This window comes from Mus caroli, unplaced genomic scaffold, assembly GCF_978045245.1.
Source record: "Mus caroli unplaced genomic scaffold, Mus_caroli_1 scaffold_11, whole genome shotgun sequence".
Classification (NCBI taxonomy): Eukaryota; Metazoa; Chordata; class Mammalia; order Rodentia; family Muridae; genus Mus; species Mus caroli.
Window position 1 is genome coordinate 55291155 of NW_028227266.1, and position 286490 is coordinate 55577644.

At 43.8% G+C, this 286490-nt stretch overlaps 6 protein-coding genes, 3 long non-coding RNA genes and 2 pseudogenes across 19 annotated transcripts; 5 read left to right on the forward strand and 6 right to left on the reverse strand.

The window, feature by feature from the left end:
- The first annotated feature begins 643 nt into the window (after positions 1–643).
- Positions 644–35523, forward strand: Snupn (snurportin 1). Its single transcript, XM_021172367.2, has 9 exons — positions 644–682; positions 7606–7768; positions 13674–13821; positions 22944–23048; positions 23280–23376; positions 27385–27482; positions 30134–30211; positions 33140–33220; positions 34966–35523. Exons 2-9 carry the CDS (start codon positions 7611–7613, stop codon positions 35275–35277), a joined length of 1077 nt encoding a protein of 358 aa, XP_021028026.1. The 5' UTR covers positions 644–682; positions 7606–7610; the 3' UTR covers positions 35278–35523.
- Positions 35524–46019: 10496 nt separating this feature from the next.
- Ptpn9 (protein tyrosine phosphatase non-receptor type 9) lies at positions 46020–116552 on the forward strand. Of its 2 annotated transcripts, XM_021171943.3 has the most exons (13): positions 46022–46769; positions 74573–74716; positions 76895–76984; positions 77657–77781; positions 82189–82294; positions 87504–87614; positions 91313–91641; positions 98475–98568; positions 101905–101971; positions 110126–110204; positions 111126–111276; positions 113723–113930; positions 114797–116552. In XM_021171943.3, the coding sequence occupies exons 1-13, from the start codon at positions 46707–46709 to the stop codon at positions 115009–115011; spliced, it is 1782 nt and encodes a 593-aa protein (XP_021027602.1). In that variant the 5' UTR covers positions 46022–46706; the 3' UTR covers positions 115012–116552. The 2 variants fall into 2 exon arrangements, with proteins under 2 accessions (XP_085700780.1, XP_021027602.1); XM_085844654.1 differs by lacking the exon at positions 87504–87614 and having other exon boundaries at positions 46020–46769.
- On the reverse strand, positions 110312–126681 carry LOC110301479 (uncharacterized). Its single transcript, XR_015048959.1, has 2 exons — positions 126205–126681; positions 110312–110551 (listed from the first exon to the last, which is right to left on the reverse strand). It is a non-coding gene; the product is annotated as an uncharacterized LOC110301479 (long non-coding RNA).
- Positions 126646–184399, forward strand: Sin3a (SIN3 transcription regulator family member A). 7 transcript variants are annotated; one of them, XM_029481676.2, is made up of 22 exons: positions 126646–126662; positions 135564–135671; positions 141269–141489; positions 144534–144710; positions 149660–149766; positions 150476–150758; positions 153263–153514; positions 154369–154521; positions 154649–154807; positions 157622–157711; positions 160317–160435; positions 161044–161254; positions 162049–162165; positions 164062–164300; positions 165413–165596; positions 166553–167126; positions 169709–169878; positions 173628–173801; positions 174291–174392; positions 175327–175421; positions 181136–181343; positions 183166–184398. In XM_029481676.2, the coding sequence occupies exons 3-22, from the start codon at positions 141301–141303 to the stop codon at positions 183394–183396; spliced, it is 3834 nt and encodes a 1277-aa protein (XP_029337536.1). In that variant the 5' UTR covers positions 126646–126662; positions 135564–135671; positions 141269–141300; the 3' UTR covers positions 183397–184398. The 7 variants fall into 7 exon arrangements, with proteins under 7 accessions (XP_029337536.1, XP_029337540.1, XP_029337535.1 ...); XM_029481675.2 differs by lacking the exon at positions 126646–126662 and adding an exon at positions 126763–126815; XM_021171723.3 differs by lacking the exon at positions 126646–126662 and adding an exon at positions 130745–131011.
- On the reverse strand, positions 162119–187007 carry LOC110301310 (uncharacterized). The gene is made up of 3 exons (XR_003837584.2): positions 186782–187007; positions 171805–171866; positions 162119–162194 (listed from the first exon to the last, which is right to left on the reverse strand). It is a non-coding gene; the product is annotated as an uncharacterized LOC110301310 (long non-coding RNA).
- On the forward strand, positions 186945–198397 carry Man2c1 (mannosidase alpha class 2C member 1). 3 transcript variants are annotated; one of them, XM_021171726.2, is made up of 26 exons: positions 186945–187123; positions 187406–187528; positions 187987–188110; positions 189732–189802; positions 191269–191446; positions 191625–191814; positions 192890–192996; positions 193153–193263; positions 193477–193569; positions 193670–193786; positions 193953–194048; positions 194128–194273; positions 194597–194720; positions 195048–195169; positions 195271–195356; positions 195448–195603; positions 195813–195910; positions 196066–196160; positions 196397–196501; positions 196580–196736; positions 196833–196976; positions 197304–197413; positions 197509–197588; positions 197767–197915; positions 197996–198105; positions 198185–198397. In XM_021171726.2, the coding sequence occupies exons 1-26, from the start codon at positions 186945–186947 to the stop codon at positions 198309–198311; spliced, it is 3198 nt and encodes a 1065-aa protein (XP_021027385.1). In that variant the 3' UTR covers positions 198312–198397. The 3 variants fall into 3 exon arrangements, with proteins under 3 accessions (XP_021027385.1, XP_021027388.1, XP_021027386.1); XM_021171729.3 differs by having other exon boundaries at positions 186996–187123; positions 195800–195914; positions 196050–196160; XM_021171727.3 differs by lacking the exon at positions 186945–187123 and having other exon boundaries at positions 187427–187505.
- A 1187-nt stretch (positions 198398–199584) lies between these two features.
- Positions 199585–204944, reverse strand: Neil1 (nei like DNA glycosylase 1). The gene is given in 10 exon segments (XM_029481754.2): positions 199585–199614; positions 199616–199828; positions 199992–200053; positions 200215–200242; positions 200449–200576; positions 200900–200999; positions 201224–201287; positions 201374–201493; positions 202894–203350; positions 204670–204944. Coding segments are annotated over 9 exon segments (1179 nt in total). The 5' UTR covers positions 203328–203350; positions 204670–204944.
- A 7660-nt stretch (positions 204945–212604) lies between these two features.
- On the reverse strand, positions 212605–215929 carry Commd4 (COMM domain containing 4). Of its 2 annotated transcripts, XM_021172252.3 has the most exons (8): positions 215858–215929; positions 214651–214722; positions 214356–214421; positions 214070–214109; positions 213726–213845; positions 213456–213536; positions 212983–213159; positions 212605–212851 (listed from the first exon to the last, which is right to left on the reverse strand). In XM_021172252.3, exons 1-8 carry the CDS (start codon positions 215858–215860, stop codon positions 212811–212813), a joined length of 600 nt encoding a protein of 199 aa, XP_021027911.1. In that variant the 5' UTR covers positions 215861–215929; the 3' UTR covers positions 212605–212810. The 2 variants fall into 2 exon arrangements, with proteins under 2 accessions (XP_021027911.1, XP_085700781.1); XM_085844655.1 differs by lacking the exon at positions 212605–212851 and having other exon boundaries at positions 212921–213159.
- A 13131-nt stretch (positions 215930–229060) lies between these two features.
- LOC110302580 (small ribosomal subunit protein eS25 pseudogene) lies at positions 229061–229444 on the reverse strand (annotated as a pseudogene).
- A 4321-nt stretch (positions 229445–233765) lies between these two features.
- LOC110300997 (uncharacterized) lies at positions 233766–243972 on the forward strand. The gene is made up of 6 exons (XR_002378654.2): positions 233766–233867; positions 236797–236855; positions 237882–237906; positions 239234–239334; positions 242201–242239; positions 243904–243972. It is a non-coding gene; the product is annotated as an uncharacterized LOC110300997 (long non-coding RNA).
- A 16592-nt stretch (positions 243973–260564) lies between these two features.
- On the reverse strand, positions 260565–262587 carry LOC110302345 (prostaglandin E synthase 3 pseudogene; annotated as a pseudogene).
- Between the last annotated feature and the right edge of the window lie 23903 nt (positions 262588–286490).

Sequence of the window (286490 nt, forward strand, 5' to 3'; positions counted from 1 at the left end):
CTCGAGCACTTGGTCCACTCATGTAACCACTTTCACACCGGACTAAGTGCTGCACTCAAATGCTGAACGCTACCTATCAGGAATCGAGCCAGGTCCCTTTCCGCATCGTGTTAGAAAGGGCTAGCGGCGTGGCGCACGCCTTTAATCCCAGCACTCGGGAGGCAGAGGCAGGCGGATTTTTGAGTTCGAGGCCAGCCTGGTCTACAAAGTGAGTTCCAGGACAGCCAGGGCTATAGAAAGAAAGGAAGGAAGGGAAGGAACGTTTATTAGCTCGAAACCTGAAAGCGATTCAGAAAATCGCACAAACAAGACAAAAGGGCTGTCAGTGCAACTCTCGAGTTTGCACACCCGGAGAGGTGGCGGCCACGAAGTCACGGTTTTGTCGGTGAAAGGATCCGGGACAAGTTTGCGATCAGTACTGAAGGCTCCGTATCGCGGACAATCTCGCTAGAATCCCAAAAAAACTCTAAAGCAAACCTGGAAGCCCCTCCCTGGCGAGAAGAGTCGCTCAGCTCAGGGCGGAAGTAATGGCCTGCCCGACTCAACTCCCAAGATGCACCACGGTAGGCGGAGCCGGAAGTTCGCGTGCAAGCTTGAGCGGGGCGTGCCTAGCTCCGCTAAGGCACCTAATTGGTCAGTCGGCACAGGCACTGGCGGCGTGCGCGAGTGGTACGGAGGTGCGGTAAGTCTGGCCCTATCTACTTTGGCGTTCTCTCTCAGCCACAAGCTCAAACTTCTTCTGATGACCCAGGACTGGCTTCGCAGCCGTTACCTGGGGAGGCGGCCAGTCTTGGGGGACTTGGACTTGGCCATATTTTTGTCGTTGTATTCCAGGCTGTCTGGCTCAAACTCATGAGGAACATTAATGTGTGGCAGGGAGAATTCTGTAACCGAAAGACAGACGACTCCATTGCTAGAGAGACAGTGGCGGGGAGGGCGGCAGAGTTCACGGACGTGCGGTGGGAGCATCTATTGGGCTGGAGAAGAGGCTTGAGTGAGCCTGACACTTAGGAGTTAGTTCGCTTCTTTCCTCGGCCTCCTGTCTTGCTGCCATTGCAGGTGTATGCCACGTAGGGTCCTGTTAGGGATCATTTCTATGGCATACTATTCAGGATACCTTGATGGGGAAGCTCAGTAATTATCTACTGAATACTCCCGGTTATTTTACAGACACTCTGATGCACACCTTAAATCCACACTGATAATAGTCACTTTTAACAAATATTCTTATAAAGTATTAGCCGGGTGTGGTGGTTGCACACCTTTAATCTCAGCGCTCAGAAGGCAGTCAGATCTCTATGAGTTCGAGGCCAGCCTGGACTACAAGGAGAGTTCCAGGACAGCCAGGGATGTTACACAGAAAACCTGTCCGGAAAACAAAACAAAACAGAAAAAAAAAAAAAAGTATTTTTAATGTCTTAGGATATATGAATGCAGCTTTCTTCTTTTTCTTCTGGGTTTCAGACCCAAGGCTTGGTGCAAATATGGTGCGCACTTGGCAAGTACTTTACCAAGTGAGGTATAGCACCATCCTTTGTTCTTTTATTTGTTTATTTTCCTGTATGCATATGTGTATGTGTGTTTTGCCTACATGTCTGCGCACCACATGGGTGTAGTGCTGGGAAGAAAGTCAGAAGAGAGTTCCAGTTAGTTCCTTGGAATTGGTTTACAGGTGGTCATGGATCACCACGTGGAACCCAGGTCCTCTGGAAGAATAATCAGTACTCTTAGCCTAATGGCTGAACCATCTCTCCAGTACCCTTCCACCCTGTCCCGTCCTGACCTACCCAGCCTTGCAAGATGGAAACAGTTGATAACAGTGTAAAGATACTTCCCGCTGCAGAACTGTATATTTGAATGGTTAAGATGTTTACTAACCTCACTCCATCCCCAAATCAATCATAACCAAGCACTGTCACTGGGCTACAAAGCCAGCTGCTTAGCTACATTGACGGGCTGGATTGCAGAACTGGGAATTGGACCTCGGGACATCACACGTGCAATGGAAACACTCCTCTATTGAGTTATAATTCCAGCTACCCCCTTTAAAAAACGATTTAGTTTATTATGTGCCTCACTACATGTATGTGTACCATGTGCTTGTCTGGTGCTCACAGAGGCCAGAAGAGAGTACCAGATTTGTTGTGAGCCACTGTGTTGGTGCTGGGGATAGAACCTAATTTCTCAGGAGGAGGGGCAAGTGCTCCTAGCCCCTGAGCCATTTCTCCAGCCTGTTTTTTTTTGTTTGTTTGTTTTGGTTTGTTTTGAGACAGGGTCTCAATAGACCCACACATATCTAGAACTCCCTAAGAATCCGAGACTGACTTTGAATTGCTGGTCCTCCTTTCCTGCCATCCTCCATGATCCCCCCAGTGCTGGGGTTTTAGGTATTGGTGAGCCTGGTTCCAACCTGTTTTCTTTTCTTTCTGAGGTAATTAAGGTCTTGCCAGGCTAGCAGGTTGGTTGTGAGCTTACTCTGTGGCCCATCCAGGCCTTGTCACCCTCATTCCTCACCCTGTGCAGTGAGGTTATGATATTATAGGTGTGAATCACCACATTTTTGTTGTTTGAGAACACGGTCTCTCTGATGTATTCCTGACTGACTTGGAGCTCATTATCTAAACCAGCCTGGCCTTCAGTTTGCAGTGATCCTTCCGGGTGCTGTGGTTATGTGAATGTGCTTCTGTACCTGGCGACCACCGTTTTAGTCATTGTGTTCTCCCTGTTGTACCTTTCTCCCAGCCTTCTTTTTGCTCTCCTGTCACATATGTTCTCCCCCAACCCCTGTTTTTTTTTTTTAACATCTTTTTTCCCCCACATTTTTTTATTAGATATTTTCTTCATTTACTTTTTTTTTTTTTTTTTTTTTGGTTTTTCAAGACAGGGTTTCTCTGTGTAGCCCTGGCTGTCCTGGAACTCACTTTGTAGACCAGGCTGGCCTCGAACTCAGAAATCCGCCTGCCTCTGCTTCCCGGGTGCTGGGATTAAAGGCATGCGCCACCACACCCGGCCTTAGTTAGCTTTTTATTTCTATAATAAAACACTATAACCAAAATCAACTTAAAGAGAAAAGGGTTTACAATTCCAGCTAACAGTCTGTCACTGAGGGAGTGAGGGCAGTAACTTGGAGGCAGAAACTGATGCAGAGGCTATAGAGGAATTTTCCTCATTGGCCTGCTTTTCATGGCTTACTCAGCCTGCTTTCTTTCTTTCTTTTTTTTTTTTTTTTTAAGATTTATTTATTTATTATATGTAAGTACACTGTAGCTGTCTTCAGATACTCCAGAAGAGGGCATCAGATTTTTGTTACGGATGGTTGTGAGCCACCATGTGGTTGCTGGGATTTGAACTCAGGACCTTTGGAAGAGCAGTCGGGTGCTCTTACCCGCTGAGCCATCTCACCAGCCCTCAGCCTGCTTTCTTATAGCACGAAGGATCACCTGCCCAAGGGCACTGCCCATAGTGGACTGGGTCTTCCCACATCATTCATCAATCAAGAAAAGTACCACAACCAAACATTAGACAGAGCTTGAGAAGTCTTGTGGAAGAGTTGGGGAGGAGGATTGAAGAACCAGGAGGGGATGGGGACTCCATAAGAAGACCAGTAGAGTCAATTAACCCGGACCCTTGGCTGGACCTAGCCCCCCCCCCCCATACATAGCAGATGTGCAGCTTGTTTTTTATGTGGGTCCTCTGACTGTTGCCTGCCTATGGATCCTTTCCCCTAACTGGGCTCCCTTGTCTGGCTTTGGTAGGATAGGATGTGCCTAGTCCTGCAGTGACTTGAAGTGCCAGGGTAGGTTGGTACCTAGGGGGACTTTCCATTCTCAGGGGAGAAGGGGAGGGAGGACTGGGAGGGTGGGAGGGTGTTGTAATCAGGATGTAAAATGAATAAATACATTAATTAATTGGGGAAAATGTACCACAAGCTTGCTTACAGGCCAGCCTGGTGGGGACACTTTCCTTTTATTTGTTTTTTTTTGAAATGTTGCCCCAGCTGTCCTGGAACTCTATGTAAACTGGATTTGCCTCTGTCTCCTAAGTGCTGGAATTAAGGCCACATGTGTCACCATGCCTGGCCTTGGTTCTTTCTTTCTAAAAAATATTTTTAAACAATTTTTTAGATTTATTTGTTTATTTTATGTATATGAGTACACCATTGCTCTCTTCAGACCCCATTACAGATGGTTATGAACCCTCATGTGGTTGCTGGGAATTGAACCCAGGACCTCTGGAAGAGCAGTCAGTGCTCTTAACCACTGAGCCATCTCTCCAGCCCTTCTTTCCTTTTTAAATTATTTATTTATTCATTTATATCTGTATGTGTATATGTTTGTCTAAGTGTATGTTTCTGCAGCAAGTGAGTGTAGGAGACCTTGGAATTCAGAAGGAGCCATTGAGCCCTGGAACTGGGAGTTACAGGCTGTGGTGAGCTGTCAGTTAAATCCAGGTCTCCTACAAGAGCAGAAAGTGCTCTTAACTGCTGAGCTGACTCTCCAGCTCATGGGACTTTTTTTTTTTTTTTTTTTTTTTTTTTTGGTTTTTCAAGACACGGTTTCTCTGTATAGCCCTGGCTGTCCTGGAACTCACTTTGTAGACCATGCTGGCCTCGAACTCAGAAATCCGCCTGCCTCTGCCTCCCGAGTGCTGGGATTAAAGGCGTGCGCCACCACGCCTGGTGGGACATTTTTTTTTTTAATTGATGTTCTTTGTTCCAAGATGACTCTGGTTTTTGTCATAGTTGTCATAAAATTAGCCAGCACAAATGGTATTGCTGAGTCATTTATATAGCTTTATTTAAAAATTTTTTTAGAAATATCTATACTGATTTCCATAATAGCTAAGCAGTCCTATACTGCCACCATCATAATTATAAATTCATATTTCCGCAATCCTCTCCAGTATTTGTTATTTGTTTTGTTTGTGATAGCTATTCTGATTGTGCTGAGATGAAATATCAAAGTGTTGGGTTTTTTTAAAATATATTTATTTGTTTTATGTACATGAGTACACTATATCTGTCTTCAGACACACCAGAAGAGGGCACCAGATCTCATTACAGATGATTGTGAGCCACTGTGTGGTTGCTGGGAATTGAACTCAGGACCTCTGGAAGAGCAGTCAGTGCTCTTAACTGTAACCGCTTAGCCATCTCTCCAGTCCCATCAAAGTGTTTTTTAATTAAAATTTTATTTTTTTATTTGTATGAGCACTTGCCTGCATGTATGTGTTGCCTTATATCCATGGAGATCAGAAGAGGCCAGACCCGGAGTTACAAAAGATTAAGAATGACCATGTGGGTGCTGTGAACTGACCCTGAGACCTCTGCAAGGGCAAGTGCTCTGACTCCCTGAGCCTTATCTCCAGCCCCTCAAAGTGGTTTTAATTTATATTTTCCTGATGACTTAGGATGTTGACCATCATTAGAATTTACACGTACTTACTTGTGGGTTGGTGTGCAGCTATAGCTGTATGTGGAGGCCAGTGGACAACTCTTGGGGACTGATTCTTCTCTCACCATGTGGATCCTAGGGATCAGACTTCGTTCCTCAGACTTGGCAGCAAATGCCTTTACCCTCTGGACCATCACACTGGCCCCTGCTGAATATGTGAAAAAGTATTAATTGGCTATTTGTGTTTCTTCTTTTGAGTACTATCCATTTCATTAGGTCATGAATTCATTGGGAGAGATTTGTCCATTTTGGGTAGATGGTGTCTTAATTAGGGTTTTACTGCTGTGAACAGACACCATGGCCAAGGCAACTCTTTTTTTTTTTTTTTTTTTTTTTGGTTTTTCGAGACAGGGTTTCTCTGTGTAGCCCTGGCTGTCCTGGCACTCACTTTGTAGACCAGGGTGGCCTCGAACTCAGAAATCCGCCTGCCTCTGCCTCCCGAGTGCTGGGATTAAAGGCATGCGCCACCACGCCCGGCTCAAGGCAACTCTTATAAGGACAACATTAAATTGGGGCTGGTTTACAGGTTCAGAGGTTCAGTCCATTATCATCAAGTAAGAAACATGGCAACATCCAGGCAGGCATGGTACAGGAGCTGAGAGTTCTACAAATTCATCTACAGGCTGCTAGCAGAATATGATTTCTAGGCAGCTAGATAGAGATTTTTGTTGTTGGTGGTGGTTTTTTTGTTTGTTTGTTTTTTGTTTTTGTTTTTTGTTTTTTCGAGACAGGGTTTCTCTGTGTATCCCTGGCTGCCCGGGAACTCACTCTGTAGACCAGGCTGGCCTCAAACTCAGAAATCTGCCTGCCTCTGCCTCCCGAGTGCTGGGATTAAGGGTGTGTGCCACCACGCTTTGCCACTCTAGGCTATTTTTATTTTAGGTATGTGTGAAAGTTTTTTGCTCTGTTGCCTAAGCTGGCATTACCCTTCTGAGTGAGGTAGAGGGTTTTAAAGCCCACACCCACAGTGACACACCTACTCCAACAAGGTCTCTCCAACTCCTCTACTCGAGCCACTCCCTGGGGCGAGCACATACAAACTGCCCAGGTGGTTAATTTTTTTAGTTCTTTATATATGCACTAAGGTTTCTCTTCTGTTCTATAGGTTGACTTTTCACTCTGCTGAGTTTCATATGGTTTTTAATTTCATGTAGTTCCACTTGCTGACTCTTCATTATTTCCTGTGCTCCTGTTCAGAAAGTTGTTGCTTATAAATAGAACTTGAAGTATATTCCCTATGTTTTCCTCTAGGAGTTTCAACATTTCAATTTTTTTTTTAAAGATTTATTTATTTATTATATGTAAGTACACTGTAGCTGTCTTCAGACACTCCAGAAGAGGGCGCCAGATCTCGTTACGGATGGTTGTTAGACACCATGTGGTTGCTGGGATTTGAACTCTGGACCTTTGGAAGAACAGTCGGGTGCTCTTACCCACTGAGCCATCTCACCAGCCCCAACATTTCAATTTTTAAAATTAAGGTCTTGTGTTTATATAGAATTTTGAAATTTTTTCTAGTTCTGTAAATAGTTTTATTGGAATTTGAGGCGAATTTTCATGGGAATAACATCAAATTTATAAATTACACAGATCCACCTGCTTCTGTCTTTCAAGTGTTGGGATTAGAGGGGTTAGGCACCATACCTGGCTCCTAGCTCATTTCTTTTCTTTTCTTTTTTTCCTTTTTAAAAAAAGATTATATCTTTAATCCCAGCACTGGGGGCAGAGGCAGGCTCTGTGAGGTTGAAGGCAGCCAGGGTTACATGGTGAGTCTCTGTCTCAAAATGAAATCACAAGATGTTTTCATCAGAGTTATGCTTGTTATCAAGTGATGGCTCTTTAGGGGGAAAATTAAGGTGTTCAGTCACATCACTGGATGTCAGGGGTGTCTGAAGTAGAAAAAGAGTCAACCAAAGAATGGCTTTATTCTCTCAGCTGTTTACCTTTATTGAAGAACTGGTAGAAAATAACATTATCATTACTAATGTATAACTCCTTCCCGCCACAAAAACAACTAATTTTTGGTTAAGTGAGTTTTTTTTTTTTTTTTTGGTGTTTTGTTTTGTTTCTTGTTTTTTAATTACATCATAACTGCCTGTCATCCTGGGATGAAGTGAATTAATAAGCCATTTTCTTTATGTTTACTTTATAGGGAAGATGGAAGAACTGAGCCAGGCCCTGGCTAGTAGCTTCTCTGTGTCTCAAGAACTGAACAGCACAGCTGCCCCCCACCCACGCCTGTGTCAGTACAAGTCCAAGTACAGTTCCTTGGAGCAGAGTGAGCGGCGGCGCCAGCTACTGGAGCTGCAGAAATCGTAAGGGTGCTCTTGGCTGGCCATATGCTGGGGGCTGGGAATCAGTCGCAGGCAGCTAGACTTGTCTCCTTAGAACCCCCTTCACAGAAGAAGGTCATTTCCTGTCCACAAGGTCGGGTGGGTAAATTCTGTCACAGGTAATTAATTATCTTTTGTCCCTACATTTTAGGAAAATAAGGAGAGAAAAACTGAGCTTTTGAAGCACAACTCAGTCATATGGTTAACATTTTCTGTTTCTGGCAACAGTACTCAACTTTGCAGTTTAGAGGCTTAGGAAGGCCAAGCCTAGACTTCCCCTCCCCCATCCCCTGGGTTGCTCATGTGTGGAGGCTCACTCATTGTGATGATGGTCTTGGTATGCGCTTCCCATCTGCCTTCAGCTCAGATGTTTCTGTAGTACCCTTGGGAATTCAAGTTCATTCCATAGATAATCAGCAGAAATGGTTCCCATATACTTAACTCTAAATGCCAAAATGAACAAATAGGAATAAATCAAGATAGGCATGTTTTAGGTTGCCCTCTCTGAAGGCCTGTCCTTTGTTCTCAATGTATCTTATCCTTTTTGGGGGTCAGAAATGAAGGAACTGGGAATGAGGAGAAGCTAGCCACAGCTGTACCACTTGCATCTAGGCTGGACTTTGTGAGGTGCTATGTCAGTAGATGAGTTTAACAGATAGTTCCTCTGAGTTCTGACTTGTTTGCTGATCATAATCCCATCTCATCCCAGTTCACTCTTTTCTCCTTCCTTTCTTCTGTCCACTCACCTCTCCTTTCCTTTTCTTTTTCCTTTTTTTTTTTTTTGTTTTTGTTTTTGTTTTTTCGAGACAGGGTTTCTTTGTGTAGCCCTGGCTGTCCTGGAACTTACTCTGTAGACCAGGCTGGCCTTGAACTTAGAAATCCACCTGCCTCTGCCTCCCAAGTGCTGGAATTAAAGTCATGTGCCACCACTGACCAGTTTATTCCTTGTTTTCAATTGTAATTTATTATTTTCAAATAGGTAACACATTCATATGGCTCAAAATACATGGAAAAGTATATGGGAAAAACTCCTTCCTGGTCTAGTTCCTCCTTTGAATTACTAGTTCCTCATGTACCCTTGCAAAGCTGTCTTGTACAGATAGAAGTGTCTATTTATATACAACTTTTATTTTATCAATTAAACAATTCAGGCCAATGACTTATCTGAATAGGTAAAGATACCAGCTGCCCAGCCTGTTGGTCTGAGTCCCATCCCAAGGACCCACGTGGTTGAAGGAGAAAACTGATTCCTTACAAGTTATCCTCTGACTTCCTTATGTGCCCATGGCACATGTATGTGCCTACACACATACACACAAAGTCTTGCACACAAAATAAATAGATAAAATGTAGTCATTTAATACATTCAGTTAGCAGTATACTGCACCTACTATATCTGCAAGTTTGATTAATAGTCTCTTGTTCTTCTCTTATTTATTTGAAATAAGTCTCAGGGCTTGAGAGAAGACTCAGTATATAAAGTTCTTATATAAGGACCTCAATTTACATTCCCAGGTTCCAAGTAAAACATGATTATGTTTAATCCCAGCACTTGGGAGGCAGAGGCAGGTGGATTTCTCAGTTCGAGGCCAGCCTGGTCTACAAAGTGAGTTCCAGGACAGCCAGGGCTACACAAAGAAACCTTGTCTTGGAAAACAAAAAACAAAAACAAACATGATTATGGCAGTGAGCATCTACAGATTGAGTACTGTGTAGAGCAGAGATTGGTGCTCCCTGAATCTTCCTGGCCAACCAGTCTAGCTGATACAGCAACCTCTAACCTCAACAAGACACTGTTTCAAAAAAAGGAAGGAGAGACACTCCGGACAGCAGCCTTCAGCCTACACATTTACTCATTCACACACAACCCCCCACGCATCTGCACACATACACATTCATCTAGACACACTTGTGTGTATACACACAAAGACAGATGGGATCTTATGTAAACCTAGGCTAGAATTAAAATTATCTACCTTGCATGCTGGGATTACAAGTATGCTCTATGATGTCTAGTTTTTGCAGTGTTGGAGATCAAACACAGTGCCTCATGTATTTTAGGCAAGCCGTCTACTAACTGAACTATGTCCCTAGACACATCATTTCTTTTAATGGTGCCAGGTATTCCATTAAATAAGTGGTTCATAATGTAGCCACCCAGTCCCCTGGTGCTGGCACCTGGGAAGTTATTTTCCTATATGGTTACAAAGATGGATTGAAGGTAACTACAGTCCTTCTGTATACATACAAATATTCCTTTTTTTTTTTTCTTCCCCAAGACAGGATTTCTCTGTGTAGCCCTGGCTGTCCTGCTGGCCTTGAACTCAGAAATCTACCTGCCTCCCAAGTGCTGGGATTAAAGATGCACCACCACTGCCCGGTAGTTTTTTTCATTCTTAAATAAAGGCCATTGTTCTTTTTCATATGTCCTTACTAACAAGCAGCTTTGTGGGAATGTATGTGAACATGTGCATTAAGGGAAAAAAGCCGGGGCTGGAGAGATGGCTCAGCAATTAAGAGCACACTCTTGCAGAGGTCCTGAGTTCAATTCCCAGCAACCATATGGTGGCTCACAACCATCTGTAATGGGATTTAAAGCACTCTTCTGGTGTGTTTCTGAAAACAGCTACAGTGTACTCATATAAATAGAATAAATAAATTTTTTTTTTGGGGGGGGTTTTGGTTTTGGTTTTTTTTGGGGGGTTTTTTGGTTTTTGGTTTTTGGTTTTTTGAGACAAGGTTTCTCTGTGTAGCCCTGGCTGTCCTGGAACTCACTCTGTAAACCAGGCTGGCCTCGAAGTCAGAAATCCACCTGCCTCTGCCTCTGCCTCTGCCTCTGCCTCTGCCTCTGCCTCTGCCTCTGCCTCTGCCTCTGCCTCTGCCTCTGCCTCTGCCTCTGCCTCTGCCTCTGCCTCTGCCTCTGCCTCTGCCTCCCAAGTGCTGGGATTAAAGGCGTGCGCCACCACTGTCGGGCTATAAATAAATCCTAAGAAAGAAAGGAAGAGGAGAGAGGAGGGAGAGAGGAGAGAAGAGAAGAGAAGAGAAGAGAAGAGAAGAGAAGAGAAGAGAAGAGAAGAGCAGAGGCTTAGCCGAGCATGGTAGTACATACCTTTGATACTAGTACTCAAGAGACAAAGGCAGGCAAATCCTGTGAGTTCAGGGTCAAATTGGTCCATGCAGTGAGTGCCAGGTCAGTTTATATTGAGACTTGTTCTAATTAAAAAAACAAATAATAAAGAAAAAGAAAGAAAACCAACTGAGTTACCACCATGGGTAAAGATGCTTACTGCAAACCGGAATGCCTGATTTCAATCTCTGGTACCCATGTGAAGGAAGGAGAGAACCAACTTCTTCAAGTTGCCCTCTGACTTCCATACACGTGCTATGCTGTATCTGTGCACGCACGTGTGCACGTGCGCACACACACACACACACACATACATACACACATGCATATATATACATGTGCTCACACACACACAAAAGGAAGCCATGTTGGTTTTAGTGTCTGTTGTGGTTTTTTTTTTTTTTAGATTTTAAAATTTATTTTATGTATCTGAGTGGTCTATCTGCATGTATACCTGCATACCAGAAGAGGGTATCAGATCCCAAGATAGATGGTTGTGAGCCACCATGTAGTTGCTGGGAATTAAACTCAGGACCTCTGAAATAGCTGCCAGTGTTATAAACCACTGAGCCATCTCTCTAGCCCCTAATGTCTGATTTTTTTGCCTTAGCTTTGTGGAAATTGTAAAATACATTATATTCCAAATTAATCTGTAACAATTAGTTTTGAAATTTTTCTTTTTCTTCAGTTTCCCCAATTTGCTAGAATATGCTGTTTTGTTTTATTTTTAAATTTATTTTATGTATTTGAATACTCTGTCGCTGTCTTTAGACACACCAGAAGAGGGCATCAGATCCCATTACAGATGGTTGTGAGCCCCGTGTAGTTTCTGGGAATTGAACTCAAGACCTATGGAAGAGCAGTCAGTGCTCTTAACCACTGAGCTATCTCTCTGGCCTGAATATGCTGTTTTTAATATATAGAACTGGGCATGTTGATGTACATCTACAACCCAGCTGGAAAGGAAAGGTAGAGGTGAAGTTAAATGTCAGGACTGGAGAGATTATTTACAGTGCTTGCTGTTTTTACAGAGGACCCAAGTCCAGTTTCTAGCACCAATGTCAGATGGGTCACAGTCACCTGTAACTCTCACATCTAGAACAGTGGTTCTCAACCTTCCTAATGTTATGACTCTTTAATACATAAAATTATTTTTGTTGCTACTTCATAACTGTAATTTTGCTAATATTATTGATCATAGAGTAAATATCTGTGTTTTCTGATGGTCTTTGGTGACTCTTGTGGAAGGGTCATTCAACCTCTCAAAGGGATCATGGCCACACATAGGTTGAGAACCACTGATCTATTGGATCTGTTGCCCTCTTCTGGCCTCCATAGGCAATTGCACACACATGCACATACACACACACACAGAGAAAGTGTCATCCTGGGCTAATAGGGAATCTGTAACTTAGGATAGCCTGTCTGAGCAAAACAAAAGCTTGGGTATTGTGATGCATGCCTGTCAGCCTAGCAGTCAGTAGTCAGAGGTGGGAGGACCTCTGTGAGTTCCATGCCAGCCTGGTCTACATTATAAGTTCCGGGATAGCCAGAAATACATAGTGAGACCTTGTCTCAAAAAAAAAAAAAAAAAAAAAGAAAGAAAGAAAGAAAGAAAAGAAAAGAAAACAAAAAGCAGTAGCTGGAGAGCAGAGGAGTTCAGACCTGCCTTGGCTACAGGTCGCTCTGGGCAAGTGAGTGAAACCGGACCTAATAAATAACTAAATAAAAGCTGAGAGAGGATGGGGGATACACAGCTTCTTCTTGGTACAGAGCCAGCCTCAAAGGCCTTAGCACAAGGCTCTAAGTTTAAATTCCACTGCTGGGGTTCCACTGTGGGGTGAAGTGGAAGTAGAAGGAAAAAGAGAAAAGAAAAGGAGAGTTAAAGTTGGTGACCTTTTTCTTTCTTTTTTTCCTTAAAGACAGGGCTCTCACCATGTAACTCTCCTAGAACCCACTCTGTAGACCAGGTTGGCCTCGAACTCTCAGAGGTACACCTACCTGCCTCTTCCTTCCCAGGGCTGGGATCAAGGATGAGTGCACTATACCAGGGTAGATGTCAAGTCTTAAGCCAAGAGACCTCTTTTGAAGGTCAAACAAGGAAAGGCTGAGTTCTGAGGGGTTCGTTTACTTGTTTTGTCAGCATGCTGTCTGGTGTGGAAAGTCCCAGAAGATGTTCTTCTTTTGGACTTCTCCCTGCATTTAGTGTCTCCTCCTTCCTGTCTCTGGAGCCTTTGATGGGTGTGCCAGGCAGGAAACGTTACTTCTCATCTGGAGTGCAGTGGGCTAATGTGGGTTCAGCACATCCAGCTAGCGACTCATGGAAATTCCTTTAAGAATAAATATTTTACTTTGAACATTCTTTTTTTTTTTTTTTTTTTTTTTTTTTTAGGTTTTTCGTGACAGGGTTTCTCTGTGTAGCCCTGGCTGTCCTGGCACTCACTTTGTAGACCATTGTGGCCTCGAACTCAGAAATCCGCCTGCCTCTGCCTCCCGAGTGCTGGGATTAAAGGCGTGCGCCACCACGCCCGGCTTACTTTGAACATTCTTAAGAAACTGAGGAAGGCTGCGTGTGTTCAGAGGGAGTTTCCTGATTAGGAATGATGAGGAGACAGTTACTAGTTCACCTTGGCAAAGGAAATTCCGTGTTTTCTTACCCACACCAGTATCTAAATTTGTCATCATTGAATTGAGTGAGTCACACTGTAGGATATCTTTTTATGGTATGTATAGACCTGATCCTATCTTTTTCTCTTCCAGCAAGCGGTTGGATTATGTGAACCATGCCAGAAGACTGGCTGAAGATGACTGGACAGGTATGGAGAGTGGGGAAGAGGAAAACAAGAAAGATGAAGAGGAAATGGACATAGACCCTGGCAAGAAGTTACCAAAACGCTATGCTAATCAAGTGAGTGGTCCAGAGCGTGCACCTTCCTTCCACATGCAGTCAAACCACCAAAATACATGCTGCTATAAGAAGAGGGCTGGCAAGCCTAGTGAGTAAGGACTCTGGGGTATTTGAAGGGAGAATGGTGGTGACTTGGAAGCACTGATGAAGCTGGACCTAGCGGTGTATTATGCTTTTAATCTCAGCATTTGGGAGGCAGAGGCAAGTGGATTTCTATGAGTTTGAGGCCAGCCTAATCTACATAATGAATTCTAGGACAGCCAGGACTTTGTCTAAAACAGAACAAACCAAACCAAACAAAACAAAACCAAAGAAAACCCACTGCTCAAGTCTGTGGCTAGGGGTTTGGAGTTATTAGCCCAGCGAGCCCATGCTGTTACCAGAGGCTGTCAGCTTGCTACAGAAAGCTCCTGAGCTCCTCCTACACTAGTAACACATCCCAGTTCTCATCATCATCCTTCATTCTTTTGGGCAGGGAACACATACAGTCCAGGGCTTCGCATGTGCTAGGCAAATGTTCTGTCACTATTGAACTAGAGTCCCAGACTCTTTGTCTTTTGTCATTTTTTTGAGATAGGGGCTTTCAGTGTAGTCCTGGCTGGCCTTGAACTTATAGCAGTCCCTTCTTTTGTTGTAATTACAGGCACCCACCATCATATCTGGCCTTCCATGTATTTTTTGTAAGACAGGGTCTTGGCTATCCTGGAATTAGAACTCACATGTCGACAAGTTAGTTTTGAACTCAGAGATCAACCTGCCTCTGCCTCCCATGCTGGGATTAAAATGTGTGTAACTAGTCATTTCGTAGTTGGCTTGGGTGAGGCCTATCCACTACCCTAGTGTCCTCATCCCTTGGTTAGTAGTCTTTCCTACCTAGAGTATTAGGAGGCCAGTCTTGACACTGCATACTGAGGCATTAGCAGGCAGGAAGTACATCTTAATGACTTAATTACCTTAAATAAAGAGATCCTGTGCAGAACAACCAGTTGACTAATGGTGAACTGTGAAACAGCCAATCACTATGCCACACTCAAATAAATGCTCTATTGTGGCTGATGGTGCTCCAGGGGAAACAGGAAAGAGACTGTCCCCAAAGAAGAAAAGGTCTGGGTCTGCGTTTAATTAAGCAGCAGTCTTTCCCGATGTAACGTACTACTTTTTTTTTTTTTTAAAGATTTATTTATTTATTATACATAAGCACACTGTAGCTGTCTTCAGACACTCCAGAAGAGGGCGCCAGATCTCGTTACGGATGGTTGTGAGCCACCATGTGGTTGCTGGGATTTGAACTCTGGACCTTCGGAAGACCAGTCGGGTGCTCTTACCCACTGAGCCATCTCACCAGCCCCACGTACTACTTTGTAGTATCTTGTTGCTTTCAGAATTTAGAAATACCTGTTTACCTGTTTTCCTCTTCCAAATATAGTACAGATGATGCCTTCTATGACAAACTACACTTCAGTTTTGTGTACTTGTGACAAGGTTTGGCTATACAGCTCAGGTTGGCTTTGAACTCATGATTCTTGTGCATTATACAATTCAGTTCAGGAACATAGAAGGACTTGCTACCAGGCTTCACTGTGATATAGACATGGATCATAAATAGCCCCTATACTCTTAGAATAAGCATGAATATAACTTTTGCTATAAGAAAATAAATTTCGGGGCTGGTGAGATGGCTCAGTAGGTAAGAGCACCCGACTGCTCTTCCGAAGGTGTGGAGTTCAAATCCCAGCAACCACATGGTGGCTCACAACCATCTGTAATGAGATCTGACTCCCTCTTCTGGAGTGTCTGAAGACAGCTACAGTGTACTTACATATAATAAATAAATAAATCTAAAAAAAAAGAAAATAAATTTCAGGGCTAGAGTGATGACTCAGGGGTTGAGAGCGCTGACTGCTCTTCCAGAGGACCTGGGTTCAATTCCTAGCCCTACATAGGAGCTCACAACTGTCCTTTACTCCAAGATCTGTCACCCTCACACAGTCATGAAGGCAGAATACTAATGCACATAAAAAAATATTAAAAAGAAAGAACAAAAAAGAAAAGAAAACAATTCCTGAGCCAGGTGTGGTTGCTCCTACCTGTAAATCCCAGCATTTAGTTGAGAGGCAAGGCTTTGACCATGGATTGCCAAGGGTCCAAGGCCAGCCAAAGCTACATAATAAATTCCAGATCAGCCTGATCTACAGTATGAAATTCAATTTCAAGAGAGAGAAGACTGTGTAACTATCACCATTATTCAATTCTAGGACATGATCTTTCTGTTTGCAGTATTTTTATTGGCCACATTAATTTGTTTACAATCTCATATATGTATATAATGCTCACTCAGCCTGTACCTTGTCTTCTATCCCTTTCACCCTACAACTCCCCTTCTTCCTTCAATTCCCTTTCCCAAATCCATGTCCTTTTGTTTTGTGGCCTGCTGCATTTAACCAGGGCCATCCGTGTTGTCTGGATTTAAACCTATGCATTGGAGCCTGATGCTCATTTGTGGATGTGCATCTGAAAACATTGATTCCCCCCTCCCAGAATTATCTGTAGCCTCTAGTTCAGCAGGGAGGTGTAGGCCTTCTTGACAAGGCCAGTCTTTGTAGGCCCAGTGTAAGAAACTGTAGTTGCTATGAGTTCATGATTGCAATGGTTGAATCATGACTAGAAGATGGAGGAGAAGAAAGCATTTTATAGCTCTTCTCCATACATTCCATTTCCTCTTCCAAGATGTTCCCTAAGCCTTAGATGGGGAGGTATAAATGTCTTATTTAGGACTGAGTGTTTGACTGTCACTTATTCTCAGTACCGTCATTCTCTCTGAAGAGAGTCAAGGGGCCATGATTGGACCTTGAAGTTGGAAAGCCTCAAAAGGGTAGTTCATCATATCAGAGGCAACAGGACAGGGCCTTGAAGGGGAAAAGAGGCTTTTCTTTAAAGCTGGGGAAGGAGGCAGGTATATAGTGCCTTTGTTTTCTCCCAGGATGGGAAGCAGAGGGAGGCAAATCTCTGGGAATTCAAAGCCAGTCTAGTTTTCACATCGAGTTGTAGACCAGCCAGGGTTACATAGTGAAATATTGCCTCAAACAAAACAAAACAAAACTCCAAAGACATAAACCTGGAAAGGAGATTTATTAAACAAGATAGCTTTAAGTAAAAGAGTGAGAGATTAGCAACCATGGACAGCATGATGTAGGCCTTGAAGGGGAGAGAGTGCCTGTAGAGAAATCCCCAGAACTGGAATATTTGGGCATTATAAGTTTTCAGAGGCTGGTGGGGAATTCCACCCTGTGTGATTTAGTTTGGTTTACTGTAGATGACTCTATGCATGGAGCCATGTACTGGGCAGGGCTAAATTTGTCTTCCATAGCTGAGTGAGACCATTGATATCTTTTCTCTTCCAGTAGTCTGTATAGCGGCTTCTGGTACTATGAAAGCTAGCCAGAAGGGAGGAAGCTTCTATCTTAGCTCCAAGTTGATTCTTCTATTATCTTATAACTAAGACTGTATTATCTTTAGCAGTAATGTCTTTTTTAAGATTCATTTTATTTATATTTATTTATTTGAGTTTGTGTGTATTTGTGTGCACATGCATGCTTGCCTGCATGCATATGTATATACATATCAGGGGTGACCACAGCTGCCAAAAGAGGATATCTGATCATCTGAAGCTAGAGCTATGGGTTGTTATGAGTCATTGGGACATGGGTGTTGGAAACTGGATTCTCTTCTTCTGGTAGAGCAACAAGCACTCTTAACCACTGAGCCGTCTCTCTAGCACCAGCAATCAGTTCCTATTGTCTTGTTCTGGTGGCTCACTTTTTATTTGAGACAGTAGCCCAGGCTGGCCTTTAAGTTGGTATATAGCCAAGGATGATCTTGAATTCCAGATCCTTTAAATTTTTACTTCCAAGTGTAGAGTTCTAAGTGCGCTTTACTGCAGTTAGCTAATTCTAGAATAGTTTTATCACCAACACACACATACTTACAAATACTCCATAGTCATTTGTTCCCAACTAGCTCATAACTCAGTTATCCCGCTTATACGAATCTACGTTCTGCTACATGGCTGATTACCTCTCCTCAGTTTCATATGTCTGGCTTCTTCCACAGCTTTGTAGTTAGTCTCTCTGAGCCTGATTCTTCCCACAGCCCCTCTCTCTGTCTGGAAGTCCCCCCTACTGTTTCCTTCCCAGCTATTGGCCATCAGCTCTTTATTAAAAACAGTCAGGGAATTCCTTAGGTGGGGGAAGGACAGAGACACCTTCACACAGTATACAAAAATGTTATTCCAATAGTCATTTTATATATATACAATATATTATATATAATAAATATTATTTATAAATATATAATAAAGTGTATATATTATATACATATATTATATATTAAAACACATACATTTATATATTATATGTACATATATGTATATATAATATATAATTTATATACAATATATATATATAATAATATAATTTATATTATATATAAATATATATAATAAAACATTTATATATACTCTTTAGAAAAATGTCTGTTCTATCCCTTTTTTTTGGTTTTTTGAGACAGGGTTTCTCTGTGTAGCCTTGGCTGTCCTGGAACTCACTCTGTAGACCAGGCTGGCCTCGAACTCAGAAATCTGCCTGCCTCTGCCTCCCGAGTGCTGGGATTAAAGGTGTGCACCACCACGCCCGGCTCTGTTCTATCCTTTACCAGTCATTCTCCACTATTTTCCATTTTCCTTTTACAAAATCTGTCTACATCTATCAACGAGCCTATTCTGGATAACTGTGGCCTTTTGTGATTGTCTTCTTTCAGTGAGCATAAGATTTTCATAGTTCATTTATGTTACAGTATTTATCATTCTGTGTGTTTATTGTCAATATTCCATTAACAGGACATATTTACTCATCCTTCAATTAATGGCTTTTTGTGTTTCTTCTACTTTTTGATGATTATGAATGATGCTACCATGGTTTTATGTGTGTGTGTGTGTGTGTGTGTATGATGTGTGTGTGTGTGTAGGGTGGATTTTAATATACTAACCATTTATATATACTCTTTAGAAAAATGTCTGTTCTATCCTTTACCATTTATTTTCTTTAAGTTCAAGAATATTTCATTTATTATTAGTAGTATGTGTGCACAAGTGTGCACATGTGGCAAGACAACTTGCAGTGGCTTTTTCCTCACTGGTTTGCACAGCAAGCACTTTAGCCCTGATTTCCTACCCTTCTGTCCTCCCTTCTCCTGCCCTTTCACCTTTAGCAGTGCTGGGAATTGAACCCAACTCTATAGACTTTGACAGGCAAGCGTTCCCCACTGGGCTGTATCCCAGCCCCACTTGATTTGGGGGGGGATTTGGACCCTGTCAGTGGTGATTCAGCAAGCTAGGGATGTAGTTCCCTGCTGCCCCAGCTGCCTGAGGAGTCCTTTTTAGAACTCCACTCTAGTAAAACCAGATTGTTGACTTTGTCTCAGAAAGGAATTTCAGGATAAGCCAGTATGAAGCAATGTTATATTTTATTTTATTTTTTAACATTTTATTTATTTATTTGAATGTGTCCATGTGTATGTTGACTAGTTTTTATATCAATTTGACAGAAGCTAGCTCATCTGGGAGGAAGGGCCCTTAGTTGAGAAAATGCCTCCATAGGCTTGGCTTGTAGGCACGGCTGTAGAGCACCTTTTTGATGGATGACTGATATGGGCAATGCAACTCCTGGGCAGGTGGTCCAGGGTGCTATAAGGAATCAGGCTGGGCAAGCTATGAAAAGCAAGTGAGGAAGCAGCATCCTCCATTACCTCTGCATCAGTGTCTGCCTCCAGGTTCCTACCCTACTTTGAGTTCCTGCCCTGACTTACTCAGTGGAATTATCAGTGAAATAAGCCCTTCCTTCTAAGTTGCTTTTGGTCCTGGTGCTTTATCACAGCACTAGCAATAGGAATGTGTGAGGATGCATCTGTCGTGGCATGTGTGTGAAGGTCAAAGAAAAACCTATGGGAGTCTGTTCTTCTCTTCCACCGTGTGATTCCCAGATACTGAATTTGGGTTATCAGCCTGGTGGCAATTGTCTTTACCCACTCAGTTATCTTGCTAACCAGAATGTTTGTTTGTTTAATGAAGTTTCCCAATTAAAAAAATTATTTAATTTTTATTGTATGTACATTGGTGTGAGATTGTCAGATCCCCTGGAACTGGAGTTACAGACAGTTCTGAGCTGCCACATGGGTGCTGGGAATTGAACCTGGGTCCTCTGGAAGAGCAGCCTGTGCTCTTAACCACTGAGCCATCTCTCCAGCCCCAAGATTTCTAATTTGTAAACTATTTTATTATTTATTTTATTTTGTGTGCACAAGTATTTTGCTTACATGTATACCACGTGTATGTCCGGTGCTTGTGGAGGTCAAAAGAGGGCGTCAGATTCCCTAAAAAGGCGATTATGGTTGGTTATGAGCTATTATGTGGGTATGGAAACTGAACTTGGGTCCTCTGCAAGAAACAACGGGTACTTTGAATTGTTGAGCCATCTCTGCAGTCTTCATGAAAGGAATGTTTAACATAGACCTCCTTGTGGGAGTTAACAGAAAGAGAGGAGCTGATGGAGTTACCCTTCATTTCCTTTATGACAGCCATACATAGGATTCTGGTGAGTTTTGATGTTATTGTCTTTAAGGAGTTGCTAGGAGGAGCTCAGCAGGTAAGAGCATTAGCTGCTTTTCCAGGGACCTAATCTAATTCCTAGCACCCATATGATCATTCACAGCAATTTGTAACTCCAGTCTGAGGGAACTGACATTCTCTTCCAGCTCCTTGAGCACCAGGCATGCGTAAGATGCACAGACCTACATGCAAGCAAATACCCATATATATAAAATAGAGTTTAAAAATTGCTAGGAGATTTAAATGAGATCACAGGGTAATTCCTGAGGCTTATGGAGCAGGATTACATTTTGTAATCAGAACTATAGATCACGGGGGTACAGGGAGTTAGGATATTGTAACTGTAAATAAAACTGAATAATCTTGTTGTTTATGAGCGTCCCAGAATATATTCAGAAGAGTAAGGTCATATCTAAGGTATATGCCTAAGCATATATTAAGCCTAATGTATTGTTAACATTCTTATGTGAACATATCTTTTTTTAAACATTTATTTACATTTCAAATGTTATCTCCTTTCCCAGTTTCCCCTCTGCAAACCCCCTATCCCAACCCCCCCTTACCCTGCTTCTTTGAGGGTGCTCCCCCACCCGCCTACCCTCTCCTGCCTCACCGTCCTAGCATTCCTCTACACTGGGGCATCAAGTCTTCACAGGACCAAGGGCTTCCCCCTCTCATTGATGCCCGATAAGGCCCCTTCAGCTCCTTCAGTCCTTCCCCTAACTCCTCCATTGGGGTCCCTGTAGTCAGTCCGATGGTTGGCTTCGAGCATCTGCATCTGTATTGGTCAGGATTGGCAGAGCCTCTCAGGAGACAGCTGTATCAGGCTCCCATCAGCAAACACTTCTTGGCATCCTCAATAGTGTTTGGGTTTGGTGTCTTGATGTGGGATGGATCCCAGGTGGGGCAGTCTCTGGATGGCCTTTCCTTCAGTCTCTGCTCTACTCTTTGTATGTTGTACTGGCTAGTTTTGTGTCAATTTGACACATCTCAGTATTATTTGCTCTGCTCTTCTTATTGCTCTGCTCTTCTGGAACTCACTATGTAGACCAGGTTGGCCTGGAATTCCCAGAGATCCTCCTGCCTCTGCCTCTTTTCCTTTTTTTGGTTTTTCGAGACAGGGTTTCTCTGTGTAGCCCTGGTTGTCTTGGAATTCACTCTGTAGACTAGGCTGGCCTTGAACTCAGAAATCCACCTGCCTCTGCCTCCCAAGTGCTGGGATTAAAGGCACGCACCACCACTGCCCGGCCTGCTGCTGCCTCTCTTAAGTGCTGGCATTATAATGTGGGCTACCAAAGGGAGGGAAATTTTTTTTAGCATTGTCTTGGGGCTGAAGAAACGTCTCAGTGGTGAAGAGCACTTCTTTCAGATAATCGGGAGTCCAGTTTCCAGCATCCGTGTTGTGGCTCAGAACCATCTATAACTTTAGTACCAGAGAACCCAATGTCCCTGTTTTTGATCACCTCTAAGGGCACCAGTGGTATGATTCATACATAAAGACAAAACTCACATGTAAAATGAAATAAGTAAACCTAAAAGAACCTTTAAAATGTTTAATGTGGATAAATAGCCCTTATAGCAAACATTGACAATCCTGCAAGAATTCTTTTCTTTTTTTTTAAATGTGACTATATCTATGCCTGCATGAGTTTCTGAGCACCTCATGCATGTAATATGCTGAAATTCTCCGTTCTTCCCCTGACAGGGTTTCTCTGTGTAACTCTGACTGTCCTAAAACTCACTCCATAGACCAGGCTGGTCTCGAACTCAGAGATCCACCCACCTCTGCCTTCCCAGTGCTAGGATCAAAGGTGTGAGCCACCACTGCCAGTTCAGGCCTGCATTCTTAACATTCTGGAGGTGTAGCCAAGAGGATCCTAAGTTCAGAGTCATTTTCACCTATGGAGTGAGTTTAAGGCCAGCCTTAACAATTTGAGATAACATCTGACTAAGTTGCCCAGGCAAGCTGTGTGAATTTGCCGTCTTCCCACCTGAGCTTCCCAAGTAGCTGAGATTATACACCTATACCACCATGCCTACCTCCTAGTATCTTTTATTGTAATGCATGGCATGTCAGTTTGGGAAATGATAGTCAAGTCTGAGCATGACTCAAGATGAGTATTCATTCCTGAGGCGTAAGACCAGAATGTCATAGTTCTGCTGGTAGTCAGCAGGTAAATAAGGAAAGGGAAAAGTCCCTTACTGTAGGCCTGGAGGTAAGGAAATAAGTAGGATGCAGATGGTGATAATAAGGGCAGATGCCAAGCCACCAGTGAATGCCTTCCATCTGTCAGTTATACTGCAGACCAGCTTGCTTTTTGAGCGCACTTGGGGTGGAAGTACCACTGTCTTCAGCTTTTATCTGTACTTGCATTATGTATATAGGATATGAATGTTTTTCTTTGTAATGTTTGAATGGCACACTCCTGCTGATCTTTTAACACCATTTTTGTCTTCCCAGTTGATGCTTTCTGAGTGGTTAATTGACGTCCCTTCAGATTTGGGGCAAGAATGGATTGTGGTTGTGTGTCCTGTTGGGAAAAGAGCCCTTATTGTGGCCTCCAGGGTGAGTAACTGCTTCCTGCCTCTTATGCCTGCAAGCCTAGTATGTGATGAAAGGGATTGTCTTCCTCCTTTTCATCTGCTACAGCAGCTGGACTGGAGTTGGCCTCCCAGTACTTTCCTTCCAGAAAAGTCTGTTGCCAGCCATCTTTGGGCTCATGACAACCCTATAGAATGAAGAAGAGTCAAGGGTACCTGTGAATGCCTAATGAGAGTGGTAGCTTTCTCCCTACAGGGTTCAACAAGTGCCTACACTAAGAGTGGCTACTGTGTCAATAGGTTTTCTTCCCTTCTGCCCGGAGGCAACAGGAGAAACTCAACAACAGCCAAAGGTACCTGTATGTGATATCTATTTCATATGTGTTCTGGGTTTCCTCCTGACTATCTCTGACGCGGAGGCTTCAGGGGCCGGCCAGCCAAGTCAGTAGGTGAAAGTGCTTTCTGAGAAGTCCTCAGGACCTGAGTTTGACCCCTAAAACCTCCAGTGAAAGTTAAAGAGTTAATTCCTGAGAGTTGTCCTTTGGTCTCCACACAGGACATATGTGCCATAACACATGCCCATGCACACGTAACATACATGATGTAAGACTTTAAATTACTCTATCACTAAACTACATCCATTGTCTCAGTTTTGCTTGTTTGTTTGGGTTTTTTTCTTGAGATAATGTGAACCATGTGTCTTAGTTAGGGTTACTGTTGTTCTGATGAAACACTGTGTCCAAGAGCAAGTTCAAGAGGAAAGGGCTTATTTGCCTTGCACTTCTGCATTGTAGTTCATCATTTAAGGAAGTGAGGACAGGAACTCAATCAGGGCAAGAACCTGGAGGAAGGAGCTGATGCAGAGGCTATGGAGGGTGCTGCTTACTGGCTTGCTCAGCTTGCTTTTTTTTATAGAACCCAGGACCACCAGCCCAGGGGTGACATTACCCAGAGTGGGCCAGCCCTCCCCCATCAGTCACTAAGTAAGAAAATGCTCTACTGGCTTGCCTACAGATCTTATGGAGGCATATTCCCTCTTTTCCGATGACTTTAGCTTATGTCAAGTTGACATAAAACTTGTAACCCAGGTGGCCCAAACCTCCTGATCTTCCTGCCTTAGCCTTCCTGTGCTAGGATTATGAACTGAGATTAAAATCATTATACCTAGTTATTTACTAAGTTTTTATCATTTAAGAAAAGTGTCTTGTATTGCCCAGGCTATCTTCAAGCTTGTCATGTAGTCAAGAATTGAAATCTTTATCTTACTTGATCTGCTTCTCAAGTAGTAGAATTATAGGCATGTGCCATTATCCTTGGTTTATTTGCATTTTTTAAAAAACTAATACAAGATGGTGTTTTGCTTGACTGGGTATTTTTCTTTGTCTATTTATGTGTTTTTTTAATTTTTTAAAATATATTTTATTATTTTGTGAGTATGGATATTTTTTTGTCTGCGTGTATACCTGCACCATTTGCATGCAGTGCCCGTGGAGGCCAGGAGAATTTGCCGACCCCCAGCACTACAGTTATAAACTACTGTGTGGCCATGTGCATGCTGGGAATTGAGCCAGGGTTTTCTGAAGGAGCAGCCGCTGCTCTGAACTGCTGAGCCACTGCTTCGGCACCATGGTTTCATTTACGAGACAACCTCTTGTTTCACAGCCTGGCTTTCAAGTTGCTCGGTAGCTAAGGATGATCTTAAACTTCTGATCCTTTGGTCTCTAGCTCCAATGAGATCATAGGTGCCGGTCACTATCCCTTGCTGTATGGGCTGAGTGCTGAACCCGTAAGGCTTGTGCTTACCAGACAAGTGCTTTAACAGTGGGACTGCATCCCTAAATCGATGTTTCCTGTTGTGTGTTTTTAACAGCTAGTCTGTCTGAGGATAGAACAAAGTTCAAAACCCTCCAAATATTCTCCATGGGAAAAAGCAGAAACAAAGCAGGCATTTCAGTCGATGGCAGGGAGAGTGGGATCTTTCTGGCGCCTCAGTGCGGGGCCATGAGAACTGAGTGAAGTCAAGGAAGTTGGGGTGGACCTCTGACACGTTTGGGTGGATTCCCTAATTAGTGGGTGTACCCTTTGTCTTTGGCCCTGCTCAGCACCTTGAAGACAATGGTCTGGAAGGGCTGGTACTGCACTGGTCTAGGGCCTCAACCCTTTGGCCCTGGTGATCTCAAGGATGTCTGTCTAGAACAGGAGGCTATGTGCCCTTCTGCTGCTTTGCATCCCAGGGTGCTGATTGTCACAAACTTCTTTCCACGTTGACCCTTCTCTGGCGTGCTAGCTAGGCGGGGCCTCTTTAGCTTTCATGGGTGCTCCCTGATCAAGTTGTCTGTTGCTTCTGGCCTTAGATGCAGGTAAGGTAGCTCCCCCCTCCCCTTTGTTTTGTAGAATCAGGCAGAGTTTGCATATGTAAAATTCTATACAATCTGAGCCATCGTTGATTTTGATAGTCTCAGGGCCGGCTCCTATTGGTGCTCTTGTTTACCCTGTTACTCTCCAAGGAGGAGGCCACATCCACATTCCAGTCTTGCCCCTGGTCAGTGCTGGAAAGCCATAGGGAAAGGCCGCGTGCTTTAGGAGACAGGGAGTCACTCTCCTGAGGTGTCACTATCAGATCAATGCCAGAACTTTGCTGTGTGCAAGAGCACAGCAGACTTTGGCTAGTCATTTTAATGATCCACTTTGGAGGCAATCTCTCTTCAAAGTCAAGTCTCCTCGGTTACATGATACACCCAGCCCTGAGTCCCACTGGGCTGTACATCTCTGAATCATGCCTTACACAATGACAAGCAGTCTTTTCCATAAAGGTCCCAGAGATAATGTCAAGTGTAATGGCATACTGAGCTGTTTCTGGGGATTCCCAGGCTGATTTCCTTCCTCTATTGCTTTCCTTAGCTACCTTGGCCTCAATAGACAGACCAGAGTTATAAGGATTAAGTCATGTATTCTTGGTTGGTTTGAGTGGAACTGATAAGGCTGAACCCCAAACCCTATTCTATTCGCTACCTGCTCAGGCTCGTTGAAGACTTTTTTCCTGTGTTCTTTAAGTAGTAAGGCTAACTTTTTTGTTGTTCTTGTTGGAGTCAGAGGTTCATGTAGGGGTCAGGTTGGTCATGTAGCTCAGGATGACTTTGCATTCCTTACCTTCTTGCCTTAGTTTACCAAGGTAGGTAGCACTGTAGCCTGCCTCCTTTACACTGGGTTTCTCTTTCTACAACTGCTCAAAGTGTCTGTTGTATAACTTAGCTCTCGACTATGTCTGTGATCATCTTATCTCTGTTTCCTTAAAGAGAGGGACAGCTTATACTTGATGTCTCTACTCTGCACAGCACTTACAATAAGAAAGTAACAAGCACGTGGAGGCCAGTCACTCAGAAGGGTAATGCCAGCTTGGGCAACAGAGCAAAAAATTTTCACACATACCTAAAATAAAAATAGCCTAGAGTGGCCGGGCGTGGTGGCGCACGCCTTTAATCCCAGTGCTCGGGAGGAAGAAGCAGGCGGATTTCTGAGTTTGAGGCCAGCCTGGTCTACAACGTGAGTTCCAGGACAGCCAGGGCTATACAGAGAAACCCTGTCTCAAAAAACCAAAAACCAAAAAAAAAAAAAAAAAAAAAAAAGTCTAGTGTGGTAGCAGGTGCTTGTAATCCCAGCATGCTGAAAGTCAGGCACAGTAGGATTGCCTTAAATTCGAGGCTTGATTGCCTTAGTCTGGGCTACAAAGTGAGGCCTTGTCTCAAGTCAAAAGCAACAAACCAGTAGGTTTGATGGCACCTATCTATAATCTTAGCACTTGGGAGAGAGAAGCAAGATCAGGAGTTGTAAGCCATCTTCATCTTCAAGTACATAGTGAGTTCCAGACCAGATTGTCTTAAAAAAAGCAAAACTAAAATCAGAGCTGCTTTAAAAATAAATAAAAGGGGCTGGTAAGATGGCTCAGCAGTTAAGAGCACTGACTGCTCTTCCTAAGGTACTGAGTTCAAATCCCAGCAACCACATGGTGGCTCGCTACCATCTGTAATGGGATCTGACGCCCTCTTCGGGTGTGTCTGAAGACAGCTGCAGTGTACACATATACATGAAATAAATAAATAAATCTTAAAAAAAAAACAAGTAAATAAAAGAAAGTTCCAACTTGTTTAGAATCCATTTGTCTACAGTGCTGTCTTGACCTCTGATGCTCTCTTACCTATGGCATCCTTCACGATGCCAGGTAGCTACAAAGGTACTCGTCTTCCCTCATATTAGTACTGACAGTTGCCATGCGCCCCGAGGATTGTTCACCTTGAGCCTATTAGGGTAGAACTCTGGCTGGAAGCTGAGTTCTATGTTGACTTTCTTCCTTGTATCTGTAGACTACACCATTCTGGATTGCATTTACAGTGAGGTGAATCAGACATACTATGTTTTGGATGTGATGTGCTGGCGGGGACATCCTTTTTATGACTGTCAGGTAAGGATTAATAATGTCATCATGTCTTTCCTGTCTTCTTTCCTCCTGGGAAGGTGGTTCAGCATGTGGGTTTGGTACGTGACCAACTTCTTGGTATGTACAGGATGTGGTAATCAAGAACATTATCTAATGCTCCCTGTACCTTTGAGGGTGTTTAAATTAGCTTCATTTTAAAAACAAATGTGAGGAACTAGGGAAATATAAGAGTTATTTTATTTTATATTGGTTTTTTGAGACAGGGTTTCTCTGTGTTCTGTGTAGCCCTGGCTGTCCTGGAACTCAGTTTATAGATCAGACTGACCTTGAACTCAAAGATCTGCCTGCCTCTACCTCCCAGATGATGGAATTAAAGGCATATGCCACTATTGCCCAGCTAATATGACCGTTCTTAAGGAAGAAGAAAGAGCAGAGGTACAGGCTGGGGTGTTAGCTGCTGTGGCTCCCCTCACCCCCTTCTTTCCAGAGATGGGAGGATTGTTGCAGGGATGATTAAAGGGTAAATGTGTGCCATGTTATGCAGACAGCACCATTAAAAAACCTCATATACCCTTCTTCACCCACCACATCCTGATCCTGAAAATGCCAGGTCATTCTTGGTATGAAACAAAGTCTCCAATCTCAAAGCTTGCTCTAGGAAGAGAGAACAGGCATAGACCACTATTCCTAGCTCAGATTGTCTAGTTTCCTCCCCTCCCCTTCCCTCCCCTTCGCTCTCCTCCCTTCCCTTCCCCTCCTCTCCTCTCCTTTTTTGAGACAAGCTCTCACTATGTAGTCTAGGCTGACCTGAAACTCAGAGATGCACCTGCCTGTCTCCTTAGGGCTGGGATCAAACGTATGCAGCACCACACCTGGACAGACTGCTAGACTGCTTCCTTTTATAGCTATTACCCTATGGTAGATTTCAGGAAATGCCAGCTAGTGATGATTCTGTCTGTCTGTCTGTCTGTTGCTTTTGAGACAAGGAGTCACTCTGTATTTCAGGCTAGCCTCAAACCTACCACCCTCCTCATGTCTCAGTCTCCCTAGAGGTTGGGATTACAGAATTTTGTCATTTTTTCCTGGTATGTTTCCTTTAGTTTTGTTAAAGGATGAGTCATCACATCTATTCACAACTTACAGATTGGGTAATTAAAATTGCATGTACAGCTATACTCGAAGGAAAAGAGCAGTTCAGCGGTAGCTTATGCCATGGCAGCCCCTTTGTTTCAGGCTGATGTCCTGAATCTCAAGCCCAGCCTGAGCTACATGGCAAGGCCTTCCTTGTCTCAGCAAAAGAAAGCAAGGGGCTGAGGATGCAGATCAGTGGGGAGAGTGCTTGCCTACTGCACACAAAGCTTGGGGCTCAGTCCTAGGCACTCATAAACTGATCCATCCTAATAGGCTCTACGGAGCATCAGAAGTTCAAGGTCATCCTCTGATATATAGCAAGTCTGAGGCCAGCCTGAGCTACATAAAACCCTCTCTCAACAGAAACAAGGAAGAAAAGGAAAAGAAAACACTTTTATTGTTTCAAATTTCCAGAAGCAAAGTAAAAGAACAAGGAGTGTCTCATAGCTATAGAAGGGTACACATCAATAATTTAGAGAATCAGTTCTTAGGAAAAGATTCAGCTGTGTAGTGTTTTTTAATAGCCATATTAAATGCAGCAAGGGAGTTGGTATAATGTGCTTTGGAGTGGAGGAGTTCTAGGTCTCACGGTATTTACTTTGTTCACTCAGGCAAGTGACTTCACTTTTCTGATTCTAAGCATCCTTAGCATGTAAAATAACAATAATGATAATATAGTTCCTATAGGGTGGTTGAAGTTATTTATTCATCTATTTGTTTGTTTACTTATTGTTGTTGGTTTTTTTCGAGACAGTGTTTTTCAGTATAGCCCTGACTGTCCTAGAACTCATTCTATAGACCAGGCTGGCCTGAAACTGATGGATATTTACCTGTCTCTGCCTCCTGAGTGCTGGGACTAAAGTCCTGCGGCACCACCATCTACCTATTTGTTTGTCTGTTTGTTTAAAAACAATGGCAGCACATGACTTTAATCCCAACAACATGGGAGGCAGAGATAGGCAGAGCACTGAGTTCAAGACCAGCCCCAAATGCTTCCAGAACAGCCAGGGTTATACAGAGAAACCCCGTGGTGGAGGCTAATTTCACTACTTAATCAAGGATAACCGGGCTCTGCCTCCTAAATGCTGGGGCTTAGGTTTCAGCCACTATGCCTGGCAGCTTTGCTAAATTTTAAAAGAAAAAGATCTTTATAACATATACTTGTATGAAAATGTTTTTATGTTATAATATAATGCTGTGTATGATATAAACAATGAAAATATATTTTGGAAATTTATTTATTCTTACCGTGTGTGTGATGTGTTTGAATTGAGGCCAAAGGATATCTTTTAGGTGAGGGTTCTTGTCTTCCACGTGTGGAATCTAAAAATCTAATTTAGGTTATTAGGTTTGTATGGTAAGCATTTTTAGCCATTGATCCATCTTACCATCTGAAACATGCATGCATCTTTAAAATCTTGAAAGACTTGATAAACTATAGTTATAAATGGAAATAGCAACAGCAGGGCTTAGGTCTTTATAACTCAATGGTATTAGAATGAGAATAAAAGTTTGAAATGAATATTTTATCTTTTCTGTGATAGACTGATTTCCGATTCTACTGGATGCATTCAAAGTTACCAGAAGAAGAAGGGCTTGCAGAGAAAACCAAGATTAACCCTGTAAGGCTGTTGGTACAGTTACAGAGTTCTTTTGTGTTGTGATAGATTGTTTTTGAGATGAGGTTTCATATGTCCCATACTGATTTGAACCTGGCTATGTGGCTATGGCCCTAGATTCCTGATCTTCCTGCCTCAGCTTGCCAAGTGTTGGGATTTCAGGCATGAGCCACAATTCCCTCCCTCCCTCCCTCCCTCCCTCCCTCCCTCCCTTCCTCCCTTCCTTCCTTCCTTCTCCCTCCCTCCCTCTCTCCCTCTTTCTTCCTTTCTTTCTTTCTTTCTTTCTTTCTTTCTTTCTTTCTTTCTTTCTTCCTTCCTTCCTTCCTTCCTTCCTTCCTTCCTTCCTTCCTTCTCCCTCTCCCTCCCTCTCTCCCTCTTCCTTCCTTCCTTCCTTCCTTCCTTTCTTTCTTTCTTTCTTTCTTTCTTTCTTTCTTTCTTTCTTTCTTCTTCCTTCCTTCCTTCCTTCCTTCCTTCCTTCCTTTCTTTCTTTCTTTCTTTCTTTCTTTCTTTCTTTCTTTCTTTCTTTCTTAAGATTTATTTATTTATTTATTTTATGTATGTGTGTACAGTGTAGCTATCTTCAGACACACCAGAAGAGGGCATCAGGTCCCATTACAGATGGTTGTAAGCCACCATGTGGTTGGTGGGAATTGAACTCAGGACCTCTGGAAGAGCAATCAGTGTTCTTTTTTGGGGGGGGGGTGGTTGAGACAGGGTTTTTCTGTGTAGCCCTGGCTGTCCTGGAACTCGCTTTTGTAGACCAGGCTGGCCTCAAACTCAGAAATTCACCTGCCTCTGCTTCCCGAGTGCTGGGATTAAAGGCGGGCGCCACCACGCCCAGTGCAATCAGTGTTCTTAACCACACCAGCCCCCTTCTCTTCTCTTCTCTTCTCTTCTCTTCTCTTCTCTTCTCTTCTCTTCTCTTCTCTTCTCTTCTCTTCTCTTCTCTTCTCTTCTCTTCTCTTCTCTTCTCTTCTCTTTCTTCCTTCCTTCCTTCCTTCCTTCCTTCCTTCCTTTTTTTCTGAAACAGGGTTTCTGTATATATTCCTAGCTGTCTTGGAACTCACTCTGTAGACCAGGCCAGTCTCAAACTCACAGAGATCTGCCTGACTCTGACTCCTGAGTGCTGGGGCTTAAGGTGTGAACCACCATGGCCTAGCCTCAAGTTATTTTATAATTGTATGTGTAAAGGTGATTTGCCTGCCTTTATGTCTTTACCACTTGAATGCATGGTGCCCACAGAGACCAGAAAAAGGCGTCAGAACTCTCAAATTGGTTGGGAACCACCATGTGGAATCCAAGCCAGGTCCTCTGGAAGAGTAGCCAGTGCTCTTAGCCACTGAGCCATCTTCTAGCCCCAGAGCCACTACTCTTGATTGATGAGTTTATCTTTTGAGGCAACAACATATTTTAATGGTATAATGGTAAGACAATGAGTTTAATAGTTATCCATGTTTGAATTTTGTTTGTGGGTGTAATAATTGCTAGTGTAAGGACTAGAGGTGTGACTCAGTGTATAGAACTTGTTTAGTATATGTAAAGTCCTAAATTCAGCTGGGCGGTGGTGGCACGCGCCTTTAATCCCAGCACTTGGGAGGCAGAGGAAGTCCTAAGTTCAGTCCCTAGCACCATTAAAAATAGTAATGTAATTATTAGGATAATGGCCTCTCTTGCTATTTTTTATTTGCAAATGGCACTAATAAGCTAGGAGAGGTAATATATACTTATAACATAGCACACAGGAGGCTGAGGAAGCAGGAGATCAAGATTGGCATTAGCCTGGACAACATAGTAATAGCGTGAGATCCCATCTCTAAAAGTAAAGGATAATACCAAGAGTTACTGTAAGAAACATAAATATGCATGCAGCTCCTCATAGCTCTAGCCTTATGGTAAGACACTTAGTAAATTATGCCTGCTATAAAATGCTCTGTGTGTGTGTGTGTGTGTGTGTGTGTGTGTGTGCGTGCATGTAGCAGCAGCAGCAGTAATTGAGCCCAGAGTGTCATGCTTACTTAGCACTGAGCTGTATCTATGTCGTGTGACAAAAATTTTCTTGGGGAGACACTATACCCATCTAATTGCCCCAGATAGGGAGCCCATGGCAAATCAAAGTAAGATATCACCAACATCCAACATGGTGAAGCAGTGGTTCTGTTGAAGTTACTTAGAAGAATATAGGTGAGGGGTTACACAGCAGAAATGACTGGAAGACAACTGCATCATCAAAGCCCACCCTAGCATGGAAAACAACTCACAAGAGCTGGGAAATCTGAGCACCCACAAGTAGCTCAACAGGCTGGAGAATGTCCTTTCCAAGTGACCCTGGTCCAAACAGGTTCCAGGCATCTGGGGTGGTTTCTGTTTCTTCCAGGCAGCTAACTGGTCTCGAAGCTGCCTTTGCAGCTCTGTTCTCAGTGGGATGTTCAGCTTTAGTGTTTCCTTTGCAGGGCGGGGCTTCAGTGAATCTAGTCAACCTCAGGGACTTCCTGAAGCTATTTTGAGTTGTCTCTCTTCCTGCATAAGGAATTTCCCTGCAGGGTGAATGGAATGTTTGAATCTTGAGGAAACTGTTACATAACAACCTATTGGAGACAGGGTCTCACTGTGTGGTGCAGGCTGGTCTGAGGCTCGATAGTAAATCAGTCTAGCCTAGATCTCTGCGAGTGGGAACTGGGACTTGGGGAAACATATCTGTCTGGACTTTTCCGAGGCCTGGAAGGGGGGTCCAAGAGTTTTTTCCTATTCCCAACCTCTTTTTTTAAAGATAAGGTTGATAGCTTAGGTTGACCTTGAAACGTGAAACTTAGTTATTCCCCTGCCTCAGTTTCCTGAGTGCTGGGAAGGAAAACTTACTTGATTAAGCTTTTCAATCATTAGAGCCAGTCTCATTTGAAACATACTAACTCTTTGTTCTAATTTATATTTCAGTTTAAGTTTGTGGGGCTAAAGAATTTCCCGTGTACCCCTGAGAGCCTGTGTAAGGTGCTGTCTATGGACTTTCCTTTTGAGGTAATGAAACCATTATCTGTTGCTCTGAATGACTCTAGTATGCAAGGAGACTTGTGCACATGCAGTCTTAAAAGAACCTCTGATTTTTCTGCATCTTAGCATGAAAACAGGGCTAAAGATTAATTTTACAGAAATGATGTAGCTGCTGCACTCCAGAGCCTCAACTTTGTTTCTACGAAATGAGTCAGAACACCAGAATTGCATAGCTCCCCAGCATCCCCTGAAAAACAGGCCCAGAGAAGAGCAAAGACTTCCTTTATCCTAGATCATCATTGTGTGACTTGTTTGCCATAAGCACAAGAATCAGGCTCCTTGTTTGGCTGCCATGGCTGGGTGTAACAACGCCAGGCACATAGGCACATGTAGCTGTCTGAACCTCTGGTTCTCTTTCGGTGGAAGCACAGATGGTCCTGGGGATAACAGTGTCCACTAGTCTGTGGCACAGTGGTAGGGCCGACTCATTGCTCATGCTTGTCATGTATGAAAATCTCCTGTTCCCAGGAACTCCCGGGTCTGAGATAGTCTATCATCCTCAGAACCTCTCTCTCAACAAGCAAAGGTTTCTTTGCCCATCATCCCTTTTAAAATTCTGCCTAGTCACAGTCAAGTTTTTACTTGAAGTTTATTTAATTTTGTAAAGGATAACAGCTTCCTGGATAAGGAAATAGCAAAGACTAAAGTTACTTCATTTCTGGGAGTCAATTAAGAAGGTGGTAAGAACACTGTCTTTATTTATAACCCTTACATCCCAGTGGCAAGAAATGCTTTTTAGGGGTGAGTCACTGAATCACAAGAGAAAGTATGGGGCTGTAGGAGGTTTTCCCGTTTAGAAAAACCGAGTTTCCCAGAATACGGCTCCAAACAATCTGGGTGTGGGGTGGGGGTGGGGTGGGGGGAGTGGTTTGTTAGGCAGCAGCAGTAGCTTGGGAAGCAGGGCCTCTGAAAAGGACTGTCCTGTGCTCAGTCTATGCCCTGGAGCGGATGCCTGTATCTCTTGGTTTCATCCCATATGAGGGACTCAGCTTTGTCACTGAGACTTTAGGTAGAAAGTGTCCAGAATGTGGGGGCAGAGGGCATGGACTCAGGCTGAATTCCTGCTTCATGCTTTTGTCTTTATGGTGTGCTTAGAACTTTGTATGGTGAGAAACACCATCTCTGGAGTCCCCTCTGCATGGGTCAGAAAGGAAATGAACGAGTAGGAAAGCATCCTGTCACAGAGCGCCGGGGGCGAGGGTGTTACTAGATCTCTGCAACCCTTTCTTCTGTTGGACGAGGCATCACTCTACAGCATCACTCTACAGCTCAGGCTGCTTGATTTTGAGATCTTCTCTGCTCCAACCTGCAGAGTCCTGGGGTTACTGATGGACACTACCATTTCTAGCCCTGGCGCTTTCTTTGTTTGAAGAAACTGCATGTGAGATTCAAGAAGTCTTTTTTTCCACTGGCAGTGGCTCAGAATAAAAAAGGAAAAACCAGCTGGGCATGGTTGCACCTCCTTTAATCTCAGCACTCAGAAGGCAGAGGCTGGTGGATCTCTGATTTTAAGGCCAGTTTGGTCTACGTGGCAGGACAGACAAGCTACATAATAAAGAGACCTTGCTTCCCACCAGATAGATAGATAGATAGATAGATAGATAGATAGATAGATAGATAGATAGATAGATGTCCACAAGAGCCGATTCTGTACAACTGTCTTAGAACTATGTGGCCCAAAGTCATTATGATTCTTGATTTCTCTCCTACAGGTAGATGGGCTGCTCTTCTACCATAAACAGACCCACTATAGCCCTGGGAGTACTCCTCTGGTGGGCTGGCTGCGCCCCTACATGGTGTCAGATATTCTGGGTGTAGCTGTTCCAGCTGGTCCACTGACCACCAAGCCAGAATATGCTGGGCACCAGCTCCAACAGATTATTGAGCACAAGAGGAGCCAGGAAGACACAAAGGAGAAACTGACACACAAGGCTTCTGAGAATGGCCACTATGAGCTGGAGCACCTGTCTACTCCCAAGTTAAGAAATCCTCCCCACAGCTCTGAGAGCCTCATGGACAACTAAACTGGACAACCCAGGAAAGCCTGGGGCAGAGGACAGTGATGATGGCCATTAGTGACCTTATTTCAGAGCATTCTTTCCAAACCCACGCTGCCAAAACCAGGTTGCCCCTGCCTGGCATGTTGGCTCAGACTGTTGTGGGTAGGTCTCTGTTGGATGGAGTTGGAATCCAGGTATATATGAATATCTCTTGCTGTGTTAGGTATATCATAGGTCCACGGTGTAAATATATGTGATTCTTTAGAAAAAGGTTGCTTGTGGTTATTGGGGTTTAGACATTTCTTCCACCTTCCCCAAGTCCCTAGGCTGCCTATAGCATGACTGTTGAGATCCTGGCCCATTTCACCCCCTTTAGCACTCATTCTGCTGGGTTTCCAGTTGCTGCTATTGGTAAGGCCATTTTCTGAAAGGTCTTACCAGGAACTGCAGTTCTTGGTATTTGAATATGTTCCTTCTTCTGAGAAAACAAGTGTGATTTTTCTACTGTTTAGACCTTTCCAGAGATAAAATGCTAATGGGGTTCATTTACTTTACGAAATGTTAGACCCACTATCAGGAGATAAACTTTGTGCTAGGCCTCTGAGATATAGGTTATAGAGGCAGACAAGTCCTTGAGGGGTGTACCATCCAGCAAGAAAATAAACCCCAAGAGCATGCTTTAGTGCAGAAAAGTGCCCAGAGTTTAGGGACAAAGGAAAAGCAGATTTTACAGAGAAGGATAAAGCTGGGCTGAGGCTCTGGGGAGGGGCCTAGTGTACTGTGCAAACCAGAAAGAAAGCGGGTCCTGATAGCAGCATTCCCGGAGAGCAGGGTGGGACGAATCAAGTAGGCTCAACATGGCTCTGGTATAAAAATAGGAGTGGAGAGTTAGGGGGAGGATGTTGGAAGGCAGAGGGAGATTTTGTCTTAGTGAAAGGAAATTAAGGAGAAGCCCTGGGGTGAGATCTATGAACCAAAGCTCTTCATCAGCTATGAAAACGGGAGATAGTGTTTAAAATTAACCAGTTAGTTTTCACTCTGTTCAGAAAGGATATTTCAGAACCTGAGGTGGCCTTGTCTGCAACCCACTCTGATTTCCACATTCCTAGTGTTGGGTTCAGTGTGGAACCAGTGTGGAAGCTGAGAAAACTCACTTCAGATTGGGAAGCTTAAAAATGAAAGCTTTGCCAGGTGTGGTGTCGCACGCCTTTGATCCCAGCACTCAGGAGGCAGAGGCAGAGGCAGGCAGATTTCTGAATTCCAGGACAGCCAGGGCTATACAGAGAAACCCTGTCTCAGAAAACAAACAAACAAACAAAAACAAAACAAAACAAAAATGAAAGCTTTATTTTCTGAGTACTCTGGGAGGCACCAGGTTCAGGATCTGAATCCCATCCCCTGAATGGGAACACAAAGCCTGGGGGCAGCTGCAGTGTTATCCAATTGTATTTGAGCATTATGGGCTAAACAAGGGAATACTTGCAGGAGACTGGGTGGCATCCAGGGCACCTGGCTTCAAGACCCTTAATTCATTCTCCCAAACATTAGGTCCAGAGCTCAGAGTGATAAGAAAACAAAGGAGTGGGTCAGCTGCACATAAGTAGGGCATAACAGGCAACTGATTATATATTTTTACAATTTTTGCACCTTGGTTTAGGTAACAGCAATTTCTATATTCTTTACTGGTTAACAGACAATTAAGAAAACACTTGGGGCCGGGCGTGGTGGTGCACGCCTTTGATCCCAGCATTCGGGAGGCAGAGGCAGGTGGATTTCAAGTGAGTTCCAGGACATCCAGGGCTACACAGAGAAACCCTGTCTTGAAAAACCAAAAGAAAAAGAAAAAAGAAAAAGAAAAAACACTTGGAGGGCTGGAGAGATGGCTGAACAGTTAAAGAGCACTGACTGCTCTTTCAGAGGTCCTGAGTTCAATTCCCAGCAACCACATGGTGGCTCACAACCATGTATAATGGAATCTGATGCCCTCTTCTGGTGTGCAGATGTATATGCAGATAGAACACTCATAAAATAAATAAATCAATAAATCTATCTTTAATCTTTTTAAAAAGAAAAAGGAAAGCCGGGCAGGGATGGCACACACCTTTAATCCTAGCACTCAGGAGGCAGAAGCAGGCGAATTTCTGAGTTCGAGGCCAGCCTGTCTATAGAGTGAGTTCCAGGACAGTCAGGACTACACAGAGAAACCCTGTCTCAGAAGAGAAGAGAAGAGAGGAGAGGAGAAGAGAAGAGAAGAGAAGAGAAGAGAAGAGAAGAGAAGAGAAGAGAAGAGAAGAGAAGAGAAGAGAAGAGAAGAGAAGAGAGAACATTTGGAGAAGTGAGATGGAACATGAACCTGTCCTTGAGATGGCTGCATCCGGACCCTTGTCTCCTTACAAGCTGTCCCTGAGATGGCTGGGCTCAGAAAACTCTTTAAAACAGAAGCTGTTCAGCTATAGGAAAGTCCCCAGCTCCCCTAGGGTCTGGGACCTTGAATTTGGTTTCTCCCTATGATTAAATGGAGTCTGAAAATGCAATGGCAGTACTTGGAATAAGTTTCTTTGACTTGTGACCAACTCTAGGACTGCTCTTATTGGACAAACTGACATCATCATTCCCTTCAACAGAATTAGTGTCCTGTGAAAAGACTTTTAAAGGGATCCAGGGCAGGTCTTATGACATGCAATGGTCCTTGCAGTTAATTAGCTCTGAAGAGAAATCTGGCCAGAAGTAGTGGTTAAGCAGAGCCTGGTTCCACAGAGCAGCTCATGCACTGGAACTCCCTCAAGCATCTGCTCTCTTGGGCATAAGCTGCTTTGATCAGACAGGGAGGACCCTCCTTTTACTCTCTCCCAGTGATAGAGCCTACTAGCATTTGCCTACAGAAGGTCTTTATAGAATTAAGATCAGATTTGCAATATGAATATAGTAATGTTCCTATGTCAAGGAATACGTAGAAACATTAGACATTTAGTTTCTTCATGCTGGCCTTAAACTTGCTTTTCAGCCCAAGCAAAGCCTTGAATTTTTAATCCACTCTCAGCCTCCCAAGGAGCTGGGATTGCATGTCTTGGCCACCAAGCCCTGACTTGTTTAATAGTCTTTAGAATTCTTCAGTCTTCCTTTAGCAGCCAGCTTTACCAATCTGGGGACTGTGCATGTCAGTGTCATGCAAGACCTGGTTTAGTAATAAGTCCCTAGTTTAGAAATAAACTTGGCAAAGCCTGGTTTCAAAATAAACCCAGGTTTTGGGTATGGTGTCTTATGTTTATAATCCTAGTACTTAGGAAGCTGAGACAGGAGGATTGCCATGATTTTGAGGCTAACCTGGACTATAATGTAAGATACTGTTTCAAAAAAAAAAAAAGTAAAACCCAAAATAAACCTGTAAGGATGACTTCCTTAAATCACCCACTCTGGAGACAGATTCGTGTATAATTCAAATCATGTATCAACTAAATTCAACAATAAGTAAAATTTGATATTGTTGAAATAAATATTTCCTAGTATCTTTAACTGAGGCACTGGTTTTATTGGCCATACATGATAGTATGCCTCCCAGTCATATTTCTTTGGGAATTATGGAACCACTTGCCACTTACTTATGGTTTTGTAAGTGGTTGAATTTGCCATAGACTTTAAGAACAAGTACTACAAATTTAGTCTTATGAGTTTGATTAAAAGGAGAGCCTTGTGATATTGATGTGAGTGGCCTGCACTGTGACCTGATGCCATGGTAAAGTCCAAGTCTGTGCTGCTGCCGAGGATCGAGGATCCTGTCCATGGTCCTGCTGCAGCCAAGGTCTATGCTGATGACTGGCCCATGTTAACATCTGAAGGCCATACAGTCTGTGCTGCCACCTGAGGCCACATTAATGTCCTTGGCCTGTGCTGCTGCCAAGGGCTGTGATAGTATCCATGGTCTGTGCAGTGGCAGAGGATGGGCTGATGTCTATGATCTGTACCGCCACAGGAGACCAAGCTGAGGTCAATGGCACCTGTTGACACTTGAGACCATGTGGATGGCCATGGTCCATGCTCCTGATGACTGTAAAGGGTCAGGAAGCTACTTCTGCCATGTGTTGATGACTATAGACTCAGAGTCGAGAAAGAAGGAAATGGTGGAAGGCTTCTGTGACAACCCCTACCCCGACCCCAAAAGTTACAGCCTAGCCAGAAAGTTATCAAGAGAACTTTTAAAAATTGTGATAAGGATGCTGAAGTGTAGCTCTCTATTCCTCGAGGGGGTTGCAGGTGAGGAAGGACTCAGTTTTCTTTAAGGAGTGGGCCACTGGGAGATGGACCATGTTCCAGTGAGTATATGGGCAACACAAATAGGACTTTTTGTGTATGTGTGTGGGTGGGGGTCCCAACGGTGGGGAACAGAGTTGGGAGGACCAGGAAGCAAGAGTGCTCGGGGTACATGGTGTGAAATTCCTAAGCCAATAAAGAGATGAGAGAGCGGGCAATCGAGTGAGCCTATGGTGGAATGCATACCTGTCATCCTAACATTTGGAAAGAAGAGACAGGAAAATAAGGAACTCACAGTCAGCCTGGACTTAATGCTTGCCTCTGCTGGGATTGAAGGCATATACTACTATGCTAGGCTCAACTTTGAATTTTTTTGTTACTCCTATGTCCACTTCTGAACTCTGATACAAGGTTTCATGCAGTACTGGCAATCAAGCTCTAACTCTGGGCCACTGCATGCTACACAAGCACTCTGCCAACTGTGGGACATGCATGGCTTCCCCTCCCTACCCTTCTTTTTTGGTGGGAGGATGAAAGTCAAACTTGGGTTCATCCTGAGTAGTCTACAGATGTGCGCCCACATGTTTGGCATTGGTGTCCTTTGTGTCTGTGTGTGCAAGTGTGCATGGAGGTCAGAGGTCAATGGTGGGTCTCTTCCTTAATCAGTCTCCACCTTATATTTTAAATGAATGTGTATGTATTGGTAATATAGGTCTTCTATATATGTATATATATATATGTGTGTTGCCTTATATGGGTTTACATACACACAGAAACAAATACCTTTTATAAAATGAAATTTATGATTTTACCCTTCTTATAGGTTTTTTTTTTTTTTGGTTTTTCGAGACAGGGTTTCTCTGTATAGCCTTGGCTGTCCTGGAACTCACTTTGTAGACCAGGCTGGCCTCGAACTCAGAAATCCACCTGCCTCTGCCTCCCGAGTGCTGGGATTAAAGGCGTGCGCCACCACGCCCGGCTCCTTCTTATAGTATTATGGTGAGATTAGATAAATAAAAATTATTTAATTTTTTAAATATATTTTTTTAAGCCCTGGCTGGCCTAAAACTCACTATGTAGACCAGAGTAGCCAGCCTTGAATTCACAAAGATCTGCCTGCCTCCTGAATGCTGGGATCAAAAACCTATACTATCACGACCAGTGATAGTAAAATTAAATATAATTAAATAAATTAATTAAAAATAATTTAGGACAGTGTCTTTGGGAAATATGGTAAGAATACAATGTCAGTTTATTCCAGTGAATGTACAGTATGATTCCTGATGGTCATTATGTTGCTCCCAGTCTTTTCCTCTTCAATCCACTCTGTAATCTGAGATCTGTCTGAGCAGGATATCCATACCATGCTTGACTTTGTTAGCTCAAGGCTGTAGTTGGGTCAGGTTTGGTGATATACACCTTTAATCCCAGCACTCGGGAGGCAGAGGCAGGCGGATTTCTGAGTTCGAGGCCAGCCTGGTCTACGAAGTGAGTGCCAGGACAGCCAGGGCTACACAGAGAAACCCTGTCTCGAAAAAACCAAAACCAAACCAAACCAAAACAAAACCCTAAAATCAGCCAAACAAAAACAGATGGTAGTTAACTGCATGTGGTCAAAGACACATAAACACATATAATCCCAGTACAGGAAACAGGACAGATCAGGAGTTCAAGGTCATCCTCAGCTAAATATAGAGTTCTGAACTACAGGAGACCCATCTCACAAGGACAACAACAACAAAACCAAAAACAGGCTGAGCAGAAAAAGAACAGGTTCAAGACAAACCTAGTAGAACATGGCAACCTATGCCTGCAATCCTAGCACTTAGGTAGCCAAGGCAGGAGAGCTGCCCTGAATTCCATCCAGCCTGGGCTGAAGAGTGAGGCCCCACAAAAGAAAACAAACCCAAGCTACATGGGCATTTGGATTCTGGCTCTTCTACGATTTTTCTCTGAGAGCAGAGTTAGCCAACGAGGAGCTTTGCACTTAGTTTTTTGTGTCTCATTCATTTCCAAACGTTGTGTTGAGCTTCTGATCAGCAACAATTCTAGCAAACTTCCTTTATTCATCTGCAGGTCCTCGTACATTTGCACCTTTGAAATCTCCCCAAGCTTCCTGTACTCAGTTAAACTGCATCCTTTATTATCTCTCCTCACCACACTGGTGGGCTGGGTTAAAAAGTCTGGGCTCATGTTTCATCTCAATGGGAATGTCGTGGGTGACTGCATCTCGGGCTGCAGGTGCCCCCAGATCACTGGGCAGAAGTGCCAAAGGAGTAGAAGTAGGTGGAAACTGTCTGTCTGTCTGTTTGCCTGTGTCCAGTGGTTTGTAGCATATAGCTACTGCCATTTCTTTCTTCTTTGGTTTATTCAATGTTATTGAAAAAATTTACTAGTGGGACTAGTTGATCATTCATCCACTGACAACTTGCATCCTTTTTTCGCTGCTACGTTAAATATCAGGCAGACTGTGCACTCTCTGGCACTAAAGACTTGTCTGAATTTGATTTATATCACAGTGGACAGATGGGTAGAAGACCCTTAGAATGCTGGATGCGAGGGAGTGTGTCTGTCATCCAGCATTTGGGCAACCAGGATTTAAAGATAGTTTTGCATCTGTGGCTAAAAAGTAAGTTTGCGGCCAGTCTGGACTATATGAGACCCTATCTCAAAAAAAAAAAAAAAAATCAAAACCAATGCAAACTGGACATGTTGGTGGATACTTCTAATCCCAGCACTGAGAGAGAAGCAGAAAGATGACAGCAGGTTTGTTGGTGCCACCCTAGTCTTCCTAGGGAACTCCAGGTTAGCCAGGGCTACCAAGGGGAACTGTCAAAAATGAAAACAAATAACAAAGACCTTTCAACTGGGTGCGGCTGTTTGCACCTTTAATCCTAGAACTCAGGAGGCAGAGGCAGGTGGATCTCTGAGTTCTTGGCCAGCTTCATCTATAGAGTTCCATGACAACCAGGACTACCCAGAGAAGCCCTGTCTCAAACCAAAAACAGAGAGAGAGAGAGAGAGAGAGAGAGAGAGAGAGAGAGAGAGAGAGAGAGAGAGAGAGAGAGAGAGAGAGAGAACTTTACTTAAAGCAGGAAACCATTGTGATCTAATGATATTGATACAAATTTTACCATTACTGCTAATATTTTGATTATAAGTGACTTGGTTGTTTAAAGAGGAATCTGTAGTATAATGATTTTTTTTTTTTTAAAGCACCACCTTAATAGGGACTGCCCTTAAATCCCATAGTGGCTTGCCAATAAAACATGTCATCTTCAATTACACCTGCAGAACATTTGGCTGAAGGGCCCCAAGAACAAATCACTGGATTCTAAACTCTGTGTTTAATCTGTTCTCAGCACTAGGGTCTGCTTGTTGCTGTCACTCTCACAGTGTGCCAAAGTTCCAGCCACACACTCTGGCAGAAGGGAGGATTATCTCTTCATCTTACACTGGAAGAAGCCTCCATCAATTCGTGGGCTTGGTGGCCTCTGTGTGTCCTGTAATTTCTGATACTGTTTTATTCTGCTGTCTCCTCCCAACTCCTCAAGTTAGTTCTAGAGAATTTACATTTGTTTAAATAACTGTTTGTTTTATTTAGTTATATTTTGGAGACAATGTTTCACCATGTAACCCTGGCTGCCCTGGGTTGTACAGACCAGGTTGGATTTAGAGATCCACCTTCCTCACTTTGCCTTCTGACTTCTGGGATCAAAGGTATGTACTACCAATGTCCATCCTAAATGACTATTTAAATACACTAGTAAAACTATACTGAGCCAAGACAGTGGTTGCCCTTCAAAGCAGAAGTGACTGGAAGGGAACAAAATAGGACTTTGTTAATGTCTTAGGTGTATATTGCTGTGAAGAGACAACATGACCAAGGCCACTCTTAGAAAGGTGGAGACAGAGCTGAGATTCTACATCTTGATCCGAAGGCATCAGAAGGAGCCCCCTACACCAGGCATAGCGTGAGCAACCGTGAGACTCCAAAGCCCCGCCCCTTCCCCCCCCACAGTGAAACACTTCCTCCAACAAGGCCACACCTACTCTGGCAATGCCATATCTAATATTATCGCTCCCTATGGGCTACACATGAGTCTATGGGGGGCCATATGTATTTAAGCCATCACAGTTAAGATGGGAAATTTTTATTTTTTAAAAGATTTTACTTATTTAGTTTGTTTGCTTTTTGAGCCAGGGTTTTTCTGTGTAGCCCTGCCTGTTCAGGAGCTTGTTCTGTAGACCAGGCTATTCTGCCTCCCAAGTGCTGGGATCAAAGGTGTGGGCTACTATATCCAGCTTCAGAGTTATCTTTATTTATGTTTATGTCTGCACATGTGTACATGGGTGGCCAAAGAGGCCAGAAGAGGGTGTTGGGATATCCCAGAGCTGGAGTTTTCCATGGTTGACAACTGCCTGAAGTGGGTGCAGCTCCGAGTTCTATGTCTTGATTTGTTGATTTCATGACTATTCAGTTTATTAAAAAAAAAAAAACAAAACCGCATGTGGATGTATGCTTATATTTTCATCTTTTCTGTATATAAATTACACATTAATTTAAAAAACTAAGCAGAACGTATTAAAGTCTTTTCAACTCTGCTTCCTAGACTCCTGGTTTTCCTCTGAGGAGAGAACCAGTTACCCTTCTTGTCTATTCTTCCAAAGCTCTTCTAGGTAGAAACGAGCTTATAAATGGATACTTTGGCAGCATGCTGTACCTGCAGTGAGGATTTTGGTTTCTTTAAAAATCCAGTTATGTCAGATGATGTTTTTGTTTCAATCCAGGTGTGGGAGGGATATGGGGCTGCTTCAGATTGTTCATAGCTGATAACTAGGATTTGTCTTATGCTTTTGGCAGCTGCAGACAGTTATGCTTGGAATTATGGGGACTTGAGAATGTATAAATCTGAGAGCCCTGAGAGGGCTGTGCCGGCGGCTGCTGCTGGTGCCTTTTGCTGCTATTGCTAGATTGCTGGTTGGGATGCTCTTGTCAATGGAGACTGGCACTGGCCCCTAGGAACTGGGTGCTCCTAATCACCAGGAAGTAGTCTAAAGAGTTCTATACCCCTTCCTCCCCTCTAACCTTCTTCCTCTCCTACCTAGTGTTGGGGGGGTTGGAAGGGCCTAGCATGGAGAAGGGTGGTAGATCTAAGAACCCAATAAAGGGGACTGAAAAGTACGGCTACATATGCATATTATTTGAGTCTTGCATTTTTAAAAAAGTTTATCTTTAACATGTATGGGTGGTTTTTTTTCCCCCCTGGATGTATGTTTATACATCACATGCTCCTTAAAAGTCCAGTTCTGTACTGCCACGTGGGTATAACCCAGATCCTCTCCAAGGTCAGCCAGTATTCTTAACCACTGACCCATCACGCGAGTCCCTGAGTGTCTTCATTATTTTACTTCCTGATACATCTTCCATTATCTTATACTGTCTTATTTTAACTCCAGTGCATAGCGCAGTGTCTGGTGTGCAGATAGACTTGTTATAGACTGTCTTCCAGTTTCAATACTGAAACCAACTCCTGAGTAGGTTCCTGAGTTCAGCCTAGAGTTCATTTTACTGGTGGCAAAAGACAAACTAACATAGCTGAGGGGCAAGGAGGGATGGACATGCCTTTAATTCCATCACTCAAGAGGCAGATCTCTGTGAGTTCAAGGCCAGCTTGGTTTACATAGCCAATTTTGGGACAGCCAGGGGTACATAGAGATCCTTTCTCAAAACTCTACCTTTCCCGGCCCCCTGACCCTCCACACACACAAAGAAAAAAACTTAGCAGAGGTAACCCTGAAGCTGTTATTGCACTGGTGCCAAAATGGAGTTAAGAATATATATATAGTTTATTTTTTTAAGTGAGGCTTTTAAAAAGTTCTCCAAGATGGGCATCAAAACCTACAGCATTTTCTTTTCCAAAGACCCATCCCCTGGTTCTTTCTGGACTTCAGTCCTGGGGGGCTAGTTGTGGCACTCCGGTTTCTTGAAATCCTTCTAGAATACTTATCTTTGGTCTAACATGATTAAAAAAAAAATCACAGTAGGTCCAGCCTGCCTTCGCAATGCTCCTATCCAGAGAGATCCAAACTCTGCTGTCTACCCTAGAGTAAAATCATGCATTTGCAAAAGCTGTGGGCTTCCTGAATGAATTCTGAAACAGGATGTCTCTGTCTGTCTCTTGCTCTCTTTCTCACTCTCTCTTTGTACCCGATTACAATTAGCTACAATGATGCTGGACTACAGGATACATTCATTGAGCAAAGAAATGCGGCCCTTGCTTATCTGTCAGATCCGAGGCATCGGATCATCTTGGACCTCACAGGCAACCTTTCAGACCCTACCACGAATAGGTGGAAGCCGCCCGTGAATGTCCTCGCGCAGTTTTGGATTCTTTTAACTCCCAGTCGTGTCTTCCTCCCGCTCCCGTAGGGGAGTCGCCTCTCGTCCCCGCAGCCCCTCCCCCGCTGCGCCGCGCGGCTCCGCTCAGCCTCCTCTCCTCCCAGCTCCTCTCTGTCTCCCCCTCTCGGACAGCGTCCCCGTCCGGCCCGGCCCTCCCCGGCGCCTGTTTGTGAATGAGATGCTCAGTTTCTCAATGGAGCCGCGGGGGGCTCGGGCGGACGCGGCGCAGGCCGCAGCGCTGGCCCTGAGCCGGGAGGGGGACGCCTTTTCCTCGCTCGCTCGCGCCCGCCCTCCCTGTCGCAGCGGCGGCTTTTGAGGAACTGGGCCGCGAGGCCACGGAGCAGTTCGCAGGGCCCGCATCCCCGTGGACGCCCGGGCTGGGCGGTCTCGAGGCGCCGGCGAGCTCTGCCCCGGGAGTTAAGCGGCTCGGAAGGCCGACGGCCTCCAACTCCCGCCAGGCGCCTTCGCGGTGGCTGTAAAAGTTGTGGATTCCTAAAAAAGAAAGAAAGCCAAGCAGACCTCGAACTGCTGTTAGTTCCTCGCCCGCACTTTCTCCTCCTCAGGACAGGAGGGGTGGCGTGAGGAAAGGAGTGAAGCAAATAGGAGGCATTTCCTCTCCGCGGGGAGCGACAGCGGGCTCTCCGCGGCCAGCAGGAGCGGCGTTGGCAGCCGCCGCGGGCGCCCGGCGCTCGCACCATGCGCGAGCCGACCGAGAGCTGCTGAGGCGCCGGGCCGCAGAAGCTGAGCGCGAGTGCAGCGGGCTCCGGCGCTCGCCCACCAGACCTGCCCCGGCGGCGGCGGGATGGAGCCGGCGACCGCGCCCCGGCCGGACATGGCGCCGGAGCTGACCCCCGAGGAGGAGCAGGTAAGCGCCGCTGCTGCGGTGGGTGTGTCCGAGCCTCCGAGGCCTAGGCCGGCCTCTGTTCGCCTGGCTGCGCTCCTCGCCCCGGGCCCTCAGAGGCTCCTGCTCGCATTTCAGGCCTGCGGGCTGGCCTCCCCGGGCCGGAGACCGCGCCCCAGGCCATCGCCCAGCCCAGCCCGGGAGCCGTGGGACCCCTGGCTCTGAGATTCTTATGCTTCGAGACTTCCGGGGAGGGGGGCCCTCCGTGCCGCTCCATTTCAATGAATATTAAAGTTCCTCGAACTGGGGCTGGCTCCCCACTGGATGACTGCAGGACACCTTGTCCCAGGCCCTTCTACTCTCTGGAAGCTTTTGCATTTTTTTTTTTTTTTTCTCGAGGGTCAGTTGTTTTCAAGGGCAAGGAAAGCCATTTGGGGGGAGGATTCCTAGGTGGTTGTCTCCGTTCCCAAGAAGGGGGGAGGTAGCGCTGGTAAAGAGGTGCCCCAGATTCTCAAAGGAGCCCTTCAGGCTTTCAGACTGCTGTGACGGGCCTACTTGGACAGATCCTGAAAGATCTGTTCCTTTTCTAGCTCCCCAAGTCCCTGGCCTTGACCTCCCTATTCTGCTTTCCCAGGCTAGGCTCTTCCCCTCGTCCCCATTTCCCTGCCCCCATCTCATCTGACAGTCTCCATCTTTCTGAAGCCCACATTGGAGTTCCATTGTCCCTTTTTAAAGCTTGAGATCTTAAATTCCCAGAAAGTAGTAGCTTGCGTTATCATTTGAGGGGTTTCAGTAAGAGAGAAGCCTAGCGCTCTTGTAACTTTACCAACCCCCCCAGCGCCCCACCCCCCCATTCCAGCTGTGGAAACACGGACTAGATGAGATTCAGAACCCCACGGGTTGGGCTCTTGCTCATCTCTCCTTGGCACTGCTCATATCCAAACAGAAGCTGTGCTCAAATATGGCCATAATCTGCTTGTACCTTACAAAATAAATGAAAAAGGAAAAGGTGAGACATGCAGGTAATGAGTTTCACACTCTCACGCCCTAGTTCACAGGCCCACATTTGCTAACACAATCTGGAGTGGCGAGATGTCTATTTTGACAAACTAACATTGGTTTAATGGTTTTTTTTTTAAAGACCTTTTTATGGTTTATTTATTTTTATTTTATTTGCATTGGTGTTTTGCTTGCATATATGTCTGTGTGGGGGTGGGTGTCAACTCACTTGGAGATGGATTATGGATACCTGTGACTGCCATGTGAGTGTTGGGAATTGAACCTAGGTCCTCTGGAAGAGTAGCCAGTGCTCTCTCCAGCCCCAAGACCTGATTTTTAAAAAGCCCTTGACTTTTCTTTGGTTTCTGTGGAAATGATGTTTTTTGTTTTGTTTTGTTTTCTTTTCTTTTTTTTTTTCTTTTTAAAAATTTCCCCCAGACCTATACTCTTATTGACTTTAAATAAACTCAGCATGAGTAAAAAAAATTTTTTTAAATTTTATTTATTTTATGTATATGAGTATACTGTAGCTGTCTTCAGACACACCAGAAGAGGGCAGACATTCAGAAGAGGGTAGACACCAGAAGAGGGCATTGGATTCCATTACAGATGGTTGTGAGCCACCGTGTGGTTGCTGGGAATTGAACTCAGGATCTTTGGAAGAGCAGTCAGTGCTCTTAACCTCTGAGTCATCTCTCCAGTAAAAAAAAAAAAAAAAATTTTAAGAATACCTTTTAAAAAACAAATTTGCAAATAGTGGTAACAGCTTGGTAACTGCAACAGTGTTTTCAAAATGCTAGTGAGACAGTGCAAGCAGGTGGCCAAGGGCCAAGGATCTGCTCTGCCAGGACTGGGAAATGCCTCCCTACTAATGTGTTACCTTGATTTTTTTTTTTTTTTTTTTTTTTTTTTTTGAGACAGAGTTTCTCTGTGTCACTAGCCTTGTCTGTCCTGAAGCTCTCCACCTGCAGACCATGCTGGCCTAGAACTCACAGAGATCCACCTGCCTCTGCCTCCTGAGTGCTAGGACTAAAGGTGTGGGTCACTACTGCACCACAGGTTGATTTATTTTTATTTATTTATTATACACTGGGTGACTTTTTTCTTTTTAACACATTCATTATTTTTCTTTCATTCCTTAAATGTTCTTAAGATGTGTATGTTTCTGTTGCACACTATATATACCACTTTATATTAAGATGTGTAGGGCTGGTGAGATGGCTCAGTGGGTAAGAGCACCCGACTGCTCTTCTGAAGGTCCAGAGTTCAAATCCCAGCAACCATATGGTGGCTCACAACCATCCACAGCGAGATCTGGCGCCCTCTTCTGGAGTGTCTGAAGACAGCTACAGTATACTTACATATAATAAATAAATCTTTAAAAAAAAAAATGTGTAATGGTGCGCATGCCTTTAATCCCAGCACTCGGGAGGCAGAGGCAGGCGAATTTCTGAGTTCCAGGCCAGCCTGGTCTACAAAGTGAGTTCCAGGGCAGCCAGGGCTATACAGAGAAACCCTGTCTCGAAAAACCAAAAAAAAAATTAAATTTAAAAAAAAAAAAAGAATACTCTGATGTGGCCAGCTGTGGTGGTACACACCTTTGATTCCCGCATCAGGAGGCAGAGGGATCTCTCTGAGTCTGAGGCCAGCCTGTCCTACAAAGCAGGTTCCAGGATAGTTAGGGGAGAACAGAGAAACCCTATCTTGAAAAAAGGAAAGAAAAAAGAAAGAAAGAAAGAAAGAAAGATGAAAAGGAACATGTAATCCACAGAATTAGTATTGTAACTGGAGGTTTCTTTCTCTACCCTATAAAAGAACAAATAGAAATTAAATAACTATGACCTAGGAAAAAAACCTCAGCCAAACAAAAACACACATTCAAACCATGTCTGATTTCCAATGCCAGACTTTCTAGTTACTCCAAAATATTGAAATACAAATATAATAGTTTCTTATTTTAGTTCAATAAAACATTTTTTAAATTTTTCTAATTAATTAATTAATTAATTTAAAGTCGAGGTTTCCCTATGTAGCCTTGCCTGGTGTGGAACTCGATTTGTAGAGCAGGCTGGCCTTAATTTCACAGAGATCCACCTGTCTGTTCCTTCCATGTTCTGGGATTAAAGTCATGTAACACCATGCCTGGCTACCAGAGTATCCCTGAGTGTTGGCATTATAGGCTTGCTCCACTATACTGGGCATAAAAGGTCTTCCTCCTCTTCCTCTTCCTCCTCTTCTTTCCTTTTTTTTCTTTTTGTTTTTTGTTTTTGTTTTTGTTTTGTTTCGTTTTGTTTGAGACAGGGTTTCTCTGTGTAGTCCTGGCTGTCCTGGAACTTGCTCTGTACATTAGACTGGCCTTGAACTCAGAGATCCCCAGCTTCTGCCTCCAGAGTGTTGTGATTAAAGGTGTGAGCCACCACATTGGCTATAAAAGGTATGCTAAGGTCAGTCTTGGTGGCACTGGGGAGGCAGAGTTGGAAGATCTCTGAGTGACTCTCAGGGGAGCCAGGGCTAAATAGTGAAACAATGTTCCAAAAAAGAAAAAGAATTTGAAAAAGAAGAAAATTGTTAGGTTAGTTGGGTCTTATTTTGCATGTCTACTTGTTTATGAGCCTTTTATGTTTGAGGAAGGCACTGTACTGTTGAGCTATTCTTATTCTCTGTCATGGAACCCTATTCGGTAATCAATTAGGAGATTATACTGACTAGCATATAAAGGGTGGAGTTAGTCTTTTTGGAATGTTTCCACTGCTTTATAGCTACTTGTGGACTACTCTCTCCTGAAGATTAAATGTCTTTCTGTAGTTATGCCAATCAAAAATTTGGACACTTTTTTTGGGGGGAGGGGGCTTTTTCGAGACAAGGTTTCTCTGTATTGCCCTGGCTGTCCTGGAACTCACTCTGTAGACCAGGCTGGCCTCGAACTCAGAAATCCGCCTGCCTCTGCCTCCCAAGTGCTGGGATTAAAGGCGTGTGCCACCACGCTTGGCTAATTTTGGACATTTTGTTGCTCTTATTCCTTGTATAAAATGTATCATTTGTATAAAATGTATTATCAGGCTTTCTTAAGTATCTCTTTAATTTGTGAGCTTTAGGCTGTCACCCTGACTATGATCACAATCACTCTTGTCTAGATTAGTGTTTTATCCCAATAAGAGTTTACTTTAAATTTTTTTTAATATTTGTGTATGTGCCACAAATATTACATGTGCCATGGCAGGAACGTAGAGTCAGAGGAGGACAGCTTTCAGGAATTGGTTTTCTCCTTCCACCAGGTGTGATCCAAGGATTGTACTGAGATGGTCAAGCTTGGCAGCAAGCATGTTTACCTGCTGATTGGAGGCTCTGGCCTCCTGTCTGATCCTATAGCATAGTTTAGAAGCTAAACTCAGATTCCAAATCTGGTTGCATTTTCCCTTCAGCTTGTCTGCCTTCCAAATCAGCACTGCCAGGAATATTTTTTTGTTTTTGTTTTGCTTTGTTTTGTTTTTATTTTTTTGTGATTCTGGTGAATGAATCCATGGTCGTGTGTGGGAAAAGCATGCACTGTAGTCTTTCTTTTAAGAGTTTTTCATTTTTCTTCAGATTTTGTAGCTACTTCTCACACTTCTTTTTTTTTTTTTTTTAAGATTTGTTTATTATTATATCTAAGTACACTGTAGCTGTCTTCAGATGCACCAGAAGAGAGCGTCAGGTCTCATTAAGGATGGTTGTGAGTCACCATATGGTTGTTGGGATTTGAACTCAGGACCTTCGGAAGAGCAGTCAGTGCTTTTAACCGCTGAGCCATCTCTCCAGCCCCACACTTCTTTTTTGTTTCTGTTTGTGTGTATGTGTGTACATACACTCTCAGATGTTAGAAGGAGTCAGAGACCATGGAACTGGAGTTCTGGGTAGTTATGAACTGTCCAGTATAGATGCTAGGAACTAAACTCAGGTTCTCTTCAAGAGCAGAAAGCATTGTTAAATGCTGAGCCATCTCTTTGGCCCTTCACACTGTTTCTACCTCAGGCACACGCTTTCTATATTTTGCTGTTTCCTCCTGCTACAGAGTAAGTACAGGTACATTTCCCCTTCTGGAAACACCTCTCGTTTTGACCTCAGTCCTTATCTTTTACCTTTCGGTTTGTACTTCCTTGTGGAAGAAGTCTTAGATCTCAATTAGGTTAATTCCTTTCCTGGCTCTTTCCTACCTTTCTGTCCTTTCTGTTGTTTATAGTGAATTTGCACTTCTCTGATTTCATGACTATGAACTTCACAGAGTTGAAACATTTTGCTCATCTTCCTATGAAAATTGTCTAGTAAGATTAGAATTTAATGATCAGGAAGAAACTGCTCCCAATGCCACACCTTCTCCATCACAACTCCTAATTCTTCCCAAAAGGTTCAACTGAGATCAGTGTTCAGCTATTTGCCCCTTTGTGGGCCATAATCATTCAAACCAGGACACCATCCCTGTTCTTTGAGACAAGGTCTCTTGCCAGCTTTGGAGCTCATCAGTTAGACTTGACTAGTTGACATATGAGGCCCATGGGTTTTCTTGTCTTAGATCTCCCTTGCTCAGGGCTTATAATTGTGTGCTACTAGGTGTGACAATTTTACATGGGTTCTGAGGATAGAACTCACTTTCCTGTGCTTGTAAGGCAGGCACTTTACCAGTTGAGCCATCCTTCTAGGCTCCCTAAGTTTCGTGTGGTGTAGTCTTGCTCTCTGTGGATGACCTTGACCTTCTGATATTCCCCCTCACATCCACATCCTCACTACCAAGACTGTAGTGGTGAGTCACCATGTCTGATTTTTATATGATGCTGGGATCAACCCATGGTCTTATGCATGCTAGGTAAACACTAACTGAGCTACATCCCCTGACCATTAATTGTATTTATTTATATTATCCTTTAAAGATTCAAGTTTACATTTTTATTAAATTAATTCATTTTATTTTGTTTGTGAATATTTTTTCTATCTGTCTATATGAGTACCTTTTACATGTTTGGTGTCTGTAGAGGTCAGAAGAGGGCATCAGATCCCTTGGAACTGGAGGTATGGACAGTTGTTAGACACTATCCGGGTGTCTAGAAATCCAACTTAGGTCTTAAGGAAGAGTAGCTAGTCCTCTTAACCTCTGAACCATCTCTCCTACTCCATTACTTTTGTGTGTGTGTGTGTGTGTGTGTGTGTGTGTGTGTAGAGAACTGGGGAGATGGAGTTACAGGGGGTTGTGAGCAGTCCAAAGTTGGTCCTGGGATCTGAACCTCTGCAAGAGAAATATCTGCTCTTAATCACCAAGCCATTTCTCCAACCCTGTCATCTTTAATTTTTCAAAATTTGTTAAACTTTTTGAAAATAATCATTACAGTTGAGTGTGGTACACAGGCCTGTAATTTCAGCACTTGAGAGAAAGAGGCAGATGGATCAGAAAGTCATCTTTACCTTTAACTATACATCAAATCTGAGGACAAGCTGACGCTGTCTCAAAAAGCTAAAAATGAAAGCCATGAATATTTTGTAGTTCTAGTATCCTTTGTAGGCATGTGTTGACGATATAAATTCTCATTTGCAATTATAGTATTTCTTGGCCTTCATTTTATTTTGTTATTTTATTTATTTTACATCTTACTTTGTGTGTGTTTTATATTGTGTATGTGTATGTAGTGTGTGCGCCTTACTCTGCCTCATTGCATTGGAGAGAGGACCACTTGGCAGCAAACTGCACAGGTCAGACTAATGACCTCTGAACTTCTGAGGCTTCTTCTGTCTCTGGCTTCAGGGATGCATTTGCTACTGTGTCTGGCTTTATGTGAGTCTGGGAATCCAAACTTAGGTTGTCAGGCTTGATGGTGAGTGCCTCCAATTTCCTTAACACTCTGTTATTCTATGCTTGCTGCCTTAAAGGTGGAATTCAGGGTCTTGTGTGGGCTAGGCCAACACTCTAACCGAACTACTTCTCTGCCTCTAGTCCTTGTGTTCATTTTTTTAAATTCTTCAATAACTAGAGCTTACAGTGAGGTTATAAGTAAAAACATCTTTAAAAAGTTTATGTTAACACAGCAGCAAAATATTAAGAGTAATTGTTTCTGAGCTTTTGCTTTGAGTCAGAATCTGTTGAATTTTTCTCTGCTTGATGTTAGCTGAAAGGCAGAAATGCCATGTGTGTTAGGCATTTCTCACACACTTAATACGAGTGGAAACTGGAATTAAATCTTGCCATTTTGCAAACAAAATTCAGAGTGAAAGAGGAAAATTGCCCAAGATCACTTACCAAGCAAATGATGAAGTGTAATTTCTATTCATGTCTATGTTATTTTGTCTCCATTGTCAGTGTTTATTCTATTTAACGTCATTATTTCTTATGAAGCAAGTGGCTAATTTACCCATATATATATATATATACACACTCCAGTGGCCATATATATATAACAGCTAGTTTGGGGAATTTATGTGTTGGTACACTTGTTTAGTTTTGATAGCTTTCATGAGTGTGTGTGTGTGTGTGTGTGTGTGTGAGCACACACACACACACACACACACACACACACACACACACACACACACACACAGGAGCACTAGGATCCATTCCTGAATCTGGACTTAGACTGGTGTCCAGTAATCCCCAGTGATCCTTTTGTCTCTATGCTCTCCATTTTCCACAGAGCCAAGCATTTTAACAGCCATCTGTATAGCCAGGACCAGATTTTTATGTGTTAAGATCCGAACTCAGATTCTCAGGCTTGAGTAACAAGTATTACCTGCCTCCTCTGTGGCTGCTGCACTCGAGAGAGCTTCCTCCACTTCGCTGGATGAGGTATTGGGTGGGCTGCCCAGGACAGTGCTAGAGAACTAATCCTGGTGGTGTGGGTACAGTAGAGCTGGCAGGCAGACCAGCTCAGCTACCACTCGCTCTGATACAGGGTTTTGTGTTGGCCTATCCCAACATTATCACCATCTATGATCTACTGGTATACGTGAAGAGGTCAGTTTTACAGACCCAAAGCTGCAGGTTCTCCATGACACAGGATAACAACAGGATATCTGAGAGGATTCTCAATTAGGATCCAGTATTAATAGTGTAGCAGAAGCCAGAGGCCTCCAACTTGACCAATGACTCACTGCAATGAACATTTGCAAGCAAAGACGTGTGGACAAAAGGGTGTACTATGGGGCACACTACAACTTTCACAACCAGATTTTTATTTATTTGTTTTTAAAATTTTATTTTGCTGGGGGAGGTTGCAAGGGCAGAAGGAAGGTGGACAGACAGATGAATGGGATTGGGATGCAGTTCACAAAGAATTGATATCTGGGCTGGTGAGATGGCTCAGTGGGTAAGAGCACCCGACTGCTCTTCCGAAGGTCCAGAGTTCAAATCCCAGCAACCACATGGTGGCTCACAACCATCCACAACGAGATCTGGCGCCCTCTTCTGGAGTGTCTGAAGACAGCTACAGTGTACTTATATATAATAAATAAATAAATCTTTAAAAAAAAAGAATTGATAAAAAAGCTTAAAAAAGGGGCTGGAGAGATGGCTCAGTGGTTAAGAGCACTGACTGCTCTTCCAAAGGTCCTTAGTTCAATTCCTACCAAACACATGGTGGCTCACAACCATCTGTAATGAGATCTGACGCCCTCTTCTGGTGTGTCTGAAGACAGCTACAGTGTACTTACATATAATAAAAATAAAAAAAAAAAAAAAAAAAAAGCTTAAAAAAAAACAAGTGTTATTTACTTATGGAGCCTCTTCAGCTCTGTTGATAATGCTTTTTAAAATATGGTTTTATGGGGCTGGAGAGATTGCTCAGTGGTTAAGAGCACTGACTGCTTTTCTGAAGGTCCTAAGTTTAAATCCTAGCAACCACATGGTGGCTCACAACGATCTGTAATGAGATCTGACGCCCTCTTCTGGTGTGTCTGAAGACAACTACAGTGTACTTACATATAATAAATAAATAAATTTTTAAAAAGAAATTTAAAAATATATATGGTTTTATCTCTGGGTGTGGGGTGCATGCCTTAATCCTAGTACTTGGGAAGCAGAAGCAGGAAGATCTTTGTGAGTTTAAGGCTAGTTCCAGGACAGCTAGGAATATGTAGAGAGAAACCCTGGCCAAACAACCCCAAAACTTGTTTTATTGCTGGCTGTGATGGTGCACACCTTTACTCCCAGTGTCTGCAGGTTAGAACCAGCCATATAGATCTGTGTGATGAGGCCATGGGTCTGCATCAGTGAGCTCTAGGACAGCTAAGGGTGTATAGTGAGCTTTGTCTACCACTCCCCCCTCAAAAAAATGTAAAGAAAAAATACAGTTTCATAAGGATATGGGGCTGCTTCAGTTTGTCCACAGCTGTAAACTATGATTTGTCTCATGTTCTAGGAGGGGTATGGTTTTTGCCAGCTGTAGATAGTTTAATCCTGGGGGCTCTGGAGAGGGTATAAGTGGGAGAGCTCTGAGAGGCCTGTGGTGGCAATTGCTGGATTGCTGGTTTGCTGGATTGCTGGATTGCTGGTTGGAGATATCCTGATTGTGGAGATTGGATTTGCCCCAAGGAACCCAAAGCCCTTACTCAGCAGGAAGTAGTCTAAAGAGGTCTATGCCCCCATTTCCCCTCAAACTTTCTCTTTCCTATCAAGTGTTGGGGGATTGGAATGGACTAGGGTGAAATAAAGGTTGGAAGGGTGGTAGCTGTAAGAACTCAATAAAAAGCTAAAAAAAAAAAAAAAAAAAAAAGTATGCCTACAGAAAGTCATGGTGGCTCACATTGTAATCTCAACCTAGAAAGTTGAAGTTGGAGGATTGCCATGAGTTTCAGGCCAACCTGGACTAAAGAGTGAGTTCCTGTTTCACAGAGAGGGGACAGGGGTTGGGGAGATAGCTTATTTAGTAAATTGCTTACCTTGTAAATGTGAAGACCTGATTTGATTCCCAGAATTCACAAAGAAGTTCTGGGTGTTGGTGGTGAACACTTGTAACCAAGGAGCTGGGGAGGTGGAGACAGGAGGATCCTGGGCTCCCTGGCCAGACATCCTGGACCCACAAGACACAGATACACACACACTGAAAAAGGAATAAACCATAAATAGTGACTCAACTAGAACTGGATAATGATACTTAAATTAAGTAACTATAGCCTTGTAGAGTCTTACATGGTTATATGGTTATTCCAGTAGCAATTGATGGTGTAGGACAATATAGTAATTCTCCTTTTTTGTTTGTTTGTTTTTCGAGACAGGGTTTCTCTGTGTAGCCCTGGCTGTCCTGGAACTCACTTTGTAGACCAGGTTGGCCTCGAACTCAGAAATCTGCCTGCCTCTGCCTCCCGAGTGCTGGGACTAAAGACGTGCACCACCACGCCCGGCATGATAATTCTCTTAAGTACTTATAATTCTATTCATTGCCAACTAACAATGGTTTCAATAATTTGTATTCTTTCACATAAAAAGAAATTAATCTCCAGTATGCTGATAACAAGCTTATAAAATCTTAGCATTTGGGAGACTGAGACAGAAAGTGGAGAGTTTGAGGCCAGACTGATCCTGTCCTGTGATGCATGCACACACATGCATACAAACACAGTAAATAAAAATGTAATACAAATAAAAAATAAATCAACGAGCTGGGCGATGGTGGTGCACACCTTAATTCCAGCACTCAGAGAGGCAGAGGTGGGTGTGTGGTCATGGAGCTTGGTGAGTTAGTGTCCAGCCTGGTCTACAGAGCGAGTTCTAGGAGAGTCAGGGCTACACAGAGAAACCTTGCCCCCCGAAAAAAACCAAAAACAAGAAATAGAAAAGAAAAAGGAAACATGATTCTTTTGATACAGAAATATTAATTCATACAGAGTGACTACTTCTAAGGGTTATTATTATTATCTTTTTGTGGCATTATCTTACAGTGTAGGTCAGTCTGTACTAGAACTTGCTATGTGGTCCAGGATATCCTGAAACTCACAACATAGTGGCCTTGAACACCTGAACTCTTACTGCCTTAGCCTCTGGAGAGTTGGGGTTAGAAATGTGAGCTGTCGTATCTAGTGGATGGCTAATTTATTCATTTCATTATTCTTTTTAATTTCATTTGACTTTTTTACTTACTTTACAGCCTGCTCAATGCTCCCCTCCTAGTCACTGCCCCCCACAATCCCTCCCCTACTTCCTATCCCCTTCTCCTCTGAGTAGGTGGGGGCCTCCCTGGGTACCCTTCCACCCTGGCACTTCAAGTCTGTGCGAGGCTAGGCGCATCCTTTCTCACGGAGGCCAGACAAGGCAGCAGAGCTAGGGGAAAGGGCTCCAAGGCAGGCAACAGAGAGAGAGACAGCCCCTACTCCAATTGTTAGGGGACCCACATTAAGACCAAGCTGCACATCCACCTAGGTTTAGCCTGTGTATTTTCTTTGCTTGGTGGTTCAGGCTCTGAAAGCCTCAAGGGTCTCAGGTTAGTTGACTCTGTTGGTCTTCCTATGGAGTTCCTGTCCCCTTCTGGGTCTGGAATCCTCCCTCCTATTATATTAGTGCTAAGGATTGAACCTAAGACCCAACGAATGCTAAACATATAATCTAATATTGATCTACACTACTCAGTACTAGGTTTTTTTTTTTTTAATTTTTAACAAACTACAAATTTTTTAAAAATCGAGCCAGTGTTCTCACTATAGACCAGGTTAGCCTAGAACTTGCTAAATAGGTCAGGCTGGCCTTAAACTCCTCTTCTTCTATCTGTGCTTCCTGAGTGCTGATATCAAAAGTTTGTGCTACCATTCCTTGCTTGTTTTTTTAAGACATGATTTCATTATCTGGCCCAGATTGGCCTTGGAAAATCACTGCCATGAGTTATCTATTAATGTTTATTTGCAAAGCTTGTCAAGAAAATCCTTATTTTAGCTCTCATAGCATTGTAAGTACTAAAAAGGACTCACTGGAGCACTCAGTGTGACTGTAAACAGTCACTCGAGCTAGCCACTACTACATTCCTTTGGATATTGAACTTTTGGGGATTTAGTTACTGAAAACAGTCCTAAGGAGGAACAACTGTTTCAGTTCACCCTGGGGTCTATATACTTAGTGGGGTTTTTTATATTATTAATATTTAGTTTAATTTTTTGAGACAGGGAGAACTTGTGACCTTGGCTAGCCTGGAACTTGCTTTGTAGACCAGTAGAAAGATCACTCCTGGTTGATAATATATATGTGTATGTGTGTGTGTGTGTGTGTGTGTCTGTCTGTCTGTCTGTCTGTCTATTTTACTTATATGCATATATGTGTGTTCGAGGGTAGGTTTGTGCATATGAGTGGAGTGTCTGAAATATCCAGAAGAGGGTGTTACAGGCAGTTGTGAACTGGAACTCTGGAAGACCAGCACCTACTTTTAACTGTTGAGACATCTCTCTAGCCTTTTAGTGTTCTGGTGTGTGTGTGTTGCAGTGGATCAAACTTGGATTTGTGTATTCTGGGCAGTTTCTCTACTGTGCTGGCTTTTATGAATGTGAGAAAATGAGTACTTTGAATCTTTATAGTATTGTTTTTGTTTGTTTGTTTCTTTGGTTTTTTTTTCTGAGATAGGGTTTCTCCGTGTAGCCCTGACTGTCCTGGAACTCGCCTTGTAGACCAGGCTGGCCTCGAACTCAGAAATCCGCCTGCCTCTGCCTCCCGAGTGCTGGGATTATAGGCGCCACCACGCCCGGCTTCTTTATAGTATTGTTGTGGGAACTATTTAAGAAAAAAAAGAACTGGCACTTCCCACGCTAGCAACGCTCAGCCTTGGTGGCCTGGCCGGCCACGCTCTGGTGAGCAACGGCCAACCTGTTTTACCTTGTGGAGACTCTTTGGCCTGGAGCTCCTGAAACAGCTCCACCGAGTTCTCTAGGTTCCCACTGGCGGGTCATTGCCATGCCAGCCCCGTGCTTCAAATCCCCCACAACCTTTGTGGTGCACATCTGGCAAACCCACACTTTGCTGCCGTACCTTTCCCTCTTGAACCCAGACGAGCGGCTGTGTGAAGGGAAACACAACACAAGCTTAGAAACAACGGTAACTCAATCTCTGGGCGCAACAACTAAAATCTAATCTTGTAAGCCTTATTAAAATCCAATTCCTCTGGTGGCGAATCCTTGTGGATCCTCCATGATACTGGAAAACTCTAGCAGCTACATCTTACCCCTCTGCTGTCCTTGTTCCCTCAACATAGTATAGCTTTCAAAAATCAATTCTAATTTTATACTTTGGGTTTTTTTCATAATAGACTCTTTTAAATATCTGTTGTTGTTGTTGTTGTTGTTGTTATTTTGACCCAGGGTTTCACTGTGTAGCCCTAGCAGCTGTCCTGGAACTTGTTTTGTAGACCAAGTTGGCCTCGAACTCACAGAGATCCACTTGTCTCTGCCTCCCTAGAGCTGGGATTAAAGGCATGTATCAGCACCGCCTGGCTAAAGTTAAATATTTAACTGCTGTAATGAGGACTTCAAAGATTTTTGGCCCTTTTCCCAAGGGCAGGGGTTTGTCCTTTCTTGTAGCTAAGAACTTTCCTTTCCCACAGTCTTCCATGTCCTGTGTTAAATGTCATCTGTCCCCCTGGAAGGAACCAGACGTCAAGGACCAAATGATTCATGATGTTAAATTGAGGCTTTCCCGAGGCATCGCCTATGTAGAACGCAGAAAAGAAATGGAAGGAAAGGTGAAGAATTCTCAGCCTATTACTGCAGTTACTAAGTATGTAATCAGCAGTTAGGTGAGATGTTATTTGGGTTTAAGTATATTTGGAAATAAGAGTGAAGTATGAATTTTACTATTAAAATTTTGGAGCCTGAGTTTTGGAATTAAGAGTTTTGTAATTATTAAGCACCCACAGGTTTTTTCCTAGAATGTGACGTATTATTTACAGACCCTAGAGCTTCAGTTCCAGGTGTGAGCTTCCACACCTGACAGGATTAGTATATTGGAATACACTTTTCTAACTATGGCTTTATCTTCTTGGAAAAGACATAGGCCTGCCTCATTGTATATCAGAGAGACTGTCTCATTACAGTCTCAGTACTCTGGAACTGAGCCCTAACTCTGGTCTTTTATCAGTTATTTTACATTTCCTATTTTCATCCTGCTTTAAAACTTTAGATGATAGCATATTTTATTTTTCTCGATTAATTTCTAGAACATTTTCTCTCTGCATACCTTCATATAACAGCTCATCAGAAAGACTGGGAGGAACTTCAGAGTGGCAGGGCCTTTGTTTTGTATGAGAAAGGGCTGGGTTTGAGGATAACCTGGGCTACATAGTGAGACTCTTAAAAACAAAATAAAACCAACTCTCAGTTATTTCCTAACTACTGGAGTAACTAGTAGCTAGTTTTTGTTCCTGCTTCTTTGGAACTTGGGAAGAAGCTCCTGTCACACTTTACTAGGCTTGCACTTCTCTGGGCTGGGGACCTGGAATCAGCTGCGTCTGCTTCCTGCTTTAGAAAGAATTCTTATAAGCCAACTCAGTGGGTTGGAGATGCGGCTGGAGTGCTGGAGTGAATCCTGTCATATGCCATCTATCCCCAGCACCAAGTTAGAAACTAAAGGTTAGTGTTGGGTTTATTCTATTTAAGGCCAGAGAGATGGCTCAGTGGTTAAGAGCACCCCCTGCTCTTCTTGAGGTCCTGAGTTCAATTCCTAGCAACCACATGGTGGCTCACAACCATCTGTAATGGGTTCTGATATCCAATCCTGAAGACAGTGACAGTGTACTCACATATATAAAATAAATAAAATCTTAAAAAAAAAAGAAAAAGAAAAAGACTTGCCTCCAATTCTTTTTTTCTGTTTTTGTTTTTTCTTCTTTTTCTTGTCTCTAGGGATTAGGTTTTGCACTGTAGCTCAAGGATCCTGACACTCCTCTTGCCTCACCTTGCCGCAGGAGTGTTGGGATGACTGGGGAAAGCTGCTACACCCATATGTTCTAGAGTTCTGGACTCCCATACTTCAGCCCCTAAGCTCTGCTGAGCATTAGACACTTTCCCCTCCCCCTAATTGAGATAGCATCTTTTTTGTTGTTTTATTTTGTTTGTTTGTTTGTTTGTTTGTTCGTTCATTTGAAACAGTGTTTCTCTATGTAGTCCTGTCTGCTCTGGAACTTGCTTTGCATACCAGGCTAGCCTGGAGTTTATCTTGTAGACCAAGCTGGCCTTGAACTAAGAGATCTGCCTGCCTCTGCTCCTCAAGTGCTGGGAGTACAGGTGTTTGCATCACCAGCCCCAGCATGGAGATTGGGGACAGGAATAGGATGCAGAAGCCGAGAAGTTCCACGACCTAGGGGGCACATTATTTGTTTATTCTGGGATGTGATATTTTGGTCTGGACTATGAGAGACTGTGACCCAAATAGTAGATGAGAGATTATTTTTTTAATTTATTTTATGTGTATGAATGTTTTTGGATGCATGTATGTATGTGTGTCACTTGCATGCCTGGTTCTCATAGAGTTCAGAAGAAGACCCAGATTCCCTGAAACGGGAGCTAATGGATGGAGCCACCATGTGGGTGCTGGGAACTTAACCCTGGTCCTCTGTAAGAACAGCAAGTGATCTTAACTCCAGCCCTAGAGATGTCTTGTCTTAGTTTCTGTTTCTGTTTAGGCCAGGTGTAAGTCTTTACTTAACAGGTTTAGCATTTATTCAAGTGAGTTCCCTAAGGGTTGGCTCTGGCCCTAGCACGATCCATTACTCCCGTTTTACTTACTACGATCTTTAAAACTTGGCCTTCTGGTGGTGCATGTTTGTAATTAGAGCACTCAAAGTCAACACGGGAGGATCAGAGGAATTCAAGGCCATCCTAAGGTATAGCTCATGTTCAAAACTAGTCTGGCAAAATGAGACCCTGCCTCGGCTTTAAAAAAAAAAATACCCCAGGCTGGGGAGGAGGCTCAGCAGTTAAAAGCATACTGCTCTTCCAGAGGACCTAGGTTCAGTTTCTAGAACCCACACGGAGGCTTCCAAACATGTGTAGCTTCCAGTTCAAGGTGATCCAACGCCTTCTTCTGGTCTCTAAAACCACTTCATGCACATGATGCATATGCATATATGCAGGCAAATCCCTTGTAATATAAAATAAAATAAATGATTAAAAGTTATTTCTGTTCACATTCATTAACTTGAAACAGAAATAGACTGGTTATCACTTCACTCAATGGAAAAACTACTTCCTAGCAACACTCAGACATTTGAGAAAAGTTGACTGTGAGTTTGTGCTAACATTGTATAGGCTGAGGCAAAAGGAGTCCCTTGAATTTGAGGCAAACCTACCTCTATAGCATCATGTACTAATTTTGGAATCTGAGTCAAGAAAATCTATATTCTCGGAAGGGTATGGTCACTCATACATATTTGTAATTACAGCACTAGGGATGCTGAAGCAGGAGCTGCTTGGATTCCTTAGGAAGCCCTAGGTCATTCTAAGGAACATAGTGAAACCCCATCTTTTTTTGTTTGTTTGTTTGTTTGTTTTTCGAGACAGGGTTTCTCTGTATAGCCCTGGCTGTCCTGGAACTCACTCTGTAGACCAGGCTGGCCTTGAACTCAGAAATCCGCCTGCCTCTGCTTCCCAAGTGCTGGGATTAAAGGTGTGCGCCACCACGCCCGGTTGAAGCCCTGTCTTAAAAAACCCAAAGAACAGGGTGAGCACACCCCTTTCTTCATTTATATTTTGTTTGTTTTTATTATTTTACACTGTGTCGTCTCTGTGTCTGTGTGAGGTTGTAGGAATGTGCACATAAGTGCAGGTCCCTGCAGAGACCAGAGGATTTGGACTTCTCTGGAGCTGGAGTTTCAGAGGGTTGCGAGCCACCTGATGTGGGTACTGAGAATCAAACTCAGCTCCTCTGGAAGAGCAGTATAGGCTTTCAACCCCTGAGCCATCTCTCCAGCCCGATTTCTTGTTTTAAGACTATATTTTTATCTTATGTCTGTGTTTGCTGGAATGTATGTCTGTGTACTGTCTACCCATGGAGGCCACAGAGGACATCAGATCCCTTGGGACTGGGGGTATAGATGGTTGTGAGCCACTATGAAAGTGCTGGGGATGGAACCCAGGTCCTCTGGAAGAGCAGCCAGTGCTCTTAACGACTGTGCCATCTCTCCAGCCCTATTTAAAAAAATATTTTAAATTATGTGTGTATGTTTGTATGTGGGTACGTTCACGTAAGTGCAGATGTACAAGAGGTCAAAGGTCAGGTTCCCCTGGAGCTTGAGTTAACAGGCAGTAGAGAGTTGCCTGACATGGAATGCCTGGGAATAAATTTGGGTTCTCTGCAAGAGCCTTTTAACTCCTGAGCCTTCTCTCTGTGCACTCTCTCCCCTTTACCTTTTCATTGTCTTTTTCCTTTTGAGAGAGGGTTCAAGTAGTCTAGGCTGTCCTCAAACTAGAATTTATTGTATAACAGAAAATGGCCCCATACTCTGGTTTATTTTCTTAAACTTTTAAAGTATTGCACTTCTTTATGGTGGTGGTGGTGGTGGTAGAGTGTGTTTGTGTGTGTGTGTGTGTGTGTGTGTGTTCATTCCTGTTCTCTCCTTCCACCACATGGTTAGGGTTGGGTGCTTCCAGGTTCTTGACCTCTGACCTAAATACTTGAACATACTGGTAAGGAAACTATTCAGAGCAAAATACTAGGAAAGCTAAGAGTGCAGTGCAAGAGTGAAGCAGAGCCCATGAGTGAAAGTAGTTGTCTTAGTCACTGTTTGCTTTATTGCTGTAAGAGACCAAGGCAACATTTTTGTTTTGTTTTTGTTTTGTTTTTCAGGACAGGGTTTCTCTGTGTAGCCCTGGCTGTCCTGGAACTCACTCTGTAGACCAAGCTGGCCTCGAACTCAGAAATCCACCTGGCTCTGCCTCCCAAGTACTGGGACTAAAGGTGTGTGTCACCACTGCTCGGCTTCAAGGCAACTCTTATAAAAGAAAGTATTTAATTGGCAGCTTGCTTCATGTCAGGGACATTAGTCCCTCAGGTGACCCAGATTGGCCTTAAATTTTCTAAGTGGCTTAGATAAACTTGAACCCCTTACCCTCCTTTATTGACTCCAAATTTCAGGATTATAGGCTTATGACACCCACTTTGCCTGACTTAATTTAAAATTAGCTATGTGTGTAGCGGGGAAAGGGGCAGTTATAAGTACATGTAGGGGAAGAGGTTATATGTTGGGTGGCTTTTATTGTTTTCCACATTAATTGTTTTTAAAGATTTATTTATTTAATATATATGAGTACACTGTCACCATCTTCAGGCAGACCAGAAGAGGGCATCAGATCCCACATTACAGATGGTTGTGAGCCACCATGTGGTTGCTGGGAATTGAACTCAGGACCTGTGGAAGAGCAGTCGGTGCCGCTGAGCCATCTCTCCAGCCCCCACATTAATAATTAATTTTTGAGTCAAAGTTTTTTTCTGTACCTGGTTGAGCTAAATTTGCTAGGTAAGCCCCCAGATCTTCTAGTCTCTCTACCTTCCAGTGCTGGGATTATAAATGCATGCTACTATGCTTAGCTTTTTTTGTTTGTTTGTTTAGGGGAGAAGGTCTTGTTTTTCAAGACAGGGTTTCTTTGTGTAGCCCTAGATGTCCCAGAACTTCAGGCCTCAAGCTCACAGGGATCTGCCTGTCTCTGCCTCCCAAGTGCTAGGCTTAAAGGCATGCACTACCACCTCCTGGCTTGTGCTTGGCTTTTTATCTGTGTGCTTGGACACAAACCTGGGGCCTCATGTTTGTGTAGCAAGCTCCTATCCATTGAGCTATCTCTTCAACCCCTGAAATTCTTTTTAAATATTATGTTTAGTTGAGTGTGGTAGCCCAGGTACTTAAGAGCTGAGCTAGAAGATCTTGGAAAGTTATCAGTCAGCTAAAGTTGTATAGTAAGTCTGTGCCTTTAAATTAACAAAAAACAAACAAATAAATGCATGCCAAAGGTGGCAAGAAGACTCAGTGTGTTACAGCACTTGCTTTGTAAGCTTGGCGACCTGAGTTTGATCCCAAGACTTGTACGTGAACCTGGAAAGAAAGAGCCAGCTTCACTAGGTTTTATTCTGATTTCCACGGTGTGTTGTGACATGCTCCTCCGAGTCATGTAGCATAATAAAATAATAAAAGAAAAATCTTTAGAAATTCCTAATTAATGCCATAAGAGAGTACATAGAATATTGGCTATAAAAGAGCAATATGTTTTTTTTTTAGCTTTATTTATTTTTTTTTTTTTAAAGATTTATTTATTTATTATATGTAAGTACACTGTAACTGTCTTCAGACACTCCAGAAGAGGGCGCCAGATCTCGCTGTGGATGGTTGTGAGCCACCATGTGGTTGCTGGGATTTGAACTCTGGACCTTCGGAAGAGTAGTCGGGTGCTCTTACCCACTGAGCCATCTCACCAGCCCCTTAGCTTTACTTTTTAAGTGTATCTTATAGCTTAAACTTAGAAACAGTTACTGGAACAAGCTAGATGTGGTTGCATGTACGTCCCCACTACACTAGGGGTCGCTTGAATCAGGGATTTGGAAGCCGAGAGTAATAAAGGTGCAGGAGGGAAAGAAGAAAGTGCTCTCCCGTTCCCACCTCTCCCGCGGCAACTCTTCTTCTGACATAGCAAGTGTTACCATTTTTGTTGTTGTTGTTATATCCTTCCGGAGTAACTGTGTACCAATATAGACCCTAATATAGTCTTCCTTATGAGATGTATACTGTATACCTTGTAGTTCTCAAAGCTGCTTTGTGGGGTGGAAAGGCTATTATAAAGTTTGAAAACATTTGGATTCATGCTTACCCACTGATTAGTTAAATGACCTTGGACACTTTGCCTACGTTCTGTGAGTCTTTTTTTCTTCCTCTCATTTCCTCATGTCCTTTTTTCATTGTTCTATTAAGGGTTAAACCTGGGCCCTGGTACAAGCTAGGCAAGAAGTGTTGTCACTGAGCCTTCATAGTTAATAATACTCAGTTTACCATTGTGTTGAGTATGCTGAACACACAGTTTCATGTTTGTTGTATCTTAAATGCTTCACAAATGGTTACTAAAACCAGCCCTTCTATGTCTTCTTCCTGAGTGCTGGGATCACAGTCATGCATCTATGTGTTTGTTGTAGGTGAGGAATCACACATTCAGAGACCTCAGAGGAGGACTTGGCAAACCAAGAAATCTTGTCTCTTCTCCTGGTCTGGGCTTTTAAAGTCTCTGGAGAGATTTCCTCTCTACTTTAGGGTTGGTCACTTAAAGACAGGATGGGTGATTAATCTCCAACTGGTGTGACTGGTCCTGAGCAGTCCTTGACTTGTTGAGCCAGTCTACCAGCAGGGGACCTACTGCTGGAGACAAAAGCTACCAGGTCTTTGTTTCAAGTCAGGAGGATAAGGAAGATGGTGGCAGTCTTGGAAACTGACTACATTCATCTAACTACAGCCCCTCTATCCGTGTTTACCTACCAGGGAGTCTGTCTCCCATAAGGAGGACAGAACACATTTTAGTATGTGTTAGAGGTAGGGAAGTTGTGTGGAGGTGGATATTTGGAATTCATTTTAGGACTATATGCATGCCACAGGCACTCTACCATTCATCTACACCCCCAGCCAAATTTAGTATTTCTAAGTGAATAGATATTTTCTATTCGTCAGGTGATAGAGACATTGGGACTTTAACACTTGGATGTTGGAGTGTTGATAAGCCTTACTCCCTTCCACTGGAAGGAAGTCATTAATACTAAAGAGCTTTTCGTGTTTAATAGCCTAATTAACTCTGGCCTTTCCTTGTTGCATGAAGCTTAGGGAAGCTTTGTTCAGCCTTCATGTCCCATTGTTCAGTTCTCAGTGTGATATAAATCTTTTTGTTTGTTTGTTTTTTGAGACAGGGTTTCTCTATGTAGCTCTAGATGTCCTGGAACTCACTCTGTAGACCACCAGGCTGGCCTCGAACTCAGAAGTCCACCTGCTTCTGCCTCCCAAGTGTTGGGATTAAAGGCATGCCCGGTGTGATGTAAATCTTTTAATTGTACTTAGCTTTTTTCCCCCTTAGGTTCTTGTACAGTGTGGAGTACCTGTGAGTTCCAGGATAGCCTGGGCTATGGTGTCATTTCCTTTTTTTTTCTTTTTTTTTTCCAAGACAGGGTTTCTCTGTATAGTCCTGGCTGTCCTGGAACTCACTTTGTAGACCAGGCTGGCCTCAAATTCAGAAATCTGCCTGTCTCTGCCTCCCGAGTTCTGGGACTAAAGGCGTGTGGCACCACTGCCATGCTATGGTGTCATTTCTTTAAAAATCTAAAAAAAGTGGGCTGTAGATATGGCTCAGTGGTTAAGAGCTCTGGCTGATACTCTAGAAAACATGGATTCTAAAGTTCTCTATTCTAGAGAACCGCCATACCCAGCCTGCAACAGATGTAATAGAAAAATGTAGGTTTAGTTTAGAAATTAGTGAACTTGCAGCAGTGTTGCAAGTTTGTGTGTTTGTTTAGATCCTGTTTCTTCAGTTACCTGGGAGATTGATGTGAACTAAGAGGGATTAATAGACACCAAAAGGGCAATAATTTACAGTGAAGGAAAGATGGGGAAACAGGCAGGAAATGCATGTAAGTGATAGTACTGATTTTTGGTAGGTTAGATCTTTTCCCAAAGGAAGGGCAGTGCTGTTTGAACTGTGACCCCTTGCAACTACTTAGAAGCCAAGATTTATTCCAACATTGACCTTCAGCTGAAATAGTTTCTAAGCTGTGACTCATCTTTTGGCCCATTCCTTTTTTCACCAGGAAATACATTAAATATTAATTTGAAGAATTTCAGTTATCCATCATGAAGAATATGTTGCTTGTCAGAGTCACTAGGACATATTTTTCTGGTAGTCAATAGGGCAACCAGTGATTATTTGTGTGTATGTATGGATATGTGATATGTATATGTATGTATGTATGTATGTACATGTGTGTGTGTATACAACTGACTAGTTGTGCAAAATCCATGTGTAAGAAAATATATAAATCTGTCTAGAAAGACTGTGAATATGAGACCACCTATTTGACTTCTTTCAGGGGTTAATCTATTTCATCAGAGGGATGGAGATGCAGGAGGCTGAGGCTGAACAGAACAGGTGGTGTGTCTGTGTTTGTATCTGTAAATATCACATCACTGTTTACAGTACATTGGTCTCTCTTCATGCAGGGCCTTGTACAACCAAATCAGGAGGAATTGTTCCTGTACTTAAAGCCAAGAACAACATCCTGACCAGCAGGGGGACAGAGGTCAGCTTAAGGGAACTGCAGGACATTAAGAATTTTGGAGGAACTGAGTTTGGTAAAAGAAGACAAAATGTAGAAAAGAACACTTGATCTCAGCCAAAAGGCTGAGAGGCTATTAGAGAAGGGTCAACACTTCATGTTCTCATGTATTTTTGGAATTTAAAAAATCCACAGTCATATAAGCAGAGATTAGGTTGGTGGCCACCAGAAGTAGAGAATGAGAAGAATCGAGAGATGGTGTTGAAATGTAGGAAGTTACAGTTAGGTCTCCTGCATAGGGTTGTAATTATAGTTAATAACAAGGTGGTGTATATTTCAAAATTGCAAAGAACACATTTCAAGTCTTTACATCAGAAAAAAATAATTATTTCAGTTAATAGGTAATTTGCTTGATTTAATCATTCTACACTGTATGAGTATGTATGTATGTGTGTATATGTGTAGGAATAAAAACATCATACTAGGGCTGGAGAGATGGTTCAGTGGTTAAGAGCACTGACTGGTCTTCCAAAGGTCCTGAGTTCAATTCCTAGCAACCACATGGTGGCTCACAACCATCTGTAATAGAATCTGATACCCTCTTCTGGTGTGTCTGAAGACAGCTAAAGTGTACTCATATAAATAAATCTTAAAAAAAAACAACAAAAAACCCCCACAAAAAAAATACTATTCCCCATAAATATATCATTCATTTTTCAGTACATATGAAAACAATACAAATTAAAAACATAAAAGATTGTCTATGCAGTGACTTAAAAAAAATTGCACCCTGGGTATACTGGCTCATGCCTTTAATCCCACCACTCGAGCTGAGGGAGCTAGATCTATATGAATTCAGTGCCAGCCTGGTCTACAAAGAATTCCAAGCCAGCCAGGCTGTCCTAGTGAGACTATGTCTCAAAAAAATAAGAAAAGAAAAAGGGCAAGATGTACTTTGAAGGAAGTGTATGAAAGCTGTTGAAACTACCTCTCTGGCTGGCCTGTTATTTGCTATGTGGACCAGGCTTGCCTGGAACTTGTGAAGATATATTTTTCTCTGCCTCTTGAACACTAGCATTACAGATGTGAAACATTGTATCTGACTTTCTTTTGTAGCAGTTGCCTGGAAGATCAAATATTTCATTATAGAGTGGCATTTCTCAACCTATAGTTTATAACCCCTTTGGGCTGCATATCAGATATCGTGCATCATATATTTACATTATAATTCATAACAGTAGCAAAATTACAGTTATTGAAGTAACACTGAAATAATTTTATGGTGGGGGCGTCACCACAACATGAGGAACTGTATTAAAAGAAGGAACTGGGCTGGTGAGATGGCTTAGTGGGTAAGAGCACCCGACTGCTCTTCCGAAGGTCCAGAGTTCAAATCCCAGCAACCACATGGTGGCTCACAACCATCCGCAACGAGATCTGGCGCTCTCTTCTGGAATGTCTGAAGACAGCTACAGTGTACTTACATATAATAAATAAATAAATCTTTAAAAAAAAAAAAAAGAAGGAACTGCATTAGGAAGGATGAGAACTGCTGTTCTAAAGGGAGGTTTCTTAAGGCTCAAGAAGTTTTAAGATCTAAGTTGAAACATTCCTTCCAGGAATGAGAAGAGATTCATGAGACTAGGGAAGTAAACAACTCACAAGTCTCAAAAAGTTCCTGAAACTAACAAGATACACAGAAATGTTTTCCCTTTTTCTACCTTATAGAAGTAGGAACAGGCAGTTGCTAGAGGTAAGACAGGAGGCAGAGCTGCCAGGATGAAGCTTTCTAACCTGTTGTGCTGCATGAAAGTTGTACATAGAGCTGTAGGGATGCAGCTTTTCAGTGTTATAATCCAGGTTGAGGGTAGTACAGCTGCCTTTAATTTGTCTCTGCTCCTGTGACTAATCCCAATAAACTAATTTGCTTACCAAATTGAACTTTGTGTAGTCACTTTCATCTGTAGTTGGTTACTTTTCTGGAATAAATAGACATTTGGTTGTCATCTCCATAGTAAGACTCACCTAACAGGCTTCTACAGCATGATTTATCACAATGAAGGGTCATCTTACCAGTTGAGTATGTATTGATCATATCTCCTGGTCATTCAGATTTCCTCTTTCTACCTGTACAATGTTCCATGAATGTTCATACAGCTAAGCAGTGAGAAAGGTATGTTCTTTTTACTCTAGTGTTTTATTTGCAAACAATATTAGAAGTACATTGCAAGACTAGATTTAGGGGCTAGAGAGATGACTTAGTGGTAAGAGCACTGACTGCTCTTCCAGAGGTCCTGAGTTCAATTCCCAGCAACCACATGGTGGCTCACAACCATCTGTAATGGAATCTGAGGCCCTCTTCTGGTGTGTCTGAAGACAGCTACAGTGTATTCATATACATAAAATAAATAAATTTAAAAAAAAAAAGACTAGATTCAAAAGGTGATGTGTTAAAGTGGATGTGGCTGCAAATGCATTTAATCCCAGCATTTGGAATGCAGAGATAGGAAGATCTCTGAGTTCCATACCAGCCTGGTCTACATAGTGAGTTTCCAGCTGCCAGAGCTACACAGTGAGACCCTTTCACTGTGGTGGCTCACAACCATCTATAATGGAATCTGAGGCCCTCTTCTGGTGTGTCTGAAGACAGCTACAGTGTATTCATATACATAAAATAAATAAATTAAAAAAAAAAAAGACTAGATTCAAAAGGTGATGTGTTAAAGTGGATGTGGCTGCAAATGCATTTAATCCCAGCATTTGGAATGCAGAGATAGGAAGATCTCTGAGTTCCATACCAGCCTGGTCTACATAGTGAGTTTCCAGCTGCCAGAGCTACACAGTGAGACCCTTTCAAGAAAAGAGTCAAAGGTGATGTATTCACCAAAAAGCATACCCCATTTGAGAAGTTCTTGGGGACCTTCCTGACTGACTGGGGCTTTGTTTAGGCATCCATGCCTGCTTTTATTTTTTTCTTTCTTTCCTCATTCCGATGCTGGCCACTCTACAGATAGAACACAAATGTTCTTGGGGAGCATTCTAAATTTGTTCTGTTGTCTTCTCTGAGACTCAGTTCTGTGGTCTGGCTTCAGCTGGTTGTGGGACAGTGAGATCTTTGAAAGCTTTTCGTCATGGTCGGTTTCTTGACTCTTTTCGGCTCTGTGCTTGGTTAGTTTTTCTGCTTCTCTTTCTGAAGTGGTATAAGTTACATTTCCTCAGTTGCAAGGCTCAAAAACTCAACTGCACTCCAGGCCTTGGACTTTCCCCTGGTTTATAAATATCTTTTGTGCTTTCCTAGAAAATTGAGTATGAATCAGGTGCTGTGTTGTAAGGTAAGCTGACCCTCCTGGGATTCTAGTTTGATAGTTGTTTAAACAGTATGTAGCAATTTGAATTGGATTTGCAAGGGAGAATTGTTGCCAAGTCTCTGAAGTAGGTCATAGCCCTTAGCCTTTCCCCCTTGTTTTCTTTTTGTTTGTTTGACAGTGTCTCCTATGACTCAGTCTTTTAGAGCCTAGAAGAGCTTCAAACTCCTGACCCTCCTGCTTCCCCTCCCCAAATGCTGGGGTAACAGATATATCCCACTGCACCCAAGTCTCCGTTTCTTCCCCTCCTTTCCTCTTTCTTTTCTTCAACTTTGAAATGGGATTTCTCTATGTAGTTCTTAGCCTGGCTGTGTAGACCAGGGTGTCTTAGAACTTGGGGCCAATTAATTCTTTTGCCATTCTTTGCTTTGTGAATGATGAAATTACAGGCATGTATAACACTTACTTTTCTTTCTCCCCCCGCCCCCCTTGAGGCCTGGGTCTCTATTACATTATCCTGTCTATCACACTTGATATGTAGAACAGAATGACCCCAAACTCCTAGAGATCTACCTGCCTCTATGCTTGGACTGTGGTGTGTACAATGCATAGTCCCCTATTTTTCAACTGAAAAATTAGTGAAGAGAGATTTCCCCAGTCCATAGTCACATAGTAGGTTGGGCCTTACACCTCTGAAGCAGCTTCAGGTTTTTGTTTTTGTTTGTTTTGGTTTGGTTTTGGTTTTTCGAGACAGGGTTTCACGGTGTAGCCCTGGCTGTCCTGGAGCTCACTCTGTAGACCAGGCTGGCCCCGATCTCAGAAATCCGCCTGCCTCTGCCTCCCAAGTGCTGGGATTAAAGGTGTGTGCCACCACTGCCCAGTGCAGCTTCAGTTATATATTTTTCCTTGGCATAGGTTAAGAAAAAAATATGCCTTTCTATGAGTAAATCCATCTTTTTGTTGTTTTATTTTTTGAGACAGACACTCATTATGTAACCACTGCTGTCGTGGGACTCACTATATAAACCATATAAACCATGCAGACTTCAAATTCACAAGAGATCCTCCTGCCTCTCTTTGCCTCCTGAGTGCTACCAAACCCACCTGAGTAGATACTTCATAACAGAGTTGACTGACTGATACTATGGGTATAGTTAAAATTCAGAAATGTCATCATTTTCTGGATTAATAATCAAGAAAAGTTTCAAAATAGTTAGAACAGAATAGCAATGCAGAGATCTTTTAGGTACTCAGAATATACATGCATAATATCTCAATTTAAATAATTCTAAAATGAAAAAAAATAGAAGTCGGGTCCTGGCAGAGTTCTCTAATCCCACCTCCTAGGAGGGGTTTCTCATTACTCCTTCATGCATGCCAGTGCTGTGTCCTCTCTCTGAACTGGCTGTACTTTTTATCCTAAGCAGTAAAGACTAAAATTATATAAATTTAACCTTTATGATAGTTTATATATGCACTATGAGGAAGTGGCACTATTAGGAGATGCAGCCTTGTTGGAGTAGGTTGTCACTGTAGGCGTGGCCTTTAAGACTCTTGTCCTAGCTGCCTGTAAGCCAGTCTTCTTCTAGCAGTTTTCAGATGAAGATGCAGAACTCTCAGCTCTACCTGTACTATTCCTGCCTGGATGCTGCCATGCTTCCACCTTGATGATCATGGACTAAATCTCTGAACCTGTAAACTAGCCCCAAATAAATGTTCTCCTTGTAAGAGTTGCCTTGGTCATGGTGTCTATTCACAGCAGTAAAACCTAAGACAATGTTTTTTTTTTTTTTTTTTTTTTTTTTTTTTTTTTGGTTTTTCGAGACAGGGTTTCTCTGTGTAGCTCTGGCTGTCCTGGAACTCACTTTGTAGACCAGGCTGGCCTCGAACTCAGAAATCCACCTGCCTCTGCCTCCCGAGTGCTGGGATTAAAGGCGTGCGCCACCACGCCCAGCTAAGACAATGTTTTTAAATTAAAATTTAAAATTACTTTTTAAATTTATTTGTCTGTGTGCATACATGCACATCTATGGCACGTGGGGTTCAGAGGACAGTTTGTAGGGTCCTCCATATGGGACCTGGCAATTGAGCTAGAGGCAAGTGCCTTTTCCTGTTGAGTCGTCTTTCTAGCTCCCCTTCTTCCTCCCACTTTTTTTTAGATGGAATTTCATATAGACCAGACTGGCCTAAAACTTGATATGTAAATGAGTCTCATTTGGGGAAAAAATTTATTTTTGCCTGCTTGCTCCTGTTATGTTTCTAAAATATATTCTCTTTTTACTAACTGTCCTCATTTTTTTTTATTTAAACAGGCTACCAAGCAGTTTCTTGAAGAGATCAACAAGTGGACAGTACAGTATAATGTTTCTCCACTCTCCTGGAACGTGGCTGTCAAGTTCCTCATGGCCAGAAAGTTTGATGTGCTCCGTGCTGTAGAGTTGTTCCACTGCTACAGAGTGAGTGGCTCAGGGCCAGCTAAGTATTTCTATTTTTTTCCTGCTTTATGTTGTACATGGTGATTTTTTACTTTTCACTTATTTTGTTAAAAGTGGGTCAGTGTCCACCAATCCTATGAGAGCTGAGGTCGGGCTGGCTGGGCTGAGGTTGGGCTCCTGGAGACACTTGCTTAATGTGCACAAAGCTTGCTTGCAGACCAGCGTGCTACCTGTGAGAACTGAGGTGAACAAAGTTCCTTAATGCCATCCCATGGCCACTCCTTCCTGGGGTTTTCCTCCTTGCTCTCTTCCCTGCCTCCTGGATAACCTGTTTGGTATATTTTATAGCTGTACTTTAAGGCCTCATGAAGTTGTAGAAAGCTGCCATTCTGATGAACTTTGAGCTAAAGAGCTAGTCAAGAAAATATTGGTGCTAGTGTCAGCTAGGTCCCATTCTTGTTAGTGTCTTTTTGGTATTTGTTTTGTTTTGTTTTGTTGAGACAAGGTTTCTTTGTGTAGCTAGCCTCTGCCTTGTGAGTGCTGGGATTAAAGGTGTGAACCACCATTGCCCAGCTACAATTTTTTTAAAATTAAAAAAAAATTTTTTTAAGAATATTTATTTTATGTATGTGAGTACACTGTTGCTGTCTTCAGACACACCAGAAGAGGACGTCAGATCCCATTACAGATGGTCGTGAGCCACCATGTGGTTGCTGGGAATTGAACTCAGGACCCCTGGAAGAGCGGTCATTGCTCTTAACCACAGAGCCACCTCTCCAGACCTTATTTTGTTTTTTTTTGAGACAGGGTTCTCCATGTAGCCTTGACTGACTGTCTCAGAACTTGCTCTGTAGACCACACTGCCTCTGCCTCACAAGTGCTAAAATTAAAGGCATGATCCACCAATCTGGCTAAGATTTTTTTTTTAAGGGAGTTTAAGAATGATTCTGTGTTATGTCTGCTTTCTGGGATTGTAGCATCTTTGATAGAAATGCTGTATGTTATGTTACTTTGTGGTTAGAATTTTCTTCTGAAGAGATACCATCTATACTTAAAAAGAAAAAGAAATCCTGGTAAAACAAACAAGCACTGGGATTAGCTCACACTTATCGTATGGCTCATCCAGTACTCATTTATTTATTCCATGGATATTAATGGCATACATACTATATTAACCATGCCACAGTTGTTACTTAGAAGAGAGGGTAAACAATAAAAAAAAAAAAAGAATACTAGCCTTAAATCTGAAGGATGAGTAGGGATCAAGCACTGGTGAAGTATGACTAAAGAAGATAATATGTGGGCTGGAGAGATGGCTCAGCTATTAAAGGCTAGGTTTACAACCAAAAGATAGAAGAAAACAATAGTTCAGATCCTTAATGGTAGAAAGTATTTAGCTAAGCCAGAATGTTGAGTGGGAGTCAAGCCATGGCAAGAGATGGAGAGCACAGATAAATGAGGCCAGATCATTAAGGCCTGAGAAATCCATTAATGATATAAGCAATGTGATAAGTTTTTCCATATTTGCATTCCAGAAAGATTTTGACAGTATATTTTTGGATAGTGTATCTCACTGATTACCTAAGAGCCAGAAAGCTCAGTTTAAAGACTGTTGTACTTACAAGGAGAGAGAATGGCAGTATTATTAAACATGTAATGTCAGGGGAGATGGAGAAAAATAGACAAATTTAGAGTTCAAATGAGTAGGAGCTGCTTAAGCTGGTGTGTGAGGAAAATGAGTGAGGCATCTGAGTTGGGACTTGTATGTCAAGATCAGTGCTGGTAACATTAATTAATTTAGGAGACATTGAAGTGGGGTGGGTTCATGTAGAAAGAAGGTCATGGGTTTAGTTTGTCCATGTCTTTGGGATACCCAAATAGACAGTTCCTTTAAGCAACTGGCACCTGAGTGCTGGTACAGAAAAGAAATCTGCACTGGGAATCATTATTTCTAAATAGCCAAACTCGAGTTGACTCTTGGAGGCATCAGAACAGATGGTTGGTCCTGAGAAGGTGGCTGTAGACAGGAATTATGGTAACGGCTAGCTGCCCTGGAATGCTAAGGCATGCTAAAAAAGAATTCACAGTTCAGTTAGTTGATTTCTAATGTCCCATCCCTGAGATTTGATGGCTACATAAAATTGTTCTGGATATGTCATATTTTCATATTAATTCATCTTTTCATTGTTTCCTTTTTAGGAAACAAGAAGAAAGGAAGGCATTGTGAAGCTGAAACCTCATGAGGAGCCTCTACGTTCTGAGATCCTCAGTGGGAAGTTTACTATCTTGGTGAGTCTGTAGAACCCATCTTGTGCTTTGTTACATCCTTTTGTGGCTGTTGCCTTATTAGGATTTTTGTGCCTAGGTTACTTATCAACACATTTTGCTAAAATTGTTCTAATAATAATTGAGTTATTACTAATTAAAAGTATTAATTATTAATAATAGTTGAATTATTGAGTTATGGAGCAGAAGACAAAGTTTTTTCTTCATTGATCCATTAAAAAAGTTGTTGGTCAGCATGTTGGGAAAGGTTAATAATGTATCAAAACACGTCCTTACTTAATGGTAACTCTCCACTAATTCCTGATCTCTTGGCCTCTCGGACAAATATGTGATAATATGTTTAAGGTAGCATAGAAGTCATTATCTTGATCTGTTTCTCTCCATCCTGCCTGGGAAATTAGTTATAAAGCCAGTGGAGAATCATCCTTTGATTCCTCTGCAGCTGAAGAAAATGTGACATTTTTTAAAGCCACAAGAATATGGTTCAAGGGAATGCTGAGAGAACCAGGCCTGGGGTTATAATAACACTGCTCCCTTTATGGAAGAATAGACACAAACCAAGGAAGTTTTGTTAGTAGCTCTTTTCTTCATGTGTCATTATGCAGGATAATAAGTCTAAAAAATTCCTGTGATTGTCTTTTCACTTCTCAATATTCCCGGATTTATCTGTTTTAGAATGTTCGAGACCCAACTGGAGCCTCCATTGCCCTTTTCACTGCCAGGTTACATCATCCCCACAAGTCTGTCCAGCACGTGGTACTCCAAGCTTTGTTTTACCTGCTAGACAGAGCTGTGGACAGGTAAGCAGTAAGACTATTTTGTGGGTGTCTACCTCATTTAGGAAAGTGACAGTCTGTGAATTGATTAAACTCAGAAGTGCTGTCACCATTGTCCCTAGGACACAGCCTGGACAGTCTAAGTAGAAAGCAACTCCTATGTTTAAGAGTGTGTTTCTGGTGTCATTAGGATGCTGTGCTCCTTTGTGTCACCTTGCTTATTTTAGGATTAACAAAAGCTGAGAGAGATAATTCATAACAATTGCTAATACACTGAGGATGGTTTATTTGATGGAGGAAAGGAACTCTGTTGAGTGGGTGTGGGTGTGGATGGGTGTGTGGGTGTGTAGGGCTTCCACATGCTAAGGCATATGCTCTATCATTAGCTTATGTCCTAATTATTTCTTTTTTCCCTTTAACTTTGAGATACAGTCTGACTTAGTTACCCATACGAACTTAGTGTTCTCCTGCCTCAGCATTTCAGACAGTAGAGATTCCAGGCCCATGTCACTAGGCTTAGGTCATCTGTTTGTTAGTTTTGTTCATGTTAAAATTCTCTGGGGACTGGGTGGTGATGAATCATGCCTTTAATCCCACCACTTGGGAGGCAGAGTGAATCTCTGAGTGAGCCAGGGCTACATAGAAAAACCCTGTCTTGAAAACAACAACAGCAGCAGCAACAACAAAAAAACCTAGCCAGCCAGCCGTGGTGGTGCACGCCTTTAATCCCAGCTCTTGGGAGGCAGAGGCAGGCAGATTTCTGAGTTCGAGGCCAGTCTGGTCTACAAAGTGATAGCCAGGGCTACAGAGAAACCCTGTCTCGGAAAAAATAAAAAAAAAACTCAAAAAACAAACCTAGCCATAGCAAACAAACAAAAACCCTTTGGGAGTTGGAGAAATGGCTCAGAAATTAAGAGCACTGGATGCTCTTTGAGAGGACCCAGGTTCAATTCCCAGCACCCACATGTAACTCCAGTCTTAGGAGATTCAGGCCCTCTTCTAGATTCCATGGGCATCAGGCAAGTCTGCTGTGCACATATATACATGTAGGCAAAACACTTATACACATAAAATAAAATAAAATAAACACAATAAGTAAAAAAAAAAACCCTATGGGCTAACCTGGGAGTATACTGGGCTAGGTACTTGCCTAGCATGTGTAAAACCCCAGGTTCTTTCTCTAGTATGGAAAACAAAAATAAAACAAGCCATGCCCAGTAGTACCTGCAGTCCTAGCACTCAGGAGTCAGAGGCAGGAGTATCACCACAAATTTGAGGTTTGCCTGGCTACATAATAACTTTCAGGCTAGCCAAGGCCACATAGAGAGGATCTATCTTGATAAAAACTAAAGCAAACTAAACAAACCAGTCCGGGAGCTGCAGTTATATGGTTCAGTGGTGGAAAACTTGTCTATTGCCCTGTTTAATACCCAATGCTAGAAGATAGATATCTAGATTGATAGATAGATAGATAGATAGATAGATAGATAGATAGATAGATAGATAGATGATGGATGATAGATGATGGATGGATGGATGGATGGATGGATGGATGGATGGATGGATGCATAGATGGATGATAGATTATGGGTGGAAGGATGGATGGATGGATGGGTAGATGGGTAGATAGGTAGATGATGGATGGATGGATGGATGGATGGGTAGATAGATAGTGGCTAGATAGGTAGCCCAGTAGGCTGGTACACTCTTTTAATGCCAGCACTCTGGAGGCAGAGGCAGGTGGGTCTGTGTGAGTTTGATGCTAGCTTAGTCTACATAGTGAGATCCAGGCTATCTGAAGCTATATGGTGATTTCCTGCCTCAAAAGGGAGGTGGTGTGTTGGAGTACCAGGGAGATGGCTCAACAGTTAAAGAGTACTGGCTACTCTTTGAGAGACTAGATTTTTATTCCCAGTACCCACATGGTGGCTCACAACCATTGGCAGCTCCACTTCCAGGGTATCCAATACCCTCTCTAACCTCTGGTTACCAGTCATGTGGTGCATATACATACATGCAGGCTAAATTCTCACTTGTATAAGAAAAAATTAAAAATAACAGTTGGCGTGTTGTAACCTTGGTACTTAGGAGGTGGGGAAGATGCTACGATTTTAAAGCCTGCTTAAGCTGTGAGGAGAGACTCTGTCTCAAAAAAAGAACACAAAAACAAACAAAACCACAACAAAAAACCTGATCACAACTTATCGTGGTCAGACAAAATAGTACCTTAGACAATTAAGGTGGTAGAATCATGAATTTGAGGCTCGCTTGAGCTGCATAGAGAATTTCAGAATGGACTTGGCTTTTGTTGTTGGTTTGGTTTGGTTTGGTTTGGTTTTTTCAAGACAGGGTTCCTGTGTATAGACTTGGCTATCTTGGAACTTGCTCTGAAGACCATGCTGGCCTTGAACTTAACAGATCTCCCTGCATCTGCCTCTCCAGTATGGGATTAAAGGCATAAACCATCACTTCCTGGCTTGTTTTGTTTGTTCAGAAATAGGGTGTCATATAGCTTTACGTGGCCTCAATTATGGATTTATAAATTGAGAGTAGCCAAGAGACTGTCTAAAGTGAGACTCTGATTGGTTAACTTTTGTAGCTTCTGCTGTTGATGCTTAGTGGGAGATACATGGGAATCTTACACATGCTGGAATTTTACAAATGACAAGTTGCTGAGGAGTAGGGACCAGTCATTTCAGTAGTATTGTACTCCCTAAGTAGCAGTTTGGAATTTCTCAGCCCTTCAGTCTTCAGGGCTACTTTCAAGACTGTGGATACTTTTGAAATGCTCGCTTAGTTTAGGAGAGTGAAGGAAAGCTACCTTTCTCAGAAAGTCCAGTAGCGAGGGAATGCTAAGGTGGATGTTCACTTATCTGTTACCTGCCTTCTTCCAAGTGATCCATGACCTACTTGCTGCTTTGATTACACTTTATGTACTTCCTTCCTTTGAAGCAAATGTGAAGCAAAGACTGTGTTTTAAGCTCTTTGGTGTCTCCTGCTGCATGTAGCTCAAGAATCAAACTCAGCAGGAAGCAGTTGACTCATTGTGATACCTCATGCTATATACCCAGAGAGCAGCATCTATTTTATATCATTCCATGTGTGCTCACATTCCATGTGAGCAACTTCATATAGGATCATGAAACCTGGGTCTTTATGCCCTGTAGTTTGTTTTCATTATACTTCTTTCCCTGTGTCACTGACTTGTTTTAGGCCCCAATCTTTTAGAAAAATCCTGTAATTCTTCAAATTGGCCCTAAGTTTAGCTTGTTGAGAAAATGGAAATTCTCTAGACCTAGATAATCTACTTGGTAATTGTGCCTCTCTTTTTCTTTTTCTCTTTCTTTCTTTCTTTCTTTCTTTCTTTCTTTCTTTCTTTCTTTCTTTCTTTCTTTCTTTCTTTTTTTTGTGTGTGTTTTGCTTTGTTTTGTTTTGATTTCCTTTATAGACAGGGTTTCTCTGTTATTGCCCTGGCTGTCCTGGAACTCATTCTGTACAACTCAGAAATCCGCCTGCCTCTTCCTCACGAGTGCTGGGATTAAAGGCTTGTGCCACCACTGCCTGGCAGTTGTGCCTCTTTGACAGTATCTTTAATCTTGAGGAACAATAATCTCTGTATAGTTATAAAAAAAAAGGAGTTAAAAATAATATTAATGCATTAGGGGCCAGTAGAAATAAATTCTGCCAGAAAAACCTCTGTGCATTTTAGAATTAAAGTTTTTTTTCTCTTTTTAGAAAGTTAATTCACTGACCTTGACGTATATTAGATACACAAACTTTAATTTATATACTTGAACTGGATTTTGAAGTATTTTCATACACACATAATTGACAAGAATTTGTTATTTTTCATGCTAACTCCTTTTCAGTGCTTCCCTCTTAGATTTTGTAGAAGTGTGGTGGTATGGGGGCTCTCAGGAGGGGATGCAAAGATGAGGATGCGGCATAAGAACCTTGATGTGGCTCATACTTATAATTGTAGCACTAACAGGTGTGGAGTGTGTCAGGAGGATTACCCTGAGTTTGAAGCCAGCCTGAGTGTAATGCAGAGTGAGCACATAGGATGCATGAAACCCTCTGGAAAACAACTAAGACAAATACGTGTAAAACCTTCCTGTCTAGAAATAGTGCAATCAAAGACTTCATGCCTGACAGGTGAGATGGCTCAGTAGCTCAAAGCAGAAGCTATACTAACCTGAGAGCCTGAGCTTGATCCCTGGATTTCATGGTGGAAGGAAGGGACAGAGCTAACTTCTGAGAATTATTTTCTGATTCCCACACTTGCTACGGCCCAGATACGCGAGCACACACACTATACCAACACTGTACGGGTGATAGTATTAATTTAATAACCTCTGGGTGTGTAAGGATCTGGCTTGGCTTTGAATGAAACATTTGTATTAAATGCTTTGTTTAATGATTGGTTTGCAGCTTTGAAACGCAAAGGAATGGACTGGTGTTCATCTACGACATGTGCGGGTCTAATTATGCCAACTTTGAGCTAGACCTTGGCAAGAAAGTCCTAAACCTGCTGAAGGTAAGGTTGTGAAGGGAGAATCCTTTTAAGGATTCTTTTTTCTTTTTCTTTTTTGGGAAAATATTATTTAGAAAAATGTAGACTTCAGATATTATGTTCAATTTTAAAGGTCACCTATATACAATAACTAATATCTGCTTCCTTATAACAAAAAGTTATCTTAAAAGTCAAGTTGAAAGATTTGAGATGGCTTAGTGAAGCTGGGCAATGGTGGCGCACGCCTTTAATTCCAGCACTTGAGAGGCAGAGGTAGGCGGATTTCCGAATTCGAGGCCAGCCTGGTCCACAGAGTGAGTTTCAGGACAGCCAGGGCTACATAGAGAAACCCTGTCTCAAAAAACCAAAAAACCAGCCAACCAAACAACAACAACAAAAAGATATGATCTTAGTGACTCATGCCAGTAATGCAAGCACTTGGGAGGCCAGGGCAAGAGAAGTGCCATGGGTTTGAGTTAGGTAGATCTACACAGTAAATTCTACTTCCTCCTTGGCTACCAAGTAAGATTCAGACCAGCCTGAGCTATGTAAGGAGTGAGGTCCTTTTACAAAGCAACGACTATAAAACTAAAAAGGAAATAATGAAAATGAAAAGCCACAGGCAAATTCTTAGACATAAGATGTCCCTTTTGGGGGCTGGAGAGATGGCTCAGTGGTTAAGAGCACTGACTGCTCTTCCAAAGGTCTTGAGTTCAAATCCCAGCAACCACATGGTGGCTCACAACCATCCGTCATAACAAATCTGACTCCTGGAGTGTCTGAATATGGCTACAGTGTTCTTACATATAATAAATAAATAAATTAAATAAATAAATCTAAAAAAAAAATTGTCCCTTCTCATAAGGGTGAAGACTTTAAAAAAAAAGTCCCTTTTCCTGAGTTTTGTGATTATTAAAGGCCTATCTATGACAACTATGAAAAATGCCATCTAGCCAGTGACTTTCTAGACATGTGGCTGAATTATAGATGAAATTTAGTTTTCATTTCACTTTAGTGCATGTAAATTCATTTGGTCTATTTATATTCATGTAGAATTATGCACATATATAGATGTGTAAAAGTTCCATACATCTAACATCATAATTCCTTATATCTCTATATCTTAGGCCTAGTGACTTGTTTTGTAAATTAATGTGTACATGTATGTGCATGCATGTGCTTGTATTCTTGTATGTATGGAGGCCAGCAGACAGCCTCAGATGTCATTCTCAGGCAACACCATCCACTTCTTTGAAACAAAGTCTGCCATTGGTCTGTAGTTCACCAGTTAGGGTAGACTGGATGGCTAACCTGCCCCAGGGATCCTTTTGTTTCTGCCCCACCCCTGGAATTACAAATATATGCCACCACATTTAGCAATTTTATATTAGTTCTAGGTATTAAATTCAAGTCCTTGTGCTTATAAGGCAAGCTTATTACCAACTTAGCCATCTTCCCCAGCCATAAAGTTATTTTTTTTTTGTATTTTAAAAGATAATCAGGGAGCCGGGCGTGGTGGCGCACGCCTTTAATCCCAGCACTTGGGAGGCAGAGGCAGGCGGATTTCTGAGTTCGAGGCCAGCCTGGGCTACAGAGTGAGTTCCAGGACAGCCACGACTACACAGAGAAACCCTGTCTCGAAAAAAAAAAAAGATAATCAGGTAGGCTAAGAATGTAGTTCAGCTGGTTCAATGCTTTGTAGCATTCAGAGGGCCCCGCATTTGATTCCAAGTGCCTAACATCAGGAGGTGGAGGCAGGAGGATTAGAAACTCAAGGCCTCCTTGGCTTACATAGCAAGTTCTATGGCAGCATAGGGTACTTTGCTGTTGCTATGACAAAACAAGACGGTGCATGAGAGAAAGCATTTCATTGAGTTCATGGTTTCCAAGGGTCAGAGTCCATGACAGTGGACTAAAAGCATGGTGGTAGTAACAGCTGAGAGCTCACATCTTCATCCACAAGCCGGAAGGAAAAACATCTGAATGGTACCAGGCTTTTGCAGTCTCCATGCTTGCCCGCAGTGACACCCCTTCTCTAACAATGCCACACTTTCCTTCCCAAACAGTTCCACTAAGTTGGGGCTAAATATTCAAATATATGAGCTTGTGGATCCATTTTATTCAAACTAGAATGGGCTGAGACCATATCTCAAACAACAAAACTCCTCCCAAACTCCGAAAAATGTGCTTAAAAAAATGTATTTAATGTATTTGAGTGCTCTGTCTGCATGAACATCTGTATGCCAGAAGAGGGCATCAGAACTCATTATAGATAGTTGCAAGCCACCATGTAGTTCCTGGGAATCGAACTCAGGACCTTTGAAAGGGCATCTGGCACTCTTAACTGTTGGGCCATCTCTCCAGCCCCCAAACCATGCTTGCTTGCTTGCTTGCTTGCCTGCTCGTTGCTTTATTTATTTATTTATTTATTTGGTTTTTCGAGAAAAGGTTTCTTTGTGTAGTCCTGGCTGTCCTGGAACTCACTTCTGAGCTGGCATCAAACTCAGATATCCACTTGCCTCTGCCTCCCAAGTGCTGGGATTAAAGGCATGCGCCATCACTGCCTGGCTCAAAACATGCTTTTTAATGTATAACTATTTACTATGACTAGGGAAGACTGAATGGAATAAAATAGATTGTGCAAGCCCGTTATGGTGGCACATGTCTCTAATTGTGTTCAAGGCCACCTTGGACTACATAATCAGATCCTTTGTCTCTGAAAACAGAAATACAAATATACTGTATGAATGAATGTAAATGTTCAGGAACTTGGAGTGTAGCTCAGTGGGAGAGTGTACATTTGGAATTTGTGAGGTGTGTTGTGATGGGATTGTAATACTTGAGAAGGTAAGGTTGGACTGCCAATATTTTAAGAACAGACCAGTCCAGGATGACTATAGGCAAGACCCTGCCTTTAACTAAGGTAAAACAACAAAACAAATGCATTTGGGCAGGTGTCCTAGCATGGGGTGAGAAGTGAAGAGTGAGAGTGGGGTTGGGGGTAGGCAGCAGAGCCAGGTGGATCTCTGTGAGTTCAAGGCCAGCCTAGTCTATATAGCCCATTCCAGGCCAATCGGGACAAGATAGTGAGACCCTTTCTTTAAAAAAAAAAAAGTTGCTGGGCGATGGTGGCGCACGCCTTTAATCCCAGCACTTGGGGGGCAGAGGCAGGCGGATTTCTGAGTTCGAGGCCAGCCTGGTCTATAGAGTGAGTTCCAGGACAGCCAGGGCTACACAGAGAAACCCTGTCTCGAAAAAGAAAAAAAAAAGTCATTTGTATTGCTAGGATAGCTTTTTAGAAATTGAATTGCTTAAAGGGTATATGTACATTTCAAAGAATATGTAATGGGGGGTAGAGAAAAGTCTTAGTGATCATGAGCACTGGCTGCTCTTTCAGAGAACCCATATGGCTGCTTATAGCTATCTGTAACTCCAGTTCCACGGTATATAATACCCTCATACCAATTAACATAAAATAGAATAGAATAAAATAAAATAAGAATATATAAGGGAAGATGCCTTCCTATAGACACTATCAATGAGCAGGTGTTCCAAGGCTATATGAGATAACTTCTTATCTCTGTTTGGTCTTATTATGAGACAGGATCCCTAAATAGTGTAGGCTTGCCCAGTGCTTGCTGTATAGACCAGGCTTGATGCCTGCTGTCCTCTACCTTACTGAGATAAAGCGATTTCTCCAAATTGATCAAGCAGTTAAAAGGGGCTTTGGGTATTTATCCTGAAATAAAGTTTTTCATCTTTGAAGGAAGGGAAAAAAGTAGTTTTTAAGTCTGAATGAAGAAGCCTTTGGAGAACTTTGCTGTGGATATTGTATATTCTGTGTAGGGAGTGTTTGTAAACTCCTCAAATTTAGCGGAGCCGAGACTGAGTGAGAAGAACAAAGGCTAGAAAACTGAGATTAGTTTATTCAAATGAAAAAAAATGAAAGCTACAGTGTGGCTTAGTCAGTTTCTGGGGACTACTTATTTATATATTTTTGGATATGCATTCATGAGTGTGCATGTGCACATGTATGTATGTGTAAGGCCAGGGATCAAGTGCATCCTTAGGATCTGTCGACCTTGTTTATTGAGATAGGGTCTTTTCAAGGACTCAGGGCGCCCTGACTGGGCTAGGCTGCTGGCCACTGAGCCTTAGGATCCATCTCTTTGTCTCACTTGTGCTGCTGACTTCATGTGCCTACTGGAGATTGAGCTCAGGTCCTCTGTACTTGTGTGGGATGCACTTTACCGATTGAGTCATCCCTCCAGCCCCCTGATTCCTTATTACATGGTAAGCCTCCCTGAGAAAGGCTGGGATGTTAAAAAGTGGGATGAAGCCAAGTACTGTGGCTTAACAGTGATATGCTGCACTATATGTCTTACATACTTTTGTCTTTATGTATATAAATATAAATATATATAAATCTCTTATTTTCTCTCTAAGAGTAGTTTATTTACTTTTCTAAGACCTCATTTGTACTTGTACACACTAGATCATGTGTGGGTGTATGTATGTATGTATGCATGCATACATGCATTTGTGCATTTTATTGTGTTGGTTATCAAATTTAGGTTTTGTACATGCTAAACACATAGTTACACCTCTGGCCTAGATTGAATATATTGGTTTAATAAATGAACAAATGGAAAAAAGGTTAAAGGTGGACAGTGTTATATGTATATACACACATACATTTTGAGCTAGATGAAGATTATAAAGTAGAATGTTTATCCTCAACTTATTAAAAATCTAAGTTTTAGTAAGCTGAATTTTTGTAGGCTGCAAATATGTGTGCTTTTGTATGATATGTGCAGTATAAACAGAAACATCAGGGCCACAAGATGACTCAGTGAGTATATTTGCCATGAGAGCCTAGTGATCCATGTTCAATATTCAGAATCCACCCATAGAAAGGCAAAAGCCGGAAACTGATCCTTGTATGCACACTGTGGCACAGATGTCACCACTCACCAATAATAAAAAAATAAAAGAATAATTTTTGATCCATAAAGAATATGATTAATATGAACTTAGCATCATTACTTGTAAAGGTAGATCAGCTTCTAATTTCTTTATTTCTCTTAATCACTTTCAACCTCCCTATTTTTGAATTAAGCTGTCAGGCTTCTCTGTTGCCTATGCATGGGGGAGAGTGGCGAGAACTCATACTTTGGGCCTGAACAGTTTCAGGTATGGCTGGGCTTTAACTCCTCATACATTGACTCCACAGGGAGCATTTCCAGCTCGACTGAAGAAAGTGCTGATTGTAGGAGCACCCATATGGTTCCGAGTGCCCTATTCAATCATCAGCCTGCTCTTGAAGGATAAAGTCCGGGAAAGGGTAAGGCAAGCTCGTCTTTTCTTATTGGAGCTAGATAATACATTCCGGTCTCTGCTGGCAAGCTTTTGCCAGTTAGTTTTCTGCCTTCAAAGAATCCTCCGGGCTGATCTCAAGTGGTGTCTCCTCCTTTACTGTACCCAGTCCCTCTCTACTCACCAGTCTGTGATACGATGCCTTCACTGTCCACAAACCTGTGGGTAGGAAAAGGCCACAATTTATCTGACACTCTCTTTACTACACCTTGAGTACAATAGTACTGAACCATGTGCCTCATAAGTATTTTAAGGATTGTATGAGTTCCAAAGTTTAACTTAGTGCTATATAAGACACTATTAATATTTAATAGTATTTAAAGGTTGGGGCTGTAACTCAGTGTCAAAGTGCTTACTCAGCATGCCCAAGGGACTAGGTATAGTCCCCAACACCCTGCCCCAAAACCAAAACCAAAATCAGCACTTAATGTAATTATAGTAGCTCAACTGGTATTAGATTTTTTTCTGGGCTGAGTAAGTAGCTCAGTAGTAAAGTACTTGCCCAGCTTCTGAAAGGCCCCTGGAGATGGATGAATTCCAGCATAATTTAAAAAAGAAAAAAGGAAGAGAGAGAGAGAGAGAGAGAGAGAGAGAGAGAGCTCCTCACAAGAAAGTCAAACTGGTTTATTTACTGGGAAGTACAGTTAAGTCCCTGCAAGAGACCTCAGGGTGGTGAGGAAAGTCTCTTTAGTTTTATTCTTGGAGACAGGGATTCACTCTACAGCTGAGGCTGTCCTGCAGCTAGCTCACTGTCACTGTGTTGTAGCCCACTAGACAGCATGTTCATGGCAGTCTTTAGCCTTAGCCTTTCAAGGCTGGGTGGCACTGGAGGGAACCACCATGCATATCCGTGGGCATTGTTTTTTCTTAAACCGGTTTCTTATTGCTTCTAATTTAAAGATGATCCCATTCACTCTATTTCTCTAAGTAATCTCTTGAGTTTTTCACATCTGAAAGATTATTGTCTCAGTCAGTGATTGTAGCTTTTGAAAGGAGTGACATACAAACAGTGGTGTGTAGCATGACGGTATGTGAGTCCTTACTGTCTCCCCACTTGAGAGGCCCTGGCGGGAGAAGTTGGAAACTCAAGGTCATTCTTGGCTACACAGTGAATTTGAAGCCAGTCTGGACACATGAGATCTTGTCTCAAAAAATAATAAGATAAAATGATAGAGATAATAAAGATTAGTTTTACATTGTCATTTTATTTGTTTGTTTGTTAATAGCCCTGGCTGACTTCTAACTCAAAAGAAATCTGCCTACCTCTCTCTGCCTCCCTAGTACTGAGATCAAAGTCAATTGTCAATTTTTTTTTAGTTTTGTTCTCTCTCTCCCCCCCCCCCCCCCCCCCCGTTTCTCTGTGTAGCCCTGGCTGTCCTGGAACTCACTCTATAGACCAGGCTGGCCTTGAATTCAGAAATTCGCCTGCCTCTGCCTCCCAAGTGCTGGGATTAAAGGCGTGCGTCACCACGCCCAGCTGTCAATTTTTTTTTATTAGATGTTTTCTTCATTTACATTTCAAATGCTAGCCCCTTTCCTAATTTCCCACCCAAAAATCCCCAAAACCCTCCCCACCCCACCCCCCTTTAAAAATATTTTATTTGTATTTATTTGGGTTTTGTTTGTTTTCTTGAGACAGTTTTTCTGTGTAGAACCTAGAACTCACCCTAGAACTTGCTCTGTAGGCCAGGCTGGCCTCAAACTCAGAGAACCTCCTGCCTCTGCCTCCCTAGTACTGAAATCAAAGTCCTGAACCACCACCCCTGGCTGCATTGTCAGTTTTATGGTAATGAAATTATAAAGTAAAATTACTAGTGCAATGTGTGCTAGTGTAGCTTTGTAACTGAGGCCAGAGCGGATAAAATAAAGACATTTGATGTTAAAGAGGCTGCTGCTTGGCAATGACTCAGACAGAGCAGGACAGCTGCTTCTAAGGTAGCTTTTCCTTTATATGGTGGTTTCGTTGTGCTTTGTTCTGACCTCAGAAGGATTGCTGGTATTTATTTGCAAAGATTCCTGCCTTGTGAGGATTGTTTAAGCATGGTCTTGAGTTTGAATTGTAGGAATTATATATGCACGTATAAACTCAAACTGTGTTTAACACTTCATAAAGTCCAGACCCTATGCCCTGGGAACTAATTACACACTGAATGACAGTCCTTACTTACCCTTGAGAACTTCATTGTTTTGTTAGAGAATCCAGAGTTCTAGAGCAGAGGACTTAGGCTATTTGGGAGCAGAGAGGAAGTATGGCCTTGGACATTCTAGAAGAAGCTTCATAAGAGAGGTGTGGTATAAGCTACAACCTTCTGTTTTTAAGAGTTGTGTTTTCAGCCGGGCAGTGGGGGTGCACACCTTTAATCCCAGCACTTGGGAGGCAGAGGCAGGCGGATTTCTGAGTTCGAGGCCAGCCTGGTCTACAGAGTGAGTTCCAGGACAGCCAGGGCTACACAGAGAAACCCTGTCTCCAAAAACCAAAACCAACCAACCAAACAAACAAAAAGAGTTCTGTTTTCAATTTTTACATGTGTTTCTGTGTACTATGTACGTGCCTTGTGTTGTAAGAAGCCAGAAAAGGGCATTGGATCCTTTAGAACTAGAGTTACAACATGTGGATGCTGGGATTTGAACTGGGTCTGAACTACTTAACATCTCTGCAGCACCTGTGAGCTGGTTCTTTAAGAGCTAGAAGAGGAAAGGGAGCAGCTTTTTAAGAGGTTGAAGTTGCAGTGCAAGAGAGGTGCCTCAGTGGTCAAGGTCATGCACTCACATTGGGTCCTCAGCACCCAAGTTGGTTAGCTTCTAAGCATAGCTCCAGTTCTTCTGGCCTCTCATCATCTGAATGTGCTATACATTCTCTCTCTCTCTCTCTCTCTCTCTCTCTCTCTCTCTCTCTGGCCTCTCATCATCTGAATGTGCTATACATATTCTCTCTCTCTCTCTCTCTCTCTCTCTCTCTCTCTCTCTCACACACACACACACACACACACACACACACACACACACACACAATTTAAAAATAAACAAAAAGAGGCACCAGCAAGGGGGAATAATCTTTTAGGAATAGCATTCCTGTCCCATAAAGATTTTAAGGAGAAGTAACTAGGCCATTTTGGCCTAGCATGTCTAAATTTAAGTATGTAACAGAATCAAATTTGATTACTTATTTAATGTTTTTCCTAGATTATCATTTCTAGGTGGCTTTGTCTTTCTTTCATAGAGTTCTGTCTTTAAGGACATCCATACAAAGCTGTGAGTAAAATCTAACCTAAGAGAATAGAATAGATAGAGTTAGTATGAGGTTGACTAAAGTAGTCACTACCTATGCATTCTTAGCTTCCAACAAGAAGAGATAGTGCTGGAAAGACTAGTGAACAGTGTGGAGCCTTTGCTCACTATCCCTTTGTTTCAGAAGAGAAATAACTTGGACCCCAATTCCAAGAGCTCATTTGACCAACATTCTGGGCATTCTAAGCTATCTGAGAAATTCATAGGATTTTAAACTGAAGCTGATAAAATTGAGTGAGTGTGCTTCTTTTCAAACAGTGTTTTAAGCAAATCTTATCTGATTTTCAAACCTAGTAGAAGCACATTTGTTTTTATCTTGTTTGTATCCTTGCTCACCCACAGCCCAAGTACTCAATGTTGTTCTTTCTTTCCTTGCAGATTCAGATATTAAAGACATCTGAAGTTACCCAGCACCTGCCTAGGGAGTGCCTTCCAGAAAATCTGGGTGGGTACGTCAAAATTGACCTCGCTACTTGGAATTTCCAGTTCCTGCCCCAAGTGAACGGCCACCCAGATCCCTTCGATGAGATCATCCTGTTTTCCCTACCTCCTGCCTTAGACTGGGACTCAGTACATGTTCCAGGTCCTCATGCCATGACCATCCAAGAGTTGGTAGACTATGTTAACACCAGGCAAAAGCGGGGCATCTATGAGGAGTATGAAGACATTCGTCGTGAGAACCCTGTTGGCACTTTCCACTGTTCCATGTAAGTAGGAGAGGTTTGGGTCACCATCAGTTACCCAGGATTTTCTGGCAAATGATGACTGCAGCTGCTTCAATACCTCAGTTCCTTTATAGAAGGTTTCCCTGGTGTCAGGAAGCTTCTCCGGAAGGCTGAGCATGGCAATGCATGCCTTTAATCCTAGGACTTGGAAGGCAGATGAAAGTGAATCTCTGTGAGTCTACATAGTGAGCTTCGGGCCAGTCGGGGCAACATTTAAAAACAATACATAAACAAAAAGGCTTCCTGGGAAGATGGTTAAGTGGGTAAGAGCACTTGCTCTGCAACATCGGATCTCAGTCCAAATCTCCAGCACCCATATATGAAAGACTGCACTTGGACATAACTCCACCATTGTGGGGCAGGCAGAGATGGGTCGGTCCTGAGAGCTCACTGGTCCAGGTAATAAGGTGATGAACAACAAATGAGGCACTTGATGTGCTGCTGTGCTTCTGCATGCACATACATAGGTGTGTGTATTACCACACTCAGGTGTGCACAGTATGTACTACTAACACACCCCAAAATCTTCAGTCACTTTAATAGAGTTATCTCCTGTTTTTTATCTGAGTTATCTCCTCCTTTGGACTTGGGCTTATTACTGGCTTTTTTTTTTTTTTGGTTTTTCGAGATAGGGTTTCTCTGTGTAGCCCTGGATGTCCTGGAACTCACTCTGTAGACCAGGCTGGCCTCGAACTCAGAAATCCGCCTGCCTCTGCCTCCCCAGTGCTGGGGTTAAAGGCGTGCACCACCACGCCTGGCCTTATTACTGATATCTTATGCTTTGAAATTTTTGGTCGTCTTTGGTTATGAATAGGGAAACTTTGTAATGATATATACCTATATTTCCTCCTTCCTTCCTTCCTTCCTTCTTCTTTTTTTTTTTTTTTTTCCCCTTTGGCTTTTGTTTTTTGAAACGGTATGGCTGGCCTAGGCTGGCCTGGAACTCACTTTGTAGACCAGGCTGGCCTGGACCTTACAGTGATCCTCCAAAGTGCTGGATAAGCATGTACCAATATGGTAATCTTAGGTATTTTATTGAGATGCAAATGCTGTTTGTAAAAGACCCAAAGTGTAATAAAGTGCTAGCTTGTGTCAGGAAGTGCACTGTGAATTTGAAAGGGTTCCATAGCAGGGACAGAGAAGAGTTGTCTCTTAGGGATTTAACCCTTTAGAACCTTGCCTCTACCCAAGTCCTAGCATAGGATCATCCGGTTTGTTCATTACTGATGCATAGTGACTTAATGCCCATGGTTGCAGCATAGAGTATTTCTGTCCCTTTTGTTATGGGGTGTGTTTGTGTATATTTGTATCTGTACATCTGTAGAGGCCAAAATTTGATGTTGACTGTTCTCTCCAATTGTTCTCCACCCTGTTTGTCTGTTTGCCTGCTTGTCTGCCTGCCTGCTTATCTGTCTTTTTAAAATAATCAAGTTTTACTTTGTTTTATTTGAGATAATATCCTACTATGTAGGCTTGGCTAACCTGTAATTCACCAAAACAGGGTGCCCTCACAGAGATTCCTCTATCTCTGCATCTCTAGTGCTGTTCTAGTGCTGTTCTTAAAGGTGTACACTACCACACGTATCTATAACTTAAGTGTGTTTAATTTTTTAAAATATATTTTATTATATTTTATGTATGAGTGTTGCCTGAATGTATGTCTGTGCACCACATGCATGCAGTGCTCAGAGTGGCAGTAGAGGGCATTGGATCCCCTGAGACCAGAGTTACAGAAGAGTGTGAGCCACCAGGTGGGTTCTGTTTGACTTTGGGTTCTCTGAAAAAGCAACTAGTGTTCTGAGCTATCTCTCCAGCCCTCTTACAACATTGACATTGGCTGTTTTTCTCCTATTAGTGAACTTTATAAACTAAGCATGCTCGCAGTGGGCTATTAGTTTAAATTCTAAGTTAGCTAGAGGTCCCTTCTGTTTGTTTTTTTTTCTTCACTCTATACCTTAGTTTTTCTGAAATACGTGGTTGGAATATGTGTAATACGTGGCTATTGAATGTTTGTCTTCCTTTAAATGTTTTAGGAATCCATGGTTCTCTGAGTACCTTTTTCATCTCAGAATTCTTGTTCAGGTTAGTCATGGTCTGAAGAAAATGCCAAAGAAGGACAATAATGAGTTAGTAAACTGAGGCAAGGCCATTGAGAAAGAAGCCAGTAAGTAGAGCGAGAATATAAGACTAGTGGCTTGGCTGAGCAGGTGGAGGTGCTGCCGCCACACCTCATGACCTGAGTCATGAGTGGGGTTCCTGGGGCCCACATGGGAGGAGAAAACTGACTCATGGAAGTTGTTCAGACTTCTACACAATGCACTGTGGCGTGTGTGCATCTTCTCTTTATCCCACAACCCTACTGTAATATCAGTAATAAATAAAAATAAGTGTAAAAGAAGGAAAAAGAAGCTAGGGCTGTAGTCTCATGGTCGAGCGCTATCTGGAATTGACAAGGTCCTAGGTTTGAAGAGAAACGAAAGGGAAAGCAGGGCATATATTAAGAGGGGAGAGCTGGGCAGTTGTGGCACATGCCTTTAATCCCAGTACTAGGGTGGCAGAAGTAGGAGGATCTCTGAGAGTTAGAGACCAGCCTGACCTACAAAGCTAGTTCCAAGGATAGCCAGAGCTGTTACATAGAGAATCCCTGTCTTGAAAAACAAAACAAAAAAGAGAAAGAAATACTATTTTCTCTAACTTCTTTTTCTTTTTATGTGCTGAAGATCTCTAGATTTATATATTAAATCTGCTTCCAAGGCAGAACAGTTGTTCCCTAACTATCCTTGAACAGACTTTGTATCTGGCTAGCCTAAAATGATGATCTTCCTGTCTCAGTCTCTTAAGTGCCGAACCACTCTTCAAAACTACCATGCACAACTTTCCCCATAGCCACTGTCACCCTCCCTACACCTTTTCTTCCTACTCCATAGGGTCTCATCTAGCTCAATTTAGGTGCCCCCTAAAACTTGCTGTGTAGCCAAGGATGACTTTGAACTTCTGATATTTCTGTCTCTCCCTCTTGTATGATGGAATTACAGGTATACACCACTATCTTCAGTTTCCTCAGTAGGAATTAAGGAAATAACTTGGGAGCAAGAAAGAATCCACTTTTGGGAGCTTTAAGAGTTTGATCTAGGTACTCCTGTAGTTGCTTGTTGCCTCACGCAATCATCGTGAAAGAGCGAGGTTGTCTGCTTGTACCATTTCAATCTGCTGCTATTTTAGAATTGAGCCTGGTGAGAGGACTTCATGGTTGTGCCTTTGTATTGAACTGTGGAGCTCTTGCTTGATGATCTAGAACCATAAGCCTTACTAGCTCCTGATCTTCCCTTCTTCAACCAGGTTCTAGTAAGACTGCCTACAGAGAGCAAACTGTATCTCTCTTGGAATTCTGGATTGTGAAGTAAATATCAGAGTTCAAATTGTTCAACGTTCCCCTCAAATTTTTTTATTTTTTATTTTTAAAGACAGTGTAGTTAAGTGAAGTGTGGTGTGGTTCACTGCTTTAATCCTAGTACTCAGGAGGCAGAGGCAAGCAGATCTCTGTGAGTTTGAGGCTATCTTGGTCTACAAAGTGAATTCTAGGACAGCCAGGGCTGCTACACATAGAAACTGTCTTGAAACACACCTCCACCCACTCCCACCCCACCCTCCCCCAAAAAAAGAAAAAGAAAAAACAAACAAACAAAAACCCAACCCAACCAACCAATAAACAAACAATCCACAGTGTAGTTGTCTGACTGAAGAAAACTTCCATAGGCTAAGTATTCGAAGGCTTAGTGCCCAGTTTGTGGAACCACTGGGAAGGATTAGGAGGCATGGTCTTATCTGGGGAGGTGTCACTCGGGATTAGCTTTGAAGTTCAAAAGACTGTGACATTCTAGTGTGTCTCTTTGCCTTGCACTTTGAGCTGTGAGCACTCAGCCAGTTTACCACTGTACCTTTGTTCCACCATCATTGACTATTCCCCTGAAAACATAAGCCCAATTAATTAAATTCTTTCTTTTATGAGTTGTCTTGGTCATGGTATTTTATCACTGCAATAAAAAAAAAAAATCTGCCTGTCTCTGCCTCCCGAGTGCTGGGGTTAAAGGTGCTTGCTATCATGCCCAGCTTTTGATAGAACTTTGGAAAAGGGAAAATAATGTGTTAGTAAATGAGAAGAGGCAATTCTCTCCTTTTATTTGTGTTTGTGTGTGCTATATCTCTGTGAGAAATATATGTCTGTGTTAGATCTCTGAGAAATGTGTGTGTGTGTGTATGTGTGTGTATGTGTGTGTGTGTTTGGTTACATATTATATAATACAATATTATATATTATTATCTTAGTTAGGCTTTTACTGCTGTGAACAAACACCATAACCAAGGCAACTCTTATAAGGACGATATTTAATTGGGGCTGGCTTATAGGTTCAGAGGTTCAGTCCATTATCATCAAGGCAGGAACATGGCAGCATCCAGGCAGGCATGGTGCAGGAGGAGATGAGAGTTCTGCATCTTCATCTGAAGGCTGCTAGTAATATACTGACTTCCAGGCAGCTAGGAGGAGAGTCTTATAACCCACACCCACAATGACACACCCACTCCAACAAGGCCACACCTTCAAAATTGTGCCATTCCCTGGGCTGAGCATATACAAGCCACCACAATTATAAATATTGCATTTTTTGAGATTTTATTTTTGTGTGTGTATGGTTATTTTTGTGTATGTTTGACTACCGTGTGTGTGTGTAGTGCCCTTGGACGCCAAAAGAGGACTATGGAGCCTCAAGGACTAGAGTTATAGCTTGTTGTCAGCAGTCAAATGGGAGTCAGAAATCCAGCCTGGGTCCTCTTGAAAAGCAGTCTCTGTGTGTTCTTAATTACGGAACCATCTCTTCATCCCTAACTGTCCTACTGTCCTTTAATTATAGTATACCTAGCTTTAACCCCCCTCCATCTCTCTCTCTCCCATTCTCTCTCTCTCTCTTTCTGTCTCTCTCTCGACAGGTTTTGTTTGTTTGAGACAGGGTTTCTCTGTGTGTGTAGCCCTGACTGTCCTGGAACTTGTCTGTAGACCAGGCTGGCCTTGAACTCATAGAGATCTGTTTGTCTCTGCCTCCTGAGTACTGGGATTAAAAGTATGTGCCACCATTGCCTGGCTACATTTTTTTTTAAGTTAAAAAGAAAAACACAAAGTCAAAATTCACACATGAAAAATGATTTTTACAAATATTTATAAGTGATACTTTATAAATACTAAAACCTTTGCTTCACAAGAAGCTTTGTTGAAAAGATGCTGGGCACTGGTGGCGCACGCCTTTAATCCCAACACATGGGCAGCTGAGGCAGGTAGATCTCTGAGCTTGAGACCAGCCTGATCTACATAGTGAATTCCAGGACAGCCAGGGCTACATAGAGAAACCCTGTCTTGAAAAAACAGAAATGAAAAAAAAGATGAAAAGGCAATTTTTTTTATTTATGAGTATATGTGTGTCTCTGTGTGTATAAGTTATGTGTGCAGATTTCACAGAGGTATTAGATCCTCCTAGAGTTGGCATTACAGGCAGTTCTAAGTGTTCTTAACTACCAAGCTATCTTTCTAGCCTCAAAGAAGAGTTTTTAAGATGTAGAAAAGAGGGAGCTCAGTGGCTAAGAGCACTGCCCGCTCTTCCAGAGGTCCTGAGTTCAATTCCCAGGAACTACATTGTTGTCTCACAACCATCTGTAATGGGATCTGATGCCCTCTTCTGGTGTGTCTGAAGACAGCGACAGTGTACTCACACATATAAAATAAGTAAATCTTAAAAAAAAAAAAAAAAGATGTAGAAATGAGCAAGATATAGTAGCTCAAGAGTGTGAGGCTGACCTGAGCTGTGGTGTGAGAGCCTGGCCCAGAACAACAAACCATTCACCAATGAAGGGCTTTGTGCATAAACACTTTGCTGCTAAGCCAAGGACCTGAGTTTGATCCTTGGAACTCATTTAGTAGAGAGAACTAACTTCTGTGATTCCTGACTTCTACATGTACCTCCTACACCAAGTAGATAAATGACAATTTAAATTAAAAAGATGAAATAAAAAATGTATGTAGAAAAGTCCAAAGTATAAAAATCTCCAGTAATCCTGTAATTAGAGGGATACTTGTTTCTGTTTCGTGGTGTTTGTTTTTTCTTTATTATGTAAAAGAATTCATTATGAAGCTGAAATGGCTCCCAGCCCTCACCCTTAGTTCTCTCTGATACACAATAGGTCTTAGATACACAGATATACAAATAAGCAGATACATATATAGGTCCTAGAATGAAGACAGTGTATTTCCAGCCAGTTTGCTTATACCATTATGTATACATATTCTATAGTATAGAATACCTTTGAGACAGGGTCTCAAACTCTCTATGTAATAAGTTTGATGTTGAACCTCTGGTCTTCCTGGCTCTACAACCTGAGGGCTGGCCTTACAGGTGTTTACTACGACACCCAGCTTATGCAGCAACTGAAGAGCCAATCCAGTGTTTTGTGCATGTTAAGCAAGTGCTATTCCAACTGAGCTGCACCCCAGCTCTCCAACAATATAAGATATTATTATTTGTAGATGGTCTTGGTTAAGTTTTTAGTTTTTAATCAATAATATATCTAAACAAAAATTTTTCAGAGTCAAACAGTTTAAAGCAAAAGCAGCGAGGGTTGAGGCTCTGCAAGCACTCTTCCACTGGTTCAGCCCCCTTCATTTGTCTTTAGAGAAGGGATCTTGTATAGTCCTGGCTGTCCTGAAGCTCTGCATGTAGCTAAGATCCTCACACTTCCCCTTGGTTTAACTTGCCTCTTATTTTCTTCAGGTCTCCAGGAAACCTAGAAAAAAACAGATATGGAGATGTACCCTGCCTAGACCAAACCCGAGTGAAGCTGACAAAACGGAGTGGCCACACTCAGGTAGATAAATGCCATGAAATGGACCCAACACCAGAGAGATGACATTTGAGTTCTGATTTTGATGTGTATTCTATGGCTTGAGACAGTCCTTAAATACTCATGTTGCCATATTAAAGAGAATCAATCAATTTTGTTGTGAATCCTGACAGTCTGGTATATTATGAGGGTTTTTGTTGTTGTTGTTTGTGTTTTCTTTTTTTTTAATTTTAACTCAGTGTCTCACTATATAGTCTTGCATGGCCTGGAACTTGCAGTATAGACCACTCTGACCCTTTTTTTTTTTTTTTGGTTTTTTGAGACAGGGTTTCTCTGTATAGCCCTGGCTGTCCTGGAACTCATTCTGTAGACCAGGCTGGCCTCGAACTCAGAAATCCGCCTGCCTCTGTCTCCCAAGTGCTGGGATTAAAGGCGTGCGCCACAACGCCCGGCCCACGTTGACTTTTAGCTCAAAAAGATAAGTCCGTCTCTGCCTCCCAAGTGCTTCCATTAAAGGTGTATGACAGCCTGGTCTACACAGTGAGGCCCAGGACAGCCAAGGCTATGTAGAGAGACCCTGTCTCAAAAAAAAAAAAAAAAAAAAAAAGTGGGGCGTATGTCTGGCTGTTATTTATAGTTTGTGTATGTGTGCATGTGTACATGTGCCACAGTGCTTATGAGAGGTTAGAAGACAACGTTTGGAAGTTGTTTGTTTGCTTGTTTGTTTTCCCATCACATGGTTCCTGGGGCTGAGTCCCTCCTCAGGTTGTGTAGCAAGTGATGTTACCTTTATGTGAGAGGGCTACATAACCTTCTCAAAGAAAATGAAGAGCAGAGTAAGTCAAGCAAGCCCTGAGCTGGTTAGATGGCTCAGCACCTCAAGGCATTTGCTGCCCAGCTTCACAACCTCAGATCAATGCCCAGAATCACATGGTACAAAAGAAAAATCATGACTTCCCTCGAGTTGTTGTCTAACCTTCATATAAGTGGTGTGGCACGCAGATCTGTGCATGTGTGCTTAAGTACTCACCCCCCAACACATACATCAAAAATAATAAAGAAATGGGGCGGGGGGGGGGGGGAGAATCCTAATCAAGCAAAGAACCCTTCCCTCTCTACAACTTACTATTGGTTATAGTTCCTTTTTCAAAGTAAAGAAAATTAAGAGCATCTATTTAACATGACTTGTATTATAAAATTTTGATATATTAGCCCTTAGTTTGCTTAAGGATAATTTTGAGAAAAATCATGGATTCTGCTTTCACAGTTTCTTGACCCTTCTATTTCAGGCATTCATAGTCCTGCCCAGCTAAGCTGTTACGCTCAGTACTGCTGAAATTGTCTGAGTACATTCTCTTCAAGAGGGAAGGATAGTGATTGAGTCAAAAATACCTGGTGGTTGTGTGTGTGTGCGCGTGCGTGTGCACTTTGTCACCAGTGTATATAGCAGTGTTCAGCAGGGTTTTTGTTGTTGTTGTTTTTGGTTTTTGGAGACAGGGTTTCTCTGTGTAGCCTTAGCTGTCGTGGAACTCACTCTATAGACCAGGCTGGCCTCGAACTCAAAAATTCACCTGCCTCTGCCTGGGATTAAAGTGCTGGGATTAAAGGCGTGAACCACCAAGCCCAGCATTCAGCAGGTTTTAAGAAATATGTTTGAGTGAATCCCAGTGTAACAGATTTTTCTAGTCATCCTATAATAATCTGACGATTAGCATCTGGTTTATTTGCAGGTAATGGGAATATATTTGTGCATGAGTATATTCACAGATAGTTGTAAATGAGTAGAGTCAATTATAACAGGAGATGATTCTAATCATTCTGTAGTTAATCTTAAGATCATTACCTGACTTTTAATTCCATTGCTACAAACAATGCCAGAGACTGTTTTCACAGTAAATGGACATTTAGGTCCCTGCCCTTGAATTTTCTTTTTTGAAGTTGGATATTGTTATACAACCAGTCTGGCCTCCTGTCTTACTTTCCAGAATTTTTTGTTCAGAGGCATTTACCACAATACGAGCTTTGTTTATTATTTGTTTACTGACAGGGTCTCATGTAGGCCAAACTGGCCTCAAACATACTATGCACTCCAGGATGACCTTGATCTCTGATCCTCCTGCCTTTCTCTACAAGTGCTAGGATCGCATGAGTACAGCACCATACCCAGTTTTTTGTTTGTTTGTTTTGAGATGCTGAGGTTTGAGCCCAGGGCTCCATGCTTGCTAGGCAAACTCTTGAATAACTGAGTCATAGATGCAGCCTAGATTTACATTTTTGAAAATTATGTCTCATTTTTAGTTTTAGTGATGTGTTTGTTCTTATTTTCTGTTGCTATGATAAACACTGACTTAAAAGCAGTTTGAGGAGGAGAGAGTTTATATTGCTTACATGTACATGTTACAGTCCATCATCAAGGGAAGCCAAGGTGGGAATGCAGATTCAGAACTGAAGCAGACCATGCAGGAATGCTGCTTACTGACATATTGCTTACATGTACATGTTATAGTCCATCATCAAGGGAAGCCAAGGTGGGAATGCAGATTCAGAACTGAAGCAGACCATGCAGGAATGCTGCTTACTGACCTGTTCCACTATGGCTTGCCCAGTTTTTTTTTTTTTTTCTTTTCTTTTTTCTTTCTTTCTTCTTCTTCTTCTTCTTTTTTTTTTTTTTTTTTTTTCGAGACAGGGTTTCTCTGTGTAGTCCTGGCTGTACTGGAACTCATTCTGTAGACCAGCCTGGCCTCTAACTCAGAAATCCTCCTGCCTCTGCCTCCCAAGTGCTAGGATTAAAGGTGTGAGCCACCACTGCCTGGCTCGCCCAGTTTTCTTTTGTCTGAGAGTTTATCTTAACGTTTTTCTTTGGGTCTTTATTTTATTTTGAGGTGTTTTGTTTCCCTTTATAAGTTTTCATTTTTAAGAAGAGGATCTCAATATGCAGCTCCATTGGTTTAGAATTTAGTATTGTAGACAAGGTTGGCCTTGAACTTGAAGTGATCCTCCAGCCTTTGCCCCTTGAGTGCTAGGATTACAGGATTTAAATGCATGGTATGATAAAAAAGGCCATTGTGAAATCTATCCATCCATCCAGTTGTCCTAGTACATTTGCCAAAGTGAAGCAAGTGGCCCACAGAAGCACTCTTCTACCCGGCTATACCCCTGCCTCCTCTTTATTCCCTTTCATTACCAATAAAAATATCTCATGATCCATCCCCATGCTAAACTGGGCCTGTAACTTTTCATTTTCTGTTTGATAGGAAGAGAATATCCATACCTTGAATTGAATTTACCCATCACATACACATTTTGTGAGTCAAATGGCATATGCATGTTCTTGTAACAATGTCTTCCCTTTATTATTAGACAGATTACATCAATGCCAGTTTCATGGATGGTTACAAGCAGAAGAATGCTTATATTGGTACACAAGGTAAGCTATTTTAGCCTTACCTGTTGATTTTGTGGCTCCTGTGTGTGGTTCCTCATTTCAGGTGATTTCTTAATTATAATTAATTATATGTGTATGAGTGTTTGGTCTGCATGTAAGTCTGTATACCATAGAACCTGGTGTATGTAGAAACCAGAAGAGGGTGTCAGATCTTCTGGAGTTATGGATGGTTGTAAGCTGCCATGTGGGTACCGGGAATCAAACCTGTGTCCTTGGTAAAGGCAGCAAGTGCTCTTTACCACTGAGCTATCTCTCCAGTCCCTATCTTCAGGTTTTGTGTAAGTGCTAAAATCCAAAATATCTAGTCCTCAGATTGAGCAGTAAGCATTCTTAACTGTTGAGGCAACTTTCCAGCATCTAGATAACGTGTGTGTGTGTGTGTGTTTCACTGTGTAGCCCTGACTGTCCTGGAATTTGCTTTGTAGACCAGCCTGTCCTTGAACTCAGAGATCCACATCTGCCTCTGCCTCCCCAGTGCTAGTATTAATGGTGTAACTATATCAATTCAGATGTCATAATTTTTAAAGGAAAAAAAAATTTTTTCCAGACAGGGTTTCTCTGTATAGCCTGGCTGTCCTGAAACTCACTTTGTAGACCAGGCTAGCCTTGAACTCAGAAATCCGCCTGTCTCTGCCTCCCAAGTGCTGGGATTAAAGGCGTGTGCCACCACCACCCGGCTTAAAGGAAATTTGTTCTGACCACTGGTTTATAAAATCCTGGTTTTTATAAAGTTTGGTAGTTGAAGAGGACAGATAAGTTTCAAGTTTCAATTCCAGAAGTGCATAGAAACTCACTACAAAGAGAAAAAAAATAGCAATGTAAACCTATAAAGTTACTGATTGCCATCAAGGTTTTTGGACTGTGATTTAGTCTAGTAATCCAAGAGTATAAAGAATCAGAACTCAATAGTCTGTGGTCATACAAACATATCATGCATGCATGCACATGATCAAAATCTGACTCAGGCTGGGAATGTAATTTAGTGATACAGCACATGCCTAAAAGTTTGCGTTAGATCTCTACCATCTCAAGAAAACAGTAATAACAATCAAAAGAAATCTGAATCTAGTTATGAGTAACAAATCAGTCAAATCCAGATTGTTTAGACAGGATGAGAAAACTAGCTCAGGTTAGGCATATGGGTACATACATGCTTGTAATCCCATGACCCAGAGGAGTCCAAGTTCAAAGCTTGCCTATTCTGAGTAGTTAATTGGAGGTAAGCCTGGGGTTACACAGCAAAACCCTATCTTGAAAAGAAAAAGTAGGGGCTGGTGAGATGGCTCAATGGGTAAGAGCACCCGACTGCTCTTCCGAAGGTCCAGAGTTCAAACCCCAGCAACCACATGGTGGCTCACAACCATCCGCAACGAGATCTGGCGCCCTCTTCTGGAGTGTCTGAAGACAGCTACAGTGTAGTTACATATAATAAATAAATAAATCTTTAAAAAAAAAAAAAAGAAAAGAAAAAGTAAGTAGCTTAAACTCTTTAATGTTATTGTCATGACAAAAGAAAAAAGGAAGAGAACTGTTATAGATAACTAAAGAAGGAACTAAAGGTAAGTGGACCTTATGAAGTATTCTTTATAGGGAGAAAGTGGTATTAAGGACAAATCCTGGGACAGTTGTAGACATTCTATCTGTAAGGTTATATTTGTGTTCCATAGAGTGCTACTGCAATAATATATAGTGATATATTCAAGGAATGAATAGTATGCATGTGCACATATATATGTAGACACACATGGCAGGGGTCTCATCTACTTTAGGCTCTTTGATACTGGCTGTGTAGCAAAGGATCTCTATGAACCCCTGGTCCTTCTGCCTTTCCCTTCCAATTGCTGGGATTACATGTAGGAGCTACCATACACTACTCTAGTGGTCTGATGTTTACATAGATATACATGTATAGTATTAATGTTTAATGTCATCTGTAAGAGTATGTATTATATTTCAAGAGCATAATTTCTGATTATTAAATACAAAATTAGGTTTTTTTCTTTTTGGTTTTTTGAGACAGGGTTTCTCTGTGTTGCCCTGGCTGTCCTGGAATTCACTCTGTTGACCAGGCTGGCCTCGAACTCAGAAATCTGCCTGCCTCTGCCTCCCAAGTGCTGGGATTAAAGGCATGCGCCACCACTGCCGGGCATAAAGTAGGTTTTTAAATTTTATTTGTGTGTGTGTGTTTAGTTTAGTTAAGAAAACTGAAACCAGCCAGGCGTGGTGGCACACACCTTTAATCGAAGCACTTGGGAGGCAGAGGCAGGTGGATTTCTGAGTTCGAGGCCAGCAAGAAAACTGAAACCCAATTGTTTAGGTGACCTTGAACACATAGCTAGTAACAAAACTATAATTTGAATCCATTTCTGGTACAGAAGTTCTCTCAAGTCAACTCAGTGGATTGGATCTTCTGTGTCAAAGTAAGCAGTCACTTTACATCTATAGATGTCCAGTTATATGTATGTGGTATGGTATATGCTCACACAAACATATGCACACACATGTACACATGCATACACACACACAGACATACATATGTGTGTGTGTTTATTTGTGTGTGGGCAGATCTAGAGGAGAGTGTCAGGTGTCCTGTTCTGTCACTCTTCACTTTGTTCTTTTGAGACAGGGTCTCTCACTGAGCCTGGAGCTAGGCTGGTGGTAAGCAAGCCCTAGAGAGCCATCCTTTCCCTCCGAGTGCTAGAGTTATAAGCATGCCTACCTTTCTATGTGTGTTCCTAGGATTTCATTGAGGTTTTCATTGTTGTGTAGCACAAATTTTTACCCAATGAGCCATTTCTCCCAGCTTCTTTCCTTGTTTTTATTTTCAGACAGCCCTTGTTGGTTTGGAGCTTGGGTACTAGGGATCACACGCAGGTCCTCACGAAGTAAGCACATTGCCAACCATGAAGCCCCACAGCCTTTGGTGTATTTGCTGTTGTTTGTTTTGAGATAGTGCCTCAGATCATACTCAGCTTCACCAACATCTTTTATTTTGGTCTTGTGTTTTGAAAAGACGTTTCATGTAACTCAGGCTGGCCCAGAACTCTCTTTACAGTTGAGGATGAATTTGAATTCCTGATGTTGTTGCCGCCTTCTCCTCCCAAGTACTGGGATTATAGGCATGACCAGCTTGCACTCACATCATATGATATTAGGATATCTTCTTTGTGGAAGCAGATACTGATGAAGATATTTAAGGTTTTAGAATGAATCTAAATATCTAAGAACATTATATGCATTAAATTATATTCAAAATTCACACATCCAACAAATGTAGTTGTAAGAGCTACACTTTAAAACAATTTTATTTTATGCAAATGGGTGTTTTGCTTATATGTATGTCGATGTGACATGTGCATGTCTGGTGCCAGTAGAGGCTAGATGAGTGTTCAATCTCCTGAAGCTGTGGTTACAGGTAGTTGTGAGCCATCATATGGTTGTTGGGAATCAACCCCGGCTTGATGGAAGAGCAGCCAGTACTCATAACTGCTGAGGTATCTCTGCAGTCACAAGAGCTGTAGTTTTTGCCATGGACAGCTACATAACAAATACGCTGGAAAACGTTTACACTGTTTCTGGATCTTGGAGTTAGTGAATGATTTTTATCTTTATTTTCCTTTTATTTTTTGAGACAGGGTTTCTCTGTGTAATCCTGGCTGTGCTGGAACTTTTTTTGTAGGTCAGGATGGTGTCTTACCCAGAGATCTAGCTGCCTCTGCCTCCCAAGTGCTGGGATTAAAGGGGTATGCCACCATTTTATCTTCATTTTCTAAATAAATCACAACAGTTAAGCATTACCCATATATGAACATTGAGAAGGCAATACAAGCACTTGTCTGCATCTTTAAGCTCCGTCCTCATCCAGACTCCACTCTGTGCTTCTCACACTTTATTACTAGATCCTAGATCTGCTGCTCAAACCCAGGGCCTTGCACAGCAAACGCGTGTTTGACCACTGACCCACCCCATTTTACTTTTCATATTCAAACCATTAGCAATGGCTAAGTATGGATAATACTTGCTGACGACAGAAACTGTAGGATCATACATTCAAGACCAGCCTCTGCTACACATTGAGACCCTGTTTCAAAAGACACTCCCCCCCCCCAATTCCTCAAAACTATTGTTAGATTTGGGACAGCTAAGCAGTCAGAATATCTGAATATCTGATAAACCAGATACAAAAGGGGTAGAGAGAGGGATTTAACTTCCTAAATGGCACAAGAGAAAGATTTAGAAGAAACATGTTTCCCAAATTAGGATCTCCCCTCACAGTTTGGAATTTGGGAATTGAACCCAGAGCTTTGGGCATGCTAAGCATGAGCTCTACCACTAAGCTACACTGCCTCTTCCCTGTCCTGAGATAAGATCATTTACATTTTCTCCTTGTTATTACTTTATGTATATAGGTATTTTGCCTGCATTGAGGTCTCTGTACCACATATATGCATTGCCTACAGAAGTCAGAAGAGGGCATCAGATCCTCTGGATTAGAGTGGTTGTGGGCTCTTATGTGGTTACCAGGAACGGAACCTGGGTCCTCTGAAAGAACAGCTACTGCTCTTAACCACTCAGCCATTTCTCTCGCTCTGAAATAAGATCCTTTATTCTGTCTTTCTATGTCTGTCTGTCTGTCTGTCTGTCTGTCTGTCTTTGATGTGATGTGAAGGAACCTAGCTTTGCAGACTAGGATGTCACTCCTCCTACTTCTTGTCTTTATTTTTGTTTTTAAAATTTATTTTACCTTCTGATTTGTATGTATAATTGTTTTCACTGCATGCATGTATGCAGTGACCATGGGTGCTAGAAGACAGTGTCAGACCCCATGGAACAGGATGGTGGTGAGCTGTCATGGGGGTGCTAGTGTCAGGGAGGCAGAGATAGGAGGATCCCTCCAGCTCAGGTCTATCCAGTGTAGCTACTAGGCAGATACCAGGTTCCAGTGAGAGACCCCATCTCAAAACAAAACAAAAATACCATTAAATGCAAACCAAGGCAGGTGGCATTGACCACGGCTTCCGCATGTGTGGTAGAGAGGCTGTTCCTACACATGCACACACGAATGTTAGTGGTTACTAAAGACTTTAACAAAAATAGTGGGACCGTCTCAATTAACCCTTGATATTACCCTGCTTCTCTGAACATAGAGAGGGGAAAACAACGAATTATCCCGAGGAGTTATCACAAAGACATTTGTTGGAGAGTGCTCATCGTGCAAGTTCAAGTTATAATGGACAGTTTTGCAAATGGCATTTATCCTTCACATCTATTTACTGAAATGGGGATTTTCTTTACCATCCAATGTAATATGCTATAATTTAAATGGTTTAAATATTTAGGACCAGCCTTGCCATCCAGAGCTTAGGGGAGAGAAAGTCCATTGAGTGTCCTGGTCAAAGAGAGCCTAGAGGAAGACTGGGCACTTAAAAATAGATAGAAGGCCTGGAGAGATGCCTCAGCATTTACTGCTCTTCCAGAGGACCAGAGTTCAGTTTCCAGTGATTACTGGGGAGCTTGTAATGCTTGTAACCCGAGGCCCAGGGAGTCTGACCTCTGCAGGTGCCCACACACATCTGCCACACACTCCTACACAAAAATAAAATAAGTCTTAGCCGGGCGTAGTGGTGCACGCCTTTAATCCCAGCACCTGGGAGGCAGAGGCAGGTGGATTTCTGAGTTCGAGGTCAGCCTGGTCTACAAAGTGAGTTCCAGGAGCACCACGTGGTGGCTCACAACCATCTGTAATGAGATCTGGTGCCCTCTTCCAGTGTGTCTGAAGAGAACTACAGTGTACTAACATATAATAAATAAATACATCTTTTTTAAAAAAAGTTGGAATCACTTGGGAGGTGGGGAATGACATATGCCTTTAATCCCAGCACAACCTAGGCTACAGAGTGAATTCTAGGAAAGCCAGGGCTACACAGAGAAACCCTGTCTCAGAAAAAAAAAAAAAAAAGTCTTAAACAATGGAGAGGTATTACAGGTGAGGGAGACAATATAATGAATGGAACAGAGTCAGAGAGATACATTGTGTCTGTACTGTATTTTTTTAGTATTAAACTGTAAAGGGGAAGAAATATTCAGAAAAATACATTAGAATGGTGTTAGTAACTTAGGTTAAAAATGATAAATTTCTCATCGTACTGGAACATTGTATTAAAAACAGGGGAGAGGGCAGATGTAGGAAAGATACTTAATTTTAAGGGCAAAACATTTTGCTTGATAACTTTGGGAGAAGATGGAAATGGATGATGGGTGTGTTAAAGTTGACTTCACCCCCCCCTTTTTTTTTTTTTTTTTTTTTTTTTTTTTTGCTTTTCAAGATAGGGTTTCTCTGTGTAGCCCTGGCTGTACTGGAACTTAGAGATCCATCTGGCTTTGCCTCCCAAGTGTCACCATCTGTCACCATCAGTGGCTTTTTTCCCCCTTCCCCTCTTTAGTGTGAGTGTGCTGTTGTTATTCCAGGAATTTCTCCCTTCCCCTCCAGACGGAGTTTCTCTGTGTAGCCCTGGCTTTCCTAGAATTCACTCTGTAGCCTAGGTTGTGCTGGGATTAAAGGCATATGTCATTCCCCACCTCCCAAGTGATTCCAACTTTTTTTTAAAAGATGTATTTATTTATTATATGTATGTGAGTACACTGTAGTCCTCTTCAGACACACTGGAAGAGGGCACCAGATCTCATTACAGATGGTTGTGAGCCACCACGTGGTTGCTGGGAATTTAACTCAGGACCTCTAGAAGAGCTCTTAGTGCTCTTAACTGCTGAGCCATCTCTCTAGCCCCTCATTTACTCTTGTAAAATGCTGGAGTCAGGGCTGGAAAGATGGCTCCACCATGTAAAGTGGAGGAGAAAACAATCCTAGAACACAAGTCCTTAGCAATCAGGTCCTTTCATGGCCGCACGTGCCCTATGGCAGGCCTGCCACCACATCACACCCCAGCACTTACTAAAAAAACAACAGTGACAATAATAATTTTAACCAAGAATACTAGAACTCCTATTATTAGAGATAAGAAAGTTGAGAAAGAAAGCTTGGCATGATGGCACATGCCTAGATTTGGATCACAAGTTTGATGCCTCTCTGAGTTACACAGTAAGATCCCATCTCACAACGGGAAAAGGGGGCGAGGGAGAGAAAGTACATAAATAAGTGAAAGAATTCTGAAGACTAGGTCTCTGTCCAGACTACGGGATTTGAGACAGTGGGGGCCAGAAGTAACCTGGTTTAGTAGTTACTGTATTATGAGGCTGAGGGCTACTGAGGTAGAAACAGACAGGTGGGTATAGACTTGACACTTGCTACCGTAGATGATGTTGCTGAGGCTCTGTGGTTCAGGCGCTACATATGTTCCTACATATGGCATCACCTGAACATTTAATTTCTTTTATTTTTGGTACAGTGTAATTTATCTTTAAATCTTTATTTATTTATTAGTTTGTTTGTCTTGAGACAGGGTTTCTTTGTGTAGCCCTGGCTGTCTTGGAACTCACTCTGTAGACCAGGCTGGCCTCGAACTCAGAAATCTGCCTGCCTCTGCCTACAAGTGCTGGGATTAAAGGCCTGCGCCACCACTGCCCAGCTTTTATTTATTTTATATATGTGAGTACACTGTAGCTGTCTTCAGACACACCAGAAAAGGGCATCAGATCCCATTACAGATGGTTGTAAACCACCATGTGGTTGCTGAGACTTGAACTCAGGACTTCTAGAAGAGCAGTCATTGCTTTTAACTGCTGAGCCATCTCCCCAGCCTTTTATTTTATGTAATAGGTGTTTTGCCTACATGTTTGTCTATGCACTACATGCATGCAGTGATCATAGAGTCCAGAAGAGGGCATTAGGTCCTCTAGAATCATAGTTATAAAATACTCATACAGAGATGATATGGTTGGTTTGAGGACCTCGCTGAATAAGGAGAGCTAAGACAAGGCTCATATGAATACTTGTAATCTTAGTACTTGGGCGGTGGAGACGAGGAGTTCAAGGACAGGCTAGACTATAGTGAGTCTGAGTCTGTATGAGTGAGATCCTGTTTCAGTCTGTGCTTCAGAGATACTATTTGGAAGACAAGTAGAGAACGACAGACATGCTTCTAAAGGCCCGCTCTTCCTCCTGTCCTTTTATTCCAGGTCCTTTGGAAAACACCTATCGTGACTTCTGGCTTATGGTTTGGGAGCAAAAAGTTTTGGTGATTGTCATGACCACCCGGTGAGTTAGTCTTCTTTTAACCATAGATTCCATGACCCTAAGCTTGAATGATTAAGAAAGCTATGCCACATCTATAGTTAACATGGTAGGACACGGTGGAGACACTGTTAGCCTTGCAGAAAGATATTTAATCCGTAACTGTAGGGACCCAGGGCTAGTGCGCTAAGGCCTATCCTGGGGTTCTGGCCTTATTCACTAAAGGACGTGCTGGGAAATGCCAGCAGCACACCTTGAAGCTGCCTCTTGTCTACAGAGGAAAGGTGGCTTCCTGGCCACTGCATTACCAGTTCCCTTTGCTCTCCATTTCCTTCTTCTTTTGATGGTTCTCTGTTCATTAATATCTCTACCTGTAAGGGAACAGAAAGAAGATGGTTGAAACATAAGGCAGGAAGTTCTGAATAAAGGATTGTTTTTGAAATTTGGCAATTCTGCCAAATGTAAGGAATTTCATAGTTTATTAGTTTCATCATTAATTATAACCTTTTTCAGATAGGGAAGAAAAGTGATGCTCGCTCAGTTCCGTCCTCAGGGTGTTGTCAACAGCCACCTGTAGTTGGAAGAATTGTCTTCCCCACTCCTGTGTCAGCCAAGGGCCCTTCTTGGGAAAGAAACTGAGCAGTGGCCAAGGTCTAGGCCTCAGTGTGGTTTTGCTACTATATGTAGGAAATACAACCAAGTATCAGGAAGGAGACAGATGATACAGTGAATGTACAATGCATGTCTGCTAAATGTATACATGTAAGAATGTTAGCTGTTTTAACACCTGTTTAGAATGAAGAGAGGTCATTTTTCTGCCAAGTTAAGCCTTCTCTCTTCAACTAGCTGTAAGCTGCTTCCCACCACAACTGCTGAGCTCCTAGACAGCAATGTGATCTGCACTGCTTCTGAAGTATAGCACTAACTTGCTCTGTATGTCTTCAGCTTTGAGGAAGGCGGCAGGAGAAAATGTGGCCAGTACTGGCCTTTAGAAAAAGACTCTCGGATCCGATTTGGCTTCCTCACGGTGACCAATCTAGGAGTGGAAAACATGAACCATTATAAGAAAACAACTCTAGAAATTCACAACACAGAGGTAAATGCAGGTTTCTATTTTCTCTTTTGAAATTAGAGAAGCTCCTTTAAGAGATTCTCATTGAGGGTAGTGATGCACACCTTTTAATCTCAGCACTCAGCAAGAAGAGGTGGATATCTGTGAGGTCAAGGTCGGCCTGGTATGTGTATGGAGTTCCAGCCCATGCAGGGCCACATAGTGAGTTCCTTGTCTCAATAAAACAAACACACAAAAAAAGAAAATGTCTAGAGGGAATAGGCAGGACTTTAGGGAGGTAATAAACAGATGCTCAACTGAGAAGCCAGTTATGTAGTACCCACCTTTAATCCCAGCACTTCAGACAGAGGCAAGTTGATATCTATAAGTTCAAAGACAGCTTGGTCTACATAATAAACTCCAAATAGAGATACCTCCCTTTCAAAAAACCCCTTTCAAAAAACAAACAAACAAACCCCTCAACTCAGAACTAATGAAGTTGTCACCTCAATATAAGAGTGGCATTAAGAGGCTGGAGAAATGGCTTAGTGGTTAAGAGCACTGACTGCTCTTCAGTAGATCCTGAGTTCAAATCCCAGCAGCCACATGGTGGCTCCTCACAACCATGTATAATGGGATCTGATGGCCTCTTCTGGGTGTGTCTGAAGACAGCTACAGTGTACTCACATACATAAAATAAATAAATAACTCTTTTTTATTTTAAAAGAGTGGCATTAAAGAGAAATAAAAAATTTCAACATTGGGAATCTGGATGCTAAGCCATGCTTCTTATCCTTCTGCAGAGGAGGCTGAGGCAGGATTACAAGGTGGAAAATAGCTTGGACTACACAGTATGGATCTTGTCTCAGAAAAACTACATTGAGGGACTGGAGAGATGATGGTTCAGCTGTTAGAGTACTTGGTACTCAATCATGAGGATGAGAGTTCAGACTGCATCCAGCTGGGGGGTCCCATTCATGCCTGTCATCAGATCTAATGGAGGTAGAGGCAAGAGACTTACTAGGTGTCTTAGTCAGGGTTTCTATTCCTGCACAAACATCATGACCAAGAAGCAAGTTGGGGAGGAAAGGGTTTACTCAGCTTACACTTCCATACTGCTGTTCATCACCAAAGGAAGTCAGGACTGAAATTCAGACAGGTCAGGGAGCAGGAGCTGATGCAGAGGCCATGGAGGGATGTTCTTTACTGGCTTGCCTCCCCTGGCTTGCTCAGCCTACTCTCTTATAGAACCCAAGACTACCAGCCCAGGGATGGTCCCACCCACAAGGGGCCTTTCCCCCTTGATCACTAATTGAGAAAATGCCTTACAGTTGGATCTCATGGAGGCATTTCCTCAACTGAAGCTCCTTTCTCTGTGATAACTCCAGCTGTGTCAAGTTGACACACAAAACCAGCCAGTACACTAGGCTTTCTGGTTATGGCCTAGTTGAGGATACCTGGCTCCAAGCTCAGGGAGAGACCCTGCTTCCGAAGAGTAGGCAGCATGTGTTAGAGAGGACACCTGATGTCCTTCTCTGGCCTGTCTGTGTACAAGTGCATGTGCACTCCTAACACAGATGCCTAGGCACTTACAAATTAACTAAGTCAATAAGTAAATAAATACGGTACTGTTTTATTTTGAGACAGTGTCTCTCAGTATGTAGCCTTGGCTGACCTGGATCTCATGATATAGGTAGACTAGGCTGGGCTCAAATGCATAGAGATCCATCTGCCCACCACTACTTCCTGAATTTTGTGGTATAGAGTTGTACTCCATGATGCCTGGCAATAAATTTTTCTAAGGAAGGTTTTGTTTGTTTGTTTTTTGTTTTTTTTCGAGACAGGGTTTCTCTGTGTAGCCCTGGCTGTCCTCAAACTCAGAAATCTGCCTGCCTCTGCCTCCCGAGTGCTGGGATTAAAGGCGCGCGCGCCACCACGCCTGGCTGATTTTTTTTTTTTAATATTATAACTTTATTATAACATTTTTCCTTTCCTTTTTTTTTCTCTCCAAACCCTATCTGCTCTTTCAAATGTATAATCTCTATTTTTACTAATTGTTATTGCATGTATTTACATATTTTCACATACATATGTATACATACATATATATATTTGTAAATATAATCTGTTGTATCCATATAATTGCTTGTATTATGTTCTAGAGCTGACTGTTTGGACTGGACAATTAGTTGGTGTGTCCTTTCCTGTGGAGGACCACTTCTGGCTCATTTTTTGTCTTGTTTTTAATATTAAAATAATACAACAATAATAACTTGTTACTAGCAATAATAAACAAGAAATATGGATCCTACAATATAGCAATTTGCCTTCCCAAACATATAGCCATTCCTTTGGGTTTGAAGTAGAAAATCAATTGTGAGGAAAGTTGACAGCAGAAGACAGGATCTTCTAAAGTCTTAAGAATCTGGAAAGCCAAGGGTAGACAGAACAGACAGGAATGACATTAACTCTTGCTTCTTTTTCATGTAAGGAGCGGCAGAAACGCCAGGTTACCCACTTCCAGTTCCTAAGCTGGCCAGATTATGGTGTCCCTTCCTCAGCTGCTTCCCTCATTGACTTCCTGAGAGTGGTCAGAAACCAGCAGAGTATGGCTGTAGGCAACCTGGGAGCTCGCTCCAAAGGGCAGTTCCCTGAGCCACCCATTGTGGTCCACTGCAGTGCTGGCATCGGCAGGACAGGTACTGTGCCTCTTAGACTGGTGATGTGCCCAGAGGCGGTAGGGGTAGGGGGGAGGAGCTAAATGCTTAGGGCATGTCTGTGATTAGAGGAAAAACTCACTCATCCTCTTGGTGGCAAACTGCTATGATAATCACTTTTTAAGGTCCTTTTGTATTCCTTATGCTAGAGATGCTGCTTGCCAAAATGTATGCTTTATAAACCAAGTTCTTGGGGTTGTTAATCATCATGGTCTTCTTTTGACCTTGTGAACTCTGTCATCAACATGATTGTGGTCCCCAGAGAGGCTTCTTCTCCCGGTGCTGGTCTTGTCCCCCGACCCCCGTTGTTGTGTGTGTTTATGAGACCAGGTCTTATTATAAAATCCAATCTGACCTGGAATTCTCAGCAATCTTATTTTGGCCTCCCAAATAATGGGATTATCAGTTTGCGCTATCTTGCTTGGCTTCTGTGTTCTTCATTATGTGTGCTATATGAGCTGCTGGCTTTACTAGTTCAGAGGTCCCTTTGGGAGAATAATCAGGAGAACTGTATTTGTGTTAGACCTCTAGAGAGCTATAAGCTATGGAAATTGGGTGTAGAAGTACAGCTGCACTGTCTGGTATTGAAGAAGCAGGATGTTCTTCCTCGTGTCACCTGCCTACTTATCCTTCTGTTACTCTCGTGTATGCCCGGAGAGACAGGAGACCCTCATTTGTCTGGCCTTTAGCATGCCCGTTGATACTCCTTAGAAGTCTCTTTAGGCTTAAGTCCTCCTGCCATTAGACCCGGTGCCTTTGAATTCTTGTACCCAGCCTTGCATGGTGATTTGGTAAAAGGAAGAAGATAGGAGAGGTACACTCATATGATCATTTCCTTCCTTCTTCAGGTACCTTCTGCTCACTGGACATCTGCCTGGCACAGCTGGAGGAGCTTGGCACCCTTAATGTGTTCCAGACAGTGTCACGCATGAGGACCCAGAGGGCCTTCAGTATCCAGACCCCTGAGCAGTACTACTTTTGCTACAAGGCCATTCTGGAGTTTGCAGAGAGGGAAGGCATGGTTCCCTCTGGTCACAGCCTGTTGGCCATGGACGGCCAATAACTGCTGAAGTTTCCAGCCTTCCTTTAACTACCCTGGACACTGCTGAGCCTATAGGTTGCCATCAGTTATGCTGAAGCCATGGATCAACCTCTTTCCTGTGTCTCCCAGCACACATGTGCACGCAAGGCAGCCTTTCCCTTTGGCTAGATAAATGTGGTGAACTTGCCACTAGAAAGGGCCAGCAGCAATGTGTTCTTCATTCCTAGCACCTGCTATCGAACTGTGCCTTATCAAAACCAAATTGTGGCTATTGATTTTTGCCAGGGTCCCTGAGGTAAGTGGGGAAGGACCCCTCCCCCAACCCCCATCTCCTAATTCCTCTGGACATCTCCTCCTTCCCTTTGCTATGATTTGACAGGGAGGTCTGGTGAGCATTCACCTTCCTACCCAGAAAGCTTGACCAAGTTACATATTCTAGAGAATGTCCCGAGTGCCAAGCACGTTTATACATAGGGCGTGTATTCCAATCTTTTCTGTCATTCTGTGTGTGTGCGTGTACGTATGTGCACTTACGTGTATGGATCCATATGTATGTGTGTACATAATATATACTCTATGTGATAATTATGGCCGTATACTATAAATACATATACACACAGATACTCTTTGTAGAAGTCTCTGGGGCTTTATGTTGCAGTTCAGCATTCCTTGCTTCTTGGACCCTGCTGATTATTCTGGACTGGCTGGGGTTAGGGATCATGGCTCATGTTGTCAGACAGCAGAGTGATAGAAGAAAACACATACTTTTTTTCCTGGGCCACAGGTCTTCTTCCTTAATGAAAAATTTCCCTCTGGACTCTATGCTTGTTGGAGCCAAAAATACTGACTTATGGTAACACTGGTTCAATTTAGCATGGGTGTCTTTCATCTAACAAATTCTCTGTTTTCTTTGCTGATTTGGGGAACAGACCTCCACTGTGATTCCAGACTCTGTCTTATGACCCCGTCGATGGGGACCAAGGCTAGAAATAAATTTACAGAGCTGCCAGAGTCCAAAGTAATCGGTACGAAGTTTTAAAAGGAATAAAGGAGAGCCCAGAGTAAACAAGAGGAACCTACCATGAAATTCCCTTCTTGGGAGGACAAACTGGGGCCTCTTTTTCTTGTGTTGGAAGACACCTTTCTTTATGCAACTCTTCCTTGTCTACTGAATGCCCAGCTCTCCCTGCCTGCTAGCCTGCCAGATCCTAGACCGCAAACTGGATGGGTCTATGTCTTTATAAAGCATAATCCCTTTGGCTGGATGAGGTCGTTCCTTGTAATCACTGGTCCACTGCCCGTACAACTTGTTCCTGTCTTTTCCCAGTCTGATTCGCCAGGAATGGAATCAAGAGTTCCCAACACTGTGTTCCCACAAAACCCTACAGAACCCCTAACTCTTCCCTTACTCCACAAGATGAGGTTGGCAGCTGGTCAGAGCTCAATAATTTTATACTGTAATAAGATCTTTGAATGTGTATATTCTTATTTTTTACAATCATTTCATTTTGTATTTAACATCAATGGACTGAGTCAGATTCAGTAAATAATTGTAATGTTCATATTCAATATCTTATAGTGGTACAATTTTGTATTTACCTATAAATATACCAACATGATTAAACCCTTTTAGTTTCATCAATTTAACAGTCTGGGGTCGGGAAGGTGAGGAGGGAGTCCAGGAGTTGGTTCTGGACAGATGGGGAGGCATGGGGTGGAGGAGATCCACAACTTACAGTATCTGAGACTTAAGTTCTGAGTGGCGCCTGTTTGTGCACTGTGTAGGCTGTGACAGGCTGAGTGCTAGGTGCTTCGTCTCTTATGTCACTTCATTGAAACTGCACAGTTCTAATGAATATCCTCTGTCCTTTCTATTACATCTGCCTCCCAATTCTCAGTGCTGAAATTACAGACATGTGCCCCCACACTGGGCATCTTTCACCTAATTCTGTATAAACGAGAAAGGTGAGGTCCAGGGGAAACACAGTAATTTGTCCTACTGTAACCCAAGTTAATCTGCTTATCAAGTCTGCAGACTCTCAGCAGCATCAGAAATGGAATGGTGCTTTGGAGACTCTTAGGGCTTTTCTTGTTGTTGCTGCTATTCTCCTTTTAGAGTACAGTTGGTTTTGAAATCCTAGGATGGTTCATGGGTTTTTTTTTTTTTTTTTTATGTTTTGTTTGTTTGTTTGCTTGAGACAGGACCTTACTACATAGCCTAGGCTGTCCTTGTACTCACAGCCATTCTATCTCAGTCTCCCAGGGGCTGCTTCTCCCAGCTTAGGTAAACTAACATTGAGCCCTGTAGTAGACTACCACAGGATTGGTGACATTCTCCCAAAAGGAAATCTCATGTTCCAGCCTCAGGTTTGCATAGTTCCAGAGGGTTTATGCTTCTAGAGAAACCCCACAAATACTGTCCTGCTAGTTTTTCTATCTGAGTGGAATCAGCATTGGCCCTCAAAGGATATTCTTCACATCACATGGCTTCTACCTGTTAGCCAGTGACAAGTTGCCCCATTGGAGTGGCTTGGCCTACAATATGCAAATATTAGTATGTTGTAAATAACAGTAATAGCAAACATTTAATGGAAATTCACATTCTAGGTCCTGTTCAGAATACTCTATAAATATGAACTCATTCACTCTGAACAACTGCTCAAAACTAGGTACTGATAGAAAAAAATATTTGAAATACCAGAGAGTTAACTTGCTGTGGCTGTGGATCTATATACCAGAGAACCTAAGGATCTGTTTCCTCACTTGACAGCACATTATTCTTGATGTTCTTACCTTACCCAAAGACTAAACTGCTGGATGTACTGGAATCTCAGTATTAGAAAGGAAGAGGCAGGAGGATCAGGAGTTCAAGGCCAATGTTGGCTATATCAGTAGTAGGAGCCCAGCCTGGGCTACATGAGACACTGTCTGAAGGAAAAAAAAAATGGTAGCAGATTAAGACAGAATCTCTGAAATTTGAATCAGAGAGATTATGCTGTAATTTGAAATTAGATTACAGAAATAACTTAGGGTTGGTGAAATAGATAGGAAACAGCATTAACAATTAAAAAAAGCCTGGAAGGGGTAATTCAGGACTGTTACTTGTTCAAACATGCTGTACCTTTGCCCTGTAAATTGCTCAATTCAAAGTTGTGCACCAGTTCTTAGGTGCAAATTCCTAGGCCAACCCACTTGGTGGTTGAGTGAACACAGGATGACCCAGGCATTCATATGGTTATTTAACTCATAACTCCAGTTCTGGGCACAGCCATTGATAGCTCCTGGCCATTCAGTAAAACCAAGGGTTTTTAAAAAAAGGGTTCCATAGTTTCCCCCCAACTGCCATTATACAGTGCTATCTTTATTAGTTTAAAAATGTTTGGTGGCTTTAAGTTTTTTATTATTTATTCATTGGGTTTTCTACAGGGCTTCTCTACATAGGCCTAGCTGTCTTGGAACTTTCTCTGTGTACCAGGCTGGCTTCAAACTCATAAAAATCTGCCTGCCTCTGCCTCATAAGTGAATTAAAAGCTGGAACTAAAGGCATGAACCACCACGGTCTGGCTAAATTCTGAATTTTTTTTTTGTTTGTTTTTTGTTTTTTTGAGACAGGGTTTCTCTGTGTAGTCCTGGCTGTCCTGGAACTCACTCTGTAGACCAGGCTGGCCTCGAACTCAGAAATCCGTCTGCCTCTGCCTCTGCTCCTCCCAAGTGCTGGGATTAAAGGCGTGTGCCACTACGCCCGGCTAAATTTTTTAATTTTTAAAAACCTATTTAGTACATGTATGTACATGGGTACTTGTCTGCCTCGGTGCACTTGTGGTGGTCAGAGGATAACTTTTGGGAGTCTATTCTTGCCTTCCACCTTGTTGAGGAAGGCTGTACCATGCTGTGTATTCTAGGCAAAGCTTACTGGCTGACTTCTAGGTGATTCTCCTTTTTCTACCTCCCACATCTCCCATAGGAGTGCTGGCGTTACAGGTGCAGGTTGGCATTTTACATAGGTTCCAGGGATCAAACAGGTGGTCAGATTTCCTAGGCTAGTGTCTTTACCCATTGAGCCATCTCCCTTGCTTAATTAATTTTTTTTAAATTTTATTTTCTAAGAAATTATGAAAATCCTCCTGGCTCAGCCTTCTGAGTGCTGAGATCACAGATGCGTACAACTGTGCCTGTTATTTTTAGACTGAGTCTCACCAAGTTACCTCCATTGGTCTCAAATTTCTGGGTTCAAGTGATCCCATTGTCTGAACTTCCTATGTAGTTGGGACTAAAACAGACTTGTCACCATACCAGGATGTTTGTAGCTTTTGCCAGTGCGAGCCTACCTGTGGTTTTTGGTTTTGAAGTTGTTTGTTTGAAACAGGGTTTCTCTGTGTAGACCACGACAGCCTGGAACTCAAATCCATTTGCCTGCCTCCCAAGTGCTGGGATTAAAGGAGTGTGCAACACTCTTGGCTTGGTAATGGGCATTAAAGGTGTCTAAGGAAGAGAAGCTCAGAGTGTTCAAGATGTGAGGGTCATCACACAAGAGACATCGAATGAAGCCAAGGAAAAAGTGTTGAGTGAGTGAAGAACATTGTGGTACCATGCAGACTTCTGCTTCAGATTGGACCATCCTGCCTCCCTACACACAGGCGCGCGCGCGCGCGCGCGCGCACGCGCGCACACGCGCACACACACACACACACACACACACACACACACACATGAACAAAGGATAACCTCTCTGTTCTCTGTTCCTTCCTACAGCTAGGACATCCTGTGAAGAGATCCCCCAGCATCTTGAGTCTAGGAGAACTGTCATTGCCAGTGCCTGTTACAATGTACTAGTCAATGGCAAGAATAAGAAGATAGTGGGGATGGAGGGTGCTGGGGTGCTTGTAGCAGGTGGACTATGTAGTATCAGGATCCCAGGGAGAACTGGCTCTTGCTCGGAAAAGGTTGAGTCTCTGGGGCAGCCCCAAGGGCACGACCTGGACTTTATTATTAGAGTGCTCTGAGGGAGGTAAGCTGTGAGGCTCAGGTGGAGGCACTGGCTAGAAGGAGAGCTTTTTCTAGAATGTCTGAGGTCGTTAGTGGTTGGTTTTAACCTAGCCAACCCAACCAAGTCCTAGCTTCTTTCAGTAAAAGAGGCTACTTTTTTTTTTTTTGGTTTTTCAAGACAGGGTTTCTCTGTGTAGCCTTGGCTGTCCTGGAACTTACTCTGTAGACCAGAATGGCCTCGAACTCAGAAATTCGCCTGCCTCTGCCTCCCAAGTGCTGGGATCAAAGGCACGCACCACCACTGCCCGGCCTGCTGCTGCCTCTTAAGTGCTGGCATTATAATGTGGGCTACCAAAGGGAGGGAAATTTTTTTTAGCATTGTCTTGGGGCTGAAGAAACGTCTCAGTGGTGAAGAGCACTTCTTTCAGATAATCGGGAGTCCAGTTTCCAGCATCCGTGTTGTGGCTCAGAACCATCTATAACTTTAGTACCAGAGAACCCAATGTCCCTGGCCAAAGGGGCTACTTTTAAGCAATTATGAGTATTATGGGTCCACTGACCCTAAAGGTCTAGTTTGTTGGAATTATCAGGCCCTTCCTTAGGCTGGATCAACTCCCACTTTAGCTCCCCAATTTCCTATTTTCAAAGACTGCCCCCTTTTTTTTCTCCAGACTGTTGCTATTTCCTTAACATTCCCTCAGTTAGTTGCTACTTGGCCCCCAAGTTGGATAGAAAGTAGGTTAGGAGCCAACTATGATATTATAGATCTTTAATCCTAATACAGGAAGGCAGAGGCAGGTGGATTTCTTTGAGTTTGAGGTCAGTTTAGTTTACATAGCAAGTTCTAGGACAGGTAGGGTTACACAGAGAGACCCTGTCTCAAAAACCCAAATATAACAAAAGAGAAAGTAGAGGAAGAAAAGGAAAGAAATGACCCCCATCAGTCTTTTTGTCTTCTCTATGGCACAAGAGATATCTGAAAACTAAAGAATGAACTCAGCAAACCTCCTGGGACTCCTAATTTATGTCTTAGATTTGTCTTGGACCTGGGGTATCAGTCCACTGGCCACAGTTAGGCAGGAGTAGAAGGTATACCAGCCAGGAGGTCAGGCTTAGCCCTCAAACAGGGTTTTGCACTGTTTTGCACTTGGGATGTTGTTTAGTCTCCCTCTACTTTTACCCACAGCCTTCATAGTGCCTTCCTCCTAGTTCAGTTAAACTTGGCATTAGGCTAAGGCCTTGGAGGTCCTAGCTAACTTCAATAGAATCTCACTAGGAATGATAGGTACAGAGTGGGAGCTATGGAGCCTTCCTAACCATTTAAGGTAGTCAATATGTTCCCGATGGCTTCTGGGACTAAAGGCCCCCCAGTTTAGACTGACTGCTCTGTACCTGTAACCATACTGAAGTCTAGTGGTTTTCTAAGCCACTGCAGAGTTTTGTTTTAAAACCTTCAGGTCCATTCAGATGCAGAGCAGAGCAGAGGTCAACAGTTTCATTTTGTGGAGTCTATTCATTGCTTTCCTGACTTAAGTACATACCGTACAGGGGCTGCTGGGAAGAGGCTTGAGTGAACCCAAACTATACCTCTATCTCTTCCATAGTGGGCTTCTCATTCAGATTTTATTTGAACAGGTGAACCTGTTATTACAATTACCACTGGTCTGTAAAACAATACCAGAGAAACTGGAGGAATATACTATTCTTTTTCCTGACTTAGAATAGCAGTGACCCTGAGGGGTCAACTGGTGCTCAGTGAGGAGAAGACATTTCCAGGTACTGTAACCCCAGGCTTCAAACCCAGTAAAAAATCCCATCTTTCCAATAAGAAATAATGCAGGAGTCGGGCGTGGTGGTGCACACCTTTAATCCCAGCACTCCGAGGCAGAGGCCAAGTGGATTTCTGAGTTCAAGGCCAGCTTGGTCTACAAAGTGAGTTCCAGGACAGCCAGGGCTATACAGAGAAACGCTGTCTCGAAAAACCAAAACCAAAACAACAAAAAAAAGAAAGAATGCAGTACATGCCATTGAGGGTAGGACGTCTGCAGCAACAGGGACTTTCTTTGCATTTAAATGGCCAAGAAAGGAGTATGGTAACTTTGAGAAAGGAAGAATTCTTTTTTTTTTTTTTTAGGTATTTTCCTCATTTACATTTCCAATGCTATCCAAAAAGCCCCCAATACACCCCCCCCACTCTTCTACGCACCCACTCCCACTTTTTGGCCCTGGCGTTCCCCTGTACTGGGGCATATAAAGTTTGCATGTCCAATGGGCCTCTCTTTCCAGTGATGGCCGACTAGGCCATCTTTTGATACATATGCAGCTAGAGTCAAGAGCTCTGGGGTACTGGTTAGTTCATAATGTTGTTCCACCTATAGGGTTGCAGATCCCTTTAGCTCCTTGGGTACTTTCTCTAGCTCCTCCATTGGGGGGAGAAAGGAAGAATTCTTAACTGTATTCTAGACATATTTATTTTAAATTTTCCAGCAGTCCAGTGTAGTACAGAATCTTACTAATCAACAGATAAACAATTTGTTTAAATAATCTAGCTAGGAAGTGGTTAAACAGACTCTGATCAATAGTTTTCAGGGTTCCCCTCCTCCTAGCTCGAATCTAGGGGATAGGCAGAAGGATCAAAAGTTCAAGGTCATCTTTGCCTAGTTCTAGGCCAGCATAGGGTTTGAGAGGGCTGGTCTCAAAACCCTCCCTGCCTAGGAGTCAGGGTGAGAGCTCAGCCTCCTCCTAGATAGTGCTGAGCTGGGGGTGGTAATCAGCTCTGACAGCAGTCACGAATAAAAGCCCTAACTGAATCTTAAGGCAAGAAGAACACAAGCAAAGGGGGCTCAAAGTCCATAAGGTAACTAGCAAGATCCTGCTTCAAAGTTTTGTAAAAGTTAAAAAGAGCTAAGCACAATGTTCATATTTGCATTACTACTACTGGGGACTCAGGAGCCTGGGAAAGATCATCATGAACACCTGGCCAGCCTGGTGTATGTGAAACCCTGTCCAAACCAAACCAAACCAGACCAGACCAGATCAAACCAAACCAGACCAGACCAGGCCAAACCAAACCAAACCAGTTTTTGCCACACAAAATGAAGACCTGAGTTTGACTTCCAGCACCCATAGAAGTCGATATGGGTGGCAGATGCTTACCTCCAGCAATGGGAAAGAGAAGATGGGCCAGAGACATTGTCCCGTGAGTGAGTGCCTTTTTGTGAATGAGGGTGTGCATATCTCATGTCCATGAAATAGACCGAAGGTTCTGGGGTGACAGTTTCAAGTACATGTGAGTTAAAGACTGGTGTCTCTGTGTGGCTGGTAGACAAATCCTGTTTCATTGAGTATACTTTTTCTAGAACTACCTGATGACAAACTGCTGTTAGAATTAGGTTAGGTAAGGTGTGTGCTTCAAGAAGGAAGGCTCAGTATTTTCTCCAAAGTCTTCGACTTGGATTGTAGCCTGAGTGTATGAAGAAGCAGCATATGGGAGATGGAACAATTTCAGGACTTGGATTTAGTTAAACGTAGCTTGGCTACTTCCATGTACTTGGCCCCTCCACGGTCTGTGGCCTCAGACTTGCAGGGTATTTCACACACAGGCAGGTTGTTTTCCCAAGGAGAATGCTCACCCAGATCCATTCAACTGTACTTTCACTAGTGGGACAGTAAGAAATGTTGAGTGTCCATATAACACTGAGTCAGAAACAGTTACTGGGTTCCCCCTGGTGCCCCTTGACTGCACTGAATATGGAGGCCCCAAAGTCAAATTAGGTATAGTCGTTGTCCTTAAGATCTCAATCTAGCCGGGCGTGGTGGCACACGCCTTTAATCCCAGCACTCGGGAGGCAGAGGCAGGCGGATTTCTGAGTTCGAGGCCAGCCTGGTCTACAAAGTGAGTGCCAGGACAGCCAGGGCTACACAGAGAAACCCTGTCTTGAAAAACCAAAAAAAAAAAAAAAAAAAAAAAAAGATCTCAATCTAAAGAGTGTTCAGAAAAGTCTAAGAATCAGCCATATCTTTCTCCATAATAGAGTGGAGACATAGCTCAGTGGGTAAGAACTCTTGTTGCTCAAGCATGAGGACCCAAATTAAACTCTCCAGCTCCCACATAAAAAGACCAGTATGGTTTTTTACATACATGCCTGTAACCCAAGAGCTGGAGAGGAGCAGATGGGGAGGCAAGAGGATCAATGGAACTTGCTGACCAACAGCCTAGCTCCAGATTCAGGAAAGACCTTCTCTCAAGGGAACAAGGCAGGGGTTGGTATCAGGACACTTAACATCCTTCAACTATGCATTGGTGCACACAATACTCTATGGTACACATATGCATGTATGTGCATTCATGCTCATATGTGCACTCACAAAATAAGTAACTATAATAAGCATGTGCCGCTTGCTGTCTGGGATAAAGGTCAAATGCCTAGGCTTCTGGCCTTCACTGAGATTCAGAAACTTTAGAAGGTAATAATTGTATTGGTCTCAAAACAGGGAAAGAGGTATTATCCTTAGAGAAGGCTGAGCCACAGGTGAGGGTGGACTAAATGGGAGCCAACATAAATGGGGCTCAGCATTTCTGACTAGTACCACTGTGCCTCACCTCATTAACGCAGTATCTATTTATGCCTTCAGCTAAAAGTTGATCCTCATTCTAGAGAGGATGAACACTGACTTTCATGGCTCTGTCAGGCCTCACACTGAACCACTGTCCTCATCACCTGGCCTTTCCCACTACACAGTTCTTTCCAGCTACCACAGACATTCTAGCTCCTGTATACCAGGTGGAATTCCATTGCCCTTCCTAAGTCTGTACTTCTCACCTGTCCTGACTCCCTCAGTGACAGCTTTTCACATGACTCCAGTCAGGGAAGGATCCTAACACTATCTTTAAGGACCCCCTTCTCTGTATACCCATGTTCTCCCTAATTTTTCTGGGAACTGAAGCCCTGAACTAGGAAGAGATTTACCTGAGCACAATACTGGCTATGCCAACCCTCTTTCATCTAGTAACCACAGAAGGCCACTGGCTACCTCTTCTGTTATCTACACTGCCTCCTCTTCCTTGGGATTATTCTCAAGTAGACTCTCTTTAAACGAGATGAGATCCACTCTGTAGCCTAGGCTGGCTTTGGACTCAAGGTCTTATTCCCTTTGCCTCCCAAATGATGAGATGACAGGCATTTATTTATCACCATATAAAGCATTGTAAAATTCTTATAAATAACTAGGTTGTTGGCATAGTCATCCAGCTGCCAGAAAGTCCTTTCCTGTTCATATCCTACCTGATACCCAAGCTAACTCCCTTTCTTCAATGACCTCCAAAGCAAGTGGTTCTTGGGGGCTGGGCTGTAACTAAATGGGAAGAGTGCTTGCCTAGCATGTATGAAGTACTGGGTCTGATTTCCAGAACCACATAAAGCTGATATGGTCGTGCACAGCTAGAATCCAAGTACTTGGGGAGGTTGAAGCAGGAGAAATGCCATCTGCTATGAGTTTGAGATCAGTCTGGGCTACATGACATCCTGTCTCCAAAACAAAACAAGCAAAAGGACAGAACAACAACAACAAAACAGTTTCTTGCTCAAACCATGTGCTTTCTGCTCAGCTCTTTTGAACAAATATGTTACTGATAAATAGCAAATGAGGCAGTTAAGAGCTTCATCTGGGGGCTGCTCAAAGTGAGGAGACTTTTCTGGACTAGGTGATGAATAGGGGGAAAATTTGCCATTGCTTTCCCCAATCTATCCCCCAATCCAAGATGCACCTTTGTTGCCCGAAAACTCACCAGTCCAACAGCCTCTGTGCCTCCTATGTGTGTGTGGCACTCTTTGTTCAGACTGCTAGCTAAACGGAATTACTCATGTTGAAATGACTGTGGATCTACTTGTACAGAGAGAGAGAGAGAGAGAGAGAGAGAGAGAGAGAGAGAGAGAATGGGGGGAAGAGAGGGAGAGAGACAGACAGACACAGGGTGGGGAAAGGCTTTGCCTTACTTCCTGCAGCAAGCATCTGAATGTTTGGAGGATATTGTGAAAATTCCAGCCAGTTTAAAATTGCACTAGATAGTAGACAGAGTGAAATACCTGATTCACACCCCATAGCGGCTCAGACAAGTGCCAGTTTTCCAGGTTTTCGGAATCATGGCTGAAAGGCACCTAACAATGTAGACTGGACACACGTTTAACAGCCAGGAAAGTCTAGACGTTGCAGCCAATCGCTACTTACCTCTAATCCAACCAAATGCTAACCAGGCCGGACTCTGTTTAGCTTCTGAGATATGATGCGTCCAAGTGGTAGGGTCACAGACTGTTACAGGTTTCTCCAGACCCAGCTCCAAATGGGTTGTGCATGTGTGAAGGAAACCGGGGCCCTGTAGTTAAGATGCACCTTCTTTAGCTTCCACCCTGCGGAACTCCAAATCCCAAAGGCCTAAGTCCGAAGTCCTCGAAAAACTCCAAGTGGCGGTGTGAGAGATGTAAGAGCCTCTGCTTTGGAGGCGACTCTTACTCGTGGATAGTTTAATTATTTATTTTTATTTCGGTGGAGGCAAGGGGCGATCAATGAAGGGGAAGGGGCGGGGAGAGAGAGGAGGCGGACTCAGTGGGACTGACGTTTACGCAGGAAAGCCAATAGATACTGGGGGGCGTTCCCTCTCATTCAGGACTCCTCGCCTGGTTCCGGAGGTATGTTAAACAGCTGCTTTTAATTTGGTCTCCCCAATTTCGGTATTTTGGGGGTCTAGTTCTTTGGCCGCTTGCTTTGGCTGCACAAAGTCTGTGTGGGTGCTGCAGTCCCCAAGACAGAGATACGGGGAGGCTCGGAGTCCCGCGGTTGAGGTAGGCTAGGGGCAGGCCAGGAAGGAGTGCGCTTGGCGCCGCCCGCTCGTAGTGTGTTTCCAAGCCGGGCTGGAGCGGTGGGGAGGGGGCTGGCCCGGCCTGGGTCGCCCTCGCGCCGGCCGCGCCGCCCAATTTATTTTACCAAGCAGTCGGTTTCGATAGGTTTAAGAAGCTCATTGGGGAATGGGCCAGCAGAAGACCAACTGCTCTTGTAAATGCTTTAAAAATATTTTTAAAAATAATTATAAAGAAGAAAAAGAGGGAAGAGGGCCCTGGTTGCGGCGAGCGGCCTCGGCAGGGGGCGGCAGCCGCAGCCTGGCCAGTCGGGCCCACCGAGCTCACGGTGTCCGGAGTTGGTCGACCGCTGGAGTTTAAGAGCAAGCCGGGCCCCGCGGTCTTTCTCCGCTAACCACGCTGGGCGAGTGCAGCGGCCGCCCTGAGCGTTTGTTTCTGCCGGCAAACTTGGAAGGGTCGTGGGCGCGCTCTGGGGAGGCGCGGGCACCGTGGGCCCGCGGTTGTTAAGGACTCTGGGGGCGGGGGCAATGGCTGTATTTGCCGGAGGAGACTGGGGGCGGGAGAGGTTCCAGCCACTAGCCTGGGAGCCGTCGGTGTGTCCGAACACGGCAATTTAGCAAGTATTCGGCGCTAGAACCGGCTAGGCTGCGATCCGGCGTGGAGCGCTTGCTGAGTATAGAAAAGCTCTAGGAACTCGGAGGATTCAATTCGCGGCCCCAGCTGATCCCCTCGCAAACATGGAGCTGCCTCCTTCCCCGCCCACCTCACGGCCCCGGCGGCTGCTCCCCCTCCCTGAGTAGTGTGTGTGCTGCCGGGGCTCCCTCTTCCGCGAGGTGCCGCTGCGTGCCACAGTGCCGCGTACGGGGTGGGGGCAGCCTTGTGCGCGCGCACGCTCACGATGGGGTGGCCTGAAAGGGGCAGTGAAGGTCGGAAACTGGGAAAACAGACTCCACGCTTGGAATAGGGAAAAGGAAATGCATCAGCGGGCGGGGAGGGGCGCGCCTGTCAGCCGGATGGCGGCTGCGGGCCGAGAGGCGGGGCTCCGGAGCAAACTGCGTGCAGTGGCGGTGCAGGCGGGGAGGGCAGGCGCAGGGCCAGTCCTCGAAATGCGCGGCCATCTCTGCCTCCATCGCCTGGCCAAGACTGTTTACTATCTCCTGCGGGGAGCTTGTGCAACCGGCCTGGAGGGGACCCGGGAGGGGCGGGGACATTTCCTCTTCCACCCACTTCGGGCTCTCCAGAGGCTCCGCCTTCTCTTGTCTTTCACTGGTTGGATTCGAGTCCCTCTTTCCCTTCTCGTGTATACATTGGATGATATTCTCTAGAGCTCCGCCTATCGGGAGGTTGGACTGGAGTTTAAGTTGCTAAATTTTTTTTTCTTCGAAGGGCGGAGGGAGGATTCCTGGGGCTTACGTGAGGTACAAGCCCCCGCCCCTGTTTCTGATTGGCGAATTGGATAGGCCTTCCCCTTCTGGGACAAGCTAGGAGGAGACGTTCTCCTGCTCCCTGCCCCCGCTTTCTCGTGAGCGCGCTCAGCACATGGTTGAGGCCCTTCTAGCTCCCTACAACTTCCCTCCCGCCCGGAAGTCTCAGGCTCCGCGCCCTTAGTTAGGGGGGCGGGGAAAGCCTTGGAGGCACACAAAGATTCTTCCGAGTCTAGGGATCGGCTAGCCCTCGAGGTGAAGCCCGACAATTGCGCTGTTACTCCAGAAAGCATTGCTCCAGGGCTGCTGCTGGAGGGAAGGGAATGAGTTCTACCCTCCAGCCCGATCAACTTTTGCTGTTTTTCTCCGTGCCCCTTGACTTCCTTAAATTTAAGTTTGAGAAAGCTTGGATATTGGCCGCATCCTTAATTCCTTGGGCAAGGAAATCGTGATCTGTAGTCGGCGGAATCTAAGATTATGACAACCTAGTGATGGAACCTTAGGCAAGATCTACGCTACCTCGGTCCCTGCAGTCAAGGGGAGTCCGTGAGGCTCATTTCTAGCAAGGATTCGGGGGTTTGTTGATACCGTGGTGGGAGTGCTGTATGGTAGATACCCAGCCTGGTGGGTAAGGCAGTTCAGTTAAGGATAGGCATCTGTCAGTTTTGGAGTGCTACTTCAGCCTGGAACGGTTTGGCTAGTTTTTCTTATTTTAGAGCACTGTCCTGGAACAGGGCTTGGCTTGGCTACCGGTGTGGCTGCTCCCACCTGTCGGCCACTCTTGGAGTTCACAACTCTTTACTATGGCCTCACGCCATGAAACCATCCTAGGAGTTAGACCCACCTGTTGCCAACACTTGTTTATGGCAGTCTCCGCAGGATTCACAGGAGGACAGTCTTGGATTTACGAAATGGTTCCCCGGTGTCGTATCTCTTGGGGACACTGGACCCTAGGGAGGTTCCCTCTCCCCCTCTGCTCTCGAATGCAGGGAGACGAATCCCACCTAACCTCTCATGGCACAGCGAAAGCCTCCCCAAAGCAAGGTCGGCATCGGGCCCAGGCCTTACTAGTGAGTAAATAAAAGAACTAGGTATTTCAAACCACTTTTTATGTTCAGGCATTGTTACTTACCCAGAAGGCTTAGAGACCGCCATTAACTCACTCTGCTAAGGAGGAATGCCCCCCCCCTTTTTTTTTGAAGGGCTGGCCTTAGGGTTCCTAAATTCAGACACTGTTCCTGCCCTATCGCGAATAGTTGCGATTACAGCCCTTCTTGAACAGTCATTCTTAAGACCATATCTTTCACACAATCTGGAATTTTTACTGATTCTCAACCTAAGTGCACACTCAAGGTTTATTTATGCAGTGGTCTGTATGAGGTTTTCAGCCTCTCTTCCTACAGTTTAAAATGTCCCTGGATCTACCCGACCAATAGAGTATACATTTTCCCCTCATGCTCCGCCTTCCGGAGGCTTGCCCAGGCGGTGACATTTAAAGGCCTCCGCTGGGTTATCTCCGCCCCCTGAGGGCTGCAGATTCTGGTTGTCCCAGTGTCACAGTATGCAGTCAGCCCTAGTGACCAGCTAGTAATATCTGGGCTTTTGGATCAGATTAGGGCTCCAGACCTTAATTTTGGAGTCGGCTTGCTGAAAGTAGCTGTTGAGTGCTCCAGATGGCTGTGTTTAGAAGACCGTGAAAGTGTAAAAATAAGTGGGTAGGAAGGACAAGGCTTTCTGTCATTGTTTTGGTTAATCCTCCACGGCGGGTAATACTACTGCCTTTTCCTTTTCAAATCTCAAAGCCTCGGGTTTCGACCGCTGAGCTGCCCGCCATCTCCGGTCCCGGCCTTGGAACGCTGAGGTTCAGACTCCAGTGTAAACATTCCACAAAAGGACTGCTAAGGTTCAGCATCCTCGCGCAGGGCGGAATGGTCTCCTTCCTGGACCGGCGCCGTGTCCAATGGCGGCTCCTACCGGCGCCAAGATGGTCCAATCAGATCGTTGGGGGCGGGGCCTGGCCCAGCAGTGTAGTAGGTGGAGTCGGCCTCACTTAAGGACATTTTTACCCCACATTGGTTACTTACCTTCCAGGGGCTATGAGAGAAGCAAAGGTAGTCTTCCAATGCGGGGACCGGCGGAGGCGGGAGCCGATTTGTTAGGCCTGTGGCTGGGGCGGTGTGGGGAGGGATATGTTGGACTCTCCAATGAGATGTGAAGAGGTACTCCTCTTCCTCCAATAGTATTGGAGCCTGGAGGAGGGATTCGGCAATCAGTCTCCAATAGGCGGGGTTGAGTTAGGGACTCTCCCCGCCAATAGGGGCGTGGAGAAGGTGAGCGGCTCGCTCTCCCCTCCCAGCGAGGGAAGAGGGCGGGAGTAGGTCTTTGCGGCACAATGATTGGCTAAACCATTGACGGATGGGTAATATATCCCGTGGCGGAGCGAGGTTAAGCCTTCCCTCGGCGGGGCGGGCCGGGAGAGTGGGCGGGATTTCCCGGGTAACAGAGAAGCGGCCGCGGCGGTAGAGGCGGCAGAGACGGTTTCTCCATCTTCCCCCCTCCCCTTCCCCCCTTAGAGTTTCCCTCCCTCCCTCCCTCCTTCCCAGTCTGGGCACCCAGGCCTGTGACCGCTTCGTGGGCGCAAAGGAGGTTGCCAGTCCGCTCTTGCGGGCCTGTGCCCGCGCCGTTCCGGGGCCTCCGTGCTGGGTGCGAGGCTCACGCCGGGAGCGACGCGCAGGCTGAGTGGCTGGAGCTTTTGCGGTGAGAGCACGCCGCACCGCGGTCCGCCCAGCAGCTGGGTGGCGGGTAACCCGGGACTGGAGGGCGTGTGTTTTTCGGGGGGGCTGACCTCGGCTTCCCGTGCGTGGCTGTGGGGGGCGGAGCGGAGCCGCACTCAGTGCGGGAGGGGGAGGAGAGCGTAGTCCCGGTGCGCACGGAGGGGCGGGTCCTAGTCCCGCCGATCAGAGGCGGGGCCGGCGCGCGTGCGGTGGTGGAGAAAGGGGCGGGACAGGCTCGCGCTAAAGGCCCGCGGCTGTGGCCCCGCCTCTTTTCCCTTATGGGCGGGACCACTGGCTGTACTGCTTTGGGTCCGCGGGGCATGCGGGACGGGAAGAGGGTCCTGGCGTGTGGCTTTCAGGGCGCGGTGGCGAGGGGGCGTGAAGCCTGTGTTCCCCCGCCTTAGCGGGATCCGGTTGGCCGGAAGGCGCGTCCGGGGCTGTGATGCCACGCCCCTCCCGCCCCGCCCCCGCCGGGATTTCCGCCTCTTTAGCAGTGAAGAGGAGCTGGGGAAAGCCCGCTGTGGCGCCTGGCGGGGGGTCAGGGCTCCGTGTCTGCTCCGCCCAGCATCCCCGTGGGTGGGAGGGCCCCTTGTAGACTGGGAACGGTGGAGGTGTCCGGACTTTATGGTGTGGCTTCTCCATCCATTCTGCTTGGGGCATCGTGGCCCGTAGCTGTAGTCTTTTACTTTGCTTCACGCACCGTGGATGGCGCCTTAACAGCTAGGGAGAGTAGAAGCGTGGTCAGCTGCTCTTCTTCGTTGTAATTATTGGGACGAGATACTCAGCGTCCTCTCTGGAGTGTCTGCGGTGGGGTGCGGCTGGTGCTGTGCCCTTGCTTCCCCGACAGTGGCCGGTGGGGGAGGGGCAGAGTGATCAGGGACTGGAATTGTGTAGGGCGCCAACCTTCCCTGGAGTTCCCTTGATGTTCAGCTACTGCGCCTTTACGGGGCTGAGCTTCGCACCCATGGGGTGGTGGGTTGATAGCTAAAGATTGCTACCATTTTTGGTAGCTTAGGACTTTAAACTCAGTTTGCCATTTGAGCTCCTAACAAAGCTGAGATTTAATTTCTAGAGAAAGTATTGAATTTACTTCTTAATCTTAATACTGGTATTTGACAAAGATGATATTTAAAGATGATTGTAAGTGATGGAGTTTATTTAAGGCACATAAGCATTGCTTCACGGCTAGGCTATACCCCAAGGCCTAATTTCTTTTCTAAGTCAAAGATTTCACTCTCTTTAAGTAAAATACTCTGATTTCTTGACTGATTTCACCTACAGAAGGTTTTTTTACATAAGCTTAGTTTCACAAAGGTAACTTAGAATTTTGTGTTCTCTTTTGGTTTTATGTAACTTCTAGTCCTTAAAGCTTCATGTTGCTCTTTTTAAGATACTAAGTTGGTTGAACTGTATGAAACCTATGTGTAGCATAGCTTACCAGCCTGTGTTAGAGAGTTACTTTGGCCATTGTTGATTTACTGCACATGTAACCATATTAGATGATCTTACTAGAGAACTTTTCATGAAAAGTAAACATCGAATCCTTAATTTATGTATTGATATCTGAGTATGTGTAAACCACTTTTTAAAAAGATTTATATTAAAGTGTGTGTGTGTGTGTGTGTGTGTGTAAGGCCAGAATAGGATGTTAGATCTCCTGTAGGTGGAGATAACAGGTGGTTCTGAGCCACCTGACATGGAACCCAACTTAGGTCCTTTTGCACAAGCAGTCTGCAGTCTGCACTGAGCCATCTCTCTAATCTCATAGTCATGTGTAATTTCTGAAGCTAAATTCTGGATTTGCCCTTTGTTCAGTTAGAGGCTGAAAACTGTGCCCTGTGCTGTACTTAATGAAGAGGTTAAATATTCACTTTTCAGCTAAAGAAGTGACACCAGCCATGGTAACAGAATGGAGGTGGAGCCCAGAAAATAAGAACTTGGATGTACTACAGATGTAGTACACTTAAAACGGTAGAAGAGAATTCTTTGGCTTTGAGGAAAGTTTGACCAACCCATAGTTAATTCTACCAATTGAAGTACAGTTTGGAAAATCAGATGACTTAATTCATACCTTTTTTTTTTTCTTGTTTTGTTTTTGAAACAAAGTTTAGCCCTGGGTGTCCTGGAGTTCACCCTGTAGTCTAGGCTGGACTCAGACTAAGAGACCTGCTTGCCTCTGCCCCCCAAACACTAGGATTAAAGGCATGTGCCACCACTGCTGAGCATAATTCTTATGTTTATAGAATGTGTATAATAGGTTGTGTGCTGGAGTCACAAGTCCTAGGCTTTAAAATTTCAAGAACCTAGTTATGTTTATTCTTCGTTTTTGCCTGTTTTTTCTCCTTCCATCAGTATATGTTTTATTTTGCATACCAGCATTTAGGAGGCAAACAGACTAAGTGGTGAAGAGTGGGTGTTACTCTAAGAAAACCTGAGTTCAGTTTTCAGCACCCATGTCAGCCTGTATCTCAAGCTCCAAGTACTGACACCTCTGGCCTCTAGGACACAGACACAGGTGCACACCCCCACATCCATACACACAGTGAAAAATAACAGAAATATAGCTTTGAAAAATATACTGTTAATACTTTTAAATGCGGGCCTTAAGTCGTGTGCATAAGGAAGTTTATTCTTTTTTTAAGACTTGAGATTGGTATTTGACAAGATTGCTGGTAAAGCACAGCCATCTTGACAGTGCAGCAAATATCCTGAAAGGTTACCCAGGGCAGCTGTAGCCGGGAAACGTTACTTAGAATTCAGAGGTTGTGTTCACGACCTTCGGTAATCTAGTATAGTGTTTTTCCCCAACTAAAAGTATGTCAAACTATATCTTTTGAATGTTCTTTTAAAAAGTTAGTGCTTGAGCCGGGCGTGGTAGTGCACGCCTTTAAAACCAGCACCTGGGAGGCAGAGGCAGGCAGATTTCTGAGTTCGAGGCCAGCCTGGTCTACAGAGTGAGTTCCAGGACAGCCAGCGCTATACAGAGAAACCCTGTCTCGAAAAAAGATAGTGCTTGGCTTTTCAAATAATAGCTTCTCTTTTGTAATAAGGGTTTATATTTATTGAACTTGGACTCTGCACCTGGTACTACCAGACACTGCTCATTCGCTAATGTGTTTGATTGTATGTGCATGCATGTATGGATGGATGTCTGTTAGTGGTATACACCCATGTAGCTTTGAAGTTTTGTGACGGCTTTGAGTTGTGGATTGGTGAAATGGGCCGCTGGTTTATCTGAACTTGCTCTGGTGCGCAGGCTGCCTAGAACTCAGTGATTCTCTTGCCTTGGCCTCAGCTAGGGTTATATCTCTGTTTTGAAAATGCATGCTTTACAAGTGAAGGTGGCTCATGAGGTAGCTTCTTCAGTGGGTAAAGACACCCGCCACGCAAACTCTTAAGACTAAGTTAGATCCCAGGAATCCACGGTGGAAGGAGACAGCTAACTCCTGAATGTGGTCCTCTGACTACCACATCTGTGCAACCTTCCTAACAATAACTAAATATTTAAAGACAACAAGGTGAGAGGCTGGGGAAGTACCTGTCAGTAAGAATGCCACTGAAGCAAGAAGACTTGTCCTATTCCTGGGATATACTTGAAAAGCTGGCCATGGAAATCTAAGTGTAGCCTGGGCCTGAACTAACACTGGGAGCAGAAGATTGTAGAGGGAATCCCTGATGCTAGCCCACTTGGGCTAACCCCCAGGCATTAAACGAGCTTATTTGAAAAATGGACTTTTGGAGTGATGTCTGAGGTTGAGCTGGCTTGCATATACACAAATATAGACTAAATAGGGACAGCAGAGTGGCTCGGTGGGCACAGCACTTGCTCCTAGAGCTTGAAGAGCTGAGTTTGATCCCTGGAGGCGATTAGAGGTAGACTTTTGTATGAGTGCCCACATAGATACATCATACACATATAGAGTAATATAGCTGTAATCCCATCACTTGGAGCTAGCTACAGGAAGATAAATAAATGTTCAGGCAGTCCTTGGCTACTTAGGGAGTTTGACTCAACCTGGGCTACACAAGACCCTGCCTCAAGAACATGGAATGAGTGACTGCGGAAAGTAGCACATAGAGGCTTAGTCTACACAGGTGATCAAACAGCCAGGTGAAAGCCTCCAGTGTCCTCAGCTGTGTAAAGGTATCTCTGGTTTAATCAAAGCTTTCCCAGTGCTTGCCTGGTATGCCTACATCCCTGGGCTCAGCCTCCACAACCTGGTAAGACCAGGTATGGGGAACAAGCCTGTTGGGAGGTAAGTTGAAGGTCATTTTTAACTACCTAGTGAGTTTGAGACCAGCCTAGGGGACATGAAAGAAATCCTAACTTATAAAGAAACAAATTGTGGGCTAGAAAGTTGGCTCAGCAGTTAAAAAACATATGTTGCCAAACCTTGAGTTTGATCTCTAAGACTCACATGGTAGGCTTCTGTCACATATGCACGGTTCCCCCCAATATAAATAGTAAAAACTAAAATAAAATATACAAGACATAAAGTGTACCATTATGATTTAAAGTTTCTCATCTTTTTTAGTTCAGTTCGGTGGCATTAAGTACACTCACGTCCTTGTGCAGCCTTCGCCACCATCCTCCTTCAGAACTCATTCATCTCTCACAGTTGAACCTTTGCACACATGAAACAGTAAGTCTCTCTTTTTAAAGATAAATTTCTATTTTGATTATACATGTGGATGCAGATGCCCTTGGAGACCAGACATGTTGGAGTTGTGGTGAAGATGGTTATAAACCACTTGATGTGGTGTTGTCCTGGCTGCCCTGTAACTCACTCTGGGGTCCAGGCTGGCCTGAACTGCGATGTCTTTTACCTAGTTTTGTCCTCCCAGTTCACTGATACTGTAATGTATGTCAGAATTTCTCTCCCTTAAATACATGTATACCACAATTATTTATCTTTCAGTTGGCATTTTTTTTCTACCTTGTGGATTTATTTGCTTTATTTTTATTTTCTATGTATGTTTTACCTGTATGTATGTGTTTGTATTATGTGCCTACTCGGTGCCCAAAAAGGCTAGAAGAGGACATCAGGTTCTCTGGGACTAGAGTTATAAACTGTTGTGAACCTCTGTGTATATGCTAAGAACTGAACCTGGTCCTAATGAAAGATCAGGGGTGCTTAACCACTGAGACATCTCTCCAGCCCTACTTTGTGCTTATGAATAATTCTCTGGGAACATGGTATATGAATTTGTTCAAATCCTTGCTTTTAGTTTTTGAATCATTATCCAGAGGTGGTATTGTAGTAATCATTTTTATTTTGAGGAGCTATCTGTGCCAAAGCTTTTGGCTTTGAGAAAAAAAGATTGGGGGATGGAGAGATAGGTGGAGAGATGTTGCAGTGGTTAAGAGCACTGGCTGCTCTTCCAGAAGACTTAGGTTCAATTTTTAGCATTCATGGTGGCACGCAACCATCTGTAATTCCAGTTGCAGATGATCCAAAACCCTGTTCTGGTATCCAGGCACAAAAATGGTTTATAGGTAGACATGCACCCAAAAATAAATACATTTTTTTTTGTTTTGTTTTGTTTGTTTTTGAGACAGGATTTCTCTTTGTAGCCTTGGATATCCTGGAACAAGATCTCTAGATTAGGCTGGCCTCAAACTCAGAGATCCACCTGTCTCTGCTTTCAGAGGGCTGGGATTAAAGGCATGTACCACTGTCCTGCTAAAATAAATACATCTTAGAAAAAGAGATTCAGACTTGAATTCTGAGAGTGAATTGAGACAACACCCATTAATTGACCACCTGCTTAAATAACTCTGGGCTGATGTACAACAGTCTTTGTTCCTAAGAATTTCGCATTCTTGTCAGAAAAGGCAAGTAGACGTATGATTTTACCACACATTGTTGAGTGTTTTAAGAATCTCCTTTATTCCAGCCGGGCGTGGTGGCGCACGCCTTTAATCCCAGCACTCGGGAGGCAGAGGCAGGTGGATTTCTGAGTTCGAGGCCAGCCTGGTCTACAAAGTGAGTTCCAGGACAGCCAGGGCTACACAGAGAAACCCTGTCTCGGAAAAAAAAAAAAAAAGAATCTCCTTTATTTGTAGGAGGTGGGGGAGGTACATTGCATTTGGAAGGCAGCACTCCAGGAGAGACTAGAAAGTCATGGACTTTGGACTTTGTCTAAGCTGCTGAGTGTCCTTAGCCATCTTGCAGTATTACTGATGGGAGGGTCGCATCACCTGGAAATCAGATTTTCTTGTGCTGAGTCCTCTTTGTAATAGCAAGTCCTCTTACCTGCTGAGCCCTCTCTCCAGCTCTCATGAGGCTTTTTTGTGTGTCTGTGTCCGTGTGTGTGCTTGTGTATACCCTCACATGAGTACAGGAGCTCAGGGAGGCCTGAAGAGTTTGGATTCCCTGGAATTGGAGTTACAGATGCTTGTCAGTTGCCTGAATGGTTGATAGGAACAGAACTCAGGTCCCTCTGCAAGAACAGTATGTACTTTTAATTACCAAACCATTTCGCCAGCCCCTGAAGTCTTAATTTCTTTATTTATTTCTCAGTGAGATTACAGTATACTCAACACAAGTACTTGACATAGCTTGTACAAGTACTAAGAGAATGGTATGTGTGTATCATACATGAGGTCACAGTGTACATATTTTATAGCCTATTTTCACTTAGCATGTTTTCAGTTGACGAAGAGCACTGATATTTGTAATAGTTGTTCAGTTTCCAACAATATGGATGTAGCTCAGTTAGCCAGTGCCTAGCACTCAGCGTCTCGTAGTCTTGCTGCAGCAGTTAGACTTGGCAGGAGTGTAGGTCAGAGACCTAGAAGTGGGTTGGGTGAGTTAAAAAGTGGGCACATTTTAAATTTTCATAGAATGCCTGACAACAAAATAAACTATACTTTTGTTTTTGTTCTTTTGAGACAGGGTTTCTTTGTACGGCTTAGGCTGGCCTCAAAAGTTACAGAGCTCTGCCTCCCAAGTGTTGGGATTAAAGGCCTGCACCTTCACCAACTGACTTAAACTCTATCTTTTAAGTGCTTCTAAGCCAATGAGATGGCTCAGCAAGTAAAGCTCTTTCTCACACAGACCTGACAACCTGAGTTCAGTTTGGGATCCAAGTGAAAAGCAGAGTATAGTAGTGTGCTTTTGTAGTCCCAGAATTCCATAAGACAGGAGGTGGGGACAGGACAGTCTCCTGGAAGCTCATGAACCAGCTAGCCTAGAGGAAGCTTTGGCGGAGCAAAACCCTGTCTTAGCCGGGTGGGAGGCAAGAACTTAGTCCCAAAGTTCTTGTAACCCTCATCCTTGAGCCAGGATGCTCTTGGAGCAGAGTGACAGACTGGTAGTGAGCTACCATGTGCATGCTGGGAATTGAGCCCTGGTTCTTTAGAAGGGCAGCCAGTGCTCTTCCCCACCAAGCCAAGCCAAGCCATCTCTCCAGGTCCATGGGTTGAATTTAAACTATTGAGAAGTGAGTGGTGGATGAAGTTTACATTTGAGGTGTGTGTGTGTTATTTATTTATTTAATGTATGTGAGTGCGCTGAAGCTGTACAGATGGTTGTGGGCCTTCATATGGTTGCTGAGATTTGAATGTTTAGGATCTCTGCCTGCTCTGGTAAACCCCGCTCGCTCCAGTCAACTCTGCTCACTCAGTTCCTGCTCACTCTGGCCCAAAGATTTATCATTATAAATAAGTACACGTAGCTGACTTAAGACGCACTAGAAGAGGGTGTCAGATTTCATTATTATCAACCACCATGTGGTTGCTGAGATTTGAACTCATGACCTTTGGAAGAGCAAGAGCAGTCAGTGTCTTACCCACTGAGCCATCTCGCCAGCTCTTGAGGTGTATTTTGAAAGCAACATAAGGAATGGAGGAGAGATGCTTGGAAAATATTTATCTGCTACCTGGATGAAGGGTGCTTAAGGCTGGAAGGAAAGGAGTGGCTGTTTTACTAAAAGGAAAGTTGGAGGTAGGAAATTGGCAAAGAAGCATAATTTTTAAAAGTAGGCTCTGAATACCATCTTTTCAGTGGTGTTTTTTGTTTTTTGTTTTTTGTTTTTTTGTTTTTTTTGGTTTTTTTAAGACTGCCTCCCAAGTGCTGGGATTAAGGCATGCACCACCACTGCCCGGCGTGGCTGCTACTTCTTAGCTTTAGATTTTACTGGTTTAAAACCTAGATGATGTTAGGCAGTGGTAGCCCATGTCTTTAATCCCAGAACTCAGGAGGCAGAAGCAGGCAGATCTCTGAGTTCTGTGACCAGGCCAGCCTGGTGTACAGAAGAGTTCCAGGTCAGCCAGGGCCACACAGAGAAGAAACCCTGACTCAAAAACACAAAGCAAACCAATGAAACCCATATGTTAATCTTCTAAGATTACTCTCTAGTAAGAAACCTGTTTTTTATAAATGATAAATAAACCAAATATACACGAACACAACACAGGACTATGAAAAAAATTTTAACATTCTTTAGGCACTGCATTCTATCCAAAAATCTCACTTGAAATTTTATAGCTTTGGTCCCATTGTATGTGATTTTTGTGATGTTCAAATGCTATTCCATGAACCAGTTTATAGGAAAATGTTAAAAAGATAAAGGGGCTGGAGAGATGGCTCAGCAGTTAAAGAGCACTGGCTATTCTTCCAGAGATCCTGAGTTCAATTCCCAGCAATTACATGGTGGTTCACAACCATCTGTAATGGGATCTGATGCTCTCTTCTGGTACTCCTATGCATAAAAATAAAGACATCTTAAGAACTAAAATAAAAGCCTGGTTGTGGTGGCGGCGCATGCCTTTAATCACAGCACTTGCAGGCAGATTTCTGAGTTCAAGGCCAGCCTGGTCTACAGATTGAGTTCCAGGACAGCCAGGGCTACACAGAGAAACCCTGTCTCGAAAAACAAAAAAACAAAAAAACAAAAAAACAAAAAAAAAGAAGTAGCAGCCAAAAGTTCTTAAGGACTTTGTAGGCCATTAATTTATAACTGGTTTCTCATTTCAAAATAGAGATAATATATGTATATGGTGTGTTTGTGTGTGTTGGAGGCTGTGTTGATGTTTGCACATAAGTGTGGTTTCTTTGGAAGCTACATCTCTTGTAGGAGAGGTTTCAGGGAGTTATGTGACCTTAAGAAGTGTGGGTGTTGTGATTGGAACTTTAGACTTCATGATTGAGCAGTAAGCACTTGTAATCACTGAAGCATCTCTCCAGCCCCTTTGCTATTTATATATTTCTTCTGTATACAAGCACAAGTATGTATGTGTGCCAGGGTATGTGTGTGAATGTCAGAGACAGTTACAGCTGCCCCTTTTCCATTATGTTAATTCCAGGGGTTGAACTCAGACTGTCAGTCTTGGCAGCAAGCACCTTTACTCACTAAGCTATCTTGCTTCCAAGTATTCCTTTTTAACTATAGCGGATTATGTTTGTGTTAATAGTACTGATGCTGGAAATGCTTACAGAAAAACCTCAAGTATGGTTCTGGATAAAGTGGCTCTAGACTTTGTGTATTCTTTCAAAAGAATGTCTCCTATTGTTAAGCTGAAGAGTCTTGTATGCAAAGGATGTGAGAAAGGGCCAGAAGGAAACTTGGGAGTCATCTGTTCTCTCATTCTCAGAGTGTGCTTTTACAGCGTGTGAGTGTGTGACTAGTAGTAACTCCATTAGTACCTTCCTTCAGTTACTGTTGTACTGCTGGGAAGAAACGCTGTCAGTGTGGCAACTTAAGAGAGGAAAGACATCTTTTGAACTGGGGCTTGCTTACGGTTCACGGAATTAGTCCATGAACATCACGGTATGGCAGCAGGTAGACAGTGCTCAACAGTAGCTGAGAGCTCAAATGTTGAGACACAACCAAGAGGCTTAGAGAGAAGGGGGTTTCGGGAGGTAAGTGGGAATGGTTTGGGTTTTTGAAATCCCCAATGACATATCTCCAACAAGGCCACACCTAAACAGTCCATCAACTAGGAACCAGACATTCACATATGTGGCTTATATTTGAGCCATTGTCATTGAAACCATCACAGGAGCATAATTAGAAAAGGAGAGTTTAAAGGTTTTTCAATTTAGTGTTAGCAAATTGATTAAAACTCTGTTGCCTAGCCTTCTGTCTCTCAATTCTTACTTGCTCGCTGTGAGGTGTGGGTCGTCATTCCGAGACTGGTAAGAAGTTGATTACTTATGAAAGTCAGACTTACTAAGTTGTGCGCATCATGCTGGAGTGAGGTTTTATTTGTGTTGTCACTTTGTGGTTTGTGTAGGTTTGTAGTGCATCCCTGAGCATGAGTGCAGAATGAAGCGACGTTTGGATGACCAGGAATCACCAGTGTATGCAGCCCAGCAGCGAAGGATTCCTGGGAGCACAGAGGCTTTTTCTCACCAGCACCGGGTCCTTGCCCCGGCCCCTCCTGTGTATGAAGCAGTGTCTGAGACCATGCAGTCAGCTACAGGCATTCAGTACTCAGTGGCACCCAACTACCAGGTAAGCTGGGGTGGCAGAGAACAGGAGTAGGGGTGGTTTCATTCATTGAAGGTGATTTTTATTAAACATTGAGCTACCTAAGAAAAATGTCATAAAGAGCGTATGACATGTTTTAAACTATATGTACATGAAGCTTAAGAACCACTAGATACGTTCAAAACAGTAACAACAAAGTCATGTTATGACCTCCAAGGTTCTTTTCCTCCCCTTCATAGGTACCCCTATTTTCCCTTTCTTTTTTCTTGCTCACTCCTCATGGCCTTTTCTCTCTTCAGTGAGATAGGATTTCATTATATAGCCCAGATTAGCCTTGAACTTTTCTGTCCTGCTTTATCTTCCCAGTTGGGTGATTTTAGGCTCTACCACCTTGCCTCACCTGTGTGTTAGTCAAGATTGATTGATTGCAGGGTCTTGTTTGTGTCCGGCAAGAATTCTACCACTAACCCACACTTTATAGCCCTTCTTTGTTACTACCATTTCTGTTTATGTCTCAAATTAACATAATTGTTTAGCTCAGATAGTTTTGTAATTTTTTTTAATATTTTTTTTATTACGTATTTTCCTCAACTACATTTCCAATGCTATCCCAAAAGTCCCCCATACCTTCCCCCCCCACTTCCCTACCCACCCATTCCCATTTTTTGGCCCTGGTGTTCCCCTGTACTGGGGCATATAAAGTTTGCAAGTCTAATGGGCCTCTCTTTCCAGTGATGGCCGACTAGGCCATCTTTTGATACATATGCAGCTAGAGAGCTCCGGGGTACTGGTTAGTTCATAATGTTGTTCCACCTATAGGGTTGCAGATCCCTTTAGCTCCTTGGGTATTTTCTCCAGCTCCTCCATTGGGGGCCCTGTGATCCATCCAATAGCTGACTGTGAGCATCCACTTCTGTGTTTGCTAGGCCCCGGCCTAGTCTCACAAGAGACAGCTATATCTGGGTCCTTTCAGCAATCGCTTGCTAGTGTATGCAATGTAGTTTTGTATTTTATGTAAGTAGAAGAACTTATTTTTTCATTTTTTATTTTTAGTTTCTGGTTTTCCGAGACAGGGTTTCCCTGTGTAGCCCTAGCTGTTCTTGAACTAACCCTGTAGAATGCTGGCCTTGAACTCAGAGATCTGCCTGCCTCTGCCTCCTGAGTTCTGGAATTAGGTGTGCACCACCACTGCCCAACTATTATTATAATTAATTATTAACAACTTAATGTGGTTTATAGTAGCTTTTACTTTTTAACATTTTTGGTCTTGAGGGAGGGTCTCTTTACTATGTAGCCATGGCTGGCCAAGCATAGATCAGGCTGCCTGCGTGCTAGGAATAAAGGCAGGTACTACTACACCTGGCTTGGTTTTTTTATTTAGTTTTTATTTTGCAGTAATAGAGATTGAACTGAGGTCCTCACGTGTGTCAGCAAGCACTTGAGGATCAGTTCCTCAGGAGTGAAGCAAATGCAGTGCTTGCACTGGAGGCTGCCTTACGTAGCAGTAACAGATGAGTCTTAAATAAGGATTTAAAAAGAAAAACGATATTCTGCTTGTGAGATTATTTTTACTTTCCAGATAGGTGTACAGTTATGTCCTCTGATAGATATATGTGTACATAGCCTTACTGGAAACTAGTATGTGCTAACAAGCCATTTCAGATATTTAGCAGAATAGTTAATACTGCTGTGTTGTTTCACCTCCAAGTTCCAGAAACCTAATCCACAGCCCTGGCTTATTGGATTAGCAGTGGGCCCAATCTTCAGTCCATATAATTAATTAAGTTTGATGAAAATCTGTAAAATGTGTTTTCCTTTCTCCCTCCCTCCCTTCCTTCCTTTCTTTTTTATTTTTGAGACAGGGTTTCTCTGTGTAGCCCTGCCTGTCCTGGAACTCACTCTGTAGACCAGGCTGACCTCGACTTGCCTCTGACTCCCAAGTGCTGGGATTAAAGGCGAGTGCCTTCACACCCAGCTAAAACAGGTATTTTCAAATAGAAAAGCAGAGTGATTGATTGATAGCCTTTACATAAAAGATGTATGTATTTGAATTTGAAGGATTTATTTAATTTTTTTTCCTCGTTTTTAAGATAAGGTTTCTTACAGCCCAGATTGTCCTTGAATTTGCTATGTGGCTGAGGGTGACTTAAATGTCTGGTCTTCCTGCTTCTGTCTATCTTCCGATTGTTGGGATTATAGGCAAGCACCAGCACATCAAATTTGAGTACTGGAAGTGGAGTCAAGGTTTCCTGAGTAGTAGACAAGTATCTGTCAGCAGAGCCACATCTCCAGCCCCTAAATGTTTTCTTATCCATTCTCTTTAAGTTTTATATCTGTGGTTTTACCTATTGTTGTTTTATTTCTCTGTGTCCCTGCTCACGGTAAGTTTTGTAGATTGGTGAAAATTTTTCTTGTTTACTAAGTTGAAGTATTTATACTGCTTAGAGAAAGTACATTTTACATTGCTCAGTTTCCTTATTTGGGGATGAAGCAGTTAGCTATACTGATTTTAAGACAGCTTCTACCCCTTCCCCATTTACTTGTTTTGGTTTTAGAAACAGGTTCTCTCTGTAGTTGACCTAGAATCACTGTCTAGTCCCTATAGTCCTCACACTCGGACCAGTACCTCCTGCCCTAGCCCTGTAAATGCTGGGAATGCAGGCATGATCTTCCCACTCCTGGCTTTGATTGACAGTTTTGAAATAGAACAGAAGTGCTCTGAAAATTTATTATTAATGTTATTATTACATTTTGAGAATAGCTCTGACAGTCCTGGAACTTACTGCATAGATCAGACGTGCCCAAAACTCAGAGATCTGCCTGCTTCTGCCTCCTTAGTGCTAGGATAAAAGACATGTGCCACTATGTCCAGCTTAAATTAAATGATTTTAATATCTGTAAAACATTAAGTATAGATGGGCTATATAACATCAGTAATTCCTTTCTTCTTAATATCTTTATGCATGTAGAAACACATGCATGCTTTATGCATTTATGTTATTTCTCTAGATGCATTTGGGGGAGAATGCAACAAGCCTTTTAGTTTGTCTGTATTTTGTTCACCCCAGGTTTCAGCTGTGCCACAAAGTTCTGGCAGTCATGGGCCCGCCATAGCAGCAGTTCATAGCAGCCATCATCACCCAACAGCTGTCCAGCCTCATGGAGGCCAGGTGGTCCAGAGCCATGCCCACCCAGCACCACCAGTTGCACCAGTACAGGGACAGCAGCAGTTTCAGAGGCTCAAGGTAGTATTCTATTTTTTCCTTGACTCACATTATCTTCAGCAGGAAATAATGCCTTAACTTAAGAGAGTAGGGTTTGAAATACAAGAAATGTTTTGCTATTTGTTTTGAAACTTACATGTATTTCCCTTTTTGTCACCAGTGCCTGATCCAGAGGAACATACCCTCAAAAAGTGTTGGCTGTGTGAATGCCTAACACTCAAGTATACCAGAATCGGAGGGTTGTTGCTGTAGAAAAAGAAGTATCAGTTTGAGATCCTTTCTTTTAGACTCAAGTTCTTCGTGTAGGAAGAGTTTTATTGAGTACACATGTCTGGGCATAGAACAGTTTCAGTATAGGAAGTCAGTGCCATAATAGAGCTCCGAATTCTTCTTAATGCTCTGAACAGCTGGGTTTGTGGGCATCTTTAATCCACGCTTAGTAAAGCACCCTTTCTACTTTTTTTTTTTTTTTTTTTGGTTTTTCGAGACAGGGTTTCTCTGTATAGCTCTGGCTGTCCTGGAACTCACTTTGTAGACCAGGCTGGCCTCGAACTCAGAAATCCGCCTGCCTCTGCCTCCCAAGTGCTGAGATTAAAGGCGTGCGCCACCACGCCCGGCCCCTTTCTACTTTTGAAACACCCTTTAGTGTCAGTGTTTGTTGTGTTCACTTGAATCCAGTGTGGTGCTTTGAAATGCATCTATGGAGGACTGATTGGAGCTTGTGTTCCCAACTAACCTTTTTGTCTCAATTATTTTGAAATGTGTGACTTTTGTAGCAGTTGCTTAGTTCTCAGCTTTTCTGATTGACCCTTAGGTAAATCTTTCTGAAATCAAGTGCAGAAAATGTGAGCTAAAACTGAAGATGTTTTGTCTTCCTTTGGTTGTAATAGCCAAATTTTGTCTAATTATATGTAGTGGTTTGCTTTCTGAGAGTGAACAGTTTACCCCAAAGTGCATATGTGTGTCAAAATGTCTACTTTGGTTTTTCTAATACAGCAGTCATCCTCTTCCTTGAAAACTTTCTTTCTGCTATTTTAGTTACCCACAGTTAACTGGTTAAAAACTTAAAGTAAAACCTTTCCAGAGTAAGCTCTATATAAAATTTGAATACTGTGCCATCACAAATAGTGGGGGTTTTTTTGTTTTTTTGTTTTGTTTTGTTTTTTGAGACAGGGTTTCTCTGTGTAGCCCTGGCTGTCCTGGAACTCATTCTGTAGACCAGGCTGGCCTCGAACTCAGAAATCCACCTGCCTCTGCCTCCCGAGTGCTGGGATTAAAGGCGTGCACCACCACACCCGGCTCACAAATAGTGTTTTAATGAACTCTTACGCTGCCCATCCTCAGTGGGGTGGAAATCATCCTTCTACTCAGTGTGCACCTTCCATATCCTGCCTGTTAGTCAGTTAGAAAGTCAGGCCAGAGATAGGCCCAGTTCCAGAACAGCGATTCTCAATGAAGAGAAGCCATACAGTGCTTCCTTTAAGGTAAAAATGGGACGGTTCTCAACTTGATAAGGGAGGAAAAATTTAAGCTGAGGTTTATAAGATAGAAGGTGAGTTGTCTATTAATTTTTACTGTGCTTAGTTATGTAGAAGAAAAGGCTGGTGTGGTAGGGTAGAATTCAAGGTTCAGCCAAGTTTCAGGCATCCACTGGAAAGCTTGGAACTGATTCCGGTCTCCAATGGTCTCTAAGTGTCTTTGCTGCTTAGCTGCCTTTTCCTTGATCCCGGCCTTATTGACGTTCATTCTTGGGAATTTAATATTAACTGAAGGATACTACGTACTACATAAATAGTATAATGAACACGACAGTTGAACAAGAGGGAGGAGTTTTATGAAATTTATGATTTGTACTGCATTTTGTAGATGATGCCTTAATATTCTAAAGCCTTTATAGACTGGTTCTTAAATGAACAAAAACACTTTAAGAGCCCTTTCTGGGTAGAGGTGAGAGCTTTTAGATAGAGTCTCGCTGTGTAGATGAGAGTGCCTTGAACTTGAGGCCCTCTTGCCTGTTTGCTGAGTGTTGGGATTACAGGTGTAAGTCCCAATGCCAGGCTGGTTGTGACAGCCTTTTCCAGTCAGCCCTCCCAAAGGACACTGTCTATCTCTTCCACCTTCCTTGCTCTAGGATATGCTTGCTTGTTTCTGTTTCTTACACAAACCAGCAAGGAAGCTGGGGTTAGGATTATAGAGTAAGTTTTGTAGAGTTGGGATTTTTTTTAGTTAAAAGATCTTGATTGATAGGATATCTAAATATAATAATTTGCTGAGTTTTCTTTGGGGAAGTGTAGGTTGAGAAGGTTCTTAACTTGGGTTGACCTGATTGCAAGTGAGAATCATGTTGTCTCCTCTCTGCTTCTGCTTCTCAAATGCTGGGGCCACTGCTGTGTACCAGCCACCCACCACCACTCCTGCCCCTCTTTTTTTTTTTTAATTTAAAAAACTTCAAAATTATATTTACTTGTGTGTGTGTGTTAACACACACACTAACAGCCTGTATTTCCATCTTGAAGGTTTAAGAACAACTTTCAGAGGCCAGTTCCATGCGGGTGTCTGGGATTGAACTTAGGTTAGATTTAGTGGCAAGTACCTGAACCTGCTGAACCATCTCAACAGCTCTTGAATTTGTGTGTGTGTGTGTGTGTGTATCTGTCTGTCTGTCTGTCTATCTGTCTCCATACAATTTAACCACCCATTCTCACATTGCTTAGCATTTTTGGTGTTTTGCCTTTTTTCCCTGGCAGTACTGGACAATGACCATAGGGCCTCACGCATTTTGACAAGCCCTCTACCAATAAGCTATAGCTCTAATCCTTGCCTGTTATTTCTGGGTCAGTGTTTGTATTTGCATGTATGTGTCTTACTTAGTTAATATTCTATTGTTCTGAGGAAACATAGTGACCAAGGCAGTTTATGGAGAAAAGGTGTTTGATTGGAGGCTTGCCTTTAGCTTGAGAGTTAGTGCATGGTCATTATGGTGGGGGGCATGGCAACAGGCAGGACTGGAGCTGGAGCAGTAGCTGAGAGCACACATCTGTTCTGCTGGTATGTCTGGGCCTTGCATTGGGCTTCTAAGCCCACACTTATTCCAACAAGGCCACACCCACTGCTTCACAAACGGTTGGTTCATTGGGGACCAAGCCTTCAAATATGAGCCCATGGGAGTCAGTCTCGTTCAAACAACAGAGAGAAAGATGCACATACTAAATACAATGGAGAGTGTTTCAAAGCAGGACGTGGTTGCGATGACTTTAATTCCAGCACTTGGAGGCAGAAGCTGATTGATACCTGTGACTTAAAAGCCAACCTAGTCTACATTGCTAGTTCCCTGCCAGCCAGGGTTATATAGTAAAGCCTTGACTTAAAAAAAAAAAATCACAGCATCAAAAATACCCACCTCAAAACATTGTTCACATATGGCAGAAGGTAGAAGGCTCAAAACATGAGTTTCCTCCAACTCTTCTACCGCTGTCCTCATTCGTGGTGTCTGCTTCTGTAGGCCCCATTTAATGCTATCAGAACAGGAGCTGAGGAGAAAGCTCAGCTAATGCACTCAATTGAATCCCCAGAATTCACTTTTTAAAAACTGTGTGCAGTGGTGTGTGTGCTTGTAATTCCTGGGGAGATACATAGACCAATCCTTGAGGCTCAACTAGCCAGCAAGCCTGGCCCACTTGGGAAGTTCAGGTGAGAGATTTTATCTCAAGAGAACTTATGTGAGGACTGACCTAAGGTTAGTTTGACACACATGAATACTATCAGAGAAGAGAAGCAATTAGCTTTTGTCATGGACTGTGGGTGTAGCTCAGTGGTAGAGTCTGGTTTAGTATCTTCAAATTCCTGTCTTCTGCTAGCACAGCAGAGGTTAAAACCCCTGATTTTCAGTTTGGTGCTAAGGAGTATAGGTAAGTAACATAGTGCTTATGATAACTCAACACCAACACCACCATAAGAGGGTATGAACAAGGACTTAGCATGGAGCATACAGGATCCCATGGATTCAATTCCTGGCTATACAAAATGGAAACCAAAAGCACATTTAGAAAGATTAGACACACAAGTGTTAGAGGACTGCCACACTATAACATAGCTTACTGGTTTATTTGAGCATGAACATTTTATTTCATAGTATATCAAAATATTGTAGCTTATGCCAAAATCAGATATTATTTCTTAATCCTAAAATTTTAAATTTTGTACAATTTAAAATACTATTCAGAGTATAATACTTGGCTATCTCCTAAGTGTTATAGCATCCTAAATTATATTTGTATTATTTCTGGCCCTTCAAATTCATTCCTGTTTGTGTCACTTTGAATGCTTGCTTTCCCTTGTCTCTTATATTCAGTTAGTCCTCAAATCCTGTCACTTCTCCCTAAAAGCCTTTGAATCTGTTGAGTTTTCTGTTCTTTTGACCTGCACTGTCATCAAGCTGTTAAAGGTGTCCGCAACTCCTACCTGGCTGGTTTTGGTTTAGCGAGACTGCACCCTTGCTGCTTCCTGACATTCTTCATGTTTTCTAACGTGTACTTACCCTTGGCTTTCAGTTTATAAATCACCTCTTGGGTTCCCTCACTTTGGAGGAGAACATGTGCTGTTACGGCCTTCAGTGATTATTTTAGGATTACCACAAGACATGAGTAAGTTTCTGTGGAGTTAGGGTTTCAACTTGTCACTGAATATGTAAAGGTTGCTGCGTTGTTTCTTAGCAAGTACTCAGGAGGTGGGTGAGTGGGTACTATGGTAATACAATCATTAGTCACCGATTATTCCCTATTATAACTATTTTGTGAGGTAAGGCTACAGATTTTATGAGTTGACCTTCGTTTTAAAATTGCAGCATATTTTTTAGTGTTTGTACAGATTTCTAATACTTCATAAATAATTCCCTTATTGTCTTTTTTTGAGCATGGATGATCTTCTGTTAAATGTTTTAACTTATATCTCTGAAATGTATCCCTGCCCAGGTGGAAGACGCCCTGTCCTATCTTGACCAGGTGAAACTGCAGTTCGGTAGTCAGCCTCAGGTCTACAATGATTTCCTTGACATCATGAAGGAATTTAAATCTCAGAGGTAAAGGATATGTGTGGCTGCATTTAAATTTTTGCTCAGAACGTTGATTTTTAAAGGGAATATATACATATATACACACAGTCAATCTCCTTATAGATTATTATTTCTTTGGGGGAATGCTATGTTTTAGGGTATGTAACTCAAGGTGGCCTTGAACTTTTGGCAGTCCTATAGCCTGAGCCTGAAGAGTTAGCCTTAAAGAAATGTACAACTACATATCACTATATTTTGGTTTCATGGTAATTATAGAGCGCTAGGCCTTTTTTTATTTTTAAATCTATACTAAAATCCTTCTTGGTGCTTGTTTCAGTTAGGGAAGTAACACTGCTAAGTTTTTAGGATGCACGATTTGTTTTTTGTTTGTAATTAATGTAAGATAACCCGATATTCAGGAATGTCTCACTGCCTGAGAGTAACCCTTCTGAACAGTCTAGACACAAGCCCATTATGACCTGTGCTGGTGTATCCAGGATTGGGTCTGGCTTGGGGACAGTTTTAGATGTACTATCTGTATGTCTGCTGGATAGACTTGTTGCTGAGAATGTATGTGTGACTCAAAATTGTGACCGAGCGTATGAGTGGATTTGGAATTTGAGTGTTTCTGTTTTCCTGTTTAGGAAAAACCTAGTGAGAAGTTACTGTTTTCCTCCAGGGCTTTTGCCAAGCTTGCTTTTCATAGCTTTTCTTTTCTCCTATTTGATTTTGTCAGCATTGATACTCCAGGAGTGATTAGCCGAGTGTCCCAGCTATTTAAAGGCCACCCTGACCTGATCATGGGCTTTAATACCTTCTTGCCTCCTGGCTACAAAATTGAGGTGCAGACTAATGACATGGTGAACGTGACAACACCTGGCCAAGTTCATCAGATTCCCACCCATGGCATCCAGCCCCAGCCTCAGCCACCACCTCAGCATCCTTCCCAGCCTTCATCCCAGTCAGCTCCCACTCCTGCTCAGCCAGCTCCTCAGCCCACAGCTGCCAAAGTCAGCAAGGTGAGTTGTGGGAAGATTCTGCATCTCCTAACCTTCCCTGGTGTACATAAGTTACAGCAGTGTCCTCAGGGAAGATGTTGACATCTCACATGTTCATGCTTAGATAGACTTCATTATTTTATATTCACTTAAATCATCACACCAGCAAACTCCAGAACTTTGGTTTGTCCTCAGCTTCTGTTTATCTCTAGTCTCAGGGCTGGCTTTGTAGTAGTCTTTTGACACCTGGAATAGGATGTGTGTGTGGTTTGCTTTGTTTTTTGACTTGGGTTTTCTGTGTTGCCCAGGCTAGTTTTTCAATCGTGAGCTTTGGTGGTCCTGAGTAACTGGGAATCTAGGTGCTACCGTCATACCTAGCTCGGAAATGATTATTTTTATCATGGTCAAATTAGACTTTCCATAAATGATTGTCATTATATTAAGGTTGTAGTAGAGCTGGTTATGATGACATGACTGTAAATCTCAGCACTGGAGCTAAAAGCAGGACAAGGAATTTGAAGATACTCTTGAGCTATATTAAATACTGTCTCAAAAAAATGCAATCAAGGGCTGGTGAGATGGCTCAGTGGGTAAGAGCACCCGACTGCTCTTCCAAAGGTCTGGAGTTCAAATCCCAGATACCACATGGTGGCTCACAACCATCCGTAACGAGGACTGCCTTTTCTGGAGTGTCTGAAGACAGCTACAGTGTACTTACATATAATAAATAAATAAATAAATCTTAAAAAAAAAAAAAAAACAATACTCCAAACTTTATCTCAGCAGAGATGCAGAACATCACACTTAAAAAAAAAAAAATGCAATCAAGTTACTTTGTTTGCCAGATCACCTGATAATCACAATAAGTAGATGATATCCTTGATCTAGATATGCTAGGAGAGTCACCAGCCACATAGAATTAAATTTTAGCAAGCTTGTACAACCACTCTGGAAATCAGTCTGGCGGTTCCTCAGAAAATTGGACATAGTACTACCGGAGGATCCAGCAATACCTCTCCTGGGCATATATCCAGAAGATGTCCCAACCGGTAAAAAGGACACATGCTCCACTATGTTCATAGCAGCCCTATTTATAATAGCCAGAAGCTGGAAAGAACCCAGATGTCCCTCAACAGAGGAATGGATACAGAAATTATGGTACATTTACACAATGGAGTACTACTCAGCTATTAAAAAGAATGAATTTATGAAATTCCTAGGCAAATGGATGGACCTGGAGGGCATCATCTTGAGTGAAGTAACACAATCACAAAAGAACTCACACAATATGTATTCATTGATAAGTGGATATTAGCCCAAAACTTAGGATACCCAAGATATAAGATACAATTTGCTAAACGCATGAAACTCAAGAAGAATGAAGACCAAAGTGTGGACACTGTGCACCTTCTTAGAATTGGGAACAAAACACCCAGGGAAGGAGCTACAGAGACAAAGTTCGTAGCTGTGATGAAAGGATGGACCATTTAGAGACTGCTGTATCCAGGGATCCGTCCCATAATCAGCTTCTAAACGCTGACACCATTGCATACACTAGCAAGATCTTGCTGAAAGGACCCAAATATAGCTGTCTCTTGTGAGACGATGCCGGGGCCTAGCAAACACAGGAGTGGATGTTCACAGTCAGCTATTGGATGTATCACAGGGCTCCCAATGGAGAAGCTAGAGAAAGTACCCAAGGAGCTAAAGGGATCTGCAACCCTATTGTTGGAACAACATGATGTACTAACCGGAACCCTGGAGCTCTTGTCTCTAGCTGCATATGTATCGAAAGATGGCCTAGTCGGCCATCAATGGAAAGAGAGGCCCATTGGACTTGCAAACTTTATATGCCCCAATATAGGGGAATGCCAGGGCCAAAAGAATGGGAATGGGTGGGTAGGGAAGTGGGGGGCGCTATGGGGGACTTTTGGGATAGTATTGGAAATGTAATTGAGGAAATTATGTAATAAAAATATTAAAAAAAAAAAAAAAAAAAAAAAGAAAAAAAAAAAAAAAGAATTAAATTTTAGTTCAGTGTGTTAGTTGCACTAACTAAATTTCACATTCTCAAGAACCAGTGTGTAGCTGATGGCAAAAGAAAGGGTCCCTTTATTTCAGCGCATTCTGTTTTATTGAACATAGCTGGTTTAGAGACACTCCATTGGGTTATAGGAACTATTGAGTCGTTGTTATCTTTGACATTAAAAGCCTGTGTAGAATGAGGTTTTCTTTTTAATTTCCACCTGTTAAGGTAGTGAGCTTAAAAATTGTGTATGAAAATTTAATGTTGTGTTCCAGAAATTTAAGGCTGAGGTAGTAGTGTCAGAATGTGAAACTTTCTCCTACCCTGTCGTTATGATTTGAACTTACTAAAATAGCTTGGCTTAACTAGTACTTCATGGCCCTAAATGAGTAAAAGATGTGACTTGGGTTTTCAATTTATATTGCTTTTTTGGTTTGAAGTTTCTTCCCCAATGTCAAACCTCTTATGTTCTTGAGGAAAATACTTTTTTTCTTTTTAGCCTTCCCAACTACAAGCACATACTCCAGCCAGTCAGCAGACTCCCCCACTCCCACCATATGCATCCCCACGTTCTCCACCAGTCCAGCCTCACACACCAGTGACAATCTCCTTGGGGACAGCTCCATCTTTGCAAAACAATCAGCCTGTGGAGTTTAATCATGCCATCAACTATGTTAATAAGATCAAGAACAGATTCCAGGGCCAACCAGACATCTACAAAGCATTCTTGGAGATTTTGCACACATACCAGGTAAGAGGGTTGGTTATGTATTTACACACACACACACCGCTTTTTTGTTTTGTTTTGTTTTTTTCTAGACAGGGTTTCTCTGTGTAGCCCTGGCTGTCCTGGAACTCACTCTGTAGACCAGGCTGGCCTCAAACTCAGAAATCCGCCTGCCTCTGCCTCCCGAGTGCTGGGATTAAAGAAAGGTATGCTCCACCACTGCCCGGCCATTTATCCCTTTTTAAGCGAGCCCTATAATACTGGGCTCTAGTGATCCTTTTGTCTCAGCATCCCCAGTAGCTGGGACTCTGGTTGCTGCCCAGAAAGTTTTTTTTTTTTTTTTTCATGGTTCAGTCGGGCTCTACTTACAAGATGGTTACCCTCAGAGAATCTAGTCTGAGAACAACTAGAATATTTATTACCCCCAGTAATTTTTACTGGGTATAGTAACTGGTTAGAACTAGAATGTGTGTCTAGGAACCCACTTTTATACTTACCTTCTTTGCTTACCCTGTAACATCTTGTCAGGATTTTTAAGGTCACTAGCCATGAAGAGAATGTTTGTTTCATATTGGAAGTTTCTGAGGGTAGTTTGTAAAGCATGATACATTTACAAGAGAGCATGGGAGACATTTTCTAATGTCTTCTGTCTTACCAGCTTAGTTAAAGGAGCAGTCATGTGTTTGTAGTTTAAGACGTGTCATTCAGCACCTTCTCCTTGCTCAAAAGACTGCAATCAAAACAGTAATTAAAAGCTTTAATGTAACTGAAATAACATATTTTAGCCATATCAAACGTTTCCGAAAATAATTGTTTTGTGGTTTAGGATTCAAGACAGTAGTCCTCCTAATACCATCTGCCCATTTTATCCTCTTCAGAAAGAACAGCGGAATGCCAAGGAAGCGGGGGGAAACTACACTCCAGCTTTGACTGAGCAAGAGGTGTATGCCCAGGTGGCGCGACTCTTCAAAAACCAGGAGGATTTGCTGTCTGAATTTGGACAGTTCCTGCCAGATGCCAACAGCTCGGTGGTAAATCGCATTTAGACAAACTACATTATTTAAAATTGTTACCATAAGTTTGAAAGCTATAGCAAGAGGGGCCTTTTTAGATGATATTTTGATCAGAATTTTAATCTGTCTCGTATGTCTTCATTAGCTTTTAAGCAAAACAACTGCTGAGAAGGTTGATTCTGTGAGAAATGACCACGGAGGCACTGTGAAGAAGCCCCAACTGAATAACAAGCCACAGAGGCCCAGTCAGAATGGCTGCCAGATCCGCAGGCACTCTGGAACAGGAGCCACGCCTCCAGTGAAGGTGAGAGTAGGCAGGTAGAAGGTATGGTGCTCAGATCCTGTGTGTCTAGATCAGGTTGGTTCAGGTCACAGAAATTGCCCGCAAAGCTGTCAGGAAAGCACTTGCTCTGTGGATTATAGTGTGTGTTTTTCAGTTCCTATATTTTTCTTATCTCTTCTTTGCTTGGAGCCTCTAGCTGTTTTGTTTGTTACTAAGAGTTAACTCGTGTTTCTCATGATTTGATCTGCTCAGCTTGCCTTGGGTTACAGGAAGATTCTTCAATTGGTACTTCATAAGTAAATGAGTGGTCTCTGGGGCAGTTCAACTCCTGTGAGCACAGTGTCCATAAACAAAGTTGGCTAGGGGTCTGTCCTCTGTCTCTGAAAGCTGTGAGCTGTACTAGAAGGAAATCTTAAGTTTGTTAGGAAGCCCAGCTTGCTCTCTTTGATTTAGTGTGTCTAAGATAAGAAGGAAGCTGTAGCCTGGCATGTTGGCGCATGCCTTTAATCCCAGCACTTGGGAGGCAGAGGCAGGCGGATTTCTGAGTTCGAGGCCAGCCTGGTCTACAGGGTGAGTTCCAGGACAGCCAGGGCTATACAGAGAAACCCTGTCTCCAAAAAAAAAAAAAAAAAAAAAAAAAACAAAAAACAAAAAAAAAAAGAAGAAGGAAGCTGTATATATTTAATGTTGAATTTCTCGGGAATTCTAAATTAGGAAATATGGAGTGGAAGTGGCTACAGAATTTGGTTAAATGAAAAAAGGCAAGGAAAGGTAGTAGGTGTCAAGCATGTGGCAGCAGGGACTCACGTCACAGACTCTGACGCATCCCATTGTTTGCAGGGTTTTCTTGGTTTTGGAATCAGGTTGAATATAGTAATGGCTTGTTGTTGGCTTTTTGATTTAACTTCAGTAAGTATTCTGAGGATTGCAAGAACTGGCTAAATAGCTGAGAGCTTTCTTTTTGATCTGTTCCCATCCATACTGATGATCCACAGGTAGAAACCATCTGCTAGTGCTTAGTTCCAAAGTCTCAAAGGCAGCAGAAGCTGTGGGTGAGGCCTGTGTGCTCTGAGATAGCAGCTGCCCACAGTGCTTGTGCAGCTCCTCATAGGTAGTTAAGAGGTGAATTTTTAAAAGTAAATTTTGGCTAGTAGGGTTATATTGTAGCTTACTCATTTGTGTTTGGTTTAGGGGTTTTTCTTTGTGTGTATTTTGGAGAAAATATCTCATCAAATAGCCTTCTCTGACCTGATATTCAGTAAGTAGTCCAGGCTAATTGCCAACTTGTTACAGTCCTCTTACCTCAGACTACTGAGTGAAGGGATACAGGTGTGTGCCACAATACCCAGCTTGTTTTCCCTGTTAAAATCAGTGTTAAAGTATTAGTCTGGCCAGGTGCTGTAGTGACACCTGCATTGTGAGCACTGTGGTGGACAGGTCAGTAAAGACATAACCCAGTCTGAGGTAGAGGCCAGCCAGAGCTACATAGTGTGACAGCGTTTCAAAACCGCGTGACAACAGTTATTAGTGGATATGCTAAAAAGATGGTTTTGCTGTCTATTGAACAATGAAATAATTAGGTTTTTTAAAAATTTATAATTTGAACTAGTATAAATTAAAGATATATATCTTTTTCTTTCTATGAGGTTTGACACACAAAAACTTCAATTAGAACCCTTTATATTTGTCTCCAAAATGGCCTATTAATATTAGTATCAGAATATAATAAAGCATAAATAACTTTAAAAGTTCTATAGTCTTTTTAAATTCAAATACATTAAAAAGTTGAAAATCCAGTCTCTTAAAAAAAAAAACCTCTGAACTCAAAGTCTTTCTACTATGGGCTCCTGTAAAATCAAAAATGAGCTTATTAAATACTTTCTTTCTTCAAGAGGGAAGAACCAGGGCACAGTCATAGTCTGAATAAGGGAAACTCAAACTCTTAACTGTGTGTAAATCACTGTCCAATGCCTGGCTTCCACTGACCATCAGCCTTCTGGGGCTGCTCCTCCAAAAGGCTAGTTTTCTGGCTCTAATGGCTACAGATTGTCTCGTAGGCTTAGACAGTTTGCACTCCACCATCGCTGCTTGTTGGTCTTCCTGCTGTATTATCTACTTGGCTTTTCTAATGCAGCTGGGCTGTCCTTTCACAAATAACCTCTCCTGGGCTCTTCTTTTTCTTACTCCTTCAATCCTTGGCTTCACTTCTTTTCTGGCTGCACCTTCACCAATGCCCTCTCCTGGCTTCTCCAGGTGCCAAGCCTCAGCTGCTCTCTGATGATTTCATGTCTTTAAAGCCGGTACTCCCTGGGGACCCAATCTGGCTCCTGTAGCAGAAATAAAGGGTTACTTTATCCCAGCAGCATCCCTTTGGTGGTCCCGAGGAGACACCTCCCAGAAGATGTCACCTCAGTAATGTGGTCTCTTCTTAATCACCACTAATTTCTCAGCTCCAGCTGACCAGCATAAGTTGTGTCCACAACACAAAAGTGTCACTGTAGTAGTAGTGGTGGTCTTTTAATCGTGGCTGGCTCTTGAGCCTCAGCTCACCAGAACTACAAAGTCTTAATTCAAAATAGACAATGGTTCTGATAGTCTTTCACTTCCCTCGGAATTTCACCAGTCAGGCTCTGGTTATGGTAGCCAATGCCAGTATGATTTTCTGAAGGGAGCAGAGGCAGGAAAATCACGAGCTTAAAGCCAGCACAAAAAGAGGAGGAAAGACATCCACTTTAAGCATTGTTCACAGGAGAGAATGAAGTTTTTCATTAGCATTAGTAGAGCCATTTTAGCAAACTTAATTATTTGTGTTGGTTTTTCTTTTTTTAATTCCAGAAAAAACCCAAACTGATGAGTCTAAAAGAGTCTTCAATGGCAGATGCCAGCAAGCATGGTGTTGGAACGGAATCATTATTTTTTGATAAGGTAAGTAATTGGTGACATTTGATATTTTTGTTAAAGACAAATGGCATAAGTGATTGATAACATTTGATATTAGTTGTTAAGGACAAATGGCAATTGTTTTCTTTTAAAAGTGTCAACTGATAGGGATTATCTTTTTGCAGGCTATTTGACTTTTGTTTAATTTGGAGATAGACTCTGTATAACCCAGGTTGCCTTTGAACTCATTTTTTACTTCGCCTAGGCTGGCCTATAGTTTCTGATCCTCCTTTGGCCTCTTGAGTGGCACTACATGTAGCCCACTTGTAGTTTGTCCGTCCATCCATTCTGTGTGTGTGTGTCTTTTTCTTAATTTTTCTTTTTTAAAGAAGTATTTGTTTTGTGTGTATGGGTACACTGTAGCTATCTCCAGACACAACCAGAAGAGAGCATCAGATCCCATTACAGATGGTTGTGAGCCACCATGTGGTTGCTGGGAATTGAACTCAGGACCTCTAGAAGAGCAGTCAGTGCCCATAACTGCTGAGCCATCTCTCGAGCCCTGTCTGTCTCTCTTGTTTTCTTTCTCCGTCTATTCTTTAAAGGTTAGAATCTCACTATACAGCCTTAACTGGCCTGGGACTTCCTGTGTACATCTGCCTGCTTTTGCCTCCATAGTACCAGGAGTTCAGGTGTGTGTCCCTGTGCTGTCTGTCTTTTACTAGTAGTGCCAGTCGTGAAGCCCAGTGCCTTAGACATGCTAGGTGAGTTTCCACTGTGGAGCTTTGATTCGACATTTGGTTTTGAGACAGGGTCTTATAACTGCCCAGATTTGCCTCAACTTTGCCCTGAAGCCAGGAATGACTTTTAGCTTCTATTGATTTTACTCCTTCCTCCTCCCAGTAGGCTGTAGATATGCACTGTATGCCCAGCTTGAGAATTCTATTGGAATGTTTTCAAAAATTGGTAAGGTGTTTTTATGCAGTAGCTAGAGGTGAATTTTTGATAAGACACCATGAATGCTACTTCAGTTTGACTTCTGTATCTGATTTTGTCCTTGGCGTCAAGTTGATGATTAGCAAGCAGGTTCCACAGTGAGGTAGGCAGCTGGTGGGCTTCTCACAGGACTCAAGTCTGAATTGGTGTAGTCATTGTTACACTATCTTGTACCTCTGGGTATTTGCAGAAAACAAATTATATAATGGCTGCATTAGTGATAGCTTTGTCTGTCTCTGTGCCTTTAAGAGCTATCCTGATGAAGGATAATGGTCAAAGAGTGTATGTAATATCTCAAAGTCTTTTTTAAATTTAGTAAAAGAAATGGTTATGGATGATACAGAATTTGTATGTGTTTATCATTTTGGTTGAGTGATTTTATTAGGGTCTGTTGGCTATCTCTCTACTTTTTCATAGGCTTAAAAGCTGATAAATTAAAAACCAATAACTGTCATACAGTACAAAAAAATGTAGTCTGTCAAGGATTGTCCATCTGTGATTCCCAGTCTGTTATGTGTGGTGCCTCCTGCACCACAGGAGGAGATAAGCTGTACTAACAAACAGGTGTGTTGCTAAGTCCTGGGCATGAAGATGCACAGTGCTAATGATTGTCTTTTAGAACTAAAACTCCAGATTCATATACCTCGTTGGGTAGTTGTACATTTTCTGTAAACTGTTATACATTTTCAATTTTTGAGTCTTTAAGATGTTTTCAATACTGTGAGTAGAATAATAGCCTATGTGCATGTGTGTGAAAGAAAACAATGGTGTGTGCACATTAAAGGCAGGGTTTCTTCGTTGAGCACCACTGACCGCTCAAGGCAGCTGGTCCTGGCGCTTCCAGGAAATCTCGTGTTTGTGCCTCCTGTCTTACTGTAGGTGTGCTGAAAGTTCAGATCAAACCCTCCTTGCTGCTCCTGGCTTTCTGTGATCTCTGGAAATCCCTACTCTGACCTCAAACTTGCATGGAATGTGCTTCATTCATTGAACCATCTTTTAGTCCCTTGTTTGTTTGGGGTGTGTGCATTAGTGTGTGGGTGTGCTTGTACCTACCTGTTCCTGTATGTCAGCGTGCATGTGTATGTATGTGTGGAGGCCAAAGGTCATGTGGGTGTTGTCTCTTCTGCCTTATTTTTTGAGACAAGAACTCATTGAACCTAGACCTCACTGGTTGCCTACTGTCTTAGGGTTTTATTGCTATGAAGAGACACTGTGACTAAGGCAACTCTTAGAAAGGCAAACATTTAGTTGGGGCTGGCTTACAGTTTCAGAGGTTCGGTCTGTTACTGTGGGAAGGATGGCAGCATCGAGGCAGACATGGTGTTGAAGGAGCCAAGAGTTCTATTCTACATCTTGATCCAAAGGCAGCCAGTAGGAGACTACTGTTGGACACTTGGCAGTGCTTGAGCATAAATATTACCTCAATCCCCCCAAAACTAAAGTGAATAGTTACCCAGCCTGTGTGCTTGTGGACACTGTGCCTCATTTGTGCACTTGCTTCCCATGCATTCTGTCCATTTTAGATTGTTTAGAGACCGGTTACAGCATCGTGTTGTCTCCTTTTAAGGTGATTTTTTTGATCATATCTAAACAAAATAACATCAATTCCTTAGTAAATATCTGATCAAATTTACCCTGCTTCTGTTTCTACAAGGTTCGAAAGGCTCTTCGGAGTGCAGAGGCCTATGAAAACTTCCTTCGTTGCCTTGTTATCTTTAATCAGGAGGTGATCTCTCGGGCCGAGCTTGTACAGCTAGTCTCTCCTTTTCTGGGGTAAGTGAAGTGAAGAGCGTGCCCCCTAGTACTGTCCATATGCCAACGTAGCAGTCGTAAGAGTGTGTGATAGATAAAGGTGTTATCACAAGTGTCAGTGTCAGAAGGGCCTTTTTAAGCCTTGTATTGTAACTTTTAGGATGGGAGGGCAGCTGGGTGTGGTGACCTCACTTTAATCCCAGCACTAGGAAGGCAGAGGCAGGTGAGTTTCAAACAGCCTGCACTACATACCCTAGCTCCAAAAAGGAAAAAAAAAAAGGTGCTGGCACAGTATCAGCTATGATGCAGTACTTAATGGTCTCTTGATCATCTGACCTGCACTAGATTCTAGATCAGGGCTCTTAATTGCATTTGACATCCTGAGAATTATGTGAACAGTGAAGCAATGTTCTTGATCAAAGAATGTCTTTTTATCGTCTTGTTGGAGAGCATTCTGTAAGGAAAATGGAACCTAATTGATTAAGGATGCTTCTCAGGTTGGAAATAATTGTCTTTGGAATTTGTCTTTGGTAATGAAGTTGTGATCCAACCATAAATTGTAATGTTGTTTCTCACAATAACCGTGTCCTTCCTGGAATTGCTTACCAGCTTTTGGTTTGGTTCTTCAGGAAATTCCCTGAATTGTTTAATTGGTTTAAAAACTTTTTGGGCTATAAGGAGTCTGTACATCTGGAAAGCTTTCCAAAGGAACGAGCTACAGAAGGCATTGCCATGGAGATAGACTATGCCTCTTGTAAACGACTGGGCTCTAGCTACCGAGCCCTACCTAAAAGTTACCAGCAGCCCAAGTGTACGGGACGGACTCCTCTGTGTAAAGAGGTAAGTGCCAGTCTTGGGTCTTCAGTTTCTTCAAATGAGGGTAGTGGTAGTGGTAGTACCAGTATCAGAGTCTTCAAAGTATTTATTTATTTATTTATTTGATATGAATAGATGCATGTAAGTCAGTCTGTTTGTAGAAATCAGAGACAACTTGTCAGGGTACCTTTTCCTGTGCTACTAGATGGGGTCCCAGGGTCAGTTTCAGTTGGCTAGGTACAATGGCAAGTGCTCCTATTTTTTATGTGCTAAACCCTCTTTCAGGAAAGGCCAGGATTTATATGAATTGTGAAATCATGAACCTTTTTTCTTTTTTACCAAAAGAAAACTTGTATTCAGAACTTTGACTGTCATAGTGTTACTGTTGCTGTGGTGAAAACGCTATGAACAAAGCTACTTGGGGAGAAAACGATTTGCCTTGAACTTCATCACTACTCATCCCTAAAGGCCGTCAGGGCAGGAGCTCCAGTAGGGCAAGGACCTGGGGGCAGGGTCTGAAGCAGAGGCAATGAATGGCCTGCTCAGCCTCCTCTCTTATAGCACCCAGGACACCAGTCCATGGACAGGCCCCCCTTATCGTTTACTAATTAAGAAAGTGCTCGACAGTTGGATCTTGTGTATTGTCAGATAACTCTAGCTTGTAATCAAGTTGATATAAAACTAGCCAGGACATTTACCAAATTTAAAGTTTGGACTAATGCTAGTTGGTTTTCCCCCCCTCTTCGTTGTTTCATTGAGAAAGTTTAATCACCAATAAGTTTTTACAGGCCTTTCTGCCTCTTTTTTTTAACCTAAAGGTTTTAAATGATACCTGGGTTTCCTTCCCATCTTGGTCTGAAGACTCCACTTTTGTTAGTTCCAAGAAGACTCAATATGAAGAACATATTTACCGTTGTGAAGATGAACGATTTGAGGTATCTTTTGTCATTTGATGTTTGGGAACCTGGAAGATAAGAAAGGAAGGGATATTTAGATACTGTGTGTAAGTTAGCTTTTAAAAAAATAACATAAGAGGAGACAGTTGATCCTGGTAGTGCATTGCAGGAAAACTTATATTGTAAAGGTTGTAGCTGGGATGGGAAGATGTAGAATGGGAGTCAGTGGGACAAGTCTCTTGTTGGTCAAAGGGACTGCTGAAACTAGGCACAGAGTCTCCATTGTCCAGATGATGGTTACTAAGACCACACCAGAAGGGAGAGAACTGTAGTCTGCATGTATCTGAGTTAGTATAGTGATTACACTGAGTTGACTAGTTCTGTCCCTTCAGGTCGATGGGAGAGGCCTCTTACCAGTTTAACACTGCCAGCATTCCTTCTTGAAAACATTATATATTGTTCCCCACTGGCTGGCAGTTACCATCTTCCCCCGTCCTAGTTATGTGTTTATCACTGATAAATCACCATGACTAAGACAAGTTATACAAGAATTTAACTTGAGCAGGGCGTGGTGGCTCATGCCTTTAATCCCAGCACTCAGGAGGCAGAGGCAGGCAGATTTCTGAGTTCGAGGCCAGCCTGGTCTACAAAGTGAGTGTCAGGACAGCCAGGGCTACATACACAGAGAAACCCTGTCTCGAAAAACCAAAAAAAAAAAAAGTTTAACTTGGCTTACCGTTTCAGAGGGTGAGAGTCCATGATGGTGGAAAGAAGGGACAGCTGATAGTTCACATTTTGCTCCATAATCAGGAGGCAGAGTGAGGCATTGAGAATCACTAGTCTTTGAAAACCACCCTAGTGATGCATCTCCTCCAACAAAACCACATCTCCTTATCCTTCCCAGACAGTCTCACCAGCTAGGGGCTAAGTATTCAAACACGGTGCTTGGGGCTTTTCTCATCCAAACCACCACTTACGTAGACAGAAAACTACAGATAGTTTTATGAAGTGTAATTTCTCTGTGTAGCTTTGGCTTCCTGGAACTTTGTTGACCAGACTAACCCTGGACTTCGAGATCCACTTGCCTCTGTCTCCTAAATGCTGGCATTAAAGATGTGCACCACCACTTCACCTGGCTTCTATGGGAAGTTTTCAGTCAAGCTGGCGAACATAGTTTTAGCTAAGGGCAGTTTAGAGTACCTATAATCCCTTGAGAGGAAGAATTCATGGTCATCCTTATTTGCATAAACAGTTGGACACCAGCCTGGGCTACATGTTACTCTCTCCCAGAAGGAAAAGATAATCACCGAGATTGCTGCATTGGATGTGAAGCAGTAGCATAGTCTTTAGTATCATTTAGGCATATTTAAGTTAATACCCCAAACCCTTTTACTCTCATAACTGTCTTTTAGGATTGTTTCCTTACTATTTGTAACCGGTTTATACAATTTCAGAAAAGTTCATAAGCAAGATATGATGGCTCACATCTTGTAGTCCCAGCCTTTAGGTGGCAGAGGGAACAACTTGCCACAAATTGAAGGGTAGTCTGGTCTACACAGCAAGGCCTTATCTCAGAACGAACAAAGGCGCAAGGAAAGGCAGCACTATGATAGCTCTCTCTCTGGTCCCACTGCCTCTGGTCAGCAGTGCTAAACAGTGTGCAATGGTTTGCAGTTAGCATTGGTAATTGCTAATCAGTTTATGTATCAGTGTTAAACTTTATGAATTATGTACATGGCATTTTTTGCGAGAAAATAACCTTATGATAGTTGTAGGTGTCCTTGTTCATATTTTACTGGTAAGAGAGCCTTACATACCATACCTTGTATGGAAATCACAACTCAAATTGAGAGGAGTTTGACACCCTCCTTATTCTCCCAGCTCTGCTGTGTTCTGGTGCTAGGCCTGAGACCCTCTTTGTTCTTTTGTTTTAAGCTTGATGTGGTTCTTGAGACCAATCTTGCAACAATCCGGGTTTTAGAAGCAATACAGAAAAAACTTTCTCGCTTGTCTGCTGAGGAACAAGCCAAATTTCGCTTGGATAACACCCTTGGAGGCACGTCCGAAGTCATCCATCGAAAAGCACTCCAGAGGATATATGCTGACAAAGCAGCTGATATCATCGATGGCCTGAGGAAGAACCCCTCAATTGCTGTTCCGATTGTCCTTAAAAGGTATGTATCTTCTGGCTTTTGTGTGCTGTGTGACAGGTTCAGTGTCCCATTAAATAGGGCTCTAGTTTTCTACTTGATTATCTAATTGGAATTTCAGTTCTTTCTTCGGTAGCTCAACACTAGGGACAGAGTAGAATGGCAGAACATACTTTAGGGGTTTTGTGGATCAAATGGAACAAATGTTGACAGGTGAGGTTGAAAGATTTGAGGTGTAGCTCGGTGGTCGAGTGCTTGCCTATCATGCATAAGTCCCTGAGTTCACAGAGAAAGCCTGGTGAGTGTATGATAGAGTGTAGTGCGTTCACATTTCAGGGTTGGGCTTTGTTTGTGTTGGTAGAAGGGAACTTAGGACTGTTTGTATGCTATGCTTGATAGTAAATGCTTTACCCTACCCCAGACCATGGGGGTTTGAGGGACTGTGATGTGTGTATGTGTCGGGGTGTGTATGGTGTGTGTATGTGATGGCTCAGAATGAGTTCAAAACCTGCAATCTTCCTCCCTCCCTCACCACATGCCCTCTCTAAGATACTTGCATTTCCATGAGCACAGTAAACATTCTGAGTCATGACAAAGAAGCAAGTTGCTTTAGTTAGTCGGGAGAACTAGTTTTTTGAGACTACTCCCCAAAACCAGATGTGGTTCATGCTTACAGTTCTCACACTAGGGAGGCAGCTCAGGAAGATTGCTGTAAGTTTGATAGTAGCTTGGTCTACATCATGAATTTTAAGTCATCCAAATTTTCAAATAAGGTCTTGTCTCAAAAATGGTTTCATGTTCCCTCTTAAAACCCATTGATGATGCCACTCACGTTGTGAATATTCATGGCAGCCAAATTTGACTTCTTTGCCTATAATGTCAGCATTGGGGAAGTGGAAGGCAGATTGCCGTAGATTTTTAGATTAGTGTGGTCTATATATATTTTCCAGTAAGACTTGTATCACAAAAATAAGCTCCCTTAAGGAAAAACCTCACTTGGATAACACCAAGGACATTTTTTGAAGCACCAACAGCATAGGTCTGAGTTTTCATCAAGTATAATAAGCCTGACACACTCCCGAATTTAACCCTCTCGATTCCCACATGCTGTACCTGTATCCCTTCTCACCTGCTAGGCTGAAGATGAAAGAGGAAGAGTGGCGAGAAGCTCAGAGAGGCTTCAACAAGGTCTGGCGAGAGCAAAATGAGAAGTACTACTTGAAGTCTCTGGATCACCAAGGCATCAACTTCAAGCAGAACGACACTAAGGTCTTGAGGTCTAAGAGCTTACTCAATGAGATCGAGAGCATCTATGACGAGGTGAGCTGGCTGACGGTACAGCTCCCTCAGCGCTGCTTTTTTGTGTTCAGCCTTGCTTTGACTGCTACAGTTACCTAAGAACTGCCAGTTCTTGTATCATGGTCTACCATCTTAAACCTACTACTCACCGATTCACTCAGTTCTTTCTCTGGTTTCCCAGTTTACCATTCTGCCTTCAATGTACACTCTCTGTTCACTTACCAGGGGTATAGATGGCACTTGGAACAAAGACTCAGAGATAAATGTGAAATTGGTCTTGCTTTTTGTGACCTGCCTTAGGAGGTAGGAAGCATAAGTGACATCTATCAGGCTTTCAAAAGGTGGCCCTGAGTTTTAAAGAATAAAAATAGTACGTGAACTTTTACAAACACTTAATTGTTTATCTTTGATAATTTGTCAACCTTTACATAAGAAATTCTACCCCAATATTTTAAGTGCTAAATCTGCAATTTTAAAGGTAATTCTCTTAAGTCTTCAATATATAGAAGGTACTAATCTTTTTATATCAAGCCAATTTGTCCATAGTACTTAAGAATATTTGGAAGAGAGACAAACATTATTAAGGTCAATTGTTGTATTTCAGATTAAGTAGCCACTGTCATGTCTCTGTTTAAGCCCAAACTGGCCTAGAATCTTGTTCCCTTCCTGGCTTATTCTCCCAAAAAATGTAACTACAGATAGGTGCCACAGAGCCTAAAGTGCATTTTGGTTAGTAATAAAAATGTGCTGCTAATGTACTCTTTGTTTTGAGACAGGGTATTTCTGTGTATCCTTCCCTGTCATGGAACTTGCTCTGTAGACCAGGTTGGCTTGAACTCATAAATCTGCTGGCCTCTGCCTTCTGGGTACTAAGTTTAAAGGCATTTGCCACCACTGCTCAGCATTACTGGTATAGTATTGTAGGTTTGTTGTTGCTGTATACATGTCACACAATGCTTTTATGTCTGTTCCATCAGAGGCAAGAGCAGGCTACAGAAGAGAACGCTGGTGTACCTGTTGGCCCGCACCTCTCTCTTGCCTATGAAGACAAGCAGATACTAGAAGATGCTGCTGCTCTGATTATCCATCATGTGAAGAGGCAAACAGGCATTCAAAAAGAGGACAAATACAAAATCAAGCAAATCATGCACCATTTCATTCCTGACCTGCTGTTTGCTCAGAGAGGCGATCTCTCGGATGTGGAAGAAGAGGAGGAGGAAGAAATGGATGTGGATGAAGCCACAGGGGCACCTAAGAAGCACAATGGTGTTGGGGGCAGCCCCCCTAAGTCCAAGTTGTTATTTAGTAACACAGCAGCTCAAAAGTTAAGAGGGATGGATGAAGTATATAACCTCTTCTATGTCAATAACAATTGGTATATCTTTATGCGACTGCATCAAATTCTCTGCTTGAGGCTGCTACGGATTTGTTCCCAAGCTGAACGGCAAATTGAAGAAGAAAACCGAGAGAGAGAATGGGAACGGGAGGTGCTAGGCATAAAGCGAGACAAGAGTGATAGTCCTGCCATACAACTACGTCTCAAGGAACCTAGTGAGTGCTTAGACTGTCAGCTTTATACATGGGGTGGATGGCTAGCTTCAAGGCCACCTTACCTTGAAGTGCACTTAGTCCTTAGATTGGAACTAGGGTTCGTATCCTACCTCTGCAACTTAGCTGGTTGTGTGACCTTCCTTGAACCCATGAATGAACCAAAAAAAAAAAAAAAAATGGAGGCAGTAATTGTCACTTTATGATGTTGCTTGAGGGCTTAAGAAAGATGCAAGCATGGCACCTTGTACAGTATCCAGTTTATGGTCATATGAGGTGTTTAGTTTGCACTGTGGACACATGAGGGACGTGGGATTCATTGGCTAGGTTAGTGAGCAATGGTTCAGATGAGAAAGAAATGTCACAGTTCATTCTATTCATAACATAGAAATTCCTTGTTATGCTTATGGCACGTAAGGAATCTTTTCAGATGTGTGTTAGCTTCTCCTTAATGGGCTTCTTGGTTCATTCCTGATATTTCTGAAGAGGAATTGGCACTCAAGATGGTTTGAGACAAGGCAAAGGGATAGACAGGATTCAAGGGAAGGGAAGCCCAGAGGCTCATTTAAGAAGCTAGCTATCATCGGCTGTATGCCGGGTTGTGCCGCCTCCTTTGACATAATGCTTTTCATTCTGAAGTTGGGTGCTTAACCTGTGAGCCAGACACATCCTCACAGGCTTCCCTTCTTTGCTCTTCACGAAATAGTAAATAACTGTTGTAGGAGTCCTGTGTATAACCCTGGTTTCTTATCTGTTGAACTAATGGCACCAGGAATCTGTTGGAAAAGCCTTTATCTGTTTTAGTCCTAGCTGGGAAGAAACAAGTAGAATTTACAAATATAAATCTGGCCTTGATCACTGTCTTAACCTGGACTTATGCTGAAGCAGCTTGTTCTTGAGTGATAGTGCCAGCTTCATGCCAGTCATAGTTTGTGGCTATAAATCTGTGGTTTGGACTCTTATCCTAGTATATTTTAAAGGCTAGCTCCCTGCTTCCTGGGCTTAGACAAAGTGATGTAGTGTGACACAACTCAAACCAGTAACTTGTTTTTTTTTTTTTTTTTTTTTTTGGTTTTTCGAGACAGGGTTTCTCTGTGTAGTCGTGGCTGTCCTGGAACTCACTCTGTAGCCCAGGCTGGCCTCGAACTCAGAAATCCGCCTGCCTCTGCCTCCCGAGTGCTGGGATTAAAGGCGTGCGCCACCACGCCCGGCCAGTAACTTGTTTTAAGCAGTGATTGTTCGTTTTTGCCTGTAAGATGCACCCCATTTGTCCCCTTTCTAATTTCTCCTTACAAATGGATGGCCAGTAATCAATAAGTGTACCTTTTGTAGTTAACATTTTTGATCAAATTTTTATTGATGTGCAACCTGTATGCAAAAAGGGACACAAATGAGAATCTACATTTGTGTGGGGTGCATGTGCCTTATGTGCGAGGAGGCTAGAAAAGGCTATGGCCGCTGTGTTGTGTACCTTCCTCCTCGAGACAGGGCCTCACTGAGCCCCCCGCTCCCCACCCCCCACCCCGAGATTCTCCTCTCTCTGCTGACCTTCACAGTGCTAAGGTTACAGGTGGTGACAGCCAGGCTTTCACATGAGTGCTGGGGCAAGTGCTCTTATCCACTGAACCATATCTCCTACCCCACAAGTAGAATTTTATGGCTCTAAATTTTTCTATAATGAGCATACTTTAGTCAAAAAAGAGGTCAAGAAAATAAAGCCAAGCCCCAGTAACTTCTTTGTTCTACTATTTTGGTTTTCAGACTTAGAAATGAGTTTTTTTTGGTATGTGAGAGTGTGTCTACTGCTATAAAATGCTCACTGTCCCAGATCTTGTTTTGTGGCCTAGGCTGGCTCAGCAATCCCCTTTCCCCTGGGATTACATACATACATACATACATACATACATACATGAGCTCAGAAGACACTATTCCTGGTGCCCTTCTTACTTACTATGTCCTTTTACTAGTAAGAGTCACTCCAGCTTCTGGTTAAATGTTTCATGTGCAACAAATACAATTCATCTAATGTAATTACTGGAGTTTAGTGTTGCAAATCTATTTTAAGCAAAGGGACTGTGATACATTCAGAGTTATTCATGTTCATAGAGGGTTAATTTGAATAACTTCTGTAGCCAAGAGTTCCAAGTGTGGTAGCACCTACCTATGCCTGTCTTCTCTTGTCCATACTTTATTCTTCATTGAGGTACACTCATGAGCAACTGTCCTCTTTGTGAAATGGCTTTGTGTAAGTGAAGGAGCCAGCAACTTGAAGGACTCTCTTGGGATATTTTGCTCTCAGGTGACAGAACTCAGCAGTACTCAAAGTGTCTTTGTAGCATAGTCGGTCTGTGCTGGAAGCCACTGTTAGAAGTTGCAGAGTCACTGTTGGTTCTTTGATGGACAGTTCTGGTGATTATAGCTGCCTATCAGATGTCATCTCTGTAGTGGGTTGTGTTGGACATGTTTTGCATATCTGGTATTTTGTCCTTTCAGATGGTATACAGGCCAGCTGTGGGATTCTGTATTCTCTGTCCTCGAGCTTGTCTTACCAGAGTACAGTCTTACCTGTCTAATCTTTCCTGTAGTGGATGTTGATGTAGAAGATTATTACCCAGCTTTCCTGGACATGGTGCGGAGCCTGCTTGATGGCAACATAGACTCATCACAGTATGAAGATTCACTGAGAGAGATGTTCACCATTCATGCCTACATTGCCTTTACTATGGACAAATTAATCCAGAGCATCGTCAGACAGGTGAGAGGGTATGTTGGAGGTTAGGGCTACCAAGGGAAGGTGTTCTCAGCTAAAAGTCACAAAGGAAACGCAAGATTTCTATGGGAAAAGGAAAAACAGCTTAACCATATAGCAGTGTTTATAAACATATGTCTTTGAAGTGGAAAGGACCAAGTTAACATGAAGTCTTGTGTGGCTTCTCCTTCAGAGACAATAACATACATCCCTTTGATGCACTGACAGCAAACCAAAGAAATGATTCTAGTTGAGTCTTAGTGAGCCGTTATGTGTGTTAGGGTCACTTAAGGAACATGAGCATCAGTGAAAAGCCTAGTGTACACAAAACCTGAGTCTCTGAAGCTCCTGCACAGCCAGAGGGCAGCTTGACCTATGGGAGAGAGTGCTTTCCCCAGAAATTATTTCTGCTTTTAGAAGAGGATCAGAAATTCAAGTTCATCCTTGGTGGGGGTGGGGGTGGGAGATGGATTCTAAGTTAAATTTCAGGGGATTTCTGAATTTTCTGTTTCCTTTATTTCCTGAACCTTGTACATTTTATTTACTTTATGAGTCTGGTGTTACTGTTCAGAGAGAATAGCTAAATAAGTCTGTCTCTCCAGTTCACAGAACTTGACTCTTCCAGCCCTGGAATTGGTTCTTAGGTTCTAAATGTGCCCTTGCAGGAGTGTGACCCTCCTCAGAGCCTGTCCTAATAGCCATTTGTCTAGAACACAGCTCCTGCCTCTTTATTTTTTCCAAGAAGAAAGCATAGGTGTAGCTTAGCCTTTTCCACAGATGACAGTGATTCTGTTTATTTTCTTCATTTAGTATTAGAAGTCCTTTACAGTGCCCTGCCCACTTCATTATCTGAGACTCTGTTAGATTTGTGGTTGCTTTTATGTTTTGTTCTTGGAAATTTTAAATATGTGGAGTTGTTTGTAACAGGATCTCACTATGTTGCACTGTCTGACTGAGAACTAATCCTGTGTGTCACTTCCTGAGTACTGAAATTATAAGTGTGAACTACAACGCCCAGCCAATGTGATGCTTTCTAACTGTCGTCCTTCTGACAGGAAGCATCCTTGTCTCGGGGTTTCTGTGGCGACGTTGTTGGCCTCCCTACTGAGGAGTAGGGGAAGCCAATAAAATAAATGTTTCATAAACCCTATGTTATTTTTAAATAGATAATTCATTTATTTAGAAGAATCTGGTTATAAATTTATGTTAACACTGTCAAAATACTTTTAAAAACTAGAAATGGGAGTTGCCTCCAGAACCCACAACCATGAGTTTTTAAGACATGTTCAAGCTTTTCATTTGAACTCTTCAGTGAGTTTTGTCTGATTATGTTTTCTTTTTATTTGGTGGTCCCCTTGGTTGAACAAATATCAAGGTCAGGCCATATATTTGTCTTAATTTTCTCAGGCTGGGGCTTTATTTAGCTCAATTGGTAGAGTTAATTGCCAAGCATGACAAAGCCCTGGGTTGGATTTTCCCGCACCCCATAAAATGGGTGTGGCACTACTCACCTCAGCGTTTGGAGGAAGAGGCCAGAGGAACAAACTGTGGAGGCCATCCTCGGCTACATAGGGAGTTCAAGGGCAGTTCCCCATAGATAAGATCTCCAAACCAAGAAGGGAGTAATTCTAAGTAGGCAGGCTCAGTCATCTTAACTGCAGAACCATGATACAATGTCATCCTGTGAGGCCCTGACTAGGAACACTTCCCTTCATCCCAGGCTTTTCCACTCCAGTGCTTCTCTGCACGTGGACACTCAGCATACACTTCCGGCTTCTCCATCCCTCGAGACTTGAGCACCTCTGGGCTTGGTGTTACCTAGCTTTCCCATGCGGTGCTTCTCTTTAACAGCAACAACAAAAATCTTGGAAAAATCATCCCTACATCATTTCTGGTTACCTGTTGAAATACTTAATGTATGGCTGTACATACCCCATCGTTGTCTCTGGATTTGTAATGCTTCCATTTCCAAAGATTCTGAGAGAGGCAGATACCTAAAAGAGGATGTGAATAGAGGGTCAGTGGTACATAGTCTACACGGAGAGAACTCATGTATCTTCCTAAAAGATAGAATAGCTTAGTGACTATGAGATCATGAGATTAACTAAGTAAAATTGATGAGTCAGTATTGAAATTTACATTTTTGCTTCTCTGTTTTTTAGGGACCAGTTGGTTTGGTGTTAGGCACTGAATTTAAGACTGTGCTTGCTAGGCAAGCCTCATTTTCTGACTTTTAAGGTTTTCTTTTTTTGCTGTATGTGTGTGTGGAAACCAGAGAATAACTTATGAGAGTGGGTTCTCCTTCCACTGAGTGAATTTCAGGGATTAAACTGAAGTTGTCAGGCTTGAGGTCAGTTTTACCCTCTGCATCATTTCTTAGGGGACTTTTAATTTCACAATAAGAATAGTGAAGAGAAAGCAAATAGTGGAGTGGGAATGGATGTTACCCACTGTGGCATTTGTTGTGGCCTGAGTTTGTCCCAGCAGCCTTTGCAGAAAAGGTTCAACTTTGTAGAGTTAACATAAGGCACTAAGTCTCTGGTAAGCCTTGTCTCTTCCCCTCAACAACAAGGAAAGGCTAACACATTTACCTTCTATTGACAATGAGCAGGTGAGGCCAACGATATAACTTTACATAGTCCTGGGTTTCATATAACTCAGTCTTGGGAAAAAAAAAATAGAATTAACATGTACAATTTGAGGATTATTTAGTGCAAATACACTAATTAGTGGCCTGCTGGTGAGAATGCTGCCTTGGTTCAGGAGCTTGACCTTGAGGCCTGTTCTGCTCTTTAGTTGAACTCATGGGGCAGGTGAAGCTGCACCGGTTGCTTTTTTGTTTTTGAGACAGGGTCTATACATAGGCCTGGGTGTCCTGGAACTCACTATGTAGACCAGATCAGTATTGAGCTCAGTGATTGCCTACCTATGCTGGGATTAAAGTGTGGGCCATCATACCTGGTGTCTGCTGCAACTTTTAAGTTTAGGAATCCTAGATTTAGCCTAGCAAGTAGCTAAGAGCACTTGCACTTCTTGTCAGCACCCACGTGGACGTCCATGTCCTCCTGTAACTCCAGTTCCAGGGAAACCAGTGTTCTCTTCCAGCCTCTGTCTATGGGCACCAGGCATAATATAGCTGACACACCACAAGCTTACACACAAAGCACATAAAGAAAAATAACAAATATTTATTTAAGAATAAAATCAGATGGATCTTGTTTTCAGAGTTCTTTGAGATACCTGTCTTAACCCCTAGTCTCAAAAGTTTTAATGTCTTAACACAAAATGGGACACAATGTCTCACAATGGGACATCCCTCCATTCCAACATGGTTCCCAGGGTAATTGTAGATTGAATAAGAAATAAATGTGAAACAAGATTGTAAACAGTTTAACAAGACATGAAGAGGGGACACACCGTGGAGCCTGGTGAGGTGATGCATACCTGTAGTCCCAGTATTTGGGAGGTGATAGTACTTAACATTTTTTTTTTTTTTTTTTCTTTCCGAGACAGGGTTTCTCTGTGTAGCCCTGGCTGTCCTGGAACTCACTTTGTAGACCAGGCTGGCCTCGAACTCAGAAATCCACCTGCCTCTGCCTCCCGAGTGCTGGGATTAAAGGCGTGCGCCACCACGTCTGGCTAGTACTTAACTTTTTAAGTTGTTTTTTTTTTTTTTTTAAATGTTTTTAAGCTGACTGACTCAGGACAGGAGAATTGCTTCCCTGGCTCATTGGCCGGCCTGTGCTTTGTTTCAGCTACAGCATATTGTCAGCGATGAGGTCTGTGTGCAGGTTACTGACCTTTACTTGGCAGAAAACAATAACGGAGCCACGGGAGGCCAGCTCAATAGTCAGACATCAAGGAGCCTTCTGGAGTCAGCGTACCAGCGGAAGGCAGAGCAGCTTATGTCAGACGAGAACTGCTTTAAGGTAAGAGCTGCTTATCGAACCGTGGACCTCAGTGCTGCTGGCTGGACTCGTACAAGCTGGACTGGGGTGTGAGCCATGTAACCTGAGCAGCCGTTTACTAGCAGACTCGTACTAGCAAATGTTTACGAACTTGATTTTTTTTTTTAGGATTTTTATGTGTAGGAATGCTTTGTCTCCATGTGTGTTTGTCCATCACCTGAATGGAATATCCCCAGAGGCCAGAAGCCTCTGTCCTGTCCTGGAATTGACTTAGACCATGTGGTTCTGGGAGTCAAATCCAGGTCCTCAAGAAGAGCACCCAGCACTCAGAGCCATCTCTGCAGTCCCATTTCTACCCTTACGATCACCAGCTTTTCAGTACCTTCCATATCTCTTCCTTTGGAACAAATTGTAAAATTTACCTTTCTACTTACACTGTGACAATCTAGGTTTATAGCCTTGAAATTTTAGGGTTTGTTTGTTTGTTTACACTTTACTTCTTTTTTGCAGCTAATGTTCATTCAAAGTCAAGGTCAAGTTCAGCTGACTGTTGAGCTCCTGGACACAGAAGAGGAGAACTCAGATGACCCCGTGGAAGCAGAGGTGTGGACAGTATGTTTCAGAGCTTGTCTGCTCACCCTGAATTCTGATGGGCTGTAGCTCCTTAGGATGTTTGTGATTTTGTTTTTAGGATTTATTTGTGTTTGTGTGCATTGTGGGTATGTTCAGAGGACTAAAGTCCTCTAAAGAGCAGCCAGTGCTCTTAACTACTGAGCCACTTCTCCAGCCCCTCCATAGGCTGTTTTAAGTGTCAGGATGTTTAGAGCGCAGGCTATGTCACTCCCTTTGGAGGCTCCAGTGATAGTAGCCATTTAGAGTCACTGCCCCCTCTTTTCATCCTTAATAATGTGGGTAGCAGCTTTGCTGGCCTTTTCTTTTTGTTTTTCTTCCTAAATAGCAGTAAACACCGTTCTTTTGTTTTGTGGTATCATTTGATACAGCCTCATGTTTACTTTTTAATAATAGCCAGGCTACATAGATGACAGAATAAGACAGTTTGGCTTACGTTTCCAAAAACTGCTTCAAAAGCTGCCAGAATTCTACATATTAATGTGGGAGATTTTCCGTGACACTATTTTACCATTTCTTCAGATTTATTTTTGATAACCATCTTAAATGTACTATCTTGCTGGCTAACACATTTTAAAATATGTATTTCAATAACAACAAACATATCTTTCAGGTAAGGGGCATTACTTTTTAGTTTTACACTGTTGGCGTTAAAATAGACAAGCACTTTACCACTGAGCTATAACTCGAGAATCTCCCCCCCCCCCTATTTATTTATTTATTTATTTATTTATTTATTTATTTATTTATTTATTGGATAGGCTTAGTCTCACGGGTGAGAGAATTGTTTTTGTATGCTACCACAGTGACTATTTGTTCTTGAAGTCTGTTTTCTTTGGACATTTTGGTAACAGATTAGACTTGTGTTATATAGGTATAGATAGCTGTTTTCATGATTGTGTGTTTCTATTCCTAGCGTTGGTCAGACTATGTGGAGCGATATATGAGTTCTGATACTACTTCTCCTGAACTTCGAGAACATCTGGCACAGAAACCAGTATTTCTCCCAAGGTGAGTCTGCAAAGTCAGCTCTATTGGCAATATATGCTGCACACAGCCAGGGGTGTGCAGTTTCAGGGTCTCGGTTTCCTATATTGTTCATCTGTTCTGTCTGCTGAGGATAGTGTTAGAGTGTTTGCTGGGTTACCTGTAAAATCTATAGCATTCAAGAGGTGAGAGCATTAGAGAACCTGTAGTTCTCCATCAACTTGCTGTTTTAGTATGCTCATGGCTCAGTGATTCACTTGCAGGACGAAGCATTACAGCAACACTCAGAGAACTACAGTTACCACAAGAAAATACAGAGCAAAATCAGCAAGGGAACAATGTGAGGGAGATAGGCACAAGCATCCAAGAACCCATTCTTAACTCCTCTAAACGAGTGTTGTGTTTGGAAGCACTTCCAGCACTTGGAAGACGGAGACAGGTGGATCTCTGTGAGTTAGATGCCAGACTGGTCTACAAAGCAAGTTTCATGACAGGGGGTATATGGAGAGATCCTATTGAGGGGTCGAGCGAGGGAGGAGACCTTACAGGCAGAGAGACCCTTCTTTGCTTGTACAAAATTCCAGACAGAAGATTAAATATTCTAGGTTCAGTGAACCGCTTTTGTTGTTTGGGGGTGGGGGGTGGGAGAAAGGACCCCCACATCTCTTCTAGCAGCTTTGTAGTTCTTTTCTGTATAGAATTTTTAAAAATTTACCAGTATCCAGACAAATATAATATTAACATTCTGATTTTTGAAGTAGAAACTGGATAGATGAACCATGTATATGTTTATACCTGTGATCCTGGTACTGGAGAGATGGTGGCACAAGGATTGCTAGGAGTTGAAGACAAGCCTAGGCTACACTATACAACTCGTTTGTTTTAGTCAGGGTTCTCTAAAGGAACAGAGCTTAGAAAATGCTCTCTATGTATATAGAAAAGGTATTTATTATAATGTCATACAGGCTCTGTTCCTGCTAATATAACAGTGGCTGCCGATGAATAGGAAGGTCCAAGAATCCAGCATTTGTTTGGTCCACAAGTATGTCTCAACTTGTCTTCAGTATATGTCAGAATCCCAAACAAGTAGGCTCTAATGCCAGTGAAGAAATGGATTTCCTAGCAAGGGCAGAGCAAGGGTGTGGCCCGGCTCAAAAGATCTGGATTAAATTTGTGTCTCCCTGCCTGAAAGATGAGGATGAGAAGTAGATCTTCCTACTTTAAATTAAGCAAAAATCCCTCAGAGGTGTGCCCTCCATTTGGGGGGGTTTAGTTAATTCCAGATGTAGCCAAGTTGGCAACCACAACCTGCTAATAAAAGGATTGGGTATGAATTTTTCCTTTAAACTTTGAGATTAAAATCTCTATCATAAATTCCTAAAACCTACATTTGTTACTGGGTTTAGTCCCAAGGAGAGCATGGAAAGAGAGCAAGCACCTGAAGAAAAGGTCTTTCCAGGTTTGACACACACAGTGATCCATTTAACAGACCTGCAGCAGTTGCCATGCCCCTTGAAGTAAGATGGACATGGACTCTCTTATCATGCCACAGTTTGAGATTTGTTTGGTTGGGTGGTTTTTGATGTTTCACACAGGGTCTCATTATATAATCCTGTAAGGTTTGGAACTCAGAGCCTTTGCCTTCGAGAATTTGGATTAAAGCTTTGCACCACAGTTTTCAAACACTTTACAATCAAAATTATTTTCCAGAGCTAGAAAGATGGCTCAGTGGTTAAAGAGCACTGATTGCTCTTCCAGAGGACCTGGGCTCAATTCCCAGAACCCACATGGCAGATCACAACTGTCCTTAACTTCAGTTTTAGGGGCTTTGACACCCTCACACAGATGTATGTACAAGAATGCAAAAATACCAATGCACAGGAAATAAAGTAAAAGTAAATAATTTTTTCAAAAAGGCACTTCTTCTTGCAGACTATCTGGGGTTCAATTACCAGTTCCCACAGCGTAGTTCACAACCATCTAGTTCCAGGGAATGTGATGGCCCCTTCTGACCACAGGCACCAAGTATTTACATGGTGCATGCATGGATGCATGCATACATACATGGATCAAAACGCTCAGACATAGAAAGTAAATCTTTTATAAAAGCCCACTTTCCTTTATTCTGGTTAGTAAATGGCAACAGTAGAAATTAATTTTTACTTAATTGAAGTTCTAACAGTTTAGGGCAAAAACCTATTTTTCATTTGCAAGTATAAGGACTGTATAACAATAACTCAACAAACTTGAATTCATACTAATTGAAAAGTGAAAATGGGCATGTATGACAATAATTTCACAGATTTTTACTTGTTATATTTATGTATATAGGGGTATTGGTACATGAGTGCAGGTGCTCACAGAGGACAGCTCTGGGATCCCCTAGAGCTGGAGTTACAGGAGGCTGTGAACCACCTGCCATCGATGCTGGGAACTGAACTGGGCTTCTTTAGAGCAGTAAGTGCTCCAGCCCTGTAACAGGATTTTATTGTTGTTGTTGTTGTTGTTGTTGTTACTTCCCCCCGCCTCCCTCCCAGAGACAGGGTTTCTCTGTGTAGCCCTGGCTGTTCTGGAACTCTCTCTGTAGACCAGGCTGGCCAATCCACATGCCTCTGCCTCCCAAGTGCTGGGATTAAAGGCGTGGGCCACCTCTGCCTGACAGTACAGAGGCAAAAAGATCCTGAGTTCCAGCCTTGAGACCTTATCTCAGGATTTTTTTTTTTTTTTAAAGATAATAATTAAAACATTTTTAAAAAACAAACAAACAAAACACCCTCAGGCTAAAGAGATGGCTCAGTGGTCAAGAGCACTGACTGCTCTTCCCGGGGTCCTGAGTTCAATTCCCAGCAACCACAAGGTGGCTCACAACCATCTGTAATGGGATCCAATGCCCTTTTCTGGTGTGTCTGAAGACAGTGACAGTGTACTTAGATATATAAAATAAATAAATCTTTTTTTTAACTTATTAGTGTTAAAATGGCAAATATGACCAGTTAACAAAGGGTCATACTTTGACTTTCATGTTAACTTCTTGAATTTTTTTCCCAAATGCGCACAACATGCTTCTTTTTCATTTAACTGTATCTACTGGTTTATATCTGAAATTAATATTTGAATTGAACATGATAGTTCATTTTTCTCATGAGGTTTAGAGCTCACCAAACTAATCTCAGATTTAGGCAATCATATTAAAGAACAATGTCCTATTAATTATGAACTTCTAGAAAGGACTTGGTAACTTTTCTAAGTATACAGTAGAGGCCAAAATACAAAAAAAAACCAAAAAAACAAAAAAAAACATGAATTTTTTTTCTAATTTAAAATACAAAGCAAAAAAAAAAGAGAAAAAATACAAAACAAATATTGATGAGTTTAATAATACACTTTTACAAAGAAAGGCAGAGTAAGCATGACTTTGTTTGGGTTTTTGAGACAGCGCTTAACTATAGCCCTGGTCGTCTGGAACTTATTAGTAGACCAGGCCTGTCCCTAACTCCGAGAGATCTACCTGCTTCTGCCTTCAGATGTCAGCATTAAAGGTGTCTGCCACCTCATCCAGAAAAGCATGACTTGTTAAAGGCCAGATTTTGGTTTTCAGTGATTTGTCTGTCAGCTAGGGGGGGGGAGGGGAGAGATTGGGGGGGGGCAGGGAAGGAAGGAAGTACAGGTGTGCATGTGCCATAGAGCAAAGGGGGAAGTCAGAAGACAACTAACCTGTAGAGATGGTTCTCTGCTTCTGCTCTTTGAGTCAGTCCCACAACTTAGACTCTATTTGATGATGGGCCTGTCAGCAACTCTAGTCAGCTAAGCCATCTCACCTGCTCCAATTCACATTCCTTTAGGTCTTGATGCATTGGTAGGGCTTGAGTTCCCAAAATAATCTTTTTACTCATTGTGATCATGCTAGTTACATTTGCCATATTACAGATTCAAACCAAAAGCCATCAGTGGGATGTACAAAACTCTGTGTTTGACCCCTAGGCTGTATAAAGCAGGTGTGGTGGTGTATGGCTGTAATTCCAGTACTCATGCAGGAAGTTGGGAAGTAAATGTTATCCTTAAGAGGCCAGACTCTGTCTCAAAACAAAAAACACCCAGATACTAAGCCTAGTATGTTTTCATAAATCTTACTGAAAAGCTATTTTTAAAAAATTTGTTTGTTTTGCATTTCTTTTTAATATAAATAAAAAAAGTGTAGCCTTACTTGGGTATACAGCCATAGAGAGTATTTTCAGATTGTAGGTTCTATTCTTCAGCACAGTAAGTATTCCATAAGTGGGTGGTCCATATGGTAGAAAATGCTAATTGTGCGTGCCTGATAGCCCTCAATTCCATACCCAGAAAAGTCTCTGGTGGAAGCAGAGTGCCAATTCCCTCTGACTCGACACATACATGCACATACACATGGTATTAAATTTTTAAATACAAGACTTTACAAATGGTAATATACAGTGTCTACAAGCTTTGTACACCATTAGCAAATACACCACTTAGAAATATAAAATGAAAATAATCAAAATTTTTTTTCTAAAAGATTTTATAAACAATGTAACTACTTCAGCATGTCCTTTAGTTAAAAACAGCTTTGTTTGGTGTCCATCTGTGGTCAGAACAAAAAGTTTCTAAGTATGGTCTGTAGTCCCCAGAAATAGTAGCATCTATCCCACTCACCCTCAGTGTTGGAAAGGGCATATTTTGGCTCATGGTTTAAGACAAGATAGAGTCAGTCTTGGTGGGGAGAGTGACAGGACAGTCAGGGCTACACAGAGAAACCCTGTCTCCAAAAAACAAGTCTTGGTGGGGAAGGCATGAGGACAGGAGGTGAAGCTTCTCCATCCCTCTTAAGGACAGGCTATCTATACTGTCAGGGCTGGCCTCCAGCTCTTAATCCTGAGCTTCCTGAGGGCTGAGATTACAAGGTAGCTGTGCTGTGCCTCGTTGTTTCACCATTACTCTTGGACTGCCAATCCAAATGTTTTGGGAAAGAGGCAAATAATATTTTACTATGAGGAAAATAGTTTTGATCTTATACTGCTCCCGGTAGGATCTTAGAAGTTTCAGACCTAAGTCCTCAGACCTAAGACTTGCTATCCTACAGGGGCCAGTACACATAGCTACTCAGGCAATGTTTTTTGTTGTCAGTATCATTAATATTTGGAGATGGAGTCTTTCAATGTAGCCTAGGCTGATCTCTTATTTTACAGTCCCCCTGCCTCTGCTTCCTGAGTACTGGAATTACAGGCCTTGAGTCACTACACTAAGCTTGGTGGGTTTAGTAGCAAAGTATAAGATATAATGTAATTGTCTATCTGATAATTTCCAGTGGAGATTGGAGAGACTGATGTGAACGGACTTACATCCTTTAGATACAAATAGGACATCTCTGGGAAAGACATAAAGTAGACTAAGTAATCTTTTGTTAACCCAGTTTAGATGAGGAACTCCAATTTAGAGGCAGTGAGAGAATAAATTGGAATACTTTGTTCTGTAGCTGTTAAAGAGAACAAGACAAATTTGTGTACTGAAGTGCTTAAAAAAGTTTAAGAATAGCATCGCAATCAAGGTTGAAGCTTCAAGTAATCATATACGTAAATTCAGTGAAACCATTGCACATTTGTATATACGTATAGCTAAAATGGTAAGTATTCTTGAGGCACATAAGGAAAGCACATTTGGTAGGAGCCATGAGGATCTGTATATAGATGGTCTATCAACTTAAAGGGATTTCTGCTTTGTAGGAATTTGCGGCGTATCCGGAAATGTCAACGTGGTCGAGAGCAACAGGAAAAAGAAGGAAAAGAAGGAAACAGCAAGAAGACAATGGAAAATGTAGAGAGCCTGGATAAGCTGGAGTGTAGGTTCAAGCTGAACTCGTATAAGATGGTATATGTGATCAAATCGGAGGACTACATGTACCGGAGAACTGCTCTACTCAGAGCTCATCAGGTGAGAAATGGTGACTGAAATTTCTCTGCATGTCTCCCAGTTCTACAGAACTGGTATTTTTTTCTCTATATATAAATCCCTGTTTCTGGGAACAAGTATTTGTTGTGTAAGGAAATGTATTCATTTGCTAAGGATCTTATAACAGCACCACCGACTTCCTGGTTTAAAGAATGGAAATTGTTGGGATCTATAGTTCAGTGGTAGAACACTTCCCAGCATACCCAATGTCATCTTGGCATGGTTCCCAAATACCTGCTCCCCACACTCTATCATCTTGAGGTTCTGAGACCTAAAGCCCCAAGATTTATATACCAACAACTGTTGTGTCTTGAAGCCTCTGAGGGGAGAATAGTCATTGGTACTGTGCTGTTTTAGTGTTCCTGGGTCAATCATGGTTTTTCTCTTTTATGTCTAAACAAATGTCACACTTTGAAGGATGAGTGTGGGTGAAAATGTCAATGTGGGCATGTGGGAGATAGTTTAACCTACATGAGCTGGTGAATACCTGGTGGGACTTTTTTAAAAAAAAACTTCCAATGTTTACATTTCAAACAGTTTCTCATTTTTTGTTTGTGTGAACCCTGTTTTCAAGAACCATCTTACTAATTATGTAGCTTGTGTTATAGCAGGCTCTGGGATACAATCACAAACTAAGGCAGATCTTTCTGTGCATTACCAAGGAAATGAAAATGTTAGGAAACTGACATGTGAGATTTCATTGGTGGCAGCTCAGACAGGAGACCTGAAACCAAAATAACAATGTGAAGAGTGAAGGGAGAAGTGTTCTAGGTTCTGTTTTGTTTTACTTTGCTTTTTTTAATCTATAGGAATACACTATAATTGTCTTCCAACACACCAGAAGAGGGAATTAGATCCCATTACAGGTGATTGTAAGCCACCATGTGGTTCCTGGGAATTGAACTCTAGAAGAGCGGTCAGTGCTCTTATCCACTGAGCCCACTTTCCAGCCCAAGAGAAGTGTTTTTTATGGAACAAAATCTGTAAAATGCAAGACTGGGAAGAAGGAAAGGCATTGGCATACTTGTAAAAAGTCAAATAAAGCTAGTGGCTGAAGCCTAGTGCTGTAGACATGAGTGCAGTTCAGTGGGCCATGCTTTGGATTTTGCTTTAGATACACTAGGCCCACCAATTTATTTTGTGTGTATATTCATTCATGTTTATGTGTACTTGTGTTGATGTGAGTGTGCGTTGCCACAGTGTGAGTGTATAGGTCAGAGGACAACCTGTAGGAATCTGTTCTCTCTGGGTTCAGAGGATGGAACACAGGTCATTAGACTTAGTGTCAGGCACCTTTACTCACTGAACTATTTTGCCAACCTCTCCTTTCCCCCATTTTAAAAAGATAACATTCTAGAGGACTGGGTAGATTGCTCAGTGGTTAAGAACACTGGCTGTTCTTTCATAGGACTGAACTCAATTCCCAGAACCCACAAGGCAGTTTTCAGCTATCTACAACTCCAGGTCCAATGGATCCAGTATCCTCTTAGGCTTCTGCAAACATTAGGCACATACATGCTATAAATACAGTTTCAGGCAAAATGACAGGTGTACAAATAAAGTAATAAATGTCGTCAGGCCAGGTGGCATATGTCTAATCCCAGCACTCATGAGGCGGGGCAGGCAAGCTGCTCAAGTTTTAGCCCAGTCTATGTGCCCTGGTCTACATAGTGAGTTTTGGGTCAACCAGAGCAACATAGTGAGACTCTGTCTTAAATACATACATAAATAAATATGTTTTGTATTTGAAGGGCTTATTTGCCTATTTTATCTGTTTCTTCTTTCTCTTTTACTTTCATTTTAGTCCCATGAGCGTGTAAGCAAGCGACTGCATCAGCGGTTCCAGGCCTGGGTAGATAAATGGACCAAGGAACATGTGCCTCGGGAAATGGCAGCAGAGACCAGCAAATGGCTCATGGGTGAGGGGCTCGAGGGCCTGGTACCCTGCACCACCACCTGTGATACAGAGACTCTGCACTTTGTGAGCATCAACAAATATCGTGTCAAATACGGCACAGTATTCAAAGCCCCTTAACTGCAGAGCCAGAGCAGGTAGCTCAGAGGTGTGTGTGTGTGTATGTATGTGTGTGTGTGTGTGTATGTGTGTGTGTCTGTGTCTGTGTGGGCATGTGTACTCATGTACACTGAAGAATCAAGGAAGATGCCTTTCAAGCCACCAGTGCAACCAGGCACCAGCAGGATACACAAAAGGAATGCGAATGGATGGATACCTTAGGAAGCTGGAACTGGCACTTTTCCCAAGGGTGTACTACCCAGACCCAACAGGGAATGAAGTCCATGCAAGCACAGAGACAGGCAGCTTGCTTGCACACACCAGCAGAGCTCAACTACAACTTCCTATGACCTGAGCAACCAGATGCTGTCCCCATTTGGATGGATGGAGGTGCATCTTGTTACTGCTCCTTTTCCCACCTCCAAAAAAGAGGGGAGGGGGGAGACTGGATTTGATGATACCCTGACTTGAGCACATATAAGATCTTTGTTAGATTTTATCTGAGACCTGTTTGGCTTTGGAATTAATAACTTATGGATTTGGTTTCTGAGTCCTTGAAGCTCACCTTCTTCCCTCTTCTGGTTCTCAGCCTCAACAAATTCCAGTCAGTCCTCCTTTTTAGCTCCCATGGGACTGTTTTGTACCTGCTTCTTTACTAGTCTGCCCTCGTGCCATCCACCAGCTTCTCTCTCACGCACACACACACATGCACACACACACACACACACACAATTTTAACTTAGTTTTTCTTTTTTGTAAATAATGTACATACTGTCAATTTTTTATTAAAGAAATATGCTTTGATGTGCTAGCATAACTGCTCTAGCTTCTTGTGTACCATAGTACTATGTGGCTTCAGATTTAGTACCTATAAACAGATGTACAAGACATTTATTACACTTTTTACCAAAGGGAGATACCATTGTAGTACTTTTGTGTAAAACTTGTCTTTCCCCCAACAACTTACTTTCTTTTTCCTTTTTTTTTTTTTTAATGTAAATAAAGCTTGATTCTTAAGGAAATAAGTAACACAAGTCCCTTGTCCTCCCCAAAGAGCTGTTGTAAAGTTGGGACTGGCTTTAATTTCTCCAGGTTACAAATAGGATTTTGCTTTAAACAAATAAGTACTTGTAATTGTCAAATTAACATATCAACATTGAGGCCAGTGGGATGGCTCCATAGATAAAAGTGCTTGCCACATAAGCCTGACAAGTTTGCTCTCTGGATCCAATAGTGGAAGGCAAGATCTGACTCCCAAGAGTGCTGTGTCCTGTGCCCTATGGCCCCTGAGTGCCTGTTCTTGTGCTCACACACAGGCACACCACACCTAGGCTCCTATTTCCCCTCTCAAAGTTCTAGTTTCCCTTACTGGGAATAAGGCTACAATTCAGGAGACTGAGCCAAAGAGTCAAGTGTATTTGTAGAAATTCTAAGGGAATGAATTTTACATTGCTTAGCAACATACACCAACAAATGCTTTTAAAATTGTAGCGTGGGCCTTTAATCTCAGCACTCAGAAGGAAGAAACAGATCTCTGTGAGTTCAGAGCTAGCCTGGTCTACATAACTTCAGGATAGCCAGGGCCACAAAAAGACCTTGTCTCAAAAAATAAAATTAAGAAAATTTTTTACATTTATTTGTATGTGCGCACATATGCACCAACGTGCAAGTGTGGAAGTCATAACAACTTGGAGTCAGTCAGGAATTGAATTAGGTTGTCAGGCTTGGCTGCAAGTGCATTTATTTGTATCCTCATCCATCTCACTAGACTCCACTTCTTTTTTTTTTTTTTTTTTAAGATTTATTTATTTATTTATTTATTATATGTAAGTACACTGCAGCTGTCTTCAGACACTCCAGAAGAGGGCACCAGATCTTGTTACGGATGGTTGTGAGCCACCATGTGGTTGCTGGGATTTGAACCTCGGACCTTTGGAAGAGCAGTCGGGTGCTCTTACCCACTGAGCCATCTCACCAGCCCTAGACTCCACTTCTTAAAAGTTACATTTAAACGTGATCCATAACATTGGGGGGGGGGGGGTGTCCTTCAAATGTGGTTGGTTGGACTTTTTTTGAACAACAGACTAGCTGTCGTAGAATTCAACAGCCATCACCTAGCAAGTCATAACCAGGTATTTTATCTCCCATTTAAAAATCCTCAGTCCTGGGGTCAGTGAGATGGCTCAGCTGGGTAAGGTTCTTGCCACTAAGCCTTAGGACCCCACATGTCCCACCCCCAACCAAATAAATTGTAACAATGTTTTTAAAATCCCCAACACCACCATAAAAATAATTTGACTTCTAGGTTTTCAAGTCTTTTAATCCCAGCACTTGGGAGGCAGAGGCAGGGGGATTTCAGAGTTCAAGGCCAGTCTGGTCTACAAAGTGAGTTCCAGGACAGTCAGGGCTATACAGAGAAACCCTGTCTTGAAAAAAACAAAAACCTCATGAATCTTGCCTCAGACTCCTGAATTCTGGGAATACAGGTGTGTGTCACCATATCCTGCTTTTAGGGTGTTTTTCTCATAGGACAAGAAAACTCTTGGAGGTAATCAAGCCTAATGGGAAAAACACTGTAGGACAGTGGCTGAGGCAGCATGCCAGGAAGAAAGAGTCTGGCTTCCTCAGCTATGGTTCACCTCTCCCCCTCTATTTCCTTAAGACTACTGGCCTAGAAGGATGGGGAGCATGGGTCTGACCAGCAGCAGCCTTAGCAGTTGCTACCTATGTACCGTGTACTGCACCTTCCTGCAGATCAGGGTAAGATTTCAGGGCCCTTTTAGGAGAAAAAGTCCTTGTGACCAATAAAACAAGGGACTTTGCTCAAGTTTTGACAAGTTATTTTAATTGGCATTGTATATTTCTTACTTGATCATTTTTCTGGGTAACCTGCATTTGGAATGTAAACCTGGTTATTTCCATTAAAGCAGGCTAGTTAGATTCCTCCTGTATTATTTTCTCCCAGACTCCTGCAAACGTTAAAGCTGGAGGTTGGCTCTTGGCATTCAAACTTCCTTGCATTTGTTGACCTGCTGCGTTAGATCAAAATTCTGGACATTTGGGTAATGGGCAACGGTGATGCATGTAATGTAATGGAGGATTACTGGTGTGCAGAGCCTCTTTTCTGTATTTCTGAAAACACCCGAAGTAGCCTTGCGCTTTTCATATCATGCAGTTACCAATGCTTGAGTAAGTGAAGAGAATGGAAAACTAAACCTTTCCCATGCCCTTCCAGGGGCTCCCTCCCTAACCCTTCCTTCAGAATGCCAAGTAGCTCATGCTGTACTCAAAGGCGCTACGTTGTCACAGATTACTCCAATTTACACTTCCTCGTCTGTGAACTAGGGCTTTGTGCATCCTAGGCAAGCACTCTCCCTACCGAAACACACCACCAGCTCAAACTTACCATTGTATTTAAAAATAATTTACCCAGCTGTCTGACAGCAAGGCTGAGGGTGAGAACCGCGAAGGCTCAGCTTCTGGGTTTCACTGGGAGGCTCCCCAGAGCCAGCCTCTTGCAAAAGCCGTGGTGTTCCCAGAAAAGCTGCTCGGGTCTGTAAGCTGGTTGGATGCCGGAACCTTTGGTTCCAAGCGGTGCAACGAGCCGGCAGCACCAAGGATCTTCCGGGGAGGGAAGGCTCATCGCCATGGCGGCAGCGCCATTCTTGAAGCACTGGCGCACCACTTTCGAGCGGGTGGAGAAGTTCGTGTCCCCGATCTACTTCACCGACTGTAACCTTCGCGGCAGGTGTGTCCCTTGGCCTGCTGAGTCCGCAGACCACATCCGCGCGCTCTCCCCTTCCCTTCCGGAAGGAAACCCAGGCCGTGGCCACCCGGGCCGCGAAACAAAGTTCCCGCCACTGACAGGCCAGGGGCTGGGGAGCGAACGGTAGAGGTTGGTCTGTGCTGCTGAGCTGCCAGGCAGTCCTCACGGCTTTGGCCAAGGGAGAGGGTTTCCGCAGCCATCCGCTGGCTCACGGGTGGGACAGGGGCGGCTTCAAGCATGTGCCCATCAGCTGCTCCTGCCCAGGCTCTTCGGGGACAGCTGCTCGGTGACACTCTCCAGCTTCCTGACGCCCGAGAGGCTTCCCTATGAGAAGGCGGTGCAGCAGAACTTCAGCCCTGCGCAGGTCGGCGACAGCTTCGGACCCACGTGGGTAACGCCCAGTTTAGCGAAGCTCCGCCCCAGGACCAAACCCTAGTCTGCTAGATGGCTGAGTGGCGCCCTCTGCTGAGAGAGGCTCCTTTTTTTTTTTTTTTTTTTTTTTTTAAGATTTATTTATTATATGTAACTACACTGTAGCTGTCTTCAGACACTCCAGAAGAGGGCGCCAGATCTCGTTACAGATGGTTGTGAGCCACCATGTGGTTGCTGGGATTTGAACTCTGGACCTTTGGAAGAGCAGTCGGGTGCTCTTACCCACTGAGCCATCTCACCAGCCCAAGAGACGCTCCTTTATCCTTCGGTATCTTCACTTGAGTATTTTCATCCCTGCTGCCTCCCCCTTTCCCTTTATTCTTCACCCATTTCTCTGATGCTGCACATGCATGGAGAACATCTTAAGGCCGAGGGTTTCCACTCCCAGGCCCATCAAAATGGCTCTATTACAGATGGTGGACCTGCTGGTTTCGGGTAGAACTGGTCATCCCTGAAGTTTGGGTGGGCCAGGAAGTTCATCTTTGCTGGGAAAGCGATGGAGAAAGCCTTGTCTGGCGTGATGGGGAACCTGTCCAGGTGAGGTGTTCTCCCTTAGAGCCAGATACTGCCACAGATTAGCCTGGTTTTTGGAGATGCCACAGCTGAATGAATGGGTCTCCAGAGTAATTTCATGATTTCGGAACTGAGGAAATTGCCAGTGTTTAGACACACCAGAAGAGGGTATCAGATCCCATTACAGATGGTTGTAAGCCACCAGAATTTGGACACCAGTGTTATAAACCCCCAGTTTTCATAAGCTAGTTTTATTGTGTATAGTACATATATATTGGGGGAAACTTCAAGTCATTCTAAAATAAAATAAGGTATTGTTATCTTCCCATGAATAATGAATTTCTTTTAACTGCACATCACATTCCCCAGATGTTAAATGTTAAATGTCATACCAGGTTTAATCTTTGTAATGCTATGTGATGACACTTTATGTCCATTATAGATTTTAAAACTAAGAAATTTCTTTGTTGGTCCATACAGCTTCCCTTTCAAAGTCCAGTAACTGGGTCCTAAAAGAAGTCAGAGCCCTATCCAACTTTCTTCTCTTCCATGGCACCCACCTAACTGAATACTGAGGATGAGCCAATCTATCTCAAACTCCTTGGGCTTCTTTTTTAATTAATATAACCCAGAACCACCACAAGTTCTAGACAAATGTTCTCACCACCGAGCTAATCCATCTCCCTCCTCCCGTTTAATTTGAGAAAGGGTCTTGCTGAATGATCCCTGCTAGTAGCCTTGATCTTGTTGTTCTCCACCATGGACCTCCCAAGTAGCTAGAATTATAGACCTGTATCAATATATCTGCCTCACTCCATGGGGTTTTCTTTTATATATTCATGGGTAGAAAGGCCACCAGAGGGGGCTGGAGAGATGGCTCAGTGGTTAAGAGCACTGACTACTCTTCCAGAGGTCCTGAGTTCAAATTCCCAGCAACCATATGTGACTTACAGCCATCTGTAATGGGATCTGATGCTCTCTTCTGGTGTGTCTGAAGACGGCATACAGTGTAGTAATACATACATTAAATAAATCTTAAGAAAGAAAAGCCACCAACCAGGCCTCCTAATCTCTGCCCAAGCTCCTTCCCATAAGACCATCTGTAGGGACCTTGAAGTTAGCCCAAGATACCCCAAAATCAGGCTCTTTGCACAAATGAAATTGATTTGTCTCAGAGGGACAGAGGGCAGGGAATAAGAGACAAAGACAGAGGAGACAGAGGGCAAGGGAGAAGGGAAAAAGGTGTTTGTCCCAGAAGACAAAGGTCTAAGAAAATGGCAGTCTATAAAGCTACAAGAAGAAAGCCTATGTTAGGATGAGGTGGTGGCTAGCTTTAGGGATGTAATCTAGCAGTTTTACAAGGCAGAGGGAAGTGGGAAGAAGGGCAAGGCCTGCCATAGCCGTGCTTGCCGAGCTCCAGCTCCCCAGAGTCCCTTCACCACTGCTAGCAAACATAAGCTGCGTGCTGGTCACCGATGGGTGGAACACTTGCTACCAAGGTTCCCTGATTACATTATCCTAGCGTTTCCTGGTATCGGTGACTCAGGGCAGGGCAACTGGATGGCAGAATCTGACCCCCATTGGCTTTACTCGTCCTTCGAATTTTCTAATGGCCTCAAGCCTTGTCTTCTCTTTTCTCTACCAGGGTTTGACCAAAGAAGGTGAAAAGACCAGTTATGTCCTGAGCGAGAGGCTGCGAGCATCAGACCCTCGGAGGTAAGCATCCACTTACACAAATGTGTACACATAAATGAAATCTTAATATTTCCTTTCTCGTAGTAAATATAAAAGAACATGGAGAAATTAATTACTCCTATTATCCTTCTACCAGGGATGACCTTTTTTTTTTTTTTTTTTTTTTTTTTTGGTTTTTGAGACAGGGTTTCTCTGTGTAGCCCTGGCTGTCCTAGAACTCACTTTGTAGACCAGGCTGGCCTCGAACTCAGAAATCTGCCCGCCTCTGCCTTCCAAGTGCTGGGATTGAAGGCGTGTGCCACCACCACCCGGCAGGGATGACCATTCTTTGTCTTCATAATCTCAAGATTTCTTTGAGCAGAAGCACCTTTTACTAGATGAAAATTATTTCTCTGATATTTTACACCCTACCTTTACATTCCATTATTTCATATTGAGGGAGCATGTTTTCTATACCATGAAAAGCTAAGATATTGGGTTTGGCTGTTTGTTGTTATTTATTTGTTGTTTTTTGTTGTTGTTTTGTTTGAAACAGGATTCCATTCTATAGCCCTGGCTGTCCTAGAACTCACTATGTAGACCATGTGGGCCTTGAACTCACATAGTTCTACTTGCTTCCTCCCAAGTGCTGGGATTGAAGTTGGGTGCTACCATGAATGATTATTGCAGTGTATATCTAACTGTGCGTGTTTGTTTGTTTGTTTGTTTTCTTTGGCTTGGTTTGATCTTTTTGAGACAAGGTTTCTCTGTGTAGCCCTGGATGTCCTGGAACTCGCTCTGTAGACCAGAGCCTCAGACTTCATAGATCCATCTGCCTCTGTCCTGCCTCTCAAGTGTTAGGATTAAAAAGGCCTCTGCCACCACTGCCCAGTGTTAACTGTATATTGTTTCAGATTCCTCCAACACTGTGAATATGGTAAGGTGGCCTTGAAGGGCAGACAGAAATAGTCATAAAATTATGAAACTGCTGAAGGTTCTGGGAGGACAGACTGAGGACTCCTATTGCCAGACTAGGAGGGCTGGAGTCAGAAAGGCTACCTGTTAGTGATGCTGAGTTTAGCTCCAGCAGAGGAACCTGCTGCTCAGGTGCTGCCTCCAGGAACTGGTGTACTATATTAGCTAGTGGAGCTTGGGACTGAAAGTCAGCCTTGGAAGAGCCAAACATGTTTGCTGTGCAGCAAAGGCTTTAAGACCAAGAGTACTTTGTACAGACAGCCTTGGAAATATGAAGCTAAATGGCAGTATAGCTCATAGGAATCCAAACTTAGCCATAGCAGAACACTCCTCAGCAGGACATAGGTTTGAACTGGTATTTCTACCATGATCCTCCCACACCTAAACCTGACATCCCATGGGTTCCTCTGGGAAATGGGTCTTGGGCGTAAATGGGGGGGCGGGCAACTGAATGCCTGCTACTTGCACTCTTGTCAAGCTCCCAGCATCTTGTGCCAGTTCACTGGCCTGAGACTGCCTCTCTATATTTATAGCTTGACTCTCTATGTGGAAGTAGCCTGCAATGGGCTTCTGGGGGCCGGGAAGGGAAGCATGATCGCAGCCCCTGACCCGGAGAAGATGTTCCAGCTGAGCCAGGCTAAACTGGCTGTGTTCCACCGGGATGTCCACAGTCTCCTGGTGGACCTGGAGCTGTTGCTGGGTGTAGCCAAGGTACTGGAGCCCCACCCCCATCCAGATCCCTACTCCAGGCACATTGTTTGAGTTGGGGCACCAACAGGAGTAAAGGGCTAAAAATGGGGAGCTTTGCTGAGAACCCTTGAGAGACCCAGCTGGAGCTTTACTATAGTAGTGCTTGAGGAGTCTTTTAAAGTACAGAACCCTGATGCAGGGCCTCGGGGAGGACAGCCAGCGCAGCTTCCAGGCCCTGCACACAGCCAACCAGATAGTGAACATATGTGACCCTGCTCAGCCTGAGACTTACCCAGCAGCCAAAGCCCTGGCCTCCAAGTTCTTTGGCCAACATGGAGGTGAAAGCCAGCATACCATCCATGCCATGGGACACTGTCACATTGATACAGGTAAGGCGCCACTGTTTGTTAGGGTGCCAGGTGCCCTTAAAGCCTTGGGTGTGGCTGAAACCTGCAATATGATCCTTGGTAATCTTTGGCCTTCTGGACCTTATTTTTCCCCTTGTGTAAAATTAATCAGGGTCATTGGATCATGGGCTCCGTTGGCTGTGGCTTGCTTATTCTTCCAACAAAAGCTGATAGCTCACGAGGCCCCGTGGCAGACACTGGATAGGTAGCGTTGTGGAGACTGGTTACTGCAGAGTGACCAGCTGTGGTGGTGCTGTATATGAGACCTGGGGCCAGAAGAGGTATTGCACCCAGCTAGGTTAGGGAGTCTGAGATTTCCTAGCAAAGTGACATTTGATTTAAGTGATGATGGAAAGCTGAGTGGGTTGACACAGGGGCCCCCAAGCACAGGGACCAGGTCAGGTGTTCAGCTTTGAGCCCGAGTTTGTAGGATCCTTGAGAGTTTTCGGTTCTTTGTTTGCTCATTGTTACTGTGCCTGAGTCCAGGCCTTTGCTATCTATGTAGCACTGGTAGGTTTTGCACTGATAGCAGTCCTCCAATTCAGCTTCCTGAATGCTGGATTGCAGGTGTGAGCCACTGCACCTCGAAATGTGTGTTTTTTAGCCAGCTCCTTGCTGTACTGATTCAGATGCAGCTAAGGTTTCTGACCATGGAACAAGGGCTGATAAAGTTGGACCTGAGGCCTAGAGGTCAGGAGCAACTGGAGGTCATACGACTTGCCCAGATAAGCCCACGCTATGCCTCGTTCTAGTACCTTTGTCTCTGGGGAATCTGAGCCCTAATGTAAGGCTCGTCCAGGACCTGGTACCTGTGTCCTGGCAGTTGGTCTCAGTCCTTCCCGCCCAACCCGCTCCTCCTACCTTGCAGGAGGGACATGAAGTAACAGCGCAAGAGGGGCACCACATAGGTCTGCAGGGTAGACCTAGACAGGAAGAGGGCTGGGCTGACCCACTGGAGCCTTAGGCTGGGTCTGTCAGGGTTTGGGTACAGGGGAGGGCTGCTGATCTCCAAAGAGTGGGAACCTTGTTATCTCCTCACTCTGCCCCCCACCCCCAGCCTGGCTTTGGCCCTTCAAGGAGACTGTGAGGAAATGTGCCCGGAGCTGGTCGACAGCTGTGGCGCTCATGGAGCAGAACACAGACTTCATCTTTGCCTGCTCTCAGGTCAGAGGGCAGCTGTGTGGAGCAGATGGGCTTGAAGTGGGGACCTAAAAGACCAAGAGTGTCCCTTACCTTTAGCTACCCCCAGGGCCACCGGATGTTTGACCGTGAGTAGTGTCCTTTACTCCTGGCCCAACTCCCACCCCATGTTCCCCACAGGCACAACAGCTTGAATGGGTCAAGAGCCAGTACCCTGGTCTGCATGCCCGGCTCCAGGAGTTTGCCTGCCGAGGACAGTTTGTGCCTGTGGGGGGCACCTGGGTAGAAATGGTAAGTGCCCATCCCTGGTACTATCTTCCAGCAGCTAGTCAGTTGAGCCTGAAATGAGCAAGACAGCCTCTTCCTGGGGTTATAACCCTGTGTTAGTGTACCCATTGCACCTCCACAACAGAGTGAAGTTGGCCCAGGGTCCTACCCGTGTCTAGTCTGGTGCTAACTCCAACTGTCTTGCTGTCCTGTCCCCCCATCCCCTGACCCCAACAGGATGGGAACCTTCCCAGTGGAGAGGCCATGGTGAGGCAGTTCCTGCAGGGCCAGAACTTCTTTCTGCAAGAGTTTGGGAAGATGTGCTCTGAGGTAGTCTGGGAGCTGGCATACCAGGCTATCCACAGGGGACACGGGGACTTGGCTGAGGCTGAGGCATCTCCACTGAGAGCTGAGAGCCTTATCCCCGCAGTTCTGGCTGCCAGATACATTTGGCTACTCAGCACAGCTCCCCCAGATCATGCAAGGCTGTGGCATCCAGCGCTTCCTGACCCAGAAACTGAGCTGGAACTTGGTCAACTCCTTCCCAGTAAGCAAGCCCCAGGGGTCAGGGGTCAGGGTCTGGATCCCACTTGGCCCACTCAACCCTTTCCAGAGTGTGGTAGGCCTGTGCCTGGGTCACAGCTAACATGGATGTAGATCAACATGGCCTCAGGCCTGTCTCTAGCCTCTGCCCTGCCCATCTCTGCCGGCAGCACCATACCTTTTTCTGGGAGGGGCTGGATGGCTCCCGAGTGCTGGTCCACTTCCCACCTGGAGACTCATATGGAATGCAAGGCAGTGTGGAGGAGGTGAGGGGACACGGGGTGCTGGGCTTTTCAGAGAGGGCTGGGTATCTTGTCCTAGGCTGACATGTCCCTACCCGTCTAGGTGCTCAAGACTGTGACCAACAACCGGGACAAGGGGCGGACCAACCACAGTGGCTTCCTCTTCGGCTTCGGGGATGGGGGAGGTGGCCCCACACAGACCATGTTGGACCGATTAAAGCGGCTGAGCAACACTGATGGGCTGCCCAGGTCAGGCCTGAGCCAACATCAGCCACTTTCATGTAGCTCTGCCCTCAAGCCCTTGCCTTGAGCCTGCCCTTTGTTTATATATGAAGTTTGACTCCTCCACTGGACCTTGTATCTCTCAATCCTGACCCATCATCTTTCAAACTTCCACCTTGGGGATATGGTGCAGGGAAGTTCTGAGGTAGCAAGAGGCTTGAGGCCAACAGAGTACAGCTCTATATTTAGGGAACTGGCTAGGGAGTGGCTTCTTTGTTGGGGCCTCTGGCCTGCACTGTAGACAAAGGGTAAACTACAGGACTCTCAGCTAGGCTTGTGGTCTTCCTTAGGGTGCAGCTATCTTCTCCTGGCCAGCTCTTCACGGCACTGGAGAGAGACTCGGGACAGCTGTGCACATGGGTTGGAGAACTCTTCCTGGAACTGCACAATGGCACCTACACTACGCATGCCCAGGTCAGGGCCAGGCTACCAGCCTAGTCAATACCTGATATGCATCAGGCTGTGGGGAAAGGGTTGGGGAGAGGCAGGGCTAGAGCTCAGTGGGCTGCTTCTCCAAGTAGAGGCTTGGAAAAGAGGCACTAGAGCTGGGTTAATCCCGAACACAGACAGCGGGTGGGACAGAGCCTTTCCAGAGGAGGAGGGTTTGGGTGGGAGGTCACTTGAGGTGAGTTTTCTATGAGAGGCCCAGGGAAGCTGTCAAGGGTTCTGAGCAAGAGAGAGCTTTGGACGGTGTCCTGGGTCACATCAGAATTTAAGGTGACCCTCCCTCCCTGGGCACAGCTCAAGAAGGGGAACAGAGAATGTGAGCAGATTCTTCATGACGTGGAGGTGCTCAGCAGCCTGGCCCTAGCCCGAAGTGCCCAGTTCCTATACCCGGCAGCCCAGCTGCAGCACCTCTGGAGGTCAGTCAGGTACCCCTTCCTGCTGGTCACCTGACTTCTGGCCCTGCTGTAGCCTGCCTCTCCCAGCCTTCCCTGTCTCTCTCTGCCTTTGGTCCCTGTAGGCTCCTGCTCCTCAACCAGTTCCATGATGTGGTGACTGGAAGCTGCATTCAGCTGGTGGCAGAAGATGCCATGAACTACTATGAAGGTGAGGCCAACCTTCGTACCAGTCCTTCTGCTCTCAGGGCCAAGCAGGACAGACCCGATGCTCACCCATGGCCAAACCCATCTCTCTTCAGACATCCGTTCTCATGGCAACCCACTTCTCAGTGCTGCAGCCGCAGCCTTGTGTGCCGGGGAGCCAGGTCCCGAGGGCCTCCTCATTATCAACACACTGCCCTGGAAGCGCACTGAAGTGTTGGCACTGCCCAAGCCTTGTGGGGCTCACAGCCTAGGTATGAGCTGACAGGGGGAAGCTGGTCCTGCAGCAGGAAAATCTAAGGCTAGACAGCATGACAAGACTACTCCCCAGGGAATCTTTCCCTTGGGGTATCCCAATCTGGAGAGAAGTAGCCATGTACTATCCCATTCAGCCTATCCTTAACCTGAGCAGGGTATCTAGACCGTCAGAGAGGCTACACTGATGCCTAGGCCTTGTCCCCAGCCCTGGTGACAGTGCCAAGTATTGGCTACGCTCCTGCTCCCACCCCTACTTCACTGCAGCCCCTCCTCCCCCAGCAGCCTGTGTTTGTGATGCAGGAGGTAAGTTCTAGCAGCTCCCAATGGGGTGGGGCCTAGACTGGGGTTCTCCTTGGTCTGGAGCTAGGGGCTGGGGCAATGCACAGCTTTAGGAGGGTTAGGTTGGGCTGGGGGGTGGGGAACACTACTCACTCGGCTCAAGGACCCTCCCCTCCAAGACTGACGGTTCTGTGACTTTGGACAACGGCATCATCCGGGTGAGACTGGATCCAACTGGCTGTCTTACTTCACTGGTCCTGGTGGCTTCTGGCAGGTGCTAACCCTTCACTGTTCTTAATCCCATGCCTGGCTAGTTCATCCCAAACTATACCATCTTCCCTCTGTTCCCTGGCCACTACACTATCCAAGTCTAGTCTACAAGTACCTCTAGACTGGAACCCACACATGGAGCAGGGTAGGCTGGGCTAGCAGCACCCTGACCCCTGGCCCTATTTAACCTGTCCTCACCAATTATAGCTGGAGAGACCACCAATCCCTATGTCCTTCCAGGGAAGCCATTGCTGAGGGAGCCCTGGGGAACCAGTTTGTGTTGTTTGATGATGTGCCATTGTACTGGGATGCATGGGATGTCATGGACTACCATCTAGAAACACGGTACTTCTTGGGCAGGACCTGGGGGTGGCTGTGTATGCACGCTTCTCTGGCTTAGTGCCACCCACCTTCATCCCACAGGAAGCCTGTGCCTGGCCAGGCAGGGACCCTGGCAGTGGGCACTGAAGGTGGCCTCCGGGGCAGTGCCTGGTTCCTGCTCCAGATCAGCCCCAGCAGTCGGCTCAGCCAGGAGGTTGTGCTAGATGTCGGCTGCCCCTATGTCCGCTTCCACACTGAGGTAGAAATGGCAGGGTAGTGGCCATCTTTCCCGGGTGTGGCTGGTGAGGAGGCCTGAGGTCCTTCTCTTGTCCCCACCCTCTGTCCCCCACTTCAGGTGCACTGGCACGAGGCCCACAAGTTCCTGAAGGTGGAGTTCCCTGCTAGAATACGGAGCCCCCAGGCTACCTATGAGATCCAGTTTGGGCACCTCCAGAGGCCGACGCATAACAACACCTCTTGGGACTGGGCTCGCTATGAGGTCTGACATGGGGACTGGGTGGGGCTTGGACTCGTCCCTGTCTGGGGAGAGACTGTTTGTGGGTTGAGGACAAGAGGGAAACAATGACTGACACCTGTGCTCTCTAACATGGGCCAGGCATTTGCTACCTGCTTTACTTTGGTTTGGTACTATATAGCCACCATTACCGTTTCACAGATGAGGAAGCAGGCAGACAGATGGGATGACATGCCCCAAGCTTCCTTGAGTGGCAGCTAGAATGCAACCATGGGCTCTAGAACTTACTATCGCCCAACTGAAAAGGGCTCTGGGATGCAGCCACTCATAGGCCTTGGATCTGCCCTTCAGGTGTGGGCTCACCGCTGGATAGATCTGTCAGAGTGTGACTTTGGGCTGGCCCTGCTCAACAACTGCAAGTATGGAGCATCAGTACGAGGCAACGTCCTCAGCCTCTCACTGTGAGTGCGGTGCCCGCTGGGTTCAGGACTGGCTGGGGTTTGTGGGAGCTTCCTGTGCTGGAACTCCAGCCCCTCATCTCTCCCACCCACTCCAGGTTGCGTGCACCTAAGGCTCCAGATGCTACTGCTGACATGGGGCGCCATGAATTCACTTACGCTTTGATGCCACACAAGGGTATGTACCAGTGTAGCAGGGCCCCTCTATGGCTCTTGACCACCTTTGTGCCCTTTCCTGAGGTAAGGGGTAAACCGAGGCATCGGGGTAAATGGAGGCAGCCCAGCCCCAGTCCCCTCCAGAGGTACCACGGGGAGCTCCCACTGTCCACATGTGTTTCTTTCTGGTCATATCCCAGGCTCCTTCCAAGAAGCTGGTGTCATCCATGCTGCCTACAACCTCAACTTTCCCCTGCTGGCACTGCCGGCTCCAGGCCCAGCCCCTGACACCACCTGGAGTGCCTTTTCTGTGTCTTCACCAGCAGTAGTGTTGGAGACCATCAAGCAGGCAAGGGCAGAATAGACTGGGGAGGCTCCTGGGATGCACAAGTTCTTGGCCCTGCCCACTGTCCTGCCTTCCTCCACCAGGCTGAGAGGTGCCATCAGCACCGCACACTGGTTCTAAGGCTGTATGAGGCTCATGGCAGCCATGTGGACTGCTGGCTGCACACGTCGTTGCCTGTTCAGGAGGCCACCCTGTGAGTGGAGACACGGTAGAGGTAGAGGTGGGAGTCCTGCCTTTGTCGGTCCTTATGGCCTCTCCTGTTCTCCATCTAGTTGTGACCTCCTGGAGCAGCGAGACCCCACTGGTCACCTTTCCCTCCAGGACAACCGTCTGAAGCTCACCTTTTCTCCCTTCCAAGTGAGATCCCTATTGCTTGTGCTTCAGTCTCCACCAAACTGAGTCTTGACTGGATAGCTTTGGGAGTTCCTCATTTCCACCTCCCTAGCCCGAAGCGTCTTGTGCAATAAAAGCTTAGATTAGCAGCACTGTGATGGTGCCTTGCTGTTTCTCATAAGGCTGCTCTGCAGGGACTGTAAGGAGGGAGAGTATTTCCAGGGGCAAGACCTAGGTTACCCGTGTGTGCAGGATCTGGCTTGTGGCTTCCATCTCAGATACTGGAGACCTCGGGTGACCATAAGCCAAGGAACTTTGAGATAAAAAGTTGTTTCTGTCAGCAGAGAGATTATGGCTGAACTGGAGGCCTGGAGCCTGCCTCCCCCGACCCCCATATCATCTCACTCCTCCCTCCTCAACTGGGAGGGAAGCTGTGGGCAAGTGCTAAACTGGGAGAACAGTCAGCCATAGACCCTGATGCTTCCTGGAGCTAAGCTGGGAGAACAGCCAGCCATAGGCCCTGATGACTCCTGGATGGGAAGAGCTATGGATGACACCTTGGGACTGCCTGGGCCCAGGTCTGCAGAGACAGAATGTCCTCTGATAGTCATGGCCTTGAGTGTATATGTGGGGGGTTGGGAGGAGGGAGGGGAGACAAGGAATTAAATATATAAATAGGTGGAGCCATGCAGCCAGCCTTTCCAACTGGCTTTCTCATACCTTACATAGGTAGCCTGCCCAAGAGTACCAAGAAGTTCAGATTTACTAATTTAATAATGCTTTTCACTTTGGATTTAAAAAATGTTGAAGATGGCATACATTTCCAACACCTTGGGAGGCAGAAGCAGGCAGATCTCTGAGTTTGAGGGCAGCTTGGTCTACAGAAGAGTTCCAGGACAGCCAGGGCTACACAGAGAAACCCTTGTCTTGAAAAAGTAGACAACAACAAACCAGTGAGTGGAGTGTGGCAGCTCAGCTCACACCTGTAATCCCGGCCACCATGGACATGGAGCAGGAAGACCAAACGGGAGTTCAATGTCATCTTCAGATCCACATGGGTTCAAGGATAGGACATATGAAGCCCTGCCTCAAAAAAACAGTTATGCAGGAAAAGTCACAGGGCCTAGGGCATGCAGCCCTACAAATACTGCTTTTAGGGATTCAGACATGCCCCAGGATACACAGCAAGGCATCAGGGAAGGAGGCCTCCATCTATAAAGCTGAACTCTCCCCAGCCTCCCTGGGTCAGGTGTCAGGCATAGTCTTTGGGTGTCCACGGTGGCCTGTGTGGAGAGCAAGGGAGGCACTGACTGTGTGTCCTCCCCCTGTTGACCCTGCACTATCTCCCGGCCTCCCTGGAGAGCCACTCCCAGGGGTCCCTCTTCCCAGCTCAAGAAGGATGCTAGAAACAGCTCACCTGTTCTTGCCCGTCGCCCCCTCCTCTTCCCTTTCTCAGGAGCTGTAGGGGTTTCCTCCTGGTTTTGTTGGAGGCCGGCCCCTTCAGACTGTTGAGCTATACTCTTAGGAGGGTGCTTCCTGGCCCTCCGCGTCCTGGAAACGGACTTGCTTGAAAGTGGAAGGTCCTGGGTAGAGATGGTCCTTACTAGGTTTTCTTCTAGCAGTTTACATGTTCGCTAGGGCGACTGCTGACATTACCCACTGGGCCCCAACCCTCCCATGATTGGTGGAGACAGTTGGGCAGGAGCCTGGCCAGTGCAAGTGCAGAGGCAGGGGTGGCAGCCATACCTCTTTCCTGTCCTCAGCCCCCAGCTGTGTCTCCTGTGACTTCTTTTTTCGGGATTTGCCCCCTGTAGAATGTTCTATTGGAGCTAGAGAGCTCAAGGGCTTCAGCCCCTCTCTAGACTCTTACTGCACTGTGATTCCAAGGCTGAAGAGGGGTGGGAGGATGGGTATCCAAGGCCATGGGGGGGTTTTTGGCTCTTTATCTCTCACATTATGAGCTACTTACCTTTGGGTGCCAAGGGTCCGGGATCACCCTAAAATGGAATGGAGACAACTCTGGAGTCAACTTGGTCTGATGAAGGGCCAGTTTTACGTGGAGTGGCAAGGTCATATCCTTACTCATCTCTCCATGACTCAGACCTCTAGCTTCTACCTTGTTATCCCACCAGCTTCATGGGAGGTCTCTACCCCACCAGCTTCTCTGGGTCTCCATTTGCCAATATGAGTATAGGGTTCGAACCTGGAACCAGATGGTACGGCCATGCCGGTCTCGCAGGGAGCTCATGCCTGGCACACCATAGCACCGAAGCCAGGCTCGAAAGGCAGCAAAATCCTCCTCTCCACGCTCTGGCCCATAGCCTTTGCCCCCTGAGGGACAGAGGAACTGGTCAGAGGTGAGAGGGTCGTGTGGGGTGGGAGGAACAGTGAGCCTGGTTCAACCTGATCCAAGCCACACTGCCTCCTCTCATTGTGACTAGGCCTGTGTTCCCCCGCTCTGGGTCCTAGCCTCTCCATCAGCAAGGCCGAATCTCTACCCCACCTGCTGCATGGGAGGCTGGTTGAAAGTGGAAACTTGCCAAGAGACCTGGTCTGTTGAACAAACTCCCATCTCTTGAGCCAGGACAGCTGTCCAGCATCTTACAGAGGCTAAAGTAGAGGCCACTAGCCATCTTGACCTCCCCAGACCTCACCCAGCTGAACCACTTCCTTGGGCACCAAGTGACACAGTTCCAGCAGGTCTGGGTTTTGCAGTTTGGCCTTGATCTTCTGGCTCAGGGTCAGCTCTGGGCTCTGAAGGTGGGTATGGGCAGAAACAAGGTGTCAACACAGGGCACTCACCCCACCTCACACACTGAAGACAATGGACTTCTATAAGCTTGGCAAGACCTTTAATGTGGTTTGCACCCACTCCACACACATGGTGAGCTAAGGCAGACACACCTGACTCTACCCACACCCTTGCCACCCACTCTAGCAGGAGAGCCAGCACACATGTGCTTGCCCACTGTCCTCACCGGCCGGCACTGTTGCAGGGCCTCTAGAACTGTGCGAGCCTTCTCAAAAGGAGGGATCTTCAGCCTGGAGTGGTGGGGAGGGCCCATGCTAAGTAGTGGATGTGTCCCATGTCCCACCCCAGCCATTGTACCCAGAGCCTGCCTGCTGACCGGTACAGGATCTCTGCCCGCAGATAGTTGCCAATGCCATTGAAGAACCTCTGGTCCAACAAGGCCTCGCAGATGGGCCGGTCAAAGGCTTTGTCTGATAGGTTCCGAAGTACGTTCTCTCTGCAGGGACACAGGCTGGATGCATGAGACCCATCCCACATCCCAAGATTGGGAAGAAGAGCTGGGGAGTCTGATCCTGAGTGCAAGGAGAAAACATTCCAGCTCCCTCTGGTCTCTGTATTATTTGGGCAGCTGGAGCCTCAGTTTTTCTATTTGTTAAATGGGGGGAAAAATCTAGGATTAAGTTTATTTTTCAGCCAGGCATGGTGATTCTCACCTGTAAATCCTAACACTTGGGAGGCTGAGGCAAGAAGAGAGGCGAGTTTGGGGCCAGGCAGGGCTACATAAAAAGGCCATGCGTGTGTGTGTGTGTGTGTGTGTGTGTACGTACACATGTGCACACACTCACACACACACAGGCCTGGAGTGATGTGCCAAGGTGTGGCAGCACACCTGTAATCCTAACACTGGGAAGGCTGAGACAGTAACCCCACTGCCATGAGGATGTAGCAAATCCTGGAATAGAGTGAAGTCCAGTCTCAGCCCCCCGCCCCCCCCCCCCCCCCCCGCTCCCAAAGTGTGAAGGACCAGAAGGTGGCGGGATGAGTGTGATGAGGATTTAAAAAAAAAAAAAAAGTAGATGCTCCAGTGTGGTTCTGCCCTCCATCCCCAAGGCACCCAGCCAGTGGACTGCAAACAGCTTTGAGGTCTATCAAGAGACTTAACAGGACCAGCAGCCAAGCAGCCTTTGGTCCCCAACTTCCCAGAAAAGACCAAGCAACAACAATAACCCAGGGCTATTCTGTGACACCAGAGATGTGACCAAGTGTAGGGCTCCGCAGAAGCACATCATCTATTTCCAGGGAGGAAAATGAGAACGGGCCAGGTCCACTCCAGGCTTACACCCCTCAAGTTCTTGCCAGTGAGGCTTTCCTCCAAGATTTAAACAGCTTCCAGGTCTCCATCAGCCAAACCCCAGCTTGAAGGTCACTTCCCTAGAATGGCCATGCCTCCTGAGATCCCCACCTTTGGCCAAAGTCTCCTGGCCCCCTGTCTTACCCGCACATCATCAATGTGCTGAAAGTTTGCTTTGCCCACTGCTGTCCCCTACAGAGCCTGTCTCACAGCAGAGACCCTTATTGCCTCTTTAGAGGCAGGTTCTGATGACAGGGACGGTCACAGAGGAAACCCCAGGACATAGACAGGTAAGCAGCCAGAACAGAGAACCAAAACCTGACTCAGAAACTCAATCATTAGGCTATCCTCTCCCTACTGTGCAGGCTTGTTTCTTAAGTACTATAAAAGCCTGATGCTGTTTCTGTATCCTCAGACCTCTGGCTGGTCTCCCTCCTTTGGACTGCCCTCTCATAGACACCATCTCGATAGATGAGGGACTGAGGCTTAGTAGAAGGCTGGGATTTGTTTCTTATTGGTCTGGTGCTCCACATACCCAGTCCTACCTGAACCGTTCATACTCCAGCAAGACACAGGGTCCACGGCCTGCTTGCCATTCACCCCCAGGGTCCCAGTGGCCAAAGCGACGGATGTCTACGAAGCAAAGGGCAAGCCGGGGGGCAGGTGGGGCCGTGTAAAAACGTAGATGGGCGTGGCGGGGCAGTGCCTCTGCAGGTACCAGCTGGAAGGATCCTGACATCCCAAAGCGGAAGACAAGGGACAGTGGCTTCTGAGGGGGCTGGGACCCAGGCAGGGGGCTCAATGTCAAGCGTAGCTCCTTGCCTCGGGCTAAAGCTGAGATGTGGTAGGCACTGCTCTCAAAGGGCACCTCCGGGTTCCGGCTGACAGAGGACTTCTCCACACACCCACCAAATACCAGCCCCTTACATGTCTCGTTCACAAAGTGGCTGGCCAGGTGCAGCTCTGGGCCCTCTGGCATTCTGAAGGAGGAATGGCTGGGCCCTGTAGTAGGAAAAGGACAACAGGTCGTGCCAGAAATGTCTTGTTCAGTAGGAACAAGACACCAAGTCTGTACAGAGGAAAAATCAGAGACACAGAGAGGCACAGGGCCATATAGGATAGGCAAAGAAATGGTGGCCTGGCCACCCATCCAAGGTACTGGGTACCAGGAAGCTGAAGCTGGGAGGCGCATGGCTGTCTTGCTCACTGATGCTTTCCTTCCATGGCCTCCACACCTCGCTTTAGAATACAGTTCAGATTCTTGCTGGAGCCTATTACCTTGTGTCCCCCAAGCTCCCCTACCCACCTACAAACCTGTTCCTCCCCAACTCCTGGCCTTTGCCCCTGCTGCCCCCCATCCCACACACAGTAGGAAGTTTGAAGGAGGCCTTCTCTCTCCCTAATCCACATCTTTTTTTTTTTTTTTTTTTTTTTTTGTTTTGTTTTTCGAGACAGGGTTTCTCTGTGTAGCCCTGGCTGTCCTGGCACTCACTTTGTAGACCAGGCTGGCCTCGAACTCAGAAATCCGCCTGCCTCTGCCTCCCGAGTGCTGGGACTAAAGGCGTGCGCCACCACGCCCGGCGAATCCTAATCCACATCTTGACTTAGGAGCTCCCAAAGTTCAAAGCAACTCAGCATCTGTTCTGGCACCTCACGGCACCCCGAGGCAAAGCTCGGGTCACTCATCAAATACAGCTTAATCTGGCCCTGAATCTGTCTAGCATCCATGGAGGTAGGAACTCAAATGTGCGTTGGATCAATGGGATTGACCTAGCCTGCCATGATCACCCAGCCAGAACAGAGAGGCTTTCTCCCAGCTGCCTTCTTATCAGGACAGGAAGCAGAAGTAGGAGAAGGGTATGCTCCATCTGTGCACAGCCCTGTTCTCATGGACCCCCGGGGTGCCAGGAAGGACCGGGCTCTCATTCTTTGTCCTCACCACTCTCCTCTGTCCCTCACTTCCCTCTTCCCGCTTTGCTACTAGCAAGATGTAGGTGTCGGGAAGACGGGCGGTTTATCTAAAGTAGACGCGTTGGGGGCTTGGCACCAAAAAGGGTTCGGTTTGCGGAAAACCTTTAGAGTCCTAGTTTTGCGAGGTGTGAGATAGCACACATCCCCAACAAAATTTTGGTTTCTCTGTCTTTCCCCGGCTCCCAGATCCTTTAGATCTTCAAGTTTACTGAGACCCCGAATCGCCCCCATCAAAGCTGAATACCTGTTTTGGTTGCTGCTCAACCTGAGGCAGCAGCCAGTAAAGGGTTAACCCCAGCAGTCTGCCGAACTTCAGAGCACGCTGGGAAAGGATAGAGACACTCTGGTACCTGCTGGGAAATATAGTTTCTCAGGCAGGCGGCGCAGTATGGAATGGAGTTCCTTAGTTATGAGAATCCCGGGTGTTGGGCAAGCTTTGGAGCAGTCGCGTAACCCGTGGGTGACGAAAGAACGGTGAGCAGAGCCTCGTTCAGAACTGGTGCCCCGAGTCGCAGCTGCGTCTGCAGTTGAAGTCACCAGTTAGCCTGGCCAGGATTGACGCCAGCAGCCGGAAACATGCAGCTGTATGCGAGACATACACAGGTGCAAGATAAACAATCCCTGGGGACCCAAGATGGCCGTGTCAATGAGCAGTCAGATGTAACATATAAACAACCTGTGGGGGGGGGGGGGGGGGCGGGGGCGGGTTGTGCATCCGGCAATACCACAGGGGCTTCTCTCTGGGGCAGCACTAGGTAAAGTCACAAAAGCTTGGTTTGACTGTCACAACCTCAGGCCAAAAAAAAAAAAAAAAAAAGTATAGACTAGATACCTTTTGCCAGGCACAAAGGATCGATTCAAAGTTCAGGAACAGAAGCTGAGGAAGACCTGTGTGGCTGCGGCAGGGGTGAGTGGTGATGGGTAGGCTAGGTGAGAACAAGAGGAGAGAAACATTGGTGAGGCTGAGCCTCAAACGTCCCTGGGAGATGGAAGCAGCATTATTAAAACGTATAAAAGAGAAAGAAAGCCTCTTCAGGTGCGTTGTGCCGACCAACAGCCGAGACTCACCCTTTTACACACTATTATTTCTCTTGTTCCTCCAGTCACCCATTTACTCATTTCTCATATTTTTTAGGAGAGGACGGTTAAAGAGAGGGTCTTGCTATGTATTCCTCGTTGTCCTTGACTTCAGCCTGGTTCCCAGCTTCCCCTGTTCCTCTCGTCTACCTCCTCAGTAAGAACTGGGATGATAGGAATGGGCCACTGTCATGGTTTGAATGAGAATGGCCTCCATAGGCTTGTAGTTTTGGATACTTGGACCCCACTTGGAGGAACTGTTTGGAAACGATTAGGAGGTGTGGCCTTGTTATCAAAGGTGTGTCATTAGGGATGGATTTTTGAAGTTTCAAAAGCCTAAACCATTTCCAGTTAGCCCCACCCCCTACCTTCTTCTGTGTCTCTACATGTAAACTCTCAGCTACTGCCAACACTACGCCCGCCTGCTTTCCCCTTGCTGTGTTGCTGGCCTCGATGGCTACATACTCACCCTCTGAAGCTGTAAGCCCCAACAAACTCTTCTATAACTTTCCTTGGCCATGGTGTTTTGTCACAGAAACAGAAAAGTAACTTAAGACAGCCACTATGCCTGGCTTGAGTATGATGTCTTAAAATTTTTCTTTTTATTTTACGTATGTAAGTGTTTGGCTACATGTATGTACGCAATCCATGTGCCTGTCTGGTGCACCCTGAGTCTAGAAAAAGGAATCGGATCCCTAGAACTAGAATTATAGATTGTTGTGCTCTACCATAGGATGCTGGGAAACAAAATCAATCGGGTCCTCTGAAAGAGCAGGAAATATTCTTGCCTGCTAAGCGATCTCTCTCCAGACCTGAAGAATGAGATGTTTTGTATTTTTTCTCTGTTTTTTTTTTTTTTTTTTTTTTTTTGAGACAGGGTCTCACTATGTAGCCCTAACTGACCTAAAACTTGCTCTGTAGATCAGGCTAGTCCCAAACTCAGGGATCCACCCTGCCTGTGCTGAGATTAAGGGGCTAAGAGTGACAAAACCTGGTAATTACACAGCTGTTCCCCACACTCAGGAGATGACACCCAAGAAAGCACACTCACAGCAGCCGTAAAGAGGGGACCATGTCAGTGTGAATCCATGGATACATAGTTTTAGAACCCGGCATATCTAAGCGGGACTGTGGCGATAGCTCAGCGGTTAGAGCACCCACTGCTCCTCACCTACTTGTGACAGGCACAGCTGATTGAGTTGTTTTTCCCTTTCATGGCATGGAAATTATTCTTCTGAAGCAGTTGTCATCTCAGATGCTTTCTGCCTCCATCTGCTAACCTAGGCCTAGTCCTGGAAGCTTCTAGTCTCCGTACCAGCTAATCTAGGCCTAGAATGTTTCCAGCCTCTGAGACTCACTGCTGAGTAAGCTCACCCTTTCTGGTTCTTTCTGATCTCAGCCTGGCTGACTTAACTCGGCTGTTCTGGCTCAAACTCCTCTCCAAGATGACTGCTTCGATCTGACTTCTCTCAGTTTCTTACTGAATTGCTTGGCCTCAAACTAACTCTAGCAATCTGTTCTAATCTTCTGGCTCCTTCTCATTCTCTGGCTCATTCTGTCTTCACATGCATCTAGTTTGTTCTCTCTCTGCAACCTGTCTCTGTACAACATGTTTCATAAAACTAACTGCCTCCTGCTCTCTCTGCACTGCCTCTTCAGTAGCTTCCCTTTCCTCTCTCTTCTCATGAGAGTTGGGCGTGTCCTCTTCTGTCAGATCATTCTCTGATTCGTCACTTTTTCTGCCACTCAATTAGACATCAATTTCAAACATGAGTGCTTCCTTTTTTTTTTAAAATATTTATTTATTTACTTATTTACTTACTTATTTATTATATGTAAGTACACTGTAGCTGTCTTCAGACACTCCAGAAGAGAGTATCAGATTTCATTACAGATGGTTATGAGCCACCATGTGGTTGCTGGGATTTGAACTCAGGATCTTTGGAAGAGCAGTCGGTGCTCTTAACCACTGAGCCATCTCACCAGCCCGAGTGCTTCCTTTTACAAACTAACTTTACTTTTATTATTAGAGATTAAAGATGTGTACTAAGGACATGTCTGTATTCCAGCCAGAGGGATTAAAGGTGTGTACTAAAGACTGAGCCACAATACAACTAGAAACAGGTTTTTTCAGTAAATAACACAATCTTGGGGTTCATAGTGTGATCAAATATACTGCAACAATGACATAAGACCGTGACCAAGCTTGGTTTTCAGCACACACATATGGCAGCTCACAACTGTAGTTCCAGGAGGATCCAAAACTTCCGGTCTTATCAGGTGGCTGGGAGATGATAAAAATATCTTAAGAAACACAGCGTGTGGAATATAAGCAGAGTGGAATATTATACACTGCCTGCCACAGGTAGCAGCATAGGTGATTTTGAGGAAATTATGCTAGGTGGTAGGTCAGTCACAGAAGGACAAACACTGAGATTCCATTTATGTGAGAGGTCCACATTAATCAGACACACAGAGTGAGGAGAAAGATTGTTGAAGATGGGGTAGGGAAGGAGAGGTTGATAGTAGGAATAAAGTTCCAGTTGCCCAAGATGAGCAAGTGCAGCATGCGATCCATAGCTAACACTGTTGTACAGCAAAGCTTTGATGGGATGGCTCTCTTGTGGGATTCTTTTTATTATCGTTGTGCCGTGTATATGATGTGGGGGGAGGAGGTATTCATGTACCACAGTGCACATGCGGAAGTCAGCAGTCAGGTCTCTCCGGCCAGTTGAAGCAGGCCTCTCTTGTTTATGCTGCTGTACTGCACTCCAGGCTGCCTGGCCCCAGAGCTTCTGGATAGCTCTCCCGCCTGTACCTCCTATCTCCCTCTCCCTTTAATAGGGGTGCTGAGGTTCTTCATGCTGGCTATGACATGAGTTTCCAGCTCAGAAAGCAAATGCCTTTACCCCTGAGCCATCTTGCTGGCCTGTGCTAACTGTTCTTGTCACAGATCAGGGAGTATATTTTATCTTCTGCTCCCTAATTTGCCCGTGTAGTTATTCTCAGTAGCTCATTCTTCGTGAAATTCAAATATTCTCTCCTGGACACAAGCCACTTTGTTTATGCAGTTCCCGCCTGGAGGACATCTGGGTATGTACCTGTGATTGTTTCTCAACCACCATGCAAATATCCACTTTCACATCAACATTTAAAATCTTTTTTTAAAATGCAGGGACTCACTATGTAGCCCTGGCTTTCCTGGGAACTGGCTCTGTAGGTCAGGCTGGCTTTGAACTCACAGAGATCCACCTGTCTCTGCTTCAGTTTTTTCCCCCTTTTCTTTGGGTTTTTCAGACAGGGTTTCTCTGCCCTTGCCCTGGCTGTTCTGGAACTTGATCTGTAGACCAGGCTGGCCTCAACTCATAGAGATCTGCCTGCCTCTGCCTCCCGAGTGCTGAGACTACAGGTGTGCACCGCTGCTGCCAGGCTTCCCAGCTGAACATTTTAATGTTGCTTTTTACCATGTGGGGGTGGGGCTCACATGTGCCCTGGAGTGTGTATCTGTGAAGGTCAGGTGACAGTTTTCTGGAGTTCATTCTTCCTTTCACTATGCAGACCTCAGAGATTAAACTCAGGTCACCAGGCTTGGGGGCAGTGATCCACTGAGCCATCTCACGGGACCCCCCCCCCCCCCAATCAACATTTCATCCAAAGGCTTCTAACCTTTTTTTTTTTTTTTTTGGTTTTTCGAGACAGGGTTTCTCTGTATAGCCCTGGCTGTCCTGGAACTCACTTTGTAGACCAGGCTGGCCTCGAACTCAGAAATCCGCCTGCCTCTGCCTCCCGAGTGCTGGGATTAAAGGCGTGCGCCACCACCGCCCGGCGGCTTCTAACCTTTGATGATTTGCCACAATCAACATTTTTTTTTTTGTTTATTTGTGGCTGAGGATTGAACCCAGGGCATTGTGAATTCTGGGCAAACTCTCTACCTCTGAGCTCTATCACCAACCTTTAAAAAAAAGATTTTAAGACAACAGTTTTAGTAAGCTGTGAAATCTGCCATCCTCCTGTCTCAGCCTCTCAAGTACTGAGATTAGGGATGTGAGCCACTTGCCTGACTGACAGGCTACAGAGAGGTGAAATGAGAAATCAGAGCCCCTTTTCTTCTTTGTTCTGGAGGGTGTAGCCATTTTGGGCAAATACTGCTTAGTGAGTTCACTAAGAAACCTCCCCAGGAAGACCCTATGACCACGCCCAAAATCCTGTTCAGCCTCTGGGGCAGCTGGGATGATAGGTTTGTACCAGTGGCCTAGCTCCCCACTTCAGATCTAGTTAGCAATTATGGAATACTGACCTCCTCCTCCTCCTCCTATCCCTCTTCCTACTCCTTTTTTTGATGTCTCCTGTATCTTACTTGCTTGTGTAGCAAAGCTGGACTTGGACCCTAATCCTCTGCCTTCATTTCCCAGGTGCTGGGATTACAGGTGTGCACCACTGTGCCGGGCTGTATTCTATTAATACTTATATAGCAACTGTTTGCAATTTCTGTAAAAATGAGTTTCACCTTACTGACTCATTACGAATACTTGTGAGCCACCATGTGGTTGCTGGAATTTGAACTCAGGACCTCTGGAAGAGCAGTCAGTGCTCTTAATCACTGAGCCATCTCACCAGCCCCAAGATCTTTCTTTTTTTGGGGGGGGGGGGGGTTGAGACAGGGTTTCTCTGTATAGCCCTGGCTGTCCTGGAATTCACTTTGTAGACAGGGCTGGCCTTGAACGCAGAAATCCGCCTGCCTCTGCCTCCTGAGTGCTGGGATTAAAGGCATGCGCCATCACACCCAGCTCAGTTAGTGCTCTTAACCATTTTTTGGCCCCCATGTCTGCTTTCATGATTTGTAGCATCTTTGATAGAAATGCTGTATGTTATGTTACTTTGTGGTTAGAAAATCAACCTGCAGAGATACTGTCTCTACTTAAAAAAAACAAAAACAAAAAACCGGTGTGTTAGCAAACAGGTGCTGGGTTTAAAGGCCTGGGTCACCATACCTGGTGCTTTTAACCAGTTTTTAGACTAAGATTTTGGTGCAGCGACTGTGTCCAATAGTGACAAACTGCATAGGTGTGCTTTAAGGATGCTTTTTCCTCCTTGTCCTTTTGAACTTAGGAATTTGTAAACAGTTTTTCTTCCTAACATGTGTATGAGTTGTTGAACTTGCATGTATATGTATGCACCATGTGCGTATAGTTCTGGCCTAGGAGGCCCGAAGACACGGGATCCCCAGGAACTGGAGTGACAGACAGCTGGGAGCTGCCACGCAGGAGCTGGGAATGGAGTGTGGGTCCTCTTACAGAGCAACCAATGCTAACCGCTCAGCATTCTCTACAGGCCCAGGTTTTTAATTAATTAATTAGTTAATTAATTAATTAATTTAATTAAGTAACCAATTTAATTAATTAAAGATGGTGTCTCACGTCACACAGTCAGGCCGGAATATTGCCCTGGATGACCTTGAAGTCCTGAAACCCCCGACCACAGTTTGGAGTATTAAAGTGAAGTGGGCTCGCTGCTGCACCCTGCTGCATCCAACACCTTTAAAAGCATTGCAGCTGGGAGTGCTGAGAAGCAGAAGCAGTTGAGGCCAGCGTGGCCTTTATGGCCAGTTCCAGGTGCTGGAGTTACATAGTGAGCCCTAGCTCAAAAAAGGAACAAAAGCAAACATCACTGTAGTACTTACCCAACATGCAGCTATTGGAAGAGCATTCAGCAGCAGGGTTTCCGAAACGTAGAAATGCAATTCTTACCCTACAGAAACTCAGGGTGGCACTAGGCATGGTGGTTTATGCCTATAATTCCAATCTGGACCCTGAGCCAAAGGATTAAATGAAGTCAGCCTGGGCTATATAATAAGTTCCTGGCCAGCCTGGGCTGCACAAACCCTGACTCAAATGAAAACAAAGCCAGCCCAAACAGCTTAGGCTGGTCAAAGGGACAGAAGAATACAAAACTCTGAGAGCAAAAGCAGTGGCACCCAGGACCCTGCGATGACACAGAAGTGGTGCTGCCTGAGGGGAAGCTGTGTGGGCAGGCACGTCTGGGAAGTTTTCATGGCATCTCTTTCTCCCCTTCCCTTCCTTTCCCTTCCCTTCCCTTCCCTTCCCTTCCCTTCCCTTCCCTTCCCTTCCCTTCCCTTCCCTCCCTCCCTCCCTCTCCCCCTTTCTCTCTCTCTCTCTCTCTTTCTTTCTTAGACAACGACTCACTCTATAGCCTGACTGGTAATACACCAGTCAGGCTCCTGAATATTGTTAGGGTTACAGGTGTGAGGGACAACCACCTGCCTCAGTCCCTAACTTATTCTGATGCTCAAATGACCTCCCTTTGGGTAGTGTTGGTGTTATGGTTTGTATATGTTCGGTCCTGGGAATGGCACTATTAAAAGGTGTGGCCCTATTGAAGTAGGTGTGTCACTGTGGGTGTGGGCTTTGAGACCTTCATCCTAGCTGCCTGGAAGCCAGTATTCTGTTAGCAGCCTTCAGATGAAGATGAAGAACTCTCAGCTCCTCCTGAACCATGTCTGCCTGGATGCTACCATGTTCCCACTTTGATGATAATGGACTGAACCTCTGAACCTGTAAACCAGTCCCAATTAAATGTTGTCCTTTATAAGAGCTGCCATGGTCATGGTGTCTATTCACAGCAATGGAAACCCTAACCAACTCAGTGGTTCATGACTGTAATCTCAGAACTCAAGATGTAAAGGCAGGAGGGTTAACATTTCTTTTTTTTTTTTTTTTTTTTTTTTTTTTGGTTTTTTCGAGACAGGGTTTCTCTGTATAGTCCTGGCTGTCCTGGAACTCACTTTGTAGACCAGGCTGGCCTCGAACTCAGAAATCCGCCTGCCTCTGCCTCCCGAGTGCTGGGATTAAAGGCGTGCGCCACCACGCCCGGCTTAGGGTTAACATTTCAACTGGATACCAAGTTCAAGTCCAACCTGGCATCTGGACTCCTGTCTCAAACAACAACATCACCGGGGCTGGTGAGATGGCTCAATGGGTAAGAGCACCCGACTGCTCTTCCAAAGGTCCGGAGTTCAAATCCCAGCAACCACATGGTGGCTCACAACCATCCCTAATGAGATCTGACTCCCTCTTCTGGAGTGTCTGAGGACAGCTACAGTGTACTTACATATAAATAAAATTTTTAAAAAATCTTAAAAAAACAAAAAACAACAACAACATCACCAACAAAAGCAAGCAAGACCCATACACATTGCTGTACACTTGTTTATTCTTCTTGCCTATAAAAACGGTTGGCAAGTACTTTCTTTAAAAAGAAAGAAGCCAATTCTGGGGAAGATCCCCAGTAGCCCTAACCAGGACTCAAGAGGCCAGGGCCACCCTTGCAAGAGGAGTGTGGAGGGCAGCCACTCAGTGCAGGCAGGGAGGCCCCACAGAGGCTGGGAACATGCTTCTCAGCCCAAAGCAGTCATCATGGTCTGGGCTTGCTTCAGTTCTGCAGGGGACAGGAGGGTGAAGGAGAGTGGTAAGGAGCAGAGGCAAGTCTGAGGCCAGCCTGGCTTTTATAGCCAGTTCCAAGTCAGCCAGACCCAGGAGGGGTCCCAACCTCTGCAGGTCCAACCTTACCTGCCAGGAGAACCTGGAACTTGTCTGCCGAGAGGGACATGGAAACAGGTTGGGCCTGGGTACCTGGAGCAGACACAACCTGTAGCTGCAGATGTACCATGGGCTCCTCCACAGAATGAAGCAGGCTGGAGCTCAGGGTGTAGTCTACCCGCCAGCCCACGCTGGCCAGCCTGTTCACTGCAGGCAAGAAGTTAGGCAGTTAGCCACCAGGCAAGTCACGAAGTTCTCCATCTCGGTCCACAATGGGGCTCAGCTCATAACCCTTCAAGGTTATGCGACCTACAAAGCTCCTGCCTTCCAAGCCAGGCCGTTGTAAGACAGGTATGAGACTATACACCATGAACCTCAGAGAAAAGAAAGCTCGGGCCATAGTCATGAGATCCTCAGCCAGATCTAAGCCCCTCAGCTGCCCTGTGTGTAACTGTGGTTCTGGCTTCCCCAGGAACAATGGCTTTTGGCTTGAGCACACTCACCACGTAGGCTGCAGGCCCGAAGGTGCTCCTGCAGGGGGCTCTGCTTCTCTTCGTAACAGCGGCACAGGCTGGTGGCATGCTCTGCAGGCAGACGGAGCTCTGAGGGGGCTCTGCTGAGGTGGCGGGTGGAGACTGGCACTGGGCTTAAGGGGTGGGTCTCAGGCTGCAGGGCCCACAGAGGACTGGGACCATCTCGGGGCCAAGAAGGTCTCAGTGTATTTTCCAGGAACCCCTACCCATAGGTTTCCCTCCTGCCTGTTTGCACTGTACCTTTGGGCAGCCCCAGCTGCTGTAGCTCACTGGACAAGGAATCACTGTCCACACTATGCTTGGCTGCACTGGACAGGATGAAACTCAGCACCGCGACCGTGGCCTTCACGTCTCCAGACTCTAGAGACCCACAGGGGACTCAGGGGAGGCCACCGTGGCCCCAGCCACCTCCCTGCCCTCGTCTCCAGCTTTGGGTCCCAAGTCTCCTGAACCCCATGCATGCATTGCTGTGGGACCAGCAGATAGCGGCAGAGGGTGTGGACAGGGCTGTCAGTATGACTCTTCCCATCTGAAGCGGAAGGATCGCGGAAGGAAGGCTGCGATGCCCAGTGCGGGGTACTCACCAAACTTGGCATCAGCAGTAAGCTTCAGGATCTTTTCATACTATGGGAAAAGGAGGTCCTAAGTGGGTACCAGAGCCCTGCCACCAGCCCCCTGCCCCTGGCCCAGATCCTGTGCTAAGAATGGGCTGGGGCTAGAAAGAAGGAAGGGGATAGCCAAGGGGCGGGGAGGCTGAAGAACAGACTGCCCTGGGCCTCCTAAGTTTCTCAGACAGTAGAGTGTCGGTTCCTGTACTCACATCAATCCCCTGCCCCAGTCCTCACATCAATCCCCTGCCCCAGTACTCACGTCAATCCCCTGCCCCAGAAGCTCCTTTAGCACCTGGCTACACAGCAGCCGCAGCTTCACAGAGGACTGAAAAGGATGTCCCTGTTTCAGCCAGACTGACCAACCTTACCCCTCACTGCTGGGGGACTGGCTGAAGGAGGGCCAGCCCCGTGACCAAGGTCACAGAGCCATGGAGGCCCCATCCTCAGGGAGACTCCTTCACCACCCCAGCCCGCTTCCAGCTCCCAGTCCCAATCTCCTCCTTCCACCCTCAGGCCTCTCTCCTCCCAACCCTAAGTAAACCAGTGCACTTAACAATTTTGGCCAGTGTGCTGATCTCTGCCAGGACCCAGTCGGGACAGTCCAGATCGCCACAGAACCGGAACCTCTGCAAGAGAGTAACGTAGGAAGGCAGGCTGCCGGTTGGGCTGAGGTGTGGCCAGGTATGAGTACTGTCTGGTCACCTGTTGTCCCCTATGTCCAGACTGTTGTGAATACTCTGCCCACACTGCCACCTGACCTCGTTCTCTATTGTACTCTCTGCATCGGTGGCAATTCTCCCTAAGTGTCCACCATGCTCCAGCCACAACAACTTGCCCGATTCTCCTTGTTACCCCAGCCCCACTTCTGCCTTCACCTTTGCTGGGCCCTTCCTGGTCCCGGGTTTTTCCAGGCTTGTTGGCAGTGCTGGGGCTCGAAGTCTGGGCCTCGGGCACATCTACCACCGAGCTACAGCACCAGATTCCACTTCCCATAATCTCCTAGTTAACAAAAGCACTTTGGGCAGCCAGAGGGAATGCTCGCTATTTTGATAATAGTGATCCAAGTCCCAGTGAGACTTAATCTTTGCTTGTCTCGCTTGATCTTCACCAAGCTCTAGCGCGACAGGATGTGGCACTCTCAAGGAGCCTGGCTCATTCAGAGACTGCACGGCTGTTTCTTGTCTGAGGCCATTCTTTCTCTGCCTCTGCTTCTGATCAGGGTAACACAAACTACCCTTCACAGAGTTGCATCTTCAAGAGTCCTAACACTGCGCTCACGGTTCAGGAAAGCCTCCGCAGTTGGAGAAAGACCTACGGCTGCCAATTCTTGCTTCTGACTTGCCCTTCCCTTCTGCAGCTCAAATCCTGATGCCTGTATGGGCTGGACACTCAACACGCATCTCCTGAATGAATGGATTATGAATCAGAAAGCTCAACCCAATCCAAAAACCACTCCTTCGTTCAGGAAAGCGAGGAGAGGCTTCCAAACCAGTCCTAAGCATGTTTTCGTCCTGTGACCCCGACAGTCAGGGAAGTGGGTGACCCAGGGAGGTACTCTGGGGGCCGTGGAGAGTCTGAGAATCCGGGAGGTGGGACCCTCCGGCCCAGGGATGGACGCGAAGAAACGCGGCTGCGCCTGCAGACTCCGACGTTCCGCCGCGCCCAGGCAGGCGCCAGCGAAGATTGTCTCCTTACGCTCCTAGAACCACCGAACCCCTTTCTCGCCCGATACCCAACTTCCCATCTTCCCCAATCCCTCACCATGATGTCAGGAGATCCAATCCAGGGCTTCTTCCGGCTTCCAGGTCAGCTGACTCTGTGATCACATGACACCTACTGGTACAGGGAGGGCGGACCGTTAAGGTAACCAATTGAGAATGCATGTTCCTCCAGGAACAAGCAGCCTCTAGCGTTTCACCCGGATTATCTAAGCAGAAGGGGATGGGTGGAAATAATTCCATTAATTACTTGGAGGCAGGATCCCATGATCCACGAGTATTGAAGTGGGTTCCACGTTTTCCTTCTTAAGCAATACCGTTATAAAAAAAAAAAAACCAACAACTATGGACTATGACAAAATATTTTTTAATGAAAATCTTACTGACTGCCTAGGGCGTGAGGGCACGCATCTGAAATCCCAACACTTGAGAGGCTGTGAGGCAAGAGGATCAGAAGTTTTAGACAGCCTGGACTACAGAGTGAGACTCCAAACCTAAAACTGCCCAGATGGCTTAGAGTACCACCCAAATTCGAGCCCCGGAACCTTGTATAAGTGGAAGGAGAGAGCCAACTCACAAAAATCGTTCTTGACACAAGTATGGCCACGTTTGCAGCACGCACACGCGCGCGCGCGCACACACACACACACACACACACACACACTAAACCTTTCAGGTGCCTAGCACCCATGTAAAACTCTGGACTAGGGGGTGTAAATAGAGACAGGTGGATCCCCAGAGCTCACCAGCCTCTTAGTCAAACTAATCTGTGGGCTGCTAGTACAGTAACAGGCCCGGGTGGGACAGGTAGGGGTGGGGGAGTGGAGCTCGAAGACACTTAGCAAATGATGTTGACCTCTGACTGCCATGTGCACACACACACACACACACCAAAACCCCCACCTATACACTAAAACAAAAATATATTAATGAAAATAAATAAGACACTATTTAAAATATGATGCACAGCCGGGCGTGGTGGCGCACGCCTTTAATCCCAGCACTTGGGAGGCAGAGGCAGGCGAATTTCTGAGTTTGAGGCCAGCCTGGTCTACAGAGTGAGTTCCAGGGCAGCCAGGGCTACACAGAGAAACCCTATCTCAAAAAAACAAAAAAAAAAAAAAAAAAAAAAAATATATATATATATATATATATATATATATATATATATGATGCACGTGCAGGAAATTATATGTAAGGGTGAACCAAAAGAACCTTCATAAACTGTACCCCTCACCCCCGTGTAATCATAACCAGTAAGCAGATTAAAACAACCCCAGAATGTTACTAGTACCCTCCCTCATATCTCCTTCAAGTATGGCTGTTTTTTAAAACTCCTTATTGATTCTTGGAGTTTCACATCATGCACCCCACTTCCCTCATATCCACCCTTCACCCTTCTTCCCCAAATAAAACACAAACACAATCACACATACACACACAAGCACACACACACACACCACCACCAACAACAACAAAAACAAAAACCAAGCATAGAAAAAGTTAAACTTGGCCAGGTGGTGGTGGTGCACGCCTTTAATCCCAGCACTTGGGAGTCAGAGGCAGGCTGATTTCTGAGTTCGAGGCCAGCTTGATCTACAAAGTGAGTTCCAGGACAGCCAGGGCTATACAGAGAAACCCTGTTTCGAAACAAACAAACAAACAAACAAACAACCCCCCCAAAAAAAAGAAAGAAAGAAAAAGTTCAACTTGGAAGCTGTAGTGTGTCACAGTGTGTCCCACAGTCTATCCCTCTGTCCACACATCTTCACTTGCAAATATTCATTGCAATGAGTCATTGGTCTGGTTCAAGATCTCTGGCTTCTGCGACTCCATCAATATTGGGTTCTCATCGGAACTCCTCCCAGTTACCCCATTGTTGTTTCATGTTATGGAGACCCTGCAACAGCAGGACTGGCCTTCACACATCTCAATCCTTTGCAGATGATACAGATTTTGGGGTGGGTCAATTCACAGACCAGGATCTGGGCCTTGGTGGTAGCTGAGCTGGTCAGCCCACCAGATCTGCCCCATCAGCACCACCACAGCAAGTTCTCCAACACTGATCCCGATAGGACACCCAACACTTCCATTAGAAGGAGGCAGGGTCAGCTCTCCTGCTCTCATGGGGCCAGCCCATCCACCCCATGGTTCTAGAGCCAGCTCCACTGTGCTGCCCAGGTAAGGTGCAGACAGCTCTCCTGAGTGCTGTAGCCAGTAAGGGGCAGGGCCAGCTCACTCACTCTTAGGAACTCAGTGACAGCTCTCTCAACTGCTTCAGGTGGCAAGAGTGAGGGAGCATGGCCCCTTGTCCCCCACACCCCACTCCCCACCCCAGACTACTTTACAGCAGATGATTGGCAGGGCCAACTCTCCTGTGCCCCTGCCACCAGGGCCAGACAACTCTATTGTGCTATGGCTGTGCATTTGACTTCACTTTTGTGATAGGACTTTTGGGTGTTTAGCACAAATGGCCATAGCATTTTATGTAACCAGGAAAAATTCCTTGCAGTTTTGCTAGCACCAGACATTATTTTTAAACTTAAAAATAATAATTATTTCTCTTATTTATGTATGCGTATTTCCTGTGTGAGCTTATGTGTCCCACGTGCATGCAGTAGCCCTCAGAGTCTCAAACTGGAATTAGAGGTGTGTGTGAGCCAACTGACGGGGTGGCTGAGAAGTGAACTTGGATCCTCTGGAAAAATAAGGTGTTTTAACCTTAACCCTTGAGCCATCTCTCCAACTCCTATATAGCAACTTAAGTCTCGATGAATAGCAGGGAAACAGGAGGTAGGGTCCACAGCCAGCCCATAAGGAAGGAGTCAGTCCTCATGGCCTGGAACCCCTGGAACATCCCCGGGAACTACAAATTGACCGTTTGACCAGTAGGGTCTTACCTTTACATCCTACTGGGGATGGCAGGGCCTTTTAATAGATTTTCTGGGTGTCTGGGTAAAGATTCTCCCAGCCCAAGCCTTTGTTTAAGATGCTGGGGCACATTCAGCATTAGGCTGGAATAACTTGGGCATGGGAGGGCTGCTCGCAGTGGGAGGAGGGAATGACCTGAACTGTTGGGTCCTGGGCTCTTGACAGCTCCCTTGCTCCCACATAGCATCCCTCACAGGGAGCCTGGGAGCCTGAGGATGAAGCATTGGATAGAAAGGAACTGATCAAGATGAGGAGCATGTTCCTCTAACCCCACTAGTGCCAGGCCCAGTCAGGCATGATAGCTATGGCATAGTATAGCTATGGCTCTATTACCACCCTTGCTTTAATCCGCCCACCCGACCCCCACCCCCAAGCACTGCTGTGCTATTTGCTCAGATGAGAATATTTAAGCTGGCCTAGACAAGCATTTTAGTAGTGCACACCTGTAGTCCCAGCTCTTGGCTGCTGGAAGGAGGAGGAGGGGGAGGAGGGGGAGGAGGGGGAGGAGAGGGAGGGAGAGGGGGCGCAGAATGTCTGAGAGTTGAAGGTCACTCTGGACTACACAAGGCCCTGTCTGAAAAGTGGAACTTTCTTGTCCATAACCATAAAGCAGGCATTGAGAAACTGCTCTTACATTGGCTCACTGAGCCCACAAGATAACTCGGGGGAGGGGGGAGATGTCAGCCTGGCATCTCACCTTCACTTCAGGTCTGTCTCCTTTAGGCATCTTACACTCTGTCAGCTTTTACGGCATCTTGTTCCAGACCTCTAAAAGGCGTCTGATGTTACCAGAATTTTTAGAGTAATTGACTGGGCTTTGGAAGCCCCACCAAGACAGGCTTGGCTATTGGTGTCCAAAACTAAAGATACAGGTACTAAATACAGATACAGGTAAAGATACAGATACAGGTACTAAAGATACCAACTAAAGATACAGGTACTAATGAAAAGCGGAGACAAGAGAGTTATTCCACGTGGCCACATTGAAAGAGGAACAAATGAAAGGCTTCAGTGGCTCCTCCAGGCCCATCGTTAGGATGCTGTTGGAAAATTTGGTTTAAACAGAGGGTAAGAGGTAGCATGGCTGAGCAGTCTGGGTCAAGGTATGGTCCCACCCGTAGAATAAAGGTTGGAATGAGGGTCTCAGCTGCCCCTTACTCTGGATTCTTCTACCCATGCCTACTTACCCAAAGCCCAGCTCCCTTCCCTCCTCTGCTCGCCTGTGTGGGTCAGACTTGCTGCATCATGGAGAGTGGGTCTCTGCAGTATGATGCTGTCCCTTGGTACTGTGGGACTTACACAGTCCTTCTGTTTCTACAGCTTGGTGACTTAGGGGTCCAGCTTGTAGAGGGTGGTTGAAACCTTGTCCAGGGAGAGATGACAAAGGCAGGACCAAGAGCTTTGGGGTACTATGGATGTCTCCCTCAGACTGGTGTGGGATAGGGTCACTTGGTGGCCAAACCGGACTCATATATGATGATAGCAATGGCTGTCTTTCCCCTATTTGTCACATGCTCATGTCTTTCTGCCTTGTTGCCACCAGATGGCAGAAAGAGGCTGAGGTACTGCCCAGCCTCACTGTTTCTTCCCTGTCACGTGGTTGCAGGTAGGATAGGTGGGAAGACAAATTCTCCCTAGATATCTCCCGTTCTCCCTTATCCAGCTTTTCTGGGGTCCCTGTGGGTGCTGAGATGCCCTCCTCTGAGTCATACCACCCACTTCTTGCAGAGGGTCAAGATGTTGCCCATTTGGTACAGCCTTGCCTGGCTGGCCCTGATCTGCCTCTCACGACCAAAAGTTTCCTTTTCTGAGGCTAGGCAAGTCTGAAGGCTCGTCCTGGGGACTGCGAGCTAAGGGTTGAAGAACTCAGGAACTGCGTTCACAGGCTGTAGGAAGCACCTGTTAGAGGACACAGTGACATCTATGCATGGGACTGTCTTTCTCACCCTGACATGTCTTCCCTGTGCAGAGTTCCTGGTGTTGTTTGACCCCGGGAATGCTGGCAAGTCCTAGGGATCTTGTGAAAAGTTCCACACCCACTCTTAGGTCCCTGGACCCCCTCCTCATTGACTCCAGCCAGGGAGGCTGGGGACAACACCCTTTCTACCTTTCATCCTTAGATTTGAGTTTTTCATGGGCCAAAGTAGCCTCCCCCAGCCTTGAGCAAGCAGGCTCAGACCTTGCAGCCACTGAGAATGAGACCACCTGGGGTGGAGCCTTCCCATCTAGATGGTTCTATTGTTCTGTCACCTGCCACTGCTCTTCAAGACTACTGCTGAGAGGCTGAGCCTGTCTTCCTGAGATATTCCTGAGATAGCTGACAACCTGTGGAATTAGCAACCTAATGCTAACAGCTCTGACAGACTAGTGCTAACCACTTAGCAACAAAGCATCAAGAAGCCTGGCGGGGGTGGGGGGGTGGGGGGGGAGAAGAGGGGGAGGAGGAAGAGGAGGAGAAGAAGAAGAAGAAGAAGAAGAAGAAGAAGAAGAAGAAGAAGAAGAAGAAGAAGAAGAAGAAGAAGAAGAAGAAAGAAGAAGAAGAAGAAGAAGAAGAAGCCTGGCGCTGCGGGAGATGGGCTTCCCCCTTTATAAGCACAGACTGCTAGTAAACATTGGGCCATGATCAGAAAATTTGTCTTGGTCTCATTACTTCTCTCCTGGTTCCCTCTTTTAGAGCTCTGGCCTCCCATTCAGGAACCCAGTTTATGTGGCTGCAGGAGTCTACAGGCCAAGCCACAGCCAAGACTGAGATAGGCAGATTTGTGAACACTTGGGTCTCTGCCTGGCCATGCCATGAGCCTGGCTGGACACTGAAGCCACAATGTGCTGATGTGAGCACGTTGATGGGCCTGATGTGCTCAGAGACACTGAAGCCTGTGCTGTCCTGTGGCCTGGAGCCCTTGCCCATCTGCCACACAGATTCCTCTGCCCAGGGTGGACCATGGTCTGAGTCAGGCCCAAGAGTGCTTCTTGAACCAAGAGGAGGAAGATGCTTTGGGTAGGGTGCTATATAGGCTCAGTAGGGGCTGCAGGACTGGCAAAGCTCATGCCAGCTGGGCATGATGTCATTTTTTAAATATCTGAGTAATACTCCATTGTGTAAATATGCCACATTTTCTATATCCATTCTTCTGTTGAGGAACATTCAAGTTGTTTCTAGTCTCTGGCTATTATGAATGAAGCTGCTGCTATGAACATAGTTGTTATGGTAGGATGGAGTGTCCTTTGAGTACATACCCAGGAGTGGTGTAGCTGGGTGTTGCAGGATATTTGATCACACTGCGAAGCCTGATATTGTATTATTTACTAGAAAAACTTGTTTCTAGTTCTGGAGTGGCTCAGCCCTAGCGTACACCTTTAACCCAAGAGCTTTCTGTTTATTGTACACAGGATTAAATAAAGTCAGCCATAGGCCAAGAGGCAGAGCAAGCAACCAGTGGACAGAGAGTAAACATAGGAAAAAATCATAGAGAGTAAGAGGAAGTCATGAGGATGGATAGAGAGACCCACAGGAAGTAGAGAGGAGGGGAATTCAGTTTTTGAGATGGTGTATAGGAGAGCTTTTCTTTTTTCCTTTTGGGATGTCATTTGTGAAGGAAGGTCAGCTGGGTGCTTTCTCTTCCTCTTTGAGCTACTAGGCTTTCACCCCAGCAATGGGCTTCCAGGTCTTTATTGACAAAATCCAACATTTGAGATTTAAAAAAAAAAAAAAAAACAACAGCTGAGTCCTGAGGTAGAGGAGAAAGGAGTGTTGGTAGGATCCTAACCAAGGATGGTACTTTAACCTGTTCTTTTGACTGGGTTAGGTTGCCTACACTGCAGCCCAAAATCAGAATTTTATGGTTTACAATGTTGTCTACAGAGTCATATTTCTTTTGGAAAAATGTAAGAATTTCTGGGTAAGTATACATAAAATGTTGATTGCCTTTTGCTACATATGAATTGAAAATGTCCCCAAAGTTATGTTGGGTATTTGATTCCTAAATGTATTAGGAGTATAGTATTGAAAGATAGGACTTTAGGGATGCCATTAAGGTTAGATGTGGTCATAAGAGGGCCCCAAGATAGGATTAGTGACTTTGTAGGAAGAGAAAGAAAGAACCAAGCTTGCCTGCTTTCTCAGTCTTTCCACATACTACCTTCTTTCACATTATACCACAATGAGAAGCCCAACCAGATACCAGGTCCTCCACCTCTAAGACCGTGTGCCAATGAGTTTTTGTTTAGCACATTTTAACATTTTATAGTATTTTATCACTGCAAGACAAAGATGACTATGATACTGTGGTGGTACCAGGTGTGGGGGAATGATAGGATAGGTCCAACCATGCTGCTTGTTGTTGGGATGTAGACTTTGGGACTTTGGATAAGAAAACAGATAAATTTTGTTTTAAGAGATTTATTTATTGTATGTATATGAATATACTGTTGCTGTCAGACACACCAGAAGAGGGCATCGGATCCCATTACAGATGGTCATGAGCCACCATGTGATTGCTGAGAATTGAACTCAGGACCTCTGGAAGAGTAGTCAGTGCTCTTAATTGCCGAGGCATCTATCTAGGCCCAGCAGCTGAATGTTTTAAGTGGGGCTTAATGGGCCATTTTAGTAGGAGCATGGAAGACATTGGATGCTGAGGGCCATGGGGAATGCAGGAGCCCAACTCAGGAGGTTTGAGAGGATAAGTAGGATAAGTAGGAGAGGATAAGTAGGCTAGTATTTAAACGTTTATAGACCATTATAGTATTTTAGCAAAGATGTGGCCTTTTTTTTTTTTTTTGGCCATAAATGAGAGTTCTGTTAATTGTGTTGGCAGAGATTTCAAGACAGCCCAGGAATGACAGTGTTGTATAGCTATTAGTGGCTGCTCTTAGTCAGATCTTTAATGATCAAGCTGATGAAGGAAAATACAAACTGTAGAATTTGAGAACACCAGGAAGTGCTTTGAAGCTAAGTATAGCCTCAAGGAGATAAAAATGCTTAAAGAAAGCCTGATGCTAAATGGAATAAAGGGTATGGTAACCTCAAGGCAAGACCCCACTCAACCTGTGAAAAGAAGCTAAAGACAAGCTTTTAGTTAATTAGATTAAGCAGTGAAGGAAACCTTAGAAAAGAGAAAGCTTAAGAAAATGTATTGGGCTGGGGGATCTAGCCCAGTGGTAGAGTGCGCGCTTCACATGTATGAGGTCCCAGGTTCAATCTCTGGCATCTCCAAGCATCTGTAAATTTGTTGCTGGATAGTGGTGGCACACGCCTTTAATCCCAGCACTCGGGAGGCAGAGGCAGGCAGATTTCTGAGTTCGAGGCCAGCCTGGAACTACACTACAAAGTGAGTTCCAGGACAGCCAGGGCTATACAGAGAAACCCTGTCTTGAACCCCCCCCCCCCCAAAAAAAGTATGGGAATGAGGAGGCCATGTTCCACCCTCAGCAAGTCGAAGAATTTGGCCACATGGTCTTGAGAGCTGAGAGCACTAAAAATCAGTGTGGAATCCCCCTCTAAGTTTAAGTAAAACTGCTGCAGCCAGATGTTACTCGGGGGTGTCCCTGCATGGAGAATCAGAGTGGCCTTTGCATGAAGCTGTGAAAGTGAAGCTTGGGTTGTGTTGGCGACCCCAAGATGTTAGCAATGCCAGAGTCATTGCAAGGGAGAGCTGCCAACAAAGTGTGGATCCAGCGCAAAAGAGTGAAGTGTGTTGCAGTCAACAAGGCTGAAAGAAGTTGGAATCTAAAGAATGCTTTGACATCAGACATTGAGATGCAGAGTTTGGAGTTAGCCCTGGTGGTTTCCAGTCTTTCTTTAGTCCAGTATTTCCTCACTGTGCTCCACTTCCTCCCTTTTGGAATGGTAATGTGTATTCTGTGCCTTTATAGGTTGGAAGACTGTGGCTTACTTTTTGCTTTTGCTTTTTACAGGGGATTACAGTTAAGAGTCTGCCTTGAGTCTCAGAAAAGACTTTGAACTTCGAATTTCTAAACAGTGTGGAGACAGTTATAGACCATAAGAACTTTTAAATTTGGACTAAATCTATTTTGTATATGACTATAGGCCTAAGGGAGCCAGCCAGTGGAATGTAGTGGTTTGAGAGAGAATGTCCCTAGTAGGCTCATAGACATGAGTGCTTGCTCACCGGGGAATGGTGTCAGAAGCCATCCAGGAAAGGCTATGGCAAGCAAGTGAGTTTTCTGGAGGTGGCTCATCACTTTGCATGGCTGTGATGGGGGCAATCTCAGGTGCAGGGTCCTCAGAGACTTTGTCTCAGGATTGCTTCTTGCTGTTGATATGCATTTCCTGCCACTATTCCATGGCCTGGGCATTAGCCACCCTATTGGGCAGATTTTCTGCAGAATCAAAATGAAGATATATTTTCATGTAGTAAAGCTGTATAGATGAATTGATGATTTCATAATTCCTAATAATGATTTTATAGAATTCCTAAATTGATGCAAGTAATCCTGAACCCCCTGTAGAATAAAAGTTGTAAACAGAGTTCTGTAAACCCTCATGTATCACAGGCGAATTGCACAAGGAAAAGGAAGCAGGCTTGGAACAGATTTACAGTCATGGAAAACATTCCCTTTGGGTTAGGAATGAAGCCACTATCTGGTAACTAAAGGTCATAAACTGAGAATGGACAATTTATTTTAGCTACAAGGACAGAAAATAAATGATAGACTAGTCTATCTGTACAAGACTTCAAAATAATAAGACACAAGGCAGATGGTTTATCTCCTGACAAAATCATGCTAACTTATGACAAAAATTATTGCCTTCAACTTATAATGAACCTATGGAGCTGGTAATAGATAATGAACATTTAGTTGGGTATTAGTCCTAGTGGGAAGATATGTAAACAATTCTGCTGTAATTCTTTAAGTCTTATTGATCTATGACATGAACTATTGCCCTAAACTTACTGTGAACTTCTGGAATGTAAAAATGCTTAGAAAGCCATGTGATCAACTATCCTGAGAAAGTATAAAAATTAAGAACAACAAGAAAGTGGTTGTGCAGCCTTCTTCAGCTTCATCCAATATACATGTTGACTATGTGTGCCTGTCTGCCTTCCTTCTTCTCACTCTCTCCTTTCTTCCCTTTCTCTTCCCTCTCTCCTCTCTCCTCTCTCCTCTCCTCTCCTCTTTTCTTTTCTCTCTGGCTGATGAAGAATTAAGGAACTCCAAGCCTCCAGTGAGAAGCCTGAGTTGAAGAGAAAAGGACCCAAATAACTAACTTTCTTTCCCCCCTGCAAATTACCAGAAGCCATCAGCTTTTGTCTGGATCACCAATACTACCCTTGATGCCTGCCTCTGTTTACCCTGTGATATCAAACTGCTCTTTGGCTGAGTGGCACTATTTGAAAGGATTAGGAGATTTGTTGGGGAAAGTGTGTCACTGGGGGTGGGCATTGAGGTTTCAGAAGCCAAGCCAGGCCTAGTATCTTTTTCTTCTCTGCCTACAGATGTGGATGTAGTTCTCAACCCCTGCTCCAGTGACTACCTGCATGCAGCCATGCTTCCTGCCATAATAGAAATAGACTAAATCTCTGAAACTGTAACCAAGACCCAACTAAATGTGTTCTCTTATAATAGTTTGCTGTGGTCATGGTGTGTCTTCACAGCAGTTGAACACCGACTAAGATGGATCTCTTCATAAAAACATATCATTGTTTTCCCACTCTTAGAAAAGTGGTACACATGTGAGGACTTTTTTTTTTTTTTTTTTTTTTGAGACAGGGTTTCTCTGTGTTTCCCTGGATGTCCTGGAACTCACTCTGTAGACCAGGCTGGCCTCCAACTCAGAAATCCACCTGCCTCTGCCTCCCAAGTGCTGGGATTAAAGGTGTGCACCACCACTATTTTAACCATGGCCATGTGTGTGACAATTGAATTTGAACTACCCACTGGAGCCTGGTGACGCATCAGGGAGCATGTGACTGAAGGCAGTGACTCCCTCTCTCCCTGCATCTATCTGTATGAAATAGTGGAGCAGTAACCCCACCCTCCATTCATGCGTGGCTGCTGATGGGCGTGACCTTCTGTAGACCCTGTGCAGACATCAGCAGCTGCTATGAGTTTGTGTTGCAATGGTTGGATCTTACTCAGGAGATGATATCTTACAGCCCTCCTCCCTGCCTTCTGGCCCTCACATTCTAAGAAGAAGAAGAAGCCTTATGAAACTTCACTAAATTTTAAACTGGGTATTGTATAACAAGGAAAGAGTAAACAGAGATACCCCACATTGGTAAACTATGCTGCTTCCAGAGGACACAGGTGATTGAATAAAAATTTCAGTGGCAGGTAAGAGATAATACCCTCCTATGAGTTATTGGCCAAGAAGGCCCCAAAGAATCCTCAAACAACACAAGCTATGGCTATCACTCTTGGTTGTATACCATATCCAGATGGTAAGACTTTGTTGATGAAGACACTACTTGCTTTGGATATGGGACACAGAGAAACTAACCTTGTCTGACCAGGAAATGCTAATGGTGCCATGCAGGCTGCTGGGGAGAAAGAACTTCAGTGGTCTTACATAGTGCTGGACTCCATGTCCCAGTTAAGGTTTCTATTGCTGTGATGAAACATCATGCCCAAGGCAACTCTTAGAAAGAAAAACATTTAATTGGTTTGGCTTACAGTTTCAGAGGTTTAGTCCATTTATCATCTTGGTAGGAAGCATGGCAGCATGCAGGCAGACATGGTCTTGGAGGAGCCAAGAGTGCTACACCTTGATCTCAAGGCAGCCAAGAGAAGATTGTCTTCCACAGGCAGCCAGGAGAAAGGTCTCCTCTTCCACACTAGGTGATGCTTGAGCATAGGACCTCAAAGCCCACCCCCACAGTGATACACAACAAGGCCACACCTACTCCAACAAGGCTACACCCACTCCAACAAGGCCACACCCACTCCGGCAAGGCCACACCTACTCCAACAAGGCCATACCTCCTAATAGTAGCACATCCCATGGGCCAAGTGTATTAAACCACCATAGTGTCCTAGTTAGGGTTTCTATTGCTGTGAGGAAACAATCCAAAAGAAAGTTGGGAAGAAAATCGCACATTTGCCTCACACTTCCACACTGTAGTCATCATTAAAGGAAGTCAGGAAGGAAATCAAGCAGGGCTGGAAGCTGCAGGCAGGAGCTGCTGCAGAGGTTCAGCCTGCTTTCTTATAAATCCCAGGACCACCAGCCCAGGGATGGCACCACCTACAATTGGTCAGGCCCTACAGCCCCACAGCCTTACAGCCAGAACTTATAGAGGCATTTTCTCAACTGAGATAACTCAGCTGTGTCAAGTTGTCATAAACTAGGCAATACACCTTGCATGTTAAAACTCTAAAGTACCAGGTAAGGTTTTACCTACCAGTACAATGGTGGCAAGACTGCTTATGAGAATAGCCAGCTACTCTCTTGATTGGATATAAGGCTTGCTCCACAGGATAGAATTCATAACTGTATTGTAAACAAGGCCAAATCCTATGGCCAGGGAAATTATTGGCCTAAGGGAATCCTGTTGACATAACTATTTCTTTTCTTTTTCTTTTTGGAAGGGAAGAAGTCAAAGTATCTTTATTTGCAGATGGTATGGGAATATACATAAGTGACTGTTTCACCACAAAACTCCTATAGCTGGTAAAAACTTTCAGCAAATTAGCATACTACAAAATTAACTCACAGAAATCAGTAACCATCCTTTATAAAAATGACAAACGAACTGAGAAATCAGGGAAACAATACCTTTCACAATAGCCTCAAGTCATATAAAATATCTTTGGGTAACTCTAACCAAGCACAGTAAAGACCTTGTCTCTTAATATCTTTGGATTGTAAAGTGAATAAATAAATAAATTTTAAAAAAGAAAAGAAAAAGCAAACTCATCAGTATAGGACAAAACACACAAACATAGAGAAAGAGCCCAAGAAAAGCCACAAGAAACAGATACAGACCCAGGGACCAATCTTGTTTGGTGACTCAGGAATCCCATAAAAACACAAAACCAGAAGCTATAATATTTATTCAAGAGAACTGTAGGAAGCAGGGAAGGAGGGAGGGGGCCAGAGAAAGGGAGAGAGAAAGAGAAATGTTAACTATTTCTTTTGTTTTAGGGTTTTACGGCTGTGAAGAGACACCATGACCAAGGCAAGTCTTATAAGGACAGCATTTAATTGGGGCTGAGGTTCAGTCCATTATCAAAGCAGGAGCATGGCAGCGTCCAGGCAATCATGATGCAGGAGGAGCTGAGAGTTCTACATCTTTTTTTTTTTTTTTTTTTTGATTCGATAAGGTTTTTTTTTCTCAAACGCACAGCTGATTGAACCTGTTCATGCATCTTCGCCAGCAGCTGGGGCGTCTCCACCCTTTGTGTTTCTGGTGTAAATGACTTGGGCTCTGTGCTTTGAAACCAGCTTGATAAGTCCTTTACTAAGGAGCTCCTGAAGGGCTGCCCTGGCCAAGGAACCGAGAATCTTCAGTCTCTCGGAGACCACGGCTGGAGTAATAAGCTTATAGTTCGGAACCTCCTTACAGAGCTTGTCGTATGTCGCTTTGTCGAACAGGACAAGATTGTTCAACTTGTTCCGAACTTTGCCTTTGGACCACTTCTTCTTCTTGGCCTTGCCACTAGACTTATTTACTGGGTCTTTATCCTTTTTGGCCGACTTTCCGGCATCTTTCTTCTTCTTGTCTTTGGGCAGCATGGCGAAGCTCAGAGAGTCGTGCGGACCACAGCCGAGTTCTACATCTTAATATGAAGGCCACTATTCCAGACAGCTAGGAGGAGGGTATTAAAGCCTATGCCCATGGTGACACACCTAATCCAACAAGGCCACACCTCCTAATAGTGCCACTCCCTGGGCTAAGGATATACAAACCATCACATCTTTTAAAAGATTTTTTAAAAATGTGTGTGAACACACACACACATACACACACACATGCATGCATGCCTAGTTTCTGCTGACTTCATGGAAGTCTCCATTTCTCCTCTGGAAATAGTATATAAGATGCAGTACTTCTGAATAACCTTTCTTGGCATGAGATGTAGCTTGTGCAAGACTTTTTTTTTTTTAAGATTTATTTATTTTTATGTATGTTAGTACACTGTATGTATGTATGTGAGCCTTCATGTGGTTGTTGGGAATTGAATTTTTAGGACCTCTGCTCGCTCTGATCAACCCTGTTTGCTCCGGTCAGCCCCGATCAGCCTCGATCTATCCGGTCAATCTGGCCCAAAAGATTTATTTATTATTATATATAAGTACAGCGTAGCTGACTTCAGACGCACCAGCAGAAGGCATCAGATCTCATTATGTGTGGTTGTGAGGCACCATGTGGTTGCTGGGACTTGAACTCATGACCTTTGGAAGAGCAAGTCAGTGCTCTTACCCACTGAGCCATCTTGCCAGCCCCCTGTGTAAGACTTTCTGATCCCAATCCCTTGTCTTCTGGTCTCCTAGTCTCTCTCTCTCTCTCTCTCTCTCTCTCTCTCTCTCTCTCTCTCTCTCTCTCTCTCTCCATGTCACTGAAGAAAGACCAAATCAGTTCATTGTGACTACTTTGATCTTTCACCATTCCCAATCTGGGGTTGGTAGATTTTCTCCATGTCTTCCCGGGAACACCGTCACACAACATACAGGGATGTGTATGTTTTTATGTTGATCCAGGGGATTTGAAATCAGCAAGGGCTCTTACCCACAGGACTACTTCCCCAGCATCTGTTTGGTTGATTGGTTGGTTAGTTTTTTGAGACAGGGTCTCACTATGTAGCCTTCGCTGTCCTGGAACTCACTATGTAGGTCAAACTCACAGAGATTCACCTGTCTCTGCCTCCCAACACAGATCAAATGTGTGCACCAACATGCCAAGCTTCCTTGTGTGTTTTAAAATTTTTATTCTTTTCATATAGCAAGCAAATTTTCTTATGGTATTTTCAAACATAGTTTATCATTATCGATACTTCACCCTGCCCTCTTTCCCCTCATCTTCTTGCCTCTCCCTGTCCTTTGCCTCCCCCTGTCCCTTGCCTCCCCCTGTCCCTTGCCTCCCCCTGTCCCTTGCCTCCCCCTGTCCCTTGCCTCTCCCTGTCCCTTGCCTCCCCTGGTCCCTTGCCACCCCGGTTGCCTCCTTTCTGCTCTCATGTCACATGTGTTCTACTATCCCTGCCCCCATTATCCAATACACCCTTTCCATCTCCCATATTTATTTTATAATTTGCAGCCTATAGCCACACTCATTCAATTATTTGTATTCATATATGTAAATGTTAAAAGCAAGTATTCCCAGACTGGAAGATGGCTCAGATATTAAGAACTCTTGCCACACTTGCAGGGGCAGGGTTCAGCTCCTACCACTCACTTCAGCTTGCTCATAACTGTCTATAAAAACTGCCCCAGGAGATGTGACACCTTCTTCTGGTCTCCTCATGTATGTGCACATGTTCTCAGAGACACATGTATACAAATACATTCTTGATCCTGAGTGCTGGGATCACAGGTTTGTACCACCACAAAAGACAGAGTTGGGCTCTATTTAAACGCTGCAGTCTGGATTAAGGGAGACACCTGCTATGCACCAGCAGGTGAGTCTCAGGGATTGGGGAATGGGCTCTGCTCACAATGCCACCATGACGGGACAGTCTACTACCTTTTCTTTGTTTGTGTACTACTATATAGTAGAAATCTGAAGGAAACTCAGAATCCTAAACAGAAAGGATAACTGTAAGATTCAGTTAACATTTTCCATGAAAGGCAAGCAAATTCACCACACTGTCTTTGTTATAAAGCATCTCACATAGGAAAACTCATTTTGGAGGAGCTTGTAGGCTTTTTCAAAACCCACTTTTTTTTGGGGGGTGGGGGTGGAGACAGGGTTTCTCTGTATAGCCCTGGCTGTCCTGGAACTCACTCTGTAGACCAGGCTGGCCTTGAACTCAGAAATCTGCCTGCCTCTGCCTCCCAAGTGCTGGGATTAAAGGCATGCGCCACCACTGCCCTCAAAATCCACTTTTAATAAGGGTTCTTAAATGCTTTAATCACCCTCCTAGCCCACCATCTACCAGAGGTAGAAAGGAAATGTTGATAGAGCATAGAAAGATGTGGTCTGTTTAGAAATAGATGTCTGGAGTGAATCCAATCTGCATTGTCAGGATACCAGCAGTTCAGTTCACACGAATCAGCAGTGGTAGCTTGATCCACTCACAAACACCATTCACCTATCAGCAACTGCAATTCAATCCAGAAAAAAACATGAAGCTCTGCCAATGGCCCAAGTCCATGGACTACCACCAGAAATTCTTTGGTGGCATTTCTATGAAGTCACAACAAATGACAAAGTGTTATCTGCAAAGATCAGTGTCAGCAAAGCCCAATGATGACCAGCAGAGTGGCAAGGCGAACCAACGCTACACAGTGTCACCCACTGTCTGTTGGGTTATATTCATACCCTATCCAAACATCACGTGCTCTCTCAAGCATCCGCTCTAGCAAAACATCACATGCCCTTTTCTAGGCAGCTTCCAGAAAAAAACATCACGTGTCTCCTCTCAGTAAAAGCATCCTCCCATGTGTCTGCTTCAGCAAAAACATCCTCTCCTATGACAGTTCCACATGACACAATCGAGTCTCTAAAGAAATCAGAAATTTCCACTTCAGGAGCTGCTTTTGAAAAATTTCTTGCTTTTGGCCTTCACATATTTTCTTTACAGAGCAGTTTCTCTCAGTGCATCAGTGGGCAATCTTGCATGAACAGTAGGGACCTTTCTTGTCTCTTCACCATGAATGAGCGTCCACATAGCTCCCTGTGAAGCAGAGGTTCCACAGGTAGCCCTAAGAATCACAGTGTGACTAGGGGCAGAACATCTCCACAGGAATGAGGTCTGTCCCTGTTCTTAGGCCAGAGGTAGGGAGGGCGCAGTATCTGTAAAGGTTGGGCAACAGCGGAATGGCCCCGTCAGTATTTTGTAAACTCACTGTACTGTCTTCAGTATAGCAGTCATAGTAGCTTCACAAAGTAAATTAGAGACTCTTTTTTCTTTGCTTTCTAAAATTGAGGGTTTTTTAATTTTTGAGATTATATTATAATTGTACCATTTCTCCCTCCAAACCCTTCCATATGCCCCGCCTTGTTCTTTTTCAAATTCACAGCTTCTTTTAAAAATTTTGTTATATGCATATAAGTACATGTATACGATATATTCCTAAATACAACCTGTATATTAGGCTGTATAATTTTTCTTGTATGTATATGTTTTAGGGCTGATCACTTGTATTGGGTCTGGAAGACTTTCTCTTGTTGTCAGCTTTCCTTAGTTGCCTGTCGTTCTTTATGTAGGGCTGAGGGAATGTGGATTTTCCCCTGCCCACTCTGGCATGTCTGTTAGTGTCATTCTTGTTAAGCTCATGTCTAGGCAGCCATGTTGATGAGACTTTATAGGTGTAGCTTCATATTGAAGTTTATCTTAAATTTTATATTTAGTAAAATTATGCTTAGGTCCAAGGAGAATGGTCTCAGAAAAACCACTTTTCCTGTTATTTTCCTGGTGAAAATAGCTCATTGTTTAAATATACAGTGACAGAAATTTTTCAGTGAAGTCAGAAACATAGTCAAGGAATCTCATAATAACAGATGGGACAAAATGTGTACTCTGGTAGGTATATTCTCAGGGAAAGGATATTGTGCATATGATATCACCTATGATAACCTATTCTCTATTCTTTTAAAAATCACTACTGTGTGCATGCTTAGTGTATATATTAGTGTCACCCCCATGTATGCCATGGTACATGGATGCAGGTTAGAGGGCAATTTGAGAAACTGGTCCTCTCCTTCCACCATAGGTTCTCAACTTGAGTCACAGGCTTATAGGGCAAAGTGCTCTTAGCAGCTGAGCCAACTGTTGGCTCAGTGACCTAGCAGCTCCTGGATATCACAGTATGGAATGTGAATTCATTCTGAAAGTTCTGTGACATAGTGTTGCTATGGTTATGTGATGATATGCTATGATGCTTCAGTTCTGAATTTCAGTGTGATGTGAGACTTCTCAACATACACTTGGGATAGTGCAGAGTTATATATTTTGGTTTGATAGAGATTTCACAATGGGAAACAGATGTTCCTCTAAAGGTAATACTCACCTTTGAACGTCATCCCTCAACTGGACTGGTCATTTCTCAATATATTTTGTTCAAATAATTTTTCCCTTTGATATACACAATTTTGATTATGCTTTACAGTTCTATTCTATAACTTATTTGATTCATCAAGTTTTCCATAGATATTCCTTGGTGTATTTACAGCAATTTTATGGCATGCATATATTTGAGACAATATATATTGTGAATAACCCTGGGTATGCAGACCAGGCTGACCTCAGCCTCACAGAGAGATGACTTGTGTCTGCCTCCTGAGTGCTGGGAATAAAGGCATGCACCACAATATCCAGCTACTGTAGGTTATGATTTAGGTTATATGTATTAAAATATATCTCATAAAGCTGGAGGGAGTCCAAAATGTTAATGTTTTGAGGTATTTTTCATAGTTATATATCTATATTTTAAAGATTTATTTATTTTATGTATATGAGTACACTGTAGCTGTCTTCAGACACACCAGAAGAGGGCATCAGATCCATTATAGATGGTTGTGAGCCACCATGCGGTTTCTGGGAATTGAACTCAGGACCTCTGGAAGAGCAATCAGTGCTCTTAACCACTGAGCCATCTCTCCAGCCCCTGTATCTTTATTTTTTAACATAGTCTCTCTTTTTCCCTGTAAGATGTATACATTCAGGGAATTATGGGCATGTGTTTTTCTTTTATGTCAAGGTTCACAGGTATTTGTACTGTCTGTATTTAATTAAACTGAAAACATTTTATGTGAATCACTAGAAAGCGCAATAGTAGTTAATTTTTCATCTCACTGCCCTCGAGGTAAGCATTTTCAAGAATGGAAACCACTTTTTCCAATGAGAAGTCACTGTTTCATCGTGTAAAAAATGAGAATGGTATCAATCCTCAAGACTGATGAATAAGAACATATGTATTTCATAGTGGTTTATATCCAGCAGTGAGTAAATAATGTGCCCTGTAATGACCGACTCAAGCTAGCTAAACCAGTCTTCATATAGAGGTACAACACTGAAAAGATGCTGGTAGCTAAACATGTTTTCATGTGTTATGTGGCTTAGTTCTCCTGATCCTTCATTTTTGAGCTCTTTCAAGAAGTTGAACTGTAGGCTTTCCATTTTTGTGCAAATAGCTAAATGTAGAGGCCCTCCTATTTGTGAGCCATTAATAATGTGATTAATAATGTAAGGGCTCTCCAGTGCTTGCAATACTTGATGTCTTATAGAATGTCATCCACCCACTCTTCTGGGCTTTATGACATTGAAACAAGTCCACTGGTCACAGTCAGACAACTGGAAGATTGGCGAGAACAACACTGACCTTTCTTTAGGAGCGGACACTGAGTAGTACTCAGGCACTCCTGTTAGATGTTTAACTGACTCTGTCCATCCTGAGTCTGGAGAAAATGAAAATGGCTGCTTTCATTCCAAGCAGGCATATGTCATAGAAGAACAATGGTTTGGAAATTTGGAATCCAAGATCTGACTTAGACGAAGTTGGGAGGACTTCAGCAGCACATTTCCCCCACAAATAACCTTCCTGAGCATTTACACCTCATGCCCTGTGTTCATTAACTCACAGACCATCACTGCAGACATACATGTCCAATCACACACCAACAACACAGACACACATATCCTTGTCAACTCTTTGTGCACACCCCAGAGCTGAAATCAAAGACAGATAGTGATGAAGGCACCCAGACTCCTCTGTTCTTCAGTGGAAGAGCCAAGATGGGAGCCCAGATTGTGGTGCTGATGCTGATACTCTGAACTGTTGACCTGGCTCATCCTTGAGCTGTTAGTTACAAGAGAAGGGGATCTATCACTTCTGCAAATGTCTTGATTTCTAACAGCCTTGAGAAATCCTCTACCATATCCACCTCATGAGATGGAGCTCATGCTCACACACCCCAGGGGCAGATATTGTAGCATGAGTGTCAAAGTTATAGAACCCAAGGTTTTGGTTAGTTCACAAACACTGGGGATTGGGGCATGCATGTTTTGGGAGTCCTGGATCAGCTCACACATCTGTCCTAAAGTCAGGATGGGAATGGCCTTTAGTGATGACAGAGGCTGAGACAATATGAGTACACAGTTCATTACAGTGACACACAAGAACACATTACCACTCCAGTGCTAACACAATGCATCAACTCTGGCATTTCTGAAGTAGAGTTGTATTAAGTAATTCTGGTGGTCAGTAAGGTTCAGATCACCATGCTAAATCATCTCAGTGTGTTCCTTGGTCAGACACTGAACATCTACTCACATAATGTACACAATAGATGGCATAGCAAAAGAAGATCAGAGGAGAATAAAATGATGTATCATGGATTCTGTTTATGAATTCCAGTCCCTTCTACTATTCAATAATCTCTTATTATGCATGAAAGGATAAGTGTATGAATATATTATCTTGTACCTGCTACTAAGTCAACTAACCTATAACAACATGCACACTATCAATTTTAAATTCCTATATGCTATGATAAATACAGACTGTGAGTGTGATGTGAATATGTGTGTGCATGTGTGTGTGTGTGTGTGTGTGTATATATGCACAGTGTGAGTTTGTGGGCATTGAAATGGGTTGAAAGATAAATAGAAAGCAGTACCAGTTCTCTTGGTCTTTAGGATGGTCCGAAGTGGTAGAGCTCTCCTTTAAGCATACAACTTACTCAGTGTTTTTACCCAGTTGACAATGGGTTGATTGCTCTACACCACTTTAGCTTCTCATTACTTAGAAGACCAAAACCACAGTCCCTCACGTTTCTTCTAGTCTACTCTCAGTCCTTTTCCCATCAAGTACAATGGTTCAGTACTAGCCCAGTCACATTTGCTAATCAACTACATCCATTCCGAAGCAAAGAACTCTGGGTAATTCAAGCAGCACCATGTTCTGATTGTTATTTTGTGTCTTCCTAGTTCTTCCCATTGACTTCCAGAAAAAGGCCTCAGAAGGTGAGGAGGCAAAGTCACCTAAGGTAAGATGATCATCCCATTTCTTTCTTTTTTTTTTTTTTTAAGATTTATTTATTATTATATGTAAGTACACTGTACCTGTCTTCAGACACACCAGAAGAGGGCGTCAGATCTCGTTACGGATGGTTGTGAGCCACCATGTGGTTGCTGGGGGAATTGAACTCAGGACCTTTGGAAGAGCAGTCAGTGCTCTTAACCGCTGAGCCATCTCACCAGCCCCGATCGTCCCATTTCTTAAGATAGAAAGGCGATGTTCATAAATCTGTTATTTGTAATTGATACCATATTTGAATAATAAAAATCACAGACACCATAGATATTAGGGTGTTCACTTAGGAAGAGGCAGGAATGAAATTGTACCAAGTCATCCCTGGCTCACAAAGGTATACCCAATGTCAGTTTCAGACATATTGTTGGTGGTCATTGCCTCTTGAGTAAATGTCCCTTTCCAGATGTGATGTTGTATAATGTTCAATCAAGAAGTAACAGACATAATATTCACGAAGAACTTGTGTTTTGCATCTCCTGGGGACTCTATTTCTTAGTGCAGACCCAGAGTCCCCTTAGCTCTTTCCTGCAAGCCCTCTCAGGTTTCTTTCTAGTCCATCACCACTCTACTGTGTCAGCTGCCTACTTACAGAAACACTTTATACCAAGGGACCCTAGTGGGCACACTGGGCTGATTTTCACTATTCCACCTGTCCTGTGTTCTGATCTCTTCAGGATCAATCTTACTGCAGCTAACAGAAGCCCTTCCTCCCACCTCCCCTCAACTCCCTGGGCACTCTGCTTCTTGGTGCAGCTCTTTCCTGCTGCCCCTCTCAGCCTTTCCTCCTAGCCCATCTCCATCTGTCTGTGTCACCCGATGACCTGCAGAACCATGCTCTCCCAGGACCACACAGCCACCACACTTGGCTAGTATCCAGAGTGCATATCAGCACCAAAGACTAGAACACCTACCCAACAAAGCCAAGGTGGATACTTCCCACAGTCTGGGCCTAAGAGTGTTTCTTTTCTTTAAATTGTAGGTGGCACCAAGGAAGAAAGGAACTTGTACGTATTATGGGATGGGTTTCCTAAGACTTTTTGGGGATAAGAATTGTATAATTCCTGCTTGTCTTTTCTCAGATATATCACTGTGATCTCAGCCACCTACTGATGATTGGGACTTTATTTTAAAAACAAAAACAAAAACAAAAACAGAATCTCAAGTAACTAATCATGGCCCTTTGTGTACCATGCAAACATTCAGTTGTGACCACCTCGGTTGATTGTGAGATTTTGTACATCAGGATGTGTCTATTATTGATTTTTCCTAAACAGATATGCCAAACACTCAGCCCTGTTTCCAGTGTTCATACAATGAAATATCAGAGTGTACACTCTCCCTACATTAATTAGTTCAGACCTCATCACAGATATGTTTGGGATTTTTCTATCTCTGTGAACTTCTCCATAGAATAGTCAACCAAGAAAAAGAGGTAAACTCAGGCCAACATCCACATTATATATGCAAACGTGATCCACTATAGATGCTGTGAGCCAAAATGTCCATATATTACTTCATCAAAACACCATTAGCCACTGTAGAAGGGTTCCAATTTCCCAGGTATACCTGCAGAGAACCCAGATATCATGACTACTGCGCTGGTCATAAACCCATTGCATCGTCTAAGCACCACGGTGCAGACATTCTCAAGTGTGAATGATAGTAAAAGGGCATGTGTGCTGGGAGGCAGCTCCAGAGGTAGAGTGCCTGCCTGTCATGTAGGAGGCCCTGCCTTTGATCATCAGCACTGTATAAATGGAGGTACTGGCGCACAGGCCTGTAATCCTAGCACTCCAAAAGTGGAAATGGGGGTTAGGAGTTCAAGGTTATTGGTAACCCCTGGGTCTTCCTGGCCAGCCTAAGCTGGTATAGAGTACCTGTCTGACAACAACATAATAAAATGGGGAGACAGGCACAGAAGGTAAAATGAGAAACAGGAGAAAAGTTCACCTGCCTTTAATCAGATCCTCCATCTGCTGATGGGAGAGACTGCACATTTGTCATAATTGGGCTTCTTCTCCATGCCAGTTCTAGTCAGAAGCCGTGAAAGGCTTTACTAGTGTAGAGGCTGGCCATCAGGTGTTAACCCACGCTCGTTAACTCGGCTGATAAATCAGTGCTGTGCTATATCTCATCCATTTAGAATGACATCTGTCTTCACTGACCATATAATACATAGTGTAAGTGTGCACTCACATATGCAGTAGCTTCCCGAAGTCCTGTTCTGAATCAAGTGAGTGTACTTGATGAGATCAAATATTTAAAGGCTCCTTTTAAAAATACCATTCTGCTAGCCTAACTCTTGTTGCTGTGAATACAATCCATTTTCAGCTCTGGTGCGAAGACTAAATTTCAAGAAAAAATTGCTGCGACACAATGCTGTCGTTTCAGTAGAACAGCAAAATGAAGAACTCTGAAGCACTTTTTTGAAGGTATTGTGGAAATTTTAAAAATTGGTTTGTTGTTCACTATATATAGTATAATGTTCCCAAATGTAAAAGGAATAAAGCTGTCATGCAGCACTTTTTAATGTGTGAATATTAATTGACCTAGCTCAAGAGAACTATGCCATAGCATTTCAGGAAATATTTAAGAATGAATTTAAAGGGTCTGACCAGATAGCTCAGTGGTTTAGAGCACTGGCTGCTCTCAGAATGTGGATTTGCTCCAAAGCACCCACATCTTGGTTCATGTCCATCTCTAACTGCAGTTCCAGGAGATCTGACACCCCTTTCTAGACTCCACGGGTACCAGGAATGCATGTGCCGTGGACAGAGATGCAGGCAGCACACATGTACACATAAAATGCACTTCTGTATCCATTTTGTTCTTTGAATGATGTGGAACACAGGAAATCTGAGGCTTTTCTTCTGTCAAGTGTTATGGCTTCCCTTGCTGTCAACAACAGTGTGTGTGAGCCCCTGTCTTCTTACTCTTCCAGACAGCAATAGCTGATCAGACTAAACAGAGTGACAAGAAGATGCAGGGTAACTGTGAGGGACCTGCAGAGTGAGGAGGGAAACGGGTAGATAGTGATGCCTTCCTAGTCTGATCCAGGGAAGAGTCTAGAAACACCAGGTCATGGTAGCTGCTTGAGAAGCAGTAGGAAGGAGTGAGTCAGTTTAGTGTATCTGCAAACAGCGGGAAGCAACGATGGGGGTCTACACCCGAATCACTGTGTGCTCCTTACTTTCCTCATTGCTGTGACCAAGCCTGATGAGAAGCTATTTAGAGGAGGAAGGGCTTATTCTGGATCATAGCTCAAGGGCATAATTCCATCAGGAAGCCATTGCAGGACTCTTGGAAGTCATGGAGCAAGTACAGAGGTCAGCCCTTTCCATTGCATCCATAGGAATACATTTAGGAAGCAGACATGGAACGAGCAGGGCTTGGCTCTCAAGCCTCAAGTTCTGGCCCCACAGTTCATTTCCTTCAGGAATGGTTCACCTGTAAATGGTTCCAAAGCCTTCCCAAACAATACCACAAGCTGTACGAGCAGGAGTTCAACCACAGACTGTGAGGGACATTTCACAGTCAAACCAGAGCCTCTGAGATGGCGAATCACAGTAAGCCACCCCAAAGACAATTTTAATTGTGTAGACAGACAGACTCTTTCTGCATTAAAAATGGGAAACTCCATTTCAAATCTCATGGCAGCAAAGATGGTTTTGTAGGTTTGGAGCTATGTGCTGATTGGTCATCTCATGTCACATGAGCTGGACCCTAGTAGAAGCACAGTGACTCAGTTTCCCCTTTCTTGCCTCTTTCTGATCCCTCTCCTAAAAGGGAAGCAAGTATACTCCAAGCAGAGATTGCTGCTTTCTCCTCTTGCTGCCTTCTTTAATATGTATTTTACTTCTTTCATGTGTTCCCTTTGGTGGAAATCACACACATCATAGACAGGATTTATTTGGCGGTAGGAATGTCAGACAGGATGAACATATGTGATACAAACATAAATCTGTGGAGACTTAAAATCTACTTTGTTTTTTAGTGGCATAAATAGAATGGAAATTTTTCATGCGTTATATGAAGAGATGAAGCTGTCACCAAAACACCTGTTTTTGTTCCTCTTAATGTCCTTTTTAAGGACAGGGAGGACAACCCAGTTGCTAAAGTTCTTGCCTCTCAAGCATAAGGACTATCCTGTGACTTGGCCAGTAGCTAAATGTGAGGCCTTAATGTAAGAAGATGTGTTTTCCAGGTGTTATCGTCATAGATGTCTTACTATGAACTATTAGCCTATCCAGTGTTCTGAGGTTCAGCTGACTCTGTGGATCTATTGAAGATGCTGCAATTGGAGCATCCTGGAAAGCAATGCTGCTTTTGTTTTAGTAATAGACACTTAGTATGCACTCAGGCTAACACAAGCATCGTTTTTATGCTTACAGGGTGGGCTTTTTTTTTTTTTTAGTATTTTTGCTAATTTATTTTTATTTCATCCACATGAATGCTTTGCCTGCATGGTAGTAGGTATACCACATACATGCTTTGTGCCTACGGAGGCTAGAAAATATAACCAAATCCCCTGGAACTAGAGTTTCAAATAGTTGTGAACCTTTATGTGGGGTGAATTTTAAAAATTCAGAATTGTCCTCTGTCTTCCAGATGTGTCCCATACCATGTGCACACAGGAAATCATGTATACACATACAGAAAAAAAATGTGATTCTATAAAATATCATACATGCTCAATAATGAGTATAATCTCTGTATTTATCCACCTGCAGTGGTTAAGATACACTTGACGGGTATCTACAAAGTAGGGACAGTTTTCCTGACATCAAAATTGTCTGAATAAGTGATAGAAATCTGGAATATATATATATATATATATATATATATATATATATATATATTTTTTTTTTTTTTTTTTGGTCTTTTGAGACAGGGTTTCCCTGTATAGCCCTGGCTGTCCTGGAACTCACTCTGTAGACCAGGCTGGCCTCTGCCTCCCGAGTGCTGGTTTTAAAGGCGTGCACCACCACGCCCGGCTGAAATCTGGCATTTTAAGCTAACATTTATTCCAGTGTTTAGCCAATCCAAGACAGACTGTTTCATGTTGTTTAAGATGGATTTCCAATGTGTAGAAAAGAGAAAAGTTCTGTTCTTTTGTCTTCAATGCAGCAGCCCAACCATGCTTGTAAATGAACTATATACCCCCGTAAGGTTAGCCATATAAACTAAATTTATATACCACTGTCCATATCAAGCCTGAAGCCCTTAGTATTTAATAAGTGGTACCAAGAGCTGAGAGTTAATTGTGTTCTCTTGGTGTTTCCTGAAAACCAAATGAAGACCTTACAAGAAGAGGAGGCAAAGTCGTCACTCATTAAGGTAAGATGGTACTTGCTTTTCTAACATCGAAGGGTAACTTTCATGATATCTTTGTTTTAGTGGATATGACATTTGAGTAAAATAAGCTGATCATGTACAATATAGATATTACAGGCTTTACTGTGAGAGAAGATGCAATGGGATTGTATCCGCTCATCCTTTATTGAACAGGGCACGCAGATGTGAATGTCAGATTCCACAGTATATATTAGGGGGCCTTCTCTTCTAACACTTGTTTTGCTGTTTTCATGAAAACATGTGTGGTTTTTATTCAAAAGGTGGCAGGAACATTATAGATAAAAAAACTTTGTATTTTTCTATGTCCTGTCATTTTTCCTCTGGGATCATTTTCGTTGTTAAGACAGATGGAATATGATCCCCAAATGCTAATGTGGTAGAAGCTGCCCACATCCAACACAGGAGCACTAAGGTAGTGAACCTTTAAAGCAAGAAGCTTAGGGTAAATTAGAACTCGGGGGCACCTCTTAGGAGGGATTTATCTCACAAGAGCAGACTGATAGAAAGTTCCTCCATCAAGTTTTAATGTAACTTTGGGGAAACACTTAGTATAGGCCAAAGAGATAGAGTTGTATTGTTATGGGGTCCTCTTAAATCTAATATAATTCAAACACCAGGTCAATGCAGATGATAGAAAATTAATGGAATCAAGCAGCTACTGACAAATCATGGCCACAGAACAGGCTCTGGAGCTGAACTGAGACCCCAAGCTAGAATGTTACAGAGCTTATATGCTTGAAACCCACAAACATCTGTGCTAACTTACAGTTACCTTTTCCCACCAATCAGGATTGAGGGAGGGATAAGGGCTTTTTAAGGTTGACCTATGTCAACCTGCACGGGGTGTAGGTTTTAAAGTTCAACCAATCAAATCCATTTGTTCTTTCGTGGTTCGGAACAGTCATTCTGCCTTGGGGAACAAAAGTGTGCAACAGAAGCTGTGGCTGAAAACAGTCGCTATGCTTCGGAACAGTCGAGCTCTGACGTGGGAAGCTGGTCAGAATCAGTGTTGCTGTTTTAGAGGAGGAAAGATGAATAGTGGAAGCTCCCCTCAGGCCTGGGAACTTGAATTAGTCTCACCCTATGCTTAAAATGGAGTCTGAAACACAATGGCAATATTTAGGACAAGTTTCTTTTGCTTGTTCCCAAACAGTTAGATGTGGGTTGAATCAGTAAAAGGGTGAAAAAAAAAAAAAAAAAAAAAAAAAGAAAAGAAAACCTTAAACTTTCTTCACATGGTGCACAGCTTTGGGTGTTTGGTGGCAGTATCACACAGCAGGCTAACATAGAATTGTGACTTGAGAACTCCCTCTCTTTCTGTGACCATTGTCATAAATTCTCAGGGAAACCAGAGACTGTGGAAACAGAAGTTAGCTTGATCTTAGCCTAGTGGTTCTTAGCCTTCCTTCCTAATGCTGTGACCCTTTAATACCCTCATGTTGTGGTGACCCCCAACTGTAAAATTATTTTTGTTGCTACTTCATACCAGTAATTTTGCTACTGTTGTGAATTGTAATATAAATATCTGTTATGCAGGATATCTGATATATGTCCCTGTTAAAGGGTCGTTTGATCCTCCAAAGGTGTCGTGACCAAGAGGATGAGATGCAGTGCCTAAGCCTAAGTGTATTTTTTCTAAATTGCAGGTCCAGTTGGGAAAATGAAGATCCTGTATGCATTCTGTAATGACTCTTAGAATATATTTTATATAAGAATTGTGTGAGTGCTCTTTGAGTTTTGTACATTGCACTATTTTATGAACAACCCGCCAGCAATGGTGATTTCCCATTGCATTGGAAATACCTACTGACAGCCCAAATAACAAATGCATGTGTCTATAGGCTCTGCGTTCAGCTGAGTTGGCTTAGAATTTTGTACATCAGGAAATGTCTGCATGTACCTTTCCCTAGTAGATATTCCAATGACCTAATACAATTTCCAATGTCAGGTTGTTTTTTTCAATAATCCAAGTTCACACTTTATCTGCATTTATTAGTTCAAATATCACCACAGTCTTGTATTGTAGATTCATTTCTCAGCATTCCCTACCCAAGAAGAACCAATCAGAACACAGTGGTAAGTTGTCCAGCAGGCCATCTCTAGGGGTAGCACAAAATACATCTCACACATGTGGTATAAAAATGATACTCTAAGGTATAAACCCAAGTGTCACTCCATCAAGACGCTATAGAGGACTTGTAGCTTCCTAGCATATACCTACTCGGCCAACCTACAGGGAACAGAAACGTGGTCATGACTGCTGTAGTGGTCGACAGCATATATGACTCCAGCTGCAGTCCTTCACAACTGAAAGAGAGCCTCAGGTATACTGGAAGGCTTTTGAAAAGAAGCCTTGGGTTTGGTCCCCAGCTGTATATAAACTGGGGTGTTGGCATGGAACGGTAATTCTAGCCCTCCAGAAGGGTATGCAGGTAGACCAGGAATCCAAAGTCTCCCTCAGTCTCAGGAACTTCCTGACAAGAGACACTCTCTGAAAGTGGCCACCATGGCTGCCACTGCCACCACCACCACCACCACCACCACCACCACCAACAACAACAACAACAACAGAAAAGGGACCCCTTGCTGGCTTGAAGGCTTTCTTAGCAGCTGAGAATGTGTTCCACCCTTGGAACGTACTTGATTTCTGTTGTCAACATTCAGGAAAAATAGCTCACAACCACCCAGAACTGTAGTTCCCTGAGATCTAACACTTTCTTGCCTCCCTGGGATGCCTGCACATACCTGCATTGGATGATACAGATATACATGCATATACATAATTTTTTAAAAAAGCCCATTTGCCTCTATTCACATTGAATCTGACAATAAGAGACTGTATGTATGCATGCTGGATGTATGCCATTATTAGTTTTCACTTTGACATGGCTCGCTCCAGTATCTACTGGTGATATGATTTTAGTATATAAGGTGCCATTATCATAAGCCCAAAGAACCACACAGCATAAAACTTGTGTTTACTGGGTACTCCAATCAATGTTAGGTTGTTAATCAGGGCTCAATAACTGTGACCATGCACTTTTATAGATGAGTTCAGTAGACTGTTCTCAAACTCACCTTTGATTCCCAAGTGCTGGGTGAGGATGTATGGCTCCACATTACACTGGCTTTTTCTCTTTTCTTTATGCCATGCAGATGACTTAGCCCTTTTTGTGATCGTATTCCAGTTTCAGCTGTAATGAAATTCTACATTTCAGGCATAGCAAGTCAATAGGGTGCAGTACAGGATACACAGTAGAACATTATAATGAAACAGAAAACCCCAGCAACACTAATGATGGTCCAGTACAAATGCATTCGTTGGTTTGAGTTAGTCACAGTCATACATGGTAGTGCATAGCATATGAATAAAGGATGAAGATGTCTAACAATTTTTAATATGTTAAAAGGGATATTTACCTAGCTTGTAAGTCCAACAACTATTACAGAATTTAAAAGTCTATTTGGTTCTCATTGAGTGACATTAAACAAGGGAATCAGAAATTCACATATGAGGCAGTATGGCTTCACCTGCTATTGACACCAATTTGTGTCTGAGTCTCTCTCTCTCTGTCTCTCTGTCTCTGTCTCTGTCTCTGTCTCTCTCTCTCTCTCTCCTGACTTTAAGATATGGATGGTATGGAGAGTGTCAAGATGGAGAATGATCTAACAATGGTTAGAAACCTAAAAAGCCAGGGGTGACTTTTGGTAGGTATGGCACCCTGGTCATATCATATGGAACATAGTCCAGGTCATACTTGCTTCAGAGGCAGAAGTGAACAAATCACTATAATGGACTGCCAGCTGGGCAGAGGCAATGGTGGACGCTATCACTAACTCAGCAATGATGGATTCTATCACTAACTCAGCAATGATGGATGCTATCACTAACTCAGCAATGGTGGATGATATCACTAACTCAGCAATGGTGGACGCTATCACTAACTCAGCAATGGTGGACGCTATCACTAACTCAGCAATGGTGGACGCTATCACTAACTCAGCAATGGTGGACGCTATCACTAAGTCAGCAATGATGGACGCTATCACTAACTCAGCAATGGTGGACGCTATCACTAACTCAGCAATGGTGGACGCTATCACTAACTCAGCAATGATGGATGCTATCACTAAGTCAGCAACGGTGGACGCTATCACTAACTCAGCAATGGTGGATGCTATCACTAACTCAGCAATGGTGGATGCTATCACTAACTCAGCAATGGTGTGGATGCTATCACTAACTCAGCAATGGTGGATGCTGTCACTAACTCACTGTGATTTTGTTGCTTTCCCCATGCTGTGTCCAAATACCCGAGAAGGAGTAATTAAGGGAACAATGGCTTATTCTAGATAAAGATTGGAGAGGATTATTTCTTTACAAGAGAGAGGTCAAAGCAGCGAGCAGGGAAGTGGTGCCAGGAAAGGCCAGCTGTTCACACTGAACTCACAGTCATAAAGCAGAGAACAGACAGCCAAGTCGTCCTTGGCTCTCAAACTTCATGGTCAACCCTCAGTGACTCAATTACACTAAGGGTCTCCACCTCCTGGACATTCAGATCTCTTCCCAATTTTGAAGTTGGAATGAATACATTTTTTCATTATGGTTTGACTCTATGGGGGCCAGGCAGTGGAATGTGGTTTGAATCAGAATGCCTCCCATAAGTTCCTATGTTTGAAGCCTTAGTCATCATGGATTGACACTACTTGGCAGAGATCAGGAGGGATGGCTTTGCTGGAGTAGGTTTGGTCTTGTTGGAGTTGGTTGTGTCATTGTGCATGGGCTTTGAGGCCTCAAGGGCCTAAGCTTGGCCCAATGGCTTTCTCTTCCTGTTGCCAATGGAGCCAGATGTAGAACTCTCAACTTTCCAGCACCAAGTCTGCCTGTGTGTCACCATGCTCCATGTCATGATGAAAATGGACTAACCTCTGAAACAGTAAGCAAGCCCTAAGGAAATTCTCTTTTATAAGATTTGCAGTGGTCATGGCATCTCTTTATAACTTCTCTTCACTGGCTAAGACACACTGCATTATTATATTGTTATTATTATTATTATTTCCATTGAATCACTCAGGAAGAGCACAAATGTGTGTTCTTCCTTCCTTATGATGCATATTACTTGCAGTGTAGGACTAAAAAAAAATGATACAGAAATGAATGAAGCCAAGCTCATTTTGCTTGGAAGAAAGGGCCAAATGTGGTTTAGGTACATGGCCCCGTGTTTCTAAACTGTTTATCTGTGCTCATCCCTCAGCTGTGGGATCAACTGTCTCTGTGTAAATTTCTGTGTGAATCTCTGAAGCCTGTAGACATGCAAGTGATGAGAGTCCTCAGTCACATAGCCCATGGGCAGGTACTGCTCCAGCAGCATCAGAGTTCTCATTGCCAGGGTGTAGCAGCACATAGAAAAAAAACAAGCGCCAATTGGGAATGTTGATATCACTGTCGGGGATACCCCCACCCTGTGAGATCTAGATCTCTCCCAACACTTTTACTAATGGGGGACTTTCCTTTCATGATATTTGAAGGCATTATAAGTGTGATTTAGGGGCTGGAGAGATGGCTCAATGGTTAAGAGCACTGACTGCTCCTCCAGAGGTTCTGAGTTCAATTCCCAGCAACCACATGGTGGCTCACAACCATCTGTAATAGGATGTCTGAAGACAGCTACAGTGCACCATAAAAAAAAAAAATCTTTAAAAGAAACAGTGTGTCTTAGAAGTTTTGAGGCTCTATGAGCATTACAACCTAGGATGGTGTGATGGTTTGTATATGCTTAGCCCAGATAGTGGCACTATTAGGTATAGCCTTGTTGGAATAGGTCTATCACTGGTGTGGGCTTTAAGACCCGCATCCTAGCTGCCTAGAAGTCAGTCTTCTCCTAGCAGCCTTCAGATGAAGATATAGAGCTCTCAGCTCCTCCATGCTTGCCTGGACACCGCCATGCTCCCATTTTGATAATGGACTGAACCTCTGAACCTGTAAGCCCTAATTAAATATTGTTTTTATAAGACTTGCCTTGGTCATGGTGTCTGTTCACAGCAGTAAAACCCTAACTAAGACAGATGATGATATATAAGTACTCAGAGTAGCACTCAGTGTCGCCATGGTGCTTCATCCTTATACTCTGTCCTTTGCAGAGGCCAGGTTACCATTCTTCCACCTTAATGTGAGTTGACTGGTTTGAGCCCAGACAGCCACATCATACATGAATGTGGATAGTTGGCAGCAGAGGACAACTAGAAGAAATAAATGGTGTGCAATGGTTACTTTATTAATTTAATAATGCGAGGATCTGAAAAAATGGTTCCGTGAGTAAAGGTAACCACAACCAAGGCAGCTGACCTGAGTTCAGTCCCCATGGGGCAACTCGTGAGAGTTGTCATCTGACCTTCACATGGCCTCCCACACTTAGATGCGCACACAAGATAAATAAAGTGTTATCAGTGTCTTACTTGTCAATAAGATATTTCATAGCAGAGTATGAATAGATCATCATAATTACATCTTGTAAAATCCATTTTCCTAGAATAATTGTGTGTATTGTCAACATTAAATTCCTATATGTGAGATCAGTGAGATGGCTGAATGGGTAAATGAGCTTGCCTTACAGTCTGGCAATTGAGTTTAATTCCTAGAACCAACAGAAAGTTAGAGGGAGAGATCAAAATGTACAAAACTGTGTCCTGATTTTCAGAAAGCTTCTATGACAGGTCTGTACACATCATGCACTCTCATACACAATAATAGTAATAAAGAATTTAAAATGAAAATTGTGATGACGATGTCACATTACAGTCAGTGGTGGATAAAACAATATGAAACATTTAGCTGTGGGGTAGTTAGCATCCACACAATGGAGTCCACTTTCTGTATAAATCCCTGACCTCTGAGACCTGTAGAAAATGTGTGATCATGGAGTCTGAGCTAAAGTAACCAAGGGCACGTGTCACTGCCTGAATGTCAGGTTGTGTCATAGTCTTAATGTAGACAGCACATAGACGAACCCAGTGCTGGCAGGGAGAGTTGGTTATCACCAGTCAGATGCCCACACGCTGTGAGGAGTGGGCCATTACCCATTCCTGCCCTGGAGCCTTTGAGAAATGATAAAACCATTTATGACATTTAGACATAGTATGAGTGAGGTCCTGAGGTTTGTGAGCTAAACTCTCTGGGACAGTGACAAGCTAGTAACTGGCATCATCTTAATCACCATGACTACCTTTCTCTATAGTGGAAACTTGCACGTGGAGCTGTGTTACCACAGGTAAGTGGTCAAAAGGGCCGGGTTATCCCTTCCTCCAGCTTCATGCTATTGGCTAGTCAAAATCTGAATGGAAACTATGAATATAAATGACACTACAGTAAACAAAAACCAGAAAGAGATGTAAATGTACCAAGTATATTCAAATTCTAATATCAGTGCCTTTCACTGTAAAATAAGCTGTTTTACATCAAAGAATGAACAGATCAATCGCATTACCTGATATTAAATGTGTTCTATGATAAAACTATATACATTATCAAGATCAAAACTATAGGTTCGAGCCTGAAAGATGGATAAGTGGAAACAAGCTTGTCTCCCAAGCCAGACAATTTGAGTTCTATTCAGAGGATCCAAGAAAAGACAGGAACAGAAAGTGAACTCCACAAAGTAGGGCTCAGACCTTCATACAGGGAACACAAGAGTCAGAACCCCATACGAATACCATGCACACATGCACATTTAAAACATAAAACCATATATGCTCAAGGTGGATACAGAATCTGTATATTGATCAGTGCTGATGAAAGACAGGTTGGGCAGCCATTGAGAAAGTATTGTCAACTTCCTGATTGGAATCTGGTTAGCATAAGTGGTAGAATTCAGTCATTCTATCCTAACATTTAATTCAGTGTTGACCGAATCAAAGATGGATTGTTTCTTTTGGCTTAACATTCTCATAATTTAGAAATGTTCCATTTTTCATCTTTCTCCAGCTCTTCCTCTCCTGTCCTCTCCCCAGAGAGGGGGATGGGCTCGAGTAGCCAAAGCTTGCTCTTCACTCGGTGGCAGACATGACACTGGCCACACAACTCAGGCAGAGCCCACGGTGGTGTCCCCAGTTGAGGGTTATTTTGTGTCTTCCTAGTGCTGCTCCCTGAGCAAGGTCAGGGTCTGATGATCACAAGGGAGGAGGAGGGAGCAAGGGCAACTATGACTGAGGTGAGGTGGCCTTTGCTTTTTCTAGACAGAAAGGTGACCTTTGTGATACCTTTTCATTAAATATCATGGTTGAATCAGAGTGATCATGTACACTGTAGGTAGTGGCGAGTCTCCTTGGGAAAAGGAGGAAATAGAATTCCACCAGGTCATGCAAACGACCTTTTATGCAGTGCTGTGTCAGATCCACATGGTATATTAGTGGGTGTTTGGTTTTTCTTCTTCTGAAACAAGTGTTTGTGTTTTGACTAAGCCTTTTTTTTATTTTTTTACTCAACAGTTGACAGACACCTTATCAATCATCTTTTATTTTATGTGTAAATGCTCTTGCCTCTTAAGGGGACTTCCTTTTATTTTTTCCATTTTTAACAGGATAGATTTTAATGTCTCTATCTTGAGGTAAAGGAAGTCATATTTCATACCACCCCAAATGATGTCTGGCACTTTGGTACAAAAAGATATAGTCCAATATCGTTCTGGTTTAGGATATGAAAAGGCATATGCCATTGGAGCACAAAACCCAGGGGTGAAGTTGGGCAAAAGGTATAGAGGGAATGGTTTGGGTGATGGGAAGGGTATGGACTTAACTTATGGCTGACAGATGTAGTTGGTCATGGGTAGACCCTGAAGTGCAGAGGGCATTGCAAACCATCAAGCTGCATAGCAGTTGTGGTACATAGCCATGCTCTGGCCAGATAAAAAGCTCACTGCACTGGAACCACAGCTGGGTCTCCCTCTAGACCCCTCCACAGATTCACTAAGTATTCACATGAGGGATGATAATTTTGCTGATGTGACCACTCAGGTCTCCAGTCATGGTTCCAGGGGCTACCTCGGTAGAGTGTGAGTGTCCTGTCAGGGCCCTTGAGATGTAGACCAACATGTTGTTGTCTTTGTGGGGAGTATAACCAGAATGTCCCCTGCCAGTCCCATTCCTGACCCACCACCCTGCACTAGCTGGACTGCCTGCCAACGACCCCCAGAGGGGTAGAGACAGCGGTGGTGAGACAGCAGAGAGGGGAATGATGTGTGGTTGGAGGAGCCAGCATGGAGTGGGATGGTCAGCAGCCTGAGCTCACTCCTGTCCCACCTTTCTCAGGCAGCTGTGGAGGCAGCAATTTAGCCCTGTAGCAGACAGCACCTCATGAGCTCTGGCAAACATTAGGATGGGAATGCCTATGTCTCAGACTGGACAAGCTGCCTTGCCTTGGGTTTTTAGACCTTGTAAGACAAAGAACACAGAGACTATCAAATCTGTCTTAGAAAAATCAATCAAATGAAGTTGTTATAATGACCCTCCTCTTTCCTTTAATGTGACCAGTTATCCTGACTCAATCATGGACTGGTCCGGAAGCCAATCCAATATTGTTCAAAAGGAAACTACAATGGGCATTTGGAGGGTTGGTTCTAGACATTATCAGAGACGTATTTGGAAATTGGTAGCTGCCTTGTATGATGCTATGTTTGCTATGGATAAAAATGGAACAGGTTCTGGGGTTAAGGTAAATGTGACATCCTGCATTACCTCACCTAATATTTTACTGATTTGGGATTTTACCTTTGTTACTGGCACTGATAATGAGTTCAGTGTTTCTTGTTTTAATTGTCTTTTGTCCAATTGTGTTTCTTCACTGTATGATGTTCAATCTATGATTCCTGTAAGTTTAACTGAACCCTGGTGTTCTGTTTTTTTTTTGTTTTGTTTTGTTTTGTTTTGTTTTGCGGGGGGGGGGGTTGGTTTGGTTTTTTTTTTTTTTTTTTTTTCCCAAAACAGGGTTTCTCTGTGTAGCCTTGGCTGTCCTGGAACTCACTCTGTAGACCAGGCTGGCCTCGAACTCAGAGATCCGCCTGCCTCTGCCTCCCAAGTGCTGGGATTAAAGGTGTGCGTCACTTCACCCTGGTATTCTGAAAGGGGGCTTACAAATATTGGAAGAATTAGATCACACTCTGGCAAGGAGCACACGTATGGTTGGGCTGACCATTGCCAGTGTTGTTGCTACCATAACTCTTATAGCCAGTGCTACTACTTCTGCAATGCCCCGAGCAGACAAGAGGATTTGAAGATGGCTAGAACAAAGCATTATATGATATAGTGCAGACCATGGGAGACGAGGTACAAGGAATGAAAGTCAGAAGCCATTTGGAATGCCATGCTTGATATCTATGGCTTTGTATAACATCAAAAATGTATAATGAGAGTCAGTGTAATTGGACCAGAGTAAAAAGGCACCTTCAAGGTATATGGCACAATAATAATACTTCTTTTATTAGTCCTACATGAGGAGGTTGTAAATTTTAGGAATGCAAAGCCTTTGTCTTTTGATGCTGCTAGCATTGCAAATGAAATCCTGAAAAAGTTACAGGCCATTTTTTTTCATGGCTCTTGTTTACATCTCTCTTATTGGATGTAGCAAGGCTTGGCTTTATGAACCTTTTTATGGCATGTCTATTACCTGTTCTTTTGAGAGAAATCATCAGAGCTTTTACAGATGGCAAAGCAGAGTTACATAAATTCAAGCTCTGATGTCTTCCCTAACAGAAGTTGGTAGCCAATGATGGGTAAGATCGACTTGAAAATCTTCTCAACCTAAGATAGGTTATGAATACAAGATTAGTCACATGCCAATGACAGGTAAGAGCTGTGTCTTTGGATGGCAACCTAAGACAGGCACAACTTTCAGCTCTGTGACTGATAAGATGTGTGACTCTTACAGATTAAAAAAAAAAAAAGTATAGGATTCTCTCAGAGGTGGATCAACCTAAGACAGGGCATGAATGCTAGGATTCATGTGCTGATAACAGGAAAGGTCCACACTTCTTGAGGGGATGCCCAAGATAGGCACAGTCTTTCTGTGCCAATAGCTGAGACAGCTTTGGCTGGTATAGATAAAAAGGGAGACATGTGGGGAGCACTTCCAGAGTTAACTTTGACTGACTTCTTGCTTGTGATTAATCATGAATTAGTCTACTGACATCTGTCTTTGTGTTATATCCTGCCAAGTTCCTCCACTTGTACTTATACATTGAGAAACTGTCCAAGCCTGAAGGAAATAGCTTTAATCAAACATAGATACTACATACTATAAACTTGCCATGTAAGCATTTGTAGTAATTGTTTAACTTCCTGGAATCAGTTGTGGTTTATGCTGCTTGCCTTTAAAAGACACTGAAAAAATATACTTGCTGCTGGCGTGGTATTGACCTGCAGGTCTCCCAGGTGTGTCTCTTGCATCTTTTTTTCTGCCTTTCCTATAATCATCCTCACTCCCCCAGTCATGGTTTTTAAGTTGACTGACAGTCTGGCTCTGGGACCCCTCCCTAGACCATGATTGTCACAGGTACAGAGCCATGTAGCTGATGACTGGTAAGAACAGTTTCCTCTGAAGGTCAGAAAAATATACAGCAAGGATGGTCTCTGCTGCTCAGGACATCTTCATTCTCATCAGCTTGAAGACCCTGCTTCATTGCACAATATCACCCACAAGCTTCTGCTGCATCACCATCCAAATTCAAAGCAGCCTGGCTCCTTGGCTGGAGCCATGAGAGCCCTCCAAAACTGGGGTATACCATTCGACTTCTAAGGTTAAGTTATTTGGGGTATGTTCCCCAATTGTTGATATAGTGGATGATTCTAGGTCTCTTACCATATATTGGGGTAGTGAGCCCTTGAAAGAGGGAACTTAAAGTAGATAATTGGGGCGTGGAAGCACCGTTAGGAGAGATTCATCTCCTAAGAGCAGGTTGTTTCTGTGATGTGTTTCAGTGTGTCTTTGGGAAATACCCTAGTATAGACAAATTTGTAGAGCTGTAAGATCTGAAGGGATGCTGTAGACCCTCTTGGGTCCCTTGTCTGCGTAGGACGGGTCTCTGGGTGCAGATGGGCAAGGAGTCAGCGAATGACAACAGATGCACACAGGAGATTGTGTAGAATCTGAATGTATTGTCACAAAGTGAACACCAGTCTTATATAATACAGAAAATAAAGGGGGTAAGAAGTCACAGCAGGCCAAGTACATTGAAGTTACCTGACACAAAACAAAGGAATGACTTCAAAAGGACTTACAGGAACCAGGTAAATGTTTACAGTAAAGATAAAGCAGTCCTGCCTAGGGTCAGCTAAGGATTTCACACCCTAGTCACAATTTGTGCTACTCCTTTGAGCCTGTGAAAGCTAGCACCAGGGAGTTCTGCTCTAGCAGACCTTATGAATAATGCAATACTACAACCCCCCTATTTCCTAGTTCCTGATAAATTCTTGTATGAGTGTAACTTTTAAGTATCTGTGGAGAATCTCCATTTGTCAGAAGAATTCACCAACTTGCTTCTAATATGCAATGTAGCCTGCTATACCTGGCTGTAGTGAAGATTTCTGTTTCAGTGAGATTCCCTAACTCTTTCGTGGTAAACCCACTTATTAGCTAGGCCATTGTGTTTGGGTAAGACTGGCTACGGCCTCAAGTAAACACTCTGCAGACTAGCCCTGAGCTATTCCGGCTTGGTTTTTTGTAATGCCTAATTAGTTTCACTGTCTCTACTAGAAGTAAATTTGAATGTTACTGAATAGGTAACCTTCTCACTGAATTCCTACTGAATTCCCAGTTTGTCAGCTTTAAGAATTTTCTGGGACATTGGAACACTGGCAAAGGCTTAGCTATGTCAGAATTCAATCTTAAAAAGCACTTATAATAATACTAAAAGAGAGCACGTGGATCAATACACCGGACTAACTCGGGGATAGGGTATGAGTATACAGGTTATGAGAACGCCAAAGCTCCAGAAGGTGAGTTTCCATGAAACTCTTTGCCTCCCAGGCCTCTCGGCTGCCAAGCAAACTTCACTGGGGTGTGCGTAGCAGAGGGATAGGCAGAAGTCTGAGTTGTACTTCTTGTCCTCTTATGGTAGGTAACCTCAGGTCTTTGGAACAGTATCACACAACAGACTAACATAGAATCTTGACTTGAGCAGTCTTATCAATTAGGTCACCATAGTCAAATTCATCAGAGGGGGCTGGAGACATGGCTCAGGTGCTAAGAGCACTGAGTGGTCTTGCAGAGGACATGAGTTTAGTTTCTAGAGTCCATATGGTGGCCCCCAGCTATCTGTAACTACAGTTCTGAGGGATCATGCCCTCCCCTTATCTCCATAGGCACTGCACACAACACAGTGCAATTACATACTTGCAGGCAAAACACTCAAATGAATAGAATACAAATTAATAAGCCTTTAAAAAAAAACCAGGAATCATCAGAGGAACAAAAAATATGTGCAACCAGATATGTGCAATCAAAATGATGTTGGCCTAATTGAAGGCTCATCTCAAAAGAGAAGCTCCTGTATGTATTCTGCATGGCTTCCTTAGGATACATTTTTAGACAAGAATATTGTAAATAGGGCTGGCGAGATGGCTCAGCGGGTAAGAGCACTGACTGCTCTTCCAAAGGTCCTGAGTTCAAATCCCAGCAACCACATGGTGGCTCACAACCACCCGTAATAAGATCTGGTGTGTCTGAAATCAGCTACAGTGTACTTACATATAATAATAAATAAATCTTTAAAAAAAAGAATATTGTAAATACTGGTCTATGAAGTACATCACAATTTTCTGAGTAACCAGATGGCAGTGAAAATAGACAAGATAGTCTAAATAACAAAGCAGCAACTGGTACCTCAAGTAACAACTCATACTCATTTTATGCCCCAGGTACCCTGTCTTGACCTCTGGAAGTTTGTCCCTTGAGAAATGTCTGCATGTGTGTTTCCTCTATCGACTTTCCCGGTCATCCAACCCAAAAAAAGTGCAAAAAAAGTCAAGAGTTAACAAATTACCTACATTTCTTTGTTCCAACTTCAGGCCACACAGGTATAGTAGATTTCTCAGGTTAGCCCCACCACTTAGGAAGAACCAAGACACAGAGCTAACTGATCCAGCAGCATATTTATGGAGTATAAGAGTAAATGAATCCCCAAATATGTGGAACCAAAGGACACTGGAAGCTATAGCCTCTATCTTCCTCTATCTTCCAGGACACTGGGCACTATGGAAGAGGTCTAGCTTCAAGCAACACCTCAGAATAAGTATTGCAGAGAACACAAAAACAGCCATTGCTGTCGCACACATCCAACAGCCAAGGCAGCATCCATGTTCCTGTCTACATGTCTTCACACCTGTCAATGGCTGAGAAAGACCAGGTTGCAGGGACTAGGAACTGCAGCCTGTTGCCCAATATAACCTGGGGTTGATCCTCAGTGCTGCATAAATTGGGGTATTATGGCACACTGGAGGTCAGGGGTTGTGTTTAGGCCTTTCGAAGCCAGCCTAGGCTGTGACACAAGATGTTGGGTGGAAACAGCAAGAACCATAACAAAACCCCAATAAGGGGGCCATCTGCCCCTATTGATATTGAAACAACAGGAGGAATCTGTATTCAAAAGCAAGGTGGATGCATGTCATATTTGAGTTCCATTTCAACATGGATCCTTCTAGTAAAAACTGGTGGAATGCCGGGCGGTTGTGGCACACGCCTTTAATCCCAGCACTTGGGAGGCAGAGGCAGGTGGATTTCTGAGTTCGAGGCCAGCCTGGTCTACAAAGTGAGTTCCAGGACAGCCAGGGCTACACAGAGAAACTCTGTCTCGAAAAACAAAAACAAAACAAAACAAAAAAGAACTGGTGGAATGCATTAGCATTTTGAAGGGCATTATTATGCACACATAGGGCCACACAGTCTACTAAGGCTATGTCAGGTTATCACTCCAGGCTCTTTTGACCATACCATTTCAAAGACATGCTAGACTCTGAGCTTAAAAATACTTCCCATTACAGAGGGTCAGATTCTGTGATGACTGTCGAGTGGGAGCCAAAGGAGCAGATTATACATTTACATCCATTCATTGGATGTATAGAATCAGAGTTGACAAAAGTGTGGCTGTATGGCATCATGTCCCAACCACCTGGTGCTTCAGGATGTGTCTGTGTTCAGACACTGGCTAAGGAGGATTTTGTTTGGTTAAGGGGAGCTAGTGATGTCTGTCCTGCCCCCAGGTGGCCTGTGTATGCCACAGGTGTTTGCAGTGTACAAACTTTGTTGAGGAGGGGTCAGCAGGGAAGGCACACACTCAGAGCTAGCACAGTGTCTGCGTTTCTCTGAGGAGCCTGGTGTAACTCAGGTACATAGATGGTTTGGAGGTAATTGTCATCAAGTGGTGTGAAGACACACAGTCCACTAAACCAGCAGAGCACCATGCTTCTTATCCTGTCAGCAGATATTGTCAAAGGTTTGTCAATTGAAGAGAAGTGTCTTTGTGTCTCAACTGTCCTGTGACAACCAAATTAAAATGACTTAGAGGCTGAGTCACTGTGTGGTCTCCTGGACATTAGGTGTATTCACTGAGAGGCAGCTGGCCTCACGAAGGTGAAACTTCCCAGGTCTCTCACACCACCGAATTTGGAGGATTTCCCTATCATTTTTTTTTTCCTGTCAGGTAGCTAGGTATCAGTGACATGAAGGTATGTAACTGAGGAAGTCCCTGAGGTAAACAGAAGAATCATAGCTTATTACCTGCCTCCCTCCCTGGAGGTGGTATTAGGTGCCTCCCATGAGTGTGAAACGTCAAAGTAAAGAGAAGACCCTTGTGGGCTGCACCAAGGCCATGCACACACCATCCCTGGATCCAGTCACTGAGGTCTCGCTGACCCTTTGGCACAGAGCGGGTCTGCAGAGCTCAGGCTTTTCTCTAAAGCTTTACATTTGTTGGGTTTTTTTTTTTTCTGTCTTAGGTTTATTGGCTTAAAAATGAGTCCTTCTGAGACAGTAGTGTTGTCTTTGAGTCATGTTTGACAGAATGGAGAAGTGAGGGGTTGCACATATTTTCCTGGGCTCAAGTGTCTATTAAAGCTATTTGAATGTGGCCACCTGGTACCATCCCAAAGTCACACTGCTCCTCCGTGTCTGTGCCCCACCCATATAAACTTAGCCCGTCCCTACCTGACCATGTGACGCACATGTGAAGGGTCCACTGGTCCCGGAGATGTTCTAGATCCATCCCTGGAATCAGATAGTGGACTTTGAGAAAGTAATGATATCAGTGTACAGAAAGAGCAGCTATCCATTTTCCTGGTTTTCTTTATGGTATTCAGTTGACTTACCTTTTTCCTTGGCATTCCGCTTTCCACCATGATGAAAAAAACTCTGAATTAAGAGGAAAGATTCTTGAAGGCAGGCTGTCATAGCTGCGCTCCCAATGCTCCTGAGACAAAAAGGCAGTGCGGTGTCATGGAAGAAAGTATTGTCAAAACGGAATGGTCACATGAGCCATTCACACTACTAGATGGAGCCCCAGATACTGCAGCTCACGTGTGAAAGGATGATGTCTAACCCGTGGCTCTACCATACGGCAGTGTGACCTTACTGAGCTCACCAGTAGAAGAAAGACTTTTAGAAAGCCTTGAAATGTTCATTTAGCGTCCCACTGAATGCTACAAAACAGGGCAGAACTGAGGTTGTCCTCATAGGAGGAAGTGTGGCTTCTGCCTGCTGTAGACACCAGTGTGTGTGAGCCACGCTCCCTACTGACTTTGAGGATCTGACACTGATTTGACACTGCAGGATGATCGTGAGCAAGTGGGTGGAGCCTCCCGGGCGAGGAAGGAGTCTGCAGTAGGTAAAGACATTCCTAGTCACGTCCTTAGGACAGAGCACAGGAGGAGCTGAGTGTCTCCTCCTTAGGAGGGGAGATGTGCTTCAAGGCTATCATTTCCTACTGGAAGAGAAGGCTTGGCAGAGGGCAGAGAAGGTGTGGAAGAGGTCCAGGGAGCAGCTGGTCTCCCACACTCAGGAAGCAGAGAACAGATCTGGGGCTCCACTCTGAAGCCTCTAATCTTCCTGCAGCACGCACTTCTAAAGATTCCAAACCTCATTCAACTGAACGACCTTTCCAGCTCCTTATATCATTTACAGCATTTAATTACTGAAGGATCCATTGTACATCATTTATTTCTCTCTTACTCTTACATATCAAATATCCTTATTAAAGGACACCTCCTCTAAATAAGAGTATGTTCACATATTGTTAGCTCTGGTAATAAAGCTAAGCCCAATTCCACTTCACTTTTGAATGCCAGAGGTAACCAAGGACTCTATTAACATGTGAGAAAACTGCATCAATTTCTGTTCTTTTTAAACATTCTCCTCAGTTATCCAGGATTAATTTTCTGACTTATATTCTAATTTTTAAATCTTCCAACAGTTTATTAGAAAGAATGTAGACATTTAAAAAAATCCCCACTGTCATGAACATAAATTGAGGTTTTCCAGCCAGGGCATAAACTGAAATCAAAACAGAAAATAAAAAAATCCAATAGTATATTAACATTTTCTACTCATTTGCCATACTGACAGTGCAAATACCAATCTGGTCTAAAATAGACATACTCTCAAGTAACAATGTACAGCTTTTTTTTTTTTTTTTGTCCTCCATGCTAAGACATGTAAAAGCTTAAGGGCCAAACAATACCAAATATATAGGCTTCAAAACCCATCTAAGTTAGGGCATCCACTGGTTTTTGCTAAAATGCACCTGAACACTGACAAGAGATCACATACAATTATATAAAGTACATTTTTTTTTGAAAAATAAACTTTAGTGGAATAATTCTGAAAGGTATCTTGGAAGAATGGCAGGGTATCAATTTGTTTCAGCCTCCTTTAAGTCCATGGTCTAGGGTCTAAAACTTTCATCTTTCTCTAAGCTGAGAGCTTTCCTAATGTGTAAATAATTGTGTTATGATGAAAGACTTAGATGAAATGCAATTATTCATCCGAGCTGCTGGAGCAGTTGACTAGGATGTCAACTGCCTCATGGAATCCTGGGAAATGTTCATGCATACAGATACTGCCTTAGCTGACTTAAATCATCCCATACAGTGGTACATAATCAACCCTTAGTGAAGCCTTAAAAAAATAAATAAATAGAAAGTTGACAAATGGGTTACAGGAGGCAAGTACAGCCTATCTGCCTTTAGAGCTACCAACTTAGGGATTTTCTCAATTATGAAATCTTGCAGAAGTTATTTTTCTTTCTCAAAACCCAGGCGGTGACATTCCTTACTCCAGAGCTGGCATTTTTTCATCGCCACTGTCTTGTGAATCATCAGCTGCTCCATCTACTTCTGGTAAATCTACATCCTCATCACCACCATGTGATTCATCATCTCAGAGAAACGGTCAAAGTTCAACATGTCTTCATTCAAGTCATCCACCCAGGCTTTCCAATTATTGAAGTCCACACTGAGCCAATTAAGCTTTGCCCTTTCCTTTGTTAACCTAGGCCATGACTGGCTGGATTCTCCTTCTCGCAAACAACATAAAATCGATCTGTCCGTTCTTTTATGTTTGGAATCATTTGGATCAATACAATGAAAAAGATCAATTTCATTTATATGCTTAAAATTATCGCTTCCTCCTGAAAGTAAGTTTGGATTTTTCAGTGTTTACATTAACATCTTTACTATCTTCAACACAAAATTCAAGTAATGCATAATCCCTTCGATCGTACCATTTTGCAGAAGCAGGCTGCGTGGTGAACAAGGCAGAAGGCCAGACAAACGGGTGGGCGGGCCTCGCTGGCGGCAGGTGGCAAGTCGACTCCTCTCCAGCAGTGACTCCGGTGGTCTCTCGACTTACATTCTATTAACCATCTCAATATATGTAACTATATAAATCTAAATACGGCTACAATATAATCTCACCAATAACATCACTTACCTCTAATAATCTTAGCCAGCTCAATAATCCTTTTGTTAGTTGGAGGTCTACCCACTGAACAGGATTTTTAATGAAAATTAATCTTTCATTCAAGAGTTAACTAGAAATCAGGGCCAGTGAGACAACTCAGTGGGTAAAGCCATTTGCTGCCAAGCCTGACTGAGTTTGATCTCCAGGACCCACACAATGTAAGGAGAGCACAGACTCCCCCCAGTTTATCCTTTAACTTCTAACCCCATGTCATGGTACATGCACACACATGCACACACCCACAATGAAGTGACCAAGGTAATGTCTTCTTGTCCTGATCTCCATTTTATGTTTGCTCGGGCACTGTTTTGCAAGCCCATAGTGCGTCCCCCCACCCCCAACAATAATGTCTGTCTTGGCAACACCTTTGAAACTTTCTGACCCTGCCCAGATGTATACTACAACAACTGATGTGTTCTTCCAAAACCAAGGTCACGGGTTCCCCTGCCTTATGTCTGACAATAATGGAGTGTTCAGGGTATGGGGTGGTGTATGCCTGCCAGGAGGAACCTGTATCAGGTAGGGACTGAGGGGTGCAGGGAGGACCAGGACGCCAGCATTCCCTGTGATATGTTAAATAGGCACTCCAACCATTTGGCCCAGGTTTGAAATCTAACAGTGGAGTTCAGGATGAAAATAGAAATAATAGACCACTCTTTTTGTCCTTATTGATACAATAATCGGTCTTTTTATCCCTATATCCCTCCTTTATTCTCCTCTCACCCCCTAACACTAGAGAGCAGAGAAAGAGATCCAAGTCTAAGCTCCTTTACTCCGTTTCCTCCCTGACCACGACCAATAACAACTTGCAACTAACTCTGTGAATAATGACAGACATCTATAACCCACCACAAACCAAAACCCACTCACCCCACCTCTCAGGAATGAGGGTATCTTTCTTGTTCTTGAAAGTGTTTCCTGATTTCTGGGGCTGAATGTAGAGGAATTTCCCCTTAATTATCTGATTGGCTAAGAAAGATGACAAATACCCAATCGCTGGGCTAAAATGAGGAGGTGGGTTTTCCAGGCCAAGACAGGAAGAGGAGGGGAGAAGGAAGAGTTGCAGGAGACAGCCAAAGGAGGAGGACAGAGGGAGAAGAGCGGTTGGAAGGAGGGTGGAGCAGAAGCGCATGGCCTGGAGAAACAGCAAATAGTAAGGATTTCATAGTTGGGGAAGAAAGTGGTGTAGAGGCATATCTGCCCAATATAGCTAGGCGTGCAGTTTATAAATATACAACCGAGTTGTGTTTTCTTTGCATGGGATTATTGGGGTTGGAGATTCACCGCAACAAAGTTGCTGTGGTTGGAGACTTACCACAACAGGTGAAGACATGTTCTGAGGACCCTAAGAAAATTGGGATATTGGCTAAGTCCTGGGAGCGCTGGTTGTTTCATTCACTGCCCAGGCTGTCTGTAACAGGAAAGTGCAGGGCTTAACTGAAGCCCAAGCTGGAGCAACCTGTGAGGCTGGATCACCTGGGCTACTTATCTTGTCTTCATTGATGTCTGGTCTTTTTGCTCTGAAAACACATAAACTTTTAAAGATACTATCATAGGGAGGCTTTTGCATTAACACATATATAGAATGTAGGGTGTGCACAAGTCAGCTAATGATGATTCTATGATTTATGCTTGAGCAGGTGAAAGGCATCCAGCAATTTTAAAAGTCTGGACTGCATAACCAAATTGTAATATAAATCCCCATCCATGCCATATGAAAGGATGGCATGTAATAAGTCATGAGAACTAGGGAGCCAATAAGATTTATTGGCTTCTGCAGAAACATTCCTGACTCAGCCTGTCCCTTGAGCTGTTCCCACATAAGGGAATTAGCATGTGTGTCACCTATTTTGTTCTTTTGGGTCTCTTCTTCCATGTCAGCAGCCAAGATTTTCAGGAGATTTTCCCTGAATCTTAATTTTGAAGAAATCTTCAGCTTTTCATTTCCTATTGAAACAAAAGCATATTATCTTCTCCAAGGTGACTTATTTCCTGACTTCCATTCTGAGGTTACCACATCCTTATAGGCTGGTTTAATTCAGCAGTCCTTTTTAAAATCCATTGTTTTTCAGCAGCTGTGCTACCTGTCTCATTGACATTTAAAAATTTAAATTCATAAAGCCTTATGCAATCTGTCTCTGGGGGGCCTTATATCCCCCTTTTGTTTTATGAGCATTTTCTTTAAAGCATGATTATATCTTTCCACAACTACTTGACCTGTAGGATTATAAGGTATACTCATAACATGTTTTATGTTGCAATATTTAAAGAATTGTTGCATTTTATTGGGTACACATGCTGGAGTATTATCATCTGTAGAGCTATCCCTAAGATAGCCATCATTTCTACTAAATGTGTAACTACAGAATCAGCCTTTTCAGAGCCCTAGGCAGATGCCCACTGAAGCACTGACCAGGTGTCAGTTGTATGATGTACATACTTTAATTTTCCAAATTCTGTAAAATGAAGCACATCCATCTGCCAAATTTCATTTCTTTCATTACCTTGACAGTTATATCCCACAGGTAACAGAGCTTGACTATATAAAGAACAAGTAGGATAATTTTTTTTTTTTGTAATTTCTGTGGCTTGTCACCAGGTTATAGAATGACCCGTCCAGCAGGTCCAGTCATTCGAGGGTCTCGAGGGGACCTTCTCCTAAGAACCAAATGGGGGGTAGAGGGAGACGAGGGCCTTGTGCGAATAACAACACGGAGGAACCGGTCTGAATTGCATCAAAGCCCCCATGTATTAACCAGGCCCGAGGTTTAAATGCACTAGCAAAAGGGGAAGTGCCTTTCAGCAGGAGGAATGGGGCAGAGGAAATGCACCTCAGCAGGAGGGATGGGGCAGCGGAAATGCACCTCAGCAGGAGGGATGGGGCAGCAGAAAAAGAGGAAGTACTTCTCAGCAGGAGGGATGGAGCATCGGGAAATTTTTCTTTTGGCGACTAAGCAGGAACTTGGTGGTATCAGGGTATGTCTTGAGGTCAGGACATCCAGCGCTGACTTAGGGCTGGAACAATCTGTGGTTGTTCTCGAAGAGGTGCTTCGGTGGCCCGCTTTTGACCCCCTTTTCTTCTCTGGGAGAGAGGCCCAATTCAGAGATCAGGACAATTGTGTTGTCTTAATAGCTCCAACAATAGAATTTTTTTTCTTTAGGCCTCTACTATTTCTATGATGCCTTTTATGAAAATTTGAAGCCCCTAATATATTTTTCTATTAATTCTGATCTATTTTCTCATTTTTTAATGCCAATGGTCCTGGAAAACCTGTATGAGATTGAATATGGATTATCTATAATGAATGATTTCTGTTTCGAATTACCTATTATAGTTGTATAAAATAACAAAGTTAATTCTGAATCATCTGGAATAAGTTCAGCAGTTTCTATATGCAAAACAATTCTTTCTGCATATTGAGAATCAGTGACCATCTTAAGAGATTCTGGAAAATCTAATTAAACCATGGGACTAGCATATAGTTCTGATTTTTGAACTGAGATGAAGCCTGTGGACTTTGAATTACTTTACGTACATTTTCTGACCTATAACCTACCAGTCCTGACTTATTGGCATCTGTATAAAAGGTAGAAACTTCAGAAGTTGGTGTTCCTCTTACTATACGAGGAAGAATCCAATTAGTTCTTTTTATAAACTGTAGTTGCTTGCTTTGGGGGTATTTGCAAGCTCTTTGCCAATCCTCATTGACTACCCATAATGAGGTGATTTCAGCATTAATATAAGGCACGGTAACCTCTGCTGGGTTTCCCTACTGATGGTGAAATCTTACCCTTTCACAATCAAAACAAACCTTTTGTATATAGATTTTCAGTTTTTACTCTGTCTATGTGCTAAAAACATCCACTCTAAGATGTTATCTTCTTGCTGCATAAGTATTCCTGTAGGAGAGTGAGTAAAAGACAAAATACCTAGAATACAAGCAGCCCAGCCTTGGATCCAGGCTCCCCACATATGCATCTCTCTATGCTCTTTTCCCACTAGAGCCGATTCTCTCTCAGCCTCAGCTGATAATTTCTTGGACTGTGTAAGTCCAACTTGCCTTGTAAGGTGTCAGAGAAATTACTTAACTCTTGAATGGTTAATCCAAATTAGGGCCATAGCCAGTTAATATGCTCTAGTAATTTTTGAAAAATCATTAGCCAGGCGTGGTGGCATACGCCTTTAATCCCAGCACTTGGGAGGCAGAGACAGGCGAATTTCTGAGTTCAAGGCCAGCCTGGTCTACAGAGTGAGTTCCAGTTTGTAACTAGTCTCTAACAGCTGTGGAACAAAATATTGACACACGGTGGGGACTGTTTAACATTCCTTATGGCAAGACCCTCCATTGGTATCTCTTAGTTGATTTTTTCATTGTTTAATCTTCATTCTCTTTCTCAAGGGGTATTGAGAAAAAGCAATCTTTTAAGTCAATCTCTAAAATAGGCCATGCCTTAGGTAACAAGGAAGTTAATGGGAGTCCAGGTTGTAAGGAACCCATTGGTCTCAGATCTGTCGGTGTCTTCCATTTTCCAGAATCTTTTTAATGACAATATAGGAGAATTCCAAGGACTGGTTAACTCTTCTATTTGTAGAACCTTCAGCTGCTCTTGGACCTGTTGTTCTAGGGCCTGTAACTTCTCGAACAGGCTTGTTAGTTAACCCTTTAGTGGTAGAGCAGTGGGTACTCTATCCGCAGTGACCCTCCTCACAGAGGGGCAGCCTCTGCTGTGTCCTGCTGATGAACAGCGTGGACAGTCTGTAACTGTCTTTGATGACATTGTTTCAGTACCTTTATCAGGAACACCTCCTACTTTATGGCTTATCCCTGAAGTTGGAGGAATGACAATCTGTGTTTCCCCTGCTTCAATAGATCTCTTCCCATAAGTTCATGGCTATATCTGCCACATATGGATTAACCTTCCTACCTGACCTTCTGGTCCTATACATTTAATCCATTTTAGAGTTTGTATTACCTGAGACAATTTCCCAATCCCTAGTTACTGTGCAGGTACCTTTTGAAGTGGCCAAGCTGGATTCCAGGGATCTTGTGAAATTATTATTACATCTGCTCCAGTTGTCCACTAGACCTTCAATCTCAATTCCATCTAATTGTTACTACAATTTTGGTCTCTCATCATTTATAGCAGATTGCCAAAATACCTGTTATCTAGTAATTGAATTCTCTTGTTTTATCTGTTGTAGCTACACCATCTTGATTAAATGGTTTAGTTAAGTTTGGAGCAGCACTGCCTGTCATAGCAGGTTTTAATTTTTCCAGTCGCTTTCTCAGTCTCTCCTTGGCTGACAGGGAACAAATGGCTCTTGTTTTTTGTTGGGGCCCAAGCAAAGCCCCTTAGACAGTTTTCTGACCATAAGGAATTGCCTCTAATATCTCTGGATGAACTACATTCATAAGCGTTGTGTGCCTGCCTTCTGCATCTTTTACATATTCCAAGGTTATCTTTTTTTTTTTTAATTTGTTTATTATAAAATGTGAGTACACTGTCTTCAGGCACACCAGAAGAGGGCATCAGATCCCATTACAGATGGTTGTGAGCCACCATGTGGTTTCTGGAAATTGAACTCAGGACCTCTGGAAGAACAGTCAGTGCTCTTAACCGCTGTGCCATCTCTCCAGCTCCCTAGGGACATTCATTAGAGAAAATTTATCCTGTTTGCTCACAGTCCTTTAGGAGCTGGCTTGGTTCTCCACAGCCATAGCATTGGACAGCCTGAGCTCTCATATCTTCTGCTATTGTCTGTCTATCCACAACTGAATTGTAAGCATTACATCCATTATCCACAGTAGTTTTAATCCACTCATAAATAGGTACAGATCGGGTACCAGAAATGGCTCAGTGGTTAAGAGCACTGACTGCCCTTCCGAAGTTCCTGAGTTCAAATCCCAGCAACCACATGGTGGTGGCTCACAACCATCTGTAATGAGATCTGATGTCCTCTTCTGGTGTGTCTGAAGACAGCTACAGTGTACTTACATATATATAATAATAAAATAAATCTTTAAAAAATAGGTACAGATCTGGCTCTTAAAGATCTAACAGTCTTTTTGCATTCAGTATTAGCATTCTCAGAAGCAAACACTCAATTATTTCTCTAGCATCTGTATCTTATATTGCTCTATTTAGAGCTGAAGTTAATCATTGTTTTTTTTTGTTTGTTTGTTTTTTTTTTTAAAGTCAGCCAAAGGGTTTGTCTGAATCCTGGGTTATCTTTGTAAATGACCCAGATCATTTTCCCTTGTTCAACCTTGTCCCAAGCATTTAAATGACATTGCTTTAAGGTGGCATAAAAAAAAACATAATTTGTACTCTAGTTCAGAATATTAGCCTCCACCTAGCAACTGATTCTTGACAATATTAATGTCTCTAGTTTGATTCTGTTGCTCCGTAACTGAAGCCTCATCTGTCCACCATGTGAGCCACTGTAGTTGAGGGCCAGGTTCTAACATAGATGACATCAAATCTCTCTAATCTTTTGGAATTATACCATTTTTGCATGGCCCAGTTATTATCTGTTTCACGTAGGGTGAATGCATGCTATAAGACATTATTGCTTCATTAAGTCTTTTTAAGTCTAGTATTTCTATAGGCTGCTAGCAGCCAAATACTTCAAGCCAGTGTGATTTCTCTCTCCTGGAGCAACTTCTCTTTCAGTAACTGGAAAATTAATTGTGGGTTTTCTAATGGACCATCCTGTAGGTGGCGCCGTGGGCTCAAGATTGGATTCGTCTGAAGGTTCTTTATTCTTATCTACAGAATCCTCTAATCTCTGTTCTATCCCTTTTAATCTGGAATTCCATTTCTCAATCTTCTCCTTATCAAAGTCTGCTTTATTCTGATCTTTCCTTAAAGAGAGCATTGAAAATTGTGGTCATTACCAAACATATATTTCTATGCTGATATATGAAATAAAATTATACCGGGTCCACTTGCCCTCTGCCATTGTATATTCCATATTTTAACAAAAAATATTTTCAGTTTTAATCTAATTCTCTCCTTCCTTCAGAGACTTGACTTTATTATTTTCAAACTAAATATTTCCCTTTTTTCAGCAGCAAAGTACATTTCTAACTGATTCTATTTGTTTCTTTTACTGCTTTCAAACTTAATCCATTACCAGTTCAGAAGCTTGAACCTGCAGCTTCTCAGTCAGACAGCAAATCACTGAAAGTTCTCTCTCGGTGGGGCAGAAAGCTCCTCAAGCTAGCAGACACACTTTCTCACAATAACCACAGGAAGTATTTATTTAACGCTTGCTTCCAATTTGGCTCAAAATTTTGGAACTGGTCTTTCTATCACAAATTTAACAGTTCTCTTCCCTCTTTCCTATTATACATACTTATGTGTGTACATGTATATGTATTATTTTATATATATACTATATTACATATGTGTATTATATACATAAATGTGTAATATATGTATATTTTGAAGTATTTTGTATATTGCATATATTTGTGTGTGTGTGTATGTGTGTGTGTGTGTTTGGAGAAGGACATAGATCAGGACACAAGGGCTTCCCCCTCAGGATTCCAACTCTTTTTTTTTTTTTTATTTAAAGATTTATTTATTTATTATATGTAAGTACACTGTAGCTGTCCTCAGACACTCCAGAAGAGGGCACCAGATCTCGTTAAGGATGGTTGTGAGCCACCATGTGGTTGCTGGGATTTGAACTCTGGACCTTCGGAAGAGCAGTCGGGTGCTCTTACCCACTGAGCCATCTCACCAGCCCCCAACTCTTGATAATGAGCAGCTAAGCAGTTCTCATAACCTTTAGGACAAAGATACATTGTATAACAATGTATGGCTCATCTTAAGTTACCAAAGACCAGTTTTCCTAGTAGATTTAGCAGTTGAAGTATTAATAATACTTTTCTGGGATGGTATAATTATAGTTTAGTAGCCCACTACAGTATGTGTACAGATAATCTTAGTTTGCTACAACATGCCATGTATGTTATTTGGATTCAATTTTTTTAAAATAATTTTTAAAAAAGAGTAAGTATGAGGGGGGAAAGTTTTAAAAGGCATAAAATATGAGGATTTTTTTTTTTAGGATTTATTTTTAGTTAAAAAGAGATGGCTCAACAGTTAAGAGCACTGACTGCTCTTCCAGAGGTCCTGAGTTCAAGTCCCAGCAACCACATGGTGGCTCACAACCACCTGTAATGGGGTTTGATGCCCCCTTCTGGTGTGTCTGAAGACAGCTACAGAACTTATATACATAAAATAAATAAATAAGTCTTTTTTAAAAAAGGGGTTAATGAGAATATTTTGGATAGCGGTGGATTTTGTGTGATTAAAAAAAAAAAAAAGATACTGTCCTAAGAATGAAAAATAACAGTTGTCGACAAGACCATGAAAGCCTGAAGCCAACTCACAGGTCTAAGTTACACAGGTTTGTGGAATATGACACAAGGCTGGTGTATGTTTGATGACTGAGATTTAACAACGTCTGACCTGAAGATGGATGTCTAATTTAGCTGTAGACGCAGAGCAGAGAAACTCCATTTGGTGCTAGGCCACCATCTTAGTACCTAATGACTCTTATCCTAAAGACTCAAAGTCCCAGGAGGATGAGTTAGCTCCCAGAAAACAACCCTGACTTAGTGCCCCCACCCGGGAACACAAAGTCTCAACCACCTGCTCTGTAGTGAGAAGAATATGGCCGCTTTTGGCTTCTATAACTTACTTATGCTGACACCCAAGGATCCTTTGGGGTTGCCTTGACACAGCAGGCTTGTTTGCTTGAGTAGAGAGATATTGATGGTCTTATTGTGGTTTTTGCCTTTTAAAACCGTTCCCCATTACCTCTCCTTCATGACATGCCTGAGACTTGGTTCTACGACTGTTGTCCTGCTAGCATCAAATCAATAAATCTTTTAAGTTAGGATTGGATTGAGTCTGTGGTCTTTTTCCCAGGGATCTCAGACTCCACAACAAACCATTTGAAGAAAGTGGGTTATAACAAAAAAACGAGCACTTAGGGAAACCAGGAATGTTAAATGTGGGAAGAGGGGGCCTCATCAACAGAGGGGATTCCCTGGAAAGCTGGGAATGGGTGTAGTTTATCTTTGCTATCTGTAGGGCCAGGTCTCATTTGAATCCCCAAACTATTATGTTTATCCCAGACTCTTCTGAGTCCTGAGTATTCTTTCTCAGTCAGTAGGACCCATTCTTATGAGAGAGGTCCCGTGTACTTTGCAAAACAGTTGACTATGCTTGTCCCAGACCCTTCCTTATCCTGAACATTGTTCCCAGTGGGTTCAACCCATCTTTATGGAAGAAGTCCCGGGAACCGTGCAAAAGAGTTTTCAGTGAAGCCGTGCCTTGTTATGTTGCGATCATTCTCACAAGAAAACTTTCCCTCATGTTGAAACATGTCCGAAATGCACTGCTCCAGGTCAGACTCTGGCTAAGTCATGATGAACCACATTTCCTTCCTGCCTCACATGGACTGTTACTCTGCCGGCCATGGCCTTTGCAGGTGTGAAGTGTTCAAAAATTGCTGAAGGAAGACCCCAGACTCAGAGAGTCTGCAAAGACAAAGAGAGTGTATTCTGCAGAGACAACCAGCATGAGGGTGCCAACCATTCTTTGAAATGATGACCTCAGACAAAGATGCACAGGCCTTCTTATGGGGAACCCAGGGAACTCTCTAGAAGGATTAGGTCATCTAAAATGTCATTGGTGGGTGCTAGGGAGTCACAGGTGGTCAGTGGCCTGCATTCCTATGTCATGAACACTTAGCCTTCGGGTGAGATAGGGCTGCCCAGCACAGATGGCCCATTCTGAGATACGGCATTTCCTCATCTGGCTGGTCTCTGGGAGGTGGTTTATGATCCTGTTCTGGATTTTATGGTCTGTCCCTGGAGCTGGTGTCTTATGGCCTAGTTTCTGAGACTTAATGTCTGTTTCTGGAACTGTCACATTACTGCCTTTTTTTGAAAGGCCGGGTCCTTAAATGAAAACAAATGGACCTATGTTATCCTTTCACAGGGATGACCGACCCCCCCACCCCCGGCCGTCCCCCAATGCAGGTCCCAGTTTCTCCATGGACTATATTTATAGCTTAAAGTTTATTTTGGTACTAAAAGAGCTTCAATTAAGTATATATCAAATCGTGAGCTGGTGAGATTATTATCAGTTCCTCTAGGCTCCACCCAACAGCTGTTTAGCCACAGCTTTCATCTTTGCCGGCCAGATAAGAGCCAGGAGCCAGGTGTGTATAAAACAACTGCTCAGCTTCTCCCCTTCTCTCCCCCTCTCCCCTCCCCCACATCTCCATCTTCTCTTTCTTCCTGTCCCCACGTGTATTTCCCAAGTGGTCTCTTCCTCTCTTCCTGTCCCCACTCCCACCCACTTTTCTCTGACACTACCCCTTTCCCGGTTCCCTTCCCTTTCCCCACCAATAAACTAGGCCTGTGGCAAAGCGGTGATTCCTCCAGGGAAGGCCCTCAGACCACTCAGGTGCTGCATTATACCAGCTGTTTCATAAAATGTAACAGAGAGATGGCTTAGTGGTTAAGAATACTGGCTGCTCTTGTAGTCATGCTAAGTACAAATGTATTTAATTTACAGAGACAGGATTGGAGAAAGAGAGAAAGACAGAGAAACAGGCAGAGACCAATTTGTATCTCCTGTTACATAGTCTTCTATATAAGGTGTCAAAGTTAAACCTAAGGTGAGTAACTTAAAACAAGTTTAGGGGATCAGCGATTAAAAGCACTAACCTCTTCCAGGGGACCCTGCTGGGGGGGAGTGGGGGGGGGCTTCCTGAGAAGAGTCTGCCAAGGGAGGGAGAATTGAGTCAGGCTGTTTGGGTTTGCTTAGGGGTGAATACCCCAAGAAGATTCCTAGAGTAATGGCCTCATCTAGCTATGTGTTTATCTGAGCTTAACAATCTCCAGGACATAAGGAAAACTTCCAAATAATGGCCAGATAAAGTTATTTTTAGAACTTCCCTAAAAAGACTCAGACATAATTTTCTCAGGAAAAGACAAAATGGATCATAATGAAGAAAGTCCCCAAGAACGCAGCACAGAGAGACCAAGACCTACAAGTGAGCAACGACAGAATGAAGGTGGCGATCACAGCATTTGGCTCAGCTTGCTGGAGCTGTGCTAGACAGCTGTGTTGGCTTCATGACTTTTGCCATTTCCAGTGAATGTGGCTGTGCCAGGACCCAGGTTCAATTCCCAGAACCCACATGGCCACTCAGGTCTGGCTGTAACTCCAGTTCCAAGGTTCCAGCACCATCACACACATGCAGACAAAACAACAATGCCAATAAAATTAAAAAAAAAAAATTTTAAAAAACAAGTTTAAAGTAAACTTAAAGTTTATTTAGTATAAAATAATATTCAAAGTTGGATATATTTTCTAAAAAGCTGATTGTGGAAACAGCTTGAATAAGATGGATTAAAAACTGCTTGGGTCAGACTAGAAGTTTGAACCAGCACTGGCTAAGTCCTTCCTGCCTCACGTGGACCGCTACTCTCCCGGCCATGATGTTTGCAGATACACGTGCCTGAGAGAACATTTCCAGACTCATGCAGTGCCCTTGCCCTTGGATGGGGCACGGACCCCACCGAAATAAAGTTCATGCTGGCCTCGTTACAGCGTAGAGATGCATGGGGAGATAGCAAGAGCTGCCAGAAGTTTGCTGTTCCTTTCTCCAGCTATGGAGGCCAGACCGGGGACACCTTAGCTATAGGAGAAATTAATTCCTCGTGTCTCACATGACAGGGGGGATGAATGTTTCCACTAGAGCGTCTCAGAGTCTGCATCCACATCCTAAATGGTCTCAAAGAACAGAGAGGCAAATAACCTGCACAACGTCTCCCAGACTGACAATGTGGATGCCATGAACAGGGGAATCCTGTACCTAAGCTTGCCTACCACTTGACTGGTATGGAACCTAAATGCTAGTTCAATTGCTATGCCTTCTGCCCTGGCCATCTGCACTACGATGCAGGGCAAGTGATACATGCTGGTCCACTATAAATGAGGTGGGAGATGGATTCATCATGATTACTTCCTAGTGGAAGACTGGTGGTGCCACGACCACCCCAATCAGGTATGGGGGTCCCTGGAATGAGGGTCCTTGAAGCTAGGTGGGTAAGGATTCGGCAGTGACAAACAGAAACAAACACAGAGACAGTTTGAATCTGAGTGTATTCTGCAGCTCTCAAGCAGGGGATTTTATACATTAAAAAACCAAACATTACATCTCGTAGAAACTATATCCAGTGAAACAATCACAGATACCAACAAAAATCATTTGGCACAGTAAAGCACAAAAATCATCCAAGCATTACAACTCTGAAACTATGTATTCAGTGAATCACAAACAGAACAGGTGACATCATTATAAATCATCAAAATATAACAATTCTAAAAGGATGTATTCAGTGGGGGCTGTCATCCAAGGCTAGTGGCATATTTCCAGGAGCAGGTTAATAAATCTTTAATGGTCAGTGCTCTTAATCTCTGAACTAATGTTCCAGCCCCATGGTCAATTATTATTTAACATCTAGTGCCTGATTATTTATAATCTTCAGTGTATAAATTTAAACTATTTTAATTCTTCCTAATTAAGGCTGTCTTTACTATATACCAAAATCCACCTCCAGTGACACACGTGTAGCCATATGAAATTTTATTGTTGGGAAAACTTTTATCATAATAGTTTTGTAAATGATTTAGAAAGTAAAGCGTTGGTTTCCCTGGGGATAAGGTCATGTTAGTGGCCCCAACTCTAGGAATGGTTTCTTACCCATTATTCTCCATTAAGATCTTGACCTAGGCTACCAGGAACATGTAAATAAGAAAAGGAATAAGAAGCCAGGCGGTGGTGGCACATGCCTTTAATCCCAGCACTCTGGAGGCAGAGGCAGGCAGATTTCTGAGTTCGAGGCCAGCCTGGTCTACAAAGTGAGTTCCAGGACAGCCAGGGCTACACAGAGAAACCCTGTCTCGAAAAACCAAAAAAAAAAAAAAAAAAAAAGAAAGAAAGAAAAGATATCACAGGATGTTCAATTAAATTGGGGTTAAATGGAATTCTATTAAGCCTCATGCTCAAAGCAGGGGGGGGCCCTAAGTTTTCTGTAAGAAAGCAGATCACCCTAAAAGGTCTGCTTGGTTCCTATGTTTCTTAATAAAGTAAAACTATGAAAAAATCAAAATAAATAAAGAAAACAGTATGATCAATAGGAATGTGCTCTGGATCTAAAATGGTCTTAATTGCCTCTACAGTCCATAGTATTTCCCACACATGACCCTGCCTTACTTAGAGAGAGAAAAAAAATGGAGATGGTGTGGTTTTAAAGACCTCTGTGGTGGTTTCAATGAGAATGGCTTCCAGAGGCTCATAGATGGGAGTACTTGGTCACCAGGGAGTGAAATTATTTGAAAGGATTAGGAGGTGTGGCCTTGTTGGAGGAAGCACGTCACTGGAAAGGGACTTGGAGGTTCCAAAGGCCCGTTCCAAGCCCAGAGTCTCTCTGTTCCTGCTGTGTGTGGATCCACATGTAGAACTGTCAGCTCCTTCTCCAGCACCGTGTCTGCCTGGATGCTGCCATGTTCATGGTTATAACAGACTAAACCTCTGAAACGGTCATTGAGCCCCAATTCTTTTTCATAAGAGTTACCATAGTCATGGTGTCTCTTCACAGTGATGAAACCCTAAGACAAGAGTCTTGTGGATTTTCCTGCATGAAGGAACTTATGAACTAAATGTTATGTCTCGATTTCCCCTAGTGTGTTCCCCTGAAACGAATCTGTGTTGCCAAACACAGGCATGATAACATTTGTAGGAATGTTGAAACTCAGCGTGTTGTATTACCCAGATACTCAAGAAATTCCATCTCAGGTAACCTGAAAAGGACTAGCAGATGGGAGTCATAAGCGGCCACAGCAGCTGCTAGTCCTGCCCCGCCCACCACTGCTGCCCCAGCTTAGGAGGAGGGGAAAGCAAAGAACCCAAGGAGTTGGAAGGTGACGTGGACTTTGGTTGTTTTGACTAAACCTCTTTTGTTAGCATGTCCGATAGAGAGCTGAACCTGGAAAACATAACTGCGTATTCACACATCGGGATAGCTGAGGAAGCTGCTGCAGATGTGCGTATGGACTGCACCGGCATTAATGCGTTTGCTTCTCGACATCACCCCCAGGCCCAGGCCCAGGCCCAGCCCCAGTGTTTGTCTTTCTGGATCCCTGGACCCACTGATGGCTTTCAAGGTAGGTGTTTCTATGGAAGCTGCTTGGAAAAGGACCCTGCAAAGGAAAATAAAGGTTGGCCAGGTAACTTGCTTATATAGACCTTTCCTACCATGGGATAAATGGGTTCTCTTTGCCCCTTTTCTCCCAACATGCAATTCTCACATACTCAGCCTTGTGAACAAGTTTAACAAAGCACTCGCCGTCTACCACAACTGTTGTCTTGCTGGTCTCTGGCTCAGACATGTCTCCTAAGCAGAGAAACCCTGTCTCGAAAAAAAACCAAACTAAACCAAACAGAGGTGGAGGATACCCCCAGAACCCACAGAGACCCTGCAGCAGGCTGAAGTGGGAGACGGGGGAGATAGTGGGTGAATATTCACCTTCCTTTCAGCCAGGAAGAAACTGGATAGTCAGAAACTTGATCTCTTCCTGCCCTCTGGTGGCGCTATGATAGAATGACAAGCCCAGGTAAGGGAGAACAGAAGGTAGCAACGGCTATTGGCACAATTGTGCTGTCTTTGGCCACCAACTAGCTCTGCCCATGTCAGCCCAAGGGAGCAAGCTACTCATCTGCCCCGAAGCCCTTAATCCTGCCTCTAGCACTTTTCCCTGGTCGGAGATGCTTCCTCCTCTCGGCTGGGCCTGAGTCATTTACCAAGCTGCAGACTGTATAGGACCCATGGTCACCAGATTTCCATACTCTCCCCTGCCTCAGTCAGCCTGACCTTCCCAGATGAATGGGGGAGTGGACTGGGATTCAGGGTGACAGGGGCAGAGGGACCCTGAAAAGTATGCTGAAGAAACCCTCATTCCAACCCTAGGTTACAGAAGAAGAAATCGGGACCCAATAAGAATACCAAGCTGGGGATGGAGGGGGGCGGGGTTCACATAGATAAAGTGGCCAGTCCAAGGTAGGAACAGCATTCTGACTCCATGCACCCCCTTGGCACCTTTGCTTTTTTTTTCTTTCCTTTCTTACTCCCCTGTGGCCCACTGCCACCTGACTCCCAAATTCCATTAACTTCTGCCCAGAAAGAAGGATGCCTGGACTTTCATACTGGACCAGACTGGCTTTGATTTCAGCAGCTCAGCCTAAGTTCTCCAGCCCTCAGATGTGCCACAGGACTGTTGTAAGGAGAACAAGCTGAGTCTTGGAGGAGTTAAAGCTGGGTGTCCCTCTTTCCTGTGCCTCTGCTGTTCTCCTACCTGCTTCCAAGCACACACAGCTTGCCATTGATGAAGGCCACTGGTTGGGCCAGCAAATATCCCCAGGACTCAGACCCTAAATGGAAGCTGGCTGTCATTGCCATAACCCATGTATCCAGCAGGAACAGTTGCTGTGAAGAAATTAAATTGTGGAGAGAGATGGGGAAAGTTGAGGTATCCCTCAGAGTATTGAAACACAGTCCCCAGCCATGTGACTGGACCACACAGTGTACAGGGACAGAGGGGCAGAGATGCAGGAAGATGAAGGTAATCCAGATTCTCTCAAGCCATATCCTGGGGACAGCCAGGCCAGTGTGGCCGGAGCAGAGAAAGGGGCAGACACCAGCATAGGCTGGCAAGATGGCTTAGCAGGTAAGAGCACTGACTGCTCTTCCAGAGGTCCTAAGTTCAAATCTCAGCAACCACATGGTGGCTCACAACCACCCATAATGAGATCTGACACCCTCTTCTGGTGCGTCTGAAGACAGCTACAGTGTACTTATGTATAATAATAAATAAATCTTTGGGCCTGAGTGAGCAGGGTTGATCAGAGCAAACAGGACCAACCAGAGTGAGCAGAGGTCCTAAAAATTTCAATTCCTAACAACAACATGAAGGCTCACAACCATCTGTACAGCTACAGTGTGTACTCAAATCATTGAATGAATGAATGAATGAATGAATGAATAAATAAATAAATAAATAAATAAATAAATAAATAAATAAATAAATAAATCTTCCTTTAAATAACCCTTCTCCCAGCCACTTGGGGTCAAACTCTTCTACCCCTGTGTGGGATACGAGTCTCGGCCCCAGCACACTGGTTCCTATCAATAAACCTCGTGTGCTTGCAGCAAGGACAGTCTCTCGTGAATTCTTGGGGGGGGGGGGTCGCGACATCCCACAACTTGAGTGAGGGTCTCCCTCTTCGGGGGTCTTTCACTACCCTGCTCCCACCTTGATAACGGACACAAACTTCTAAGCCTGTAAGCCAGACCAATTAAATGTTGTCCTTTATAAGACTTGCCTTGGTCATGGTGCCTGTTCACAGCAGTAAAACCCTAAGACAGAAGTTGGTACCAGAGAGTGGGGTATTGCTGTAATAGGCCTGACCATGCTTTTGTTGGTGGTGGAAGAATGTAGATTTTGTGACTTTGGGTTTGAAAAGCAGTAGAATGCTTTAAATGGGGCTTAACGGGCTATCCCTAGTAGGAATATGGAAGACTTTGTTCCTGAGGCAGATTTGAATTGTGTGGACCTAGCCCAAGTGATTTCAGTGGAGAATTTCAATATGTGGCCTAGAGACTGTTTTTGTGAAGAATGTATTTTGATGAAGAATGTGGCTACTTTTTGCCCTTGTCTAAAGACTCTGCCTGAGACTAAGGTGGAGAGACTCAGATTAATTGCATTGACAAAGGAAGTTTCAGACGCACCCATCATAGACTTTATTCTCTGGTGTTTTCTGAGAGCACAAAGCAGCAGTGTTCCAGAGATAGCCAAAGTTGTACTTCATGATAGTCAGGTTGTCACAGGAATACCCCACTATCCTGGTACCAATTTGTCTTAGTTAGGGTTTCTATTCCTGCACAAAACATCATGACCAAGAAACAAGCCAATATCACCCTTCCATGACCTTTGCATCAGCTCCTGCTTCTTGACCTGCTTCAGTTCCAGTCCTGAGTTCCTTTGGTGATGAACAGCAGTATGGAAGTGTAAGCTGAATAAACCCTTTCCTCCCCAACTTGCTTCTTGGTCATGATGTTTGCGCAGGAATAGAAACCCTGACTAAGACAGGTGGTTAGAGGACAAGTTTCAGGAGTCAGTGCTCCAAACTGCTAGCTTCCAAATGCTATAAACCACAGCACAGAGCTGCAGCACAGTGCCCTGGAACCAGACCCTTACACCAGGGCTGCCATTATTTGCATGGTCTGATTTGCACAGCCCTATTTGCATGGCAGAGATTGCACAACTGGAAAGATCATGCACAGTGTCTCATGCCAACCCCTTAGACCTGTATACAACTCAGTCCAAGCTGTCCTCCTTCCCATGAATGAATTACACGCCAGGAAGCTATACACAAAGAAACTCATTCCTTGATCAGAGCGGATTCCTGACACATACTTGCTCCATCACCGGATCTCTTTGCTGCTCTGTCCAATGTGACCACACTTGAATAATCTTTTCTTTTTTTCATTATGATAGTGAAATATTTTTATTTAATTTTATTTTTACTAATGATAACTTCCCACTATTATTAGTGAAGAGCTCCCTCACTGGCCTATTCAGGATTATTTGGCAAACTTGGCATGTTAAAGCTGCCAGGGCCCAGGCAAACTCTGACCTTAACAATGCTGGTAAAATACCTGCTGCACCATCTTGCAAATAAACACAGTGGACGGGTCCTGGAGCACTATGTATTGTGACCTTGTGTTCGATTATTAAAAGGCAGCTGTAGAGAGATGGAAGGCAGAAAGAAAGAGAAGCGTGGTCTTGTAACAGGCCTGGACCTTAGCACAACTGACTCCATGATGGAAGTGGCATTCTGGCTGAAAAACTCAACACAGAGACAGCACCACCTGCCAAAATGAAAAGACCTAATCTGTCAAAGTCCATAGGTCTGAGAAAGTTTCCAAAGGTACTAACCTTGCTTTTTGGCTTCTGTAGTTTTACTTTTAACTGTTCTTGCTAACTGAAGTGTATCAATCTAAAACATGTTTTTTATGCTTAAAAGCTTACCTTGAGAAAGGCTTGGGGCTACCCTAGAATCCTAAAAACCCAAGTGTAGTCACCAGCTGTCCAATAGAGAGTCTCTACTGGCTTAAACCCATGCCTGGGCAGTCTTCTCTGGTGGATATCCCACAAAAGTCTGACCTTAGATGGAAGCATGTTTATTTATGGTGAGGAAGCATTTTGTCACCCATGTGTGCAGATGGCCAAAGTGACTACAGGGTAAGATGGGATGGGGAACACTTCTAGGAAGTGGGTGGAGATGCATGACAACCCGTAGTCCTCAAGGGAAGCTGAGAAATGGAGTCGTTTGGCAGAAAACAATCATTCCTAACTCTTGAGAGGCTATTAAAATGCAGGAGCGTTATGGCTGTTTCTGTGAGGAGGGGCTGGTCTGGGTCTACTGAAGCAGGATGAATGTCTTCACTTGATTGACTGCAGTGGACCATGCAATGGTCACCCTTAGAAAATAAATATTAGGGCTGGTGAGATGGCTCAGTGGGTAAGAGCACCCGACTGCTCTTCCGAAGGTCCAGAGTTCAAATCCCAGCAACCACATGGCGGCTCACAACCATCCGTAATGAGATCTGATGCCCTCTTCTGGTGTGTCTGGAGACAGCGACAGTGTACTTACATATAATAAACAAATCTTTAAAAAAAAAAAGAAAATAAATATTAAAAGGGTTTATCACAGGCGGTTTGGTTATGGAGTAGAACTGAGTTTTCTGGGGAAGGTTGAGGGGTAGGGAGGAGCCAAGGTGAGAGAAAGTGACCCTAGAGTTTGTAGTGGTTTGAAAAAAAAAAAATGGCCCCAGAGGCTCATAGATAGTGATACTATTAGAGTAGCCTTGTTGAAGAAGGTGTGGCCTTGACAAAGGAAATGTGTTTAAATCTCTTCCTGCTGCCTGCCAATTAGGATGTAGAACTCTCAGCTGCTTCTCCAGCACCAAGTCTGCCTGCATACCACCATGCTGCCACTGTATTGATAACAGACTAAACCTCTCTGTATGTAAGACAGCCCCAATGAAGCCGGGTGTGGTGGCGCACGCCTTTAGTCCCAGCACTTGGGAGGCAGAGGCAGGTGAATTTCTGAGTTTGAGGCCAGCCTGGTCTACAGAGTGAGTTCCAGGACAGCCAGGACTACACAGAGAAACCCTGTCTTGAAGAAAAAAAAAAGACAGCCCCAATGAAATGTTAGCCTTTGTAGGAGTTGCCCTGGTCATGGTGTCTCTTCACAGCAAGAAAACAATAGTAAGGTAGAGTTGATTCAGGGTGACAGAGACTGGTCCCATTGCCAAGGACAGCTGCTCCAAACTAAGCTAGAAATAGCAGAGAGATTCAAAGGAAGGGAGCAGGAAAACAGAGGACTGATGTAAGGGAGGCAGAGGCAGGCGGATTTCTGAGTTTGAGGCCAGCCTGGTCTACAGAGTGAGTTTCAGGACAGCCGGGGCTATACAGAGAAACCCTGTCTCAAAAAACAAACAAACAAACAAACAAAAAATTGTATCTGGCCTGGGGTGAAAGGGATGAAGGCCTCCTTTAGCCAGATTTTCTCCACAGCATCTAAAAGGTCTTTTTACCGATGTATCCGAAGCAAATGTAGCTGTTTTAGGATGAGAATGACGGGAAGAGTTGCCTGGAACATTTTGTGTGGGTATAGAGTGAAGATCAACAAGCAAAGCCCTTAAAGGACAAGGTAAAAACTACCCACGAGGGTAACAAAGGAGTGATTTGATCCAGGAGGAGCCAGAGTGGGAGGGAACCAGAACCAATCTTCATCTAGTCCCCATGTCTTTAATTTTCATTTCAAACCAGTTAGGATTTGTTGCCATGGAAGCAGCATCATTCTTGGAGAAGGGCTCAAATCCGACTCTTAGCAGCAGTCAGAGCTAGTTCTTTTTATTCTTGGAGTACTGTCACAGCCAAGGAGTCCAGCTGGTCCTGAGGGATATTAAGCTGATCTGAGCTGGTGAGACAAGTTAATTGCTGCGACAGAGGTGTGGTCCAGCTGTTGCAGTTCGGAGTCTTAAAACCAATGTCCAGAGTGGCAAGAAGAGAGATGAGCTGGATGGCCCATGGCCCATTAGTCTCCTTCTAGAGGTCACCTGAGGTACCTTTAGGAGTCTGGGTGTAGATCTCTTGGTAACTGCCTCATGCTGACAGAAAGGTGATAAGGGGAACAGCAGTTAGAGTGTCTCAGAAGAGGATCCATCCATGGGGCCACAATAGATAAAGCTTAACAGTTGTCAAAGATCCAGAACCTAAGTCAGGAAGTAATAACTGCACAACTTGTGGGGAACATTAAGAGACAATGTATCTGAGGAAAGTGTATACATCAAGATTAACATGAGTTAAATGCGATTGTACAACTGACCCGTACATGGTCATGTTCAGGAGCTCTGTAGAGGGATGGGGTTTATGTAAGTTTGTTACATCAGACTGAATGCGCACCTGGAAGCTGTGTAAAAGAAGTCAAGTAAAGTCAGCACCCAAGGAGTGTATCTCAACACAAAGTCTCTACATGATATCCCTTGCTGTTACATCTCATGAACTTTGTACATTTGTTTCAAATATTAACAATACCTAAGCTATTGTTTAATGAACAAAAATAGAGAATCTCAATTGGTTAGAAATAATTTGATAAGGTAAATTTTTTTTAAGTTGGGACTACTACCTTAAATGGCCATGTCTAGTATATGAAAATACGTTTTTTAAAAAAATCAAATTGTTGGGTTGGCGAGATGGCTCAGCGGTTAAGAGCACTGACTGCTCTGCCAGAGGTCCTCAGTTCAATTCCCAGCAACCACAGGGAGTCTCACAACCATCTGTAATGGAATCTGACGTCCTCTTCTGGTATGTCTGAAGACAGCTGCAGTGTATTCAAATATATAAAGTAAATAAAATTTTTTTGTTTGTTTGTTTGTTTTTCAAGACAGGGTTTCTCTGAGCAGCCCTGGCTGTCCTGGAACTCACTCTGTAGACCAGGCTGGTCTGGAACTCAGAAATCTGCCTGCCTCTGCCTCCCAAATGCTGGGATTAAAAGCGTGTGCCACCACTGTCTGGCATAAATAATAATTTTTAAACATCAAATTGCTATACCTATGTTCCAAGAGACAATTTAATTCCCCCAAAGAATGATTTTTAATTTTCAATTTAAAACTGCTCCTAGAGACAGAGATGGCCTACTTTCTGAACCTCAGTGGGAGCCTCTCTAGAATACTCTAGAATATTCTAGAACACTCCAAAGCATCCTGAGTCAATCACCCAGGTCAGTAAATGATTCTGTTACAAAGTTTACACAGAGCAACCAGAGCATTCTTTTAAAATTAACCCTATTAACAGAACTTTTAAAAATAGCTACACTTTCATTCCATGCACTCAACCAACAGGTGTGTAGCTGCCTGGGGCCACACTAACTGGGTTCCTGAGTTCCTGGATTCCTGGAGGCCAGAGCTGTATGGAAGGAAACATGGAAGGAAACAGCAGGATGCTGTCTCCGAATATCTCAAGGGCCTCTCAGCAGGTAGCAGTGTCTTGGAGAAGAGCAGCAGCAGGTGACAGAACAATAGAGCCCTCTAGTTGGAAGGCTCCATCCCAGGTGGTCTCATACTCAGGGGCAGCAAGGTCAAAGCCAGCCTACTCAAGGCTGGGGGAGGCTACACAGGTGAAAGATGAAAGCCACATCATATCTGTAGTAGATACATGTAACAAACTGAACTAACAATGAAAGCTAAAGGCGACTCTCTGTGAGTCACTAGGTCACCACATACAGACAGCAGCAGTCATAGTTCTGTTTAGAGGCATGTTATAAAGCAAGATAACCAAATTAAATGAGCTTTAGGCTTTCTGAATTTCTTTGAAACCATCCACAAGCTCACTGCCAAAGCCCTTAATGCCTTCTAGACTGTAAGATGAGAGGGCAGACACTGGCTCTGGAGCTCTCTGGGTAAAGGCTAGGTTATATTCCCAAAGCCACAGGTGAGCACAGGGTGGAGAGGCTCTCCTTCATCTAAGTCCTCTCCTCCTGAAGAACCTAAAGGCTTGGGACATCACTTAACAGAAACACTTGTTGACTCTACAGGTACAAAACCAGCTGTCAGAGACACAGCTTGGATATTCTGAGTACCTTTCTAGGGATGTGAGTTTGATGAGAGAGCATCTGACATCCTCCTTTTGTCGGGGAATATGAGAAGATAGGTATAGGTATAGACCCTGAAATGAGCTTTTGCTAAGAGGAAAAACTGGAGAAAGGTGTAGCCAACTGAACTAGCATGCAGGCCTCATACCAGTCTGGCTTGCTTATAAGGTTCCCCTGTTCACAGCATCCTCATATGCCAGCTTGGGAGACATTGAGGGCAGAGCCATTGTTGTTTGCATCTCTGTTGTTTGAGACATTTAGGATGTGAGTATTTACACTGAGACCCTCCACTGGACAAGTCACTCCATCCCCCTGTCATGACATGACAAACATGAAGAGCAATTCATCTTTAGCTAAGGAAGGTTTTTTCTGGTTTTGCCTCAATGTCCTGAGCTGGTCAAGCCCACACAGGCAGAGCTGGGAGGTCTACACAGTTGGAGGCAGAAACAGCAGACTTCTGGCAAGTCTTATTTTCCCAGGTATTCTTGCCCCGTAAACAGCTAGGATGCAATTTACTCTGGGAGGATGGGGCTCCATCCAACAGAACTAACTTGAACCTAGGGTCTCCCTGCCACATATTGTAAATTTAACTTATTTAACTCAAGCATTTAATTTTTTTTTTTTTTTTTTTTTTGGATTTTTCGAGACAGGGTTTCTCTGTATAGCCCTGGCTGTCCTGGAACTCACTTTGTAGACCAGGCTGGCCTCGAACTCAGAAATCCACCTGCCTCTGCCTCCCGAGTGCTGGGATTAAAGGCGTGCGCCACCACGCCCGGCTGCATTTAATTTTTATAAGCACATTTTTATATAACTGATTTTGAAAATTGAACTTTAAGCTTACTTTAAATTAGTTTTGCTCTACTTGCTTTAGGTTCAATTTTGACAATATATACAGAATACTATGACTGGAAATACAAATTGGTCTCTTCCTTCAAACTTGTTCTATAAATGAATCAGATTTGTATATAGTGTGACTACAAACATAGTTCTGAGCACATTAAACAATCTCATCATTTACAACTGACCACTAATTTGCATGTCTTTAATTACCTTTAACACTTTACAACAAGTTGGTACCTTTTATAAAATTAGGATTTAATAATTATATTCCCATTAAATTTGAGCCCTAAAAAATTATAATTCTTGAATTAAAGATCCTTTAGTGTTGGCTGGAGAGATGGCTCAGCAATTAAAAGCACTGACAGCTCTTCCCAGAGGACCTTGGTTCAATTCCCAGCAACCACATGGCAGTTCACAACTGTCTGTAACTCCTGTTCCAGGGGATCTGACACTCACACAGCCATACATCATACATGCAACCAAATCACCAGAGTACATAAAATAAAAATGCTTAAAAAATAGAGATCCTTTAGTATCAAATAAAAACTATATATATAAAGTTTATACACACACACATACACACACATGTGTACACAGTTCAAAAAGAGTTGGGAAATCTTATTTTCCCCGATCCTTTATAGTATACATTTATAATATATCAAATTTTTAATATGACTAAGCTTCACCAACTATCTAAAGCTTCAGAAAATAAGCAAAGACATAAGTGATTAGCCATAACTGCTTGTTAGCTTGAATAGAGCATTATAACTTTAGGAATTTATACGACTTAATCATCAAACATATACTATAAAGACTTGCTCATGGTATTGTCCTCACTAGTAATTTTTCATTTTTAGAGCAAAAATCATCATGCACAAAAACCCATCCTAATTCAAAATATCTTAGAGACTTGCTATTGCCTCCTTAATCTAGGGAAAATAAAATGAAATGAAATAAACCAGCAGGAGGACCTGTGGTCGCCTTCTTCATCTAAGAAAGGGGGCTGCAATGATTAACAGAGAACTCAATGGGTCTAGTTGTTTTATGTGCACTGCCTTGGTTGATTTATGCCACGTGATCACCTTAACCCAGATGAAGTCACATGGCTTGCCCTTTAACCTTAGTAAAGATGGTAGCCAAGTCACATGGCTACCAAGATGGCGGCAAGCCAAATGACTGTTTTTTACTCCAAGGTGAGCCTAGGTCATCAGCTAAGATTATAAAGTAAACACCAGGCTGCATGGAAAGTTAATATTACTCTACAGCTGTCCTTAAATAATTTCACACAGTGCATAAAGGATGGGAAAGGTTGGAGCGGTTTTGAAAGTGATTGCCTCTTCTTTTCAGCTGTTTCCAAGCAGTTGTTTCATAGAACCGTCATTTACATGTTGGAGAGTGTTTCACATTATGAAGGAAAATCAACGAGTTTTTGAGTCCTGTGTGGAGGGATTTCTTAAGAACTATCTGGAACAGCTGGGAGATCTCAAAGAGAATGCCGCCCAGCTGGAACTGATTGTTCTTGCTTTAAAACTGAGCGGCATGTGGCTATTTGAGGGCTGTGTGGCCACAGGGGCGATAGGCTTCTTGGAGTGCCTGCACGTGAGGCTATGGAGACATCTGGACCCATGCTGCAGCTGGGGGCCATGTCTGGGTCAGTGGTCCTATGGCGCCTAGAGTCTGTGTTGATGTCCCAGGCTCCTGTTATCTTCGAAGGCCGTGAAGATGTCCCTGGTCTGGACTGCCGCCTAGGGCACTGCGCTGAGCTTGCCCCACCCCTTGCTTGGGCAGCCCAGTAAAGAGGACCCTGGAAGCAGGTGAACTGGCCTGAGGTTATGAATGTGGGAGAGCTGGTCTGGCCTCTATCTACCATGAGGTGGCTTGAGTGAGGGAGAAATGCCTCCCTCCCCCTCACTTCTCACTCCTAGCAGCAGGCAGGAAAACTGGCCCTGACGTCATGAGAGCAAGAGAGCTGACCCTGTCCTTTGTGGGGACGACAGTAGGCAAGCTAGCCAGGGCAGTGCTGGAGAACCCCATGACAGACACAGGAGAGCCAGCAGACCGACCAACTCAGCTAACTC

Coding starts and splice junctions, on each gene's coding strand:
- Man2c1 (XM_021171726.2), top strand. CDS start 186,945: ATGCCGGAACCTTTGGTTCCAAGCGGTGCAACGAGCCGGCAGCACCAA. Junction 195,911..196,065: donor CTGTGTTTGTGATGCAGGAG/GTAAGTTCTAGC, acceptor CTCCCCTCCAAG/ACTGACGGTTCTGTGACTTT. Junction 197,916..197,995: donor TGTTGGAGACCATCAAGCAG/GCAAGGGCAGAA, acceptor TTCCTCCACCAG/GCTGAGAGGTGCCATCAGCA.
- Commd4 (XM_085844655.1), bottom strand. Junction 213,846..214,069: donor TACTGCTGATGCCAAGTTTG/GTGAGTACCCCG, acceptor GTGGGTCTCTAG/AGTCTGGAGACGTGAAGGCC. Junction 213,537..213,725: donor GCAGCTGGGGCTGCCCAAAG/GTACAGTGCAAA, acceptor GTCTGCCTGCAG/AGCATGCCACCAGCCTGTGC.
- Sin3a (XM_029481676.2), top strand. CDS start 141,301: ATGAAGCGACGTTTGGATGACCAGGAATCACCAGTGTATGCAGCCCAG. Junction 150,759..153,262: donor CAGCTGCCAAAGTCAGCAAG/GTGAGTTGTGGG, acceptor TTTTCTTTTTAG/CCTTCCCAACTACAAGCACA. Junction 169,879..173,627: donor TCCAGAGCATCGTCAGACAG/GTGAGAGGGTAT, acceptor GCTTTGTTTCAG/CTACAGCATATTGTCAGCGA.
- Snupn (XM_021172367.2), top strand. CDS start 7,611: ATGGAAGAACTGAGCCAGGCCCTGGCTAGTAGCTTCTCTGTGTCTCAA. Junction 7,769..13,673: donor CTACTGGAGCTGCAGAAATC/GTAAGGGTGCTC, acceptor TTTCTCTTCCAG/CAAGCGGTTGGATTATGTGA. Junction 33,221..34,965: donor CTATGGACTTTCCTTTTGAG/GTAATGAAACCA, acceptor TCTCTCCTACAG/GTAGATGGGCTGCTCTTCTA.
- Ptpn9 (XM_021171943.3), top strand. CDS start 46,707: ATGGAGCCGGCGACCGCGCCCCGGCCGGACATGGCGCCGGAGCTGACC. Junction 46,770..74,572: donor TGACCCCCGAGGAGGAGCAG/GTAAGCGCCGCT, acceptor TTATTTAAACAG/GCTACCAAGCAGTTTCTTGA. Junction 113,931..114,796: donor TGCTGGCATCGGCAGGACAG/GTACTGTGCCTC, acceptor TTCCTTCTTCAG/GTACCTTCTGCTCACTGGAC.